Below are 288,358 nucleotides of genomic sequence, written 5' to 3'. Positions count from 1 at the left end.
GAGTCGCAAATATAAATGTAATGTACATAACTGTTATTACAAGTCACAACTGTGTTATTACATATTTTAAGCTGAGTAGCATGTACATATGTGTTTTTGTTGTAGTCATGTGTTCATGTAGAATTTGGGAAAGACATGCATAGATTTATGTGCTCGTGCGCACACATTTTTAGGAATGGGCCTGTCATGGGAAAGTGGCTAAGGGTTTTTGGAGGTTAAATGGAGTCAGCCATTTCTGCTGATGAAGGCAAGACTGAACAGCTGTAGTTTTCCTCAAACCCAACGTGTGTGTTAAGGGAAAAGAGAGAATAACAAATACTTAGTTTTTACTAGGAGCTACAGGCAATATTTTGTTCAGCAGATGTAATTACATTACGTTGAAGCATTCGGTATATGGTAAAGTGAACGGAGGTTTAAAACGGCAAACTACAGAAGCATTGTGCTGTACACTTTTACCACGTCACATATTTTTTGAGTCAAGTAGATTTTAGATTAAAGGTGCATTTTGTAACTTTTAGAAGGATCTCTTGACAGAAATGCAATGTAATATACATAACTATTTCATCAGTGGTGTATAAAGACCGACATGAAAGTCGCTGTCATGTTTCTACAGTAGCCCTAAACGGACAAACTGTTCTACAGAGCGCATTTCATCCTTACGTTGTCTCAGACGATGACATGTTTGTCCTGTGGCGGCAACCATATGTGTTTTGAAATTGAGGGGTGAGCTGTTTGTTGCAATTCACAATCTCACCACTAGATGCTGCTAAACTTTACACACACTACCTTTAAAAATAAATATGTCTTATCATTTACAATATTGTCTTTAAATTAGGGCTGTCAAAATAACGCGATGAATTAATCTGACAAAAAATAAAGCGTAAAAAAAATAACGCAGATTAATCCATTCCGTATTGACCTTTGAACCTGGAAACGTTGGACTGTAAAATGAAGGAGGGAGACTTGATCATTGATTGGAACATTTACTTATAAAAAACGGCCTGATGGAAGTGATGATAAAAATAAAGTTGTCTGCAATGTCTGCATATTTGCATATCACCGGAGTTCGTCCACTCTAAAGCAGAGGTCCCCAACCACCTGTTCGCAACCGAGTACCGTGTTGTGGCCAAGTTGCCACCGGGTCGCAAGAACGTCATGAAAAAATGCGTATAATAGCTACGTAATAGTTAAATCTTTTGTTCTTTAAGCTTAAACTTTTCTACCGGGCCGCTCTCTCTCTCTCTCTCTCTCTCTCTCTCTCTCTCTCTCTCTTTCTCTCTCTCTCTCTCTCTCTCTCTCTCCCTCTAAAACACAATCGATCAAATAATTGCAGAGGTATGACTTCATGTCAATCATGCCAATGCGTAATGCGCAAAGACGTTCAACTCCGTGACTGAAAAGTAATTGCAGGCTTTTAGAAACAACTACAAAATATGATAAAAATAAACTCTTTTACAGCAGTAATATTTTAACGAATACACTTTTAACATAGGTTTGAAAGGAAACATTCCTGTATTAAAAGCATGGTAAATGACATTTCTTCTGGCATCCCTCCTGCTTTTCATCTCCTCCTTCACTGCTAATTTTTTTCTGTTGTTACTTGAACGTGGGGCTCGAGCCTGACCTAAGGTTTGAGCTGCCTTTGAGAACAGCAAGCCAAGTTTGTTTATTTTAATTTTTAAGACTAAATGGGCAGGCAAACTCGTTAAAAAATGAAAGTAATTCGCCAAAATACTCTACGCGTCTATTAAAATAAAGCCGTTATTAATTTTCCTAACGCATGGTTCTTTGATCTTTACCTCCTTATACATTTCGCAAGGGAGGATTTTAAGCACTTTGTTTGAACAGCAACACAGCGACCAACACTCAACCCCATTATGGCCATTATTTGAACGGTGAAAATACTGTAATAATAATAAAAGATGCTGATTATTCACTGATTGTTTGTACACTGAATATTTAATACTTTCACAGCAAAAATTATGTGTGCGATTAATTTAGATTAATTAATCACAGAGTGTGTAATTAATTAGATTAAAATTTTGAATTGATTGACAGCCCTACTTTAAATATATCAGTTGTAAAATTATCATTTAGAATAAGTGTTGGGTTAAAAACACTACGCCAGAAATCACAAATGTCTAAATTTAGTCTATTACTTACAGATCATATGCTAAAAATGAAAAAATCAGTAATCATCCACCCAACTCAGCTTTACACTGATGTATGGTTGGTTATGATATGACAATATTTGGCCAAGATACAGCTATTTAAAAATCTTGAATAAACCAATCAATATCTTTTACAGTAAACAAAATGTGTAACACTGTACTAACACTCGACACTTAAAGGGGACATATCATAAAAATCTGACTTTTTCCATGTTTAAGTGCTACAATTGGGTCCCCAGTGCTTCTATTAACCTAGAAAATGTGTAAAAGAACAACCCAGTAACTTAGTTTTGATAAACCATTCTCTGCAAACATATGAAAAAATAGCTCATTTCACTGCCCTTGTGATGTCAGAAGGGGATAATACCGCCCCTTAATTTGAACTATTCTACCACCATACTGCCATTTAGTGCAGAGATCAGCTCATTTGCATTTAAAAGGGCACACCTAAAAACAGCACATTTTGCTCACACCTAAGTGGCAATTTTAACATGCTATAATAAATTATCTATGTGGTATTTTGAGGTAAAACTGCACATACGTACTACGGGAACACCAAATAATTATTTGACATGTTAAAAAAGTCTTGTGAAATGTCCCTTTTAAATACTCGCTGCATGTTAATTCTAAATTCTTCAAAGATTGTTTTTTTCTTTTGGTCATGGTCTATGCATTCAAGACTGCGACTGGTGACCCTCTTAAAAAACAAATGGCCGTGCACCCGATCTGTACCGCAACACTTACTACACAATATACAGGCGCATGCATGAATAACTAAAGGCCATATTCTCGTTTCACTTTTGTTTGGTTGACAAAATCAGTCCGTATACCATTAATTTCAATTCCCCTGAGGCGTGAAGGTACATCGCAAAAGCACACAAACACACAACCATCCCCAAACGCCGCAGACATCTCATCTGTGGAGGTTAAAGGGTTGCCACGGCTTCCCTTGCAAAGACGGATGGGCTCTTCACAGATGAGACTCGCCATCCTTCATTTCTCCCTTCCTCCAGTCTCTCTCTCTTTCCTCAGTCATCCCTCCATCCAATAGGTAAATCAATATAAATTACACTCCTCTGTAATACCAGTCTGTTCTTCTCGCTCTGGCAGAAGAGACGTAAATTAAACTGTAGGCCACAAAAACTGAGATATGGGGGGAGACGCAGGCTAATCAGGGAATGAGATGAAGAGAGATCAGCCGGAAGGGGAGAGTGACTGTTCTTCACAATCACAGAGACACCTGCATCCATAACCTTTTCATAAAAACAGCTCAAGTGAATATCACGATGTAGAAAATGTGTCTTTCAATACAGAGCAGAAGAGCACAGTTGACTGTACCAACACACAGTTTGCCCGTTTTTTTGCCAAGCAGGCACTTTTCAGGTGTACTAATCTGTCTATAGCATGTCTGTCTGCTCTACTACACATTACTACAACAGCACACGGCCTGTCTATCTGTTTTACAATAAACTTCTGGTCAGTCTCAGGATAATTCTTCAGTTTTGCCTTACAGTAATTTGCCAAGGAAAATAAGAAATGGATAAAGAAGTTAGACTTGATATCTGTGGTTTAGAGAGGGTCAGTCTTGTCAGTGTGCATTTCTAGCCCTCTGAGGCTTCCCCACCCATACTGAGGGCTTCTGGAAGTACTTGAGACTCACATCGATCTACAGTTGTACACCTCAGTTACCTCTGAGGGTGATAACAACAGGGCTTACACACACACCTGAACGCTTTCACTGATATAACACTAGTTGATTTGTTGCATCAGATAAAGAAAAGATGCCTTGGAAGATCCAAAAACATATTTTTTCTCTGTCCAGCAAGCGAACCGGGAACTCATGATAGAAGATAAGGGACTCTTGATGGTGTAAATGGGTTTTAAAAGAGGTCTAGCCTCTGTTTAAAAGAAGGCTATTTACGAGGGTAAGTGCGGTTGTTGCCAGACGATTGCACTGGAATTAGGCTTTCCAATCCTTACTCAATACATCAAAAGGTGTATATAAAAAGTAAGAAGGGCTAAAATAGGTTGGGGTCTAAGGGAAAGTGCATTTAAATCTATGATGATTAAGTGCTTATTCAAGAGGTCCTAATGGATGCAACTGAACTTATTTGACAAAAATTGGAGCAGAGGGGTTAAATTTGTTTTTGAACATGTCTTGACTCTTAAGTTGACTATTGCCATAATTATAGTGGAACAGAGACACTCACCTAAAGGATTATTAGGAACACCTGTTCAATTTCTCATTAATGCAATGGTGTAATGATGTGGGGGATGTTTTCTTGGCACACTAGGCCCCTTATGTCACGGTAGGATAAGTCCATCGTGACTTTCTGTGTTGTGTTTGTCTGTATGACTGAACTGTGTGTGTGTGCGTGCGTGTCTGATCGCTAATGATCTGAGTGAGTGCAGGTGTGCGTGATTGCTTTGCTCCAGCTGGTGGTAGTTACCCATACGGCATATATACTCACCCATTCTCTCTCCTCACTGCCAGATGATTACGCTACATGTCTCACCAGTGTTCGTGTGTTCCTGTGATCTCGTCTTCGTGTGGAGTTTTGCCCGTTTGTGTATCCGGTTTCACCCGTCAACCAAACTTCATCCACGCTCACCAGGAATTGTCACCGCAGCCTTTGTCTGTCCAACCATTTCAGCATTATTACCTTTGTTCATCTCACCTTGCATTTGCTTCCTGTTATTCTCCTCCAGTCATAACACCTTAGTGCCAATTGGGCATCGTTTAAATGCCACGACCTACCTGAGCATTGTTACTGATCATGTGCATCCCTTTATGACCACCATGTATACATCCTCTGATGGCTACTTCTAGCAGGATAATGCACCATGTCACAAAACTTGAATCATTCAAACTGGTTTCTTGAACATGACAATGAGTTCACTGTATTAAAATGGCCCTCACAGTCACCAGATCTCAACCCAATAGAGCATCTTTGGGATGTGGTGGAACGGGAGCTTCGTGCCCTGGATGTGCATCCCACAAATCTCCATCAATTGCAAGATGCTATCCTATCAATATGGGCCAACATTTTTAAAGAATGCTTTCAGCACCTTGTTGAATCAATGCCACGTAGGATTAAGGCAGTTCTGAAGGCAAAAGGGGGTCAAACACAGTATTAGTATGGTGTTCCTAATAATCCTTTAGGTGAGTGTATATGTGTGTATTAGAGAGAGCGAGAGAGAGAGAGATGTAAGCATGCCTGTCATAAATCACACATGCCATTCTTCAGTAAATATTTGCATGTGCTAATTGAGATCATTAGTGTTTTCAATGGGGCACAAAGGCATTTGGGCAGAGTACAGACAAAACTGAATAAGTACAGGGTTACAGATCACTACATTAATTAACTATCGTTTATTAAGCCTGGACACCCTTTGTTTTGACGGATACTTGCAGCGAAACAGTGAAGAGGGTATGAAGGGTAGCTGTGGGCGGTGTGCGTACTGATCCCAATAGGGGAGTGAGAATATTATCACAAGACAACATGTACCAAGATGTACACGTTATCTACAGTGATTTAGACTGAATTCAAAGAGAGTTTCATAGGGAAATTAACGTTGGGAAACAAATCATTTATTTAAACCTAGCTCTCAACAAGTTTTCTCTCTAGGTCTTTTACAAGCCAAGACTGTGTCTACAATGCTGGCTATTGTGATAAATCATTTGCCAATTTACATAATTCTACCTTGGAGCTGTATTGGAGGGGTAATTATGAAATGTTTAGTAGCCCATCATGCATCATGCAATCAATATCTTTGGCCAAGAGGTAACACATGCTGTGGAGAGAGAGATTAGCAGATAAATCTCATTTCTCATAAATACTGAAATTTATGTTTGTGCTTTATATGTTTCACGTGCTATTCTCATTTATTTTTCGTGTTATATTTTGTAGTTTATGTTTTAAAGGAACAGTATGTAAGAAATGTATATCAATTAATCATAAAATGGCCCTGATATGTCACTATACATTAAGAAATCATTTTAATTTCCAATACTTATCACTGACAACAGTGGTCTGGCCAGGATATTGTCATTTAAAAAGTGTAGTTGCAGCCCTCAACTGATGTTTATGTTGTCATTTTGTGTATTAGCCACCAGTTGTGTGATTGCAGTACCAGTTTTAGCCACAAGTTTTGTGATTGCAATACCAGTTTTGGCCACAATCCTACATACTGTTCCTTTAACTGTTACCTAGAAATCAAATTTTCATCAAACTCAAAAATTCATAGGCATTCACAGATACTAAGATGTAATGTATGTTTATTTTTTAAACAGGTTAACTGTTTGCTAATTTGACAGTTTATTTTTGTTTAATCTGATTTATCACGAATCAGTAAATGCATGAAAAACACATAATAGCTACACTGGAACATCAATTGTTTTATATATCTTTTTGAGCTAGCTCAAAAAGATATATAAAACAGTTCTCACTCATTTGCATTTATCAATAAATACAAATTATTTATATAATCCTTAAAGGCGGAGTGCACAATATCTGAAAGACGCTTTTGAAAAGAGTGTCACGCCGACTACCAAAACACACTTGTAGCCAATCAGCAGTAAAGGGCATGTCTACTAACCAACATCGTTGTCTGAGTTGCGAATGTGTGGGGCGGGTCTATCAACAGAAGGCCCAGATTCTATTGGGGTAGAAGCGTGTTTGTTTAGGTGATATCAAATGTCAACATTGGCTTTCAGAGATCATGCACCCCGCCTTTAATTACACCTTTTCCACATTTACTGATAACTTGGATAAGTGGAAAAGTTTTGTTTATGATATATTTACAGCATAATAAACATTTGGCTATGAAGAGCTCAGATGCAAAAGCCACCAAATGCTGCCTCCATCAAAAATGAGATAATGCTACCCGTTCTCATGAATTGTGTATAAATAGCACGCTTTTGAAAAGTCGTGCAATCCATAAGGCAAATTCAAATTTGCATGGATATGATACGCCAGTCCTTCCCGTTCAATTAATCCAACGCATCTTTTCGCACATCCAGGGCACGAAGCTCACATTCCACCACATCCCAAATATGCTCTGCTGGGTTGAGATCTGGTGACTGTGGGGGCCATTTTAGTACAGTGAACTCATTGTCATGTTCAAGAAACCAATTTGAAATGATTCGAGCTTTGTGACATGGTGCATTATCCTGCTTGAAGTAGCCATCAGAGGATATGTACATGGTGGTCATAAAGGGATCGACATGGTCAGAAACAATGCTCAGGTAGGCCGTGGCATTTAAACAGTGCCCAATTGGCACTAAGGGGCCTAAAGTGTGCAAAGAAAACATCCCCAAAACCATTAAACCACAACCACCAGACTGCACAGTGGTAACAAGGCATGATGGATCCATGTTCTCATTTTGTTTACTCCAAATTCTGACTCTACCATCTGAATGTCTCAACAGAAATCGAAACTCATCAGACCAGGCAACATTTTTCCAGTCTTCAACTGTCCAATTTTGGTGAGCTCGTGCAAATTTGTAGCCTCTTTTTGCTATTTGTAGTGGAGATGAGTGGTACCCGGTGGGGTCTTCTGCTGTTGTAGCCCATCCGCTTCAAGGTTGTGCGTGTTGTGGCTTCACAAATGCTTTGCTGCATACCTCGGTTGTAACGAGTGGTTATTTCAGTCACAGTTGCTCTTCTATCAGCTTGAATCAGTCCACCCATTCTCCTCTGACCTCTAGCATCAACAAGGCATTTAACCCCACAGGACTGCTGCATACTGGATGTTTTTCCCTTTTCACCCCATTCTTTGTAAACCATGGAAATGTTTGTGCATGAAAACCCCAGTAACTGAACAGATGGTGAAATACTCAGACGGCCCGTCTGGCACCAACAACCATGCCATGCTGAAAATCACTTAAATCACCTTTCTTTCCCATTCTGACATTCAGTTTGGAGTTCAGGAGATTGTCTTGACCAGGACCACCCCATCCCCTAAATGCATTGAAGCACCTGCCAGGTGATTGGTTGATTAGATAATTGCATTAATGAGAAATTGAACAGGTGTTCCTAATAATCCCTTAGGTGAGTTAGATTTGGGGCTTGGGTTAGGATGCCATGTTATGTATTGGTTTCCTAGTGCAGTGATTCCCAAACTGGGGTTGTGGTACCAAGGGGGGCCCAGTTTTATGAAATTTTATAAAATACATTAATTTATCATGAATTCTGTGCTTTTTAACCACAGAAAAATAAGGCAACTAACCAATAGCACTACATTCTGTCCACAAGTGGAGTTTGGGGGTGGCACTGCCCCCCCAGCCCAGAGACACTTTTGATTTTCCTGAGCTTAATGAAATAGAAATACAAGAAGGTCCTCGGTTCGAGTCCCAGCTAGTACAGGTGGCCTTTCTGTGTGAAGTTTGCATGTTCTCCCTGTGTCAACATGGGTTTATTCTGCGTACTCTGGTTTCCTCCCACTTTCTACTCAAATAACATGCAAGTTATTTAAATTGGAGATACCAAATTGCCCCTCCACCAACCTGTGTATGGATTAACTTGTCCCTGTGTGATCCCTGGGTATCAAACCCTTGACCTTGTCCCTTTTAGTGCAGTGCACCACCAATTAAGCTACAGTACCAACTGGTTTCCATACTGGCTTTCCCCTGTCTGCCATTGGTCGTCAAACAGATAGTCCCACCCAAAGTTCTCTCCATTGGTTGCCCAGTTTTGCTGAGTCCGTGCCTAAAGTGGTTTTGCGTTTGTGTGCAAGTTTACAGAAACAGCAAGAACTCATTTTTCTGGCACAGAACCACAATTTCCTCTTCAGTGGAACTGCGGGATTGTGGCCAGATTCGGGTACCTGCATTATGGCAGTAAAAAAGGAGCGCAAGGCTCCTGTTACGTCAAAAATGAGATGCCCAGGGGTTTTATCAAATGCTTAAGCAGAATGCACTCATTGTTACAGAAAAACTGAGAGTGACACTTTAATTTCATTTCAGGAGATGAATAGATATTAGACTTTCAGTATACAGTTTAATGCCCAGAAACACCTCTTCACACGTTTGAATTATTCCTCCGTTAAACTGAATTGGCAACGATCCCAGACTACAAACAACAGCCAGTCCCATAAAATCGAAGGAAGTGTCAAATCAGCGGTTTTCTCTCATTCGCACATCTGCAAACTTTTAAAACACATTTCATCCTGCTTCACTCCAAGTGATCACACAGTAACCATTAAACCAGGTTGCCATTTCAGCCATCAATCCTGCTGTTCAGTGATTGGCAGACACGCCATGAATCTGAGAGAAAAAGCACATTGGCTTTTAACACGAAACTAAACAAATTCAGTCCATGTACAAATTACCACTTTAGGAGGAAAATTAATACCTTTTGTGATCTTTAGAGACAACAAGATAGCTGTTTACCACGTCTTTTAACCACTCTCTGTGTTTGCCAACTGCGTTTGGGTGCGAGTGAGTGTTTGTGTACATGGTCCTGGTGTTTGTTTAGTGGTAAATTTGGTTTCTTTGCTCTTGGTGGCTCCTAGCTCTGCTGAAGGTCACTGTGGGAATGAACATCATGCGGTGGGGAAACTCTTAACCTTTTGAACAATACATCAGAGCTCTGCCCTTTAGATTTACTCAATTACATCCTTTATGCGCGAGTGTGTTGGTGTGTAAGGAAGATGGAAAACCTCGGCCCAAAGTATCCTTTGCATTTAGAGCATTTTTTAGGACTGAATTGAAGATGGTTAGATGTTAAGAGCGTAAATGTGCAAGGCAGGCATGTGTGCATCGGTTTAAATATTTGACACGTTTACTGAGCTTCACGCCGTTAAATGAACATTTTCATAGCTTTGCATTTATATGTGTCTTACGAAGAGCGGGCCAACAGAAGCTTGTTGTAAATGCTTAGTTTAGTATGGGTGGCTCTGTTCCCCCACCAGCTGATTTGACAATTCGTATAACAGATATTTCTCCCAGACGGTGTACTTTCGACATCAAAAGAGGGATTTTAGCATTTGTTGGGAACACACATCTATCCCTGCAGGACCATCATGGAAACAGGGATTAAAGGATGATCTGTTGTCTTTATGTTTCTAGTCATGAAGCATTTCAGGGGGCATGTCAGCTTAGAAATCACTTGAGACACTTCCCAATTGAAATTGTTAACCCAGGGTCATTCAAAGATAGAGAGATGGATATATCTTTAGGTTTATCTGTGAAAATCACTTTCTGTTCTAAAACCATTCTGGCTGTCTTAAATCTTCAGAATCACGATTTCAAATTTACTGAGTTAATGCTGCCTATTAATCACTCCAGTTAAGATGTTTGCCATCACGTTCATCATTTTTAACTCTGAAACTGAGAGCGGTGCGTGAAAGTTGCTGAGATTGTAGAAAGCTCATGAATATTTAATGAGGTGAGCCCTGAGGCAGTTTATGGTTGGCCGTCAGTCTGTTGATCATTTTACTGCTCTGGAGCACAGTTTCATTACCAAGCTTTTAATGCGATGCCAGCCCTTTTAAGGCTTAAAAAATAAAACAATGCTTTGCATTGGTTCATAATAAGTAGTGTAATCTGGGTTTTAAAAAGAAAATAACCCAGGTTTAAGCAAAGTGTGATAAGCCTTGTAGGCAAATCCATATTGTTTACATTTACATTTTTGCATTTGGCTATGCTTTTTATCTATATTGTATCCATGGGGAACACACCTTATGGTCTGGTTTTACAGACAATGCTTAGCTAAAGCCAGGAATTGGCCTGTTTGTCCACAATGGGGTCAAATGTCCACAATCCAGTACAGTACAGAAAGTATGGGGTGTAACAGTTCCCTTTTGACTACTGTATGTAACCATGTTAAATGCTTTGCTGTCCATGGTCCTGAAAGTCCCATGAACTCAAGATGAACCACAAACTCTGTTCCCCTCCCCTGGCCTCTCCTCGACCACTGAGATTGATGTATCAAGTATATATAGCCCTAAAACTGCTGATATATTTTATTCAAATGACAGAACCTCTCTTTTCGAGCTAAGTCCCTCCATCTTCAGGCCTAAACCGCATGCAGGGAATTCTTAATCTACTCGCTGTCCAATCCAGAGCCCTGTAGCACAGAAGCAGAATGTACAATGTCAAGATTTTCAAAAAAGCATTGCTCTCCACTTTCTCAGGTATTCAGAGCATAAGAGGACGAATGTGTGTTCTCTGAATACAGAGTAACTGCTCTGGTCCCAGGGAGTCTCTGCAGACACGCTCACATTTGTCTTGTGATTATGGTGGGCGGTGAGTGGCCGCTGCATTCCAGTCATTTACAGTCCACTTCTCCCACTAAGTGGCTTCACATACTAAATGTCATAATTGTAATTGGAGCTGATATTTATAGCTGAACTGTATGTTTTATGTTTGTGTGTGTTTGTAAGTGCATGGAACACTGTATACCTCTCAAACAGAAATGTTTAAGTTAACAAACTGGTTTTCAGGTTAATCTAATAGAAATGGGTTATTAGGATATCTGGAAGAAGCTGTAATGCAAGATTTTATAAGCCTTTAATAGAAAAAAATTGTGATGTGTTTGACACATAAGTTAACTAGTGAATATATAAAGGTACTCTTGAAACTAAAATTGGCAGGAAATGCAATGCAGATCTTTTTTTTCTAAAAGTTAAGGGTGATTGCTGTCCGTGGTCCTGAAAGTCCCATAAGCCAATGGTGTGACATTGGGGTGGAGCTATATGATGGGTCAAGCAGATCTCACACCATTAAAAGACAGAAGTGTTAAAAACACTCTTGTACTTAGATTTAAATATTCAGATCACCTTATTGTAATAAAATGCATGCAAACCAGTTTTGATGATATTAAAGGTCTTGTGCTTTTTGTGTTTTTGAAGCTTTGATTGTGTTTAAAGTGCGCAATATAACATGTGTTCATGTTTCACGAGTAACAAAACGTTTGTTTAGTGTTTTGTGATTCAATAGACCATTTCAAAAAACGTAAACAACACTGGTCCAGAAGCACTTCCTGTTTCAGTTTTTTAACACTATATAAACATTGGGATGAAATACGTCCAACATAACATATAGAACTGAATCAAAAAGTTAAACAAACATTTTAAAGATAATGATATATGTGAAATAAACAAAAAACAGTCACAAACTGAAACAGGAAGTGTTTCTGGACCAGTGTTGTTTACATCTTTTGAAATGGTCTATAGCAGTGGTTTTCAAACTGGGGGCCGCAAGATGGTGCCAGGGGGGCCCCCAGTTTTATGACATTTTATGAAATACATTAATTTATCATGAAGTTTGTCTATTTAAACCTAAAAAAATAAGGCTACTAACCAAAAGCACTACTTTTTTGTATAATTCAATGTGTTTTTTATTAAAATGTTGAGTTTTAGAACAGTTTTTTGTCACAAATTTTCTTTGGGGTCCGCGAAGGAATGCACCGTACACAAGGGGGGCCACACACTGAAAAAGTTTGGGAACCACTGGTCTATAGCAGCTTAGCTTGCCGTTAACTTAGCTGGCGACTGATGTATTCCTGTGGGCGGAGTTTAGTCAACAAACTGTTCTAGTGACGTCATTAAAGCAGGAAGTTGAAAGGCGAATTCTGTTAAAGAAAATATATTGCCTGGCAGTGAACTTTGAGTTTTGGCATTTTACAGGTATTATTTATGCCATTATAGCAACATTACACACTAACTAGGGTTTAAAAAATTGGATCAGGAGGAACATGACTTTTAAGATAAAAAATCTTTAAGCTGCACTTATGTAAAATGAACAAACATTTTATTTCTTTAACGCGAAATCAAAATTACCCCATGATTTACTCACCCTCAAGCAATCCGAGATACATATGTCCATCATCTTTTAGACAAGCACATTTGGAGTTATTTTAGTAAATGTCCTTGCTTTTCCAAGCTCATAATGGGAGAAAATAGGGATCAGGGAACAACAGCTGACTTTGAAGCCCAAAAAAGTGCATCCATTCTTCACAGAAGTAATCCACACGGATTCAATAGGTTAATAAAGGTCTTTTGTGGGTAATCGATGCAATTTTGTAAGAAAAATATCCATATTTAAAACTTTATAAACTATAATAACTAGCTAATAATGCTTGCTTACCTTTTTGTTAATGTGCTGTAAAGGGTGGGGGTGTCATTATATTAAGTATACTGTAAACCAAGATAAATATTTCAGTGTGCTATTCAGACTTGTCTCCCTCTTTCTTTCTTTGGTCTACAGTATATGTAGCCTTGCAAACAGCGGTGCTGCTGTCGAGTATGTTTGAGATTGAAAGTCACCCACACATGGACTAAAGTAGTTTTCTGGGAATAATAAAGGCCACAGAATGAAAGTGTAAGCCCACAGTTATCTAGTACCTCTGAGGACACTATACGAATGAGAAATGCCTGAGATTAATTTTTGGGAAGGTTTTGCTTTAAACCATCTCTGATGCATGGAGTTATTGATTTATAGAGGACAGAAGGTAAAAAAGCCAAACATGAGAAATAAAGAGAATGATGTAAGTTGGAAAAAATATACCAACAGTACTTGCCATCAGATTCTGTTATGCAATAATCAACATATAGCAATAAACAGATTAAAGAAATATTACACTTTCATAAAAGAATCCATTTTTTTCTCAATTTAATAGACCTTATTGGACGTTAACAGTTCATAGTTTCAATGCAGTTTAAAGGTGCAATTTCAATGCAGCGTCAAAGGCCTCTAAATGGTCCCAGACGAGGCATAAGGGTTTTATCTAGCAAACTACCCAACTACGGTAGCCGTTATGTAATCACTGATCTCCTTGTCTGTTTCAGCTGGTTCACGTGTTCTGAATGAAAACGCGTTGTGGAAACGCGTTGGTAGGATAGTGCTTTTTGTCCCTCTCTGCTATTATAGTTTATCAGTATGGCGGAATGACATGGAAGCCTCCTTGGACTTACCCGTTCAATGTAAGTAAAGAGAAGAAATTCTAAGCTTAGAATGAAAAGTCAGATCACTGGCAGAGGTCATTTGACACCAACAAGGACATATTATGAATAAAGACATTGATTTTGATGAATAAAACACTTAAAACCCTACTTACTGTCCCTTTAATGTCTTTGTGTCAGTTTATTGTTTAAAATGGTCCGCAAATATGTTTCACACATGTAATGCGTGACCTATCAACGTGCTAACATAAATACGTAAGGTCGCGCTGGCGCCTCACACGGCTGGTGCAAGACGAGGAGTTGTGATTTAAAAGTGCATATTTTTCTTGTCGAAAATGACATTCGTTTTGCTAGATAAGACCCTTATGCCTCGTTTGGGATCATGAAGAGCCCTTTGAAACTACGTTGAAACTGCAATTTTAAACTGCATTGGAACTGTAAACTGTTGGGGTCCTTAGCTGTCACTACTTTTTTTTTAAACTACACCTCTGAGGTGCATATTAATACCTTAGAGGTACATATTGGTGCCAAAGAGCACCAAATGTATACCTAAAGAAAAACACATTAAGACCTTTTTAGAGGGTACTGCTCCACTGATAGCTTGGGACCATTTTTTTGACAGTATATTTCCCCTGTCATTGAAGTTACAAATGAACAAAACAGTTTGGTCATTGTTTTGAGACTTGGAAGGTTTATTTAAAGTGAACCTGCAAGAAATCACCACTGAGTTTGTTTTTTATTAAGGTCATACTATATGTGTTTTGAACCAAAACATAGCAGTCTTTGTTCCCTCCGTTTGAAATGAGTTTAAGTGAGTTATAGTTTCCCCAGAGTAAATTCTCTTGTTCCTGACATTCGAACAAAGAGTGTGTCAGTTATCAAAGCCATGGCTGTATTTCAGTCCTCGAGTTTACAGAGCAGGCCGGTTGTCTGGTGTATACTCACTGCGAGCCCCATTTTTCACTGTCACATTGAAGTGCAACACATATTTTTAGAGGGGACAGATCTCAAGGTATCAAGCGAGCTCATTTCTCCTGATAATACACCGCAAACAGAGCAAAAGTGATGGCATGAATGTTGACAGGAAAGCCTTCTAGGGTCATTTGAAACTTTTTGGGATTATCTGCTCATAAGATAAATGTATCAACTTGTGAACCTTACGAAGTTAAAAAGAACCTTGTGCGTTATGTTGTAGTGTAGTATGCGATAATTTCTTGTTTTACAAATTCACTTCTATGCATTTCTCGATACCCAAGTGGTCGGGTAATTGTGTTACATTGCCGGATACTAATTATGAGGTAATTACCATGCCATTCATAATGTTATTAAATAACTCCCTCTGAAGATCAGATCGCAGTTAAAGACCATTTATGCAAATGAATTAGCTTTCTGCAATGGGAACATAAACTTTGTCCTGGTACTGTAAATTGGTCCCATGCTTTGAGCATTAGATAACAAACTCTCACAATGAAAACATTATTCTACATTTGACCGCACACCATAAAACTGTTGCTCATATTAACCTCATTTTAGATGATTCCATGAGGCGTTGTTTATCCTTGGACCTCATTGAATGAGTCTGGTTTGGAGACCATTGTTATAGTACTCAAGATGTAAATGTTTTTGAATCACTATGCCGATTTATTTTTTTATTATGGTTTATGACCTTTTATATCTAACATAATGTTTATGATCAAATTCTCCCACTGACGGCTTCTATTAGAAGCTTCAAGCAATTGAGGCTGCATGGTATCTATAATGATTAAGAGCGTTTGACCTATGTTTAGGTTCAGTAATTTCACTTTAATGGCTATGAAAAGGTTATTAGGCAGTAACTGAAATGCCTTATTTTCACAAATGTCACTTTAGTCATTTTATGGTTATTTAACAAATTTGACTGCCTTTCGCTGCAAAACCCACTAAGTACATGCAAGCTTTTTGGCAAAAAAAATCAAAATGTAAAAATTAAGCAACTGAAACACACTTCCTGGTTGTATTCATGCCCAAGTTCTCAATGGACCCATGTTTGAATGTGATCCACAGTCGTTTTACATACATCTTCTGTGCACTTTGAAGCACTTTGCTGAAAAAATCAATGGTGTTTAATGGATTCTGCTAACAAACTGGTATTTTTAATGGCCTGATGCTGCGATTAAGCAGATTTGAAACAAAAGCATTTGATTAAAGTATATTACAATATCATTATCCAACCTATTCTTATTAATTGCATATAAATAGCACGCTTTTAAAAAGTCATGCAATGCATACAACAAATCCCAAATTTCCGTGCATAGGATACGCCCACTGATCTATATAAATGACTGAATTGCTTATAACGTCACAACTGTGAAGCCACCGTGCCACCATGTTGGTATACCCAGACATTCTATTAAATCAATGGACGTTATCAGATTTCAATGATAAAACATCACTTTACTGGTTTCTGTTTTTATATCTGAAGTCTCCCTGTACATTACAATGCAAACATCCTAAGCATGTACATAGTTTTCAACTGAAAGTTGTGCATTTTGCTTTTTAAACTGTTATTATACATTCATCTTTATTACAGTATCAGATCAGCAGACAGACCGCAGCATATTTAGTATTAATCACAAACGTGCTCATTCTGAAACTTAAATAAATAATCATACTTTGTACCTTTTGTGCATGCAATAATTTGCTGTTTTTTTATTTTTTATCTTTACAAGTTACCTAAACTTATTTAGAGAAATAACGTTGACCGTGCACACTCACCTTAAAGTTTTTTTTTATAAATCCATTATCCTGCCCGATTTAAACATAAACATTGCAAATAACACCAGAATTAACAATTAATTTACGTACACATATCCTAAAAATGAACCTTGTGTGACTGATACGCGGTAAAGCGGGTGAAATTAGATCATGATTTTGAATGGAAGTCAATGACTCCCTCTGCTGGTTGGGTATACCAAGATGGCCGCACGAACTCTGCGCTGGCTTCACCTCACACTGTTACGTTAAGCGTTCTATGCGCAATCCAGTCATTTAGATTTGTTAGATTTGGTGCTTGCATTACTTTGTCACTGTAAGTATTGGTTTATACAATTTTTTCTGATGTAGTCTTTTATATTTTCTAAACTTTAATCAATTGTCACCTGGCATTGGGGTTAGAGTTGGGTTTGGGTAGGGATGTCATTTTATGTAAATCTAACCCTAAACCGAAGCGAAAATGGTAAGAAAATAGGACAAAACAGTTGAGTAACCAATCCGTGAGAATGCCACGGAAAATAAAGTCCGTGGCAGGGCCACGGAAATATGCGGAGATCCGTGAGAATGTCACGGAAAAATGAGCAAAAAATTCCGTGACTATGCCACGGAAATTCGTGAGATCAGGTTGCGACAATAGTTTAAAAAATAAAAAAGGCAGTACCCTTTAAAAAGGGTACAATTTGTACCATTTAAGTACAGTTTACTTATATTAAATCTTTAAAGGTCACATTCTTTCTGATCCCATTTTTTAAACCCTAGTAGTTAGTGTGTAATGTTGCTATAATAGCATAAATAATAGCTGTAAAATAATAAAGCTCAAAGTTCACTGCCAGGCGATATATTTTCTTTAACAGAATTCGCCTTTCAAAGCCTACAGCGAACGGCCGGTTTGGACTACAGCTCTCTACTTCCTGCTTTAATGACGTCTGTAAAACAGTTTGTTGACTAACCTCCGCCCACAGGAATACATCAGTCGCCAGCTAAGCTAACATCAAGCTAAGCTGCTGTCGAATCCACACTAAACAAACTACACAATCAGAACTCGTTACGCATTTCTGAAGGAGGGACTTCATAGAACAAGGAAGACATCAACCCGTTTTTAGGACAGTAAAAACAGCAATATACAGATAGGTAAAGTGTGTGGAAAATACTGTGTTTGAAACATGAACACATGTTATATTGCACACTGTAAACAAAATCAAAGCTTCAAAAACCCAGAAAGAACAAGACTTTTAAGTGCAAAGGTGGACTTTTTGAAGGGTACCGCAAATAACAGATAGGGACCATTTTCTGATATTTTTTCAGACAGTGCACATGTACTCAGAACTTGTATAGCTTGAATGCACTGTAAGTTGCAGTTGATCAAAACATTTGCCAAATGCATAAATGTAAATCAAATCGAATTATTTTGTTATGATGGTAGTGGTGAATAAATTACAAACTCTTGATTGGTGCAAGGATTAAGATGTAACTTTCATGTGGATTTTTTGCTCTACTGCACAATAGCTTGAAAGACAAATACAGTTCATGCCCACCTATGGGTGGTTTTATCACCTAGACTGGTCTCTCTCTGTTTCTCTCTCACACACACATACATACATAATCTTCATCTTTTTACTATCTTTACCTGCCTTCCCACCCTACAGCACTTCCATATTCCTCTTCTCACCCGAGTGCCCTCTCTCACTCCAAATTGGCACCTGTCGGCTAAGCTACCGCGCGGGCCCAGCTCACAGCAGGAGAGTGAGGCTCAATCACGCCAACATCAAGGACCCACACAGGCACCCCTGTGGCAATGTCGACATGCTCCAGACACTGTGTGAGAAAGACAGAGAGCGAGAGCTGGAGGCTATAGTTTATTGTCTGTCTGGCACGGACTCCTCTGCGGGACATCTTTGAGAGAAGATACTGAGCCTCATCGCGCCCTTTATGTTATGCTGTGCCCCAGGGCTGAGGTTGCTTTTTACAGGTACGCACATCCTCCAGAGATTTCAGATATACAGATAGAGCAATGCCTTGCATTTGTGCAGGGACGCTTTAGGTTAACAAACACACATATTTATGTAGGGTGATTTTTATTTTATTATGCAAAAGGACTTTGATTATTACGCCGGAATGGGAGTATAGCTCCTAGTCATATCGGCCTAGAAAATCGCAACTTTTAATTTTCCGTTGGTCTTAGTACACGATGTAACTACAGAAGAGTTAAGTTTTAAATAGGAAAAATATCGAAACTCTTTGAACATTTTTTAGCGTGATGCTAATGGTCTAATCAGATTCAATGGATTGTGCTAAGCTATGCTAAAAGTGGTAGCGCCAGACCCGGAGATCAGCTGAATGGATTCCAAAACGGTAAAAATCAAATGCTTAACTTTAGGGGAGCTGGAAAATGAGCCTATTTTTTTTTTAAGTGGAGTGTCCCTTTAACATTAAATCAAAACTAAACAACTGATTTATCAGTGAATAGGTTTAATACTAACTTAAGGTTACAGTTAAAATAGTTACATTATAAATGCATTAAAAATATATAATATGTGTATAATTAACTGTTTCCAATGTGTATGAAATACTACCCAAGACATAAAAAATCAAAGGACAGAGAATGAAATAACGTGTAGCAGAAAGTTAAAGTAAAAGTTTGACATGTTTGTCAAGTACACAATGCATATTCCAAATGTGACCTCTGCATTTTACCTAGTAAGTAGAGTAGTGAACACATGTACAGCAAGAGAGCAGAGGAAGAGGGGCATCATTAAAAACTGGAATTTTGGCCTGAACCCCAGAGATCAGGTAAAGAGGAAGAGCATAGAGAATAAGCAGAGACCAAGAGAAGACCTCAAGAAATGCAGCCCAAAGCAAGATGGGGAAAATGAAGAAACAAAGCCAACACATATCCAACATTGTCTTTTTGTCCCTTCCTTGACCATGTGACCAAACCCAACTTGATACAATCAAACTGACTAATTAGAAGACCACCTTTAACCCCCACTGTACTGGACAAACAACTGTGCAAATAGTCTTTGATCACCTTAATAAGCACAGAAATCCAGATGGTGCAGGAAGTGAATGGTGGTTGTGACAGAGTATGAAATTCTTACATTTTAAATCCTAGAAAAACATATGCAAAATGATGAAATATTAATGTTGAGATGTCATTTATTTGTTTTATTTATTTATTTATTTTTGTTTGTTTAATGTCTGTTGTTGTTGTTTTTTAATTATATCCTAAGCTCAAATCCTAACACTTCATTTACACTATTCATGGCGTTTACACTCTATATTAAATGTTTTAATAATACACAAATACAATTACATTTTAAATTAAAATGGAAATTTTTAATACGTTTAAATGATAATAAAAATACATATACATTTTTTGTGTGTTGACCTAAACTGAGATATTTTCTAGTTTCATTTACAGTAAAGAGGTCAAATGGTGATTTGTCTATTGGTCACGGGTCTTTATACTATACAGACACACAGGTCAGAGTTCACTGGCATCAATGTATAATAAAACTGGTTCGATAGATGAATGTATGGATAGATGGAGGGATGGATGGAGGGAGGGAGGGAGGGAGGATGGATGAGAGAGTGAGAGAGAGAGAGAGAGAGAGCCTACTGAATCATAGTGTCTCATCATTCAAAGTCTTGACTCTGAGTGATGCAGAATTATTTTGTATTATTTGTATACAAAAACATCCATCATGTCACCTATCAGATGAAAAATATAAAATGATGGAAAATGGGATAAATCAGAATGGAAGTCACACGATTTCAAAATAGAGCTTGCTTCAATTTCAAAACAAAAATCTTATAGTGATTTTATCAATGCAGGTTATAAACAGAGCAAGCTACTGCATATTGGACTCTTAAAGAGCATATATTTCATTGCTACAAAACAATGTTATTTTGTGTATTTAATATAATACAATGTGTTCGCGTAGTTTATGGTTAAAAAACACATTATTTTTCACATACCTCACATTTTTGTAGCTCCAGATTTCACTCTCTTCCTGAAACTTACTGATTTCAAAAGCTCTGTCCCTGATTGGCCAGCTAATCTGTACGTTGTGATTGGTCTGAATACCTCTGACATCATCTGAAAACATGACGCTCCTTGCCATGTTTGAAAAATTTGGTTGCTAACAAGAGTTAACTTACAGGATGTGAGTCCGAAGCGGAAGGAACTGTTAAACTCTTGCCTACAATCCATGTGTTTGTTGTAGTCCAAGAAAAGAGATTTGCGTTGGAGACGATAACTCGCGTCATCGTTTACTTTGGAATTTGTACCTTTTGCATATCATTAACATGTACTAATACACACATACAGAACAAAGGAAATTTACAAATGTTAATCTGACAATAGGTGCTCTTTAAACTTTTACAAAATAAAGGTGCTGAAAAAGGTATAGTATTCATAGTGATGTGGTTCGATTACAGCGGTCTCTGTTCGATTGGTGCGGTTCATTTGAGTAAATGTGTATGCTGCCACCTGAACTTTGGTAAGCACCAAACAAGCAAACTGAGACCGCTGAAAAGTAGGTCTCAGTCCGCTTGCAAAAAACTCTGGTGTGGTGCGACCGATATGTGAACGCACTTGGACCAGATACAGCACAACGAACCAAAAACAGGATGTGATATCACAAGACATTTTGATTTTGCATTGGGATGAGCAGTGTATTTAAAAACAAAACGTAGGAGCAATGTGGAGCAACGAAGAGGAAAATTGCCTCATTAACATTTGGTCCATCAAGCATATGCTGGAAAAAGTGCCCAAAATTCTTACGTTTTTAAAATGTTTAGTGAAATTAAAATACCGCCATGAGCTCTGAGAAAGACCCGAAAATGAAAATGTTTACTTTAGCATTGTTGTTGTGGATGTTCAGAGTTCTGTTGCATAAAATGTGTCATCAAAGCCGACCAATCGAGTGCTGACCATTAAGTTTCGTTATCTTTAAGTCTGCCATAAAGTATCAGTGTGAATGCTAAGCCAGAACTTAATAAATTGTTTTTATTTTGGTCCGGACAAAAAAAACGAACTACAAGTATGAACTTGAGTCTAAGAGTGTACCTTTACCCCTACAAGCCTTAAAGAAAATGTTAACTTACACTCTTTTCAACTGCATTCCTGATTGAAAATCATAGGCAATTCATGCATTTTGAATAAAAGCAACCCTGACTTCAGTGGTCAGATGACATTTAGACAATAACCGTTTGGTCAACACTTCCGCTGTCACTGCTAGTGACATCATCGTGCGTCCACATGTCCCCGCAATGTTCTCATTCTTGCTAGAATGCCACAGCGGGGTGACATTTTCCTCATTAAGGCCCTAACAAGGGCGACACCTCATTAAAGGTTATCTGTTAATTACCATAACAGCTCAGTGCAGCAAGCAGACTAAGGGGTTGGAGAGGAAGGAGGACTCAGGATTCCTATCACATGAGATCTTAACCTTTTCAACACTCCCGCTCACCCCTCTCTCACACAACAAACATTAGACGAGCGCTCTTACAGGAGATTGTTCGAGCTTAAAGGCCAGTTTGAGTGTGTCTACAGTGAGCTTCTGTAGATGAGCTTGGGGTCCTAGAAAGGCTAAAGCACCTGGGAATTTTTCTGTTATAAAATAAACATCACTGGCAGGCCAAAGACATCTTAAAACTTGACTAAACACTTAAGGAGGCGAGAACCGGCTCAACTGCAGACCAAAACATTAGAGAAATGTCACGTTGCCAACTTATTAAAGATCAAACAGAGGCTTTTGCATCAAATGTATTGATGACAGCACTCTATCTTTTTGCTATCATTGGATTCAACCTTGCATTGATGTCGTCCAACCTCTGTTTACTACTTGCAGAGGCATAGACTAGCATAGTAGTCACATGATCACCAATACACAATGTGAGGACACAAATATGATAATAAAAAGTATAATATGCTACAATGTAATTAAGAGCATAAAGAGCTTGAGCCGGGGGATAATAACTGCTAGTTTTATTAAAACCCACAATCAAGATCTGCAGTACACCAGGACCGTTCCCCCCGCTGTTTCACATTATCCAACAGACTGAATTACACTCGGTGAAGGCCATTATCGAAATGAAAGTAATGTCTGCTTTAGCCAGCATAATAAAAACAGCATTTACCAGGTTCATAAACTCAGACGAAAAACTGTTACATAACAGCAACTTTTCCGCCTGCTCACTGTACACACAAAACAAGGCCAAATATGACACACAGAAAAAATATGAAAGACAGTCCTTTAAGAAGTGGGGCTCGTGACTGCTCATCCGAGGGGCGCAAATTCAAAATATGTGTTCGCCGCGTCATGTGTATTGGTCACGTTTTCAAAATATGTGTTTGTTGCGTCATCTGAACCATGTGCATCACGTGTTTTGTCAAAATAAGTGCCTGCTGCACACGCGTCTAAATTGTTTATGATAAAAGAGACGCTCACGTTCACAAAATACACGCAAGACACTCCCTTAACAGTAAACTCTGATTAGGCATGAGATTATGTGAGTATCTGGCAAACGCGAGCGTCTCTTTTATCATAAACCCTTTAGACGCGTCTGCAGCAGGCACTTATTTTGACAAGACACGTGATGCACACAGGATCACTCGACGCACCGAATACATATTTTGAAATAACGAACCACACACATGACGGGCTACATACATGTTGTGACGAACTTCGCATCGGGCGCCCTCGAAAAAAGAAGTCACCGGTCGCCACTGCCTTTAACCCTCAATCAGTCCTTGGGCTCTGTATGACCCCAAACCACATGTCATTGGTTAAAAAAAGGTTCCTGTCATCTCAGAGATATAAAACTGACTTTTCCTAAATAATCTATCTTTACATATACAAAAGGCATGTAAAAAAATGTATTAATCTGTCCCTTGGGGTCAATATGACCCCAATTGAAAGTGAATGGAAAATGCAAAAAAAATATTTTTTTCCATTTATCAAAAATTAAATATCAATAAATCCAGCATAAATCAGAAAATTTTGATACAGAAATGAAGGCCTGGTACTTGTGCACAAATGCAATAAACACAAATACACACACACACACACACAGTTATTACTGCCACAGAGCGCATTTGTGTGGAATTTGGTAAATAAAATCAGTCACAAATGCAGAAAATAACACATAAAGGGGTGTGACCTAATGCACGCACATGTACACTCACAAACACACACGCGCACACGCACATGCGCGCACACACACACTTACCCTCAGTCAAATTTATATGGTATTTTGTAAAAACAGACATTTCAAAATGCATCAAAAACTATAAAAATTCCTATTTGAAATAAAATGTATTTTTTAATGTCCTTTCTAATGTTTATATAAACATAAATTTACAAAATGTATCACAAAAGTAATGATTTTAGCAGTTGTCCATATCCAATAAAATAAGTGGGTCTCTATGGGAATCTCCTGGTCGAAATGATTTAATTCCTAAACTGTAATTCTTTTATGTTTTTTTCTAAAAACTGATGGCTGAATTCAACTACTCACACCTTTATCAATATCTAAAAACAATTTAAATCAAATTTCGATCATAATTTATGTGAATTTTCATAAAAATTGTATATATTTCAGGCAAGCCAATGGTGTACTGTAGTTGAGGATTTTAGTGGTAAACAGGTACAAAAGTACTTCAAATCTCTCAAAACACAGCTTTATTGTATAGATATTTTTCGTACAATTATGCTTTCAATTTTGGGGTCATATAGACCCCAAGGGCCAAAAGTGTAAACAGAAAACGAGAAGCGTTTGAAGAGTAAACATTGGAAAGAAAAAGCCACAAGGTTCTCCATATTTCAGCACATTTACCCCGTTGTAATGTCACAGTCCTTTCGAAGTCACTCCGAAGGCATTCAAATTTAGCTGAAAAGAACAATGACAAAAGGTAGAAATGTATAATGCCACTACTAAATATCTTTCCAGCCAGGTGTATGGTGCAGAAATACATCCCTAAGAAAGAGAACGCTTGTGCGCTCCCAACAAAATGATCTTTTCACATCAAGAAAAATAGGATTGTGAATTGAGAATGTGGATGCAGAGAGAAAGAGCGAGTGATTGAGTGCATAGGGAAGCGTTTCAGCAGTTTGATCCATGTGGATGTCAGAGGGTGCTGAGGCAGTAGAACGCAGACATATTTACAGATCAGTCAACGCTAATGTACTCCACACCATTAAACTACTGCCGCTATACCAACACAGCCGCCACCACAGAGACCTCCCTTAACAACAGGCCATATCCCACAGTGCACCTGCAGAGATTGAATTACCACACTGTCGGTATTCACGCAGGCTATGAATACAAGCTCAGACTGTAATATAAATACTGTTTATACCAAACAGCAGTCGGAGCCGTGAATAGTGGTTAGCAGCACATATACTTGTACTGTGTGCAATACTTCAGCATGCTGTGCAAATGTGACCCTGGCTGTGAAACCCCAGCTAAAGTAGTCTTTTTTTGTGATTTAGTATTTTCTACAAAAAAAAAACATCTTACATAAAATAAAGAACATTCTGGCATTACATGTTATTTTTTTTCTCTTGCATGCATCTTGTCTCCAAAACTGCCTTCTAAAAACCGCTTATAAGCCTATTTATTCCAAACATCAACAACGTGTCCCTTCGACCTAAAATGCGAGATTTGTCTCCCTGCGGGCGGCCATGTTTAAGGATAGCTAAACTGTTTCTGACCAAACTGTCACTTTCGCTTCTGTCGAGATACAGCCCGCAGACACGCGGCCCGATGCCGAACGGCAAACTTCATCTTTTATCTGCTCATTTTGTCTCTTGGATCATCTCTCTGTGGATAACCTCCTGCTTCTTCGCTATTCATCTCATATTCCCTCTTGGCCTGAAGTGAAATGTGCTTCTGAAAGATCACAAGTAACAAGTGTTTTGAAGAATATGGATATGGGCGAGTGTGCTTGTTAATACACACGTGAAGGGAACATCGGATGTCAGTTTTATATTTGACCCAGTATTTGAGGTAGAGTATAAAACATTACAAAAATGATTTACTTTATTAGTATTTTGTCATGTTTTCCAGTAAAAATATGTAAGCATCCTTGAAATATTTTATTTTTTGTCTGTTTACATAGAAATAAGTAGGAGGCTTCAATCAAATTATAAGAAAACTATTCTTTGGGTAATTTTTCCTATCAGAAAAATAGGGGCTACTGTCGCTTTAAGAGCGAGTTCTGCACAGAGTCACATACTGTAGCCTTTTTAGTAATTCTCTTCTGCACATGCAATCTACACTCACCTTAAGGATTAATTTAGGATGTTCAATTTCTCATTAATGCAATGGTGTAATGGTGTGGGGGATGTTTTCTTGGCACATTTTAGGCCCCTTAGTGTCAATTGGGCATTGTTTAAATACCACGGCCTACCTGAACATTGTTTTTGACCATGTCCATCCCTTTATGACCACCATGTATCCATCCTCTGATGGCTACTTCTAGCAGGATAATGCACCATGTCACAAAGCTTGAATAATTTCAAATTGGTTTCTTGAACATGACAATGAGTTCACTGTACTAAAATGGCCCCCACAGTCACCAGATCTCAACCCAATAGAGCATCTTTGGGATGTGGTGGAACGGGAGCTTCATGTCCTGGATGTGTATCCCACAAATCTCCATCAACTGCAAGATGCTATCCTATCAATATGGGCCAACATTTTTAAAGAATGCTTCCAGCACCTTGTTGAATCAATGTCACGTAGAATTAATGCAGTTCTGAAGGTGAAAGGGGGTGAAACACAGTAGTAGTATGGTGTTCCTAATAATCCTTTAGGTGAGTGTATATCACTTTAAAGCTTGCTGCGGGAGATTTCATTTTTGTACGTGAGGATAATTTTGCGCAACAGATCCAGATCATCAATGACATATCAGTACTGCTTGCTTCCTGTACAATTTGTGACTTTGCGCAATCGCGAAAGTAAACGCAAACGCGCATTCAAGCGCAATTTAATTACCTGATTCCTGAATTTCATACACCATGATAATTATCCATCCAAATCTGTGACAGAATGCATAAGCATTTAAATATATTTTTCCTCCCTATAAGTCAAGATAGCCCGACAGACAGGGCAGAGATGCATTTTGGTAGCCCGCCTGCAAGGCACAACAGCCCCTGGGCGTCGGGCTAGCGATTTTGCCAGCCCTGCGTGTGTGTGTGTAATTATATATGATTATTAAACACAGTAAACCCGCATATATTATGAAAACAAAAAGTTTTATTCTGCAAACGATTAGTCGTGGCTAATCCTTAGGCAGTCCTGATTTACACAGAAGGGGGTGACCAATGCAAAGAAAAAAGTACAGTGGATGATAATACTACTACTAATAGTAATAGTTATTATAATAATAATTTTAATAATAAATATAATAATAATAATAATAACAATACTTAATAATAATAATAATAATTTTATTATTTATTTTTCATCTTTCTTACACTTTCATGAAAAAAAATCATTGTACCAGCTTCAGATGTTGATTCACTCCCTCTTTTTAACTTTTCTGATTTCCTTTTTCACAGCCACTAAAGATGTAACTGTTGTTTGGCAGTTGGCAGTTATGCAACCGCAGATGCTTTGACAACATATAAATGGCCTTCAAAAAACAAATCACATGCCCAAGCTTTGATACAGGTCCACTGATGCTGACGCATTTGCAGCAGAGTACAAGTACACACAACAACACACAAAATTATAAGCTACCTGACTTGACAAGCTCACCAGCAAACAGACACAAAGCCCCCACCAGCATTCACAGACAAAAGTAAACAACATACAAACAGATTAGATTTTCACGCTTTCTAAAGAAAATATCAGTGGTGCTTGGTGTAAGATGTAGTTGTTAGTACGGTGGCCTTGAAGTGCAATTTTAAAATTGATTTAAAATTAAAAATTTAAATTTTAAAACAAATTTACAAGTTTTTAAACAAATTTACAAGTTTTTTTAACACATTTACAAGTTTTTTAAACAAATGTAAAAAAAATTTAATAAATGATGTTTTATTAACAAAGTTCGGGAGGAACACGTCAAATAAAATACCTAAGTGACTTCAGCTGTTTTCAATCAGTAGTCAATAGCACAGCCGCTTTCAATCGGTAATCAACAATACACCCAATCAGCTCGAAAGCAAGCCATATATAAACCACAGTTAAACTCACCGAAATCCTTCGCATCTTTCAGAATCCCTCCTCCACCCCGAACTCGTGAAATGTACAAGTTTTTCAACAAATTTACAATGAGTGAAAACATTTACAAGTTTTTTAACAAATTTACAATGAGTGAACACATTTACAAGTTTTTTAACAAATTTACAATGAGCAAACAAAATTACAAGTTTTTTAACATATTTACAATAAGTGAACAAATGTACAAGTTTTTAAACACATTTACAAACTTGTAAATTTGTTTTAAATCTTGTAAATAAAATTGCACTTCAAGGCCACCGTATGTTAGGGAATTGCTTCTTGGTTCTTAGGATGTTATTGGTGGTTGCTTATAGTGCAAGAAAAGTCTCTGACCCCATAGCTTATATCCCTTCCTCAATCCAAGTCTATGTGATTTTTTAACCTGCTTAACATTCAAAATATAAAAAAATAAACCAAATAAGTGAAAAAAATAGTGATGCTTGCCTTCAAATGCCACTGATTACTTAAATAATGAGAATAGGAAACATACAGTCACTCACAGTGGTGGGTTTGTATAGTGGAACAAAATAAAGAAAACCTTTGTTCATTAACCAAATGTCCCCTATAATATCCACAATATCCTGCCAACCCATGATCTTTTCTCATTCTTTGGCTTTCTGCTTTCTGAAAGAACCGATGATTCATCTAGATGTCTGTCACTAACTCGTCTCTCTTGGTTGCTTCTCATAGCCATCTATTTTTCAGGTAGACAGTTTTGGCTGTGTAGCCCAAGCAAGACCCTTTGAGCCACCCAGCGGGGCAGCTTATTTCTAACCCACGCACAGTGCTTTCCTAGCAGCGAGCCGTCAATCACATTGCACTAACCCTGCCCAGCTAGGCCAGAGTTTTCCTCCGTTCAAGGGCATAGAGAGCTGGTTACCACAACAACAGCAACTTAGCAACCGCTTCAGCAAAACACAGCCAAATCTCAGTCGAGTGTGATATCTTTATAGCTTGTCACAGGAATCATTTTTCAAAACGGAATGAAACCATGTAAATAAATAAAATAAAATATTTCTAAATGAGTTATAAGGTTTTTTATTTCGGAGGAAAATTTTATATATAATAGTTAGTCTGTCTGAAACTAAGCTGATTAAACCACATCACTGTGTGACACTTGCATTACATGTGAACAGCCCCTACGCTAATATGATTTTGTTTTTCTCTCCCTGTCTCGTCCCTGGGTCCCATTGACCCTGAGGACAATGGGACAAACAGACCCAGTTCCGGTAGATGTGAAAGTCGGCACACCTCTGATCTACTGGTCGTCCTTCAATGTGATGCCCAGCTGATGCCTGACCAACGACCACCGGCAGGACCCGCTTAATATCCGCTTAATCTCTGCTTAATCTCCGCTTAATCTCCGCTTAAGCTCCTTATCCGTTTATATGTGTGTATATACATGTATATCTCCCAAGGGTTTTTCCCTCCTAGGACTTTTATTTTTATTTCCTCGGCTAAACAACCCGGGGTTTTTGTTTTTTTTCTCCTAGGGGGTTTTTTACCCCGGGGAGGTAGCCTGCTTTGGCTTAACTTAGCTTCTTCTTCTAGACGTTACATTAGTAATATGCTCGCTCATAATGTTGCGTCATAGCCGCAGCAAATTTGACTGCTTATGCTATTGTGTATTATGTTATGCTTTCTGTCGTTTTTCTGTGCTTTTACTGCTTCTATTAATGTAAAGCTGCTTTGAAACAATTGAGTATTGTGAAAAGCGCTATATAAATAAATAAAATTGAAAAAATTATATAGCTCAATTGGTAGAGCATATTATCAGCAGTACCAGAGTGATATTGGTTCAATTCCAATAATGCTTATAATAAATAAAAACACTTTGGACACAAAGTCACTTTGGATAAAAGTGTCTGACGAATGCAAAAACTTGCAAAAAAGAATGCTTTCTCTCGACGTTTAACAACAACAACAGGTGGCATAAAAAAAATTTCAGCAGTAAGTGCAGTTGTTGGAGCCCTGCATTTGTTTCCACTGCAAAAAATGGATACAAATTATAGGAAATACAGGTACAAACTACAATCAACATAAAAAAGCGATAAAAGACTTTATGGGAATGTGTGATGTTTACAGATCAGAGGCCCTATTTTTTTAGGGGCATCAGACTGGGGGTAAAACCAGTACTGATTACCAGGGCCCCAAAGGAAGAAAGAGCCCATGAAAAGTCTGGAATATATTATGGGGGTGGGGCATGGGGGCCCGTCAGGACTGCCTATGCATAGGGCCCGAGATCTTGTGCAATGCCCCTGCCTATTTTAACGATCTAAGTGCATGGTCGAAAGCGGACGGCGCACGGTTTAAATGGGCGTGTCCAAATCCACTTTTGCTAATTTAACGACGGGAAAAATGTTTTTTTGTGCCGAGGGCACGGTCGAAAAGGGTTGTTCCTATTCTCATGTGAGTAATGGGTGTGTTTTGGGCGTAACGTGCAATAAAATGAGAGTCTTATCTCTCATCCCCTTTAAAAGCCAGTTGCGCTGGCGCTATGTCTAATCCCTATTTAGATGACAGACTTTGTAAACTGAAAAACTAAGCTGAGGAAGAAGACCACCAATTAAGATTAATGTTAAACAATTTTGTTGTTTTCACTTGTATTGAAATTGTTGTTTTTTGGATTAAACCCTTTAAAAGCCGTTTTTCTTTTATTCATGGAAGTAAAATTAGCAGGTTTTTAATTGCTGTAAATGTATTGATATCTATTATCATCAAACAGGAGATAAAGAATTTACAAACGTGCGGAGAGCCGTTTCAGCACTCGGACAGCGTCATGAGTTTTTTAAAGCACAGGTACAGAGTCATCATATACAATAAATCCGTGGGGTAGCATTTAAAAAACATTTAAAATATATGCAATATTTGCATTTGTTGAAAGTAAAACATTTAATTATTTACCAGGCTACAGGTGAAGCAGCTCTTTATGCCTTCTAATGTCTCATAATCGGTCCTCATTTACGTTCAAGAGAATAATCGTTTACATTTTAATCCTTTAATTTTTCATATTATAAAAAGGGTTTTGTTCTGCAGCGCATCCATGTGCGTGATAAGCAAACGCGCATTGTCGTCCCATATTACGAACGCGCTCATTAAATAACAAAAGCAATATTGCGACCAGGTTTTAATTGGTCAATGGCGTAGTCTATTTTAGTTGCCTCAAAATAGCAACGTGCCAACAATGTGCCTGAACACACCTCGTTTTCAGACCAGAACGCCCATGGATGCAAAATTGGGCGCAAATGCATTTGTTATTTAAAGCAACACTATGTAGTTTCCATGTAAAAATGACTTACAGCTCCCCCATGTGGTCGAAAAGCGCAACAGTGCCTGGTATCAGACACTCTTCTGCAGGCAAGGGAAGGGGCGGGGCTGTGTGCTGTACCCTCCACCGCCACTTTCAAAGTGTGCTTGTAGCAGCTAGGAGGCTGCACAGGTAGCAGCAACAGTACAATTTGTCCAGTTAAAATTTGTTCTATCACTGAAATAATTTTAGAGTTATTATTTAAAGGTAAAAAAACTACATAGTGTTGTTTTAAACAACGTAAAATTATCATTGAGCCGGGTTGAAGCTAGCAAAAGACACTTGTGTCCCGCATTGCGCTGCCTTGCGCCGGGTGTATGATACAGCCCAAAATCTTACATCTCCTGTTCTGTTCACAAGTAAATTAGGGCTGCCCCAATCATATCCTCTATTTGATACTTTGGGTTTTTAAATGTGGATAACTACTTTCAGTGTCAGTACTTTCACAATAGCCAATAAGTGACAGGAGTGAATGACAGACCTTTCAACGCAATCTTATGGCAATTCGAACGTGCATTTAAAGCATACTTTTTTTCAATATGTGAGTATTTAAACCCTTTGCAATGTTAGCACCCTGGCATTGCTAGCACCATGCTCTCTACATGCTGCTCTTTTACAGATGAATATATCAGAGATCGGCTTTGAAGCTGTCAATTGCCAGCTATACGGCTTGGAAGTAAATATACTTATACAAAAGAGGTAAATCTCCTCATCCACAGCCCTGCTGAGGATCAATACCGAGATCTGAACTCATCCCAGGTCACTCGGATCTAGCAATAAATCATACAAAGAGAAGAGATGTGACTCCATCTGATCCCTCTCATATAGGTCAGTTTATAATGAGGAATTTACTCCTCCACCAATACAGACAGACAGGAGAGACGGAAATGGAGACGTGCTCATGCACGCCCTGCAAGACAACAGGCAGGTTTAGTGGCAAAATGGCTCCATTCATTATTCATGGAGCCCAGAGAACAGGCCTTTGCAATATTTATCCGTGATATTGACTTGACTGTGAGTGACTGCGAGTACTCGGCCAGTCGCACATTGAGATGAGATCACAGCCCTACAGCTGAGACAGTCAGCTTTCCCAAGGGCCTGATTCAATTAAAGCGCCGAAACATACACTTGCTCACAGATACATAGGCTTATGTACACACATTCATATGTTCAACAACAAAAAGGCTCTCCACACGGGTTTGCATGTTCACAAATGGTTACAAAGCTCATGTGGGCCCCGTGAATCCCCACATCTCAAGAAATACGAGCACACATAGAAACATACACATACACATACTCTTATTATTATAACGTCTTAATCAGTTACATTTACAGTATCTAAAGGTTAACCATAGACTAAAGAATATTGTATAAAAAAAATCATATTAAGCATATAAAGAATATCTTTTGGGGATTTTTTCAAATTAAATTTGTTCCGAAGTATATGGCTATTGTTTTTATCAGTAAAACCCCATTATGTTTAAAGCACATTGAGGCTCTGAGGCGTTACTTTAGTGTAATGAAATGTATAAACATTTTTATGGTCACATTAAATCACCTCAAAGCTCAAAAGTCAAGTTGTTAGTCAGAAAGTTGTGGCCTGAGGACATAAGCAGTGTTATCTCTGTTAAGTTTTCTAATGAAACGTCTCACTGAAAGAAATGTGCAGCATCAGATGCTAAAACAACACCAACATTATCATGAGACTCATAAACAGTCTTGACCAATGCCCCCAAGAATCTCAGCCTTTAATGTGAAGAAATAGCTACAAAGATACAGTAAAACAACAACACACTAATGAAAATCCCTGCTGCCCGTTGGCTTTCAATCTTTGACTAAGCATCTTCAAACTGTTTGCTTTAAATTATATACTTCAATACCCTTAATCTATGCCTGACGTTTTTTGGTTTCTAAAGGAAGATGCTTGTGAAAATAATGTGCGGGACTTAATTGATTAAAATTTTAATTGCTAAAGTCCACTGGCGCTGACGTTGTGTCCCCCTGTTCAAACGTTGTGGTGCTAAGGCTGTGGACAGATACCAGAGCCACTTAGACCACAGGATACTTTATGGTCACAAGAAGATGAAATCTCAGTAAATGAAGAAGCAGGTATTGGTTTTGGTCTCTGGCTAGATTGTTATCTGTGGAGAGGTGATATTGGGTCTGGCTTCATATTTACCATGTCTGGGCTAAAGTCCAGAGGTGCTATTCGCACTAGACTACAATGCTTAAGGGCCTGCCAAGTGCTTTAAAGATATAATTAAACCGGCCTGAGGATCTAATCCTTGTGCAGGGTTATAAAGAAAACGGCAATGACGATGGTGTCCCAGCCCATAATATATGGCTTAACCTCTAAAGATCTGTCTGTTTGTATAGCTGGTTGTCTCTCTGCTTTGTTTTTTTACATTATTACATACAGCAAAAAAGTTTTATAGCTTACATATTGACAATATTCATCACATTAAAGGGATGGTTCATCATTTACTCAGTCTCTTGTTGTAAACCTGTATGCGTTTCTTTATTCTGTTGAATACAAAAGAAGATATTTTGATAAATGATCTTGAGCACACAGTTGTCCGTACTCATTGACTTCCATAGTAGGAAAAACAACTACTATGGAAGTCAATGGGTACCGTCAACTACTGTACTGAAGATATTAGTTATAAATCTAACTGAGAATAGAATACAATATATTGACTACTTGGTGTACATTTTTATTTTATTTTATTTATTTATTTATTTATTTATTTATTTATTTATTTATTTATTTATTTATTTATTTATTTATTTATTTATTTATTTATTTATTCTAATGTATTTATTTATTTATTTATTTATTTTTATTTTTTTTACTTATTTTTTACTTATTTTCAAAAATTTTACTTATTTCTTATTTTTTACTTATTTTTATTTTTTACTTATTTTTTACTTATGGGTTTTTTGTGACATTTGTAACATTTATTTCACATTTATTTTCTTAGTGCTTTTCACAATGTTGCATTGTTGCAAAGCTGCTTATAGAAAACATAGCATAGCATATAGCTGTTTTATTTATTTATTTTTTACTTATTTTTTATTTTTTACTTATTTTTAGTATTTTTTACTTATTTTTAGTATTTTTTACTTATTTTTAGTATTTTTTACTTATTTTTAGTATTTTTTACTTATTTTTAGTATTTTTTACTTATTTTTAGTATTTTTTACTTATAATTTATTTTTTACTTATAATTTATTTTTTACTTATAATTTATTTTTTACTTATATTTTATTTTTTACTTATATTTTATTTTTTACTTATATTTTATTTTTTACTTATATTTTATTTTTTACTTATATTTTATTTTTTACTTATTTTTAATTTTTTTACTTATTTTTAATTTTTTTACTTATTTTTAATTTTTTTACTTATTTTTTATTTTTTTACTTATTTTTTATTTTTTTACTTATTTTTTATTTTTTTACTTATTTTTTATTTTTTTACTTATTTTTTATTTTTTTACTTATTTTTTATTTTTTTACTTATTTTTTATTTTTTTACTTATTTTTTATTTTTTACTTATTTTTACTATTTACTTACTTGCTTACTTATTTTTTATTTATTTACTTTATTTTATATTTTACTTTATTTTATTTTATTTTAATTTAATACCTATAAATATTATAATTGTCCTGTTTTTATATCATTTCCTTTATTTTTACACTGATGTTTTTTGTATGTTTTTACTGCTGTATGTTTTCTATAGACGGTTTCAGCAGTAACAACATAAAGAAAGGCTTTCGTGGTCAACACGTAACTTCCGGTAAACTCCGCTAAGAGTAAATAACAACAAAGTCCTTTTAAAGTAGTTTATTTATATAACAAGCAAAATAAACAACGCGTAGATTACATAGGAAACCAAAACATTTGTTATTTTCAACAAGGTATTTGTTCAAAAGTTCAGTTTAGCAACTAGTCAGACCCTTAAAAACTGAAACCGGAAGTAAAGTTCCAACTAGACGCATAATCGAATCATCGCACATGGGTCCGATGAAACCGTCTATAACAGGGGTCGGCAAGGAACTTTGGCCGCGGGCCAATATTTTTTTTAGCCAGTAGATGGCGGGCCAACTGTTGTTGGAACACTTACGTCTTATTTTGAATTAGCCTAGTATAGGCTATCTGATCTTTTGTCAAGAAACATTGTCTTTGTTTCCTATTTAAAAGACGAAAGACGGCATTAAAAATTGCTAAAAACATGGTAATGGGTCTGTGTATCATTCGTTCAATCGTTTTTTTTTTCAAATTAAAAACAAAAATGAAAAAATTAACCACCACGGGTTTTCTGATTGTGTGCTCAGATAAAAAAATTAATTACTGGATTAGACATTTTTTTTATTTAACTCCTTTATAGGCATAATATATCAATGAAATCATTTTAAACAGATCAAGTACTATAGTGGTAATATTACAGGCATTTATGCTCTCATGAAATACTCTTACAGTCCGACTTTTGAACTATTCCTTTTTTTATTAATATTTAACCGGGACACATACATACACACCTAAGGTTTAAGGAGGTCTCCGCTGGACTGTTTTTTGTCCAGCTCCGACAAGGTTCTATTCATAGATTCATTTGTGTTCACCCGCTTTATTTCCCGACCTGACGGGTCCGCAAAACTTAACGTCACGTTTCGTTTCCAGACTCTCACATTCAAATGTCTCTAACGAAAAGAGACAGATAATTTTAAATGTTATACAAAAATTGTGTTCGTGCCAATAAAAATATTTTTTTAACATTGTATTCATTGTATTTATAATGAAATATAAATAATAAATTAAATAGGACAAAGCCTCTCACTCAAATTTCTCACCATCATAAACCGAGGTGGTTGCGGAGTTGCTGTTCAAATTGCTGAACATCCTCCTTTGACACATTTATAGCGTTTTAAACGGAGGTAAAGATCAAAGAACTATGCGTTAGGAAAATTAATAATGGCTTTATTTTAATAGACATGTAAAACCATATTTTGGCGGATTACTTTCATTTTTTAACGAATTTACCTGCCCATTTAGTCTTAATAATTAACGGTAAACGAACTTGACTTGCTGTTTTCGAAGGCAGGTCGAACCTTAGGTCGGGCGCTCGAGCCCCAAGTTCACGTAGCAGAAAACAACAGTATTCCTTTCAAATCTACTTTAAAAGTGTATTAGTTAAAATATTATTGCAGTAAAAGAGTTTATTTTTATCATATTTTGTAGTGGTTTCTAAAAGCCAGCAATTACTTTTCAGTAATTTGCAATGTCACGGAGTTTAACGTCTTCACGCGTGATGAATTGACATGATTTACGAGGTAAATTTGCAAATGATTCATGAAGTCATACCTCAGCAATTATTTGATCGATTGTGTTTTAGAAGTATGCTCAAACTCTAATGACAGTTATGATCGCGGATGCGCTGGTAAAGAGAACGAGAAAAAGCGGCCCGTTAAGATAGCTATTATACATATTTTTTTCAGGACATTCTTGCTATTTGTCAGTGTAGCAATAAATAATAATAATAATAATAATAATATACGCAAATAAATAATAATGAAAAAAGTTCAAAAGTCGGACTGTAAGCGAATGAGACTTACAGGAAAGCATGGTTGCTATTCAAACCCTTATTAAAACCCTTATTAAAATGTAATCTGTTAGTACCTGATCTGTTTAAATTTATTTCATTGGTATATGTCTGCTAAGGTGTTCAATTAAAATTTGTCCGAACCCGTTTTCATTCATTTTTTTATTTTTGATCTGAGCGCACATTCAGAAAACGAGTCGTTTGATTTTAGTTCAGGAAATAAATAATAGAAAGTCGTTTTTCTTTATTTTCTTTTTGGTTTTGATTTGAAAAAACGAATGAAGGAATGATACACGGGGACATTTTTGTAAACTGTTATTGTAAAATAAAAAAGTCTGATTAAAAAAAAAATGAAAAAAACGGACTTCAAATTAATCCGGCGGGCCAGAAAATATTGCTGGCGGGCCACTTTTGGCCCGCGGGCCGCCAGTTGCCGACCCCTGGTCTATAAGCAGCTTTGCAACAATGCAACATTGTGAAAAGCACTAGAAAAATAAATGTGAAATAAATGTTATAAATGTCACAAAAAACAGAAATAAACAGGACTGCCATACAGAGGCATGATAAAGTGTCAGAGGTAATCACCCATGATGCTTTATAAACTCACACACTGAATGGTTAAAATGGCTTGTACTTGCATCAAAGGGTTAAAAGCCAGAGCAGTCCCTGTGGTAACATTAAGACCTAACACCAGGCCTTTAGGATGTGGCTGCAAAGATGGATTGAGGCAATGATAGATGAATGAATAGATGGAAATATCCCTTTCTTCTACCATGACTATGATAGAATGATGAAGTTCTGACCCTCAAGGAAGCAGTTAACACCCGTGTCTCCAGTCGCCATGGTGTCACAGCGGGATTGGGTAGCCATGGCAACTCAGATGAAACATGCCGTCGGATTTCGCTCCGCATCAGCGGGCACCATTAATTACAGGGCCGGCGAGAGTCGTTACAAATATGTAAATACAGTAAGCATGGTCCTGCGCTGAATATTAATGTACGTGTAGAATACAGAGGCGAAGAAAGGACGGAGGCCACTCAGGAAAGACAGAACAGGTTGCGTAAGATGTGGATTTAATGTTCTTCGCCTCAAGAGTCTGTACCTGTGAGGATCTCCTCTTCCTAATAGCTACAGGGGTCCATTCACTCCCCCACACATCTGCTCTGATGATCAATATATAATGATTAATAGTTGGGGTTGTTGTGACCCGCCTCTAATTCATCTCTGACAGACAGTGAGTGTAATGAGAGTCTGGATATAGAAACCGCCGTAGGTCCTACCAGACGCCCGTCTCCTCCCCACGGCTACCTTAACCAACTGCCCCACTTTTTGGAAACGGTGTGTATGCTGGAATTGAGGTGTAGTTGTACACACAGAAACAAAAGAGGCGGGATGACATCACATTGATGTAAACCGAAATAGAAAGAAAAATAAACTGAGGCTGCGAGTGACCTAATTTCAAACTCTAAAGTTCATCCCTGTACACTAACATTGCAGTAAAAGAATGTATCGGGTTTATGTTTTTTGTAGTGATGTCACTTTGTTTAAAGGGGACATTTCACAAGACATTTTTAAGATGTCAAATAAATCTTTGGTGTTTCCAGAGTACATATGTGAAGTTTTAGCTCAAAATATTATATAGATAATTTATTATAGCATGTTAAAATTGACACTTTGTAGGTGTAAGCAAAAATGTACCATTTTTGGGTTTGTCCTTTTAAATGCAAATGAACTGATATCTGCACTTAATGGCACTGCCGTAGTTGGATAGTGCAGGTTAAGGGGCTGTATTATCCCCTTCTGACATCACAGGGGGAGCCAAATTTCAATTACCTATTTTTTTACTTGCTTGCAAAAAATGTAAACAATGTCTGCCAATCTCATTTCCTTTTTTTCAACCCAGCATTGGATCAAAATGGGACAGAAAAATAAATGTTTATATTTGAAAAACTCTGCCAAGGACGGTCCCAAGCCTGGCTTAAAAAGGAGAAGGGTTGGGTGTGTAAGGAGGTTAGCAACCCCACCTCCTTAAGAAACAAATGTTGCTACGGATACCACAACAAGGGAACAAACGACAACCGGAAACGTGAGTGAAGCAGACCAAGTAACCGTATGCATGACGGATCGAGACCAAAGCCACAAGGACATCTCCTTCCCGATAGCCGATTTCCTTCAGCCGAAACATGGATAAGAGTTGGAAGTTCCCTTGCAGTCGCCTCAAGCACCAGACGGCGCAAAGAGGATTGAATGAATGAATGAATGAATTATATTTGAAAATAACCCAGCATTTTTAAAGAGTGTGCCTTTGCACATTCAACTTGAAAATGTATGAGAAATGAGATTTCAAGTATTTCAACAATAAAAATATGACACAATCTGGGCCTCAGTCATGAATTACAAGCAAAGCAAATTTCGGTATAAATCGTTTATAAAAACCGTTTTTCAATTGTTGCATTTGATTCAAAGTGATGGTTTACATATAAATGGTTTTAAAAATTATTTACTGCACACATAAATTCGTTCTGCTAGCTCTTCATGAATAAGGTCCTCACGCTTTAAAGACTTTACCTGCTTTTTATTTAACTATAAACAAAATTCTCACATTTCCAAAGGGATTACAAACGTAAAAGAACAGAGCATTAAAACCACAGGAGAGACTTTTAAGTCCCATTAGCTTTCATCTCTCTGCCCCTGTGCTCCGGCTCTCTTTCAGTATTTTGCTCGGTCTGATCGTTTGACCTTTACGTGCCTCTTGAGATTCAAAAGATTTGACTTGAATTTTAAGAGCTGCCATCATGGAAATGTTCAAACAGACAATAAGAAAAATATACACATAGAAGAAAAACATTCAATTTATATGCATTTTGATTAACTGTTTATAAATAGGTTAGGCCTGTTATAGAAAACCATGTGAACAATATGGCCAATTACATGTCATTTATAATGATAAAAAGATGTCGCTTTCCAAATAAAACAGAATAAAATGATTAAAAATGTCTACATTTGACACGCTCCACAGAGAAAGGCTTAAGCAGTTCTTTAAAACAATAAGACTGAGATGCAGTTTGTTTTGTTTTGTTTGTCTGCCAATCTGCTCTGCTTTGCAAAGAAATAAACCGTCTTCAAAGGCAGAAGGGTTTTCTCTGTGTATGTATGACTGTGTGTGATGATCGACTCATCAGTAAAACTAGGACAGGAATTTTCTTTTTGAAACACAGTTGTTATGCTATTCAGCTACACAAACAAATGAAAGAAACCTGTTATAGAAAAAGCATGGTATAAACTCTTGATCTAGGAGTTAAAACAGACACTTTTCATAACTGAGTTAAAAGTCATAAAGTTTTTTCTTTCATCCGTATCATCAATATCTAATCATATCAAAATCACTCATTTTCTGGCTATGTGTTTATGTGTGTTTAATAATTCAGGCATCCTTATTACAATATTGCTCTGAGGATTCAAACAGGCAACACATCTCTTGAGCTTAAAGGGACACTCCACATTTTTGAAAATATGCTAATTTTCCAGCTCCCCTAGCGTTAAACAATTGAGTTTTACCATTTTGGAATCCGTTTAGCCGATCTCCGGGTCAGGCGCTAGCACTTTTAGCATAGCTTAGCATAATCCATTGAATCTGATTAGACCCACTGCGCTCAAAAATGACCAAAGAGTTTCAATATTTTTCCTATTTTTTATCTGACTATCTAAAGTTACCAAGGGGACTATTTCCGGGGCTGCCCGAAAATGCGCCTGCTGCAGCCATTTTACAACAGCAAAGTCATTGATTTTTACACCAGAATGATAGTGTAGTTCCTAGCTGCCTAGAAAATCACAACTTTTAATTTTCCATCAGTCTTAGTACACGATGTAACTACAGAAGAGTCAACTTTTAAATAGGAAAAATATCAAAACTCTTTGATCATTTTTGAGCGTGATGCTAATGTAAGGTGTCCAGACGTCCCCATTTTCCGGGGACAGTCCCGTTTTTTGGTGTTCTGTCCCCGACTGGAGCTGTCCCTGGAAATCTCCCCCGTTTTACAGCACGTCCAAAACAACCTGAAAACCCGATCAACATGTAGTGTTTGTACCAAACCGGAGCAGTCATGTAATGATTATTTTCACCAGCAGAGGGGGCAGCGAGCTACTGATTACGTGTGCATGCCACTGATTTACCAATGAAGAATTTACTATGAGACACGAGAAAGCGTCATTATCATCAATCAATTTATCATAAGATATGAAAACAGTTAAAGTTGTCGGGGGTTAAGGTACTAACTTCTCAAGTCAAATTAAGTTAATAAACCAATGAAGTGAACTGAACACAATATGGTTCTGAGCATTTGTTTTGTGTAGGCTAAATATGTTTACATTTTGCATTATTCCTTCCGTTTTTCACGTTTACAATGCTATGAAATCACCTGAAACAGTACTTTAGAAGTCATTTTTGATAAGGTATGACTCTTGTGTAAAAAAAGGAAAAAAATAGATTTAGGCTTAATTGAATTAGAAACACTGCAAAAGTTGACTACCTTATTACTTAATAGTAATTTCTCTTGTTTTCAGTACAAATATCAAAAAATCAAGATGCATTTTCTTGATGGGCAAAATGACCTAAGAAAATAACTCTAGTTTTTAGACCAAAATATCAAATTTGTGCTTAAAACAAGCAAACAAAAATCTGTCAACACTTAATTCAAAAGAAAAAGCTAGATTTTTCTTAGAGGATTTTGCTTATCAAGAAAATGCATCTTGATTAAAGAATTTTTAGATATTTATACTGAAAACAAGACAAAAAATATTAAGTAAAAAGTATTTTTTTCCAGTGAACCCACAACAATAAAAAGTGTGTGTCCCAATTTTTAATTAATAGATAACAACAAATGAGATTTTAATGATATTTTGACCATTTAACTAGGAATGTCCCCGGTTTTCATTTAAAAAATCTGGTCACCTTATGCTAATGGTCTAATCACATTACAATGGATTATGCTAAGCTAAGCTATGCTAAAAGTGGTACCGCCAAACCCAGAAATGGATTCCAAAACAGTCAAAATCAAATGTTTAACAATAGGGGAGCTAAAAATTTAGTTTTTTTTAAAGTGGAGTGTCCCTTTAAAGCGATAGTTCAACCATAAATTTCAGTTCTGTCATTATTTACTCACCCTCTTGTTGTCCCAAACTAATATCTACTGAACACAACACAAATGAATATATTTTGAAAAATGTTTGTAACCAAACCAATCTGAGTCACCTGACTTCCACAGTATTATTTCTCCCACTGTGGAAGTCAATGGTGCCCCAGATCTGCTTGGTACTTTTAAACTTCTAAAAATGTGAAAATATTAGACCCCTCTGTCTCATCTTATCTAAGTTTGATTTCAGTATTTGACATGATTAATGAAAATATAAAGGTTATATATTTTCACAAAATGTTCTTTACTTTGCATTATATTTTGTCTCTGCATGTGCTGTTTTGGTTTGGCTTTCAAATAATGTTTGTTTGGGAACTCATTTAAAGTCTTAGGTGCGTTATCTGTTGATCATTTACATGTAAAGCGTCAGCAGATGAAACCCTCGCTTTGAGTTTACATGATTTGATGTCTGCACATTCTTGCTCAAGAATTAAAGTGGCTGTATCATTTTTATTGGACCAATATTAAAGATTTAATTGGATTTTAATGCTGTTTGGCCTGAAGTAAGAGTTATCTAAAGTGAAAATAAAAACAACAATTGTGAGTCAACTAGCACCCTCTGCAGGCATTTGTTATAATACACATTTGTTATTACATAAATATTAATGTTTTTGTTTAATAAAAAAATTTGGTTTTGATAATTAATTTGAACCAATTATTATTGCATCATCATTATTATATGAGGTCTATTTAAGTCTATTTTATCACCAAAACCTATCAAATTACTTTATTATTAATAAATAAAAATGTAATAATTAAAATAAATTAAATAATTGTTAGGGACAGTCCTAGATTAGTTAAAACATTCCCATTTCTATATTTTATCATTGAGGATTTCTTAAAAAGTGCAAAAATCTCATCTGGTTCTCGTAACCCCAATCTCGTGTCTCGTCTCATCCCTAATTCTTTACATTATGTCAGATGATTTCATTGAAGAAAACAGTAAACCTCAAAAAATGACTTTAGCTGGGTTTCCACACACTTGGTCACACAGTTGTGCATATCATTCCTTTAAACTTCAAAATATAGTCATCAAGATATCCTATGACTGATCTGTTTCCACACAGTTGTCAAAATATAAAAATCATCAGTAGTCCCCACTTGTCGACATTCAGCCACATCAAACTGAATCTGTCTCGCTGTGAATCTGTTTGCCGCACTCCACTCACTACATTCTGAGATACAGCAGAAAGTCTGCAGCCCCTGCAAAGCTTACTGTCACCACAATAGATTGTTCCTCTCACACGCGCGCGCACACACACACAAAAACACGGCCGACTATAATAGGGACCTTTGTCAAACAAATCCAATCCTGAATCCTTTCGCAAGAGACGTGTCATGAACTCAGACTTCTGGTTGTGAGACTGAGCAGACGCTCTCTGTGTTTTTACTTGCCATGTACTGGGTCTCCCTTTCTTTACACGGCGTGCCCTGTCCCTGAGAGCGCGAATAATGAGCGTCATTACAAAGAGCAGACAGGCAAGATGTCCACGAGGATTTTACCAACCAGCCTACACTCAGTCAATTATTCAACCCTGCTCTACAGAGAGAGGCAGGGGGAGCAATGTGCTACTTATACCACATCTAAGTAGGCCAAAGAGACAGCGGAAAAGTACGACTGCTCGTGCACGCAAAGCCGAAACCGATCTGACAGAATAATGGCTTACGTGGAAAACTTTCCTCGTGTAGTGTATGGCCCGAAGGACATCACTGGACAGCTAGTTTCCCTCGATAAACATACTGGTACAGCAAGTGTTGAAATCAGATTGTGATGATGTCCTACTAGCTAGACCACAGATTTAATGTAGGATGCCTACTACGGCTACTGCAATCCGACTTGTTTGGCTTTTTTGTTACTGTGAATAAAGTTTTGTGTATGAAACGTCTGCAATTTGAATCTACGCCTCGTGAATCATGACACACATCTTCAAGCTAAGATTAAATGTGTTCTGTTGAAGCTCCAGCACTGACCAAAGCAAACTGTGGGAGTTATTAAGCCCCTGTTATTAAAAGTTGTGGAGTCCCTGTAAGAAGCTCACAATGAGACTCAAGATGACAAAGAATTGGACCTCGGCCGCGCTGTGCTCATATGGATTAACAGCGGGAAAGAAAAGCGAACGAGAGAGTGTCTGAATGAGAAAGCAATGGAGAGATGGAAGAATAAATCCCAACATCTAGCTGTGGGTTCGGTGAAGACGTCAGATCGGTACAGATGTGAAGTTTCACACTAATTCCTAATAGTGTGAGCAGCGGGCTACTGAAGCAGGGACAATCCAATGAGCCAATGAGATAATAATACTGAATATAGAATATGAACTAAATCCTATTTGGCCCATACAAACTGGTAGCATTATTGAAGAGCCGTGACATCCGTTCCCCTAACTAATGTATCCTGCGATTTTCAACTCTGGAGTCACAGAGAGGCTGAGATTTATATGCAGTTATGTAGATATGCTGAGAGAATTAGATACGCTCTTATTATAGAATATAAATATTATACACATAGGGTGCTAAATTAACACTTGCCACGCTTTAAATGCGAAACAAATTTGGTTTGGGAGAATTTTACTGCAACATAATGAAAGTTTTAAATTAAAGTGTTAAAATGTCTCACTGGAAACTGTAGTTATTCAAAACATATTCAAGACATACAAATCTTAAAAAAGCAATAATAAAGAAAGACATTATTGTCTAAAACAAAAAATCCCAGATGCCACCACTAAATCACAATGTGGAGAATGAACACAATAAACTGCGCATTTGTGATTTTGTAACAGGGTTTATTACGAGACTATATAATGCTACAATGTCAGAATTTTTTTAAAACTGTACCTTTACTGTCACAGAGGTTCATTTTTGTAACTCTATGGTACAGTAATGTACCCAAAAAGGTACAACATTGTATTATATTTAGTATACCTGTAGGTACAAAATGGAACTCTATAGGTACCACTACCACCCCAGTGACAGAAAAGGTCCAGTTTTGTACCTTTATTTCTAAAAGGTGTACAAATTTAAACTATATAAATGACCAACATAACAACAGCCAAACATAAAACTTTTGACACGTCATGCAATTAAGCGGTTAAAACCCAATCGCACATTCCGAATTTTTGTCACAGGTGCCCCCACATGTGCAAGTACTTGTAAAGAAAAAAATTTTGGTCTCAGTCTGGAGCCCCAGGGCACTCACCTATCCCGTCTATGGATAATCCAGCCCTGTTCTTGGGTCCAAAGAAATGTATGCGACCCCAACTTTACTCACTTTTTACCCAAACCCGATGTGCATAAATCATTTTCTTAAAAGTAAGACCTGATCAGAGAAAAACCTGAAAAAATTAGACCTGAGTTTGACCCAACACAGTGGCCATTTATTTAACCCATCTGGACCCACATGTAAACAGCACCAATGGCACCAACGTGCAGTCAGCAGCCCACACACACCAGAAAGAAACCCAGGTGGCCTCGCAACCAATTTTTCTGACGACGAAACCAAGGTAACCACTACAGTATGCAGTTAAAATTGATTGACAGGTTTGGCTCAATGAAACTTAACCTACCATCAGCCACACAATGTCGCAAGCACTCTTGGGAAATGGGGAGGGGGACTTGGGGTTGGAAAAGGACTTGATGCACACACGCAAGATAGTTTGGGTATTATCAGGTCCATTCAGCAAAAACACATTCATTTAAATTGCGTGAGGCCACTAATATTATGCCCGACCCGTATCCAAGGCACACGTGAAATTTTTAGACCGAACCAGCTCGAGTCTTGGGTCGAACCTCTGGTTTTCAGATCTAAGTGGACCCGTGAAGACCTCTACTACCAACCCTGAATCGGTTAACCAATAAGGATGTACTAGATCTTAGGAATCAGATTGAATCAGTTCAGAACCATACTACCAGCTTTTAACAGTAATAAACCATGCAAAACCAGCTACTATCAGAATATGGTTTCAAATAGATATTTCAGCCTCGCACTTCTAAGCAAGCAGTGTCTTGCACAAAAAGATTAAATATCTATCTTGATAAAATACGAAAAAAATACTTGAAGCTATCACATAAAAAAAACAACAGCTGGCCTCTCACTTTTGAATGTGTACAAGGTTTGTTTTTATTTCCTCACTTCCAAAGTGAATGGTGTTAAATGAGAAAAATCTGGTGCAAAATTACCCAGCATTCTCATGTTAAACCTGACCAGAATGAAAAACAAGACATGAGCTCTCCTCAGAAGACAATCACTGCACTGAATAACATTTAAAACAGTTAATAAACCAATAGAACAGAGAGAGAGGAAGAGAGAGTACAGTATAGTAAACACAAGGTATCTTAACAGAGAGAGAGAGAGAGAGAGAGAGAGCCCTGTATATAGATCAGATAAAAGCATGGAGTATAAAGTGATCCTCTCCAATGTGATTTGGACTGACCTGAACAAACACTGGAGAGGAGTGAATAAAGACCCAACAAGATCACTTTAATAGCAACCGCAGCTGAATTTGATAACTCGAGCACAAAAATCCTGAGGCCCAAAGCTGAAGTCTCATCCTCCTTTAGTCATTTGCTGAGATCATAGTCAATATAGCGGCCATTTGGGCTCTAGCATAGCAATGGTTTTAAACAGCACTACTACACTGTATATTATTGTAATTTTCAACTCTGCAGAATTGATTAAAATCACACCAGCCTTGTAGGAATATAAAATGTATTTATCCATTTATTGAATGTATTTATCCAACATACAACTGTGGTATAAACACCTCTGCTTATAATTCAATACTCTTGACAGAGCGTCCCCATATTCTTAGGAAGATGGGGTTACTGTAGTAGAAATTAATGTATACAGTCCCAATTTTATTAGGGTTTGCTATTGATCATAAATCTCTATGAGTTTGTTAGCTACCCTGCTAGGGAAAAAACTGCATAAATCTGTGATGGTTTGTGCTGGTTTAGTGGAAGATATATACCGGCACGGTCTCCAACCCCCCTCTGTGCTGTGATAGTATATCCTACTAGTGACACTTTAAGGTCAATCCAGGTTTCTGACCTCTGCTCCTCTCTGACTCACGGTAATGAAAAACAATTGTCCCTCTATGATGGTCCATGGATGATCCTGGGCCAGACAATCAGAGAATCAATGTGTCGGGAGCGTTCTCATTATTTTCCCTTGACTCCCAACACACGGACGCAGCACTTTCACGGGATAGGGGAAACGATTTAGAAACATGATGGTCTGGAGAACTGGAACAAGGTTATTCGGGTACCGAAAGGTTTGGATAAGAAAAAAAATTAATATATATATATTAAATTTATATGTCCATGTGTAACCAGACTGATAAAGCAGGTGTGCTTACACTGCATGTAGTGACCTAAAAAACTTTAGATAAATTCTTCTGTATAAAATTGTACTGGAAGAGTGTGAGAGAGATAGAGAGAGAGAGAGAGAAAGAGAGATCTGATGACCTCAAAGGGCTAAGACATCAGCCAGATCAGAAAACCCACTGTGAACCACCACAGAGCCATCGATCTGAGTCAGCTTCTCTGAAACACACGCACACCCAAACCCCTTTTACACAACACTACACATCTACACAACGTTTATATCAAAGCTCTCTCAAAAACTGCTTCCATGTACCCTGCCTATTTTTTAATAGAGGAAGAGTTCACCCAAAAATGAAAATTCCACATAATTTAGTTTCAAACTCTGCATTCTCTTTCAAGAAATGCGAAAAATAATTTTTTAGGTATTCTGGCCACTCTTTTCTAAAAACCAAGAAGGGTGACTGCTCCAAAAATACTTAAAGGTGTAATGTGTTTTAGCAACATCTAGGGCCCCATTTTAACAATCTAAGTGCATGGTCTAAAGCGCACTGCGCAAGTGCATTTAGGGCGTGTCCAAATCCACTTTTGCTAGTTTAATGACGGGGAAAATTGTTTATGCGCCTGGCACACAGTCTAAAAGGGTTGTTCCTATGAGTAATGGGTGTGTTTTGGGCGTAACGTGCAACAAACCAATGGCAGTCTCAACTCTCATCCCCTTTAAAAGCCAATTGCGCTTGCGCCAAGGCGGATTGCTTCTTTTCATGGTGTAGTTTGTAAGTGGAGAAACTGCAAGCAGAGGTAGAACACAACCAGTTCAAGATTGATGTTAAAATGTTGTGTTTTTTATTTATTATAATGGTTATTTGTGTAATTAAGGCTTTGGTTCCAGCTGGCCGCGGGGCATGCGCAAATATGCGTTTCCCCCAGTGAGTCTAATAGCACAGACTCTGTGCAAAGTCAGGCAGGACGAGGAGAGCCTTTTAATGGTCGCCCCATATTGGACGACCAGGAATTGGTTTCCGGAACTAATGCTCCTCGCGACAGCCCCTCCCTGGCGGATTCCCCTGAGGAAGGACCTTCTTTCTCAAGGAGGGGGCACATTATGGCACCCGCGCCCTGACCTGTGGAATCTCCACGTTTGGTCGTTGAGCGCGCGCAAGGTTTAAGTGATTTGCCCCAGGCGGTATCTAACACTATTGACGCGGCACGAGCTCCGTCTACGAGACGGGCTTACGCGTTAAAATGGAACCTTTTCGTCACCTGGTGCTCTTCGCAACGCGAGGACCCCAGAGAATGCCCTATTAACATCGTGCTTTTATATCTTCAACATAGACTAGATGGTAGGCCGTCCATTATTAAAGTTGATATCGCCGCTATATCTGCGCATCACTCACTTATTAACGGCAGATCAGTGGGCCAGCATGATTTAGTTGTCAGATTTTTAAGAGGCGCTCGTAGGCTAAACCCCTCGCGCCCCCCTTCTATTCCTCCCTGGGACTTGTCCATGGTGCTGAAAGCGCTTCAGAGTCCTCCGTTCGAGCCTTTGCAGTCTGCGAGTCTGAAGCTTTTATCAATGAAAGCTCTGACCCTACTAGCATTGGCCTCTGTGAAGAGAATAGGAGATTTACATGCATTCTCTGTTGACGAGTCGTGCCTTCAGTTTGGTCCTTCTGTCTCGAGCGTGACTTTGAGACCCAGACCGGGCTACGTGCCCAAAGTTCCCACCACTCCCTTCAGAGATCAGGTGGTGAGCTTGCAAGCGTTGCCTTTGGAGCAGGCAAACCCAACAGAAGCTTTGTTGTGCCCCCTACGCGCACTGCGATTCTACGTGGACCGCACGCAAAGCTTCAGGACCTCGGACCAGCTCTTTGTTTGTTATGGTGGCCAGCAGAAAGGGAAAGCTGTCACTAAGCAGAGGATGTCTCATTGGATAGTTGATACTATCGCCCTAGCTTACAATTTGCAGGGCATTCCTTGTCCCTTTAATTTGAGAGCGCACTCCACACGGAGTGTTGCCTCATCTTGGGCATTAGCTCGTGGTTCCTCGCTAACAGACATATGTAGAGCTGCTGGTTGGGCGACACCTAATACGTTCATTAGATTTTACAATGTTCGTATCGAGCCTGTATCCTCTCGTGTTCTTTCCTCACCAGAGAGGGCACGGAGAGCAGACTCGCAAGTCGGCTTGCAGCCTCCGACTGAGGCTCCAAATTGAGTTTCAGTATGGAAGGCTAACAGAGCAAAAATGCGTAATGGTTTGATTTGCTCTCTCCACTGCCTTGACAGCCTTTGTTGCGGAGCATTGGCTGTCAGCCTTTCACTAGCTGTATTCTTACGAACCTACGTGTTTGGCCAGGGCCCCACATTGTGTCCCAACGGGTTCCTTTGTGAGTATTATTCCGTGGGGTTAATCCTACCAGCCCACGTTTCCCTTAGCAGAGCACTGCTTTGCTTACACAGCCACGGCTGTCATTTATACCTCAACTACGGTTGACTTTTGCCCACCAATAGCCCTTAACGTGGCGGTGGCTTCCGCAGCGTCCCTATACCGCTCAGATAGGGCGCTTCCCAGTCGCTGGCACTACTGTGGGGTTAAAGGAACATCTAGTGCCCGGCCTTCTGCCTTCTCCATTTCCCGAGGGAATTTGGAGGGTTTTGCAGACACTGGAAGAGGTCAGCCCCTAGTGGCGTTTTGGTAGGGATTCCCAATTCGTCGGTCACGACGTGACGTCGTAGTGACCGACTGAAAGGGAACGTCTCGGTTACGGATGTAACCCTCGTTCCCTGAAGGAGGGAACGGAGACGTCACGTCCCGTCGCCACAGGTGCTGCCACCTGCTGTTTAGGCCGGTCACCTTCCGGCTTTCTCAGTGAACAGAAGCTGATTTCCCTATTTGCACGTGCGCCTTATATACGCACCTGGCGGGGCGGCGCCAGCATTATGCAAATATCTCAATGCCAAGTTCATTGGCGTTTTAGTAGTATTCGAAGCAGATTGGTCTCTCTAAGCGAGTTCCCAATTCGTCGGTCACGACGTGACGTCTCCGTTCCCTCCTTCAGGGAACGAGGGTTACATCCGTAACCGAGACGTTCTCTTTAAAAGTCATTATTTCAGTCATGGAGTATTAAGTAAAAAATTAACTGGTAAAGTATGAAGCATGATCACGTAATCTTAAAACGATTTTTATAAGAATAATTTACAAATATGCAAGATTTGCATAAGTAAAAATACTTTATTTGTAACAAACAGGAAATAAAGAATTTACAAATGTGTGAAGAGTTCAGCACTAGGACAGCACCCGGAGGATTTTGAAAAATATTACTTAAAGCAACACGACCAGATCACTCTGCCCAAGTAGCAGTACTTCGCCTTCTGAGAATATAGTTCTCAGTATATATACTGTTAAAAGATCGCTGTGTCTCATATGACCCGTTATTTTGTCACTTATTGGGAGCAGTATGCTAGCTGAAGCTATTTACTTCCAGTCTTTGTGCTAAGCTAAGCTAGCAGGGGCTGAGTTACAACATGCACGGAGATGAGAAAAGTATGTATGGACTTATCTAACTCTGGGGGGTACGGTGAATAAGCTAAATTCCCAAATTCTGGCCGTGTTCTTTTAAAAATGTTTCTCATCTTACCATTTCTAAAGGTATAAATTCATCATACTGAATACAATAAATCCTTGGGGTAGCATTTAAAAAAAAATGTGTGTTATAAGCAAATGCGCGTTGTCGTCCTGTTTATAGCCACATATTACTAACGCGCTCTTTAAATAACAAAACAACACTGCGCCATTGACTTTAGACCAGGTATTAGTTGATAAATGGCGTAGACTATTTTAGTTGCCTCAAAATAGCAAAGCACCTGAACAAACTTTGTTTTCAAGCCAACACGCCCATGGGTGCAAAAATGGGCACAAATGCACGCTGGACGTGAAAATGATAACTTGAAACTAGCAAAAAACACTTGCGTCGTGCATTGCGCCGCGTGTATGATAGGATAGGGTAGTGGTGAGATTGCCAATTGTAGAACAGTTTGTCCATTTAGTGCTAGTGTAGAAATGTAAAAATGGCCATTCTTAGCGCCATGCTAAATGGTCTAATCAGATTCAATGGATTATGGTAAGCTATGCTAAAAGTGGTACCGCCAGACCCCGAGATCGGCTGAATGGATTCCAAAACGGTAAAAATCAAATATTTAACTCTAGGGGAGCTGTAAAATGAGCCTATTTCAAAAAAATTGGAGTGTCCCTTTAACTATTACACTTAGCTAATGTTACTTTGTAAAACTAATGTATACAATATTACAGGTCCTTCAATTCTTGCCTGACTGTCAAACCTCTACGTTCAGTTGTGATGCATGCTCGTCGTCTCCCCTCGTCTTTAACAAACCAAAACATTTTATTTTCAACAAGGTATTTGTTTCAGAGATCAGTTTAGGCACTAGCCAGACCAATAAATAAATACAAATAAGAAGTTCACTTCGGTTCAGGCAACGGTGACTTTTGTGAAACTTTTTTTTAAGTCAGTTTAGTTTTCAAGTCATGCTATGTTTAGTCGTTGTTCATGTTTATATATTTTTGGATAATAAAACAGATTTTGAGTTCTCTCAATTCGCCTCTCATTGGAATTTATGACACTGTCACTGGGCAGTACCCTTTAAAAATGTCCTAATATGTACCTTTGAGGTACTAATATGCACTCTTTGGTACATCTGATGTACTAATATGACCAAATCAGGTGCAAATGTGTACGTTTTGAAAGGGTACCACTCGCGGGACCATTTTATTAACCCTTACAGTGCATATAACTAAAGTGTTTTCCTGTGGCCAGGATATATTCCCTTTTGTATTCTCTGTACAACATATATTCATATGAGCTGAAAATGAGATAAGGGTGAGTATATAATGACACACAATACACTTTTGGGTGAAGTATTCCTGTCCACACAAACAGCAGGGAGATCTGCTTTGCTTGTCATAGCTCTTGAAGAAGACCTTTCTTCTGTAGTGTCTGTATCATTCATACAGTACGCTTGCTAAGGTCCTACTGACATTTCAGAGATGAGAAGTGGGTGGAGGACAGCGATATGGATAGAGAGAAAAAGAGAGCTCCTAACAGCACTTATCATTGCTTTGTCCTTCACATCACAAACACATTGTGCATAATGGAAACTATGGCAACGGGACCACGTACCGCAACACAGAGCAGCGGGGACAAACACGTGTACGTGCTGCATATGACTGCATCCATGCACATCACCCGGCCACCTGCAAAATACATCGAGAAAAGAGATAAGACTTAAGATGGTCGTATCAGCGATATAATTCACATTTAGAATGAAAGGGAATTAAGCTGAATCTGTCTGCAGATCTTAAATACTGATATTATCCTCAAAATGGCAACGGTAAATGTGCTACAGGGAATTTAAAGACATCTGATAAGGGAATGTTAAGATATCTTTAACACTAAACCTTATTTGTCTTGTTGAGGTGCAAACTAAATAAAAAATGTATTTCGGCGATAATGTTAGTTAGCTAAAGTGTTAGTTTATAGGATAGTCTGATTTATAGTGGTATAGTTTAAAAAAAAAAAAATTCTGTCATTATACACTTAACATTATGTTTTTATCACATCTTGTAAAACAAAAGCTAATCTTTTAAAGATTATACAACACTGCACTCTAAAATTGGCTGATTATTTTTGACCCATCTTAGGTAAATATTGAACAAAACACATGCTGTGTTACAAATTACCCAATCTTGGGTTGTTTATATAAAAGAATGGGTTCTAATAAGGTTAGGTTAAAACAACCCAGCATTGGGTCAATTTTAACCCAACAGTATGTTCTGTCCAATATTTATTCAACATGGGTCAAAAATAACAAGCCATTTTTAGACTGTGGTCATTCTTTTCAAAATAATTAAAGTGAATGGGGACTGGGGCTGTCAAGCTCCATGTAAGATAAATAAAGCACCATTAAAGTATCATAAAGGTGGTCTATATGACTAAGCCATTAAATCCATGACGTTTAATGGTGCCATATTTGATTTATGGAAAGTTCAATGGAGTGAAATATTTGCAGTGAATAGCAACTTAAATTATGGTCTGTTTGTCACACAAAGCACAAAAAACGTCATATACGTTACTGAAAATAGCACCTGGTGTACAGAGCCATTCTATAATACTTTAATGTTAATTTACTGGTGAATTTAATGGTAACTAAAGGCCCCAGTGCCCGTTTATTTCTATTCAAAGGGATCGTTTACACAAAAATGAATACTTTGTCAATTTTTACTCATGAGGTTTGATCCCCAATGTCTTTCTTTGTTCTTTAGAACCAAAACACAGATTTATTTTGTGTTGTTTTGGGTTTTCTGGTTACTATGGGGGTGGATGGTGACCAAGGAGGTCACTATTCACTATTTTAGTAATTATTAAACCATTAAACTTTTAAAAGGACACAAAAATGTTAAAGGGGGGTTTAATGCTATTTCGTACATTCTGACATATTAACACAGTTAGCTATTCTGGGTAAGGTGCCCATATTAGGATTTCCACTGTACTTCCAGCACTGATAATTCAACAGATTAGCAGTAGTCAAAAAAATTACTTTCTGAAACTTCAGTATTTGGGACAGAAATACTCCATCAAATGATTCTTTGAACCTTTGTCCATGTTCAACATGAGGAATACAACTCTTTAACAGTGTTAATAAGTCAAAATGCATGAAATAATATCAAGGGGGTCACACACCGGACACGCAGCTCAGCGCCGCGTCGAGTCGCGAGGTATCGTAAACCGGAAGTGCACGTTAAATAGCGTGAGCTTCGTCAGATAGCGTCTACTTCAAAATGCAAAATATACGTTAGCAGCTAATGTTAATCCTTAATGATTTGGGACAAATATGATGTTATTTAATGTTAAACTATGTGAGCTGGGCAGTGTGGACAGGTGCCACCTGTCGACGCCGGTGTGCGTATACTCATAGAAAACAATGTGTTCTAATTTTTTTAGAACGACGCAGCGCTGAGCTCCCCCCAAACAGTTAGATTCACATTTCTCACTCTTTATTTTTGAGCCGAATACAAATCGTACAAGTTTCAGAAAGTTATTTTCGAGTATGTTTTTTTTTCCGTTACATCACCTCAGGTGGAAGTATAGTGAAAGCCCTTGTATTGGCACTAATGGAAAAGCGCATGCACACATCAACCAGAGCAAGAACAAGAGCACGGCCATCAATGTGTTTTGTTCAGGTTAGAAGTCATGGCCAGTACCGCACAGGACTTGGTCAAGGCAGATTTGTTGTTTATTTTTAGATTGAGAAATCAACATCACCAAAGAAATGTGTTTTTGTTTGTGAGGGAAATTTAAGCATGTTCAGCTTCCCATACAACCCAGCATTAATGGAAGAGTGGATGTAGTTTGTTTGTTCCCTGCTGCATTTCAATAACGAATGTTTTATATGAAAGGCCCAGTTCGACCCTAGGTTTGCAGATTGTTTAAAAATGAATGATGGAGCAGCTCCAGCAATAAAATACCCGGTGATGAGTAAACTGCATCAAATGTTTGTGTTTTATTGGCAATCAGCACGTAAGAGCACACAAAAGTATAATTTATCAAAAGTTATCCAGGGATAATGCATTGATGTATTCAGGGCCGCATTAACCATAGGGCTAGGCGGGGCTAAAGCCCCGGGGCCCGAACAAGTAGGGGGCCCGTGATTGGCTGTGAAGCAGATTGACTGCTACTAGACATCTGATTGCCAAAGCCTTACCACGCCCCCTACAAATTAGTTTTTTGCCGCCAGCCGCAGCACGCGCTTTTGAAGAAGCGCTGAGAGCGGAGAAGCGCCCGACGTCATTCGCGTCGGGCCCATTGTCCAATCGAATGAGGGGAGAGGCGGGCCTTACGTTGTGGTAAGGGAAGTTTACAAGGGCTTTGAAGAACCGGACTCCACTCGCTCACTTTCTCCTGCGTCTTTGTGCACCTCTCACCCTCAAACAAGGTCAGAGCAAGCGTCCTATTTTTAAAGTTTCTGCTAATATGACAGTTAACAGTAAAAGAGCGCTCACGCGTCAATATTTGATTGACAAGACAGCTTACTCGGTGGTTGCTTAGCAATATAAAAAGCCGCGCCGCACTGTATAGGCTGTATAGTCGCAAAACGTAGAACAACATTTGGTCAGACATCACTTTAAAATGGCATAAAATGGTGGAATGCTTTACCATCAGAAATTAAAACACTGAAAGGACTCAAGGTTTTTAATACACATTTAAAGCAATGGCTAAAACTGAAACAACTTTGTGAACGCTGATTATACAGGCTACAACTTAATGTATACATTTGTTTAGATTCTGTGTTATAGTGACTACTACATCTATTTAAGCCCACATCTTATTTGATGTATTTATTGTATATATTTTAATAGCTATAAATTTGTGCTTCAATACTCTGTAATCTCTGTTTTAACCTTACAAGCCTAACCAGGGACAGGGGTTGCAAATTAGTCTTGGCTATAAACCTGTATGCATGGAATCTACTTTGTATTTTTTATAAAGCAATGTTTTATCCATTTGTCCCTGTCAAATAAACCTTAAATAAATATAAATAAATAAATAAATCAAACATCAGAAATAAAGTAATTTACTGCCATTGACTGAATCACTTTTGTAAAATAAATAAGAATGAATGTTGAATTTATAGTGAAAGATAGGTACTGTATATTTGATTACTTTACACAATATAATATTATTCAGTGCTTTAAGTTTTTCAAGCAGGTCGATTTCTTGTGTGCCTTTGTTCTATTGTTATTAATTGTAACTCTTGTCATCAGTAAGCTTGAGATTATTTTCTTAAGTGACTATTATTTTTTTGTGATATGGAAATTGGTCAAAAGAATTCTGAAATGTTAGTGGCATTAAATTTCCATATGATAAAATTCTTATTAAAAGTAATATAACTTGACTGTGAAGTATATCATTATTAGATAAAATGACTCGTATAATGATAAAACATTTAGCTCATCGCCCACCCCTATATTCGCTATTAGCAAGCCATGTTTACAGGTTAGTGTTAATCTAATAGCTTTTTTCGTGCAACTGTTATTCTGAATTATTCTAGATTATATTTACGTAAAACAACTTCAGCAGTGTTTTAGAAAAATGTGTTCTCTCTGTAGTTGGTGACCTAAAGTGGTGTTGGGGGGGGGGGGGGGCTGCAGTAATTCATAGCCCCGGGGCCCAGTGAGCTCTTAATGCGGCCCTGGATGTATTGTGTATGTTGCAAGGTCATGACTTTTTTACAAAACCTTTTTGTAGGTCTGTAGGACACTTAAAGCATACAGCACAATTTGTTTAACACTTTTCGGTCTTAGCAGTTTGGGTCACTGTCCACTCCCATAGAAAGCAGAAAACCCCAAACAACACATTACAAACCAAGCTTTAATGTGCACCAAAATAAAACTATCATAAAAAAAAAATTTTTGCATACCCACTTGTGACATGAATGGCTTTCGTATTACAAAGCCAGGTAACCACATGAGGGCGGAGTTTGACATTACTGCTCGCTGTGGTTGTTCTACAAGCCTTTGAATTGTAATGTCACCATTAGAATACGTGTTCCAAACAACAAAAGCAAGAGCGGGCGGAAGGTTAATGTGAAATTATTCAGATGTATTCATATGTAAATCCCTTGTCCCGGTGCCATTGACGGTAAGGAGTTTGGTGCCCCCCGAGGCCCCGGAATGCAGTCGCACTTTATCTGGCTTCCTTTTTCCAGTTCAGGGAGGTTTTCAAGTGTGAAACAGAGAAATGTGAGGGAGACTTGGGTAAAGTGAGCAAATGAAAGCAGGAGGTGATTACTGAGCCCTCAATGGAGGCATGACTGGAGAATGATTATTATTCGATACAGAGAGAACAGACAGCACTTTGATGAAGTGAGTGGGTATAAAATCCATACACAAAAGTGCGTTTTAGAGAATTTCTGGCCCACAGAGACAAAGAGTGTAGTGATCTGTAAATATGAAAACAGCACTCACAATGTGTTTCTACATCTTTCCTGTTTAAATGAAATGGCTTGATGAACAATTTTGTTTCCTTTTGTCAATTTAATTCAATTCATTGGTCAAATACACAGCTATGGATTGAAATTTAATAGAAAGAATGGTAATATTGTAATACAAGGTTTACAATAATTATTACATGCCTTGTTGGAATGCTTGATTCTGATTGGCCAGTCGAGAAATTTGCAGGTTTGTTATTCCCAGATAACAACCACTCAAAACACAAATCATTTTGACAGGTAAAGTTTAATTATACAAAAAAATTATATTTTATAAAAAATTATAAGGCATTAATGTCTTTTTATAATAAATATTGAATAAATATTTGATATTATAATTTTAAATGATTAATCCAAATAGTGTATTTGTGACATTTAAACTTCTTGTCTTATCTTAAAATGAAAGTAAACAGGTTTTCTCCGCAAAAGGTCTGCATTCGTTAAATATAAGCAAATAAAATTTTACAAATTAATATTTAATGTTCCTTACTTATAAGGTAAATATCTGTGTAATATCTGCTTTTCGTCGGGTCCTGATTGCTTATTTATGCAATAACAACTGGCTGCCTATACATTATCCCTTACTTAAAAGATATGTACATTAAAAATAAAAATATTGTAAATAGAAAAATTGGAATAAAAATGGGAATCCGTATAGAATGTCATTTTAGGGGTGTAAAAATGTAAAGTCATTGTCCCTGTAAAAAATCCAGCTTGGTTTTGCAAGTCAATTCAAAGTACTATTTTAAATTTTGACGTTAGAAAGTTGAAAAGGTTTAACTTATTTTTTATGTTACTCTTACTTAACAAATTATGTTGATTTTATAAAAATGGTGCAGTTTTTTTACATTGTACATCTCCTGACAATCATAAAGCATTCAATCATTCAGATCGACTTCAGAACTCCTGAAGTGTTTCCCATTTTATGCCTGATCTCACGGGAATTCATACGTATTTTACGTAGTTGGCTAATTTGTATGAAATTAATGGTACAAAAAAATGTCCAATTATCATAAAAAATAAAGAAACCCCACTCTTAACGTCGCCCCTAACCCCAACATCCCAAGGTCATAGGCAAATTGTACAAAAATGTACAAATGTGGGTGTATGAATTACGTATGAATAATATACGTACAAATAGCCATGAGATAGCGCTGGCCTTAGCATCACACATATAGCCAGTGGTCCATGTTTAACTTCTGTGCTTGGGACTATACAGACTTTTACCATTTGGACAGTAGCATTAGAAGGAGAATATAAAGGACACTAATATATACATGGCCTTAAAGCAACAAATATGGAGTATTTAATACTTTACATAAGAAAAAAATAAGCAGAACTATCTAAAGAGCTTTTGGTCTCCAGCTCTTCTGCCCACTCTCAGTGTGGTAGCTGCAGGAGAAATGAGGTGTTGTGAGATGTAAACACGCACCGGTGACCTGTGTCTGTTGTGTGTGTGTGTGTGTGTGTGTGTGTGTCCTTGTGTCTACCCAGACACAGTTCATAACATTGCCCTGTAGGACCAGTTCGCTCTGAAGTTTGTTGCTTCGCTTCACTGCTCTGCTGAACACAGTTGGAAAGTCACACAAACAGAATAAGAAAGAAAACAGAGTGGCGTCCCATTTTTTTTTTTTTTTTTTTTTTCGTCTCTCGGTTTCTACTTTGCACACAATGTCTACACGATCTCAGTCTTAAAATGCATTATCCATATAAGAGCCCTCACAACAGGAATGGGCTTTATGTTTAAAACAAAACCCACTCAAGCAAACAGAAGTGGGTTCATACTGTGACCGCGCACAGAAAAATCACAGAAAAGGGTTGTGCACCATTCAAAATTGAATCTGCTTTTCAATTCCATTTGAGTTTCAGAAATGTAATTCAGTTTTAAGGCAACAAAAAGAAATTAGTAAGTTTAAAAAAAAATTACTGTTCAGTGTAGGATACTCATAAACATGTGATAATACAACGTTTTGATTTATTTTTTATTTTGATATTAAAAAATGTATTAAATTGCACTAATTGCTGCATGTTTCAAATTATAAATTAAATGCATATATTTATTTTTATCCAGTAAATTGGCTTTAAAAAAGTTTTATATAAAAATAAAACTTATTTTATAGACCACTAACACTTTATTTCACATTATTCTGTAAACTATGCCAATAGTGTTTTTTTTACATTGTAGAACAATGTGGTGAACCTTTTGTGTAGCTTTTATCGTGAAATTAAATTGGCATATCATCTTCAGTCTCTGCACAATAGCTTGAAGAAAATTGAATCTTCTTTGCGTTTATCTGTATTGGTATCAGGACCAACCAAGAATACTAAAGTCTACTAAAGTCAGGTTTCATTACTCATGACTACAATCAATATATTAAATAAAACCTCAAACAAGAGTGAAGGTAACATATTTTTCTACCTGTTAAGGTCCTGTGTTAGTTTTGGATGTTTAAACATTCTTTCAGAGTCCCGCTGAGCTTGCATCAAATTTGATCCTAGACCGCTGGTTTAATTTGCAAAACCATGGCAACGGTTGCCGAAATTATACAGACACACTATTCCTGCACCTTCAAAGGAGGAATTTTTAGCTGATGTATTTTTATTAAGTGGGTCAGAATCTCGCCCCAGAGGCCATAGTGAGATATTTGCTTGTGCAGGTAAGACGAACAGATGCCACTGCAGCAGAACTATCAGAGCAGTCACTTTAGGCAATGTGAGCGCATTCATTCATTCATAATGATAATAAAGATTAAACGAGACAAAGTCAAAGAGACATATACAGGATAAAGGGATCTAAAAACAAAAGACAACGGCTTTCACAAGAGTAGCAAAAGTACAGATGTGTCCTACTTACAAAAGAAAGAGACATGTGCAAGCATACACTGTATAATGCGAGCCTGGAGGAGACACAGTTGTGGATAATGATATCAACCCACATACTATATGAGTCATTGATTGCTGCTTTTGACTGTGTTGTTGATTAAAATATGTTGTTTTCTCAAAAACTGATCATGTAACCAAAAGCCTTAATTGGTTTCTAGTTGTTAAGCATACTAGCAGCTAGTGTTGTAACCAAGACCACCTAAACCAAAACAAAGATAAGACCAACACCAGAGTCTGTCAAGACCAAGACAAAACCAATACCAGAGCATGTCGAGACCAAGACAATACCAGAGCCTGTTGAGACCAAGACAAGACCAATACCAGACCGGGGTGAAACCAAGACAACACCAATACTCGAATGTGTCGAAACCAAGACAAGACTAATAACACAGTGTGTCGAGACCAAGACCAATACCAGAGTGTGTTAAGACCAAGACGAGACCAATAACAGATTTATTGATCTTGGATTTTTGTATTTTCTAACCCTGGTGGGATGACCTCTGGGAGGTGGGCGTGGTGTTGGGTTCCTTCCTTTTCTTTTTGTCCTGGGCCAATCACATACTATAGAGTATGTCGAGACCAAGACAAGCCTGTAGCGAACAGCAGATTACAAGCATTTCATGTGTCCCCAACTGCTTTTTAGAATGGTACGCTACATTGGGACTGGATTTTGGTGGGTTTACACAAACAAATGCTCAGTTCCATCGGACAACTGACAGACATCTTTTAGTGCCAAAGCTGAGAAGAAAATGACATTTTGATTGGTCCACAGTTTTTCCCTTTACAATCCATCCAAACCACCTTCCCTCTCATCTGAAGTCAAGGTGATCGTAATTTTTTAAAGAAACAGCATGCAGAGGTATTGGCTAACCAAAGGACACCCACTTGGTGCCCTGTGTGAAGATCATTACATTAATTGTTGCCCGTCACTACAAGACCAATACCAGAGCATGTCAAGACCAAGGCAAGACCAACAACACACTATGTTGAGACCAAAACCAATACCAAAGCATGTCAAGACCAAGGCAAGACCAATACCAGAGTGTGTCGAGACCAAGACAAGACCAATAATCGAGTGTGTTGAGACCAAGACAAGACCAATACCAGAGTGTGTCAAGACCAATACCAAAGCATGTCGATACCAAGACAAGACCGATACCAGAGCATGTCAAGACCAAAAAAAGACCAATACCAAAGCGTGTCAATACCAAGTCAAGACCAACACCAGAGTGTGTCAAGACCAAGACAAGACCAATACCAGAGCATGTCAAGACCAAGAAAAGACCAATACCAAAGTGTGGCAATACCAAGTCAAGACCAATATTAAAGTGTGTCGATACCAAGACAAGACCAATACCAGAGTGTGTCAAGACCAGGACAAGACCAATACCAGAGCATGTCAAGACCAAGAAAAGACCAATACCAAAGTGTGGCAATACAAAGTCAAGACCAATATTAGAGCATGTCAAGACTAAAATAAGACCAATACTAAAGCATGTCAATACCAAGTCAAGACTAATACCAGAGCATGTCAAGACCAAGAAAAGACCAATACCAAAGCATGTCGATACCAAGACAAGACCGATACCAGAGCATGTCAAGACCAAAAAAAGACCAATACCAAAGCGTGTCAATACCAAGTCAAGACCAACACCAGAGTGTGTCAAGACCAAGACAAGACCAATACCAGAGCATGTCAAGACCAAGAAAAGACCAATACCAAAGTGTGGCAATACCAAGTCAAGACCAATATTAAAGTGTGTCGATACCAAGACAAGACCAATACCAGAGTGTGTCAAGACCAGGACAAGACCAATACCAGAGCATGTCAAGACCAAGAAAAGACCAATACCAAAGTGTGGCAATACAAAGTCAAGACCAATATTAGAGCATGTCAAGACTAAAATAAGACCAATACTAAAGCATGTCAATACCAAGTCAAGACTAATACCAGAGCATGTCAAGACCAAGAAAAGACCAATACCAAAGCATGGCAATACCAAGTCAAGACCAATATTAGAGTGTGTCGATACCAAGACAAGACCAATACCAGAACATGTCAAGAAAAAGTCAAGACCAATACCAGAGTGTGTCAAGACCAATACCAAAGCATTTCGATATCAAGACAAGACCGATACCAGAGCATTTCAAGACCAAAAAAAGACCAATACCAAAGCGTGTCAATACCAAGTCAAGACCAACACCAGAGTGTGTCAAGACCAAGACAAGACCAATACCAGAGCATGTCAAGACCAAGAAAAGACCAATACCAAAGCGTGGCAATACCAAGTCAAGACCAATATTAAAGTGTGTCGATACCAAGACAAGACCAATACCAGAGTGTGTCAAGACCAGGACGAGACCAATACCAGAGCATGTCAAGACCAAGAAAAGACCAATACCAAAGTGTGGCAATACAAAGTCAAGACCAATATTAGAGTGTGTCGATACCAAGACAAGACCAATACCAGAGTGTGACAAGACCAAGAAAAGACCAATACCAGAGCATGTCAAGACTAAAAAAAGACCAATACTAAAGCATGTCAATACCAAGTCAAGACTAATACCAGAGCATGTCAAGACCAAGAAAAGACCAATACCAAAGCGTGGCAATACCAAGTCAAGACCAATATTAGAGTGTGTCGAGACCAAGACAAGACCAATATCAGAACATGTCAAGAAAAAGTCAAGACTAATACCAGAGTGTGTCAAGACCAAGAAAAGACCAATACCAGAGCATGTCAAGACCAAGAAAAGACCAATACCAAAACGTGGCAATACCAAGTAAAGACCAATATTAGATTGTGTCGATACCAAGACAAGACCAATACCAGAGTGTGTCAAGACCAAGACCAATACCAGAACATGTCAAGACCAAGAAAAGACCAATACCAAAACGTGGCAATACCAAGTCAAGACCAATATTAGAGTGTGTCGATACCAAGACAAGACCAATACCAGAGTGTGTCAAGACCAAGACCAATACCAGAACATGTCAAGACCAAGAAAAGACCAATACCAAAGTGTGGCAATACCAAGTCAAGACCAATATTAGAGTGTGTCAATACCAAGACAAGACCAATACCAGAGTGTGTCAAGACCAAGACAAGACCAATACCAGAGCATGTCAAGACCAAGAAAAGACCAATACCAAAGCGTGGCAATACCAAGTCAAGACCAATATTAGAGTGAGCCGATACCAAGACAAGACCAATACCAGAGTGTGTCAAGACCAATACCAGAACATGTCAAGACCAAGAAAAGACCAATACCAAAAGGTGGCAATACCAAGTCAAGACCAATATTAGAGTGTGTCGATACCAAGACAAGACCAATACCAGAGCATGTCAAGAAAAAGTCAAGACCAATACCAGAGTGTGTCAAGACCAAGAAAAGACCAATACCAAAGCATGTCAAGACCAAGACAAGACCAATACCAAGGCATGTCTATACCAAGGCAAGACCGATACCAGAACATATTGAGACCAAGTCAAGACCAATACCAGATTGTGTCAAGACTAAAACAAGACCAATACCAGAGCATGTCAAGACCAAGACAAGACCAATACCAGAGCATGTCGAGACCAAGACAAGGCCAATAATTGAATGTGTTTAGACCAAGACAAGACCATCTCAGTGTCGAGACCAGATCAAGACCGGCGCCACAGAGTTTTGAGACCAAGACCAGACCAAATCCATAATAGGGTGCCAACTCTCTCAGATCCCTACTAGCAGGTAAAGCAACTTGGACCAGTGATAAACCAGCTACTACCTAACAGTTAGGTTTGTCCATATGTTATCCATTTATTATGAGTTGAAACACCCCAGCATTTTTACAGTGTAGGTTCAAGTTCACTACCTGTGAAAGGATGAAAAATGAAAGCTAAAATTTTGATATTCTTTACCAACACCCACACTTAGTCCAGAGCTCGCCAAGGACCTGCATCATTTCTCCTGCCCAAAACACATTGCCCAGATGAACTCCAACCTGCCCTAAAGTCCATAAAATGCACACCTACATGTAGAAAGAGTCATAAACACAGACACAAAGTCTTATCTTAGTGATGAACGCAGACATGACCTCTCTCAGCAAGAGGTCTTCTTCTGACGGCATGGAAATGGCTGGTGGGTGGACGAGGGAACAAATCCACCCAGTAAGAGCGAATGCATCGCTCTCCTCCTCCATTTTCCCTCGTTAGAGGCACAAAGTGCAGCTTCACATTTGTCTGGAAGACAGAAACATGTCATACTCTTTATAGGCCCATCACTCTGTAACGAGTGGCCTCAAGGGAAGGAAACGGTGTTTAGAGTTTCAGGCACCAGATTGGCTGGCTGTACTTGCTTGAATGGCTTATATGTTGAATTTAAGCACAAATTAATTTGTTTGAAATAAAAATTTGATCTTTGATTTTTTTTGTCTTTGCAGAACTGTTTTAACACTCATAAAAGGAGGCAATATATCTGTAAAGTTTCTTTAGATATGAAGCATGTCATCCCAAAAGACTATGCAGAAATGTCCCTGCTGATTCTTCAACAGGGGGTTTGCCTATTATCGTTCGTTTTAAAAAATGTAAATGTTGTGGCTTCAACTGCAACTCACTTTCTATAAAAACATCTAATAGGGCTCCTACTCTGTCTCTCGATCCAGCAAGGGGTCCTTGATTCAAAAACATTAAAGGTCTATGCTTTTTGCTCTCAGGGCATTAACTGAATACATTAACATTATTTTTTTTAATAAATTAAATATGATTATTTTACGATTCAACATAAATTTAATCAGTATGTGTATTCACTCATACCTAATCACCAAACTATTATCTGCAAAAACACACTTTTTCTCAGTCATCCTGGCATTCAGGTGTAATAAGCTCCAGCTTTCTTTTCCTTTGTTCTTACTGCAGATCTTCTGTTCTTGCTCTATTGTTCACCCTTTTAAACAGATACCTAAAAACATTGCTTTATGTTTTATGCAATCTTACATCTGGTAATGAGTTTCTATTCAAGTCTCTGGGGAATTTGGCAGGGTCGGAAGGGTAAAGACTGAATTAACTTGTCCAAAAAGGAAAGAAGGTAAAAGAGGAGTCCAGACAGAAGCTAGTTAACACAGTCTCTATCTCTGTTAAAAGTCAACATAAATCCACAGCTGTCAAAATTGAATTATTTGATTTCTTAAAATGTGTATATGGGTGATTCTCACGAAAACTTGGTTTTAAAAATGTCAAGCATGAAAATGTAAAAATTGCTTAAATTTACTTTTTTTCCCACCAGACATTGAAAAACAAAGTCTGGAGTAAATGGGAACATTAATTTAAAAACTTTTACTTATCATTTAACACTTTTTGTAACATAATTTAAAAAATAAGTCCTAAAAAATCTCATTACCGCAACAGTCAGAAAACATCAACACTGACATATTTTCAAAATTACATGACAAACCTAAAAGAACATAATTTGGAGATTCTGCACATGCATTTAAAATCAAAGTAGTATGCTTCTATTAATTAAATTAACATTTAATAAGCATCTGTTGCGGTAATGATAATCAAAATGTCGTGTAAGCATTCTGACAAGACAATATTTCAAATTAAATGCAAAAAATGATATTACCTGGTAGCCATCTTGAAGTAACTGGTCCATGTGCTTGGTCACTCAAAATCAAACTTTATTAAAATTATGTATGTGTTCTTAAACTGTTCTCAAAAAGTGTTGCAGAGGATGAGAACATCAGGCATGGAAACATCATTTTCCTAATTTTTCTTCATTATTATTATACATGAATATTCAGTAAATATTTTTTCTGTCATCTAAAGCAGTCTAGCAAAACATCCATTTATTTTTTTTCTTAATATTTTTGTGTTAATTTGATTAAATTACAACATAACTCATGTTCAAACACAGCCGGACACATTGCGGTAATGAGAATTACAGCAGAAAATGAGATATACAATTAAAAATTCTTATGTTGAAATCACACATTGTGCAAGGTAGAACACAGTACAGTGTTAATTCTGATGCTTTTTAATGTTACTATATTACACATTTTAAAGCTTAAATCATTAGTGCCGTGGTGTTTCAATGGTTTCGTGAGAATCACCCATATGGTCTTATATTACACAAGTAAAATTACAAGGGATTAGAGGAAAATATGTTTGTGTTTGTGAAATGTAAAACAATACTTGGGCTGCGTTCGAAAACTGACTTGTAGCCTCGCTGCCTCATGAGGCAATGACTTCAGAGGCATGAAGGCAGCTCTGGGAGTTGCATTCGGACAGCCTTCATAGGCAGCGCAAATGATTTATGTTTGAAATATAAACAGAGAGTGCCTTTGTGATAACTAATCACATATTTGAAAACTACAATACTAATTTTGTGCTAGAAATGGAAAAGGTGTAAAAAGTGAAAATACACTCTAAACATGGCTGTTATTTTTAACCCATAATAGGTAAATATTGGACACACAGATAATTTATTATAGCATATTAAAATTTCCACTTTGTAGGTGTGAGCAAAATGTGCTGTTTTTGTGTGTGTCCTTTTAAATGCAAATGAGCTGATGAAAAGCAAACACTGATCGCCATGATGGTGGTTTGTTGAAATTGAGGGGTGGTATTAGTATAATAAGATCCCCTTTTGACATTACCAATTGGGTCATTCTGTCATCACTTACCCTCATGTTGTTCCAAACCTGTATACATGTTTTTGTTCTGCTGAACACAAAGGAAGATGTTTGTAATCAAGCAGGAGCACTATGGAAGTTAATGGTGCTCCAAAACTGTTCGGTTACAAACATTCCTCTAAGTATCTTCCTTTAGAATACTACCAGTGGCGGCTGGTGACTTCTCTTCCAAAGGGCGCAAATTCAAATTATGTGACACTCACTTAACACTAATCTCTGATTAAACGAGATTAACCGAGTATCTGGCAAAAGTGAGCGTCTCTTTTATCATAAACCCTTTAGACGCATATGCAGCAGGCTCGTATTTTGACATCACACATGATGCACATAAGTTTACATGACGCGCCAAACTAGGGTTGCCAGCTGTCCTGGTTTTACCGGGAGTGTCCTTCTTTTTAATAACCTGTCCCGGGACCCTGAATGTCCCAGTTTTCGAAAAGCTATTTGAATATGTAATTTAGCGCGCGCAGAGCAGAGTGGGCGACTTTGTGTCTGTGTCTGTGTGTGTAAGACAGAGAGCATCCTAATTGGCCTGTTTCGGTAAATCAACCAATCAATTGTCAGTGTGGGCGGGCTTTTATCTCTCCTCCAGAATCAAATTAATCAGTGAATCTAAAAACAGGAGCGCCATGGTAGAGGGAGAGTGCCCCAAAAGCGAAAGTATAAGACACATTTTATGCCAGACTGCACAAAAGTGTACCCCTGTCTTATAAGAGTTACAAATAATGACTATAGAACGGTGTACAGTTTGTAACAGTGACTTCAGCATTGCCCATGGGGGGTTAAATGATTGTAAAATGCATGTTGAGGTGAGCTCAACAAGTTTAATTTCATGTGCATTTTCAGGCCGCTTGTGAGCAAACCAATTGGTCAGGTCATTGATATGTCCAGGTTTTTTATCAGACATGGATGGCAACCCTACGCCAAACACATATTTTCAAATAATGAGCCACACATATGACGGGCTACATACATGTTGTGACGAACTTTGCATCGTGTCCCCTCGAAAAAGAAGTCACTGGCCGCCACTGAATACTACAATAGAATACATTTTCCTATAATTTTTCCTATATGAAATGCAAAAACTTTGAAGCTCAGTATCTCAAAACTACTTGAAATGGAAAAAGAAGCTTGTTAATTTTCTCTGGAGTCCAATAAACCTAAAAACAAGTATTACAGTCTGGTGCTTTGCTTGCTAAACACTGGCTAAACTGATAAAACCTCCATTTCATTTAAATTGCATTATATCCTTAAACAAATATTAGTCTCTTTGATACACTTCAGTGCTACTGATGTGCCCTTACAGGGTACTGCACTTTAGTAAAGCCGTTATGGACGCACAATAAAATTACATTAAGTACACAAAAACGCTAGAGACACAAAAAAGGGTGTAAACACAATTCTTTATGCCACGATTACATTCACGTCTCTTGCATAGAGGGTACATTTAAAATGAACGCTTTCCAAAAACGCTACTGTTGGGCTCATTTGGGTCCGGCTGTCACTGTTAATAAATCCTCTAAATAATGCAGAGAGCGGTTCTGAACACAGCGGCACAAACAGCTACGCAGCACTTACATCACGTCTGGGAACCTATAGTAGAGCCGAATCTTTGATGAATAATGCACACTGCTATGCACTCATCTTTACAGGGGCCTTATGCTAATAACATAATTAAAACTAATCAAAACCCCATTTGGAATGCCTCCGTTATTAATAGGCTCGGATGTTAAGAGGAGGGGCGTGAAGTCAAAGTTCGACATATGTATGCCCACTCGTTTCGACTCATCGACTGACATCACAGCGCAAACCCGTGGGAATCCAAGTGACAACAAATGCAACGGATCAATCCGGTGACGCGCTCGGCCTTGCTGGAGAGGAAAGAGGGAACTACAAAGGAAACCTCGAATCATGTTTTATCAGGTCTTATTTACTAAGCGGAGTTTTGTGGCAGTGCGGATGAAGCCAGCAGCCCCCCTAGCGGAGCACCCTGAGCTGGGACAGGAGGGGTTTGAGGAAGGGGTAGCATCACTCCAGCTCTCCCTTTTTCATTATTTTCCTCTTTTTCCATCACCTCTTGCTTCTTGGCGTTTTCCAAAATCAATCGAACGCTCTTAGAGAAAATAACACGGGGGTCCGCTGCTGGCAGGGCGGGACAGTCGCAGCGTCCACGGAGCTCCAGAGCCTAAAACAACAAAGAGAAGTGTGCAGATTAGAGAGGATGGATCTGAGCTGACATTTTCGACCCAACAATCACAAAAGCTTAAAAGGGAAGGATGGAGAAGGTGGTGGATTGATGGATGGGTGGAAACAAAAAGCCTATACAGCATTAGTTATTCAAAAAGACCAATAGGCCATCTACGTTTTACAAAGACTGATTTGACATAAACAAGACACCCACTGCTCCCTGTCTGTGAACTCTGAACTTTAACCCCTCACCTCCATTTGGGGTGATGGAGAAACAGCCCTCATAATGTCAGATCAATAATTGCTCTTGAAAGATGAACTCAAAGACCAGGACCAGCCAAAGGAGACACAAAGCATTTTCTAGCTCGATTACTATTCAGAACCATCAGCCCAAGGGAGATCACATCAGAATTGGTTGCTAAACACACGGCAGAAATTTAAACCAGAAAAAAAGGGAAGATTTAAGCAACACCGCTATGTTTGAGTATTAGGCCATTAGGGAGACTCTTAAATATAAACGACACTTGATAAAAGAGTGGATGGATGGACCAAAGCTTATTGAGAACTATTACCCAGGAGGAACCCATCGGTTGCATAGTTAGGGCCAATCTGACACAGAATAATCTGTTAAAAAGCATATTGATTCTTCAGACAGAAAATCACGGATGAAGAGGAACCGACCAAATGAACCAGCTGTTATAGGCATATTAGGTTATGAACAATATCAGAACAAATCAAGGTAAAATACTACTGTACAAGCATAAAAGAAGTACTTAAATAACAGACCAGAAGAGATTTGGGGAGGGGGGGGGGGTTCAAGACAAATGGATGAGCAGTGCCTAGATGATACAAAGGCTGGACACACAAAACATTAGGGCTGGTCCACTTTTTGGTCCAATTCAATCAGGCCAGATGACTTGCTGATTTCTACTGTGTTTATATGAAAATCTGATTTATACTTACTTGTGTTTTATCTGAAATAGACCCCCATGATTAATGTTAATGTTATTTATTTGATGTTTATGCGAACAAAAGTGCACTTACATGTAATATCAATTTTAAATTTGGTTACTTTTTTTACATTTCTAGAAATTGTTCACAAAACCATGATAATATTAATAACCGTGGTGATATATAGTGATTTATACCATTTTATCTTTATATCAACCTAGAATTTTCATTTTTGGGTGAACTACCCTTTTAAACAACATATTTCTGACCAACAATTAAACCTGACATCAACTGTACCATAGTTGTTTTTTTTTCTTAAAGAGTAACTAAACCCTAAACCAACTTTTTTTAGTTAATGATCTGTAAGAATGGGGCTTTATTAGTGCTGTTCATTGATTTTTTGACATTTGGATATAAAGTGTTTTAATACTACAATATATGTTGTAAAAACGTCTGTGTGCTGCCATCTTCAGGTTGAACTGTGGCTACTGCAGTTGAATTTTCCTATTGGATGTTGGGTCCAAAAAATGCCTCGTGACGTAAGCAGGTTCAAGCTCACCATGCCCTTTTTACGATCTCACCACACACTTAGTTCATCCCCTCTATCTCTGTTGGGATCTGCCCACTTTTCTTGCATTTTTCAAAAATTGCCAGTGAGTGGAGTGCTATTTTGCGATATCCAATATCTTTGGTATAGCCAGCTTAGGCATAAACTGACCAATCAGTGTTTTATCAAATGCAATTTATGGACAGGTACATCTGAAACAGATAATACAATAATAAGTATTATTATTATATTATTAATAATACATAAATACTTATTGATTATACAATGTGCTCATGTATACAGTGGTAGAGCATTGCGCTGGCAGCGAATCCTTATATGGCATATATGCTGATTAAAAAAATGTACAACTTTTAATGCACTGTAAGTGACGAATGCATAAATGTAATGTAAATTAAGGCTGGGACGAATAATTGTGCAAATGCACGTTTTCTGAATGAATGACTTTTAAAGGGACACTCCACTTTTTTTAAAAATATGCTAATATTCCAGCTCGCCTAGAGTTAAACATTTGTTTCTTAACATTTTGGAATCCATTCAGACGATCTCTGGGTCTGGCGGTAGCACTTTTAGCATAGCTTAGCACAATCCATTGAATCTGATTAGACCATTAGCATCGCGCTCAAAAATAACCAAAGAGTTTCAATATTTTTCCTATTTAAAACTTGACTCTTTTGTAGTTACATTGTGTACTAAGACTGACGGAAAATTAAAAGTTGAGATTTTTTTTAGGCCGATATGACTAGGAACTATACTCTCATTCTGGCATAATAATCAAGGAATAGAGTTGTTTCCTAATGCTAAACGTAAACAAAGTGTCAAAAAGTAGTTGAGTATTTCTGTGCCGAATGCACTTCGCCAGGGTTCGTACAAGTTTCGGAAAGTTTTTTTCGATTACGGGTCCAGCTGATGTTTCAGGGGTTTTTATACGTATCACTTCTTTATATGGGCACTTCCCCCGGAAAACCACGCCCACCCATCAATCAGCGGGAGACGCTAGAACTTCCAATCACCACATCACGCGACAGCTTTGTTTAATTTCAAAACTCAACAATGGCACAAAAGAAGAAGTGTGTTTTTTGGATATAAGGAGAAGAAAGCCAGCCTTATGGAAACAATGGATATAGTTTATTATCCGGGGTAGCAGCAGAGTTTTGCGTGTGTGTTTGATGCACTGGATTTTATTGAAAAGTCCCAGCTGGGTCATGAGTTGCATGTGGTAAGTAAGACTTCTGTGTTATGTTGGAAATAGGCGCGTGTATATATTATATAAATGACACGAACATGTAGTGAATCATAAGTTAAACAGTGTTGTATAGTGTTGCATGACGCATACTCGCTCCTCTCGCGGTATAACTCCTTCTTCATTTTTTCATATGTTATCAGAAAGATTCTGTAAAGCTAATCTTTCTTTTATAAATCTGATTAAACTGAAGACTCTTCAGAGATATAAAGGATGTCATACTACTCTATAGGTACTCCAGATTAACATCAGAAATGCAGAAACAGCGTATGTTATGTGAGCTTTAAAAAAACATTTAGGTGAAAAATGTAAGTTGAAAAAGCTAAATTGTGTTACCAATAAGTGTTAACAATTGAAGTAATTTTTTTTAAGTTGATCTAACTTTTCACTTTTTATAGTGTAGTAAATCCTCATAATATTAACCTGCTAACATTTAAACCCAATTATATTCTCTCCTGAGTGCTGACAAGAGATTTTTGTTTACTCAACATTCAAGTAGGAGATGTGCTTACATGCCTTTTAATAGCTGCACAGGGACATTACTAAGATTGCCACAGTGTAAAACGACTTAAAGGGACTCTGCGGTGTAATCAGAGAATTCTGCATCCTCCAGAATGTTCACTTTGATTCATGTAATAAACCGCACAAGACAGAAGGGTGTGCACACTTCACTATGATAATTGTCATCAGTTAGTGCATGCAGGATTACTTTCTATTAGTTTAAGTTAAGAAGGGAGAAAAATAGAGAAAAATGGAGGACATTTTAAAGTAACTTCCCGAAGGAGTGATAGCCTCCACTTATTAACAAAGACGTGCATTACAGTTGATGAACAATTAGTGTCTTGACCATCTGTTCCTTTTGTGTTTTTCAAAGGTAAGCAAGCAGGACTTAGTTACCCTAAACGTTTTTGATCAAGGTTACAGGGGTAGTTCACCCGAAAATGAAAATTGGTCATCTTCGTCATTATAAACCTATTTCGCTTACATCCAAAGGAGGACACCAAAGGAGAAATTTAGCAGAAATACAATAAAAGTTGATGGCGACTGGTGCATGAAAGCTCGAAATGGACAAATAACTACCATAAAAGCATCAAAAACGCAATATGACGTCAATATGAATAATACACTTTTTTACAAGTTTTCTGAATTCATACTGTACGTTAGCTTTGTCTAAATAACAGACTTGCATTTAATTTTTTCATCTGTGGTCACCATTCACTTTTAAGGGATAGTTACCCAAAAAGAAAAATTGTGTCATCATTAACTCACTCTCATGTTGTTACAAACCTGTATAAATATCTGTGTTCTAATGAACACATAGAAAGATATTTTGAGAAATGTTTGTAACCAAACCGATCAGAGGCACCATTGACTTCCATAGTATTCTTTTTTCCTACTAAGGAAGTCAATGGGGCCTCTGATTGGTTTGGTTACAAACATTCCTCAAAATATCTTTCTGTGTGTTCATCAGAACAAAGAAAATAACACAGGTTTGTAACAACATGAGAGTGTAGCTTAAACTTTGATGCTCCAAATCTCATAATTCGATTATGAAACTTTATCCTAGATTTCACAGCCAGGGTCACAATTCATTTCTGGTTGCACGTATGGTCCCTGCACGGCACTGAAATCCATACTAATTCACATCCACCTCTCTGCCACTGTTTCATGCTGCTTCCAGCACTTTGCATCGTATATTTAGACAGCCATTTTGTGGAGCCGCTGGTGTGTGACGGGTGAGAGAACATGCTTGTGTATATGGCTTCCTACACTGCAGTCTACTCTCAAATCAGCATTGTTTTACCCTGCATCTTACCCTGTCATACACTAATACAAATATTCAGTATGTATATACAGCTTTATGCATCTGGCTGATGCTTTCTAATCCAAGGTGACTTACAATGCATTCAAGCAATATATTTTATCAATATGTGTGTGTTTCCTGGGATTCGAACCCATTGTCTTTGTACTGCTAATGTAACTCTCGAATAAAGACTCTGTACTTTATGCTGTAACAGCATTCAAACATGATTCAGAGCGAAAGGTTTTTAAAGGGATAGTTGGTGGTACCCATTGACTTCCATGGTATTTGTTTTTCCTACTATGGAAGTCAATGGGTACCGTAAACTGTGTGCTTATTATCATTATTCATCAAAATATCTTCTTTTGTGTTCATCAGAATAAAACAACTCACACAGGATTTGAATAACATGAGGGTGAGTAAATGATGACAATTTTGGGGTGAACAATCCCTTTAAAGTGATACTCCAGCCCAAATATCCAAATTACCCCATGATTTACTCACCCTCAAGCAATCAGAAATGTCCATAATCTTTCAGACGAACACATTTGTAGTTATTTTAGTAAGTGTCCAACCTTTATTACGGTAGCAAAACAGGCATCAGGAAACAAATTTCTAATTTTGAAGCCCAAAAGTACAACGATCCTTCACAAAACTACGCTCCAAGGGGTTAATAAAGATCTTCTGCTGGCAATCAATGCAATTTTGTAAGAAAAAGAACCATATTTTTAAACTTGATAAACTATAATAACTAGCTTATGGTAACGACGTAACGGGTCACTGCGTAAGGTACCCATAGCAACCAATACTCATTACGCTAAACTCTCTCCATGACTCTTTCACTGCAGTACTTATTAAAGAGCACCTATTGTCCGATTCACGTTTTTACATTTCCTTTGGTGTGTAAGTGTGTATTAGTACATGTTAACAATATGCAAAAGGTACAAACCCCAAAGTAAACGATGACGCGAGTTGTCGTCTCCAACATAAATCTCTTTTCTTGGACTACAACAAACATACGGATTGTAGGCAACAGTTTACTTCCTGGGATTGGTGATGTAGTAAAAACTGACATTATCATAATTCCTCCCACAGCCTGTAAGTTAATTCCTGTTAGCAACCGAATCTTTCAAACATGGTAAGGAGCATCACATTTCCGGCTAACGTCAGAGGTATTCAGGCCAATCACAACGTACAGATTAGCTGGCCAATCAGGGACACAGCGCTTTTCAAAACCGTGCGTTTCAGGAAGAAAGTGAAATCTGGAGCTACAAAAATGTACGGTATGTACAAAATAATGTGTTTTTTAACATAAACCACGCAAACACATTGTATTATACTAAATACACAAAATAACGTTGTTTTTTAGCAATGAAATTGGTGCTCTTTAACATTATCAAATTACATGAAGGGAACTATGATTGAATCCTTTATGAAGCTCAACTCATGCATAATACTTAACTCATTCACCGCCATTGACGAGTTATCTCGTCATTTATGAGTTCATATTTAACTAATAAATATGCCTTTCTGGACGAATTTCAAAGTGAAAGTGTAATACCAACCAAACCGAATTGATCAAAAACGGAAGTTAAAAAGATTTAATGATTTATTTTAACTGCCTTTATGTTTGATAGTCATTCTGAGTCTGATCTCTAACATAAATTTCTTTACAAAAACGCAATTTTTTAAGCTTTTTGCTCAAAATGTTGTATTTTTTAAGAGAAATATCCATATATCAGTGGTTAAATTAAGTAGAAAAAGTAAATATATAATGAAACGTTTTTTCCCCATTTTGTTTGTTTGTTTGTTTGTTTATTGTTTGTTTGAAAGCAGAGGGTGTGTTCTTTAATTTGATATAATTTGTATGTTTATATATTTAAAGAAAATAATTTTTCCTGCAAGGAATTTTGTGAAAATTTTGTTAAAATCACAAAAATGCAGGTGGGCAACTTTTCTCAAAAAGGCTGGCGGTGAATGAGTTAAAAATCTTTAAATGTGTGTTACGCTTTACAGCACCACATTCCAACTCACAGTAAATTATTTAGTCTCACTTATGAAGACTCTCTCTGGTGGTTGCTTGTGATTGGTTAACTTCTCCACCACTGATCAAAGGACTTCACTACGAGCCAATTATAGTTCTTCGACGGCCCTGCTTCTTATGGATTCTCCAAGCTTTTCATAACCCTCGTGTTTTCTCTGACCCTACCCGCAGAAGAGCATTTATCATTTCCATACCAAACGTGGTCTGAGGCATGTGTGCAGACGGCTGGCTTTCTCTAGACCAGAGGGGTCTCCAGACGTCTTGTTAGCTCTGGTGCAGTCTGGATTTCAGACACGGCTGCAAGCTTTGCCGTTCATGTTTCTGATGGTCACTCTGTTTAAAACAAAAGTACAGTGCACCCAGGACATATTCTGCAATTTAAATACAAGAATCCTGGCCTCTTTTTTTACATTGACCTTGTGAGTTAGTAGTACTTGAGAGAATGATTTTTTTTAAACTGAATAACGGACTTCCAAGGTATAAAATAGTTCAAAAAGAGTTCATTTTGCCAGGAATATTATTTATTTGTTTCTTATGCTAAAGTAGTCCTTTTGAAAGATGTATTAAAGGAGCGGTGAATCAAATACTTAATTTTAACTTGATAATTTGTTATATAAGAGGTCATCATACTTAAATGAACATCCTGCAAGTTTCAGAACTGAAAACGTCCGTGCTACTGAAATATAAAGTTTTGGGCACCAAGCCAGTATTACGACCGAATGAGGAATTCAGAGAAATATGACGTCAAAGTAGAATTGAAGCACCTCCCCAAAGCCAAATACAAGGACCACTTTTGTAGCCCCACCCACAGATTCGCGTGACACACGTGTGTCTCAACAATCACTAAACATGTCTTTAAAGATTGCCAAATGGAACCAAAATGACTTTTAAATACATTTTTCTGAGAGACTGGTGACCTGTTATGATTTTCAGTTTTCGGTTGTGAAAGAACCGTCTATGGGAAGAACACAGACGCTGTATAACCTTAACTCGGAGGCTCAGAACATAACATTAGGAATGAGTGGTTAAAGTTCATTTTTAAAGAAGTTCCAGCTGGCATGGGGAGTGTTTGTTTACTTTGTGTACCACGGGTTCATTTGTAAAGAAGTCGATGCTGGATTTGCTGAGAGACTGATTAAAAGCACCACTTATATTGGATCTGACAAAAATGACACAGCAGCATACACAGTAAGTTAAACATTTAACTTTATTTAAGTTACTGCGTTTCACTATTGCTTTGTTAGAAGAGATTGCTTGATATGTCTGTTGTAACATCCGTGTCTAAACACGTATGTTTGACTGTTTTAATTTACTAAAAACATTAAACGATTAATAAAGGTACAACACTTAACAATACGATTGTAATTTAACGGTAGAAATATACAAAGTTAGTGATAAGAAAGGAGTTATCAGCCGCAATTTAGATTATGATGCCCGCTTACTGTGTTGTATACGGTAATTTAGGCAAGTTGCATTTGAAAAGTCAAACACTCAACAAAGCTTTTTTATTATATAACTGTGGTATGTAACGTTACGTGTATGTAAGCGCAATTTCACAAGCACAATAGAAATATACAAAGTTATTGATAAGGATTTATCAGCCGCAGTTTAGATTCTGATGCGCGCTTACTGTGTTGTTTACTGTAATTTAGTCACGTCGAGTTTAAAGTTATGTTTCTACTTTACTATACGTATTGTCATTTATGTCTATCATCTTTAGCACCCAGAATCTTTTGTGGCTCAAACATATTTGCGTCCGGCTGCTATTTTTTACACATTCAACAAATTCACCGCCCCTTTAAAAGGATAGTTCAGCCAAAAATGAAAATTACAGGTAAAGACCGATGCACAGTCACTAGAGAGTGCGTTTCCAGTGTATGACAAAAAAAAGAGACGAGGCACTAGGAAACGCATTAAACAAGTGTCAGTCAGTACAAAAAGCTAATCGTTTTAGTTTATAAATTTTTAAATATTAATATTTCTTTTTTGCACCGATTGCCCTCGGAAGGCCTTTATTAACCCCCTGTGGTTTACTTTTGTGAAGGATGGATGGACTTTTCTGTCACTGATCTGAGAAAAAAACCACACAAAATAAGAGATTTTGACTATAAAATGTAATTGTGGACTAGATTTTTTTTACCTTTTTCACAGTCCTGGGCATGTCAAAGATTGATAAAAACATTAGCTTTGATGCATTGTTAGTTTTTGTGCAGCATCAGATTTTATTTTTTTTCTCCATCATTTCCTATTTGTGGCTGTTTTTCCCCATTGACTTCCATTATAGCAACATTTTTTGATTGCAAAGCCATGACACCATATAATCATGCATTCTTGATTGTTGGTGGTTTTTCCTTTCGCAAAGAGGTCAAATTTGTCATTTTTATTGTAGATCAACATGTGGCACCATTAACCCTTTAGTAGGCCTGTGCAAAAACAAAGCTTAATTTCTGGTTGTACATTGAGTTATATGTAGTATAAAAGCATATTGTGTGTGTGTGTGTTTGTGGTTATTATCACGTTGTGGGAACCAATTGTCCCCTCAAAGAGAGGAATACCAGTAAATTTGTGACCTCGTGGGGACATTTTGAGGTCCCCATGAGGAAACAAGCTTATAAACCAAACAGAATGATGTTTCTGGAAAATCTAAGGTAGTAGAAAGTTTTTTGTGATTGTTGGGGTTAGGGTTTGGGTTAGGGGAAGCGAATAAAATATCCACACTATTCCTACGCCCCATGACGCTTTGCGCGAATTATGGTGTGCGACTTCCGGCGCGTACTGTCACTGAACCAGAGCCGGCGATTTCCATGATGATTACGGTCATAATTTCATGTATGAACCAGTGTGAGGATGAAATTAAAAAGTGTCCTGATACATCAAGATATATTCAATCGTTTCATGTTGTTCCTCGGGGGTGACGGGTCTTCAATGTGCAAATATAAAAGCACAGAGACATGCCGTATCTCTACAGTGGGACAGTCAGTCGAGTATTAATACATGGAATATACAGAGATTTCTTGTTTTTAACCTTTTCATGTGATGGTTTAAAATGTCACAACTATCCCTGGTGTGAGGTTTTTTTAAACGGCAATTTTTAATCGACTTATCGCGTTTTTATGGCTACACATCAAGCTTCACGCGATCCGACAGCAGCAGTAACTTATGCTTCTCATTCAACACAATGTAAGTTATTTAAACAAACCATAATAAACATATTAAACTCCTATTACATGTTTTCAGTATTGTTTTCGTTTTATGAAAATATTACACAGTAAATAAGACATGAGCTTATGAAATTATTTTCTTTAAAAGAAATCATTTAAAACATAACAAAAGTAAAGGTATGCGTAAACACATCACAAACTATTATAAACATTAACTAATAAGCAGTTAATCTCGTAGGCTATATATTATGTACTGTAATCTCATTTTTGTGATAATATATAGTAGCACAATAAATAAATCAGCATATTTTATCAGCATAATATGTTGTTCCCTTTCAGTCGGTCACTACGACGTCACGTCGTGACCGACGAATTGGGGAACTCGCTTAGAGAGACCAATCTGCTTCGTATACTACTAAAACGCCAATGAACTTGGCATTGAGATATTTGCATAATGCTGGCGCCGCCCCGCCAGGTGCGTATATAAGGCGCACGTGCAAATAGGGAAATCAGCTTTTTCGCTTCGAAAGCCGGCTTTATCTGACTGAGAAGCTACTATCTGCTCTTCTGGGAACGGTTGCTGAAGTTGATTGACAAGCAGTACTAACACAGCGGACGCTCGCAGTATTCCACTGCTCTGCATATTTTTTGTTTTGAGTTTAGTGTGTGCGTTGCCTTTCCCTGTGCGCATCATCACCTGAGCACCTAAAGAGTGATTTCCCTAAAAGAGTGATACGTGAGAGCTCTGTGTCTTTTTAAAGACAGCCACTCTCTCGTATATTCGGAGATCAGCGTCCTTTTCAGGATTGCTTTTCGTCCGTGCGATCTTGGATGTGAAAGGTATAAGGGTTCCAGTTACGGTCACGAGCGCTGTCTTCATGCTTGGGCATCAAGCACTCTGAGGCTGCGCTCGTGGAGAGTTTTTGTTCTCTCTGTGAGAGCATAACCCTCTTGGATTGCGGAGACGACTGACGTTTCTACGGGAATGCTGTCCGCGTCTTTGCAGTGCTGACACCGCCATGGTGCGGCTGTCAAGCGCTCGCATGACGCTCTTCGCATCACTACGCTGAGGAGGACGGAGGATGCGTCCTCCACCTACCGGCCTTTCATCCTCAGCCGGTTGAGGTTCCGGTGGAGACGGCAGAGTCGTGTTCTACGATGTCTGCCGAATCCATTGGACCTCCTTCTGGTCCCGTTCACTTCTGCAGCATCAGAGGGGTGTCCAATTTTCCTCCGAAGTGGAGTCGTTCCGGAGATGGCGGCCGTGCCCGCTCGAGCGGCGGTAGAGTTGGAGGGGTTAACCCCTCTCCGCCCGAACCGTACCGCCCACGTGATTGGTATTTCGGAGCTGCTCGGGCCTCTCGGTCCTCTGCTCCTGTGCCTTTCTTCCCGACGGCACGAAGAGCTGACGTGGTTTGCGGCCATCCGGCCGTTCAGCTTCAGCTTTCACCCCTCACCTCCCTCACCAATGGAGCCGCTAAGGGCAGGGACCCTTCAGTGGAGCGGGGGGTTGCGATGCAGCTGCGTTCCTGGAGGGACCACCCAACCCTTCCCTCCCGTGTTTGTAGATAGTCGTCCGGTTACGGGCGCTGTCCGTCAGGCATGCGGAGAGGCGGCTTCAGCCCTGCACGCAATAACGTTGCTACGGGTTCACCAAGGATTTACGAGGGAGGCCACGACCTTCAGTCGTGCGATGTTCACGACAGTGGTTCAAGATCGCCACCTTTGGCTGTGTCTGGCTGACGGACGCAGGCGAGAACAACTTCTTGAATGCTCCTGTCTCACAGACCGGCCTCTTCGGCGAGGCCGTGGAGTCGTACAGCTCCGCTGCGCAGACTGAGGCGATCTCTGTGGTCATGCCCCGGCGAAGGAGAGCTGCCCTTGGTAAAAACCACCACGCCGGTTCCTCAGTCTGCCTCTCGCCGTCGGCGTCCTGCGGCGACCACCTCCGTTCCCCTCTTCGGACCCCATCTCGGCAGCGCGGGGAAACCGGTCGTCAGCAGCTCGCCCCGCCCGCTTAGCCGCTTCCCGTGAGATCGGGAGTTTAAGTGGCCAGTAAGCGGGCGACCTGGATTGGCAGAGGATCACTCTTCAGGAGACGGTGATTCGCTCCTTCCCCCGATAGAGGGTCGGGTGGAAAATTCTTGGTTTGCATATGTTCCACCGGCTGTTTAGCCGGTGCCCACTAACCACACACAGAGTGCATTCCTCTTCCCTCTTCAGGTCTCCAGAGGATCGAGAGAGCCGTGAGCGGGCACACACCAGCTCACCCTACCTCTCCTCTATCGCCAGCGGGTGTTCTGAGGAGTCCGAGCCCTCCACTCAGGAGACCGGACCACCAGCAAACCCGTCGGAGTCTGCGTCCTCAGCTGAGGAGACCGGACGACCGTTTCCCTCAGCGGGCTCAGGTCAGTGTCACACACACACATACTGTAGATGCTTATGCTGTCACGGCAGACGCACCGGCAGTCCCGCCTGTCCCGCCTCGCTGCCCCGCCGCAGGTACACCGGTAGTGTCGTTAATTCTCCTCGTACGGTGCCTGGGTGCTTGGCTTCAGTTCCCAGCCCGTTTCGTTGGGTTTTACGCACGATCCGCCTCGGTTACGAAATACAATTACCGGCACAACCCCAAAATTCTCGGGCTTTCGTTTCACTATAGTGAAAGTATCCGATGCACATGTACTGCGTGCATAAGTCGATGTCCTGCTGGCGAAGGATTATCGAGCCGGTCCCTCTTACCGAGATGATGATATGATGATAGGGTTTTCCAGCCTTTATCTCATAGTACCCAAAATACGCGGTGGGTTACGATCGATTTGATTTACGCCCGGCTCTACGAAGGTGGTCTTTTTTTGGATGATAACGCCGAGGCTCGTATTTCAATATTCAGATCGGTTGCAGCTTTAGACCTGTAAGACGTGTACTTTTGTGTCCATCTCCCCTCGCCTTAGACCGTTTTTTCGCTCTGCGTCATGGGGTGGGCATATTAATATTAAGTACACCATTCGAGCTGTCTCTCTCTCTCCGTGTCTCCATGAAAGTGCTAGTCACGGCATTAAAATATCAGAGAGAGAGCGTTGTTCGCATTCTGCTTTATTTACGTTGACTTATAATAGCCCGTTCTTGGCAGACGTGCGCGAACACAAAGAGTTAATGCTTCAGCATCTCGCTCGTTTAAGTCATCAGGTCGACTGGGAAAGAGCAACTTTGCCCCGTGCAGAGGATCCTTTTTCTCAGTATGGAATTAGACTCGATCAACTAATTGGCGTGTTTTACAAGAGCGCGCAACTAGTCAGTTCTGACTTGCCTCGGTTTAATTCGAGGGAAGTACGTGGTCTCTCTGATACAATTTCAGAAGCTCCTGGACATATGACAGCATGCTGCAGCCGTGACACTGCTCGAGCTGCGTCATATGAGACCGCTTCAGCGTTGGCTTTACGATCGAGTCTCGAGGAGAGCGTGGCGCACCGGCATACATTGTGTAAACACTACACCTGCGTGTCATTTAAATTTCCCCGTAGTAGACCCAGCATTTCTGATAGCAAGATATGCCTCTGAGGGGTCTCCTGGCATTCTGTAGCATGCGATGCCCTAAGCACGGGATGTTCAGCCACGTATGACGGGCCTGCAGTCTGGGGTGTGCATAGCACCCCAACTGCCGCGAGCGGTGCGCTGTATATCTGGGACTTGTACGCTCCGCTATGGAGATGCGAGGGAAGGATGTATTTGTCGACACCGATAACTTTGCGACTGTTGCGTTATTTACCGTTAAGGCGGTTTTGCGCTCTCGTCACCTGTCGCATCTCGCTCGTCATCTCCTCCTTTGGAGTCAGAAGCATCTGAGGTCCCTTTGTGCCATTTACATCCCGGGATCGCTCAATACAGCGGTACGCGCTTCCGAGCTGCGCCCCCGGCGAATGGCGACTCCACCCCCAGACGGTCCAGCTAATTTGGAAGAAGTTCGGTTGTGCGTAGATAGATCTGTTTGCGTCGCCGGACGATACCCACTGTCGCCTATTTTATTCACTAACCGAGGGCAGCCTCGGCGTGGATGCGTTGGCACACAGCTGACCGCGGGGGGTGCGTAAATACGCATTCCTTCCAGTGAGCTTTATTGCGCAGACACTGTGCAAAGTCAGGCAGGACGAGGAGAGCCTTTTATTAATCGTCCATACTGGACGACCAAGAATTGGTTTTCATAGTTAATGCTCCTCGCGACAGCCCTCCCTGGCGGATTCCCCTGAGGAAGGACTTTCTTTCTTAGGAAGGGGCACATTTGGCACTCGCGCCCCGACCTGTGGATATCCATGTACGGTCGTTGAGCGCGCGCAAGGTTTAGGTGATTTATCGCAAGCGGTATCTAACACCATCGACGCGGTTCGAGCACCGTCCACAGGACGGGCTTACGCGCTTAATGAAACCTTTTTCGTCACCCGGTGCTCTTCGCAACGCGAGGACCCAGAGAATGCCCTTTAACATTATGCTTTTATATCCTTAACATGGGTTAGATGGTAGGCTGTCCCTCCGCCATTAAAATTGATATCGCCGCTATTTCTGCTCATCACTCACTTATCTACGGCAGATCAGTTGGCCAGCATGATTTAATTATTACATTTTAAAGAGGCGCTCGCAGGCTAAACCCCTCGCGCCCTCCCTCTTTTTTCCTGAGACCTGTCCATGGTGCTGAAGCCTTCAGGTCTCCGATTTAGCCTTTGCAGTTTGCGAGTCTGAAGTTTTTATCAATGAAAACTCTGACCCTGCTAGCATTGGCCTCCATGAAGAGAGTAGGAGATTTACATGCATTCTCTGTTGACGATTCGTGCCTTTAGTTTGGTCCTGCTGTCTCACTGAAGACCCAGACCAGGCTACGTGCCCAAAGTTCCCACCACTCCCTTCAGAGATAAGGTGGTGAGCTTGCAAGCGTTGCCTTTGGAGCAGGCAAACCCAACCGAGGCTTTGTTGTGCCCCGTACGCGCACTGCGATTCTACGTGGTCCGCACGCAAAGCTTCAGGACCTCAGACCAGCTCTTTTTTTGTTATGGTGGCCAGCAGAAAGGGAAAGCTGTCACTAAGCAGAGGATGTCTCATTGGATAGTAGATACAATCGCCCTGGTTTATAATTTGCAGGGCATTCCTTGCCCTTTAATTTGAGAGCGCACTCCACTCGGAGTGTTGCCTCATCTTGGGCATTAGCTCGTGGTTCCTCGCTAACAGACATCTGTAGAGCTGCTGGTTGGGCGACACCTAATACGTTCATTAGATTTTACAATGTTCGTATCGAGCCTGTATCCTCTCGTGTTCTGTCCTCACCAGGGAGGACACGGAGGGCAGACTCGCAAGTCGGCTTGCAGCCTCCGACTGAGGCTCAAAATTTAGTTTCAGTATGGAAGGCTTACAGAGCATATATGCTTAATGGTTTTATTTGCTCTCTCGACTGCCTTGACAGCCTTTGTTTCGGAGCATTGGCTGTCAGCATTTCACTTGCTGTATTCTTACGAACCTAGGTGTTTGGCCAGGGCCCCACATTGTTTCCCAACGGGTTCCTTTGTGAGTATTATTCCGTGGGGTTAATCCTACCAGCCCACGTTTCCCTTAGCAGAGCACTGCTTTGCTTACACAGCCACGGCTGTTATTTTACCTCAACTACGGTTGACTTTCACCCACCAATAGCCCTTAACGGGGCGGTGGCTTCCGCAGCGTCCCTATACCGCTCAGATAGGGCGCTTCCCAGTCCCTGGCACTACTGTGGGTTAAAGGAACATCTAGTGCCCGGCCTTCTGCCTTAAAACCTAATTCTCCTATCCTTAAGTGGAACCGGAGGGCTTTTTGCAGACACTGGAAGAGGTCAGCCCCTAGTGGCGTTTTAGTAGGGTTTCCCAATTCGTCGGTCACGACGTGACGTCGTAGTGACCGACTGAAAGGGAACGTCTCGGTTACGGATGTAACCCTCGTTCCCTGAAGGAGGGAACGGAGACGTCACTTCCCGTCGCCACAGGTGCTGCCACCTGCTGTTTAGGCCGGTCACCTTCCGGCTTTCTCAGCGAACAGAAGCTGATTTCCCTATTTGCACGTGCGCCTTATATACGCACCTGGCGGGGCGGCGCCAGCATTATGCAAATATCTCAATGCCAAGTTCATTGGCGTTTTAGTAGTATACGAAGCAGATTGGTCTCTCTAAGCGAGTTCCCCAATTCGTCGGTCACGACGTGACGTCTCCGTTCCCTCCTTCAGGGAACGAGGGTTACATCCGTAACCGAGACGTTTTTGAATAATTATTGTATTTATTGTTCACTGTCAGTTTCTATGAAATGTTTTACTGGATGGATGTGTGGATAAGATGCACGTGCGTCACATTCAGTTCTTGTGCGTGTATTATAGTTAAAACAAATGTTTTGTAGAGATTTACTGCGTTTGTATCATCTATTATGGCAACCCCTAACTGCACAAATGATGTCGGTCTTCCTGGATTTCATAATAAGCATTAAAATGCCAGTCAAAACGGCAGACTCGTATCCCTCGCAATAGGACTACTATTACCTGTAGTGGCTCACCGGAAGTTTTACCCATCTGAGCTCAAGATGGCGTCCCCGCATTTACGTCAGGAATAGTGTGGATAACAGTTTGTACAGTATAAAAACATTACGTCTATGGAATGTCCCCACAAAACATGGAAACCAGAATGTGTGTGTGTGGGTGCGTGTGTGTTTGTTTTTACATTGTTTATGCAGGGGCATCCAAAATTTTGAGGTCACGATAATCTGGGATTTAAAATAAACACTGTTTTTGGGTTTTCTTTAAAGGCCAAGATGTAAATTAAATATTAAGATTCTGATATTTAAGATGCACTACGTATAGGTCACTAATCAAGTGCGAGCAACCTTCTTGTACAAAAGGTCAGATTTTATTGCATCCACTGAAGCACATAAGCTGCTCATTGGAACATTGTCGTATCGTGCTGGGATTTAGCAAAAACTTGCCGATTCCACACTAGCAAAAAAGGAACCAAACATTATTACAGTATAAGAATGTTTATATTTATTCTTTAACCACTCTTTTCATTCAGTTTGTTATGCTGAGAAATAAATATATATTTTTAATGACCAAAAAACCAACATTTAAAGCAACATTATGTATCATTGGATCACAGTTCCCCCATGTGGTTTACAAGTGCAATTTTCTGTTACCAATGTTGTTATACTGTAGTTGTTAGGGGTACATGTATTTGTTTCCAACCGAATCGGTATGGGGGTCACGGTTCGGTGCATGAATTTAAACGGAGAATACACGGTATGAAAATAAAAAAAACTTGCGTGCAAAATAATTAATGTAATGCGGAACTACTGTTAGATACGCAGGTTCTTTATGGACAGCTAATCTGTTGCCCCGCTTTAGCTCTGAAGCTCTGATTGGCGCCGATGCAGCTGAGCTCCGCCTATGTATGCGCTCTATCAGAGCCTGTCTACATTCTGGCACTCTGCAGTTTTTTGTCAGGTTGACGCAGTCAGTTAGTGAGCAGCGATAGCGAGGATGGCAAGTGGTGTTCCACAAGAGTTAGACGCTCCGCCAGCCTCTTTAAGATCGCAAGTTTGGCAAAACTTCAGTTTTCCAGTCAGTTACAATAGTAATATAATACTTCTTATATACTTATAATCGTTTTAGAACAAACACGTAAGCTATAAATATAAGGAGGAAATAATAGAAACAGGAAAATTATGAAATATTTAATAAACGTTATTATATACAATACATGATAATATTGCTTTATATATACTTTAGTGATTCAGACTGTAAAAATAATTGATTTACCAATAAAGAACAATACATACACATTACATACATGCATATCAGTAGCCAAGCCATTTAAACTTTTTGTTTTTCTAAAAAAATAAACGTAACGTGATTAAAACGCTAAAATAAACATTGCACTAAAGGGAAACATAGAGGAATCAGACTTCGACATGTTGAAAGCATGTTTATGTTTGTTTACAACTTCCAATATAGTGCAACAATACAATATTTTATGACAACAACAATGTATACATCTCCAGTTTGTATAGAATATAAGAGTTTGTCCCATGAATTTTCCCTGTTATGTTTTCTCAAGGCATGAACATTGACAATAACATGTGACTGACTGGATAACAAGCTATTTACGTGATACCTGTAGTTTGTTGTGCAAGTATTGTTAGAGGTAAAACCCCAACATGAACCCCCGAAGTTGTTATTTAGTTAGAAATAAATCCTGCTTCTGTTGATTCCTGTCAATGTGCTTAAAAAACTTACAAAAGAAAAGTTTTTAACGTATTCATGCCTTGCGTGTTTTGTAATCTATACAATTTGGAAATATGTACTAAGTTACAGGACTATATTAGTGTTTTAAAGAAAAGTATGCATGCTTACAACATTAGAAATTTGTGGTTAGCCAACAGGCTAATAACAAAACAGATTTTATGTACACATTGTGTTGATCTTATCTCAAAATTAGGTCATATGCCCCTTCTCATTTTAACAATCCGAGCTTTCTGAGGTTCTTTTTCTTTAAAAATGTGTAAAATTATGTATGTTTTGTGTATTGATGGCTGAATGACCAGCATCCTGATATAAAACAATAGGTTTAAAGCACACCTGGGCGAGGCTTAAGGTAAAAAAAAAACTACACAGTGTTGATTTAAACCCAATTATGGGTAAAATGATTGATGTTGATATGGGTGCTGATGGCTTCCTATTTAAAATTGGTCAAATGCTTTCATCCAAAGTAAATTACAAGGGTATCCATTTTTGTCAATATATGTGTTCAGTTCACTGAGAATCAAATCAACAACCTTTGGTTTGCTAAAGCAATGCTCTACCAAGTGAGCTATAGGAAGATTTTAAGTTTTATATTGGACCGTTTTGCCATCTTTTTATAGAGGGGGAGGACATTTTTGGGCAGGATGAAAACTGAAAAAAAATATAGATTCTCTGATTTTAATTAATCTTCAACTTCAACAGGACAGTTCTGAATCGATTCATAATGTGCATGCTTCATAAGATGTGAATATTATTTGTACTTCGCCTCACATCCTAAAGATGCCATCTTTTGAGCTGCTTCAATAAAAAAGGTCAGGGTACCCCCAATAGTTTACCAGCATTTATTTATATATATATATATATATATATATATATATATATATATATATATATATATATATATATATATATATATATATATATATATATATATATATATATATATATATATATATATATATGAATTGCATATCTGCAAAACTAATTTTTTAAAATAAAAATATTAAATTAAAAACTAATTGAATAAATATCTCCAAATTGGTCGCAATACCCAGCCCTAATGATTTAACGTGTATGTCTAAAAAGGTCTCTAATGATGTGTGTTCTTTCCGTGTGTGTTTTACCTCGGGGACGAGGCGGTCCAGCTGTCTGACACGGTTTTGGTGGGAGGGGTGTGTGGACAGCCACTCTGGGATGGTGGGCTCTCCTCTCAACTGTTCAGAGATCTCCATCTGCTGCCAAAACACCGGGCCCGCCCTCACATCAGCACACGCCTAACAGACAGACAAACCTCAATAAATACGGCTACAGAAATGGTTTGCTTGAATGTTAAAGCCCCGCCATTATCAAAGGAACAGAATGAAGCGATGACACGCAGCCCGGCAGGATGCTCTGTGCGCTGGACATAATCATTAACTGAAACTGTATCTCGCTCACAGACTGCATGACTCATGACTAGTCTAGCTGTCCTCGCACCACTACCGCAGCAACGTGCCAGTGTCCTTCACCGGGCAGGATCCGAGCCCATTTACGAGCAGCAGGCGTTCTGTTATTACTACTAATAAGAGATGGAAGGGAATCGGCTATGTTTCTATATAATGGTGCCAAGTATGGGAGCAGAAAACATGCTGACAGGATGAGCACTATACTGTGAATCAGACTATTTCCACATTTTTTGTGAAGCATTTTGCAAAACCACAATGCCATCTAGAGGTCATGTTTGATACAGCAACTTTAAAAGGACTATATGTGCACCACCACTACATAGGGTTTACTGTTTTACTAACCTATAAACATTATTGAATTTTATAGTTATCAGCTATTGCAAGTTATTAGCTATAAGCAGTTGCATATATTTAAAGTGACTTGAAGATGAAGTGTCAGTATCCCCAATTCTGATGATGATTTTTTTGTAGCAGTTCAATGCGCCCAACTAAAGGACTGTTTTTCTTATTTTTTTAGTTACAAAATGTAGAAAAATGTCTATTTATATATAAACTGTCATGATTTCTACAATGTTATTGTTTTTCTACAATGTCCCATGTCTTTTACAGGCTTGAAAATCTTTAATAAAGGCAAAGCTCTCATGCATTTCTAGGCTTTCCATGACCCTGAGGCCCAAAGTATACATATCTCCACCTAAAGCAGAATGCAGAAATCTAAATATGCATAGGACCATGTGTAGCAGCATCTAGTGGTTATACTGTGAATTGCAACAAACCACTCAGTCCACAGCTCACTCCTCCCTTTCAAAGCGTAAAGTGAAGCTATGGTGGCCGCTGCCTCAGGACAAACATGTCGTCGTCTGAGACAACATAGTAACAAAACGTGCTCTATATACCAGTTTGTCCATTTTGGGCTACATGGCGGCGTGAAATGGCGACTAAATGAAAGGGGTTAATTCTAATGTAATACAAACTATTTAGTTCCTTATGTAAGGTCTTTATACACCACTGATAATATAGTTATGTATATTATAATGCATTTCTGTCAAGAGATCACACAATGCACCTTTCAGTAAAAATATTGATTCTAAGACTTTAATCGATTTTCAATTTAAAAAACAATATTAATTTTAGAAATCTCTAAATCAATTCTTACAGTGCATGCTTCAGAAGATGTGAATATTATCTGTACTTCACCTCTCCTCTACAGAAGGTCACTGTAATGCTGCGTTTCCAAGCGCGGGTGATTTACATGTTAAGTCAATGCAAAGACGCGATTAGGCATCCTGTGGCCGCGCCTTCCGCGCTAATTGAGCGTTGCTGCGGAAATGCGAAAGTTGAAAAATCTGAACTTCGGCGGATTTCCGCGCCACGTTAACCAATCAGGACTTTGCTGTAATAGTAACGTGATTAAAGGAAACAAGCGGAGTCTCAGCAGAGTTGCAGAAGCCCCTCCCATGACGCGGATTTCTAGCTCGAATGACTAGAATTTCACGCGCGGCTTTCACACGCGAATGAAGTGAGTAAACTCAAATGTTCAAACATCCAACTACGCGCGAATAGCGCGTATTTGCCGCCTCTACCGCGGCTGGTGTCAACGCAACATAACAGCTCTGGCGAAATTAAAGTATGATGTGTGGGAGTATTTCATGTTCAAATGCAATAGCGATAAAGATGAGGTTGACAATATGTTTTTGTACATGCAGTCCAGACAAGCTTTATAGGCCTGTTTTGAACATGTTATAAAGACAGAGCGCAATGCATCATAACCTGAAAATCACGCCCACCGGGGGGAAAACAATCCATCTGTCTCCATTGACTTTGTATTGCGAGAGGCTGCCTCCTTGTCATTTCTGGCTTATAACAAAAAACAGAGTAATGCCTAAAAGCTGCTGTGTGACAAGATGTACAGCTAACAAGCCAAAAAACCCAGAAATAAGTTTTTATAAGCTGTCAACCCCAAAAAAATGATTGTTTAAAGACACAAAAGTGGAAACAGGCAACTTTTCATAGTACTACTATTAATAGAGCTGCGTCCACTAGGGGGACATGTAGTCGGCGATCCATATTTTTTCTTTAAAGGCTGGATTTTACGGCTCGACAGCTTATAAAGACGTATTTCTGTTTTTTGGCTTGTTAGCTGTACACCTTCTTACACAGCAGCTTTTAGGCATCATTCTGTTTTTTGTTATAAGCCAGAAATGACAAGGAGGCGGCCTCTCGCCATACAAAGTCAATGGAGATGGTTGGATTGTTTCCACCCCGGTGGGCGTGGTTTTCAAATTTGCATTACCGCGCTCTGTCTCTATGAATTTTGAAAACTGTTTTATTTGTTCAACATGCTTCAAGTTGTTCATGAATTTCACCGTTGGTATTTTTATCTGCATTGATCAGTTTGCGCACCATGTGTGCACTTTATGCACATATTTATGAACAAAAGTAAACAAATGACCCTTCGCTAAGTCACGCCCAAAAACCGCCACAGGTAACGGTAACTAGGCACGGGGGTCTGACAAGCTTTCGAGCGAGGGAAACATGCTGAAGCATTGTGAATATAGATTGTGTAAATCTGAAACCCGATATCCTAAGAGTTTGGACGGGGTGGTGGATATTTTTCCCTTCCTGAAACTTAAAACCCAAGTGAAGCATATAATGCATATATTTAAAGGTAAAATAAGATGACTGAAAGCAAGACGGAGGCTGACTGACAAACTTTAAAAAATAATTTAACATTTTGTTAACTCAATCCCCACCAGCCATTTTTTTTAAAGCCAACATTTTTGTGATTTTCACAAAAGTTTCACAAAATGCCTTCCAGGAATATTTTCTTCTAAAAATATATAAACGTACAAATATATCAAATGAAAGAGCAGACCCTCTGCTTTCAAACAAACAATAAACAAACAAACAAACAAAACGCTATATAGATATATTTTTATCTCTGCTTATAAACTCTTAAATATGGGTATTTTTCTTTAAAAATAGATATCTTTTTAGCAAAAAGCTGAAGGAATTTTGTTGTTTGTCAGAACAATTATCAAAACATTCAGAGTTTAAAATTAGTAAGTAACATTTCGGCTTCAGTTTTTTCATAAACTGCCATCTAGTGGATAATCGTGGTATTGCAGATTGACATAAAAATTCATCAGGAACAGGTTTATTTTATGCAAATGTTTTCTCTTTACTCTTTCCCTGCCAGCGTTTTTTTAAAAAAAGTTGCCAGCCAGCGGCAGCATTTTTCATGATTTTCACAAAAGTTTAATGCCTTCCCGAAAATGTTCTTCTTTAAATATATAAACAAACAATATATCAAATGAAAGAACAGACCCTCTGCTTTCAAACAAAAAAAATTCATCCTACCTTCATTAGTTCTCTTTTTATCACCTTTTAAATATGGGTAGGTTTCTTCAAAAACACACAATTTTGAGCAAAAAGCTGAGATAATTCCATTTTTGTGAAGGACTTTTGATAGAGATCAGATGCAGAGTGATCTTTAAAACATACCGTGTGTCTCAATCAGCTCCCTTGTTCAGTAGTCAGGGCACTGATCAGGGAGTCGGCCATTTTAAGGGCTGTATCAATCGCAAAATCCGTTCAGTGCACTGGAACGTTCGTTCCCTAAAAAATCCCACAATGCAACGCAAAAACCAGTGAGCATCGATGGTCCCTATGTTCCCTAACCGGAAATCACGTGACCTTTCTGAAGCTCGTCAACCGAAAATCAAGTAATCCAACTCAATTAAATTTATGAAATGTGACAGAACTTTTATAAAGACAAACGTTTGTTTTAGTTGTAAATATAAACACGCATTGCTACACAGTAAGGGACCACAATCTACTCAATATTTAAAATAATAATATTTGTTTAAAATTGTAAATATATTTATTACATTTAAAATGTAATTATATGCCTCCAATTTTATGCACAGATATGTAAGAGAATAATGACAGCATTTTTCACAATGTACTGTTTTTAAAATTAAGTCAGAGAGATGTTGGTTTTGCCGGTTGTTGATGAGTAACAGCTGTGAGTGATTACAACGCGCTTATAGCCACGTGACAGAGAAATAAGTGAACATTGTCCCAATGTGAAGTGAGCTAGGGTCCTTACCAGTGCCCGAACCTGTGTACACGATATACTGATTCACGACCTCGGGAGCTAGGGAACGAATTGAGACACACGGTTAGTTCTTTCTCTTTCATGCGAGGCGCTACTTCCGGGTTGTATAAGTTGCGGAAGTGTGCCACCTGGTGGATAATAGCGGTATTGTGGAAAGCCGGAAATTCTCGTCATTGGCGGCGAAAGAGTTAATTGACGAGATAACTCATCTATGGCGGGAAAAGAGTTAATAGAATGAGTACCCCAATCTGATCGCGGCTCTCCTGGGGTTAGTTCAATATTTCACCTGTTCGCCAAAAATTACTAATTATCTCCTCGGGAATGTATGACACTGGTGCACACATACTGTAATAGACTTGCCAGGTGCAAAAGCTTGACCAGCGTAGCAACCTGTAAATGTGTATTTTAATGACAAAGCTAAATGGGAGCTATTTAAACATGGATTTTATGTCTGCAAAACTAAGTTTTAACTATAATATACTGATATTTAATCTGAAAACTGAATCCAACCTAAACCATATAACTAAGAATCAAATCAAATCATCAAATTGGTTGTAATACCCAGTGTACCATCTGAAACATAATGATGAAACATAACAGCGTTTTCTTTCCAAACACTTGGCATCCATATTTCATTGGATGACAAACATATACTGTAGTCCTATCCCCAAATTTATGCTACTGGTTGAATAAAATAAATGTGCTCCTGATGAATTTTTATGTTAATCTGCAATATCACGATTATCCACTAGATGGCAATTTATGAAAAAACTGAAGCCAAAATGTTACTTACTAATTGCATTTTTAAAGAAAAAATGAAAAGAAGTTTTGTTTGTTTGTTTATTGTTTGTTTGAAAGCAGAGGGTCTGCTCTTTCATTTGATATATTTGTATGTTTATATATTTTTCGAGAAAAAATTTCCTGGAAGGCATTTTGTGAAACTTTTATGAAAATCACACGGTGCAGTTTAACTATTAACTGCTTAAAAATAGTTGTCTTTTTAAAGCACAAATTTTACCTTTAAAGTATAATCATTACAATGGCATTCCCAGATCAACTTGATTTGATGCTTAAGAATTTTCCACAAAGACAAAATGACGGTTTTTAGTTACTAGCCAAGATACCAGAAAGTGCCCCCACCCATTTCTGATCATTTATGAATATCAATACAGTCTCTCACATCAATCACTTAATCTGATTAGAGTCAGAATTTGAATAATCTGATTAATCTGATTAGGTTTCACTAACTGTGTAAGATAATATCTGTGGTACCTTGGCAGCCAACTGCAGGCCAACCTGGTCCGCCTCTGCCTCCAGTTTACGACTGAATGGCCTGTCAAATAAGAACTAAAGCACAGACAGACAAACAGAGAAAATGAGAGAGAGAGAGAGAGAGAGAGAGAGTCAGTAAATGAGCCATTCTAACAAAGCACACAGCAGTTATATTGGGTAATCGGAAGAAAATGGACAAAACTAAAAAAAAATACATTCAACCATATTTGGAGAGCAAAACGACTCTGAGATAAAAAGCCAAACCATTAAAATGTAATTTATTTTGAATGTAATGGGGAAAGGCTGCGAAAAGCAAGAAAAAGGGATGAGAATATCCACATAAAAGCAGAACAAAAAGAATACAAAGTATCTAGGAAAGAAAACAACAAAAGTGCTATAAAAATAAAAGCGCTCTTTTGTTTTACGCCACACAGCAATTCAGAAAATGCTAATTCAATATCCATTCACAACACAAACATACATAGCTGAAATGAATTTTAACTAACCTCAAATTGAAGTGCTGTGAAAACCAAATAAGATATGATCTCCTCTGAGCTACTGTTATTGTTTTAAAATGGTGGCAAGAGAGCACTTGAGAAGGTTTCTATGAGCTTTTCTGGAGAAATATAACTTGTTTAAATGGTCCTTTAGGTGAATTTATAATCAGTTTGGAAAGAGTGTTTGCATCGCTAATGGCCTAACACAACCTAAACTAATATTACAAACACCTTTCGTTTAATTCTTAAACACAATTTAAACACTTTATTTTTACTTTCAGCTTTATATAATAAAAGAAATGAAATGCATTCACGTGGATATGAATAACATCATTTTAATTCCTTAAAATTCATTGGTCCCTTGCAGTATTTTGCAGTCTTTCGTGAAAGAGTATGTGTATGTTCATATAGTATCACCTTTCACGCTTTCTGTCATTCTCTAATCGCTTAACAGTTTTGTTAGATCTTAAACGTTTCCTTGATCAAATTATTATATTAGGATGGATGGATGGAAGTATAAATATATATGTGCACACTGATTTTTACCTACCATATAGTATAGGTCTGAACAGGTAAACGTGTAAGAGGTCAAAGGTTACCTGGACTAGTTTGCTTTGAATCCACTGGCCCAGCACAGCCAGACTGTCACGAGGACAGATTGCCCAGATCGCAGTTAGCAAGATGAGAGACAAGAGCTCCACCACATGAGACAAACTGGCCTGCTCTGCCTGAGAGAAAGAGAGAGAGGATTAGAGAGGGAGAGAACGTGAGACAGCGAGACTCAATTACTCAAGTAATCCTTGCTTAAAACGGCAGAAATTCATTATAGGTTTTTTGTCTTCGTTGATTTTATTGTTTATCTACTATGCTAATTTGTTTGCATTTGGTGTTGTTAAGAGACCTAGCCGTCCACATTTTGACAGCATGCCCAATTAGAACAACGCAGAAAACAAACAAAAAAGCAATTTAACAGACATAATAAATCACACTAAATTATAATTACAACACAGTTTTTACTGATGAGGACAAAGAACATGACAAAAAACATGTTGATGACGGGCAGACGGGAAAGAAGATGATTACAGCTTTGCATTTCATAGTCATACAAACAGAGTTGTGTGATGATGTTAAAGGTGCTATTTTGAATGTAGACGTTGTTCATGGCCTTTTGTTTTGTATGACAATAAATGTTTACTCCAACTATCGTAAGCCCTGTTCAGACCGCCAGCAACTAGCAGTAGAGCGACATCATCTCATTCATTTCAATGAAAGCTTGCTGACTTCTGGCGTCACGAGCGACTTGTTCTACTTGTTCTGTAAACTGCAGTTACTTTCAGAGAAGTTGGGCAGGAATCTCAAAATAGTAAAACTCAACACTAAGGATTTTTTCAAAGTAATTTATTTAAAAATAAATATGGATTAATCTTTTTTACAAAGTTACAGACGTTAGTCGAACAGAAGCAGACTGTGACTGAGTGTTTTTCTCTTCTTTAGTTTTTAACACGTACTGTTTAGGCTTATATAAGACCGAATGCAATAAAATTTTATTTTATGAAGACATAAACAATAGTTTACAATGATTACCGATTACCAGTGTTGGGCAGTAGCTTCACTACAAGTAGCGAAGCTAGTAGTTTAACTACATTTTTCAGTAGCTTGGCGGTAGCTTAGCTGCTTTCTAAATCAAATAGCTTTTCAGTAACTAAGCTCTTTTTTTGACCAAGTAGTGCGGTAGCTTCCACACCATAGATATGTACACTTGATGTCGCCTTGGCTACGGCAGTTCATTGGACCGAATGCGTCAAACAGAGCCGCCATCTTGAAACAAGGGAATCCCGCATTAGCGTCATTGTAGGCAATGGTGTAACAGAAATAAAAATCACCATAAATCGTTATGAACGCGATTTTCTTGGTTTTCTTTGGGTTCGTTTCAACAGTCAGACATGTATTTAGCATTTAGTACAGGAAAAAATTAAAGTTTTGATTTTATGAAAATTTACTTTTTCTAACTGTAATGCATAGTGCTAGTAGCCCTTTCATCCATGCGCAGCACAAAAGTCCGGCATCGTTCATGAATTCGAAGTACAGGCTGAGATAGCAGCTTTACCTAGATACTTCCTATGACAAGACCCCTGTTCTAAGATGGGGGCGGTTTTGACGCATGCTCAGAGCCCCAAGGCGACATCTAGTGTATATATCTATGGCTTCCACACAAGCTACAATTTTTCAAACATTTCTGAAGTCGTCCTGAATTTGACAATAAGCGCGTCATTTTGTATCGACACAGGACGTCGTTTGTTCGGTATTTTCAAGTTGTGCAGCCTTCATTCATACAAAACATTACCACTCGCATTCTGTGAAGACTCGTGCTCTACCTCTGATTGGGTTAAGTCATCAAGCCAAGCTGATATAAAAACATTTAATAAATATTACAATTGAAATTATTAATAGAATGTGCTTTGGCGGGCACCTCACAGACTCTGAGTCTGGCATCACTTTGGAGACCCTTGTGTTAAGATATGTCAGGGCAAGGTGTTTTTGAATTAAGACAGCTCAAACATGCATTTTATTCGGGGAGTAGAATGAGACCTGTCCAGAAAACCGCCTCATAATGTGAAGTACCTATAGGCCTACATTATGCTTGTATTGCCTATAATTACCAAAATGCTAAATTCAAACTGAATAAATAATTACATAATAAAACTGGTTAAAAATAAAAAAGTAGCTTGGACGTAGCAGGGGGGTAGCTTAAGTGTAGTGAAGCATCTTTTAATGTGAAGTAACTGGTAGCTTCGCTCACTACATTCTCCAAGTAGCTTGCCCAACACTGCCGAATACCATAGTTTTACTACAAATGAAGTAGCTGAGGGGGCGTGCACACCAAAGCTTTTATGCCCGCGGCCGGTGCATGTTTTCAATTGATTCCAATGAAAGCTCTGCGTTTTTTTAAATTAGCCAGCAGCTAGCTTTTTTTTGCGCTGAAAATCGTCGCTCACCATTTTTTCTGAGCTCGGCGCATAGGGTCGAGAGTTGAAAGAGATTCAACTTTGGATGAAAAGCTCCGCTCTTCAATGTCAGTTCTCACACGGCCGTCCAATCACAGTGGAGGAGGACGGGACATTACCACAACAACCAACCGGCTCACAGCTCAAGTATCACAGCTATCAAAGCGCCCAGCTGAAGAAAGCTGGCGCTCAGCTGAAAAATACAGCTGCCAATCGGTATCCTCCAGGCGTTTTCAGACGCGTTTAAAAGTTTTGGTGTGCACAACCCCTCAGCGTGGAAAAAACGCCAGCTTCCATTGGAAACAATTGAAAACATACCCCAGCGTAAAAGATCCGTACCACCAACAGAGGCAGAATAGCCAACTTCTTGTATCTACAGCTGGTCGCTAAATGTCTCTTAAAATTGTCTCAAAAGGGGTGGGAAGTCGCTAAGTCCAAAGTCATAATCCCTAAATTGTCAACACTGAAAGGCGCAAATGTGAACCAGACGTAAGGTTTCATTTCCGTTCAAATTAAGCCAAACTGCATAAATAGGGTTCAGAGCAGTCTTCCTTGAATCATGCACTCTATGATTGGTTGAATCGTACATTTTAATCTGATTGGCTAAAGAGTACGACTACCATGTGCGGGGGGAGCCCTGCCAGGAGAGTCTCAATATACACAGACATATCCGAGGTGATTCACATGTGATTGGCGATTTACACATTCACATTCCATGATAAACTTGTACATTTAAAAAAAAATTCTGCATAGTTGTACGTCTGTGAAACGTATTTCTTTAAAAAAATAATTGTATTTTACATGTGTAAATAGTTTTTTGTGAATGTATATATGTACATATCTCATTTATAAAACCTTACTAAAAGTCTTCGTACGAACAAAAATGGCATAAGCCAAAAAATATTAAGAGTAATAAAACAAAGCAAGTTCCCTTTATAAGTCACAGATCATCTGCAAGTGTGCGTACATGAATTATCCTCAGATTCCACCCTTCAAGCCCATTCTCCTGTCAAGTTTGTTTTGTTATAGATCACAACCTTTGCGTGGGAACTGGCATACGCACGTTTCCAGACCCGTGTTTTTGCGTACGCATGCTTTATAAATGAGGCCCCTGTGCATTGTGTCTTACGCATGAACAATTAATGAGACTAAAATCGCTGTGTAGTTTCCTGCCATGTCAATTGATGTGCCTGAGTGTTAAACTTTCTATTGCTCTGCCCTCACCAGACCCAAAACCAAGCGCTGATGCAACAGCACTGAAATTAAAACGTCTCTTTAAACTGAACCCTTAACAGCCCTTAGAGAAACTGAGACAAGAAGCCGCCATCTCTTAAATTAATCCACAAAAAGAGATGAAAGCCAAACATGACACAAGCAACAGCGAGATAAAACTATACAACTTGAATCTAATGAACAGTGTTTTACTTTCATGAAAAAGCTTAGACCATTAATCAACACTTAAAACTATTACAAAAGGAAAAGGCACTTTGAGGGCCCAACAATCATCTGACATAGTACTGCACTGCCGATCATGTGATGCTTAAATTCATTTAAATTTAAATAGAACAGCTGACCTCAAACATTTCAATGAAAAACTTTCTAGATATTATGTTCTTGGCTACTTTACTTTCGTTATAATTCATTAGACTGAACTGAAGTAAGAAATTTGATGCAAAAGGCCTGAATCACAAAAAACAGAGACAAGTTATAGCATATGTGCAGATGTGTGACAGGACGTACCGCATGACCAATCAAAGCGTGAGCCATCTCATGCCCTAGTATAAAGGTCAGCTGATGGACGTCTGCTACAGCTTCCAGCATTGCTGTAAAAATAAATACCTCTCCATTCTGAAACACACACACACGCATTTCAGCTGTAAAATCCCAGTAGTGTTTCAAGATTTATTTTCTTATATGTACTAAAAAACATTTTTCTCTGTCTTTATGTAATTTATGTAGTCTAATCTTTGTCAGGTTTCTGTTGTCATACAGATAAATGCATCAACATGTGACTGTATACCATTATAAGTAAGGAGAAAATGAAAATGAGCAAAAATTATATTTAATACTGCAAAATACTGAAGACAACTGATTCACACAAAACCTCTGCTGGTCAGATATGACTCACAGGCAAAACAAAAGCGTTGACAGTGGGTCCATCGACCACATGGACAGTCCATGAGACGGAGGAAATCTCAGCAATGTCCTGGTTCCTCTGCGCTATATGTTGAACCACTTTCTCAACCACCTGATGCCTGGGATCTGATGCAGGAAGCAGAGACTCCTTAAACTCCTCCATATACTGAAAGAGCAAGATTAACAAAAAAAGACATACAAGATTAAATGTAAATGAGTTAAATGAAAGTTCTTTCAGATTTCACAGTGTACCGTAGTACATTAAAACAGTCAGTGCCCCTTTCGGCATGCCCCTGGTGTGGGGTGGATCCTTTTGCAGCCCCCCAATCAAAAATCTCAAATTTGAATGAAACAAGACACATAAAATGATACAATGTAGTGTTGTTGGTTAGTAGCCTTATTATTTTGAGGTTTAATTACACATAATTTATGATAAATTAATGTATTTTTATAAAATGTCATAAAACTGGGGCCCCTGGCTATAATCTCCCGCCCCCAGTTTGACAACCACTGCATTAAAATCCTAAAATGTGATCCTGTTGTAAAAACTGATAAAAAATAGGCATTAACATTTATTTTAATGCAGCAATCCATGCATTGATGTAAAGAAAGCAATCCCAGAATGCATTTTAACAATTCAATTTGTGATGCAATTTTTTTATAAAATTTGTTTGTGCTATGCATTTTAATTTTAATCAGAATATTAGCAAACCACCATGCTAATATCAAACTTAATGGATTCAATGTGAATTTGAACTTCGTTGTGGCATTTCAATAGGGTGACCATACATGCCATTCTTCCCGGACGTGTCCTGGCCAGGATTTCGGTGTGTCTTCCGGAAGTCGTATTTGTTGACTGCATACGCCATTCAGTTAAAAACATAAGACATACAATGGTAGTTTCATTCTTACCTTAAAAGATAACGGTTGCTTTTCTGTAATAATAATAATAATAATCCTCTATGACGTATGCGGTCGACAAATACGACTTCCGGAAGACGAATCCCGAAATCCTGGCCAGGATGCGTCCGGGTAGAATGGCGCGTATGGTCACCCTAATTTCAAGCCGTTTCAACTAATAATGTTCAATAGACATGGTTAAAATATCTGAGGTCATACCCCATCTGAAGTAAATTGAGCCAGCTCCAGGAAGTTCTCCCTGCTAAACACCAGCAGTCTGGTCCTGCCAGTAACTGGAGATTCATCCAGGTGTGTAAGAAAGAAAAGCGAGATGAAGAACATAAATCCTGCCCCAGCTCCTGCCAAGTGCCATCGACGACGCCACGTCCATTCACGAAACAACTGCTGTTTATTGGGTGGCAAAGCCAACCACCACTTTCTAATGCTCCTGGAGATGGAGAGAGAGAGAGGAACCCTTGTGAAATCATTGGAGTTTGGGGTTTTAAAGGGGCCATGGCATGAAAATCTGACTTTTTCCATGTTTAAGTGCTATGATTGAGTCCCCAGTGCTTCTATCAACCTAAAAAATGTGAAAAAGATCAACCCAGTAACTTTATTTTGGTAAACCATTTTCATCCGCTCATTTGCATTTTAAAGGACACACCCAAAACGGCACATTATTGCACACACCTGCAAAGTGGCAATTTTAACATTATAATACATTATTTATATGGTATTTTGAGCTAAAACTTCACATATGTGCTCTAGGGACAACAAAGATTTATTTGACATCTTAAAAAGTCTTGTGCCATGGCCTCTTTAAAAGAATAGTTCGCCCAACAATGGAAATTCCATATCACCCCCCCCCCCCACACACACACACACACACACACACACACACACACACACACACACACACACAAAATAGCACAGTGTTAATAACATCAGACTTCTTACACATCTAGGGACCAAATGTCATGATGACGTCATGATGCAAGGTGTATCTTCCGTTTATGTAGGATGCTACTTACTGACTGAACGTTCTGTAACGTTACTACAAAAATTAATAAAAAAGTATACTAATATTTGTGCTTGTTACAAACTTAGCTAGATTTTTTCAACCTACTTTTTACAAAGTAATAAATACAATGGGTTTTAGTCATCACAGCGAATTTTGAAAAGATTATGTGCTGCGCAACTTAAACCATTTAACCTTAATGTTAAAATTATAGTTAGTTACTATAGTTAGTTCCATTTATAAACTAATAACAATGGCAAACTACAGCAATAAAAGCTGTGCAATGGCTAGGATTCTTTAAAAAAAGTCAAAGTAAAACTATATTTTAATTATATTTCGAGTCATTTATTTTCTCACCTGCCTAGTATGATTGCCACGAGCTTCTGTATGGGCTTTAGCACCAGCCATATGACAGGCGCAGGTAAAGCTTTTAACCTGCCGGAAGTGTGAAACTCGCGTGTGGGTTGAATTATCACCGGGACTGCTTGAATTGGAGATTTGAATTCAGTCAAACAGATGCCGAGTCGTCGTGACCTTGACGTCTGACTGAGGGATTTAGGAAATAAAGATCCTCTTGCAGATAAAGAGAAGTGTGTCCTGGTCAGATCCGTAGGAGCAGAGTCAGAGAGTGTTTTGTACGAGTAAAGTTTTCTCTGGTCCCTCCATCTGACCACTGAATTAAATATTCGGCATCGATTTAAAGTTGTTAAAATGGACACGTTGCGTTTGAACAGGCGAATACCTATAAGATCCATGTTTTATTAAATACAAGTTTACATCCAACTTTACCAAAGTCATCACACTAATGTCAGATGTTATGGGTCCATTGCTGGTTTTAAATTTACTAAGTCCATATATCCATACACCAGCTACAATAATCGAGTGGTAATAAACTTCAGCAGGGCATCCAGATTCCAGAACAGTGTCGCTTGTCGTTCATTGTGGCATTTCATTTAAAACAGTTTATCTGTCAGTGCCCTCGAAACTCTCCTCGGGTCGCTTTGCTTGGGTTCTGGCTAGAGGAGATACAGCTACGGCCAAATCTCGCGAGATGTTGGGTTTGCGGATAGAATTTGGATAAAAACGAGCGGTTCTAGTTAAACATCATACAGCTAGTCCCTAAATCCAGTAAAATGTTGGGTTTAAAGTTAGGTTTTGGGGTAGGTTTATGATGAAAACAGCGTTCATCCGGCGAGATTTTACGAGATTTGGGGCGTAGCTGTATCCCTTCAAGCCATAGGTCGCTTGCTGTACTTCTCTGTTACATCTAAAACAATCCCCTGGCAAACAACACTTGACCATCAGTTCCACCCGTTTGTGAGACAACGTACCTACCCTAACCAGTGATCAAATTTCTAGAATATTAATACAAGACAAGTGTTAAGTATTACGTTTTTTACAGTTTTACTTAATTGCTTGCTTTCTTAATATTCTTAATATTCAAACTGTAAGTGCAAATGTCACAGTTGTTTGCTGGAACTTGAGAACTTTATTGCATGTACTTATGTTAACTTGTAATTACTAAACAAAAAATATTCTTGATGAACATCATGTCCATAGACTGTATATTAAATTTTCTTTATTTATTAAAGTTAAAATATTAAAATATTTCAGGTTTTCATTTTAAGACAGGAAATAACTAAAAGTAACAAAAATAAAGACATTACATTCTTTCTGCATTCAAAACCTAAAATAAAAGAAGGCAAAAAATAGTATGGCATTTTAGATTCATTTAAGATTCAATAAACACACTGTCAAGTGTGGTGGTAGTGCAACAGGATTTTTTTTTTTTTTTTTTTTTGATAAAGGAACATTTCTTTGTAAACCAGCAATGCTGTGTAGAGTAAGCCGACAATAGAAACAATCCTTCGAACAATATAAAACATAATTTAAGAAGTAATTTCTGGTTAATTCATCAGTAATTATGATTTACATACATTAATTATATGAATTCATTATATTTATTAAAAAAAATCCAGATATGGCAAAAATACATACTTAAAAAAAAGTATATCTCAATATATAAGAAATAACAATAGCTGTGTTATATTCATAGCTGTTAATGATCAGAAATGTATATTTCTCAGTAAATAGTACATTCTGACTGCAGAAATGGATCTGAACTGAAAACATTGCCTTAGCTTTTCTACATTTACCATAAGTGAGAAATCAACCGTTTGGTTGAGCGTGTTTTTGAAAAATTATTAAAAACATCCGAAAGTTTTTTTTCATGGCACCAAGTAACATAATTTTGTAAAGCTAGGGCTCTTACGGTGTAATATGTCAAAAAATATGCTTTTCTTGCAAAATTTCAACAATAACAGTTCACATGGCAAGAGTGAATTTTTTCTCTCTGACATCGACATCCTTTCAGAATATGTGTTGTGACAAGTGCTGTTGTTTGACACACTGACATCTAGTGGATTTTTTTGGCATAACAAAGCTCAACCAATAGTAGAGATGGCTGAATCAGCTTGAGTTAAGTTAGGTTCTCCTCTCAATAAAATATAGGGACTCAACCACAAAAATGTGCTCAACCATTTGGTCGAGCAGGCAGTTAAATAAAATCAAAACTACTTTCTATGTATTACATAAAACATGGTTCCTAAACTTCAATATGTACAGCATCAAGTAGTCCACAATATTAACTTTTATTGATTTGCAAAAGGATGAAAATGGTTTGTGTTGATGTGTGCAGGCTGGAGCAGTTGGGAGAGGTTGAGTCTTCCTACAGGTCCTTTACTGCAAGCTTGCTTGAACACACTGATGTTCTTATACAGCACACTGCCAGCCAAATATCCACTGAAGAGAGCCATAACAATGTTTGAAACATCCACATTTATTCATTTTGTGTTATCAGTGATATTGTGAATCAGTTCCCACCTATTATGTGATGGGTGTTGTCCAGGTTGATAGAAATTGGAGAAATAATTGAGGAAAGTTGACACACATTTTATTCTAGTAAATATTTCTCAAGGTGGATTTAAAACCAACATTTAAAACACTTCTAATAAAAAACACATTTGTGTTATTCAACTTTTAACTCACAACCTTTCAGTTACTACTTGTAGCTCTTATAACCAGTTTCTCATACATCTGTTTAATAAGGGTTGGAGATAAACTTTTCAGGACAATAAATAGATTTTAGACTAGTCCCATTTTGGATTATTTGAAATACAAAGAAACATGTATTATGTTGTTATAATTAGTTTTACCACAAACAAACAAACAACACATAAAGGACATTGCAAAAAAGACACAACAAAATGATTAGCTTTTTAAATGATTGTATTTATTTATAAATACAGCGGGGCTCAGATATATATATTTAGTGTCCTAACAGAATAATTGTCTACATTTGTATTAATTTAGTTACTAATTGAATATCATTGTTGTTGCAGATAACTTTAAACCCCCTTAGTATTTTTGTTTGGGATTATGGTTTCAATTTTCTCCTCTCACACATTTTTTAAATACATAGCCTTTTAATATTAACTTTAAAATTTGTTTTTTATATTAGCTTTAATATTTGTTTTTATATTAACTTTAATACTTTCTTTTTATATAGCTTATAATTAGTGTTTAATATATTATTAATCTATTAGTATAATTTATTGTTTAATTAATAAATAATATTTTACTAAGTATTTATATTATAAATCTATATATTACCAAGCTATTATATCCGCTATATATACTTGAAATATTAGCTATATGTTAGCTTTAATATTGCTTTAATATGAGCTTTATATATTAGTATATTATTAATATATAATATATGAGTGTAACTAATGGTATAATTATATATTATAACTATAATAACTAAAGTATAATTATGTATTATAAAGCTATAATATTAGCTCTTTGTATATTTATATATTAGCTTTAATTTTAGCTTTATATATTAGCTTTAATTTTAGCTTTATATTTAGTATAAAGTATATTATAAATAATATATTATTAATATATTAGTATAAGTAATTGTATAATTAAGACATAATATATTATAAATAATATATATCTATATTATAAATATATTTTATAAAGCTATAAATTATAAAGATTTAATATAGCTTAATATAGTAGCTTAAATATTTATTTATTTATTTTTTTGGTTGCCTATTTGTCTGGAGAGTTTAAGTTATATACGCAAGTTGTTATACATTAGTTGAAATGTGAACGTAAGTTTGTTTCAGATAAAAGTGCTGCTGATAAAATGAGCAGTACTGGAGTTCAGCTGTCAACTGTTTGTAAGGCTGATCTGGAGACAGAGCAGAGGTTACTGGATCTGAAAAATATCTCAAGACAAAACTGTAAAATCTGAAAAACATGAAGGCAGAGGAACCGGAAACCGAGAAGACAAAGCACAGCAACGCTACAGCCATGAACGACAGGACCTGCATAAAACAATCATACCAGCCAACAAAACAACACAAGAGATGAACAAGACTTCTAAACAATGACAGATGAATATGAAAGCCGCAGACCACCAGCCAAAACAACCTGCAAAGGACAAAACCTGAAACAACCTGCAGACCACCAGCCAAAACAACCTGCAAAGGACAAAACCTGAACCTGAAACAATCTGCAGACCACCAGCTGAAACAACCTGCAAAAGACAAAACCTGAAAAAACCTGCAGACCACCAGCCGAAACAACCTGCAAAAGACAAAACCTGAAAAAACCTGAAGACCACCAGCCGAAACAACCTGCAAAAGACAAAACCTGAAACAACCTGCAGACCACCAGCCGAAACAACCTGCAAAGGACAAAACCTGAACGCGAAACAACCTGCAGACCACCAGCCGAAACAACCTGCAAAGGACAAAACCTGAACCTGAAACAATCTGCAGACCACCAGCCGAAACAACCTGCAAAAGACAAAACCTGAACCCGAAACAACCTGCAACAATCAAGACAAGAAACCAAAACTCAAAGTACCACAACAGCAAGACTCTCAAAAAGCCATGACATGAAACACAACATGGAATAACAAGACCAGGACCACAGACTCATTAAAATGGGACCACACCTCAATGTAAATATAACAAAATCCATAGTAATACTTTTTTGCACAATTATCAAAAAAGAAAATGATGAAAAAGCAAATTTGCTGAAATGGTTATACTTATGCTACGTATTTACAGCGATATTTACAATACTTACAGCAGTAATTATAAATCACATACTGGTTCAGTACCTGGCCTTCTTTCACCTGGGTCAGTGAGGTGGAGGCTCTTCACTGATGTCCACTTCTATGCGAGGAGGAGCAGTTCCTGGTGTAGAGAAGATCTCTCTGATGCGGATGGATCCATCAGCCTGCTCTTCCTCACAAAAGCTGGGACGGTTGAGTGTCTCCCACAGGCGCTGCTTGATCCTCAGACCCAGACTCAGGCTGTAGGGACGCAGCCGAGCAGAGGACATCCGTAGCATGGGATCCACCGTGGAGTGATAGATGTCCTGGAAGTCCTCTACGGTGTGGCCGTGGATGGAGAGAGGTTCCTCTGGTGTCGTGTCTGCAGATGGTGTTGAGGTTGAAGGCCTGAAAAGTAAAAGTGATGTATTTGAGGATGTATGGTAACCCATATTTGAGACTCAAACTGGCAACTTTTAAGCTACAACTGCACATTAAAAAGTGCTGAATAAGTGTCTGGAATAACAGCGGTGTTGCACATGTACCTGTCCTCCAGCCTCTGGTGGTCCTTCTGCAGCTCAGCATCTCTCTTCCTCTTCCTTGATGGGCGAACGGCTCTGGAGCTGACCATCCCTGAGATGTCCTTCACCTTCGACCTGGAAACACTCAACCGGCCTACACAGTAATCATCCAAATATTTTGGACAAACTCGGGTCTTTCGGAGGCCATACTTACCTGTGAAGGTCCTCACCGTGCTCGTCATCATGAAGATATCAACAAGATTCAGAAGCAGCAAAAAATCTCTTGAGAAATGTGTTTGTGTCTCAAAATTGAGTGAGAATTTTGGTTTGAATTTGATTTCTACACTGATGTCAGGTATATGACTTAAATCGACCAATCACGTGGCTCCTTGGAATGCTCTGTTAATTTCAAATATACGCTGAGTTCCACTGATGTAATGTAGAGTCTTTAAATGTAAACAACACTGTCAATATTCAATTAGAGCTGTCAATGTACAGAAAAAGCTACTTTTTCATTTTTTTCTTGTACATTAGTGAATATTTACATCTGTTTTCTGCTTTCAATAAAAATGTTTTATTTCAATGCAAATTTATTTATTAAATTAAAAAATTTTGGGGTTGTGACAGTTCTCCATTCTCAAAAAAAGTACTCTATTTGTGATATGGGCAAACTACATATGCTCCCAAACTTGATTGATTGTAATTGAAATTTTATAGCAATGTCAGGTCATTCACCAGTTTATCAGATATTACAAACATTCCATGTCAGATATTTATGTAATATTTATGTATGTAGACAGATTTTGATAATTGAATGGATTATTTTGAATGTCATGGCTTACACGATGATGAAACATTGTTGAAAGTTGTCCGTTTTGATCAAAAAGCCATATGCATTTTGTTATTGTGCAAACTGTAGACAATTGTACTTACTCTTTGCTCACATGTCCCAAAACACTTGCAATTTAAATAAATCAAATCAAAATTACGTTCTATGTATTACATAAAACATGGTTTCTAATCTTTAATATGTACAGCATCAAGTAGCCCACAGTCTTAACTTTTATTGATTTGTAAAAGTATGAAAATGTTTTGTGTTGATGTGTGCAGGCAGGATCCATGCTAAAGATGTTGTTTAGGACCTTTACTGCAAGCTTGCTTGAACACACTGATGTTCTTATACAGCACACTGCCAGCCAAAAATCCACTGAAAAGAGTCATAACAAGGTTTGAAACATCCACATTTATTCATCCTGTGTTATCAGTGATATTGTGAATCAGTTCAAATATTATGTGATTGGTGTTGTCCAGGTTGATAGAAATTGTAGAAATAATTGGGGAAAGTTGACACACATTTTATTCAAGTAAATATTTTTCAAGGTGGATTTAAAACCAACATTAAAAACACTTCTAATAAAAAACACATTTGTGTTATTCAACTTTTAACTCACAACCTTTACTATGTTGTAGCTCTTATACATCTGTTTAATAAGGGTTGGGGATAAACTTTTCAGGACAATAAATAGATTTTAGATTAGTCCCATTTTAGATTAATTCAAATACAAAGAAACATGTATTATGTTGTTGTAATTAGTTTTACCACAAACAAACAAACAACACAAAGGATATTGCAAAATAAAGACACAACAAAATGATTAGCTTTTTAAATAATTATATTTATTTATAAATACAGCTGGGCTCAGATATATATATATATTTAGTGTCTTAACCAAATAATTGTCTACATTTGTATTTATTTAGTTATTTATTGAATATTATTGTTGTTGCAGATAACTTTAAACCCCCTTAGTATTTTTGTTTGTTATGGTTTCAATTATCTCCTCTCACACATTTTTTAAATACATAGCCTTTTTATATTAACTTTAAAATTAGTTTTTTTAGCTTTAATATAGCTTTAATATTTTTTTTATTTTTTTTTATATTAACTTATTTTACATTAGCTTATAATTAGTGTATACTTAATATATTAGTATAATTTATAGTTTAATTAATAAATAATATATTACTAAGTATTTATATTATAAATCTATATATTACAAAGATATTATATTTGCTTTATATACTTAAAATGTTAGCTTATATGTTAGCTTTAATATAGCTTTAATATTAGCTTTATAGTATATAATCAATATATAATATATTAGTGTAACTAATGGTATAATTATAAATTATAAGTCTGATAACTATAGTATAAATATTTATTATGAAGCTATAATATTAGCTTTATATATTATAATTAATATATAATATATTAGTGTAACTAATGGTATAATTATAAATTATAACTATAATAACTATAGTAGAAATATGTATTATGATGCTATATTATTAGCTTTATATATTAGTATATAATCAATATATAATATATTAGTGTAACTAATGGTATAATTATAAATTATAACTATAATAACTATAGTAGAAATATGTATTATGATGCTATATTATTAGCTTTATATATTAGTATATAATCAATATATAATTTATTAGTGTAACTAATGGTATAATTATAAATTATAAGTCTAACTATAGTATAAATATGTATTATGATGCTATAATATTAGCTTTATAGTTTTTATATTAGCTTTTATTTTAGCTTTATATATATTAGCTTTAATACAGCTTTAATATTAGCTTTAATTTAGATTTATATTAAGTATTAAGTTATATTATAAATAATATATTATTAATAAGCAATTGTATAATTAAGATATAATATATTATAAATAATATATCTATATTATATAGCTATTTATACATCTTTAATATAGCTTTAATAGTAGCTTTATATTTTAGTATATAATTTATATATAACAAATTAGTGTCACTAATGGTATAATTATATATTTTAACTATAATAACTATAGGATAAATATGTATTAAGAAGCTATAATAGTAGCTTTATATACATTTATATATTAGCTTTAATATTAGTTTTAATATAGATTTCTATTTAATATAAAGTTAAAGTATAAATAATAAATTATTAATATATTAGTATAAGTAATCGTGTAATTAAGATATAATATTATAAATATTAAATCTATATTATAAATATATTTTATAAAGTTACAAAGTATAAAGCTTTACTATAGCTTTAATAGTAGCTTAAATATTTATTTATTTGTTTGTTTACTTATTTGTCTGGAGAGTTAAGTTATATACGCGAGTTGATATACATTAGTTGAAATGTGAATGTAAGTTTGTTTCAGAGGAAAGTGCTGCTGATAAAATGAGCAGTACTGGAGTTCAGCTGTCAACTGTTTGTAAGGCTGATCTGGAGACAGAGCAGAGGTTACTGGATCTGAAAAACATCTAAAGACAAAATTGTAAAACCTCAAAAACATGAAGGCAGAGGAACCGGAAACCGAGAAGACAAAGCACAGCAACGCTACAGCCATGAACGACAGGACCTGCATAAAACAATCATACCAGCCAACAAAACAACACAAGAGATGAACAAGACTTCTAAACAATGACAGATGAATATGAAAGCCGCAGACCACCAGCCGAAACAACCTGCAAAGGACAAAACCTGAAAAAACCTGAAGACCACCAGCCGAAACAACCTGCAAAAGACAAAACCTGAAAAAACCTGCAGACCACCAGCCGAAACAACCTGCAAAGGACAAAACCTGAACCTGAAACAATCTGCAGACCACCAGCTGAAACAACCTGCAAAGGACAAAACCTGAACCTGAAACAATCTGCAGACCACCACCCGAAACAACCTGCAAAAGACAAAACCGTAACCCGAAACAACCTGCAGACCACCAGCCGAAACAACCGGCAAAGGACAAACCTGAAAAAATCTGCAGACCACCAGCCGAAACAACCTGCAAAAGACAAAACCTGAGCCGAAACAACCTGCAGACCACCTCTCGAAACAACCTGCAAAGGACAAAACCTGAAAAAATCTGCAGACCACCTCTCGAAACAACCTGCAAAGGACAAAACCTGAAAAAATCTGCAGACCACCTCTCGAAACAACCTGCAAAGGACAAAACCTGAACCTGAAACAATCTGCAGACCACCTCTCGAAACAACCTGCAAAAGACAAAACCTGAACCCGAAACAACATGCAACAATCAAGACAAGAAACCAAAACTCAAAGTACCACAACAGCAAGACTCTCAAAAAGCCATGACATGAAACCCAACATGGAATAACAAGACTAGGACCACAGACTCATTAAAATGGGACCACACCTCAATGTAAATATAACAAAATCCATAGTAATACTTTTTGCACAATTATCAAAAAAGAAAATGATGAAAAACACATTTGCTGAAATTGTTATACTTATGCTACGTATTTACAGCGATATTTACAATACTTACAGCAGTAATTATAAATCACATACTGGTTCAGTACCTGGCCTTCTTTCACCTGGGTCAGTGAGGTGGAGGCTCTTCACTGATGTCCACTTCTATGCGAGGAGGAGCAGTTCCTGGTGTAGAGAAGATCTCTCTGATGCGGATGGATCCATCAGCCTGCTCTTCCTCACAAAAGCTGGGACGGTTGAGTGTCTCCCACAGCCGCTGCTTGATCCTCAGACCCAGACTCAGGCTGTAGGGACGCAGCCGAGCAGAGGACATCCGTAGCATGGGATCTACCGTGGAGTGATAGATGTCCTGGAAGTCCTCTACGGTGTGGCCGTGGATGGAGAGAGGTTCCTCTGGTGTCGTGTCTGCAGATGGTGTTGAGGTTGAAGGCCTGAAAAGTAAAAGTGATGTATTTGAGAATGTATGGTAACCCATACTTGAGACTCGAACTGGTAACTTTTAGGCTACAACTGCCCATTAAAAAAATGCGGTGTTGCACATGTACCTGTCCTCCAGCCTCTGGTGGTCCACCTGCAGCTCAGCATCTCTCTTCCTCTTCCTTGATGGGCGAACGGCTCTGGAGCTGACCATCCCTGAGATGTCCTTCACCTTCGACCTGGAAACACTCAACCGGCCTACACAGTAATCATCTAAATATTTTGGACAAACTCGGGTCTTTCGGAGGCCATACTTACCTGTGAAGGTCCTCACCGTGCTCGTCATCATGAAGATATCAACAAGATTCAGAAGCAGCAAAAAATCTCTTGAGAAATGTGTTTGTGTCTCAAAATTGAGTGAGAATTTTGGTTTGAATTTGATTTCTACACTGATGTCAGGTGTATGACCTAAATCGACCAATCACGTGGCTCCTTGGAATGCTCTGTTAATTTCAAATATACGCTGAGTTCCACTGATGTAATGTAGAGTCTTTAAATGTAAACAACACTGTCAATATTCAATTAGAGCTGTCAATGTACAGAAAAAGCTACTTTTTCATTTTTTTCTTATACATTAGTGAATATTTACATCTGTTTTCTGCTTTCAATAAAATTTTTTATTTCAATGCAAATTTATTTATTAAATTAAAAAAATTGGGGGTTGTGACAGTTCTCCATTCTCAAAAAAAAGTACTCTATTTGTGATATGGGCAAACTACATATGCTCCCAAACTTGATTGATTGTAATTGAAATTTTATAGCAATGTCAGGTCATTCACCAGTTTATCAGATATTACAAACATTCCATGTCAGAGATTTATGTAATGTTTATGTATGTAGACAGATTTTGATAATTGAATGGATTATTTTGAATGTCATGGCTTACACGATGATGAAACATTGTTGAAAGTTGTCCGTTTTGATCAAAAAGTCATATGCATTTTGTTATTGTGCAAACTGTAGACAATTGTACTTACTCTTTGCTCACATGTCCCAAAACACTTGCAATTTAAATAAATCAAATCAAAATTACGTTCTATGTATTACAAAAAACATGGTTTCTAATCTTTAATATGTACAGCATCAAGTAGCCCACAGTCTTAACTTTTATTGATTTGTAAAAGTATGAAAATGTTTTGTGTTGATGTGTGCAGGCAGGATCCATGCTGAAGATGTTGTTTAGGACCTTTACTGCAAGCTTGCTTGAACACACTGATGTTCTTATACAGCACACTGCCAGCCAAAAATCCACTGAAAAGAGTCATAGCAAGGTTTGAAACATCCACATTTATTCATCCTGTGTTATCAGTGATATTGTGAATCAGTTCAAATATTATGTGATTGGTGTTGTCCAGGTTGATAGAAATTGTAGAAATAATTGGGGAAAGTTGACACACATTTTATTCAAGTAAATATTTTTCAAGGTGGATTTAAAACCAACATTAAAAACACTTCTAATAAAAAACACATTTGTGTTATTCAACTTTTAACTCACAACCATTGTAGCTCTTATACATCTGTTTAATAAAGGTTGGGGATAAACTTTTCAGGACAATAAATAGATTTTAGATTAGTCCCATTTTAGATTAATTCAAATACAAAGAAACATGTATCATGTTGTTGTAATTAGTTTTACCACAAACAAACAAACAACACAAAGGATATTGCAAAATAAAGACACAACAAAATGATTAGCTTTTTAAATAATTATATTTATTTATAAATACAGCTGGGCTCAGATATATATATATATATTTAGTGTCTTAACCAAATAATTGTCTACATTTGTATTTATTTAGTTATTTATTGAATATTATTGTTGTTGCAGATAACTTTAAACCCCCTTAGTATTTTTGTTTGTAATTATGGTTTCAATTATCTCCTCTCACACATTTTTTAAATACATAGCCTTTTTATATTAACTTTAAAATTAGTTTTTTTAGCTTTAATATAGCTTTAATATTTATTTTTATTTTTTTTTATATTAACTTATTTTACATTAGCTTATAATTAGTGTATACTTAATATATTAGTATAATTTATAGTTTAATTAATAAATAATATATTACTAAGTATTTATATTATAAATCTATATATTACAAAGATATTATATTTGCTTTATATACTTAAAATATTAGCTTATATGTTAGCTTTAATATAGCTTTAATATTAGCTTTATAGTATATAATCAATATATAATATATTAGTGTAACTAATGGTATAATTATAAATTATAAGTCTGATAACTATAGTATAAATATTTATTATGAAGCTATAATATTAGCTTTATATATTATAATTAATGTATAATATATTAGTGTAACTAATGGTATAATTATAAATTATAACTATAATAACTATAGTAGAAATATGTATTATGATGCTATATTATTAGCTTTATATATTAGTATATAATCAATATATAATATATTAGTGTAACTAATGGTATAATTATAAATTATAAGTCTAACTATAGTATAAATATGTATTATGATGCTATAATATTAGCTTTATAGTTTTTATATTAGCTTTCATTTTAGCTTTATATATATTAGCTTTAATACAGCTTTAATATTAGCTTTAATATAGATTTATATTAAGTATAAAGTTATATTATAAATAATATATTATTAATAAGCAATTGTTTAATTAAGATATAATATATTATAAATAATATATCTATATTATATAGCTATTTATACATCTTTAATATAGCTTTAATAGTAGCTTTATATTTTAGTATATAATTTATATATAACATATTAGTGTCACTAATGGTATAATTATATATTTTAACTATAATAACTATAGGATAAATATGTATTAAGAAGCTATAATATTAGCTTTATATACATTTATATATTAGCTTTAATATTAGTTTTAATATAGAGTTCTATTTAGTATAAAGTTATATTATAAATAATAAATTATTAATATATTAGTATAAGTAATCGTGTAATTAAGATATAATATTATAAATATTAAATCTATATTATAAATATATTTTATAAAGTTACAAAGTATAAAGCTTTACTATAGCTTTAATAGTAGCTTAAATATTTATTTATTTGTTTGTTTGTTTACTTATTTGTCTGGAGAGTTTAAGTTATATACGCGAGTTGATATACATTTGTGGAAATGTGAATGTAAGTTTGTTTCAGAGGAAAGTGCTGCTGATAAAATGAGCAGTACTGGAGTTCAGCTGTCAACTGTTTGTAAGGCTGATCTGGAGACAGAGCAAAGGTTACTGGATCTGAAAAACATCTCTAGACAAAACTTTAAAATCTCAAAAACATGAAGGCAGAGGAACCGGAAACCGAGAAAGCACAGCAACGCTACAGCCATGAACGACAGGACCTGCAAAAACAGCCAATAACACACCACAAGAGATGAACAAGACTTCTAAACAATGACAGATGAATATGAAAGCCGCAGACCACCAGCCGAAACAACCTGCAAAGGACAAAACCTGAAAAAACCTGAAGACCACCAGCCGAAACAACCTGCAAAAGACAAAACCTGAAAAAACCTGAAGACCACCAGCCGAAACAACCTGCAAAAGACAAAACCTGAAAAAACCTGCAGACCACCAGCTGAAACAACCTGCGGACAAAACCTGAACCTGAAACAATCTGCAGACCACCAGCTGAAACAACCTGCAAAGGACAAAACCTGAACCTGAAACAATCTGCAGACCACCACCCGAAACAACCTGCAAAAGACAAAACCTGAAAAAATCTGCAGACCACCTCTCGAAACAACCTGCAAAAGACAAAACCTGAAACAACCTGCAGACCACCAGCCGAAACAACCTGCAAAGGACAAAACCTGAACCCGAAACAACCTGCAGACCACCAGCCGAAATAACCTGCAAAGGACAAAACCTGAAAAAACCTGAAGACCACCAGCCGAAACAACCTGCAAAAGACAAAACCTGAAACAATCTGCAGACCACCAGCCGAAACAACCTGCAAAAGACAAAACCTGAAACAACCTGCAGACCACCAGCCGAAACAACCTGCAAAAGACAAAACCTGAAACAATCTGCAGACCACCAGCCGAAACAACCTGCAAAAGACAAAACCTGAAACAACCTGCAGACCACCAGCCGAAACAACCTGCAAAAGACAAAACCTGAAACAATCTGCAGACCACCAGCCGAAACAACCTGCAAAAGACAAAACCTGAAACAATCTGCAGACCACCAGCCGAAACAACCTGCAAAGGACAAAACCTGAACCCGAAACAACCTGCAACAATCAAGACAAGAAACCAAAACTCAAAGTACCACAACAGCAAGACTCTCAAAAAGCCATGACATGAAACCCAACCTGGAATAACAAGACCAGGACCACAGACTCATTAAAATGGGACCACACCTCAATGTAAATATAAAGAAATCCATAGTAATACTTTTTGCACAATCATCAAAAAAGAAAATGATGAAAAACACATTTGCTGAAATGGTTATACTTATGCTACGTATTTACAGCGATATTTACAATACTTACAGCAGTAATTATAAATCACATACTGTTTCAGTACCTGGCCTTCTTTCACCTGGGTCAGTGAGGTGGAGGCTCTTCACTGATGTCCACTTCTATGCGAGGAGGAGCAGCTCCTGGTGTAGAGAAGATCTCTCTGATGCGGATGGATCCATCAGCCTGCTCTTCCTCACAAAAGCTGGGACGGTTGAGTGTCTCCCACAGGCGCTGCTTGATCCTCAGACCCAGACTCAGGCTGTATGGACGCAGCCGAGCAGAGGACATCCGTAGCATGGGATCTACCGTGGAGTGATAGATGTCCTGGAAGTCCTCTACGGTGTGGCCGTGGATGGAGAGAGGTTCCTCTGGTGTCGTGTCTGCAGATGGTGTTGAGGTTGAAGGCCTGAAAAGTAAAAGTGATGTATTTGACAATGTATGGTGGTAACCCAAATTTAGACTCGAACTGGTAACTTTTAGGCTACAACTGCCCATTAAAAAATGCTGAACAAGTGTATGGAATGACAGCGGTGTTGCACATGTACCTGTCCTCCAGCCTCTGGTGGTCCACCTGCAGCTCAGCATCTCTCTTCCTCTTCCTTGATGGGCGAACGGCTCTGGAGCTGACCATCCCTGAGATGTCCTTCACCTTCGACCTGGAAACACTCAACCGGCCTACACAGTAATCATCTAAATATTTTGGACAAACTCGGGTCTTTCGGAGGCCATACTTACCTGTGAAGGTCCTCACCGTGCTCGTCATCATGAAGATATCAACAAGATTCAGAAGCAGCAAAAAATCTCTTGAGAAATGTGTTTGTGTCTCAAAATTGAGTGAGAATTTTGGTTTGAATTTGATTTCTACACTGATGTCAGGTGTATGACTTAAATCGACCAATCACGTGGCTCCTTGGAATGCTCTGTTAATTTCAAATATACGCTGAGTTCCACTGATGTAATCTAGAGTCTTTAAATGTAAACAACACTGTCAATATTCAATTAGAGCTGTCAATGTACAGAAAAAGCTACTTTTTCCTTTTTTTCTTGTACATTAGTGAATATTTACATCTGTTTTCTGCTTTCAATACAATTTTCTATTTCAATGCACATTTATTTATTAAATAAAAGTTTTTTAATGTTTATTCATATAAAAATTATGAATATTAAAAACATTGCAATATACAAAGCAGAACACAAAAAGGGATTTATTAATAAACTTGTATTGTTTATAATCTCATTAAATGTTATTTCTCAAATTTCATTAAAAACTATGTAACACTTTAATAGACAGATTATATTATTAAAAAAATTACACTATTAGCAATGTAACATTTTTTTAATATCAGTTTTGTACAGTGTATACATAACACTTTATTATCCTCTACAACAGCATATTTTATTCATATAACAGCATAATTCTAGCTGTGTTACTTGGCGACGTCAATGAAATAAGCCAGGTCCAATGGACTATTTACAGAGTTTTTGGACTGAGAGTCGGTGTAACAGTTGCATCCTCTTCCTCATTACAACTTATGATATGGTAGATGGTTCCTGTAGTGTACACTTCATCTTGGCTGTCAGAGTCAATTGTGTGCTCCTCCTCCGTAACACACATCTCATCTGTGACAAGGTTGCTGTTGATTGGCTCGGAGGAGAATGACAGTAAATGCTGCTGTGCTATTGGATCACCAGCGGAGGAGGAGCCAGTGTCAGGAAGAAAATGCGTTTCAAACAACGTCTGTAACTGAACCAGCCAAGTCTCCACGTCAACCTCTGAGACCCGCTCCAAAATTGTCCGGACTGATGCAAGCATCTGTACATAGATAGAGAGAGAAGACCAATACAGTATCTATTTAGTATGATGTGAACTTTCTGCGAATGAGCAGTGATGTAATACATTTATTATTATTATTATTATTATTATTAATCAGAGTAGACAAGACAGAGAAGATGATATTTACTGTGTGTTTTATGACTGTTTCATATAATTTGAGTTTGATTCATGCGTTAATAACTGTTTCTCACAACTTTGTATATTTGTATTGTTCAAAGTATTGTGCGCTGATGCCACTACACACGTGCGTTACCCTCCAGAATGTAAATAATGGGAAAATTTTCTAAAAAAATATATAATATACAAAAATTACATCTTGTTTTTACTAACCAGGCATTCTAGATTTTTTATAGATTTTAATAGTTGTACAGCTCGATTCATTTGTAGTTATGGCTATGAGTGACAAACAGTACAGCATTTTTACCATATATTTTACATACAGTAATGTGTGTAAGGTGTGAAGGGGGCATGAGACTGAAACTAAATATTACCTTTTCCAAGCAAGTGAGAGAAGAATCTCTGCGAAAAAGCCTGTCCATTGGTACACTCCTAAACAAACAAGGAGCACGGTGAGCTCAAACTAAAGCATAATTCCTTAAAGGGGACAGAGAATGAAAAACCATTTTTACCTTTTCTTTGTTGAATAATGGTAGTCTACCCACATTCACAAACATACAAAAAGTGCTAAACATGCTAAACATCTCAGTCTCATAGAAATTCCTCTTTTAGAAATGTCAGCCAGAAAACAGCCCAATCTGAAAAACTGATGCTTATGACATCACAGGCATCTAACTGCCCATCCACTTTAAAATAATTGGCTACATTTTTTGAGTGGCAGCAAAGTCAGCCAATCAGTAATGAGATTGCAAGTTAAGCCAGTAGGGGGAGCCAAATAGGTGCAAAACAACTTGTTTAAAATCCCCCACCCTAATAGAGCTATCTGAGAGAGGTTTTAGGAAGCTTCTAAGGCATTACAGACCCAAACAAAATTTTTTTTGTCTACATGTCACATCACAGAACAAGAATAGATACTCCGTTCAACCATTCTATGTCACCTTTAATAATGCAGTATACATAAAAACATACAGCTTACCCATGACAGTGTCTGTACTTAAACACCACCCATTCTGTCCTTCTCATCACTTCTGACCAATCAGGAAGTTCGGATAAGTACTGAATGTTAAACTGGTATGGAAGTTTCTGAAACAAACATGTGAATAAAATATACACATATACTGTAAAAATGATATAATAACATTTATGTTACTTTAACTTAGCAAATGATGTTAAACAATTTCAAGTTATGTCAACTTAGCCAGATTGTACCAACTAACTTAAAGGGGTCATATCATGAAAATCTGACTTATTCCATGTTTTAAGTGCTATAATTGGGTCCCCAGTGCTTCTATCAACCTAGAAAATGTAAAAAAGATCAACCCAGTAACTTCGTTTTAGTAAACCATTCTCTCCGAGCATGTGAAAAAATAGCTAATTGAAATTTGGCTCCTCTTGTGATGTCAGAAGGGGATAATACCTCCCATTAATTTTCACTATCCAACCACGACACTGCCATTTAGTGCAGAGTTCAGCACATTTGCATTTTTAAAGGACACACCCAAAAATGGCACATTTTGCTCACACCTACAAAGTGGCAATTTTAACATGCTATAATAAATTATCTATATGGTATTTTGAGCTAAAACTTCACATACGCACTCTGGGGACACCAAAGATTTATTTAACATCTTAAAAACGCTCCCTTTAATGCTTCATGCTGCAATCTTTGCAAAAGACTACATTAACTCTTTAGTCGCCATTGACAAGATAACCGTCAATTAAGAGAAAACGCTTCCCTGCCAATGATGAGGATTTCTGGCTTTCCGCAATACCGCTATTATCCACCAGGTGGCGGACTTACACAACTTATACAACCCAGAAGTAGCACCTCACGTGAAAGAGAAAGAACTCAATGTATTTTTTAAAGATGTATCTGCATCTGATCTCTATCAAAAGTCCTTTAAAAAATTTTATTATCTCAGCTTTTTGCTCAAAATTGTGTGTTTTTGAAGAAACCTACACATATTTGAGAGGTGATAAAAAGAGAACTAATGAAGGTAGGATGAAACTTTTCTTTTTTTTAAGCAGAGGGTCTGTTCTTTCATTTGATATATTGTTGGTTTATATATTTAAATAAGAACATTTTCTTGAAGGCATTAAACTTTTGTGAAAATCATGAAAAATGCTGCCGCTGGCTGCCAACTTTTTTTTAAATGCTGGCGGGGAAAGAGTTAATGGCTTAGAAAACTGGTTGTTTAAAAAACTGCCATTGTAGTCACAGTGCAACAAAGCCAAGCTTATTAAACTGCAACAACAAAACCAGAACCATGACTTAATATGAAGCTCCACCTTCTTTAGCTTTAATAATATGTTGTGCAAGCCTGAATGTAACCGAGCATTGATGTAAACTGCATTCAAGAGAGAAACTTTAACATACTCTGAGGTCCAGAGGGTCCAACCTCCTCCTGTACCATCAAACAGGTACTCTGAGAGAAGGGGGAGGAGTTTGTGGGGTTATACGGGCTGACAATCATCCCAATAAATGGAGCACCACCTCGGGAGAAATAACTCTGCAATTCACAAAGAAAAACAGATTTATACAAAGTTCAGACAAAAACCTTTTCTGAAGCAATCTGTGCAAAGAGTCTTACCAACCTGGTATTTGGCCTGAGTGTCAATGTCTCTGAGGGAGGGGTTTGGATCAAAGGCCGGGTGAGAATGGTACCAGCCCACAACACTATAACCTTTGACCCCGAGCAGCTCAGATGCCTGAGTTTGAGAGACGGGATCCATCTCACACTGCAGACCGGTGCTCAGGCTGTTACATGGTTCTGCTGCACAGATCTATAAACACATCATTTACATTACATTACCTTATTAATGGCAGTGTTGGGAAAGTTCACTTTCTACATGAACTAGTTCAGTTCACAGTTCACAAATTTTAAAATGAACTAGTTCAGTTCATAGTTCATATTTCCAAATTTTGAACTAGTTCACAGTTCCAAAAATGAACTAATTTATAGTTCTTTTTCCCCATATTATAATTTTTTTAAAATATTGCCATTATAGCCCATATAGAACCACAGACAGGAATTATTTTTTCAGTTTTAACACTGAAGCTAAATGCGTCATATTTCATCTTCATATCCAACTTTAAACCCTTATCCAACCAGGGTTTACGAGCATTGACTGTCTTTTAATTTTTGTATTTGCTTGCACATACCTTGAAAGGCTAGCCGGTGCTTCAAGGGGGTTTTCCGGGCAAGAAGCGCTGCGAGGCGTTGCGTGTATGACAACTCGCAGGTATTGCACATCGCACATGCACGTTAAATAGCGTGAGCTTATTCAAAGTCAAATTCAAGATCCAGAATATGCGTAACCAGCCTTTGTTAATCGTTAACGATTTAGGACAAATATGATGTTATTTAATGTTAAACTATGCGAGTGGCGCGGCAGGGATTTGGATAGCAGCGTCCAGTCAGTGTTGTTTTGATGACGTATGCAGCCTGGTGGCAGTGTTGCCAGATTGGGTGTTTTTTCCGCTACACATTAAGGCCTGTTTACAGTGAGTTTTAGACGGGTTTTCGCCTGAAAGACTCTATAGAAATCTGGCACCCTACTGAATGATGTTAAACTGAGAGAACGTGCCGTTCACAAGCCCCAGAATGAACGAGTTCACCTTGCGTTCATCAGGCAGTAATACAGTACGTTCAGTTCACATTCGCCCAAAATATGAACTAGTTCTTGAACTTTCGTTCAATGAACTCGTTCAGGCACAACACCGATTAATGGTGTTATGAGGATGTGTAATGTAAAATTCCGTCCTTCCATAAAAACGTGTTTTGTTGTGCGGTTGTTGCGGGCAAAAATTCTTGATCTTGCGGCACGTTTTCTTAAAAAATGCGATGGAGTATGCGGGATATTTATGGAATAAAATTGTGGGAACTTGCCCAAATTGCGTGAACTTGCAAAAACTGTGTGAACTTGCAAAAACTTTTAGCAGCTTTTGATTGATGTTCATGTCACATAATTACTTCACTTCCTAACATACCCATGATAACATGGGACATGGCTGCACATATGTGAAGTAAATGCAACATTTTTCAACTTTCTGCTAAGATATATGTGACTTTTTCTATGAAATCATGCAACCCCGCATATTTTGCGAGCAATAATCTGCAATTTATGCAGTGAAAGTAAAAAATGCGACCCCGCATAAATATGCAGACTTTGGCTGATTATGAATTTAATCACATAATCGCGTTTTTCTGAAGGGACTGAAAATTTATTCGCAAAAAGTTTGCAAACAAAGCAAAATTATCTGAATGCGCTGTTTGAGTACTACTGTAGGATTTTAAACATTTACCAGTAAACCCAAAACCTCTAAAAATCTTCTAACCTTTAAAATCTTCTTGTCCTCTTCGTACGTTCCTCCTAAAAGGCCAATCACCTCTCCCATAGATACATGAGCATGCTAGGAAAAAAACTGGATCAGTAAATTTTTAAGGAATAAATTGGAGACCAAAAAAATGGTGCTTAAACAGCTTAGATGAGACTATATTTTTGCCAACATCATATGAAACTTACAATATCCATTATCACAAGAGCCTCAGCACAAAGGAGCACGCTGTAGGGTTCCTGAAAAAAGAAACACCAAACAAAATAAAGGTGAAGCAATTCATCTTCATCCACTAAATTTATCACAGATAAACTGATTTTCCATTTCATATATCGATCAGTGATGCGCAGGTTGATCTGAAATGAGCGGGTGCCTGCGGTCATCTGCGGTTACGAGTCATCAAAAAAAATTATGATATTCGGGTCGCGGTCGGTCGGGTTGTTTGAAATAAAGATGCCAGTTAACTATTTTAAACAATTACTACTTTTAAAAAATGCGGGCCAGGGATAGTGTCGTGTATACTATTTATTTTTTAGAGGTCTGAGTTGCGGGCGGGTTAGTTGAAAACGTCGGTCGGGTACGGGTTGTTTATACATTGACCCGCGCATCACTGATATCTATACATTTATCAACTTCAGTTACGGCAGAAATCTCAAAGATGTGACGTACCTGTATGTCCTCTCCAAAAGGCTTGCATGGAATGAGCTGGAATGGATCAAAGGAGCTGCAAACACAACAAGCAATTGAATTAAACACAACATTGCTCCTTATCAAATTATCCAAACTATTCAGCAGCAAAAGTGTTTGTGTTTACCCTTTTTGTTTAAAGAGTTTAGATGGTTTTGGTCCTTTTTTCTTCATTTCCTCTCTTCTGAGGGCCAGCTCCTCTGCGCTCAGATGCTGAAAAATATACAAAAGACCATTTCTAAACAATCTGTAATTGCTTCTTCCATACAACACACAAAAGACATGTTATGTTTAAGAGGTACTACAGTCAAATATTTTATATGTACTATTTATTGCATATGGGTGATTAATTATATCATAAGTACATTTGGTGTCTAAAGTCATTCTTTTTTTCTGCTAGGTAGAGTAACAATGTTGACAGTACGTAACAGAACTGAGGTGGAAACTATAGTAATGCAGGACTGTCAGTCAGTGGTTGTGGGTGGGGCTTGGTCAGTGTGACGTCACTGGAGTGAGTGAATTTTTTCTTTGTAGGGTGTTCACACACTGCCAATACACATGTATGTCCAAACACCTTGTAAAAGTGGATTTTGTATAATAGGTGCACTTTAAAAACATCATAAGCTCTTTCCACACAGAGATTAGGGAAAATACACAGAAATGCGTCCGGGATTCGGTAGATTTTTGGTTTATTCACAAAGCCAATGATTTTCCAGAATCTGTGCGTGCGTTCACACCAAGGGACAACCTTCTGGTCTCTATCGTGAAGCGAACACGGCAGTGACTGATCTCCATAGACTCTTATGTTAAAATGCATAGCTTAATAGAGAAATAGAAAAAAACATGTTTATAGCCTGGTACAAAAAGTGTTTGTGTTTCATAAGATCATAAGGAGCGTGTGATGTGCTGTTCTGTCATGCTGGTGAATGATCTCAGCTTCAGCGTGGATAGTGACGAGCTCCCTGATCTCTGCTTCAGTCCAGTTTGCTGACCTTTCTCATTGTGAATGTTCATCTGTGTTTAAATCCCTGTCTCAAAAAGCATAAACCATAACTTCTTGTGATGTCACATGCATCCTCACTACGGCACGACCCTTACAGTATTGTTTCTGCTTTGTGTTCACACAGAATGTGTTCTGTAAATGTTACTAGATTCCTTTACGGGAGTGATCCCAGAACATTTACGGGACGTGTTTGTGTTCACACAGTAGCCTCTTTGCCAATTTTACAGAAATTTTCTGGGACCAATGCACTGTGTGAATGGGATAATAGAGTTTCAGATCTATAAGTAGTGAATGACCTCAGCTGTAGCAGGCCAAAAACTGAATCTAAAGGGACGATATTGTCATGAAAATAGAAGTGTTCTTTGAGTTTCTCTACCTCATACGTCTGCCCCTCTAGATCCTTGGCATCACGCCAATTTCCCCACGTGTCTCGAATTCGGCGCTTTCTTGTACGCTGCAAAACAACACACCAAATTAAGCAATGATTTAAACAATCTGTAAAGGGACACTCCTTTTTTAAAAAAAAATATTTTTTAAACCTCATTTTCCAGCTCCCCTAGAGTTAAACATTTAATTTTTACTGTTTTGGAATCCATTCAGCTGATCTCCGGGTCTGGCGGTACCACTTTTAGCATAGCTTAGCATAATCCATTGAATCTGATTAGACTATTAGCATTGCGCTAAAACATAAAACACCAAAGAGTTTCGATATTTCTTTTATTTAAAACTGGACTCTTCTGTAGTTACATTGTGTACTAAGACAGAAAATTAAAAGTTGCAATTTTCTAGGCAGATATGGCTAGGAACTGTGCTCTCATTCTGGCGTAGTGATCAAGGTTTTTGCTGCTGTGGCATGGCTGCAGCAGGTGCAAGGATATTATGCAGCCCCTGAAAATAATCCCCTGCTATTGAAAGTAACCAAGGGGACTACTTTCAGGTGCTGTGTAATATCATTGCGCCTCCTGCAGCCATGTTACAGCTGTAAAAACCTTGATTATTACGCCAGAATGAGAGTATAGTTCCTAGCCACATCTGCCTAGAAAAATGCAACCTTTTTGTCAGTCTTAATTTTCTGTCAGTCTTAATACACAATGTAACTACAGAAGAGTCTTAAATAGGAAAAATATCAAAACTCTTTGGATAATTTTTAGCGCGATGCTAATGGTCTAATCAGATTCAATAGATTATGCTAAGCTATGCTAAAAGTGGTAGCACCAGACCCAGAGATCAGCTGAATGGATTCCAAAATGGTAAAAAAATCTAATGTTTAACTCTAGGGGAGCAAAAAAGTGGAGTGTCCCTTTAAATAAAATGCTGGAAAAATTGAAAATGACATATGAAAATAACAAGTGCAGAGATAAAAGTGTTTAATACTGAGCTCATTCCAGATTCTCTTACCATAGACTGCAGTCTCTGGGCAAGATGATAAGCCTCCAGACTGTCTTTGCTTTCCTTAAATCGTGAGCGATCAACCACTCGCGGGCGGTTGTAGATCGCCTGATCTACAGATGAAGGGAGAGAAAGTGAGTGAGAGAGAAAGTGCAGAATTACATCCATGATTTTGGCAAACAGAGAAGGAATAACTGCATGACAAGCATTACCACAGTTGAAGTTGATAGCTCCAATGAGCTCCAGGTAAGTGTGTATTCGACCAATACAGTTTACGTCACCACAGTTTTTCAAGCCTGGACGAACCGATGTCTTGTTCAGGTATTTGGGTTTACTTTTCACCCTTGAAAAAAATTAGACAAGGTTTTTTTTCAAGAAAAATATCATGAAAATGCAGTAGACCAACACCTACTAACTGTACCTATACTTTACTTCCGGTTTCGTTTTTTTAATGGTCTGACTAGTTGCTAAACTGATCTCTTGAACAAATGCCTCATCGAAAATAGCAAATGTTTTGGTTTCCTAGATAATCTATGTGTTGTTTTTTCTTGTTATATAAATAAACTACTTTAAAGAACTTTGTTGTTATTTATTCTTAGCGGAGTTTACCGGAAGTTACATCCGGACCACGACAGCCGCTTGTTTATGTTGTTACTGCTGAAATGGTCTATATAAGATAGATATACAGTTTATATACAGTATAAGTTTACACTAACATTTATATATAAAATATACAGCATATATAAGAAGTTGGTCTTAAAACATTCCCTATATGTAATTGAAGTGTTTCACAGGAATACATAGTAAATACAAAATCTCACCACTGGTCCAGGATGTAATTGCGAATTTTTAAATATCTCTCTGGGGTTTTGGAAGGACGACCCTCAAAAAACTCTGAGATGGCTTGCTTCTCCTCTTCTGTAATTGTGTTGAAATCTAAAGTGACCTCCTGGTCAGGAGGTCTGAGCTCTTCTTCATCTTCCTGGTCTTCCTCTACTTCCTCCTCTGCACACTCACACGGTTCCATCATATCTGAGGAAAAGAACGTATAACCCATTATTTATAGTTGCTAGCTACGCTGGTAGTGAAATAACGTATTAATAATATTAATGCAATACAAGACACCTGCTCTATCACTGCTTTCCTCCCCAGAAAGGCTGTGTTTCTCTGGACTTCCTGTTTTAGATAAGCTGTTTACACTTTCCTCTTCTGGTTCTGAATTTATCCTAATCTGAGACATGCCAGCATTTCCGTTTGTGTCTGAATCAGCGGGTCCGTCTGAAGCTGTGGTTTCAGATTGTGACAGAGGGTTTGAAAGTTCTGTCAGGGGTGACACTGGACTGTTTTCTTCCTGGAGCTCACAATCCGGCAAGTCTTTGTGTGTATCTGACAGGGTTTCCACCTGAGCCCCATCGTTGCTGGAATCATCAGTGATGTCAACATCCTCATCATCAGAGAGTCGCTCGATGCGCACAGCATTGGTAAGTGATGAAATATCAGGCTGCACTGTGGGGATTACAGCTGTAGAGGGCAACGTTGGGCTTGGAGCAGCTTTGGTGATGGACACTTCGTCAGGTATGTCTGTTTTAGCCTGAAAGTTTGAAAGATAAAATTACTGAGATAGCACTGATAAAGATAAGCTTGCATTACTAAACATTAATTTATAAATACATCACCACATTTCATGCAAGAAAATAAGTTTATGTAATACATTTCTGAATTTTAATTGCGAGGAAAGCATGCATTTTGCAAGTCATAATGCAGGAAATTATCTTGAAAATATCATGCAAGGTTGGACTAGCATGCAAGGTTGTTCAGAATAAAAAGTTTGTGATTAAGTTACTCATCCTCATGCCGTTCCACACCCGTAAGACCTTCACTCATCTTCGGAACACAAATTAAGATATTTGTGATGAAATCTTATATATAAATATGACCATGGACCATAAAACCAGTCATAAGTCGAATGGGTATATTTGTAGCAATAGCCACCAATACATTGTATTGGTCAAAATTAGAGCCCGACCGATATGCGTTTTTTCGGGCCGATGCCGATACAGATATTAGGGAGTAAAAAAAGACCGATAACGATATATCGGCCGATATTCTTTATGTGTACATTATAGTTCAGTATATACTACAGTATATTATACTAAAGTACTGTACATAGAATACACTATATACTTTAACATAATATACTATGAATAAATACAATGCAATGCAATGATCACTCACAAATGTGGTGATCACTCACAAATGTGGTGATCCAACACTTATATTGATGTGACAAAGATATGTACTATAGGCAAGAAGTTAACAATAAACTTTATTATCCAAAATTAGTTGGATATCAGTGCACTAAAAAGTAAACTTGACTTATTATAAATAACTTTAAAACACAAAGAGAACAAAATACATAAAACTTGCATCATTTGCAGTTTTGACGAGAATAACGTTATAAAGAGAAACTTATGAAGTCATTGATTAATATTAGCTTTACAGTAAGTTGTGTACTTCACAAATTAGTTAGCCACTCACAGTTACGAAGACAATGCTTGACGGAGCACATATTAATGTACGCTATGTTTAATGTTGTGCACAACGTTTTTATAACACAAACCCAGGGTTCCGTGCAAACTTTAGACTTTAATAAAACTAATGCGTCTTCGCTCCGCCTCTTTTATTTAGCAAGGGTGTAGAGTAGCGCGAGCTTATTGAATCAATTGCTCTGAAATGAGCGTGTTAACTAACAACACAAGCAGCAGTAATCTCATATAGTGTTATATAAGTGCACGGATGCGCGTAGTTTAAACGTGTCATTTCTCCGTCTCGCGTCATTTCTCCCGCTTGCGTTTTAACTCGCAAGTCGACAAAGAGACGGATTAAAAACACCAAATGTAAGCGGGAATGCGTCTCTCTTGTCCATTTATAATCCAATCGACCAAAGCGCGTCTTAATACCAGGTGTAAAAATGTTGTGAAGAAGACACTGCGTGACTGCTTCTATGCCACCTGAACTGAGAGACTGACTGACTGAAGTGAAGGGGGTGGGGGATTGGCTGGTGTCACTACAGTGAGTGATCTGGGTCGCCATTAGCAACCAGTATGGCGCACTCTGCTGGACAAACAAGTACTTACATCTTTCAAATGCATTTAATGTGTTCTGTAACAAACGTTCATATCGGCGCATATCTGCGGCTTATACGCCGATACAGATATATCTGCGACATGCTCATATCGGCCGATAAAATCGGCAAAACGATAAATCGGTCGGGCTCTAGTCAAAATTATCTATTTTTTATGCCAAATATGATGCCATTAGGATATTAGGTAAAGATCAGGTTTCATAATGATATTTTGAACATTTCCTACCATAATTATATCACAAATGTATTTATGATTAATAATATGTTTTCCTAAAACCTTCACTTGGATGACTTTAAAGTAAGGTGACCAGACGTCCCCATTTTCCAGACAGTCTCATTTTCTGGTGTCCTGTCCCCGGAAATGTCTCCATTTTACAGCACGTCCAAAACAACCGGCAAATCCACTAAAAACCCGATCAACATGTAGCCTTTGTACTAGACAGAAGCAATCGTGTAATGATTATTTTCACCAGCAGAGCTAAACTGATTACTTGGTTGAGCGTCACTGCTTTAACAAAGAAGAATTTACTACGAGACACATGAGAAAGCGCCATCGAGTTATCATCAGACAAGTTATAATAACATATGAAAACAGTCAAAGTTATCGGGGGTTAAGGTACTAACTACTCATGTTAAATTAAAGTAAAAAACCAATTATAGTGAGCTGATCACAACATGGTACTGAGCATTTGTTTTGTGTAGGCTAACGTTAAATATGTTTACATTTTGCATTATTCCTTCTGTTCTTTACGTTTACAATGCTATAATAACAGCTGAAGTAGTGTAATGTTTGATTAAGTATGTCTCTGTGCATTGTATAAAAAAGGGGAAAAATTAGATTTAGGCTTTAGAAATTGTTAAATTAATTGAATTAGAAACACCACAACAATAAAAAGAAAACTATTAAAAAACTTTTGTCCCCATTTTTTAATTCACATATAAAAACAAAATCTATTTTAATGATTTTTTGACCATTGAACTAGGAAATGTCCCCGGTTTTCATTTTAAAAATCTGGTCACCTTACTTCAAAGGCGATTTTCTTAATATTTAGATTTTTTGCACCCTCAGATTCCAGATTTTAATCATTAGTTGTATCTTGGTCAAATATTGTCCATTCTAACAAACCATGCATCAATAGAAAGGTTATTTATTCAGATGATGTATAAATCTCAGTTTTAAAAAATTTAGACTTGTGACCGATTGTGAGGTCCTGGGTCCTGACGGCACATGATGCCAGTGTTTGTTGCATGCATGTTGTGGTTTTGTCCATAAGCGTCGGTCGGAGACAAAATGAAGCACAAAATGAATTCTCGTCCCTTCAAAACCACTATAGTCACTATATTACTCAGTCTTTACTGCCTTTCTAGGTCTTTAAAGAGAGAGAGAGACTGTCAATCACATTGACTGTTTTAATGTCTTTAACAATGTCTTTACTGCCTTTCTGGGCGTTAAAGTTTTGAGTGTGTAAAGGGAAAGCTGTCCGATTTCATAAAAAAATATTTATCATTTGTTTTCCGAAGAACGACATGAGAGCGAGTAGTAATTAATGTCAAAGTGTTCATTCTAGAGTGAACTAACCCTTTAAAAATGTCCATTACCACTATATATAGAAAACAGAAATCAGAATACCTTATTTTTGAAGTACTGCTTAGCATAGCTCTTCACCTGTAGAACCGTCCTAGTACCGATTAGTTTGGCAATTTTGGTCCACCTGCGGCCAAATTCAGCCTAAAAAGCATAATTTGATATTGGGTTGTTGTTGTTGTTTTATTGAGCATTGGTCTTTTCCACTGTGTTTTCCAATATGGTAAATGCCCTTGCCAGAATTCAGAAACAGGATTAAAAACATACCAGTCCTTTCTCAAAAAGATCTTTTTCCTCTTCAGCCCAACGAGTTGATCCTCCAGAACTCTTCACCAATGACCTAGAAAGAAATTAAGCAGGACAATTTCATAAACCAATTCCCACCAAAAACACACATTTTTATTTGCTGATATATGAACAAACAAATAAAAAGACAAATACTCACTTTTTGACTGTACTCTTCTCGTTGTTCCATGCTACCTTTGGTGCTTTTTCACTGGCAAAATAATACCTTTTTTCATTAAGAAAACATCCACATACTTAGACTGAATGCTGTACTAATGAATGTGAATACAACACAGATAAAAAGTGAAGGATACTGTTCTTCAAGCAGCATGCTCTCAATGGCCTCCCTGTTTTCGTCACTGATGGAGCTGTCCAGCGTCCAGGGCTGAGCAGACACAAACAAATACATCTCTTTTGTAGCATCTTTATTATGCATATCTCTCATAGATCAGTGGTCGACATGTGAAGATCAGCATACAAATGTAGTGATAAAGTCTTGTGGTTTTACCAGTATACTGCTGCTTGTCTTCCATGCAGAGTGTAAATATTGATCCTGGAGTATCTCAGCACTGCTCAGGTCACTGAAAATGAACGATATCAGATCTTACCGATTTTAAGGAATTTTGCAAGTCAAGCTGTCACAATGTTTTCACACCTCTAGGTATGTAAACAAAACGGTTACAGTAATGGACGTACAATTAATATCACCTGTGAGTAAAAATGTGAGTGAAACCCATTAACTTACTTCAATGAATAGCTCTGTACTAAAATGTGTCTAAATCTTTAAGCAAATGTTGTTTTAAATGCGTTCTTGTAAATAAAAAGATGACACATGACTGATGTGTATTTAGAGGTGCTGCTAAACAGATCATACTAGATAACTGAAAAGTCGTATTAAGAAGGTCTTATTAGAAACTAAAGCACAATTGTTATAGTCTACTTATGTGTTTACTGTAGTTTCACGTATACATTTTTAAATAACCAGAGGAGCTCATTTCATTGCCAGTCGCTTTATTTCGCTCCCGTTTCACTCGTGAACTCGATTATACCCAAGCATGACTTCATAACATTTCCCAAACAGAAGAATATGAGTAAGAAAAACTCCTACCCGACAGTTTCATCACGTTCATCTCCCTCAATGTCCACAACATCCAACTCGTCTGCCATATTTGTTACTTATGAGAGAAGAAAGACGGTTAGTTACAGGCGTGTGTTTCTTACAGCGCCACCTACGGCCAGGATGATGCGGTCTAACCAAAGCAAATAACTTTTTAGTTAGTGGGACTAGTCCTATCCATATAATGTCTATGGTCCTGTCTACTTTGATATTTAAAACTAGAAAACTAGAGTATTTTTGACCCAAATGTAGGAACAGAAATATAAGAAATGTGTTTCAGGCAAAGAAAGAATTTTTTGGAATTCTTTAATAAATAAAATTATTTGGAAAAAAGCATGGATAGTACCTTATAATTTTTGTGTCCCCAACAAAGTTAAATAATTACATTTACAAATTTTGCATAACATCTATCCCATTCTAGTGATGGGAAAAACGAAGCATTTCGAAGCTTCGAATCAATTGAACCAATTGCTTCGCAAATTGATTCAGTTTTTCCAAGCGTTCGAAACACCATACACGCTGGCGACACCCGCCGGTCAAAACAGTGCAAAAGCAGCAAGATCGGCTCAAACATTTTACACTTTTTACAAAAATAGCAAGATTGTTTTAAAAATATGTTTTAAAGAAAACTATATAATTTAATTTAATTAAGACATAATTAAATAGTATTCTGTGTTTTTAGTTTTATTTATGGCAAACAAATAATTAAAACGAACCCCCTTTTTAATTATGCACATTTTTGTCATTAAATCTGTCTATAAACAAAAAAGTAGACAAAATGGTAGTGGTATCAGTCAGAAGGATGAATGTTTTATGAACTTTTATAATTAAACTGACCAGAGTCAAAGTTCACCTACACTGGTAATTTGTGATCAACTCCCCGTAGTGGTGAATCGTCAGATTTTCGAAACAAGCTCCGAACCAATGATTCGAAACAAAAGATTCGAAGAAAATGTTTCGAAGCCTCATGCTTCGAAATCGCCCATGACTAATTTTTTTAATTTTGCCACTGAATCAGTTGATCATCTTTTCTTCAAATGCCTCCTTGAAAAAGAATTTTGCTCTGATTTGTCAAAATTTCTGGGTTCGAAATCCAACCTTATAATTGATTAAACTATGTGTGATATATTCTGTTATTTTTCTAATTGTAAATCAAATATAGAATATATAGGAAATGTGTTTATTTTATTGGAAAAATATATTTTTATAAATGTAAATTTTCAACAGTTCCCAAATTAAAAAAAAATATATTTGTGACCTTAATTATTTAATTATAACACTAACAAATATTAATAATCAAAAAAGTGTCAAATTTGTGAATTTGTATAATGATTATTTATTATAATGATATATTATAATTTTTATTGATTTTTCTTTGTTTTCAAATGGTTGCCTTTCATCCCTGCTTTATACTTGTATCTGTGTCATCCAAGATTGTTTGATACTGTATCAGTATTTTAGTTTTGTACTAGCAATAAAAAAAATATAAAAATCTGATAATTCGCCACTAGGGGGAGTTGATCACAAATGACCAGTGTTTATGGTTAGGAGAACTCGGGTCAGTTTTATTATGCAAGTTCATAAAACATTCATCTTTCTTACTAATAACGCTACCTTTTTGTTTATAGACAGATTTAATGACAAAAATGTGCATAATTAAAAGGGAAGTTAGCTGTAATGATTTGTTTGCCCTAAATAAAACTAAAAACACATAATACACGTATAATTATGTCTTAATTAAGTTAAATAATTTTTAAAACATATTTTAATAAAAATCCTGCTATTTTAAAAAAAAAGTGTAAAAATGTGGACATATCTGCTTTTACAGTATTTTGACCAGCAGGTGTCGCCAGCGTGTGTGGTGTTTCAAACGCTTCGAAAAACTGAGTCAATTCTCGAAGCAATCGGTCCTCTTAATTCGAAGCTTCGTTTCTCCAATCACTAATAAACAGTCGCTCCGGATAAGAAAAAATACGTTGTTTTCATTACTTTGTTCACCAAGGGCCCGTACCATGAAAATGGTTAAACAAACTCAGGGTTACAGGATTAGTTTCAGGTTGACAAAACCAAGCCAATGTGCAGGCCTTGTTGGTAAAAGCTATTTTCATGGTACCCAAAACCCAGGATTTGCACAAACTAATCCTAAACAAAGCTGGCTAACCAACTAAACCAGCTTCATGGTATAGGCCCCAAGTGTATTGTAATCAGTCACCCTATGAGACACGCTTGCGCAACCCCATCTAGAGTTTGTTTATCAAGTGTTTTGAATTGATCATCGAAGACAATAGGAGGGAGGATCACTTTCGATTAGTTACCACACACAAGTTCTTTACAGTAATTACAGTGAAAGGTCCGTGTACGTTTTGATAGTTTGTTTTTTCGTTTAAACCAAAAAACGAAATAACGAGAAACCACATGTTTTTCGTTTGTCGTTTCAAACAAATTATTATAGCAATTATATAATTATAGCAATTATACTAAACAGAATTATAAGCCTTAGGACTTCACGGTAAATGCCCTGCAACCATACATTGCACATGCAATGTCTTTGAAAGCATGTCTGTGCTATTATGTTGAATAAATGTTTAAGACCTTTATGAATTATCTTCACTTGCGTGACACAATGGGAGTGTTGTATGTTATACACACTGGAACGTGCACAGAGAAGAAAGATTCACACAGTATATAGCACACTGGTAAATCGTTTTGACTAAATGGCCTACATTAGGACATCTCTGATTTCAACATACCAGCATGGAGATGATAGCAGTGTCAGAATCAGGCCAAAACAGAAGGGCATGCAGAGGACGATGACAACTATGTTGCAAACAAAACAAAAAATGAAATGAACATCAACAAATACATCTGCACCAGTAATCCCGACTCAAAACAGTTGCCAAAGGCACAATACAGTCAGTCGTTTAAATACTGCCACCTGCTGGTAGAAAGGGGTAACAGTTTGGTCCATACGGTGGAAACAACATTAAATATTAAATCAATTACATAATATAGCGCTAACAGTAACAACTCTGCACACACAATAAGTTCTTAGTACTGTATTGAACCAAACAATGCGCTCATTAAACGTGACGATGTGTACGTGGATAGGCACGATATTAAATCACTGTAATAAACTGTTGCTAACATATTTCTTTCGGTCCAGGTTTAAATAAGCCTATTTATTTATTGATTTTTTTCTTCTTCGTTAGTGCTGCATTATGACCGTTCTAATTAAAACCTTGGCTATTATTTTGATAGGCTGTATTTAATATAACTTCCGGGTCACGTGACCAACCTGTCTTTCTTTTCATGTAGATCCTCAAACGGAGAAATGAAAAAAGGAACCTCCAAAAACCAAAATCGGACTGTTATTTGAATTTGGTTTAGTCGTTTTTCGTTTTTGGATTCAGAAACCAAAAGCGGAAGAACGGCTCTCTTTTTACCGGTTTTTGTTTTTTTTGTTTGAAACGACAAACGAAAAACACGTGATTTCTCGTTACTTCGTTTTTTGGTTTAAACGAAAAAACAAACTATCAAAACGTACACGGACCGTGAAACTCCAGACAGTAAGTATGTTGTCAGGGCAATTTTATTTACTTTAATATCAGATAACGTGATTATTTTCTTGACAGATGAATGCTAGCTAACAGTCGTTACGTTTGAGTTAAGTTTAACTGGCTTGATTGTAAACAGCTTCAAAGCATTGCATTAAGTGTTTTTGTAGAATTATATCACGCTTTTCCCTGTGTACACTTAAGTAGCCTAAAATTCTGGCTGTGTTATTTGTGCCCCTCTCGAAAATTGGTCATGAGAAAAATTACGTTCATTTTGCCCCCACCCAAATGAAATTTACGCCCCCACCCAGATTAAATTTACGCCCACGCCTGTATCATCAGAACTGGGGCCCGTACCATGAAAATGGTTAAACAAACTCAGGGTTACAGGATTAGTTTCAGGTTGACAAAACCAAGCCAATGTGCAGGCCTTGTTGGTAAAAGCTATTTTCATGGTACCCAAAACCCAGGATTTGCACAAACTAATCCTAAACAAAGCTGGCTAACCAACTAAACCAGCTTCATGGTATAGGCCCCCGATGTGTCTGGCCGTTTACTACTGAGAAGGGATCGCACACCGGCAGCGCCGCGCCGTTCTAAAAAAATGTAACACATTGTTTTCTATGAGTGTACGCACACCGGCGCCGACAGGTGGCGCCTGTCCGCGCCGCCCAGCTGTGACTCGGGAAGTTGTTCTAATCCCTGTCGCGCCACAGAGCGCCACTCACATAGTTAAACATTAAATAACATCATATTTTCCCACATCATTAAGGATTAACATTGGCTGCTAACGTATATTTTACATTTTGAATTAGACGCTATCTTACGAAGCTCGCGCTATTTAAAGTGCACTTCCGGTTTACAATACCTCCGAGTTCTCCTAGGCGTGACGCGGCGCTGCGCGGCAGGTGTTGTGTGAAATTCTGTCCCCGTGAAAATCTGTCCCAATGGGCGGGGCATACATGCATATTCATAGGTTCGCTCCGTTTTGGAACCAGCGATTGGATTGCAAATTCTTGTGTGTTTTTCAGCTCTTTTTTATATTTATATAAGGTAATAACGCCGAATGATCATATGCCTTGTTCATTTGTACAGCTGTTTACATTATGCTTTGTATGTGCGTTTTGAAAAAGAAAACTTTTTCATGGCTAAACAATATCGGTTTTGCTATTTAGCCTACATTTATAATGCTAAACACTACAGCACGAATCGAGCACATATTTCTCCTCATTGTTTTTGTTGTATCTTGTCCATAGTTAATGGTTTGTTTTGTAGTGTATTTTGCTGCATTTATTGCATGCACTGCAATAAAACTCAAATCCCTGCTGAAAAAAACAATAGAGACCATTACGCAATCTGTAATGGTTTTTAAAGTTTTAATGGTTAATGATTTGTAATGGAAACCCTTATAATTTCTGTAATGTTTCTATTGTTTTTTGCGGCAGAGATATGGCTAACTGCATCTATAAATAAAAAAATTAAATGCTCTGTGGTGTTATTTTGTTTCCTTTTTGAGTTGGACATTATAGAGCTTTAACGAAAAGAGCGTTGCAATCATTCAAAACACATCATGATGCATGATTGCTCTATTAAAGCAGGATTCCTGTGAATAAAAATGGCCTAACATTTTTTAAAAAGGTTATTTACCTAATTGCAGGACCAACATTTTTCAGACCAGCTTAAATATGTTTATGAGGGTTTTCCTGTGTTACTAAAAGGCAAAAATGGAAGAGAGACCAAAATATAAAAACAACATTTTAATTTTCTTCCCGAATGAGATAATGACATGTTTTAAAACAGAGTGATAAAGAGAGGATGAGAATGAAAAGAAACACACCATGAGTGTCAAGTGGTTGTTCTCATTATTTAACCCAATCAGGATATCATACTTCCCTGGATCCAGCTGCAGTACAGATGCATATTGTAACAAGAGTTTATTTCACTAATTCATTGCTAACATAAAATATCCATTTCAAGAATTCAGCATTTCTTAAAGCCTTTTCATTAAAATGGCATTGCCCTTCCAAAGGTTCAATGGCTGAAAGGATTTTTCAGTAAGTAAGGTCAGACTTACCATGCATTGATAAGTTTTATTCACCCTTCTATCTAAACAGAGAATTGATTTACACATAGAAAGCAATTGATTAAACAACAAAAAAAAAACAAGTGCAACGTTTAGATGTATAAATATGAATGGGTTGCATCAGCTAACTTACCTCACTTTAAACACTTTCCCCAAGTGTAAGGCATTTAACATCACATGTAAATACTCTGTGTGGGTCGATTTGCGGGCAGATTATGCCACATTTTTATCTGGCCCATATTACAATACATACAGATTGCACTACATACAGATTTGTCTAGAGAGGACGCTCGATGGTGACAGCTCAGACAGGAGTGGTTGCATCACCCAGTTTAGGCAGTAGCCTATATGTACAAAAGTTGGATACATCTGTGTTACTTTAATCATTTATGTTTATTTTGTAACATCTTGTGTATGTGCATAAACAAAGAACATATTACATATGGAATGTAATTCCTAATGTATTTGTCCAATAATTACAATGAGAAAAGTTGAGTCTTCATGTGTGTTGTGTGTGTTTTCAAGTGACTTCAGCTTTTTTATGGCCTAGATTCAAATCAAAATTACCTTTTTGTCTTGGTCCAAATTAGCCTCAGCACACAGGGAATCAACCACATTTTGCATTAGGCAAGGCTTGTATTTAGGTAAATAGCTTTTCAAATATGTTAGACCATTTTTATTTACAGAAATCCTGTAAAAAGAGTAATGTTCACATACATGTGTATCATTTATAAGAAAATATGAGTATATGCTTTAACCAGTGAGCACATTATGCTATGTGTAGTTTATGTTATGTTTGATTGTGGTTGTTTATGGATGTTTGTATATTGTGTGAGTCTTTTATATCTTATGGATGTTTGTTTATTGTGTGTGTTTTTATATTTGGACTTATAGTCTGTCAATAAAGATAACAAACTTTATCATGATATGTGATTAATCTGGCCTTCTTGAGTGAGTTTCTTGTCATCACTTTAACAGTAAGAAAATATGTTTTTGCAAATCTGAATAAATAAGAAATGTCATTTTCAATTATTGCAAGGCTTTTTCGTTAAGGCTCTATAAATTTCAACTGGGGTTAAACACTGACAAGAGGCAAAACAACACCAGGAAACATTATATAAAAATGTAATAAATAAATATAATAATAATAATAATAATAAAAATCTTTATTTGAACAAGCAGTTAGCTACATATATGATTTATTGCAGTGCATGCAAATAATGCAGCAAAATACACTACAAAACAAGCGATGAACTATCGCAACAACAAAAAACAATGAGGAGAAATACGTGCTCGTTCCGTACTTTAGTTTGCTGTTTAGCATTATAAACGTGGGCTGAATGGCAAAAATGATATTGCATGGCCATAAAAATTAAGTGTTCTTACAAAATGCACATCCAAAGCATTTTAGCCTATTATGTTATTATCTGAAGAATGTGGACAGTTGTGCATCTAAACAGGGCATATGGTCATTCGGCTTTATTACCTTATAGAAATAATATATCAAAAAAGAGCTGGAAAACACACAAGAATTTGCAATCCAATCGCTGGTTCCAAAGCGGAGCGAACCTATGAATATGCATGTATGCCCCGCCCATTGGGACAGTTTTTCACGGGGACAGAATTTCACACAACACCGGTGTGCGATCCCCTAAACTCAACCTACTAGTGTTTTACAACGAAGTCCATAGTGAAAATAATATTGACATGATCAATTTACATATTTTTGCGTCTGTCACTATGACACATCCCTTCTGAAAAAAACAACATGGGAATTATGCTGGTCTGATGCTGGTTTAGCTGTTGGTCACCAGCATACCAGCACCAAAACACAACATATGCTGGTCTTGCTGGTATGACCAGCATGGGATGCTGGTGCTAATGCTGGTTTGGTGCTGATTTAGCTGGTTTTCACTAGCAAACCAGCACCAAAACACATACATATGCTGGCATGCTGTTTTTTTTTCAGCAGGGATGGGAATAAATACATCATTGATGTTGTGAATGATTTACTAACTTCTGTAAACCTTGGCCAGTTTGGATTCATCAAACCATTTGAATGATTTGTTTTTGTGTATATCGTGATCATTCAGTACTGACAGTGTTGCTGAGGAGCATGGCTAAGCGTGTTGCTGTGATTGGAGCAGGCAATGCTGGACTTGTCTCCATCAAATGTTGCTTGGATGAAGGTCTGGAGCCGGTGTGTTTTGAAAGCAGTGATGAAATCGGTGGACTCTGGAGATTTAAGGTGTCTGATTTTCGCTCACAATGTCTCATTTTGGATTTTTTTTTGGTCTCTAACCGATTGTCTGTATCCTATATGTTCATTTAAGGAGACACATGAGGCAGAACGCACCAGCATTTATCGTTCTCTAGTAGTGAACACCTCTAAAGAGATGATGTGCTTCAGTGATTTCCCGATGCCGGATCATTTCCCAAACTACATGCACAACTCCCTGCTCCTGCAGTACTTAAGACTCTACGCTGAACACTTCGGCCTGCTCAAACATATTCAATTAAAGGTTTTTAGCACCATGCCATTGTAAAAAGTGCTGATCTCAAAAGCACATTCATGTTCAGAAGTCTCTTTTTCTAGTAAGGTGTTTAACATTCAATCCGTATGTGTTTCAGACTACAGTAAGCAGTGTGAGACAGAGGCCGGATTTCTCTACCTCTGGTCAGTGGGATGTGGTGACCGTGAACAGAGATGGACGAGAGGAGAAACACGTGTTTGATGGTGTTCTAGTGTGTACAGGACAATACACACAACCTAACAAACCCCTCTCTGACTTTAAAGGTGGGTCTGATATATTTAATATATAACACTGCAACACTGCACTGTAGATGTTTGAGCACAATACAGAACAAAGTGTCATATGTGGAAATTAAAGGTCCGATAGTGGATTTTACCAATAACTAGGTTGGTCCGTACTTTCCGATAACCAATTAATCGGTAATTTTATAAATGGAAAAAACAAATAAATACTCCAGTGAAATATACAACTTAAAATATGCAGCTTAATCATGGCTTATCTGGCTAAATCATGGATAAAGCAACCAGCTGGATATAAACCAATGCACATACATAGTAATAATCATGACATTAAACATTTGGGTTGGATTTATCTGTGTGTATTTGTGTGTAACTGTTTCATAAGATTTACATTATCCATAACTTAACTGTAAAAAAAATGTCTGTAGGATTGTAATCAAAGTGTTAGATTCATAAGTATATACATGTGATAATATATGGTCATATGCTAAGACATGTCAAGTATCAGAAAAAATACAGTTAGTTTATATATTTAACAAATTGTTTTGTTTCCTACAGGTGTTGATACATTCCCAGGAATAATTCTCCACAGCTGGGATTATAGGGATCCTGATCTTTACCATGGAAAGAGAGTTGTGATTGTTGGGATTGGAAATTCAGGTGTAGACATTGCTGTGGAGCTCAGCAGAGTGTGTGAGAAGGCAAGAAGGTTTTAAATCTAATATCAAACATGCCTGAATACAGTGTCCTTTTACTTTTCAATCTCCTTTTCTCTGCTTTATTTTTTATTCCTTCCTTTAGGTGTTTCTAAGTACCCGCACAGGGGCATGGGTCATAGGTCGTTTGTCAAATAGAGGGCACCCTGTGGATTTGGTGCTGGTTAAGCGACATGTGGATCTGATGTTTCGCCTTCTGCCTCAAAGTTTGTTGAACTGGATTGGAGAGAGAATGCTCAATCAGAAACATGACCACAAGTTTTATGGACTACAGCCGAAACACAGGTGAATGACAACTGCTCAGTTAAAGGAACAGTATGTAGGATTGTGGCCAAAACTGGTACTGCGAACACAAAACTTGTGGCCATTACACAACATGACAACTGTAAGAAAAAGTGAGGAGGACGTTGAAGGTCTCAATCAAAAAGTAGTTTATTGTGGTAGCAGTGACAAAGCACATCGTACTTTGGGTTCAGCGGAGTCCGATTGAACCCTGAGCAAAGTCAGTCTTAACACTTTATAGTTTCAAACCTGTTTTCCCACCCCTAATGCTAATGAAGTATCCCTTTAAATGTAAATAAAGACTAATACTACAAATGACCCCTATATCTCCCACTGTGCCTAAATGGGTCCTGGGATTTGTATGATCAGATTATCTTAGTACCCAACTGTGTGCTCAACCAAGTGATCAGATAATGTTTAGATAGATGTCTTGACCTGTGTTTGGTTCAAGAAGTCTCACATTTGCTCCCATACTACTATTAAGAAAGTATTACTTAAGGTTATATTATTGTATTGCTTGAACTGAGATGACCTTTTATGATTATCAAGCCTTTTAGAGGGATAAGCTTGTTTTAACATCTAAATTGGAGTGGAATCTTTGTCAAGGCTAACTATAAATTCTTACACAACATAAACATCAGTTGAGGGCTGCAACTCCACTTTTTAAATTACAATATCCTGGCCGGATCACTGTTGTCAGTGATTTGAAATGAAAATGATTACTTAATGTCTAGTGACACATCAGTGCCATTTTATGATTAATTGATATACATTTCTTACATACTGTTCCTTTAAGGAGCAAACCATCATCATCTCTTAGGACTCATTTCTGTCTGGCCCATTATTTTAAAGGCTTACAGCATAATAGATCTGATAAGTCATGACATCAAAACAGTTTACATTTAATTCAGTAATAGCCGAAATACAGATTACTCAGATACAGACCTTAAATTTGTTATTATTTGTTAATTAATTGCTGTTTACAAACACAAGTTATTCAAATTGTGTTATTCCCAGTGACGTTGTCTTACAGTTTTTAGATCAATTTAATCTTAAATAACTTTTATAGTTTTATTCTATATTTTTAAATCCATTTGTGGCCATGAATCTTACCTTCATTTAACAACTGCAGATTTTTTGACCAGCGTCCCATTGTCAGCGATGAGCTCCCTGGTCGCATTTTGATGGGAGCCCTGGTGATGAAACCAAATCTGCAAAAAATTCAAGACTCAACAGTTGTATTTGATGATGGGACGGCTGAAGAGAAGATCGATGCTGTGATCTTGTGTACAGGATATAATTACGCATTCCCCTTCCTCCCCACCTCCTTAAACTCTGGTCCTGATGGAGAACTGACACTCTACAGAAGAATCTTTCCCCCATCTCTAGAGCGTCCGACATTGGCCATCATGGGTCTGTTCCAGTCCAAAGGGCCGATCATGCCAGCTGTCGAACTGCAGGCACGCTGGGCCACCCGAGGCATCGCAGGTAATTTATGCACACAGGCACATTTGGTGGTTTTATTTAATGGATACATAGAAGATGGAAGCTGATTTTTTTTAAATGATTAAATAATGATTTTTTTTGTTGATGTTGTTTTTCTTTTGCCCCAAGGGTTAAACCATCTTCCTTCAAACCGAAAAATGCATGAAATTATTGAAAAGGAACGCAAAGCAAATTTAAAATGGTACTTTATTGATACTTTCATAAATATTTAGCCTTAAATAATAATTGATCCAATTGATTTAACTTTCACAGTGCTTTGATCATTTCTCTTATCTCTCTATAGTTACGCTTCTCCCAAGGAGGCTGTCCTTCAAGTGAATTATATTCCTTATCTAGATGCCATGGCAAAGGAAGTGGGTGTCCGGCCCAACATAGTTTGGTTACTTCTCAGTGACCCTGCTTTGGGTTTGAGGGTTCTTTTTGGTCCCTGTACGCCCTACCAGTTTCGTCTACGTGGACCAGGACATTGGAGCGGTGCTCGTCAGGCTATCCTTACAGTATGGGAGCGTGTGGCCAAACCCATGAAGACACGCCCCATTCCAGACCCAAAATCCAACAGTTTGTTATACTGGATGGGACTTGCAGGAGGTGCTGCAGTAATTGTGATCATTATGGTAAAACAAAAGAAAATTCCACTTTTTTGAGAATCAATTACATTGAGACAGCCTTATTTGGACAAAAGTAAGAAATTAGGGTAACACTTTACAATAAAGTTGTATAAGTAAACATGAACAAAGATTAATAAATGCTGTAGAAGTATTGTTCATTGTTGGTTTATGTTAGCTAATGCATTAATTAATTGTTAAGAAATACCTTTAATTTTGACATACGCCACAAAAAGGGGACAGAAAATGTTTTCGCTGATGCACTTTCTTGGGTGTTTTTAAAAAAAAAAGTGTTCATGTGTTTTTTTGTCAAAATTGGGATTTTGACTTTTATGGGTTGGGGGTGTTATGATGAGACGTATTGGATATGGCGTCTCTCTCTCCCACAGGTTGCACCTCCCTAATTGAACGTCTCGGTGCGTGCCCTTTGGTTGGTCAAACTGGAATTGCTCATCTTTTAAAAAAACAGGAAGAGACGTGGAACCCCAGAGAGAGAGAGAGAGAGAGAGAGAGAGAGAGAATGGGGAATGTTATTCATTCATTGCGCTGTTTATTGAAACTGTTGTTAAAAAGAGGTTTAAATCTGTGAAGTAACTTTTATAAAAATGGTTATTGATCTTGGTTTGTTTTTTTGCTTTATCTCCTTATCTTGTAAAGTTTTCGGTAAACATATTTTTTTCTTTAACACTCAATGGGGCAGTGTTCCGGACAGGGATTAGACTAGTCCTAGACTTAAAGACTTTTAAGAGCTCTCCAAACTGAAAACAACTTGCACTGACATATCTTAAAACACATCAGTGCCCTTTGTTTTACCTCAAAATGCACACTGGTAATGTTTTTAGTAATGTATCTTTGTTAAAACTAGTCCTGTTAGGGCCTAGTCCTGGATTAAGCTAATCCTGGTCCGGGAAACCGCCCCAATGTGTCTTGAGTGTTTCGATTTTTATATATATAAGTAACCTATAGTAATTGTCACAATAGTTCAGCACAGAAGCGGTAGGGGTTCGAGTGCCTTTTTTTCTTTGTTGTAAACGTTACTTTTTGTCCTATTTTTAGTTAGTAAGGGAGTTAGGTTAGTATTTGTATTTTGTTAACTCTTAACACGCTGCCACATGTGCTTTATTTTTTATCCACATTTACATGTTTCTTATTACCTGACATGCCGCTTGTGATGTATGCGGTTAAGAAACTGCTGTTGGATCTCACATTATTCTGTGGATTATTTATTTAAACAGATAGACTTAAGACATCATGTTTCTGAACATGCCATTTTTTTGTTTTGCATATTCACCAGTACACGTGTTGTCCCTGTATTTCAGTCCTCACACCGCTTGTCTTTGCTTCTTATTAGATTAAAGACCTGGCACACTGCATATGAAAATATTATACTGTGCAGTGTATGGCCAAAGAGAGAAAAATATGTGCATCAAAGCAGGAAGATCAAGTTAAAGAGAAATAAATAAGATGATAAATTTAAAATGGCAATGTTAATGATTTTTTTATTCATTCTCAGTCTAGCCTGGGAGCCAAAGTTGGCAACCATGACCAATTACAAAGCATCACTGGATGTTTATAATTTCAAACTACTAAACTAATAATGTAAATAAAACACAATCTTACATTCTTGATAAAATGACTTACTGCTGAAGCAATAGAGGGGTTGCAGGTTTACAAACATTACAGGGTGCGAGCGCATACAGGAGGCAGAATGCCCGCTTGGTGATCTGATCCGCTACTGCAACAACCTCTATTTATTGAAGCGTTCTTTATTGTTTGGATATAAATAAAACTTGATTTTAGTTGGATCTGTTTTTCTGTCTTTATTTTTGCAGTGTTAATGTGATACATGTATGAATTATAATTTTAGGCTAGTAACGTAATAGTCGCGTCTACTGTATGTTAAAGGAATAGTCTACTCGTTTTCGATATTGAAATGTGTTATTACCTTAACTAAGAATTGTTGATACAACCCTCTGTCGTCTGTGTGCGTGCACGCAAGCGCCGGAGCGCGCCGCGACGCCTCGATATTTTATGGCGCAATAGCACTTCTGGGAGCACCCCGACCCAGCGCAGTAACACCCTCCCTCTCCCATTATGAGAGTGAGAAGGGGAGCGGACTTTTCAGGCGAGTCGAAGTACTCCCAAAAGTGCTATTACGCCATAAAATATAGTTCCTCTTTTAAATCCGCTTAGAAAAGCGCTACGTTTTATTTTGTACCACCAAACTTGCTCGTATAACTACTCGTCTTAAATAGGAAAAACGTTGATGTGTTTGGTCACTTCTAACTTTATCTCTAAATGGTACCATTGAATGAATGGGGCTAAGCTAAATGCTATCGAAGCGTCGCAGCGCGCTCCAGCGCCCACGCGCACGCACACAGACAACAGAGGGATGACTCAACAGTTCTTAGTTAAGGTAATAACATATTTTAATATTGAAAATGAGTAGACTATTCCTTTAATGCATTAGCTAACATGAACTTACAATAAACAACACTTTTACACTAATACAACTTTTTGTAAAGTGTTACCCTAAACGCTTTTGTCCAAATAAGGCTGTCTCAATGTAATTGATTCTCAAAAAAAATGGAATCTTCTTTTGTTTTACCATAATGATCACAATTACTGCAGCACCTCCTGCAACGCCCAACCAATATAACAAACTGCTGGATTTTGGGTCTGGAATGGGGCGTGTCTTCATGGGTTTGGCCACACGCTCCCATACTGTAAGGATAGCCTGACGAGCACCACTCCAATGTCCTGGTCCACGTAGACGAAACTGGTAGGGCGTACAGGGACCAAAAAGAACCCTCAAACCCAAAGCAGGGTCACTGAGAAGTAACCAAACTATGTTTGGTCGGACACCCACTTCCTTTGCCATGAAATCTAGATAAGGAATATAATTCACTTGAAGGACAGCCTCCTTGGGACAAGCGTAACTATAGAGAGACAAGAGAAATGATCAAAGCACTGTGAAAGTTGAATAAATTAAATCAATTATTATTTAGAGCAAAATATTTATGAAAGTATCAATAAAGTACCATTTTAAATTTGCTCTGCGTTCCTTTTCAATAATTTCATGCATTTTTCGGTTTGAAGGAAGATGGTTTAACCCTTGGGGCAAAAGGAAAATAACAAAAAAAAAGTTTTCAAAACTTTCTTTTTTTTAAATCAGCTTCCATCTTCTATGCATCCATTAAAGAAAACTGCTAAATGTGCCTGTGTGTATAACTACAAATTACCTGCGATGACCCGGGTGGCCCAGCGTGCCTGCAGTTCGACAGCTGGCATGATCGCCCCATTGGGCTGGAAAAGACCCATGATGGCCAATGTCGGACGCTCTAGAGATGGGGGAAAGATTCTTTTGTAGAGTGTCAGTTCTCCATCAGGACCAGAGTTTAAGGAGGTAGGGAGGAAGGGGAATGCGTAATTATATCCGGTACACAAGATCACAGCATCGATCTTCTCTTCAGCTGTCCCATCATCGAATACGACTGTTGAGTCTTGAATTTTTTGGAGATTTGGTTTCATCACCAGGGCTCCCATCAAAATGCGACCTGGGAGGTCATCGTTGATTATGGGACGCCGGTTAAAAAATCTGCAGTTGTGAAATAAAGGTAAGCTTCAAGGCCACAAATAGGTTTAAATATATAGAATAAGCAAAAAAGATTAAATTGGTCTAAAAACTGTAAGACAAAGTCACTGGGAATAACACAATTTGAGATCTGTATCTGAGTAATCTGTTTTAAGCAATTACTGAATTAAATCAAAGAGTATAGAAGCACAAGAGGCGAAACTCTGATTCGTTTTTGGCAACAGCCACTAGGTGGCGCTTCAGTAGCGCGGCCGCCATTTTGGAATGAAAATTCTCACAGCCAATTCATTCTCAGCGAATCTCACAGCCAAATCAGAAGCGCAATAGTAAGTTTCTTAAATTAAAATTTTGTTCACTTGCTACACCTACACGAAACGCTGTATTGTCTTGTATGTATGTGTTGTGTTATCAGTTGTGGAATCCAATCATTTAATAGATACACATTTTTTCTTGCTTTATTATGTAATTCTATTTCATGCTACTTTACACATTTACTACTATTATTAGTTACCAACTCCACTAGGTATGAAATATATTTTGTACATATTAATCCCCTGGATCCCGATACAAACATTACAGTCTCATAGAACATGATGCATTGTTCTGTCTGTTATCCTATAATTGCCACTTTTGGACAGTGGCTGTTTTTTTTTACTTAATCCATTTCGAGCAATTCAGATGTATATGTGTGTATATGTGTATGTATATAGAGCAGAAATATTATGTGTGGATGAGTTTATGTCGGTATGTTTGTATGTAAAATTATATATAAAAGTGGAAGACTTGTCTAAATATCTGAAAATAAGTTGTAAGGGGGATTAATGATCACTGGTGTGATTGTGTGTTATTCTGTGTTATCATCATTCAGTTTGAATTTGATCTTTTAATGTACAAAGTAGCTGATATTGCCATTACTTCTAGTTGACTCCCGGGTTGCTTTCATTCCAAAATGGCGGATTCGTGGGGCTGCTGGTGTTGCAATGGAACGTTCTATTGAGTTTCCCCTCTTGTGCTTCTATACTCTTTGATTTAAAGTAAACTGTTTTGATGTCATGACTTATCAAATCTATTATGGTGTAAAAAAATTGGCCAGACAGAAATGAGTAAGAGATGACGTTTTGCTATTTAACTGAGCAGTTGCCACTCACCCGTGTTTAGGCTGTAGTCCATAAAACTTGTGATCATATTTCTGATTGAGCATTCTCTCTCCAATCCAGTTCAACAGACTTTGAGGCAGAAGGCGAAACATCAGATCCACGTTTCGCTTTACCAGCACTAAATCCACAGGGTGCCCTCTATTTGACAAACGACCTATGACCCATGCCCCTGTTCGGGTACTCAGAAACACCTAAAGGAGGGAAAAAGGCGTAAGAAAGGAGATTGATAAGTGAAAGGACACTGTATTCAGGCCTGTTTGATATTAGATTTAAAACCTGCTTGCCTTCTCACAAACTCTGCTGAGCTCCACAGCAATGTCTACACCTGAATTTCCAATCCCAACAATCACAACTCTCTTTCCATGGTAAAGATCAGGATCCCTATAATCCCAGCTGTGGAGAATTATTCCTGGGAATGTATCAACACCTGTAGGAAACAACATAATTTATTAAATATAAACTTTTTTTTCTGATACTTGACATGTCTTAGCATATGACCATATATTAACACATGCATACTTATGAATCTAACACTTTGATTACAGTCCTACAGACATTTTTTTACACTCAAGTTATGGATAATGTAAATCTTATGAAACAGTTACACAAAATACACACAGATAAATCCAACCCAAATGTTTAATGTCATGATTATTACCATGTATTTGCATTCGTTTATATCCAGCCGGTTACTTTATCCATGATTTAGCCGGCTAAGCTGCATATTTTAAGTTGTATATTTCACTGAAGTCTTTATTTCAAAACTTACTAATATAATTTTATACTTGTTTTTTTTTCATTTATAAAGTTATCGATTTATTGGTTATCGGCAAGTACGGACCACCCTAGTTATTTGTAAAATCCACTATCGGACCTCTAATTTCCACATGACACTTTGCTCTGTATTGTGCTTAAACATCTACAGTGCAGTGTAATGTAACATATTTTTTTATATATCAGATGCACCTTTAAAGTCAGAGAGGGGTTTGTTAGGTTGTGTGTATTGTCCTGTACACACTAGAACACCATCAAACACGTGTTTCTCATCTCGTCCATCTCTGTTCACGGTCACCACATCCCACTGACCAGAGGTAGAGAAATCCGGCCTCTGTCTCACACTGCTTACTTTAGTCTGAAACACATACGGATTGAAAGTTTAACACCTTACAAAAAAAGCAACTTCTGAACATGAATGTGCTTTTGAGATCAGCACTTTTTACAATGGCATGATGCTAAAAACCTTTAATTGAATATGTTTGAGCAAGCCGAAGTGTTCAGCGTATGGTCTTGGGTGCTGCAGGAGCGGGGAGTTGTGCATGTGGTTCGGGGGGTGGTCCGGCATCGGGAGATCACTGAAGCACATCATCTCTTTAGAGGTGTTCGCTACTAGAGAACGATAAATGCTGGTGCGTTCTGCCTCATGTGTCTCCTAAATGAACGTATAGGACACAGACAATCGGTAAGAGACAAAAAAATCCAAAACATTTTGACATTTGACATTTTGAGTGAAAACGAGACAACCTTAAATCTCCGGAGTCCACCGATATCAACACTGCTTTCAAAACACACCGGTTCCAGACCTTCATCCAAGCAACATTTGATGGAGACCAGCCCAGCATGGCCTGCTCCAATCACAGCAACACGCTTAGCCATGCTCCTCAGCAACACTGTCAGTACTGAATGATCACGATATACACAAAAACAAATCATTCAAATGTTTTGATGAGTCCAAACTGGGCGAGGTCTACAGAAGTTAGTAAATCATTTACAACATCAATGACGTATTTACTGTCACGTGTCTAATCAGTGACATAGGCAAATACGAAAATTGATGTCATTATTTTCACTATGGACTAAAACACTAGTAGGTCGAGTTTTATTCTCAATAGTAAACGGCCAGAGACATCGGCTCAGATGATACAGGCATGGGCATAAATTTCATCTGGGTGGGGGCACAATACGTAATTTTTCTCATGAGCAATTTTCAAGAGGGGCACAAATAACACAGACAGAATTTAAGGCTACTTAAGTAAGTGTGTACACATTGAAAAGCGTAATATAATTCTACAAAAACACTTAATGCAATGTTTTTGAAGTTTTTTTTACAATCAGGCCACCAATTAAACTTAACTTAAAACGTAACGACTGTTAGGTTATAATCACTAACACTGCGAACATAATTTTCATATTTTTTGTCATGAAGAATTTATGTTACTAGGCATCATCTGTAAAGAAAATGATCACTTTATCTGATATTTAAAGTAAATTAAATTGCCCTGTCAGCATACTTACTGCCTGGAGTTTTACTGTAAAGAACTTGTGTGTAGGCAAACTCCAAGTGATCCTCCCTCCTATTGTCTTTGAAAACTCTAGATAAATAAACTCTAGATGGGGTTGTCTCATACGGTGATTACAATACACTTGGCGAACAAAGTAATGAAAACAACGTAATTTTTCTTATCCGTAGCGATTGTTTATATGTCGTCCCTTCGGAAGGTTTTCAACGCACCCTGTGTATATAGACTGTTTATTTAGACCCGCGTGCGGTACGGTGACGCGATTATGCGTCTGAGCGGAATTTAACGTCTCTGTTTGTTTAATGGTTTGACTCCCAAACCGCATACTTCCATACTATAAAGTAGGCGAAAAGCACTACTTATCGTACTCTTTGCCTACTATATAGTTTGGAAGTAGGCGGTTTGGGACGCAGCGATAATAAGAGAGTTACGACACTCACATAGACGTCCGTTGTAAAGAATGGAATGCGGAAGTAACAGCGTGTCATGTAGTGAACCATTGTTCCAAACGCAGCACTGAAGCCCATTCATTTCAATGGCACCTGCTGGTAAATCGATGAAATTACAGTTTCTCTTTACATTTTCGGACATTCCATGAATATAGTCAACAGTGATTTTGATAACTCTGCTGTAGGTAACTTAATTGTTAATAATAACTAGTAAACTTTTTATATTTTAATGAGTTGTGTATAATGTTTGAATAATATAGATTTAATGGTTTAATATTTTATTACTGGTGGCCATCTAGTTTAATATATACTTATCATATCTTTTTTATCTAATACGAGTAACACTAGGGGGCAACAGCAAGAAGCTAAATGCCTTATAAACAAAGTCACACTGCTTCACAATGCTGCTATGTGTTTCATTGTGTTTGGTAGGTAATACGAGTGATGTATCCTCGAAAATCATGTATAATTCTATTAACATTTAATGTGTTCTATAAAAATAATTGAAGGGATGGTTCACTTTGAGGTTGAAGTTCTGTCATCATTTACTCATCTTCATGTTGTTCTCAACCTGTATTATTTTTTTTCTGATGAACACAAAAGATGATATTTTGAGAAATGATGGTAAACACACAGCAGTAAGTGACCGTTGACTTCCATAGTAGGAAAAAATATTTTGGAAGTATTGTGATAAATGACTAAGAAAATATTTTGATAAATGATGGTAAGCACACAGTTGACGGTACCCATTAAATTCCATCATATTCTTTTATTCCTACTGTGGAAGTCTATGGTCACTTACTGCTGCTGTGTGTTTACCATCATTTCTCAAAATATCTTCTTTTGTGTTCGTCAGAAAGGAGAAATTCATACAGGTTTACAACAACATGAGGATCAGTAAATGATGGCAGAGTTTTGATTTTAAAGTGAACTATCCCTTTAAATATGAATTTAGTGTGTTTCTGTTATGTTTCACTGTTACAAATAATCATCTGCAATCTTTTTTTAATATAGATTTTAATATAGTAAAGTACATCATATCTTTTTTGTCTGGCGGTGCAGTTTGCTCTACTTTGCTCTGTTGTTTATGTGTTTTCTGTGGGTATTGACCATATTTATATAGGCCTATATATATATATATAGACCTTTTGCGTGTTTGCAAACAGAGATGAAGTTTTTTATGGGCGGAGCCCAACTGGTGGCAGTAAGTGACTGTTCTGCATTAGAAGTGTTTTAGCATTAAACTGTGATTTTTATGGATCCGATGTTCTGTAGAAGTCTGTTTCCCCATATTTCTCTTAAGTGTAATGTTTCTTATGACATTTTCACCAAGTTACGTTTATTTTTTAAATAAATTAAAAGTTTTAATGGCTTGGCTACTGATATGTGTGCATGTATGTAATGTATATGTATTGTTCTTTATTAGTAAATCAATTATTTTTACAGTATGAATCGCTAAAGTACTTATAAGAGCAATACTATTATGTATTCTGTATAATATCATTTATTAAATATTTCATAATTTTCCTGTTTTCAATTTCTTCCTTATATTTATAGCCTACGTGTTTGTTCTAAAACGTGTGTGTGTGTGTGTGTGTGTGTGTGTGATGCTTATATATTTATTAGTAAACATCATAATTTAGAACAAACAGGAAGAAGACATAGGCTAAGATATAAGGTAAAAAGAAGTAATAGAAAATGAAAAAATATGAAAACTTTAATAAATGGAAATATTATTGATATTATGAACTCATTCAAATCTTTAATCTTTCTAAATAAATTATAAACGTAACGTGATGAAACACCGGATATCAGAACACCGGATATCTTCTCTAATTATTTTCTATTCAAATTATTAAAAGATTTCCAGATGATTTCATCACTCAAGTCTGTCCGATTAAGGGCTTATTGCAAACATAAACACATAAGTTTGTCTTCAAATGGTGTCGACGACGGTCTATTTTGGCATTCCTATTCTGACAGTCAACAGCACAACAAGTTGTATTGTTCGTTTCACTCGTGTCTCATTCATTTCTACTGTTTTTCTGCCACCACACACTGCCACAACATAAATATAAGAGTGTTTTTTTAACATTCTATAGTTATATATAAATATGGTCAATACTTACAGAAAACATATAAACAACAGAGCAAAGTGGAGCAAACTGTACCGTTAGAGCTGTAACAAAAAAGATATGATGTGTATATATTTAAACGCTTAATAAATTTTTAAATCAATCAATTTGTCTCTGTTCACATTAGTTAATGCACAATACATTATCAAATATTATTAATGTTGTAAATGTTCATTGTTAGCTAAGGCATTAACAAATGTTAAGGAATAAACCTTTATAGTAAAGTGTTACTAAACTTTCTTTCACCATTTCCTTCACAATGTCTACTTATTTCTATGACTAACAGATTTCGTTACATGTGTCTTTTTTACAGGCTCTACCATTGCTTGTAAGCTGGATTGGGTAAAATGGATAATCTTACAGGATGTACAGATACAAGTCATGTATTTTTTCGAATACAATATTAAATGCTGTCACGTGTAAAAGTAATGTGGCTAATCACTTTTTATTTGTAGTTTACTTGAGTGTCCTTGCACTTTTCAGGAGTTAGGGCAGATGTGGAGGCACAACCCGTGATACCAGATACACACCAAACACATTATCGGTAAGTTTGTACTTTACCACTACAGTTTCAGTTACAGTTACACAATTCCCACACACAACACGGTCACACGACCACACAGAATAAAAGATTGTATTCAAATCAGTAACAATTGTACTTTCTGTTCAGGACATTCAATCATTACATGATCCATGTGGATGCTGTCCATTGAGGAAAGAGTTTGTTTAGAGGTAAGTGAATCTTCTGTATTTTAATGTAATTAGGTGTGGAACAGTAGAATAAGAGCAAAAGGTTTCAGAATAGGAGTAAATTCAGGGCTGAGTTTAGTTTTTTAAGAATATTTTTCTATCTTATATTTGTTGACTTAATGTTTATAATATTTCTAACAGGTTTCTGGACAGAATTAATCCCAAAGATGGGAAAAAAACGCACATCCAGATTAGGAGCAATAAAAAGACAAGGAATTTGATGCAGAGAAAAGCTGTGGCCATTAACCCCCATGTGAACAGCTTCATGCAGTCCCTGATAGAGTTTGAATGGACGACTTCAAACTAAAGGCCAGTGGTCTGTCTGCCACAGTTTAATGCATTTATTTTCAGTGGTCAATGAAATTCAAATAGAATATTTAAAACTATGGGCAAGTGTTCTTTTTACCACAGGGAAATGTTACCTTTTAGTCGATGATGGACTTTAAACTGAAAACTATATGGACCAGTGTTCTAATTGCCAAAGTAAAATTTGTTACAGGAGGGGCCTCCAAACTTGTTTATACTTGTTGATTTTATTTTATTTAACTTGTTTTTATGTTTATTATTGTTTAAAATCTTGTTTTAACATGTTTTGTTTCAATTAAATGTTTTTTAAATAAAATTTTTGATACAAACATTGCTTGGATTGCCTTTGAATTTATAATGTCATGTCAAGGATAGCATTTTTACTATATTAATAACTATAGATTTAAACCTAAATATCTAGCTATAATATATATATTATCCTATTAACTGTAATAAGTAATAATTAGTATTTATGGGTCAATATAGACATTACAGTAAATTACCGTACTGTACCGTACAGTAAATATTGTAAAAATACAGTAAAGTACTGCTTTATAACTAGACAGTACTAGTTTGTATACTGTAAAACTGTATTACAGTACAGTACAGTAAAACCAAAATACAGTAACTTACTGGCAACCGTGCTGCCAGTACCGTACTGTAAAAATACAGGAAAATCATTAACAGTGTACCACCATCTTGGCTCCCCCTGAGCGTAATTATAATTTTAAATTTTTATTTAAAAATTTTTTTTTATAAATGACGGAACTTGAACACACGTACGTGAGGCTGGCAAAAGTAGACATTTGTTTGTAAACATTAACGTTAAGTCAACAGCCTTTTATCTCACATCTATCAAATATTTTTTACGAATTAATATTTTTGTTAATAATACGTTGGTTTATTGTTGTTTTTAGTGGAAATGGTAACTTTTATCCATTATAATTATTACTTTTATAATATATTTTTTATAAAAGTAGTAATTTTATTATAAATACATTTATTATTAAATCTATGTGGCCATTCCCCTCTTTGTGCACAATGTCTTTGTAACTGCACTATTGTTTTTTTTTAAATATGTTGAATATTGTAAGTTTTGTACAGCTACATTGTATATATGATGTAAAGGATAGATTATAGTTTAGATTATTGCAATATATTTATATGTGCAAGTCAGATAACCTAGTAGCCAAGTAGGGGTACGTTTATTTTGATTAAGTTGATTGTGTGAGTTTCATCAGACACACGTGGGTGTGGCCACCGTCATGCGTCTGGACAGAACTTAACTTCCAGTCTCTGTTTTGTTTATGGCTGGTGGCTAAACTGACCTCTGGAACAGATATCTTGTTAAAAATAGCAAATATTTTGCTTTCCTGTAAAACGGGGATCATCGACCACTCACTGCTATGTGTGAAGGAAGGTTTGGCAGCCGATCTGTTAAAATTGTATACATTAATACAGTAACATTAGCTCGGAGTAGTTTTGATACACTTTAGCTATGATTAAGGTAATCTACTTGTTATTTTGCTTGTTATCAGAAATAAACTACACTATTGTTATTGATTTTTTGTGATACGTTTATTCCAAGAAAGCCGTTTGTTTATGTTGTTACTGCTGAAACCGTCTGTGTTGTTTCCTCATGTCCCTATTTGTCATAGGCCAGTGGTTCTCAATCTCAACTCCAGTCCTCGGGATCCACTGCTCTGCCATTTTGGATGTCTCTCATATCTGACACACTCAGTTCAGTTCATGGAATCTATCCTAACGAGTTGATGATCTTTATCAGGTGTGTTAAATAAGGGAGACATGCACAATATGCAGAGCAGTGGGTCCCGAGGACTGGAGTTGAGAACCACTGTCATAGGCTATACAAAGGTTATATATAAGTCACCAGTTATTCTGCAGTTTAGTTGAGTTAAAATAGCTCCTTCTCACAAACTTTATACACTCACATAAGTCATTCTGCAATAGAAAGGTAACGTTTCAATTTGTCGGAAATCTCACATTATTCTGTGGATTGTCTGTTTAAATCAATAGACTTTAAAAACACATTTGATTAAAACAAGTTTTATTTGATGTGTCCTGTTGTCTCTTGTGATGGGAATTAAATGTGCTTTTGTACACTTCGTCTTTTCCCAAATATTTGAACTGACCCATCTGCAGGAGGAGGTGACGGAGGAGGTGCCTGCTGGGCATGCAGACTGCACATATTCAAGCATAAAAATTACTGTTAAACAAAAAAACTGCAAATTCTAATAGCACAAAAGCTGAAACAGAAATAATTAGCAAAACTTACTGATTCTCACTCTCGCATCCTGCCAGTCTGGCTTTCTTGGGGCTAACCTCCACTCCCTGAACAGATTAAATTAATGTATATTAAAGGACTTTTAAATTGAAACAAATTTTTCTTAGGGTTCTGTTATAAATCTACCTGCGAGAAAGGAGCAGAGTGCTTCCTCGAGACGCGCAGGGGTGGAGGTCGCAAGAAAATTACCTGCCCGACAGGCGGAGCATGAGGAGGTGAACATCTATAAATACATAAAAGAGTACGGTAATAAACATTTCTAGAAACATTCAAGCAGGGAAAATATGTGTTTAAGAAACAAAACTGACAATTCTAATAGCATAAAGGTTAAAGGACAAGTTCGGTATTTTACACTTAAAGCCCTGTTTTCAGATTGTTTATGGTGAAAGAGAACGCTTTTGACTGAAATTTCAACATATGCGGCTGCCCCGAGAATTTTCGGGTGTTCGTGTTTCACCTCCCACCTTTACAATGGGTTTATAGGTGCACTGGAACAATCCTTTCTAAAATGCATTAAATTTTCGTTTACAAAGACGTGAAACTCACCGAGTGGTCAGGGGTGTTCACTGATATGCTCACACAAAAATCACTGCAAAAGATGCTTTCCAACAGCTGTTTTAGCATTCGTTGTTAACTTGTGGACCTTTTTTTTTCAAACGCCTCACACCCATATATTCTTCCGCTTAGAGCTTGAATAATAGACACTCCAGCTCAGGTGGTGGCGATAATCCACCTTTGCCAGTTGCAAGAATAAAAACAAAGTTCCCGGCGCGGAGTAATACCGTACCTCACAGCACATCTAATACAAGTCAATGGAGTTGGACAAAACTACAATAAAACCTGTTGGAATGCGTATTTTGCAGCGATTTTTGTGTGAGCACACCAGTGATCACCCCTGACCACTCGGTGAGTTTCACGTCTTTGTAAACGAAAGTTTAATGCATTTTAGGAAGGATTGTTCCAGTGCACCATTAAACCCATTGTAGAGATGGGAGGTGAAACACAAACACCCGAAAATTCTCGGGGCAGCCGCACATGTTGAAATTTCAGTCAAAACCGCTCCACTTCACCACAAACAATCCGAAAACAGGGCTCCAAGTGTAAAATACCGAACTTGTCCTTTAAGGCTGAAACAGAAATAATTAGCAAAACTTACTGATTTTCACTCCCGCATCCTGCCAGTCTGGCCCTCTTCGGCCTAACATCCACATCCCGCTCTTCCCCTAATTGAAGCTGTAATTAAAACAAACAGATTTAATCCATGTATATTAAAGGATTTTTAAAATGAAATTGAAATTTTTTTCTCAGGGCTCTGTTATAAATCTACCTGTGTGGGGGCAGCTCTGCGCTTCCTAGGGGAAGGCAGGAGTGGAGCCGCCTGCCGGACAGGCAAATCGTGAGGAGGTGAAGATCTATAAATACATAGAAATGTACGGTAAGAAACCTTTTTGGAAATATTCTAGCACTAAAAAAAGTCAAAATGAAACACAGCTAAATGTAATATTACAAAGATTAATGCAAAAAATGCAGAGACGCTTTTAAACTGTCTATGAATAAATACAAATTTACTGTAAAAAATGTTTCTGCAAACAAACTACTGTTAATGTTAAAGAAGCCCATGTAATATTTAAAAGGTAAAGACGAAAAATGGAGAGACGTTGTTAAACTTACTGAGGTATAGAGTTATAATCAACTTCCATATCCTCAAAAACATCTTCATTATTTTGCTGTAAATAAAACAAACAGTAATTTAAAACATGAATATAAAACTTTTTTTTACAATAAAATTGGCAATACTTGTGTTTATGGCTCTGATTAAAATGTACCTGTACCTGGGCAGACATTGGTGAGGGGAGGGCCGCAACCCGAGGCTCCTCAGGGAATGGAGCAGACACAGGAGCAGGTGAGGGGAGGGCCGCAACCCGAGGCTCCTCAGGGAATGGAGCAGACACAGGAGCAGGTGAGGGGAGGGCCGCAACCCGAGGCTCCACAGGGACTGGAGCAGACACAGGAGAAGGGGAGGGGATGGCGGCAGCCCGAGGCTCCTCCGGGACTGGAGCAGACACAGGAGCAGGTGTGGGGAGGGCCGCAACCCGACGCTCCTCAGGGACTGGAGCAGACACAGGAGCAGGTGAGTGGAGGGTCGCAACCCGAGGCTCCACAGGGACTGGAGCAGACACAGGAGCAGGTGAGGGGAGGGCCACAACCCAAGGCTCCTCAGGGACTGGAGCAGACACAGGAGCAGGTGAGTGGAGGGCCGAAACCCGAGGGTACTCAGGGACTGGAGTAGACACAGGAGCAGGTGAGGGGAGGGCCGCAACCCGAGGCTCCTCAGGGACTGGAGCAGACACAGGAGCAGGTGAGGGGAGGGCCGCAAACCGAGGCTCCTCAGGGACTGGAGCAGACACAGGAGCAGGTGAGGGGAGGGCCGCAACCCGAGGCTCCTCAGGGACTGGAGCAACCACAGGAACAGGTAAGGGGTGGTCCTCATTCTCTTCATCCAAGGAGAGGTCCTCCATTGGAAAGTCCTCTTGATCTAAATCAGATGGACTCGCAAATACGGTGGGAAATCTAGAAACATATGTAAAACTGTAAGTACTGTTTCTGCAAATGTTTAAGAATTATGCATCTGCTGTTAATTATTGTTTTTAAAAACAACCACAGTTCAAACTATAAAGATGACCTATTGCGTTTAACATTAATTGGTAGAATACATTTGCCCAAACTGATTTTATTAAAAATATTTTCTTTAAATATTGCATTAATCTGATTGTTCTGATCAATATGAATTGTATGACATTTACTGTACTAGTTCATTAATGTTATTATCAGTGTGTCAAATAAAATTCTGACAGATGCTGTAAGAGAATTTTAAATCTTTTCCAGATGCTGGTTTACATTCACCAGTCTTGAAACTTCAGTTACTGCGCATTACACTTTAAAATGCTGAATTGAACAAATAATTTTTTTTTTTTTAGAAAAATAAGTTTCCCATACCTTACGATAAACCTGGAGAGGTCCTTTAGCTTCCTACCCCACCGCCCTTCTCTTTGGAGACGAAAAATCCACCTGTCCATCGTCTCTCTTGCCAGTCTGCAAGCCAACCGTGAGGTTTCGGCAAACCTAACCAGGGTAAGCCCTACCTTAAATCTGTAAGAGAGGAACATCATTATTATAAACCAACTCAGCTGTCTAACAATTATGCATCTGATAACAGTGTCTTAATCACAGGAAGACAAAACAAAATAATGTTTATGCAATGAAACTATTGAAGAGTCGGGAGTTCTTACTGGAATTCTGCAGACACACTTCCGCTACCAGACAAACGCACTAAATCGAAAAATAAAGTATCCGCCCTTTCAGAGAGACTAGTCTCTGTCTCCATGATATCCTCCTAGAAATCACATTATCATCACAAACAGGTCATGTATTTATTACAGTGTAAGACTCGTTTGTATTGAAATGTACTTTTTTACCCTTTTGTGATGATAGAGATCAGAGTCCACATCCTTTTTATCTGTGGTACACAGTGGAACTGTGTACCAGAGATCATTCTTAGTTGGAAAAGCTGCTGAGAACAAAGCAGAGAGAGATGAAATAAAAAAACACTGACAGGTTTGTTAAAGTACCAATTCATAACAACATAAGATTATACTTTAGTATAATTTTCCACATATGTACAAAAATTAAGTCTTACCGTTTGGAGGAGCTGATGGCAGCTTCAGAGATGATGTCTCCTCGGTGGTCGCAACCCGAGGCTCCTCAGGGACTGGAGCAGACGCAGGAGCAGTTGAGGGTAGGGCCGCAACCCGAGGCTCCTCAGGGACTGGGGCAGACACAGGAGCAGGTGAGGGGAGGGCCGCAACCCGAGGCTCCTCAGGGACTGGAGCAGACACAGGAGCAGGTGAGGGGAGGGCCGCAACCGGAGGCTCCTCAGGGACTGGAGCAGACACAGGAGCAGGTGAGGGGACGGCCGCAACCCGAGGCTCCTCAGGGACTGGGGCAGACACAGGAGCAGGTGAGGGGAGGGCCGCACCCCGAGGCTCCTCAGGGACTGGAGCAGACACAGGAGCAGGTGAGGGGAGGGCCGCAACCCGAGGCTCCTCAGGGACTGGAGCAGACACAGGAGCAGGTGAGGGGAGGGCCGCAACCCGAGGCTCCTCAGGGACTGGAGCAGACACAGGAGCAGGTGAGGAGAGGGCCGCAACCCGAGGCTCCTCAGGGACTGGAGCAGACACAGGAGCAGGTGAGGAGAGGGCCCCAACCCGAGGCTCCTCAGGGACTGGAGCAGACACAGGAGCAGGTGAGGGGAGGGCCGCAACCCGAGGCTCCTCAGGGACTGGAGCAGACACAGGAGCAGGTGAGGGAAGGGCCGCAACCCGAGGCTCCTCAGGGACTGGAGCAGACACAGGAGCAGGTGAGGGGAGGGCCGCAACCCGAGGCTCCTCAGGGACTGGAGCAGACACAGGAGCAGGTGAGGGGAGGGCCGCAACCCGAGGCTCCTCAGGGACTGGAGCAGACACAGGAGCAGGTGAGGGGGGGTTCTCCATTTGAAAGTCCTCTTGATCTAAATCAGATGGACTCGCAAATACGGTGGGAAACCTAGAAATATATGTAAAAACTGTAAGTACTGTTTCTGCAAATGTTTAAGAATCAAGCAGCTGCTGTTTATTATTGTATTTAAAAACAACCACAGTTTAAACTATTAAGATGACCTATTGCGTTTAACATTAATCGGTAGAATACATTTATTAATACATTAATTCAAAACCGTTTTATTTCACCATAAACCATCTGAAAACAGGGCTTTAAGTGTAAAATATCAAACTTGTCCTTTAAGGCTGAAACAGAAATAATTAGCAAAACTTACTGATTTTCACTCCCACATCCTGCCAGTCTGGCCCACTTCGGCCTAACATCCACATCCCGCTCTTCCCCTAATTGAAGCTTTGGAACTGTGTACCAGAGATCATTCTTAGTTGGAAAAGCTGCTGAGAACAAAGCAGAGAGAGATGAAATAAAAAACACTGACAGGTTTGTTAAAGTACCAATTCATAACAACATAAGATTATACTTTAGTATAATTTTCCACATTTGTACAAAAATTAAGTCTTACCGTTTGGAGGAGCTGATGGCAGCTTCAGAGATGATGTCTCCTCGGATGTCGCAACCCGAGGCTCCTCAGGGACTGGAGCAGACACAGGAGCAGGTGAGGGGAGGGCCGCAACCCGAGGCTCCTCAGGGACTGGAGCAGACACATGAGCAGGTGAGGGGAGCGCCGCAACCCGAGGCTCCACAGGGACTGGAGCAGACACCGGCGCAGGTGAGGAGAGGGCCGCAACCCGAGGCTCCTCAGGGACTGGAGCAGACACAGAAGCAGGTGAGAGGAGGGCCGCAACCCGAGGCTCCTCAGGGACTGGAGTAGACACAGGAGCAGGTGAGGGGAGGGCCGCAACCCGAGGCTCCTCAGGGACTGGAGCAGACACAGGAGCAGGTGAGGGGAGGGCCGCAACCCGAGGCTCCTCAGGGACTGGAGCAGACACAGGAGCAGGTGAGGGGAGGGCCGCAACCCGAGGCTCCTCAGGGACTGGAGCAGACACAGGAGCAGGTGAGGGGGGGTCTCCATTTGAAAGTCCTCTTGATCTAAATCAGATAGACTCGCAAATACAGTGGGAAACCTAGAAAATATGTAAAAACTGTAAGTACTGTTTCTGCAAATGTTTAAGAATCAAGCAGCTGCTGTTTATTATTGTATTTAAAAACAACCACAGTTCAAACTATAAAGATGACCTATTGCGTTTAACATTAATCTGTAGAATACATTTATTAATACATTAATTCAAAACCGTTCTATTTCACCATAAACCATCTGAAAACAGGGCTTTAAGTGTAAAATACCAAACTTGTCCTTTAAGGCTGAAACAGAAATAATTAGCAAAACTTACTGATTTTCACTCCCACATCCTGCCAGTCTGGCCCACTTCGGCCTAACATCCACATCCCGCTCTTCCCCTAATTGAAGCTTTGGAACTGTGTACCAGAGATCATTCTTAGTTGGAAAAGCTGCTGAGAACAAAGCAGAGAGATATGAAATAAAAAAAACACTGACAGGTTTGTTAAAGTACCAATTCATAACAACATAAGATTATACTTTAGAATAATTTTCCAAATTTGTACAAAAATGAAGTCTTACCATTTGGAGGAGCTGATGGTGGCTTCAGAGATGATGTCTCCTCGGATGTCGCAACCCGAGGCTCCTCAGGGACTGGAGCAGACACAGGAGCAGGTGAGGGGAGGGCCGCAACCTGAGGCTCCTCAGGGACTGGAGCAGACACAGGAGCAGGTGAGGGGAGGGCCGCAACCCGAGGCTCCTCAGGGACTGGAGCAGACACAGGAGCAGGTGAGGGGAGGGCCGCAACCCGAGGCTCCTCAGGCACTGGAGCAGACACAGGAGCAGGTGAGGGGAGGGCCACAACCCGAGGCTCCTCAGGGACTGGAGCAGACACAGAAGCAGGTGAGGGGAGGGCCGCAACCCAAGGCTCCTCAGGGACTGGAGGAGACACAGGAGCAGGTGAGGGGAGGGCCGCAACCCGAGGCTCCTCAGGGACTGGAGCAGACACAGGAGCAGGGGAGGGGAGGTTCTCCATTGGAAAGTCCTCTTGATCTAAATCAGATGGACTCGCAAATACGGTGGGAAACCTAGAAACATATGTAAAAACTGTAAGTACTGTTTCTGCAAATGTTTAAGAATTAAGCAGCTGCTGTTTATTATTGTTTTTAAAAACAACCACAGTTCAAACTATAAAGATGACCTATTGCGTTTAACATTAATTGGTAGAATACATTTATTAATACATTAATTCAAAACCGTTCTATTTCAACATAAACAATCTGAAAACAGGGCTTTAAGTGTAAAATACCAAACTTGTCCTTTAAGGCTGAAACAGAAATAATTAGCAAAACTTACTGATTTTCACTCCCGCATCCTGCCAGTCTGGCCCACTTCGGCCTAACATCCACATCCCGCTCTTCCCCTAATTGAAGCTGTGGAACTGTGTACCAGAGATCATTCTTAGCTGGAAAAGCTGCTGAGAACAAAGCAGAGAGATATGAAATAAAAAAACACTGACAGGTTTGTTAAAGTACCAATTCGTAACAACATAAGATTATACTTTAGTATAATTTTCCACATTTGTACAAAAATGAAGTCTTACCGTTTGGAGGAGCTGATGGCGGCTTCAGAGATGATGTCTCCTCGGATGTCGCAACCCGAGGCTCCTCAGAGACTGGAGCAGACACAGGAGCAGGTGAGGGGAGGGCCGCAACCCGAGGCTCCTCAGGGACTGGAGCAGACACAGGAGCAGGTGAGGGGAGGGCCGCAACCCGAGGCTCCTCAGGGACTGGAGCAGACACAGGAGCAGGTGAGGGGAGGGCCGCAACCCGAGGCTCCTCAGGGACTGGAGCAGACACAGGAGCAGGTGAGGGGAGGTTCTCCATTGGAAAGTCCTCTTGATCTAAATCAGATGGACTCGCAAATACGGTGGGAAACCTAGAAACATATGTAAAAACTGTAAGTACTGTTTCTGCAAATGTTTAAGAATTAAACAGCTGCTGTTTATTATTCTTTTTAAAAACAACCACAGTTCAAACTATAAAGATGACATATTGCGTTTAACATTAATTGGTAGAATACATTTATTAATAGGGCTGCACGATTAATCGTTTTTAAACCGAAATCGCGATTTGGATGGGTGCGATTTTCGAATCGCAAAAGCGGCGATTATTTTGATTCAGTACTATCAAATATAACAATCATCTAGTACGCCGTTTTTGACAGTTCGCTTCATGCGCATTTTACGGTTGATGCAGTTTAAACCAATAGAGGGCATTAACACTGAGGTGCTGACTGAACGTCAGATAACGCCATTGCGCGAGCAGCAGTTCAACTCCCCAACAAAGTGTACGGCCATATGATTTCCGGACACGGACAGAATCGCTAAATGCATACAAATGGAATTAACTGCACAACGCAGAATGTCATGGAAGTTGGCAGATTTTGGATTCAGTCATTTTTAAAACCCATTATAACTTATTAACCGGCAAATGAGAGGACAGAAATGCGCGAAAACATTTCCCTTTTGTGTAATGTTGGACTTAAAGAAAGGTGTATATACGTCCGTTTCTCGTCATGAATCGCAAACAATGACAAGCGCCTCATCAGACTATAAGCAGGTTTCATTAAAGCCCGGAACACATCAGACGAAAGAGGTACATTATATTTTCTTGCACGCGCACATCCGCACCGCTTTGAAAGTATATTTACATGCATGAGGGTTCATGAAGCGCGAACACAGCAAGTAGTCAGCACACGCGTGATCACTAAACTTAAGTTTTCCTTCTTGTCTAATTGAACATAAACAGCTGGATGTTTATCAGTATATTGAAGCAGAGCAGTTTTAAAGCTGTCTTGTGTCTTAAAGTGACAGTAACCTGGTGCTTTCTGTGTCAGAAATGTTTATTACACACCAAAAATTAAAATCACTCCTTACTCTTAACTGAACAAGCTTCTGCAGCTCCACATTTAAAATCCTACAGTGAGGACTGTGCAGTGTTTTATTTGTATTTTTTGCTTATGTTAAATCATAGATTCTAATAACTAATATATTTACATTTATTACAGATGCCTGAAAAGTAAAACAAGAAGAGTACAGTCTTTTGATTTAAAGAAAAAACGAAACATTTGCTTGTCAGAAGCATTGTTGTAGTGACAGCCAAAATACATTGGCCTATAGCCCTATATGTTATTTAAAAAAAACTTTCAATACATTTTTGTTAAACTGTATTTTGTTTAATGTTCTTAGATTAAAAAAAAAGTGTGTCTGCAGAAGAGCAAAGTCTTGCAGACACCTTGGTACAATGTTTAAGAAGTATTAAATAAACAGTAGCACAGCATCTTTCTTTGGTGCTATTAAAACCACCACATCAAACCTGGATGTAGCTTTTTTATTATATACCAATGAATCGCACTTTAAATCGCAATTTTGATCAGAAAAATCGCAATTAGATTTTTTCCGAATCGTCCAGCCCTATTTATTAATACATTAATTCAAAACCGTTCTATTTCACCATAAACAATCTGAAAACAGGGCTTTAATTGTAAAATACCAAACTTGTCCTTTAAGGCTGAAACAGAAATAATTAGCAAAACTTACTGATTTTCACTCCCACATCCTGCCAGTCTGGCCCACTTCGGCCTAACATCCACATCCCGCTCTTCCCCTAATTGAAGCTCTGGAACTGTGTACCAGAGATCATTCTTAGTTGGAAAAGCTGCTGAGAACAAAGCAGAGAGATATGAAATAAAAAAAACACTGACAGGTTTGTTAAAGTACCAATTCATAACAACATGAGATTATACTTTAGAATAATTTTCCACATTTGTACAAAAATGAAGTCTTACTGTTTGGAGGAGCTGATGGCGGCTTCAGAGATGATGTCTCCTCGGATGTCTGCACCGCACGCCCAATGAGCGCCTCCTCCACCTGTGGAGCAACAGCACTGGTAGCGACTGCAGGCTCCGAGGGGCAAGCATCGCTTTCCACACTGCTACTCACAGAGTTGGAGGGCTCAGTGGGTTGAGGAGGTGCCGGGACATCCGGTCGAATGCTAACAAGTGGACGATCTTTTCTATATAAAAAGATCGTCGACCCATTTTCAAGATGAGAATAGGCCCTCATCAATTTATCAGGGCACTGACGTCCTGCACCTAAAATGACGACGACACTCATGACTTGAAACTCAAATAACACCTCTAACACAACAACAACAAGATGATAAACACGCTAGATATAATGCCTTGAACACTGACGACTACCAAAACCACACCGAACATACACCGAACTATAAACCCACAACTTTGTGATGAGCGCGCTGGCTTATATAGCTGCCGGAACTCTGATGTAATAATCACGACATCATAGCTCTCAATATGATGATGTCATCATTCATACACTGCGTTGCTACAGTTATTATAGTCAACATATTTATTATTTTTTATTTATATAAAATAGAAATGGATGTAATTAACTATTTTATTTTTTCTTTTGCAATCTAGTTTGTTGTTCAGCAATAAAATGCCTGTGAAAGACACAAACTTTTCTTCGCTCACCAGTAACTGTTTCACTTCCCACTTTCATCTCTTTAGTGAAAATACCCACTACCAACAAAAAAAGAAAAAAACAAACCACATAAATGGAAACAATACCTACACAATGACATGATTTTATATATCTAAACAGTGGTATGCACAGACCTCCGCATGGGGCAGGTGCAGAAGGACAAAAGAAGGCCCTTTTTTCCTTTGTAACCGATGCTGATATATGTGATGCATAACTCACTGGTCAATCCAAAAACACAGAAATTGTCAATTGTTTAATGAATTATTTTAATTTATTTAATAATTTATTACCATTACTAAATATTTTTTACTTTTGTTTGTTTCATTTGAAACAAAATACTGAGAATAAGAAAGGTTGTTGTGTGGTAACTACTGTATGTTCAATATAGTGGATATTAGTTTTTAATACATAAAAGATTCTTAGGCTTACACTGGTTTACCACAAATTAACAGCTTTTGCTACAGTAACCACAGCTTAACCATATTATTTATTAGTAAATATGGTAATACACTGGTAATCAATGTCAAAACCATGTTTTTACTCTTTTACCCATGGATAATTTTCACATAACCACAAAACTTAAATGTGTCAGTATATTAAAAAAACCTAATACTCACTGGACTGATAATATTTAAACAAGTACATGAGGACGGGCTAAACCATATTGTTAAACTGACTTGTATAAAAACAAATTGAATTTTTTTTTTTATTCAAAAATACGGTAGCAAAATACGTTTTTTTATTGTAATTGATTAAGCTTAAGTCTTAACACGCTGCCACATTTGTTTCATTTTTAATACACATTTACATGTTTCTTATTACCTGTCATGCGTTGATGACATCTTGTGATGTACAGTATGCGGTTAAGACACTGCTGTTAAGTTCATGTAAAGAAATCTCCACCTAGATGCACAGAGCTTCAGCTCCACGGCCAAAACCTCACGTGTTAAAGTCGGATCTCACATTACTCTGTGGATTATCTGTTTAAATGAACAGACTTAACAAAGAATTTAAAAACACATCATGTTTATGAACATAATGGCATTTATTTGGGTTGTGCATATTCGCCGGTGGTGCACAGCTGCATTACTATAACCTGAAAAAGAAAAAATACATCTATCATTCAGTGTTTAAACAGATAGATCAGTATGAATTGTATGACATCTACAGTACTAGTTCACTACTGTTACTACAATTGTGCAAAAAAAAAATATATATATATATATTTCTGACAGATGCTGTAGCAGCATTTTAAAGTTCAGATTTAATAACAGCTTGCGCCAGCGCAAACCATAATTTTGGCATTAAATAATGAGTGTGGGGATTATTACAGTGGACAATTAGCGTGAAAAGGCATGGGCTAGTTATTTTTGTGATTGACCTTATTGCATATACATTTTTGGAAGTTTCAGATGCAAAATTTATTGGGGAAGAGTATTTAAATGATTCACACAACAAGATTTACTTGCATGTTGTTTGCATGTGTGAAATTACTGGTATTTGTGCCATTATTTAAAGACAAAAAAAGAAACCATTTGCACTTGAAAGGGCTGCGATTGTTGCTGATATAGGAGGCTCGAGATCAGAGAGCGCAAAGATTTTTTTCCACATAAAACAGTTTTAGAAGGCCAGAGGAACATATTATTCAAAAATACTGTTTGCAAAGCATTATTTTTTATTTGCTGAAGGCAATAAAAGAGGAGTCACTAGGAGAAGTCACACAATACCCAGTGTTTTAAAACTTCTTGTACAACTTCATTTTTTCTTTGCCGTGTTAGTTGGGATTTCACACCCCGCATTTTCACCTGCGATTTCCGTGGTGCTGAACTCAAGCGCATCAGGCGTTAACAGATCACCCGCACCTGCAGGAGCATCAGCTTCTATTTGCGACCCTAAACTAATTTGCGCTGCTTTTAGTAGAGATTGCGCTGGACCTTAAGAAAATCAGCTGCTGCGTCTGTGTTTTTTAATTTGCGCCTTTTTAGTAAATAAACCGCAGATATTACCACTCCCACCTGCGCTATTTGGGAATTGCGCCCTCACATTAATTTGGCCCGTTTAGTAAATCTGGCCCTAAATCTTTTCCAGACGCTGGTTTACATTCACCAGTCCAGAAACTAAAGTTACTGCTCTTTACACTTTAAACTGTTCAACACATTTTTTTCCCCACGGGACAAACAGATACCTCGCCCACAAAAAAAAGTTACCCATACCTTTCGATAAACCTGTCAATCAGCTTCAGACCCCACCACTCTTCTCTTCGTAGCCGAAGAATCCACCTGTCCATCGTGTCCCTTGCCAGTGTGCAAGCTAGCCAACCGTGAGGTTTGGGCAAACCTAAACAGGGTAAGCCCTACCTTAAATCTGTAAGCGAAGGACATCTTCATTTTAAACCAACTCAGCTCTTTAACAATTATGTATCTGATCACTGTGTCTTAATCACAGGAGAACAAAACAAAATAATGTTCATGCAATGAAACAACTGAAGATCCGGGTGTTCTTACCGGAAGCCTGCAGACACGTATCCGCAACCAGACACACGGACTAAATCAAAGACTAAAGTCTCCGCCCTCTCGTGAAGACTACTAGTCTCCGTCCCCATGATATTATCCTAGAAATCACATTATCATAACTTATGTTATGTATGTATTAAAGTGTAAGACTATTGAACACTCTGGCTTGAACTATAATTTAATTTATTTGACTCTTTTGTGATGATAGAGATTCACAATACTCTCTATACAACATCTTTAAAGAAAACACAAGCTGACAGAATCTCACCTGTGGTGTGTAGACTGAAGGTGTTTCTTAATGTCAAGGGTACTTCCTAGGCAGGACTGGTCGTTCCAACTTACTTCCTTCAGAGGCAAGGCGAGGCTCCTCTTAGCATTCGGAGAACACATAAATGGAACAGGCTAGCAAGTGCACGTTATTGCATTATTACGTCAGTAATAAGGTGTGCTTTCGGCACTGCGCGCATAGGATTGTGGGTGATTTCAGAGTGCGAAGAGCGTGAAGGCTACACATATGCATACTTTCCTGTATATGGGATATTTTTCGACGGATGTCGATGACGTAGCATCCTCGAAATTCTGGCTTCCGAGGATCCTTCCTTGACATTGAGAAACACCTTGATTCTTCTGGAGAAGATGAGGATGTGGACTCTTCAGGTTCCACTGTGACCCACAGAAAAGCTGCTGAGAACAAAGCATAGAGGTTAAATAAAACACCACTGACTGGTTTGTTAAAGTACCATTTGATATTCATAACAACAGAAGTTTATACTTTAGTATAATTTTCACTAATATGAACAAAAATGAAGTGCAGCCACACACTTCACGGGAAGCTGATGACTGCTCCAGGGAGACGCTCTCTCCTGGATTCTCCACATCACCATCGGTCACCTCAATCTGAGGCTGATGGCAGGCTGTGGATTGACCGGTCGGCACTAAACTCCTCTGTGAGTGATTCGCTCTCAACAACAGAGGATTTCCTGATACGAGAGAAACAAAAATAATAAGCCGACAGTAAATAATTTGCCTTAACAGCTAAAAAACTATCATGCAAATTGATACACTTGATATATGAGACAGATGCAAAGAGTAGAAATCTATAACAAACACTTTCTATGGAAATTCTTTATATTTACTATGCAGTCTCACTGCTTGGAGAGGCTCGTGATGAGATAAAGTCTCCCTTTCCTCAAAGTCTTCCACCTCTATAGTCATAAATAATAATAATTATTAACTTAATCACTAAATATTTTTACTTCAGTTTTTTATACTGAAAATAAGAAGGGTTGTTATGTGAAATTATGTTTAATATTGTTGATATTAGTTTTTAAGCTTACTATAGTTGTTTATCACAAATTAACAGCTTTTGCTACCGTAACCATAGCTTAACCATGTTATTTATTAGTAAAAAAAAAATGGTAATACACTTGTAATCAATTTCAAAAACATGTTTTACTCTTTTACTATTAAAACCCATGGATAATTTTCATAAAGGACCACAGAACGTAAATGTGTCAGTATATTAAAAAAAACTAACACTCACATGATGGCATTTATTTAGGTTTTGCATATTCACCAGTACACTTCAGGCTGTCCCTGTACTTCAGTCCTCACACTTTTAGTCTTATTAAAGACCTACATATAAAAATATTATACTGTGCAGTGCATAGCCAGAGCGAGCAAAGACATGTATATCAAAGCAGGAAGGTCAAGCTGAAGAGAAAGAAAGAGGATGAGAAATGAAATATGGCAATGTTAATGGTTTTCATCTCAGGCCAGCCTGGGAGCCAAACTTGGCAACCCTGACTAATCATTGAGCATCACTGGATGTTTATCATTTTAAACTAAAACTAATAATGTCAATAAAACACTTCACAATCTTACATTCTCTTCATAAAATGACTTCCCACTGAAGCAATTGGATAAAACCTTGTACTGCTTATACTGTACCTCTGTTATGGGCACCAAAGGTTCTCGGAGCAGAGATCAAGATCATGTAATGCAGTGCGAAAATATAAACAAACAGACAGTCAACAAATAAACACAGTCAACAAATGTTAATATAGAAATCTTTCTTACAGTGTGACCCCTATAGGATATTTCTTTACTTATTAAATAGAAGATTGTTTACTGTGTTTATTAAGGACAAAAGATATAATGTAATTTTCTTATCAGAAATGAATTACAAGCATGTGACTGTTTTCATTAGTCAGTCATATCAATTATATTATACAGCGCCCGAACATAGTACCCTTGGCTTGGTAACTTTCTATAGACGGTTTCAGCAGTAACAACATAAAAAACGGCTTTTGTGCAACACACGTAACTTCCGGCAAACTCCGCTAAGAATCAATAGACCCTTTTACAGCCCACGGCAATGAAAGTGGTGTTGTTCCCCAGCATCAAAGTGTCTAGTTGTTGCGTTTGGTTGTACTAATATAATATATATAATATATGTATCTGCCCACTTTATATTTGGCCTCTGCTAACGCCTTCTATCCACTCCACTATAGTATAGGATCTGGTAGATGTGTTGAAAAATTGATAGTCAACTTTTTAAAATAACTTTCTCTGTCTGTGTTGCTTCACTGCTGATTCTTGCCAGACTTCCGTTGCCAAAATGCGCGCGCATTCGCTGCCACGTCATCATTGTTTACAAACAGTAAAATGGTCTATAACAACAAATTCCTTTTAGAGTAGTTTATTTCTATTAACAAGCAAAACAAACAATAAGTAGATTACCTTAGTTTATATTTCATAGCTTAAACATATAAAAACGACACTGAGCTAACGCTGCTGTGTAAAATGTTTAGAATGTTAAACTACACACCAGCTGCCAAACCTCACTTCACATAGTGGTGATTTATAATTGCCATCTCCCCTTGTCTTTAGGAAACCAAAACATTTGTTATTTTTGACGAGGTATTTGTTCCAGAGTTCATTTAGCCACTAACAGTTAGTCAGGCCACTAAACAAACAGAAACCGGAAGTAAAGTTCCGACCAGACAAGTAACCGTGATAACGCACGTGCGTCGGGCGCTGCATAATATCATTGCGCCAGCTGCATGTGTGGCAGCAACGTTTCTTGATTATTACGCCGGAATGTGACTATAGTTTCTAGCCATATCGGCCAACAAAATCACAGCTTTTAATTTTCCGTCGGTCTTAGTAACCTTACACGATGTAACTACAGAAGAGTCATATTTTAAATAGGGAAAATATCGAAACTCTTTGATCATTTGTTGTTTAAGCGTGACGATAACGGTCTAAAAGTGATACCGCCAGACCAGGATATCGGCTGAATGGATTCCCAAAACGGTAAAAATCAATTGTTTAACTCTATGGGAGCCGTAAAAAAGCATATATTTTTAAAAAGTGGAGTGCCCAAGATCTGTCTAAACAAAACACGTGTGGCTCCTGCACTAACTTAAGTGTAAAAACGTTGTCCTCTTCATGTTAATCTTACACACATCTTGTGACAAACTAAAACTGACATTAAAGTCAACATTAAATATTTTAATTAAAACACACTTAACTTACAGTCTGTAAATCATAAGCGCGAGAATTTCCTAGTTGAGTTGGAAATGCCTTGGGGCATTTCAGTTTGAGTCGTAACGTTAGTCGTTTTAGTCTCTGGATCAGCGAGAACGAACTTGTAACTATGCAGATTTTATACATGCACAAACAGCTAAATAATATAAAAAGAAAACATGAAATCTTATTATTTGACTCTCTTGATCGTATACTGATTGTGATTGGATGAAAGGTGTCGGAGATCATTCTCAAGTCTCGTGATCAGCACTACTGCTGTTGCTGCTAATGGCGCTGCAACAACTGACAGTTGGATGACGTCAAAGTACCGCGAGAGCATTTCGATAGCAGTCTCCGTTGTATGACTTCTCGAATCGCTCTCGCGGGATTTTTATGTTATCTGCCGCTCGGTTCTTGTGACGCCACATTTCAGTCACTAAATAAATCAGCGTTGCAGTCCAAAAACCGGTTTAGGACACCCGTACGGGGACAAGTAAATTAGGCTTAAAATACGGAACGTCCCGGCTAATGCGCGACAGTTGGCAACCTAAAGTACTAGGAAAGGTGAGGAGCAGATGAGCAATTAAAATCCGATCACGCATTACGTTATCCTCGCCTTCAGGAGATGCCACTTGAGCGCAACCTCTCAAGCTTTGGGAAAAAACGCCTTTATTTTTAGACGCGACATGCTCCTCAAACGTTTACATCAATAATTAAACGAATATGAAACGAAAGTACGAAAACGAAAGTAAATAAAAATCTTTTAATAATATTATTATATTATTTTATTTTTAACAGCAGATGCGGGACGCAGAGAGGGGGAAGTTGGGACCACGTCTAAAGAGTGGCGTACACAGACCTAGGGGGAGTTTATACTTTGTAAACCAGCGCTAATAAAATGTTATGCATAACACACCATTCAATCAAAATTAGTTACCTAAATATTAATTTACAATATGTATTTTTTTTTAAAACAAAATACTGAGAATAATGAAGGTTATTATGTGAAAATGTAATATTGTTGATAGTAGTTTTCAATATAAAAGATCAAACATCTATGGTTTACCACAAATTAACAGCTTTTGCTACCCATTGCTTTACCATGTATTTATTAGTAAAAGTGGTAGCGTTAATGCAATGGTATTCAGTGCCAAAACATGTTTTTACTGTTAAAGGCTATAAAAAACATGGATAATTTTAAAAAACGAAAATCCTATACTTCAGAGAGACGTGCATATGAAGTAAGTATAGCCTAACTATAAACATATGCACTGTAAATAAATGTGTAAGCAGTGAAACAGCGCAAATGCAAACAGGGACCAGGGTAAAAATGCGTTTTGAGTTTAAAAACATTGAGTTCCCCCTCCCTTTCCTCACAGTGTTTTGGCCCACTGCCTGTGTTTCCTTTTTTATTATTTTTCCAGGGTGCGTTGCAAACTTCCCAAGAAACGCCAAATAAACAGTCGCTCCGGTCAGGATACAGAAAAAATACGTTGTTTTTTATTACTCTATTCGCCAAGTGTATTTTAATCATTCACCGCACAATTGCGCAACTCCCTCTAAAGTTTGTTTATCAAGTGTTTTGATCTTAAGGGAATAGGGCATATGAGGATAACTTCGGATTGGAATTACACACAAGTTCTTTACAGTGAAACTCCAGGCAGTAAGTATGCTGTCAAGCAATTTTTCTTACTTTAAATGTCAGATAAAGTGATTATTTTCTTTACAGATGATAATGTTTGAGAGTATAACACCAGCTAGCTATGGGTTTAAAGTGAAGTTCAAGTTTAATCATTGTAAACAGCTTCCAAAACATTGCAATACGTGGTTTTGTAGAAGAATATTGCTTTTGTTTACATTTATACTTACAAGTAGCTACAATTCTGCTGTGTTATTTGTGCCCCCCTCAAAAATTACTCTTGAGAAATAATATTTACTCCTATAAAACTTGATCAAGTGATGTTTTACAATGCTAAATCCATAGTAAAAAATAATATTGACATACATTTTTTATATTTGCGTCTGTCACTATGATTATATGGGAATAAAATACTGTCTTGACTTCTGTTGTTTGTTTAACATACACTGATCTGCGTGTGAGCAGAGTATTTTTTACACTTAACTGTGTAAAATTTAAACATTAACAGTGTGAATAAATGCGCATCTCTCAGTAGCCTATAGTAGATACAATGTTTGCATTCCTGTAAGATGTAAGATCCTGTACCATCTGCATTCTACATCTGCATTCCTGTGCATCCTGTGCTTACTAATAGTGATCAAGACTATTGGAGAGTAGTTGTCAAATCACAGTATAAAACAATAAAAACAGCCAATTCATCACCGCTTTAACCTGCATTTAAAATGTTTTCACTTCTGCACTTTATATTGGGGCGAGGTGCCATTGTATAGATTTTGTAGAAAGGCCTGCTGTATTAGACTTTGAAAACCCCTGATCTAGTTAAATGATTTCATAACACTGTTTATGAAAATACAATGATAGTGCAATTGGTGGTCCATAACAATGGCTAATGATTAAACATGCTTGAGATCTTTAACACTTAACCGACTTTTTCAGTTTTTCTTCGGATAAATCCACCCTGAACCAGTGTCAGCTGAGACAAACCTTCTTTTGTGAAATTTGAGACACTGCTGGTTACATAACAGACTGAGGCCATTGGTGAAGAAAGCATCTTTGAAAGCATTAGCATTTCTGAATATCAAAGACCTAAAACTATCAGCTAAGGTAAGAATATCGCATAATATTTGCCAATTTGGAGCCATCTTTGTGTTGTGAATGATTTACTAACTCTGTAGACCTTGGCCAGTTTGGACTCACCAAACCATTTGAATAATTTCTTGTTTTTGTGTATATCATGATCATTCAGTACTGACAGTGTTGCTGAGGAGCATGGCTAAGCGTGTTGCTGTGATTGGAGCAGGCCATGCTGGGCTTGTCTCCATCAAATGTTGCTTGGATGAAGGTCTGGAGCCGGTGTGTTTCGAAAGCAGTGATGATATCGGTGGACTCTGGAGATTTAAGGTGTCTCATTTTCTCTCAAAATGTCTCATTTTGAAAAAAATGTATTTACTACAATGTCTCTAACCAATTGTCTGTGTCCTATATGTTCATTTAGGAGACACATGAGGCAGAACGCACCAGTGAACACCTCTAAAGAGATGATGTGCTTCAGTGATTTCCCGATGCCGGATCATTTCCCAAACTACCTGCACAACTCCCTGCTCCTGCAGTACTTAAGACTATACGCTGAACACTTCGGCCTGCTCAAACATATTCAATTAAAGGTTTTTAGCGTCATGCCATTGTAAAAAGTGCTGATCTCAAAATCACATTCATGTTCAGAAGTCTCTTTTTTAGTAAGGTGTTTAACATTCAATCCGTATGTGTTTCAGACTACAGTAAGCAGTGTAAGAGAGAGGCCGGATTTCTCTACCTCTGGTCAGTGGGATGTGGTGACCGTGAACAGAGATGGACGAGATGAGAAACACGTGTTTGATGGTGTTCTAGTGTGTACAGGACAATACACACAACCTAACAAACCCCTCTCTGCCTTTAAAGGTGCGTCTGATACATCAAAAATATTTCACATAACACACAACACTGCACTGTAGATCTTTGAGCACAATACAGAGTAAAGTGTCATATGTGGAAATTAGAGGTCCGATAGTGGATTTTACCATTACCAAAGTAATTGAAACATGAAAATGTGCTAAATTAAATAAATGTATGAATAAAATTATATTAATTATATTAGTACGTTTTGAAATAAATACTTCTAAAATATGCAGCTTAGATGGCTAAATTATGGATAAAAGTAATCAGCTTTATTGTGTGCCATTAACGTCTATAGTTATATATAAATATTAGGGGTGGAACGATACATGTATTCGTTTCGAACCGAATCGGTACGGGGGTCACGGTTCGATGCACGAATTTAAACGGAGAATACACGGTATGAAAATTAAAAAAAACTTGCGTGCATTATAATTAATGTAATGCGGAACTAATGTTAGATACGCGGGTTCTTTATGGACAGCTAATCTGTTGCCCCGCTTTAGCTCTGAAGCTCTTGCTGAGTCCCAATTTGCATACTATCCGTCCTAAATAGTATTCGAAACTAGAATTAGTACGTCCCAAAACGTAGTATGTTGAAATGAGTATCCCAAAGATACCCGGATGGTCTACTATTTCCGGTTAGATTTCGAAGTGCAGATCGATCCACACTCTAACGCCTAATATTGCCCACAACCCATTGCGTTCGGGAGGGAGGAGCTTTGTGGTGATGTAAATATGGCAGCCAGACGCAGCAGCGGAGATGCGCCCTCAGCTTTTAAGTGTAAGAATTCAAATGTTTAACCCTAATTAAAGTTATCTTTCATTGTCTCGTAATATTCGGTTGATGTTGTGAAAATAAAGTACCATGGCTGTAGTACTGTGTCATGCATGTGTCTTTTTTATGTATTTCTTTTTATGTTTCTGTCTTAGATTTATACCTTACTATAAACCCTTATGAAAATAAACACCTTTTACTACACTAATCATAGTTTAACCACACTGACTTATTTGTAGTAATACTGTGGCTGTACAAATGTTAACTTTATTAAGAAATATGGTTACTAAACTTTTACTATAGTAAAAGCATGGTCATTTTCATCGCGGTATTTTTGATTTGCATACATACGTATAAAATAAGCATAAAATACGTTAAACAATAGTTATACTATAAACTTTAACTATTTTGAAAATAAGTAGCTTTCGTTACACACATTGTTGCACATGAACATCATAACCAGCCGCCTCACAAACAACCTGCGTTTGGTGTGCGTAACTAGGCAACCACGTTGTCGTTCACGTTGCATGACGTCATCGAAGTACGTCCCAGAACGTGCATACTCTTTTGCTACACACTCAAAAGTACGTACATTTTCCTCACAAAAACAGTACATACTTTTAGGTCGTAGTATAAGCAAAGAGTATAGAAGCCCAAGAGGCGAAGCTCTGTTTTGTTATGGGTAACAGTCTGTAGATGGCGCTGCGAAGCCACGGCCGCCATTAGGGACTGAAAGCACAACTGTGAAGATGTGCAAAGTGGTCGAAACGCAAGCAGTGTTCTGCAATAAATTGCAAAAATTATCAGTCCACCAGAAGCGATTTGGCATTTCATCGGTTTCCAAAGGATGCACAAAGGTAATAACTCATTTAAGTGGAAATATTTTAATGATGTCGTGTTTTAACTTGAATGTTGACAGTTGAACGCATTGTTAACGTTTGTAAATCTGCTTGAATGTTAGGCTAGTGCATCTGTCAAGTTTGCCTTATAAAGTAATGATTGACGGATTTTTTAGATCGCATTTATTTTCCATAGCATAGACATGTTTTTTTAAGAATAAAATTGCTGTTTTGAGTGTGGTGGATGAAATAGTGGTAGCTGCTAACAATTTTCAGGCTTAACCTGGCGGGAATTTCTTTTAGCAGGGAATGCTAAATGATAGATGCTTGCATGAGTTGATTAAAACCCGCACCAGCTAATGTTAATGAAATAACAGAAATAACAATATACTATGTTGATGGTATGCGACAGGAGAAGTAGTGATTACTTAATTTTGCTTAATGCCTGACCGAAATGAATGGTAAGTTACATTTAACTGAGGCAATCTTGTGCGTGCCTTAGCTAACGTTACATGAAAATGCATACCAGGTGCAATGCCATTTTATGTTCGCATTATAAATAGATTTAAATGTAACAAAAGTTTTCTATTTTCTTGTTCAAAATACATTTGACACTTGAAAACATTTATTCATCATGTTTCATATGTATACATTGTAGGTGTGCCAGGTACCGTGGGTCCAGAATCTAAGGAATGCATCCCTTCATGGCATACCTTTGGATCATCTGGATCGGACCTACAGGGTGTGCAGTGCCCATTTCCACAGCAGCCAGTTCAAAAGACCATCTAATGTGTATGTGTAATATAAAACTCTAATACTTCTTGAAAATATGTTTCAGTGTGTAGCTCTTCTATCTATAATATCTAGCTCATCTTAAAGTACCTTCTAACATCTCATCTCATTCTAAAACTGCAATTTACTTTTTCTAAACTCTTACTCCCATCTACTACACTTGACATACCTGTACAGCATTTGGGAGTACATTATCCAAAATGACTGAACCCTCATCCTCTGACAGTGTCCTGATGTAGTTAAAAAATAGTTTACTAGGTTGAGGATTACAAATCATGTCATTGTCTTACAGCCATAGTGGGCTGAACTGGGATGCTGTGCCCACAAGAATACAGGCCCCTAACCCACCTCCCCCACTAGATGTCGAGAGGAAGCGTAAACCTCCAAAGACACGCCAGGAGTTGCCACGTAAAAAACGTAAGATGCTAATTTATTTATATTTCACACACACACACACATATATATATATTCAGGTAGACTGATTCTATTTATAAAAGATGGAAGTTCAGACTTCTCTTATGTTTTACAGCAAATGTATCTGAAATTGTATTTATTAATATTGTTCTGCAGTGAAATTATATTAAACAAATTTTGTGTGTGTGTGTCAGGCAAGCAGAGTCAAGTTCCTGCTCCCTCCAAAGACCAGCACACCGGGAAGCTGTAGCGGGGCCTTCATCACGGGCTCACTACCCTGAGGAAGCTGTAGCGGGGCCTTCATCAATCAGTTATTGTTCATTTTTAGAAATCTATACAAAACTTGAACTGGCTAGGAGCTGACTAATGCTTCCATTCTATGTCAGTGCCTCTTCTCTCACAAAAAGAAAAAAAATACAACAAAACTTAAATGCTTACACAATAGATGGTGGTGTCTGATTAATTACTGAGATCTTATGGCTCCATTTTAATACTGTTTATAGTTCATGTGTGCACTTGCTAGATTGCACATCTTTTTTGTACCTTTCTGCCTGTAATAGGACATTCACAGATTGTTTTTGTTCTTGCCATTGAAACGTTCACTGTGTGCACTTTCACTGAAGATGTTGAAAAACTTGTTAATATTTTTGTGATCTTCTGTGTAAAAGATTAACTCTTAATAAATGTTCATTTATAATTTTATTTATTTATTTGTCCAAATCATATATATGGTGATGTTCACTCATTTCAAAATCAACATTTGAATAAATATGTTATTACTGTGTGTCTGCCTATATATTATTTCATGAATTTCTGTTATACATATAACAAGGAAAATGCATAATAGAACACAAATATTGATAGATTAAAGGTTTGAAGTAATTTTATAATTGTATCTTTGCAAACCGTAAGTGGTAGGCTAATGAAGCCGATTCGGTGGGGGACATACCCTTACGAAAAAGTACTATAGGAATCTTATAGTAATATGGGACATACTATAGAATATCATAAGACTACTATAGAAATACTATAGCAGCTTTAAAATATTATAGAGGTATTAGAACATCACAGAAGTATGTTATGTTCTGTTATACCTCTATAATATCCTAGAGCCGCTATAGTATTTCTATAGTAGTCTTATCGTACTTTTATATTAATATTTTGTCCCAAAATACTATTTTCCTAAGGATAATTAGGCCATGCATAACCACGTTGTTTTCGTATTTAGATATGACGACCAGAAAAAAAATAAGTTATGCCAAGTTTTTGTTATGTTAAGTTGGTTCAGTGCCATTGACTCTCATTATTTTTCGGCGTTTTCCTTCAGTTTTCAGTCCATAATGGCGGCCGCGCCGTCACGTCATGGGGGCAACTGTTGCTATGGAGCGTTCTATTGATTTTCGCCTCTTGGGCTTCTATAGTCTTTGGTATAAGTAGGCGAATTGGGACTCAGCATCTGATAGGCGCCGATGCAGCCGAGCTCCGCCTATGTATGCGCTCTATCAGAGACCGTCTACATTCTCTGGCACTCTGCAGTTTTTTGTCAGGTTGACGGTCGAGTGAGTGAGTCAGAAAGCAGCGACAGCGAGTATGGCAAATGGTGGTGAAGATCTGCTGGCCTCTTTAAGATCGCAAGTTTGGGAAAACTTTAGTTTTCCAGTCAGCAGTACAGGCGAGAGAGTGGTGGAAAAGACGAGGAGTGTGTGTCGGCGTTGTCGGCAGTTTTTGGGTATGTGAGTGGAAATACATCAAATCAGGGCTCTCAAGTCACCCGCATTCACCACACGCATTTCAGTTCACAGGCCACACCTTGTATTTCTCACGCTGAGAAGTGGGAGATAAATTGTCCTGCTATTTATATTTTTTTCTATTTTTATAATTAATGGACAAAGCGCAGGCATACGCAGAGCAGTTCGGTCGAGTTCAACTGCTTTCAGTTTTTTAAGTGTGCTGAACTTCACGCAGCGCCATCAGCGTCAGAGTACCGCGAGAAATCTTGCGGATGAGGCTGATTTAAATCGCTCTCGCGTTACTCTGACATCATCCACTTGTCGTTTCTTGCAGCGCCTGATGTATTCGTACACACCTATTAATGCATCCTACAAGCCTACATTTTTTGTTCTTTAGTAAATTAATATGAAATAAATGTGCTAAAATGTAATTTAAAAATGTATTTAGGTAACTTGTAATACATTTGAAACCCATCTTTGTATGAAAGATGAGTACAAGTTTATAGATATGTTAAATGCATTTCAGTTCATATTCATGACATCTCACAATAACACAGATAAGGACACCTATGGTTTTAAGAATATCTTAAGTACTAAAAAAATTTGCCTTCTGCATTTTTGTTTTGCTTTTCCCTCCATTGTACCGAAATTTAAACCGAACCGTGACGTCTGAACCGAGGTACGAACCGAACCGTGACTTCTGTGTACCGTTCCACCCCTAATAAATATGGTCAAATACTTACAGAAAACATATAAACAACAGAGCAAAGTGGAGCAAACTGTACCGTTAGAGCTGTAACAAAAAAGATATGATGTGTATATGAAGAGTTTGGTTCCAAAACGCAATAAATCCATTTTGACAAATTTCTGTAAAAACGTGTTTTCTATACCAAGAAAGTGACAAGATGAAAACCACTATTTTCTGTTACAAACTTTCACATAGCATCTTTAGGTTATAAAAACATAAAAAATTCAAATCCATAACTTGATTTTCAAAGATTTATTATAAAAACGGATAATTTTTTCCACAAAATGCAATAAATCCATGACAAGTTTGTATTCAAAATGCTATAAATCTATTAAATCAATCGCCTATATAAATGTGCATTCATCTTTGCCATGTTATATTCATTTAGTTGACTAGTTGTACACACTAATTAAAAATATAAACATTATTGTCATTAATCAAAACACTTACTTTGTCATATTAAGAAGTCATCGGTTATACTTGACGTCCTCGCTTAACGTTTTTCAAAGCGATCAGCTGTAAAATGTTTTGGTCCTGCTCGATTTTCGTTGACTTTGAGTAAAATTATGGAAAGTTTTTCATAAGATCCCCTGGGGTCAATGTGTTATCATGACAGTAACTTGATGCTGTCAGCCCGGCCAAAGCACCCGTCTCCCGAGTTCCTCTGCGTAAATTATTAGATGTTGATGGCTTACATTTCTTTCCCGTCACAGAAAACCATCACAGGTTTATCAATGCTATTAAAGTATTATTTTGTTTTTGTTTGTTTGGTGATCACGAAGTACAAAGTAGATGAGGAAAACTAGGATTCCGTGTACTCAGCGCGCCGCCATTCTTTGTTTACATTGCGTGAATGGTGCGCTGTAATCTGTGGAGGAGTGGATTTATGGCATTCTGTAGAAAAGGGGGAGTGGCGTTTATTGCATTTTGGGAAAAAAGGGAGAAAAGATGACAGAATAACACTGCGGAAATTGGATTTTGCATAAAATTAAGAATTTACTTTATAATACTGACCTGATATAATACTGATTCTGGCAGTAACTCATTTTTTTCAAAAATGGCGTTTATTGCGTTTTGGAACCAAACTCTTCATATATTTAAACGCTTAATAAATTTTTAAATCAATCAATTTGTCTCTGTTCACATTAGTTAATGCACAATACATTATCAAATATTATTAATGTTGTAAATGTTCATTGTTAGCTAAGGCATTAACAAATGTTAAGGAATAAACCTTTATAGTAAAGTGTTACTAAACTTTCTTTCACCATTTCCTTCACAATGTCTACTTATTTCTATGACTAACAGATTTTGTTACATGTGTCTTTTTTACAGGCTCTACCATTGCTTGTAAGCTGGATTGGGTAAAATGGATAATCTTAAAGGAACCAGGCAAGTACAGGATGTACAGATGCAAGTTACAAGTCATGTATTTTTTCGAATACAATATTAAATGCTGTCACGTGTAACAGTAATGTGGCTAATCACTTTTTATTTGTAGTTTACTTGAGTGTCCTTGCACTTTTCAGGAGTTAGGGCAGATGTGGAGGCACAACCCGTGATACCAGATACACACCAAACACATTATCGGTAAGTTTGTACTTTACCACTACAGTTTCTTTAAATCCCATGTATACACTCATACACAATTCCCACACACAACACGGTCCACACGACCACACAGAATAAAAGAGTGTATTCAAATCAGTAACAATTGTACTTTCTGTTCAGGACATTCAATCATTACATGATCCATGTGGATGCTGTCCATTGAGGAAAGAGTTTGTTTAGAGGTAAGTGAATCTTCTGTATTTTAATGTAATTAGGTGTGGAACAGTAGAATAAGAGCAAAAGGTTTCAGAATAGGAGTAAATTCAGGGCTGAGTTTAGTTTAAGAATATTTTTCTATCTTATATTTGTTGACTTAATGTTTATAATATTTCTAACAGGTTTCTGGACAGAATTAATCCCAAAGATGGGAAAAAACGCACATCCAGATTAGGAGCAATAAAAAGACAAGGAATTTGATGCAGAGAAAAGCTGTGGCCATTAACCCCCATGTGAACAGCTTCATGCAGTCCCTGATAGAGTTTGAATGGACGACTTCAAACTAAAGGCCAGTGGGGTCTGTCTGCCACAGTTTAATGCATTTATTTTCAGTGGTCAATGAAATTCAAATAGAATATTTAAAACTATGGGCAAGTGTTCTTTTTACCACAGGGAAATGTTACCTTTTAGTCGATGATGGACTTTAAACTGAAAACTTCAAACTATATGGACCAGTGTTCTTATTGCCAAAGTAAAATTTGTTACAGGAGGGGCCTCCAAACTTGTTTATACTTGTTGATTTTATTTTATTTAACTTGTTTTTATGTTTATTATTGTTTAAAATCTTGTTTTAACATGTTTTGTTTCAATTAAATGTTTTTTAAATAAAATTTTTGATACAAACATTGCTTGGATTGCCTTTGAATTTATAATGTCATGTCATGGATAGCATTTTTACCATATTAATAACTATAGATTTAAACCTAAATATCTAGCTATAATATATATATTATCCTATTAACTGTAATAAGTAATAATTAGTATTTATGGGTCAATATAGACATTACAGTAAATTACCGTACTGTACCGTACAGTAAATATTGTAAAAATACAGTAAAGTACTGCTTTATAACTAGACAGTACTAGTTTGTATACTGTAAAACTGTATTACAGTACAGTACAGTAAAACCAAAATACAGTAACTTACTGGCAACCGTGCTGCCAGTACCGTACTGTAAAAATACAGGAAAATCATTAACAGTGTACCACCATCTTGGCTCCCCCTGAGTATATTATAATTTTAAATTTTTATTTAAAAAAAAAATTATAAATGACGGAACTTGAACACACGTACGTGAGGCTGGCAAAAGTAGACATTTGTTTGTAAACATTAACGTTAAGTCAACAGCCTTTTATCTTGCATCTTTCAAATATTTTTTACGTATTAATATTTTGTTAATAATACGTTGGTTTATTGTTGTTTTTAGTGGAAATGGTAACTTTTATCCATTATAATTATTACTTTTATAATATATTTTTTATAAAAGTAGTAATTTTATTATAAATACATTTATTATTAAATCTATGTGGCCATTCCCCTCTTTATGCACAATGTCTTTGTAACTGCACTATTGTTTTTTTTTTAAATATGTTGAATATTGTAAGTTTTGTACAGCTACATTGTATATATGATGTAAAGGATAGATTATAGTTTAGATTATTGCATTATATTTATATGTGCAAGTCAGATAACCTAGTAGCCAAGTAGGGGTACGTTTATTTTGATTAAGTTGATTGTGTGAGTTTCATCAGACACACGTGGGTGTAACCACCGTCATGCGTCTGGACAGAACTTAACTTCCAGTCTCTGTTTTGTTTATGGCTGGTGGCTAAACTGACCTCTGGAACAGATATCTTGTTAAAAATAGCAAATATTTTGCTTTCCTGTAAAACGGGGATCATCGACCACTCACTGCTATGTGTGAAGGAAGGTTTGGCAGCCGATCTGTTAAAATTGTATACATTAATACAGTAACATTAGCTCGGAGTAGTTTTGATACACTTTAGCTATGATTAAGGTAATCTACTTGTTATTTTGCTTGTTATCAGAAATAAACTACACTATTGTTATTGATTTTTTGTGATACGTTTATTCCAAGAAAGCCGTTTGTTTATGTTGTTACTGCTGAAACCGTCTGTGTTGTTTCCTCATGTCACTATTTGTAACACCATGGTCCTGAGAGATACAATATTTTGTACCACTGTATGTCCTCACATATGACAATAAAAGCTTACTTAATTGAAATCTCACTATGGCGAGAGGGGCACATTTACAGTAGAGACAAAGAGGCAACGGCTTCATCATTATATCATAGGCCAGTGGTTCTCAATCTCAACTCCAGTCCTCGGGATCCACCGCTCCGCCATTCTGGATGTCTCTCATATCTGACACACTCAGTTCAGTTCATGGAATCTATCCTAACGAGTTGATGATCTTTATCAGGTGTGTTAAATAAGGGAGACATGCACAATATGCAGAGCAGTGGGTCCCGAGGACTGGAGTTGAGAACCACTGTCATAGGCTATACAAAGGTTATATATAAGTCACCAGTTATTCTGCAGTTTAGTTGAGTTAAAATAGCTCCTTCTCACAAACTTTATACACTCACATAAGTCATTCTGCAATAGAAAGGTAACGTTTCAATTTGTCGGAAATCTCACATTATTCTGTGGATTGTCTGTTTAAATCAATAGACTTTAAAAACACATTTGATTAAAACAAGTTTTATTTGATGTGTCCTGTTGTCTCTTGTGATGGGAATTAAATGTGCTTTTGTACACTTCGTCTTTTCCAAAATATTTGAACTGACCCATCTGCAGGAGGAGGTGCCGGAGGAGGTGCCTGCTGGGCATGCAGACTGCACATATTCAAGCATAAAAATTACTGTTAAACAAAAAAACTGCAAATTCTAATAGCACAAAAGCTGAAACAGAAATAATTAACAAAACTTACTGATTCTCACTCTCGCATCCTGCCAGTCTGGCTTTCTTGCGGCTAACCTCCACTCCCTGAACAGATTAAATTAATGTATATTAAAGGACTTTTAAATTGAAACAAATTTTTCTTAGGGTTCGGTTATAAATCTACCTGCGAGAAAGGAGCAGAGTGCTTCCTCGAGACGCGCAGGGGTGGAGGTCGCAAGAAAATTACCTGCCCGACAGGCGGAGCATGAGGAGGTGAACATCTATAAATACATAAAAGAGTACGGTAATAAACATTTCTAGAAACATTCAAGCAGGGAAAATATGTGTTTAAGAAACAAAACTGACAATTCTAATAGCATAAAGGTTAAAGGACAAGTTCGGTATTTTACACTTAAAACCCTGTTTTCAGATTGTTTATGGTGAAAGAGAACGCTTTTGACTGAAATTTCAACATATGCGGCTGCCCCGAGAATTTTCGGGTGTTCGTGTTTCACCTCCCACCTTTACAATGGGTTTATAGGTGCACTGGAACAATCCCTTCCAAAATGCATCAAACTTTCGTTTACAAAGACGTGAAACTCACCGAGTGGTCAGGGGTGTTCACTGGTATGCTCACACAAAAATCACTGCAAAAGATGCTTTCCAACAGCTGTTTTAGCATTCGTTGTTAACTTGTGGACCTTTTTTTTCAAACGCCTCACACCCATATATTCTTCCGCTTAGAGCTTGAATAATAGACACTCCAGCTCAGGTGGTGGCGATAATCCGCCATAGAAACAAAGTTCCCGACGTGGAGTAATACCGTACCTCACAGCACATCTAATACAAGTCAATGGAGTTGGACAAAACTACGATAAAACCTGTTGGAATGCGTAATTTGCAGCGATTTTTGTGTGAGCATACCAGTGAACACCCCTGACCACTCGGTGAGTTTCACGTCTTGGTAAACAAAAGTTTAATGCATTTTAGGAAGGATTGTTCCAGTGCACCATTAAACCCATTGTAGAGCTGGGAGGTGAAACACAAACACCCAAAAATTCTCGGGGCAGCCGCATATGTCGAAATTTCAGTCAAAACCGTTCTATTTCATCATAAACAATCTGAAAACAGGGCTTTAAGTGTAAAATACCGAACTTGTCCTTTAAGGCTGAAACAGAAATAATTAGCAAAACTTACTGATTTTCACTCCTGCATCCTGCCAGTCTGGCCCTCTTCGGTCTAACCTCCACATCCCGCTCTTCCCCTAATTGAAGCTGTAATTAAAACAAACAGATTTAATCCATGTATATTAAAGGATTTTTAAAATGAAATTGAAATTTTTTTCTCAGGGCTCTGTTATAAATCTACCTGTGTGGGGGCAGCTCTGCGCTTCCTAGGGGAAGGCAGGAGTGGAGCCGCCTGCCGGACAGGCAAATCTTGAGGAGGTGAAGATCTATAAATACATAGAAATGTACGGTAAGAAACCTTTTTGGAAATATTCAAGCACTAAAAAAAGTCAAAATGAAACACAGCTAAATGTAATATTACAAAGATTAATGCAAAAAATGCAGAGACGCTTTTAAACTGTCTATGAATAAATACAAATTTACTGTAAAAAATGTTTCTGCAAACAAACTACTGTTAATGTTAAAGAAGCCCATGTAATATTTAAAAGGTAAAGACGAAAAATGGAGAGACGTTGTTAAACTTACTGAGGTATAGAGTTATAATCAACTTCCATATCCAGAAAAACATCTTCATTATTTTGCTGTAAATAAAACAAACAGTAATTTAAAACATGAATATAAAACTTTTTTTTACAATAAAATTGGCAATACTTGTGTTTATGGCTCTGATTAAAATGTACCTGTACCTGGGCAGACATTGGTGAGGGGAGGGCCGCAACCCGAGGCTCCTCAGGGACTGGAGCAGACACAGGAGCAGGTGAGGGGAGGTTCTCCATTGGAAAGTCCTCTTGATCTAAATCAGATGGACTTGCAAATACGGTGGGAAACCTAGAAACATATGTAAAAACTGTAAGTACTGGTTCTGCAAATGTTTAAGAATCAAGCAGCTGCTGTTTATTATTGTTTTTAAAAACAACCACAGTTTAAACTATAAAGATGACCTATTGCGTTTAACATTAATTGGTAGAATACATTTATTAATACATTAATTCAAAACGGTTCTATTTCACAATAAACAATCTGAAAACAGGGCTTTAAGTGTAAAATACCAAACTTGTCCTTTAAGGCTGAAACAGAAATAATTAGCAAAACTTACTGATTTTCACTCCCGCATCCTGCCAGTCTGGCCCTCTTCGGCCTTACATCCACATCCCGCTCTTCCCCTAATTGAAGCTGTAATTAAAACAAACAGATTTAATCCATGTATATTAAAGGATTTTTAAAATGAAATTGAAAATTTTTTTTCTCAGGGCTCTGTTATAAATCTACCTGTGTGGGGCCAGCTCTACGCTTCCTAGGGGAAGGCAGGAGTGGAGCCGCCTGCCGGACAGGCAAATCGTGAGGAGGTGAAGATCTATAAATACATAGAAATGTACGGTAAGAAACCTTTTTGGAAATAAACAAACTACTGTTAATGTTAAAGAAGCCCATGTAATATTTAAAAGGTAAAGACGAAAAATGGAGAGACGTTGTTAAACTTACTGAGGTACAGAGTTGTAATCAACTTTCATATCCACAAAAACATCCTTATTATTTTGCTGTAAATAAAACAAACAGTAATTTAAAACATGAATATAAAACTTTTTTTTTACAATAAAATTGCCAATATTTGTGTTTATGGCTCTGATAAAAATGTACCTGTACCTGGGCAGACATTGGTGAGGGGAGGGCTGCAACCCGAGGCTCCTCAGGGAATGGAGCAGACACAGGAGCAGGTGAGGGGAGGGCCGCAACCCGAGGCTCCTCAGGGAATGGAGCAGACACAGGATCAGGTGAGGGGAGGGCCGCAACCCGAGGCTCCTCAGGGACTGGAGCAGACACAGGAGCAGGTGAGGGTAGGGCCGCAACCCGAGGCTCCTCAGGGAATGGAGCAGACACAGGAGCAGGTGAGGGGAGGGCCGCAACCCGAGGCTCCACAGGGACTGGAGCAGACACAGGAGCAGGTGAGCGGAGGGCCGCAACCCGAAGCTCCTCAGGGACTGGAGCAGACACAGGAGCAGGTGAGTGGAGGGTCGCAACCCGAGGCTCCACAGGGACTGGAGCAGACACAGGAGCAGGTGAGGGGAGGGCCACAACCCAAGGCTCCTCAGGGACTGGAGCAGACACAGGAGCAGGTGAGTGGAGGGCCGAAACCCGAGGCCCCTCAGGGACTGGAGCAGACACAGGAGCAGGTGAGGGGAGGGCCGCAACCCGAGGCTCCTCAGGGACTGGAGCAGACACAGGAGCAGGTGAGGGGAGGGCCGCAAACCGAGGCTCCTCAGGGACTGGAGCAGACACAGGAGCAGGTGAGGGGAGGGCCGCAACCCGAGGCTCCTCAGGGACTGGAGCAACCACAGGAACAGGTAAGGGGTGGTCCTCATTCTCTTCATCCAAGGAGAGGTCCTCCATTGGAAAGTCCTCTTGATCTAAATCAGATGGACTCGCAAATACGGTGGGAAATCTAGAAACATATGTAAAAACTGTAAGTACTGTTTCTGCAAATGTTTAAGAATTATGCATCTGCTGTTAATTATTGTTTTTAAAAACAACCACAGTTCAAACTATAAAGATGACCTATTGCGTTTAACATTAATTGGTAGAATACATTTGCCCAAACTGATTTTATTAAAAATATTTTCTTTAAATATTGCATTAATCTGATTGTTCTGATCAATATGAATTGTATGACATTTACTGTACTAGTTCATTACTGTTATTATCAGTGTGTCAAATAAAATTCTGACAGATGCTGTAAGAGAATTTTAAATCTTTTCCAGATGCTGGTTTACATTCACCAGTCTTGAAACTTCAGTTACTGCGCATTACACTTTAAAATGCTGATTTGAACAAATATTTTTTTTTTTTTAGAAAAATAAGTTTCCCATACCTTACGATAAACCTGGAGAGGTCCTTTAGCTTCCTACCCCACCGCCCTTCTCTTTGGAGACGAAAAATCCACCTGTCCATCGTCTCTCTTGCCAGTCTGCAAGCCAACCGTGAGGTTTCGGCAAACCTAACCAGGGTAAGCCCTACCTTAAATCTGTAAGAGAGGAACATCATCATTATAAACCAACTCAGCTGTCTAACAATTATGCATCTGATAACAGTGTCTTAATCACAGGAAGACAAAACAAAATAATGTTTATGCAATGAAACTATTGAAGAGTCGGGAGTTCTTACTGGAATTCTGCAGACACACTTCCGCTACCAGACAAACGCACTAAATCGAAAACTAAAGTCTCCGCCCTTTCAGAGAGACTAGTCTCTGTCTCCATGATATCCTCCTAGAAATCACATTATCATCACAAACAGGTCATGTATTTATTACAGTGTAAGACTCGTTTGTATTGAAATGTACTTTTTTACCCTTTTGTGATGATAGAGATCAGAGTCCACATCCTTTTTATCTGTGGTACACAGTGGAACTGTGTACCAGAGATCATTCTTAGTTGGAAAAGCTGCTGAGAACAAAGCAGAGAGAGATGAAATAAAAAAACACTGACAGGTTTGTTAAAGTACCAATTCATAACAACATAAGATTATACTTTAGTATAATTTTCCACATTTGTACAAAAATTAAGTCTTACCGTTTGGAGGAGCTGATGGCAGCTTCAGAGATGATGTCTCCTCGGATGTCGCAACCCGAGGCTCCTCAGGGACTGGAGCAGACGCAGGAGCAGTTGAGGGTAGGGCCGCAACCCGAGGCTCCTCAGGGACTGGGGCCGACACAGGCGCAGGTGAGGGGAGGGCCGCAACCCGAGGCTCGTCAGGGACTGGAGCAGACACAGGAGCTGGTGAGGAGAGGGCCCCAACCCGAGGCTCGTCAGGGACTGGAGCAGACACAGGAGCAGGTGAGGGGACGTCCGCAACCCGAGGCTCCTCAGGGACTGGGGCAGACACAGGAGCAGGTGAGGGGAGGGCCGCAACCCGAGGCTCCTTAGGGACTGGAGCAGACACAGGAGCAGGTGAGGGGAGGGCCGCAACCCGAGGCTCCGCAGGGACTGGCGCAGACACAGGAGCAGGTGAGGGGAGGGCCGCAACCCGAGGCTCCTCAGGGACTGGAGCAGACACTGGAGCAGGTGAGGAGAGGGCCCCAACCCGAGGCTCCTCAGGGACTGGAGCAGACACAGGAGCAGGTGAGGAGAGGGCCCCAACCCGAGGCTCTTCAGGGACTGGAGCAGACACAGGAGCAGGTGAGGGGAGGGCCGCAACCCGAGGCTCCTCAGGGACTGGAGCAGACACAGGAGCAGGTGAGGGGAGGGCCGCAACCAGACGCTCCTCAGGGACTCGAGCAGACACAGCAGCAGGTGAGGGGAGGGCCGCAACCCGAGGCTCCTCAGGGACTGGAGCAGACACAGGAGCAGGTGAGGGGAGGGCCGCAACCCGAGGCTCCTCAGGGACTGGAGCAGACACAGGAGCAGGTGAGGGGGGGTTCTCCATTTGAAAGTCCTCTTGATCTAAATCAGATGGACTCGCAAATACGGTGGGAAACCTAGAAATATATGTAAAAACTGAAAGTACTGTTTCTGCAAATGTTTAAGAATCAAGCAGCTGCTGTTTATTATTGTATTTAAAAACAACCACAGTTTAAACTATAAAGATGACCTATTGCGTTTAACATTAATCGGTAGAATACATTTATTAATACATTAATTCAAAACCGTTTTATTTCACCATAAACCATCTGAAAACAGGGCTTTAAGTGTAAAATATCAAACTTGTCCTTTAAGGCTGAAACAGAAATAATTAGCAAAACTTACTGATTTTCACTCCCACATCCTGCCAGTCTGGCCCACTTCGGCCTAACATCCACATCCCGCTCTTCCCCTAATTGAAGCTTTGGAACTGTGTACCAGAGATCATTCTTAGTTGGAAAAGCTGCTGAGAACAAAGCAGAGAGAGATGAAATAAAAAACACTGACAGGTTTGTTAAAGTACCAATTCATAACAACATAAGATTATACTTTAGTATAATTTTCCACATTTGTACAAAAATTAAGTCTTACCGTTTGGAGGAGCTGATGGCAGCTTCAGAGATGATGTCTCCTCGGATGTCGCAACCCGAGGCTCCTCAGGGACTGGAGCAGACGCAGGAGCAGTTGAGGGGAGGGCCGCAACCCGAGGCTCCTCAGGGACTGGAGCAGACACAGGAGCAGGTGAGGGGAGGGCCGCAACCGGAGGCTCCTCAGGGACTGGGGCAGACACAGGAGCAGGTGAGGGGAGGGCCGCAACCCGAGGCTCCTCAGGGACTGGAGCAGACACAGGAGCAGGTGAGGGGAGGGCCGCAACCCGAGGCTCCTCAGGGACTGGAGCAGACACAGGAGCAGGTGAGGGGACGGCCGCAACCCGAGGCTCCTCAAGGACTGGGGCAGACACAGGAGCAGGTGAGGGGAGGGCCGCAACCCGAGGCTCCTCAGGGACTGGAGCAGACACAGGAGCAGGTGAGGGGACGGCCGCAACCCGAGGCTCCTCAAGGACTGGGGCAGACACAGGAGCAGGTGAGGGGAGGGCCGCAACCCGAGGCTCCTCAGGGACTGGAGCAGACACAGGAGCAGGTGAGGGGAGGGCCGCAACCCGAGGCTCCTCAGGGACTGGAGCAGACACAGGAGCAGGTGAGGGGAGGGCCGCAACACGAGGCTCGTCAGGGACTGGAGCAGACACATGATCAGTTGAGGAGAGGGCCGCAACCCGAGGCTCCTCAGGGACTGGAGCAGACACAGGAGCAGGTGAGGAGAGGGCCCCAACCCGAGGCTCCTCAGGGACTGGAGCAGACACAGAAGCAGGTGAGAGGAGGGCCGCAACCCGAGGCTCCTCAGGGACTGGAGCAGACACAGGAGCAGGTGAGGAGAGGGCCGCAACCCGAGGCTCCTCAGGGACTGGAGCAGACACAGGAGCAGGGGAGGGGAGGGCCGCACCCCGAGGCTCCTCAGGGCCTGGAGCAGACACAGGAGCAGGTGAGGGGAAGGCCGCAACCCGAGGCTCCTCAGGGACTGGAGCAGACACAGGAGCAGGTGAGGGGGGGTTCTCCATTTGAAAGTCCTCTTGATCTAAATCAGATGGACTCGCAAATACGGTGGGAAACCTAGAAATATATGTAAAAACTGTAAGTACTGTTTCTGCAAATGTTTAAGAATCAAGCAGCTGCTGTTTATTATTGTATTTAAAAACAACCACAGTTCAAACTATAAAGATGACCTATTGCGTTTAACATTAATCGGTAGAATACATTTATTAATACATTAATTCAAAACCGTTCTATTTCACCATAAACCATCTGAAAACAGGGCTTTAAGTGTAAAATACCAAACTTGTCCTTTAAGGCTGAAACAGAAATAATTAGCAAAACTTACTGATTTTCACTCCCACATCCTGCCAGTCTGGCCCACTTCGGCCTAACATCCACATCCCGCTCTTCCCCTAATTGAAGCTTTGGAACTGTGTACCAGAGATCATTCTTAGTTGGAAAAGCTGCTGAGAACAAAGCAGAGAGATATGAAATAAAAAAACACTGACAGGTTTGTTAAAGTACCAATTCATAACAACATAAGATTATACTTTAGAATAATTTTCCAAATTTGTACAAAAATGAAGTCTTACCATTTGGAGGAGCTGATGGTGGCTTCAGAGATGATGTCTCCTCGGATGTCGCAACCCGAGGCTCCTCAGGGACTGGAGCAGACACAGGAGCAGGTGAGGGGAGGGCCGCAACCAGAGGCTCCTCAGGGACTGGAGCAGACACAGGAGCAGGTGAGGGGAGGGCCCCAACCCGAGGCTCCTCAGGGACTGGAGCAGACACAGGAGCAGGTGAGGGGAGGGCCGCAACCCGAGGCTCCTCAGGCACTGGAGCAGACACAGGAGCAGGTGAGGGGAGGGCCACAACCCGAGGCTCCTCAGGGACTGGAGCAGACACAGAAGCAGGTGAGGGGAGGGCCGCAACCCGAGGCTCCTCAGGGACTGGAGGAGACACAGGAGCAGGTGAGGGGAGGGCCGCAACCCGAGGCTCCTCAGGGACTGGAGCAGACACAGGAGCAGGTGAGGGGAGGTTCTCCATTGGAAAGTCCTCTTGATCTAAATCAGATGGACTCGCAAATACGGTGGGAAACCTAGAAACATATGTAAAAACTGTAAGTACTGTTTCTGCAAATGTTTAAGAATTAAGCAGCTGCTGTTTATTATTGTTTTTGAAAACAACCACAGTTCAAACTATAAAGATGACCTATTGCGTTTAACATTAATTGGTAGAATACATTTATTAATACATTAATTCAAAACCGTTCTATTTCAACATAAACAATCTGAAAACAGGGCTTTAAGTGTAAAATACCAAACTTGTCCTTTAAGGCTGAAACAGAAATAATTAGCAAAACTTACTGATTTTCACTCCCGCATCCTGCCAGTCTGGCCCACTTCGGCCTAACATCCACAGCCCGCTCTTCCCCGAATTGAAGCTGTGGAACTGTGTACCAGAGATCATTCTTAGCTGGAAAAGCTGCTGAGAACAAAGCAGAGAGATATGAAATAAAAAAACACTGACAGGTTTGTTAAAGTACCAATTCGTAACAACATAAGATTATACTTTAGAATAATTTTCCACATTTGTACAAAAATGAAGTCTTACCGTTTGGAGGAGCTGATGGCGGCTTCAGAGATGATGTCTCCTCGGATGTCGCAACCCGAGGCTCCTCAGGGACTGGAGCAGACACAGGAGCAGGTGAGGGGAGGGCCGCAACCCGAGGCTCCTCAGGGACTGGAGCAGACACAGTAGCAGGTGAGGGGAGGGCCGCAACCCGAGGCTCCTCAGGGACTGGAGCAGACACAGGAGCAGGTGAGGGGAGGGCCGCAACCTGAGGCTCCTCAGGGACTGGAGCAGACACAGGAGCAGGTGAGGGGAGGGCCGCAACCCGAGGCTCCTCAGGGACTGGAGCAGACACAGGAGCAGGTGAGGGGAGGTTCTCCATTGGAAAGTCCTCTTGATCTAAATCAGATGGACTCGCAAATACGGTGGGAAACCTAGAAACATATGTAAAAACTGTAAGTACTGTTTCTGCAAATGTTTAAGAATTAAGCAGCTGCTGTTTATTATTCTTTTTAAAAACAACCACAGTTCAAACTATAAAGATGACATATTGCGTTTAACATTAATTGGTAGAATACATTTATTAATAGGGCTGCACGATTAATCGTTTTTAAACCGAAATCGCGATTTGGATGGGTGCGATTTTCGAATCGCAAAAGCGGCGATTATTTTGATTCAGTACTATCAAATATAACAATCATCTAGTACGCCGTTTTTGACAGTTCGCTTCATGCGCATTTTACGGTTGATGCAGTTTAAACCAATAGAGGGCATTAACACTGAGGTGCTGACTGAACGTCAGATAACGCCATTGCGCGAGCAGCAGTTCAACTCCCCAACAAAGTGTACGGCCATATGATTTCCGGACACGGACAGAATCGCTAAATGCATACAAATGGAATTAACTGCACAACGCAGAATGTCATGGAAGTTGGCAGATTTTGGATTCAGTCATTTTTAAAACCCATTATAACTTATTAACCGGCAAATGAGAGGACAGAAATGCGCGAAAACATTTCCCTTTTGTGTAATGTTGGACTTAAAGAAAGGTGTATATACGTCCGTTTCTCGTCATGAATCGCAAACAATGACAAGCGCCTCATCAGACTATAAGCAGGTTTCATTAAAGCCCGGAACACATCAGACGAAAGAGGTACATTATATTTTCTTGCACGCGCACATCCGCACCGCTTTGAAAGTATATTTACATGCATGAGGGTTCATGAAGCGCGAACACAGCAAGTAGTCAGCACACGCGTGATCACTAAACTTAAGTTTTCCTTCTTGTCTAATTGAACATAAACAGCTGGATGTTTATCAGTATATTGAAGCAGAGCAGTTTTAAAGCTGTCTTGTGTCTTAAAGTGACAGTAACCTGGTGCTTTCTGTGTCAGAAATGTTTATTACACACCAAAAATTAAAATCACTCCTTACTCTTAACTGAACAAGCTTCTGCAGCTCCACATTTAAAATCCTACAGTGAGGACTGTGCAGTGTTTTATTTGTATTTTTTGCTTATGTTAAATCATAGATTCTAATAACTAATATATTTACATTTATTACAGATGCCTGAAAAGTAAAACAAGAAGAGTACAGTCTTTTGATTTAAAGAAAAAACGAAACATTTGCTTGTCAGAAGCATTGTTGTAGTGACAGCCAAAATACATTGGCCTATAGCCCTATATGTTATTTAAAAAAAACTTTCAATACATTTTTGTTAAACTGTATTTTGTTTAATGTTCTTAGATTAAAAAAAAAAGTGTGTCTGCAGAAGAGCAAAGTCTTGCAGACACCTTGGTACAATGTTTAAGAAGTATTAAATAAACAGTAGCACAGCATCTTTCTTTGGTGCTATTAAAACCACCACATCAAACCTGGATGTAGCTTTTTTATTATATACCAATGAATCGCACTTTAAATCGCAATTTTGATCAGAAAAATCGCAATTAGATTTTTTCCGAATCGTCCAGCCCTATTTATTAATACATTAATTCAAAACCGTTCTATTTCACCATAAACAATCTGAAAACAGGGCTTTAATTGTAAAATACCAAACTTGTCCTTTAAGGCTGAAACAGAAATAATTAGCAAAACTTACTGATTTTCACTCCCGCATCCTGCCAGTCTGGCCCACTTCGGCCTAACCTCCACATCCCGCTCTTCCCCTAATTGAAGCTCTGGAACTGTGTACCAGAGATCATTCTTAGTTGGAAAAGCTGCTGAGAACAAAGCAGAGAGATATGAAATAAAAAAAACACTGACAGGTTTGTTAAAGTACCAATTCATAACAACATAAGATTATACTTTAGAATAATTTTCCACATTTGTACAAAAATGAAGTCTTACTGTTTGGAGGAGCTGATGGCGGCTTCAGAGATGATGTCTCCTCGGATGTCTGCACCGCACGCCCAATGAGCGCCTCCTCCACCTGTGGAGCAACAGCACTGGTAGCGACTGCAGGCTCCGAGGGGCAAGCATCGCTTTCCACACTGCTACTCACAGAGTTGGAGGGCTCAGTGGGTTGAGGAGGTGCCGGGACATCCGGTCGAATGCTAACAAGTGGACGATCTTTTCTATACAGAAACACCGTCGACCCGTTTTCAAGATGAGAATAGGCCCTCATCAATTTATCAGGGCACTGACGTCCTGCACCTAAAATGACGACGACGCTCATGACTTGAAACTCAAATAACACCTCTAACACAACAACAACAAGATGATAAACACGCTAGATATAATGCCTTGAACACTGACGACTACCAAAACCACACCGAACATACACCGAACTATAAACCCACAACTTTGTGATGAGCGCGCTGGCTTATATAGCTGCCGGAACTCTGATGTAATAATCACGACATCATAGCTCTCAATATGATGATGTCATCATTCATACACTGCGTTGCTACAGTTATTATAGTCAACATATTTATTATTTTTTATTTATATAAAATAGAAATGGATGTAATTAACTATTTTATTTTTTCTTTTGCAATCTAGTTTGTTGTTCAGCAATAAAATGCCTGTGAAAGACACAAACTTTTCTTCGCTCACCAGTAACTGTTTCACTTCCCACTTTCATCTCTTTAGTGAAAATACCCACTACCAACAAAAAAAAGAAAAAACAAACCACATAAATGGAAACAATACCTACACAATGACATGATTTTATATATCTAAACAGTGGTATGCACAGACCTCCGCATGGGGCAGGTGCAGAAGGACAAAAGAAGGCCCTTTTTTCCTTTGTAACCGATGCTGATATATGTGATGCATAACTCACTGGTCAATCAAAAACACAGAAATTGTCAATTGTTTCATGAATTATTTTAATTTATTTAATAATTTATTACCATTACTAAATATTTTTTACTTTTGTTTGTTTCATTTGAAACAAAATACTGAGAATAAGAAAGGTTGTTGTGTGGTAACTACTGTATGTTCAATATAGTGGATATTAGTTTTTAGTACATAAAAGATTCTTAGGCTTACACTGGTTTACCACAAATTAACAGCTTTTGCTACAGTAACCACAGCTTAACCATATTATTTATTAGTAAATATGGTAATACACTGGTAATCAATGTCAAAACCATGTTTTTACTCTTTTACCCATGGATAATTTTCACATAACCACAAAACTTAAATGTGTCAGTATATTAAAAAAACCTAATACTCACTGGACTGATAATATTTAAACAAGTACATGAGGACGGGCTAAACCATATTGTTAAACTGACTTGTATAAAAACAAATTGAATTTTTTTTTAATTCAAAAATACGGTAGCAAAATACGTTTTTTTATTGTAATTGATTAAGCTTAAGTCTTAACACGCTGCCACATTTGTTTCATTTTTAATACACATTTACATGTTTCTTATTACCTGTCATGCGTTGATGACATCTTGTGATGTACAGTATGCGGTTAAGACACTGCTGTTAAGTTCATGTAAAGAAATCTCCACCTAGATGCACAGAGCTTCAGCTCCACGGCCAAAACCTCACGTGTTCAAGTCGGATCTCACATTACTCTGTGGATTATCTGTTTAAATGAACAGACTTAACAAAGAATTTAAAAACACATCATCTTTATGAACATAATGGCATTTATTTGGGTTGTGCATATTCGCCGGTGGTGCACAGCTGCATTACTATAACCTGAAAAAGAAAAAATACATCTATCATTCAGTGTTTAAACAGATAGATCAGTATGAATTGTATGACATCTACAGTACTAGTTCACTACTGTTACTACAATTGTGCAAAAAAAAAAAAAATATATATATATATATTTCTGACAGATGCTGTAGCAGCATTTTAAAGTTCAGATTTAATAACAGCTTGCGCCAGCGCAAACCATTATTTTGGCATTAAATAATGAGTGTGGGGATTATTACAGTGGACAATTAGCGTGAAAAGGCATGGGCTAGTTATTTTTGTGATTGACCTTATTGCATATACATTTTTGGAAGTTTCAGATGCAAAATTTATTGGGGAAGAGTATTTAAATGATTCACACAACAAGATTTACTTGCATGTTGTTTGCATGTGTGAAATTACTGGTATTTGTGCCATTATTTAAAGACAAAAAAAGAAACCATTTGCACTTGAAAGGGCTGCGATTGTTGCTGATATAGGAGGCGAATCACAGAGATCAGAGAGCGCAAAGATTTTTTTCCACATAAAACAGTTTTAGAAGGCCAGAGGAACATATTATTCAAAAATACTGTTTGCAAAGCATTATTTTTTATTTGCTGAAGGCAATAAAAGAGGAGTCACTAGGAGAAGTCACACAATACCCAGTGTTTTAAAACTTCTTGTACAACTTCATTTTTTCTTTGCCGTGTTAGTTGGGATTTCACACCCCGCATTTTCACCTGCGATTTCCGTGGTGCTGAACTCAAGCGCATCAGGCGTTAACAGATCACCCGCACCTGCAGGAGCATCAGCTTCTATTTGCGACCCTAAACTAATTTGCGCTGCTTTTAGTAGAGATTGCGCTGGACCTTAAGAAAATCAGCTGCTGCGTCTGTGTTATTTAATTTGCGCCTTTTTAGTGAATATATCCCGCAGATATTACCACTCCCACCTGCGCTATTTGGGAATTGCGCCCTCACATTAATTTGGCCCGTTTAGTAAATCTGGCCCTAAATCTTTTCCAGACGCTGGTTTACATTCACCAGTCCAGAAACTAAAGTTACTGCTCTTTACACTTTAAACTGTTCAACACATTTTTTTCCCCACGGGACAAACAGATACCTCGCCCACAAAAAAAAGTTACCCATACCTTTCGATAAACCTGTCAATCAGCTTCAGACCCCACCGCTCTTCTCTTCGTAGCCGAAGAATCCACCTGTCCATCGTGTCCCTTGCCAGTGTGCAAGCTAGCCAACCGTGAGGTTTGGGCAAACCTAAACAGGGTAAGCCCTACCTTAAATCTGTAAGCGAAGGACATCTTCATTTTAAACCAACTCAGCTCTTTAACAATTATGTATCTGATCACTGTGTCTTAATCACAGGAGAACAAAACAAAATAATGTTCATGCAATGAAACAACTGAAGATCCGGGTGTTCTTACCGGAAGCCTGCAGACACGTATCCGCAACCAGACACACGGACTAAATCAAAGACTAAAGTCTCCGCCCTCTCGTGAAGACTACTAGTCTCCGTCCCCATGATATAATCCTAGAAATCACATTATCATAACTTATGTTATGTATGTATTAAAGTGTAAGACTATTGAACACTCTGGCTTGAACTATAATTTAATTTATTTGACTCTTTTGTGATGATAGAGATTCACAATACTCTCTATACAACATCTTTTAAGAAAACACAAGCTGACAGAATCTCACCTGTGGTGTGTAGACTGAAGGTGTTTCTCAATGTCAAGGGTACTTCCTAGGCAGGACTGGTCGTTCCAAGTTACTTCCTTCAGAGGCACGGCGAGGCTCCTCTTAGCATTCGGAGAACACATAAATGGAACAGGCTAGCAAGTGCACGTTATTGCATTATTACGTCAGTAATAATAAGATGTGCTTTCGGCACTGCACGCATAGGATTGTGGGTGATTTCAGAGTGCGAAGAGCGTGAAGGCTACACATATGCATCCTTTCCTGTATATGGGATATTTTTCGACGGATGTCGATGACGTAGCATCCTCGAAATTCTGGCTTTCGAGGATCCTTCCTTGACATTGAGAAACACCTTGATTCTTCTGGAGAAGATGAGGATGTGGACTCTTCAGGTTCCACTGTGACCCACAGAAAAGCTGCTGAGAACAAAGCATAGAGGTTAAATAAAACACCACTGACTGGTTTGTTAAAGTACCATTTGATATTCATAACAACAGAAGTTTATACTTTAGTATAATTTTCACTAATATGAACAAAAATGAAGTGCAGCCACACACTTCACGGGAAGCTGATGACTGCTCCAGGGAGACGCTCTCTCCTGGATTCTCCACATCACCATCGGTCACCTCAATCTGAGGCTGATGGCAGGCTGTGGATCGACCGGTCCACACTACACTCCTCTGTGAGTGATTCACTCTCAACAATAGAGGATTTCCTGATACGTGAGAAACAAAAACAATAAGCCTACAGTAAATAATTTGCCTTTACAGCTGAAAAAGTATCATGCAAATTGATACACTTGATATATGAGACAGATGCAAAGAGTAGAAATCTATAACAAACACTTTCTATGGAAATTCTTTATATTTACTATGCAGTCTCACTGCTTGGAGAGGCTCGTGATGAGATAAAGTCTCCCTTTCCTCAAAGTCTTCCACCTCTATAGTCATAAATAATAATAATTATTAACTTAATCACTAAATATTTTTACTTCAGTTTTTTATACTGAAAATAAGAAGGGTTGTTATGTGAAATTATGTTTAATATTGTTGATATTAGTTTTTAAGCTTACTATGGTTGTTTATCACAAATTAACAGCTTTTGCTACCGTAACCATAGCTTAACCATGTTATTTATAAGTAAAATAAAATGGTAATACACTTGTAATCAATTTCAAAAACATGTTTTACTCTTTTACTATTAAAACCCATGGATAATTTTCATAAAGGACCACAGAACATAAATGTGTCAGTATATTAAAAAAAAACTAACACTCACATGATGGCATTTATTTAGGTTTTGCATATTCACCAGTACACTTCAGGCTGTCCCTGTACTTCAGTCCTCACACTTTTAGTCTTATTAAAGACCTACATATAAAAATATTATACTGTGCAGTGCATAGCCAGAGCGAGCAAAGACATGTATATCAAAGCAGGAAGGTCAAGCTGAAGAGAAAGAAAGAGGATGAGAAATGAAATATGGCAATGTTAATGGTTTTCATCTCAGGCCAGCCTGGGAGCCAAACTTGGCAACCCTGACTAATCATTGAGCATCACTGGATGTTTATCATTTTAAACTAAAACTAATAATGTCAATAAAACACTTCACAATCTTACATTCTCTTCATAAAATGACTTCCCACTGAAGCAATTGGATAAAACCTTGTACTGCTTATACTGTACCTCTGTTATGGGCACCAAAGGTTCTCGGAGCAGAGATCAAGATCATGTAATGCAGTGCGAAAATATAAACAAACAGACAGTCAACAAATAAACACAGTCAACAAATGTTAATATAGAAATCTTTCTTACAGTGTGACCCCTATAGGATATTTCTTTACTTATTAAATAGAAGATTGTTTACTGTGTTTATTAAGGACAAAAGATATAATGTAATTTTCTTATCAGAAATTAATTACAAGCATGTGACTGTTTTCATTAGTCAGTCATATCAATTATATTATACAGCGCCCGAACATAGTACCCTTGGCTTGGTAACTTTCTATAGACGGTTTCAGCAGTAACAACATAAAAAACGGCTTTTGTGCAACACACGTAACTTCCGGCAAACTCCGCTAAGAATCAATAGACCCTTTTACAGCCCACGGCAATGAAAGTGGTGTTGTTCCTCACTTTGTTGCGTTTGGTTGCACTAATATATATATATATATATATATATATATATATATATATATATATATATATATATATATATATATATATATATATATGTATGTATATATGTATATATATATATATATATATATATATATATATATATATATATATATATATATATATATATATATATATATATATATATATATATATATGTATCTGCCCACTTTATATTTGGCCATCTGCTAACGCCTTCTATCAACTCCACTATAGTATAGGATCTGGTAGCTGTGTTGAAAAATTGATAGTCAACTTTTTAAAATAACTTTCTCTGTCTGTGCTGCTTCACTGCTGATTCTTCTTGCCATACTTCCGTTGCCAAAATGCGCGCGCATACGCTGCCACGTCATCATTGTTTACAAACAGTAAAATGGTCTATAACAACAAATTCCTTTTAGAGTAGTTTATTTCTATTAACAAGCAAAACAAACAATAAGTAGATTACCTTAGTTTATATTTCATAGCTTAAACATATAAAAACGACACTGAGCTAACGCTGCTGTGTAAAATGTATACAATGTTAAACTACACACCAGCTGCCAAACCTCACTTCACATAGTGGTGATTTATAATTGCCATCTCCCCTTGTCTTTAGGAAACCAAAACATTTGTTATTTTTGACGAGGTATTTGTTCCAGAGTTCATTTAGCCACTAACAGTTAGTCAGGCCACTAAACAAACAGAAACCGGAAGTAAAGTTCCGACCAGACAAGTAACCGTGATAACGCACGTGCGTCGGGCGCTGCATAATATCATTGCGCCAGCTGCATGTGTGGCAGCAACGTTTCTTGATTATTACGCCGGAATGTGACTATAGTTTCTAGCCATATCGGCCAACAAAATCACAGCTTTTAATTTTCCGTCGGTCTTAGTAACCTTACACGATGTAACTACAGAAGAGTCATATTTTAAATAGGGAAAATATCGAAACTCTTTGATCATTTGTTGTTTAAGCGTGACGATAACGGTCTAAAAGTGATACCGCCAGACCAGGATATCGGCTGAATGGATTCCCAAAACGGTAAAAATCAATTGTTTAACTCTATGGGAGCCGTAAAAAAGCATATATTTTTAAAAAGTGGAGTGCCCAAGATCTGTCTAAACAAAACACGTGTGGCTCCTGCACTAACTTAAGTGTAAAAACGTTGTCCTCTTCATGTTAATCTTACACACATCTTGTGACAAACTAAAACTGACATTAAAGTCAACATTAAATATTTTAATTAAAACACACTTAACTTACAGTCTGTAAATCATAAGCGCGAGAATTTCCTAGTTGAGTTGGAAATGCCTTGGGGCATTTCAGTTTGAGTCGTAACGTTAGTCGTTTTAGTCTCTGGATCAGCGAGAACGAACTTGTAACTATGCAGATTTTATACATGCACAAACAGCTAAATAATATAAAAAGAAAACATGAAATCTTATTATTTGACTCTCTTGATCGTATACTGATTGTGATTGGATGAAAGGTGTCGGAGATCATTCTCAAGTCTCGTGATCAGCACTACTGCTGTTGCTGCTAATGGCGCTGCAACAACTGACAGTTGGATGACGTCAAAGTACCGCGAGAGCATTTCGATAGCAGTCTCCGTTGTATGACTTCTCGAATCGCTCTCGCGGGATTTTTATGTTATCTGCCGCTCGGTTCTTGTGACGCCACATTTCAGTCACTAAATAAATCAGCGTTGCAGTCCAAAAACCGGTTTAGGACACCCGTACGGGGACAAGTAAATTAGGCTTAAAATACGGAACGTCCCGGCTAATGCGCGACAGTTGGCAACCTAAAGTACTAGGAAAGGTGAGGAGCAGATGAGCAATTAAAATCCGATCACGCATTACGTTATCCTCGCCTTCAGGAGATGCCACTTGAGCGCAACCTCTCAAGCTTTGGGAAAAAACGCCTTTATTTTTAGACGCGACATGCTCCTCAAACGTTTACATCAATAATTAAACGAATATGAAACGAAAGTACGAAAACGAAAGTAAATAAAAATCTTTTAATAATATTATTATATTATTTTATTTTTAACAGCAGATGCGGGACGCAGAGAGGGGGAAGTTGGGACCACGTCTAAAGAGTGGCGTACACAGACCTAGGGGGAGTTTATACTTTGTAAACCAGCGCTAATAAAATGTTATGCATAACACACCATTCAATCAAAATTAGTTACCTAAATATTAATTTACAATATGTATTTTTTTTTAAAACAAAATACTGAGAATAATGAAGGTTATTATGTGAAAATGTAATATTGTTGATAGTAGTTTTCAATATAAAAGATCAAACATCTATGGTTTACCACAAATTAACAGCTTTTGCTACCCATTGCTTTACCATGTATTTATTAGTAAAAGTGGTAGCGTTAATGCAATGGTATTCAGTGCCAAAACATGTTTTTACTGTTAAAGGCTATAAAAAACATGGATAATTTTCAAAAACGAAAATCCTATACTTCAGAGAGACGTGCATATGAAGTAAGTATAGCCTAACTATAAACATATGCACTGTAAATAAATGTGTAAGCAGTGAAACAGCGCAAATGCAAACAGGGACCAGGGTAAAAATGCGTTTTGAGTTTAAAAACATTGAGTTCCCCCTCCCTTTCCTCACAGTGTTTTGGCCCACTGCCTGTGTTTCCTTTTTTATTATTTTTCCAGGGTGCGTTGCAAACTTCCCAAGAAACGCCAAATAAACAGTCGCTCCGGTCAGGATACAGAAAAAATACGTTGTTTTTTATTACTCTATTCGCCAAGTGTATTTTAATCATTCACCGCACAATTGCGCAACTCCCTCTAAAGTTTGTTTATCAAGTGTTTTGATCTTAAGGGAATAGGGCATATGAGGATAACTTCGGATTGGAATTACACACAAGTTCTTTACAGTGAAACTCCAGGCAGTAAGTATGCTGTCAAGCAATTTTTCTTACTTTAAATGTCAGATAAAGTGATTATTTTCTTTACAGATGATAATGTTTGAGAGTATAACACCAGCTAGCTATGGGTTTAAAGTGAAGTTCAAGTTTAATCATTGTAAACAGCTTCCAAAACATTGCAATACGTGGTTTTGTAGAAGAATATTGCTTTTGTTTACATTTATACTTACAAGTAGCTACAATTCTGCTGTGTTATTTGTGCCCCCCTCAAAAATTACTCTTGAGAAATAATATTTACTCCTATAAAACTTGATCAAGTGATGTTTTACAATGCTAAATCCATAGTAAAAAATAATATTGACATACATTTTTTATATTTGCGTCTGTCACTATGATTATATGGGAATAAAATACTGTCTTGACTTCTGTTGTTTGTTTAACATACACTGATCTGCGTGTGAGCAGAGTATTTTTTACACTTAACTGTGTAAAATTTAAACATTAACAGTGTGAATAAATGCGCATCTCTCAGTAGCCTATAGTAGATACAATGTTTGCATTCCTGTAAGATGTAAGATCCTGTACCATCTGCATTCTACATCTGCATTCCTGTGCATCCTGTGCTTACTAATAGTGATCAAGACTATTGGAGAGTAGTTGTCAAATCACAGTATAAAACAATAAAAACAGCCAATTCATCACCGCTTTAACCTGCATTTAAAATGTTTTCACTTCTGCACTTTATATTGGGGCGAGGTGCCATTGTATAGATTTTGTAGAAAGGCCTGCTGTATTAGACTTTGAAAACCCCTGATCTAGTTAAATGATTTCATAACACTGTTTATGAAAATACAATGATAGTGCAATTGGTGGTCCATAACAATGGCTAATGATTAAACATGCTTGAGATCTTTAACACTTAACCGACTTTTTCAGTTTTTCTTCGGATAAATCCACCCTGAACCAGTGTCAGCTGAGACAAACCTTCTTTTGTGAAATTTGAGACACTGCTGGTTACATAACAGATCTGAGGCCATTGGTGAAGAAAGCATCTTTGAAAGCATTAGCATTTCTGAATATCAAAGACCTAAAACTATCAGCTAAGGTAAGAATATCGCATAATATTTGCCAATTTGGAGCCATCTTTGTGTTGTGAATGATTTACTAACTCTGTAGACCTTGGTCAGTTTGGACTCACCAAACCATTTGAATAATTTCTTGGTTTTGTGTATATCGTGATCATTCAGTACTGACAGTGTTGCCGAGGAGCATGGCTAAGCGTGTTGCTGTGATTGGAGCAGGCCATGCTGGGCTTGTCTCCATCAAATGTTGCTTGGATGAAGGTCTGGAGCCGGTGTGTTTCGAAAGCAGTGATGATATCGGTGGACTCTGGAGATTTAAGGTGTCTCATTTTCTCTCAAAATGTCTCATTTTGAAAAAAATGTATTTACTACAATGTCTCTAACCAATTGTCTGTGTCCTATATGTTCATTTAGGAGACACATGAGGCAGAACGCACCAGTGAACACCTCTAAAGAGATGATGTGCTTCAGTGATTTCCCGATGCCGGATCATTTCCCAAACTACCTGCACAACTCCCTGCTCCTGCAGTACTTAAGACTATACGCTGAACACTTCGGCTTGCTCAAACATATTCAATTAAAGGTTTTTAGCGTCATGCCATTGTAAAAAGTGCTGATCTCAAAATCACATTCATGTTCAGAAGTCTCTTTTTTAGTAAGGTGTTTAACATTCAATCCGTATGTGTTTCAGACTACAGTAAGCAGTGTAAGAGAGAGGCCGGATTTCTCTACCTCTGGTCAGTGGGATGTGGTGACCGTGAACAGAGATGGACGAGAGGAGAAACACGTGTTTGATGGTGTTCTAGTGTGTACAGGAAAATACACACAACCTAACAGACCCCTCTCTGCCTTTAAAGGTGCGTCTGATACATCAAAAATATTTCACATAACACACAACACTGCACTGTAGATCTTTGAGCACAATACAGAGTAAAGTGTCATATGTGGAAATTAGAGGTCCGATAGTGGATTTTACCATTACCAAAGTAATTGAAACATGAAAATGTGCTAAATTAAATAAATGTATGAATAAAATTATATTAATTATATTAGTACGTTTTGAAATAAATACTTCTAAAATATGCAGCTTAGATGGCTAAATTATGGATAAAAGTAATCAGCTTTATTGTGTGCCATTAACGTCTATAGTTATATATAAATATTAGGGGTGGAACGATACATGTATTCGTTTCGAACCGAATCGGTACGGGGGTCACGGTTCGATGCACGAATTTAAACGGAGAATACACGGTATGAAAATTAAAAAAACTTGCGTGCATTATAATTAATGTAATGCGGAACTAATGTTAGATACGCGGGTTCTTTATGGACAGCTAATCTGTTGCCCCGCTTTAGCTCTGAAGCTCTTGCTGAGTCCCAATTTGCATACTATCCGTCCTAAATAGTATTCGAAACTAGAATTAGTACGTCCCAAAACGTAGTATGTTGAAATGAGTATCCCAAAGATACCCGGATGGTCTACTATTTCCGGTTAGATTTCGAAGTGCAGATCGATCCACACTCTAACGCCTAATATTGCCCACAACCCATTGCGTTCGGGAGGGAGGAGCTTTGTGGTGATGTAAATATGGCAGCCAGACGCAGCAGCGGAGATGCGCCCTCAGCTTTTAAGTGTAAGAATTCAAATGTTTAACCCTAATTAAAGTTATCTTTCATTGTCTCGTAATATTCGGTTGATATTGTGAAAATAAAGTACCATGGCTGTAGCACTGTGTCATGCATGTGTCTTTTTTATGTATTTCTTTTTATGTTTCTGTCTTAGATTTATACCTTACTATAAACCCTTATGAAAATAAACACCTTTTACTACACTAATCATAGTTTAACCACACTGACTTATTTGTAGTAATACTGTGGCTGTACAAATGTTAACTTTATTAAGAAATATGGTTACTAAACTTTTACTATAGTAAAAGCATGGTCATTTTCATCGCGGTATTTTTGATTTGCATACATACGTATAAAATAAGCATAAAATACGTTAAACAATAGTTATACTATAAACTTTAACTATTTTGAAAATAAGTAGCTTTCGTTACACACATTGTTGCACATGAACATCATAACCAGCCGCCTCACAAACAACCTGCGTTTGGTGTGCGTAACTAGGCAACCACGTTGTCGTTCACGTTGCATGACGTCATCGAAGTACGTCCCAGAACGTGCATACTCTTTTGCTACACACTCAAAAGTACGTACATTTTCCTCACAAAAACAGTACATACTTTTAGGTCGTAGTATAAGTAGGCGAATTGGGACTCAGCATCTGATAGGCGCCGATGCAGCCGAGCTCCGCCTATGTATGCGCTCTATCAGAGACCGTCTACATTCTCTGGCACTCTGCAGTTTTTTGTCAGGTTGACGGTCGAGTGAGTGAGTCAGAAAGCAGCGACAGCGAGTATGGCAAATGGTGGTGAAGATCTGCTGGCCTCTTTAAGATCGCAAGTTTGGGAAAACTTTAGTTTTCCAGTCAGCAGTACAGGCGAGAGAGTGGTGGAAAAGACGAGGAGTGTGTGTCGGCGTTGTCGGCAGTTTTTGGGTATGTGAGTGGAAATACATCAAATCAGGGCTCTCAAGTCACCCGCATTCACCACACGCATTTCAGTTCACAGGCCACACCTTGTATTTCTCACGCTGAGAAGTGGGAGATAAATTGTCCTGCTATTTATATTTTTTTCTATTTTTATAATTAATGGACAAAGCGCAGGCATACGCAGAGCAGTTCGGTCGAGTTCAACTGCTTTCAGTTTTTTAAGTGTGCTGAACTTCACGCAGCGCCATCAGCGTCAGAGTACCGCGAGAAATCTTGCGGATGAGGCTGATTTAAATCGCTCTCGCGTTACTCTGACGTCATCCTCTTGTCGTTTCTTGCAGCGCCTGATGAAGTCGTACACACCTAATAATGCATCCTACAAGCCTACATTTGTTTGTTCTTTAGTAAATTAATATGAAATAAATGTGCTAAAATGTAATTTAAAAATGTATTTAGGTAACTTGTAATACATTTGAAACCCATCTTTGTATGAAAGATGAGTACAAGTTTATAGATATGTTAAATGCATTTCAGTTCATATTCATGACATCTCACAATAACACAGATAAGGACACCTATGGTTTTAAGAATATCTTAAGTACTAAAAAAATTTGCCTTCTGCATTTTTGTTTTGCTTTTCCCTCCATTGTACCGAAATTTAAACCGAACCGTGACGTCTGAACCGAGGTACGAACCGAACCGTGACTTCTGTGTACCGTTCCACCCCTAATAAATATGGTCAAATACTTACAGAAAACATATAAACAACAGAGCAAAGTGGAGCAAACTGTACCGTTAGAGCTGTAACAAAAAAGATATGATGTGTATATGAAGAGTTTGGTTCCAAAACGCAATAAATCCATTTTGACAAATTTCTGTAAAAACGTGTTTTCTATACCAAGAAAGTGACAAGATGAAAACCACTATTTTCTGTTACAAACTTTCACATAGCATCTTTAGGTTATAAAAACATAAAAAATTCAAATCCATAACTTGATTTTCAAAGATTTATTATAAAAACGGATAATTTTTTCCACAAAATGCAATAAATCCATGACAAGTTTGTATTCAAAATGCTATAAATCTATTAAATCAATCGCCTATATAAATGTGCATTCATCTTTGCCATGTTATATTCATTTAGTTGACTAGTTGTACACACTAATTAAAAATATAAACATTATTGTCATTAATCAAAACACTTACTTTGTCATATTAAGAAGTCATCGGTTATACTTGACGTCCTCGCTTAACGTTTTTCAAAGCGATCAGCTGTAAAATGTTTTGGTCCTGCTCGATTTTCGTTGACTTTGAGTAAAATTATGGAAAGTTTTTCATAAGATCCCCTGGGGTCAATGTGTTATCATGACAGTAACTTGATGCTGTCAGCCCGGCCAAAGCACCCGTCTCCCGAGTTCCTCTGCGTAAATTATTAGATGTTGATGGCTTACATTTCTTTCCCGTCACAGAAAACCATCACAGGTTTATCAATGCTATTAAAGTATTATTTTGTTTTTGTTTGTTTGGTGATCACGAAGTACAAAGTAGATGAGGAAAACTAGGATTCCGTGTACTCAGCGCGCCGCCATTCTTTGTTTACATTGCGTGAATGGTGCGCTGTAATCTGTGGAGGAGTGGATTTATGGCATTCTGTAGAAAAGGGGGAGTGGCGTTTATTGCATTTTGGGAAAAAAGGGAGAAAAGATGACAGAATAACACTGCGGAAATTGGATTTTGCATAAAATTAAGAATTTACTTTATAATACTGACCTGATATAATACTGATTCTGGCAGTAACTCATTTTTTTCAAAAATGGCGTTTATTGCGTTTTGGAACCAAACTCTTCATATATTTAAACGCTTAATAAATTTTTAAATCAATCAATTTGTCTCTGTTCACATTAGTTAATGCACAATACATTATCAAATATTATTAATGTTGTAAATGTTCATTGTTAGCTAAGGCATTAACAAATGTTAAGGAATAAACCTTTATAGTAAAGTGTTACTAAACTTTCTTTCACCATTTCCTTCACAATGTCTACTTATTTCTATGACTAACAGATTTCGTTACATGTGTCTTTTTTACAGGCTCTACCATTGCTTGTAAGCTGGATTGGGTAAAATGGATAATCTTAAAGGAACCAGGCAAGTACAGGATGTACAGATGCAAGTTACAAGTCATGTATTTTTTCGAATACAATATTAAATGCTGTCACGTGTAACAGTAATGTGGCTAATCACTTTTTATTTGTAGTTTACTTGAGTGTCCTTGCACTTTTCAGGAGTTAGGGCAGATGTGGAGGCACAACCCGTGATACCAGATACACACCAAACACATTATCGGTAAGTTTGTACTTTACCACTACAGTTTCTTTAAATCCCATGTATACACTCATACACAATTCCCACACACAACACGGTCCACACGACCACACAGAATAAAAGAGTGTATTCAAATCAGTAACAATTGTACTTTCTGTTCAGGACATTTAATCATTACAGGATCCATGATGTCCATTGAGGAAAGAGTTTGTTCAGAGGTAAGTGAATCTTCTGTATTTTAATGTAATTAGGTGTGGAACAGTAGAATAAGAGTAAACGGTTTCAGAATAGGAGTAAATTCAGGGCTGAGTTTAGTTTAAGAATATTTTTCTATCTTATATTTGTTGACTTAATGTTTATAATATTTCTAACAGGTTTCTGGACAGAATTAATCCCAAAGATGGGAAAAAAAACGCACATCCAAATTAGGAGCAATAAAAAGACAAGGAATTTGATGCAGAGAAAAGCTGTGGCCATTAACCCCCATGTGAACAGCTTCATGCAGTCCCTGATAGAGTTTGAATGGACGACTTCAAACTAAAGGCCAGTGGGGTCTGTCTGCCACAGTTTAATGCATTTATTTTCAGTGGTCAATGAAATTCAAATAGAATATTTAAAACTATGGGCAAGTGTTCTTTTTACCACAGGGAAATGTTACCTTTTAGTCGATGATGGACTTTAAACTGAAAACTTCAAACTATATGGACCAGTGTTCTTATTGCCAAAGTAAAATTTGTTACAGGAGGGGCCTCCAAACTTGTTTATACTTGTTGATTTTATTTTATTTAACTTGTTTTTATGTTTATTATTGTTTAAAATCTTGTTTTAACATGTTTTGTTTCAATTAAATGTTTTTTAAATAAAATTTTTGATACAAACATTGCTTGGATTGCCTTTGAATTTATAATGTCATGTCATGGATAGCATTTTTACCATATTAATAACTATAGATTTAAACCTAAATATCTAGCTATAATATATATATTATCCTATTAACTGTAATAAGTAATAATTAGTATTTATGGGTCAATATAGACATTACAGTAAATTACCGTACTGTACCGTACAGTAAATATTGTAAAAATACAGTAAAGTACTGCTTTATAACTAGACAGTACTAGTTTGTATACTGTAAAACTGTATTACAGTACAGTACAGTAAAACCAAAATACAGTAACTTACTGGCAACCGTGCTGCCAGTACCGTACTGTAAAAATACAGGAAAATCATTAACAGTGTACCACCATCTTGGCTCCCCCTGAGTATATTATAATTTTAAATTTTTATTTAAAAAAAAAATTATAAATGACGGAACTTGAACACACGTACGTGAGGCTGGCAAAAGTAGACATTTGTTTGTAAACATTAACGTTAAGTCAACAGCCTTTTATCTTGCATCTTTCAAATATTTTTTACGTATTAATATTTTGTTAATAATACGTTGGTTTATTGTTGTTTTTAGTGGAAATGGTAACTTTTATCCATTATAATTATTACTTTTATAATATATTTTTTATAAAAGTAGTAATTTTATTATAAATACATTTATTATTAAATCTATGTGGCCATTCCCCTCTTTATGCACAATGTCTTTGTAACTGCACTATTGTTTTTTTTTTAAATATGTTGAATATTGTAAGTTTTGTACAGCTACATTGTATATATGATGTAAAGGATAGATTATAGTTTAGATTATTGCATTATATTTATATGTGCAAGTCAGATAACCTAGTAGCCAAGTAGGGGTACGTTTATTTTGATTAAGTTGATTGTGTGAGTTTCATCAGACACACGTGGGTGTAACCACCGTCATGCGTCTGGACAGAACTTAACTTCCAGTCTCTGTTTTGTTTATGGCTGGTGGCTAAACTGACCTCTGGAACAGATATCTTGTTAAAAATAGCAAATATTTTGCTTTCCTGTAAAACGGGGATCATCGACCACTCACTGCTATGTGTGAAGGAAGGTTTGGCAGCCGATCTGTTAAAATTGTATACATTAATACAGTAACATTAGCTCGGAGTAGTTTTGATACACTTTAGCTATGATTAAGGTAATCTACTTGTTATTTTGCTTGTTATCAGAAATAAACTACACTATTGTTATTGATTTTTTGTGATACGTTTATTCCAAGAAAGCCGTTTGTTTATGTTGTTACTGCTGAAACCGTCTGTGTTGTTTCCTCATGTCACTATTTGTAACACCATGGTCCTGAGAGATACAATATTTTGTACCACTGTATGTCCTCACATATGACAATAAAAGCTTACTTAATTGAAATCTCACTATGGCGAGAGGGGCACATTTACAGTAGAGACAAAGAGGCAACGGCTTCATCATTATATCATAGGCCAGTGGTTCTCAATCTCAACTCCAGTCCTCGGGATCCACTGCTCTGCCATTTTGGATGTCTCTCATATCTGACACACTCAGTTCAGTTCATGGAATCTATCCTAACGAGTTGATGATCTTTATCAGGTGTGTTAAATAAGGGAGACATGCACAATATGCAGAGCAGTGGGTCCCGAGGACTGGAGTTGAGAACCACTGTCATAGGCTATACAAAGGTTATATATAAGTCACCAGTTATTCTGCAGTTTAGTTGAGTTAAAATAGCTCCTTCTCACAAACTTTATACACTCACATAAGTCATTCTGCAATAGAAAGGTAACGTTTCAATTTGTCGGAAATCTCACATTATTCTGTGGATTGTCTGTTTAAATCAATAGACTTTAAAAACACATTTGATTAAAACAAGTTTTATTTGATGTGTCCTGTTGTCTCTTGTGATGGGAATTAAATGTGCTTTTGTACACTTCGTCTTTTCCAAAATATTTGAACTGACCCATCTGCAGGAGGAGGTGCCGGAGGAGGTGCCTGCTGGGCATGCAGACTGCACATATTCAAGCATAAAAATTACTGTTAAACAAAAAAACTGCAAATTCTAATAGCACAAAAGCTGAAACAGAAATAATTAACAAAACTTACTGATTCTCACTCTCGCATCCTGCCAGTCTGGCTTTCTTGCGGCTAACCTCCACTCCCTGAACAGATTAAATTAATGTATATTAAAGGACTTTTAAATTGAAACAAATTTTTCTTAGGGTTCGGTTATAAATCTACCTGCGAGAAAGGAGCAGAGTGCTTCCTCGAGACGCGCAGGGGTGGAGGTCGCAAGAAAATTACCTGCCCGACAGGCGGAGCATGAGGAGGTGAACATCTATAAATACATAAAAGAGTACGGTAATAAACATTTCTAGAAACATTCAAGCAGGGAAAATATGTGTTTAAGAAACAAAACTGACAATTCTAATAGCATAAAGGTTAAAGGACAAGTTCGGTATTTTACACTTAAAACCCTGTTTTCAGATTGTTTATGGTGAAAGAGAACGCTTTTGACTGAAATTTCAACATATGCGGCTGCCCCGAGAATTTTCGGGTGTTCGTGTTTCACCTCCCACCTTTACAATGGGTTTATAGGTGCACTGGAACAATCCTTTCTAAAATGCATTAAACTTTCGTTTACAAAGACGTGAAACTCACCGAGTGGTCAGGGGTGTTCACTGGTATGCTCACACAAAAATCACTGCAAAAGATGCTTTCCAACAGCTGTTTTAGCATTCGTTGTTAACTTGTGGACCTTTTTTTTCAAACGCCTCACACCCATATATTCTTCCGCTTAGAGCTTGAATAATAGACACTCCAGCTCAGGTGGTGGCGATAATCCGCCATAGAAACAAAGTTCCCGACGTGGAGTAATACCGTACCTCACAGCACATCTAATACAAGTCAATGGAGTTGGACAAAACTACGATAAAACCTGTTGGAATGCGTAATTTGCAGCGATTTTTGTGTGAGCATACCAGTGAACACCCCTGACCACTCGGTGAGTTTCACGTCTTGGTAAACAAAAGTTTAATGCATTTTAGGAAGGATTGTTCCAGTGCACCATTAAACCCATTGTAGAGCTGGGAGGTGAAACACAAACACCCAAAAATTCTCGGGGCAGCCGCATATGTCGAAATTTCAGTCAAAACCGTTCTATTTCATCATAAACAATCTGAAAACAGGGCTTTAAGTGTAAAATACCGAACTTGTCCTTTAAGGCTGAAACAGAAATAATTAGCAAAACTTACTGATTTTCACTCCTGCATCCTGCCAGTCTGGCCCTCTTCGGTCTAACCTCCACATCCCGCTCTTCCCCTAATTGAAGCTGTAATTAAAACAAACAGATTTAATCCATGTATATTAAAGGATTTTTAAAATGAAATTGAAATTTTTTTCTCAGGGCTCTGTTATAAATCTACCTGTGTGGGGGCAGCTCTGCGCTTCCTAGGGGAAGGCAGGAGTGGAGCCGCCTGCCGGACAGGCAAATCTTGAGGAGGTGAAGATCTATAAATACATAGAAATGTACGGTAAGAAACCTTTTTGGAAATATTCAAGCACTAAAAAAAGTCAAAATGAAACACAGCTAAATGTAATATTACAAAGATTAATGCAAAAAATGCAGAGACGCTTTTAAACTGTCTATGAATAAATACAAATTTACTGTAAAAAATGTTTCTGCAAACAAACTACTGTTAATGTTAAAGAAGCCCATGTAATATTTAAAAGGTAAAGACGAAAAATGGAGAGACGTTGTTAAACTTACTGAGGTATAGAGTTATAATCAACTTCCATATCCTCAAAAACATCTTCATTATTTTGCTGTAAATAAAACAAACAGTAATTTAAAACATGAATATAAAACTTTTTTTTACAATAAAATTGGCAATACTTGTGTTTATGGCTCTGATTAAAATGTACCTGTACCTGGGCAGACATTGGTGAGGGGAGGGCCGCAACCCGAGGCTCCTCAGGGACTGGAGCAGACACAGGAGCAGGTGAGGGGAGGTTCTCCATTGGAAAGTCCTCTTGATCTAAATCAGATGGACTTGCAAATACGGTGGGAAACCTAGAAACATATGTAAAAACTGTAAGTACTGGTTCTGCAAATGTTTAAGAATCAAGCAGCTGCTGTTTATTCTTGTTTTTAAAAACAACCACAGTTCAAACTATAAAGATGACCTATTGCGTTTAACATTAATTGGTAGAATACATTTATTAATACATTAATTCAAAACGGTTCGATTTCACAATAAACAATCTGAAAACAGGGCTTTAAGTGTAAAATACCAAACTTGTCCTTTAAGGCTGAAACAGAAATAATTAGCAAAACTTACTGATTTTCACTCCCGCATCCTGCCAGTCTGGCCCTCTTCGGTCTAACCTCCACATCCCGCTCTTCCCCTAATTGAAGCTGTAATTAAAACAAACAGATTTAATCCATGTATATTAAAGGATTTTTAAAATGAAATTGAACATTTTTTTCTCAGGGCTCTGTTATAAATCTACCTGTGTGGGGCCAGCTCTACGCTTCCTAGGGGAAGGCAGGAGTGGAGCCGCCTGCCGGACAGGCAAATCGTGAGGAGGTGAAGATCTATAAATACATAGAAATGTACGGTAAGAAACCTTTTTGGAAATAAACAAACTACTGTTAATGTTAAAGAAGCCCATGTAATATTTAAAAGGTAAAGACGAAAAATGGAGAGACGTTGTTAAACTTACTGAGGTACAGAGTTGTAATCAACTTTCATATCCACAAAAACATCCTTATTATTTTGCTGTAAATAAAACAAACAGTAATTTAAAACATGAATATAAAACTTTTTTTTTATAATAAAATTGCCAATATTTGTGTTTATGGCTCTGATAAAAATGTACCTGTACCTGGGCAGACATTGGTGAGGGGAGGGCTGCAACCCGAGGCTCCTCAGGGAATGGAGCAGACACAGGAGCAGGTGAGGGGAGGGCCGCAACCCGAGGCTCCTCAGGGAATGGAGCAGACACCGGATCAGGTGAGGGGAGGGCCGCAACCCGAGGCTCCTCAGGGACTGGAGCAGACACAGGAGCAGGTGAGGGGAGGGCCGCAACCCGAGGCTCCTCAGGGACTGGAGCAGACACAGGAGCAGGTGAGGGGAGGGCCGCAACCCGAGGCTCCACAGGGCCTGGAGCAGACACAGGAGCAGGTGAGGGGAGGGCCGCAACCCGACGCTCCTCAGGGACTGGAGCAGACACAGGAGCAGGTGAGTGGAGGGTCGCAACCCGAGGCTCCACAGGGACTGGAGCAGACACAGGAGCAGGTGAGGGGAGGGCCACAACCCAAGGCTCCTCAGGGACTGGAGCAGACACAGGAGCAGGTGAGTGGAGGGCCGAAACCCGAGGCCCCTCAGGGACTGGAGCAGACACAGGAGCAGGTGAGGGGAGGGCCGCAACCCGAGGCTCCTCAGGGACTGGAGCAGACACAGGAGCAGGTAAGGGGAGGGCCGCAAACACATCCTCCTCAGGGACTGCAGCAGACACAGGAGCAGGTGAGGGGAGGGCCGCAACCCGAGGCTCCTCAGGGACTGGAGCAACCACAGGAACAGGTAAGGGGTGGTCCTCATTCTCTTCATCCAAGGAGAGGTCCTCCATTGGAAAGTCCTCTTGATCTAAATCAGATGGACTCGCAAATACGGTGGGAAATCTAGAAACATATGTAAAAACTGTAAGTACTGTTTCTGCAAATGTTTAAGAATTATGCATCTGCTGTTAATTATTGTTTTTAAAAACAACCACAGTTCAAACTATAAAGATGACCTATTGCGTTTAACATTAATTGGTAGAATACATTTGCCCAAACTGATTTTATTAAAAATATTTTCTTTAAATATTGCATTAATCTGATTGTTCTGATCAATATGAATTGTATGACATTTACTGTACTAGTTCATTACTGTTATTATCAGTGTGTCAAATAAAATTCTGACAGATGCTGTAAGAGAATTTTAAATCTTTTCCAGATGCTGGTTTACATTCACCAGTCTTGAAACTTCAGTTACTGCGCATTACACTTTAAAATGCTGATTTGAACAAATATTTTTTTTTTTTTAGAAAAATAAGTTTCCCATACCTTACGATAAACCTGGAGAGGTCCTTTAGCTTCCTACCCCACCGCCCTTCTCTTTGGAGACGAAAAATCCACCTGTCCATCGTCTCTCTTGCCAGTCTGCAAGCCAACCGTGAGGTTTCGGCAAACCTAACCAGGGTAAGCCCTACCTTAAATCTGTAAGAGAGGAACATCATCATTATAAACCAACTCAGCTGTCTAACAATTATGCATCTGATAACAGTGTCTTAATCACAGGAAGACAAAACAAAATAATGTTTATGCAATGAAACTATTGAAGAGTCGGGAGTTCTTACTGGAATTCTGCAGACACACTTCCGCTACCAGACAAACGCACTAAATCGAAAACTAAAGTCTCCGCCCTTTCAGAGAGACTAGTCTCTGTCTCCATGATATCCTCCTAGAAATCACATTATCATCACAAACAGGTCATGTATTTATTACAGTGTAAGACTCGTTTGTATTGAAATGTACTTTTTTACCCTTTTGTGATGATAGAGATCAGAGTCCACATCCTTTTTATCTGTGGTACACAGTGGAACCGTGTACCAGAGATCATTCTTAGTTGGAAAAGCTGCTGAGAACAAAGCAGAGAGAGATGAAATAAAAAAACACTGACAGGTTTGTTAAAGTACCAATTCATAACAACATAAGATTATACTTTAGTATAATTTTCCACATTTGTACAAAAATTAAGTCTTACCGTTTGGAGGAGCTGATGGCAGCTTCAGAGATGATGTCTCCTCGGATGTCGCAACCCGAGGCTCCTCAGGGACTGGAGCAGACGCAGGAGCAGTTGAGGGTAGGGCCGCAACCCGAGGCTCCTCAGGGACTGGGGCAGACACAGGAGCAGGTGAGGGGAGGGCCGCAACCCGAGGCTCCTCAGGGACTGGAGCAGACACAGGAGCAGGTGAGGGGAGGGCCGCAACCCGAGGCTCCTCAGGGACTGGAGCAGACACAGGAGCAGGTGAGGGGACGTCCGCAACCCGAGGCTCCTCAGGGACTGGGGCAGACACAGGAGCAGGTGAGGGGAGGGCCGCAACCCGAGGCTCCTTAGGGACTGGAGCAGACACAGGAGCAGGTGAGGGGAGGGCCGCAACCCGAGGCTCCTCAGGGACTGGAGCAGACACAGGAGCAGGTGAGGGGAGGGCCGCAACCCGAGGCTCCTCAGGGACTGGAGCAGACACAGGAGCAGGTGAGGAGAGGGCCGCAACCCGAGGCTCCTCAGGGACTGGAGCAGACACAGGAGCAGGTGAGGAGAGGGCCCCAACCCGAGGCTCTTCAGGGACTGGAGCAGACACAGGAGCAGGTGAGGGGAGGGCCGCAACCCGAGGCTCCTCAGGGACTGGAGCAGACACAGGAGCAGGTGAGGGGAGGGCCGCAACCCGAGGCTCCTCAGGGACTGGAGCAGACACAGGAGCAGGTGAGGGGAGGGCCCCAACCCGAGGCTCCTCAGGGACTGGAGCAGACACAGGAGCAGGTGAGGGGAGGGCCGCAACCCGAGGCTCCTCAGGGACTGGAGCAGACACAGGAGCAGGTGAGGGGGGGTTCTCCATTTGAAAGTCCTCTTGATCTAAATCAGATGGACTCGCAAATACGGTGGGAAACCTAGAAATATATGTAAAAACTGAAAGTACTGTTTCTGCAAATGTTTAAGAATCAAGCAGCTGCTGTTTATTATTGTATTTAAAAACAACCACAGTTTAAACTATAAAGATGACCTATTGCGTTTAACATTAATCGGTAGAATACATTTATTAATACATTAATTCAAAACCGTTTTATTTCACCATAAACCATCTGAAAACAGGGCTTTAAGTGTAAAATATCAAACTTGTCCTTTAAGGCTGAAACAGAAATAATTAGCAAAACTTACTGATTTTCACTCCCACATCCTGCCAGTCTGGCCCACTTCGGCCTAACATCCACATCCCGCTCTTCCCCTAATTGAAGCTTTGGAACTGTGTACCAGAGATCATTCTTAGTTGGAAAAGCTGCTGAGAACAAAGCAGAGAGAGATGAAATAAAAAACACTGACAGGTTTGTTAAAGTACCAATTCATAACAACATAAGATTATACTTTAGTATAATTTTCCACATTTGTACAAAAATTAAGTCTTACCGTTTGGAGGAGCTGATGGCAGCTTCAGAGATGATGTCTCCTCGGATGTCGCAACCCGAGGCTCCTCAGGGACTGGAGCAGACGCAGGAGCAGTTGAGGGGAGGGCCGCAACCCGAGGCTCCTCAGGGACTGGAGCAGACACAGGAGCAGGTGAGGGGAGGGCCGCAACCGGAGGCTCCTCAGGGACTGGGGCAGACACAGGATCGGGGGGCGGGGGGGCCGCAACCCGAGGCTCCTCAGGGACTGGAGCAGACACAGGAGCAGGTGAGGGGAGGGCCGCAACCCGAGGCTCCTCAGTTACTTGAGCAGACACTGGTGCAGGTGAGGGGACGGCCGCAACCCGAGGCTCCTCAAGGACTGGGGCAGACACAGGAGCAGGTGAGGGGAGGGCCGCAACCCGAGGCTCCTCAGGGACTGGAGCAGACACAGGAGCAGGTGAGGGGACGGCCGCAACCCGAGGCTCCTCAAGGACTGGGGCAGACACAGGAGCAGGTGAGGGGAGGGCCGCAACCCGAGGCTCCTCAGGGACTGGAGCAGACACAGGAGCAGGTGAGGGGAGGGCCGCAACCCGAGGCTCCTCAGGGACTGGAGCAGACACAGGAGCAGGTGAGGGGAGGGCCGCAACCCGAGGCTCCTCGGGGACTGGAGCCGACACAGGAGCAGGTGAGGAGAGGGCCGCAACCCGAGGCTCCTCAGGGACTGGCGCAGACACAGGAGCAGGTGAGGTGAGGGCCCCAACCCGAGGCTCCTCAGGGACTGGAGCAGACACAGAAGCAGGTGAGAGGAGGGACGCAACCCGAGGCTCCTCAGGGACTGGAGCAGACACAGGAGCAGGTGAGGGGAGGGCCGCAACCCGAGGCTCCTCAGGGACTGGAGCAGACACAGGAGCAGGTGAGGGGAGGGCCGCAACCCGAGGCTCCTCAGGGACTGGAGCAGACACAGGAGCAGGTGAGGGGATGGCCGCAACCCGAGGCTCCTCAGGGACTGGAGCAGACACAGGAGCAGGTGAGGGGGGGTTCTCCATTTGAAAGTCCTCTTGATCTAAATCAGATGGACTCGCAAATACGGTGGGAAACCTAGAAATATATGTAAAAACTGTAAGTACTGTTTCTGCAAATGTTTAAGAATCAAGCAGCTGCTGTTTATTATTGTATTTAAAAACAACCACAGTTCAAACTATAAAGATGACCTATTGCGTTTAACATTAATCGGTAGAATACATTTATTAATACATTAATTCAAAACCGTTCTATTTCACCATAAACCATCTGAAAACAGGGCTTTAAGTGTAAAATACCAAACTTGTCCTTTAAGGCTGAAACAGAAATAATTAGCAAAACTTACTGATTTTCACTCCCACATCCTGCCAGTCTGGCCCACTTCGGCCTAACATCCACATCCCGCTCTTCCCCTAATTGAAGCTTTGGAACTGTGTACCAGAGATCATTCTTAGTTGGAAAAGCTGCTGAGAACAAAGCAGAGAGATATGAAATAAAAAAACACTGACAGGTTTGTTAAAGTACCAATTCATAACAACATAAGATTATACTTTAGAATAATTTTCCAAATTTGTACAAAAATGAAGTCTTACCATTTGGAGGAGCTGATGGTGGCTTCACAGATGATGTCTCCTCGGATGTCGCAACCCGAGGCTCCTCAGGGACTGGAGCAGACACAGGAGCAGGTGAGGGGAGGGCCGCAACCTGAGGCTCCTCAGGGACTGGAGCAGACACAGGAGCAGGTGAGGGGAGGGCCGCAACCCGAGGCTCCTCAGGGACTGGAGCAGACACAGGAGCAGGTGAGGGGAGGGCCGCAACCCGAGGCTCCTCAGGCACTGGAGCAGACACAGGAGCAGGTGAGGGGAGGGCCACAACCCGAGGCTCCTCAGGGACTGGAGCAGACACAGAAGCAGGTGAGGGGAGGGCCGCAACCCAAGGCTCCTCAGGGACTGGAGGAGACACAGGAGCAGGTGAGGGGAGGGCCGCAACCCGAGGCTCCTCAGGGACTGGAGCAGACACAGGAGCAGATGAGGGGAGGTTCTCCATTGGAAAGTCCTCTTGATCTAAATCAGATGGACTCGCAAATACGGTGGGAAACCTAGAAACATATGTAAAAACTGTAAGTACTGTTTCTGCAAATGTTTAAGAATTAAGCAGCTGCTGTTTATTATTGTTTTTGAAAACAACCACAGTTCAAACTATAAAGATGACCTATTGCGTTTAACATTAATTGGTAGAATACATTTATTAATACATTAATTCAAAACCGTTCTATTTCAACATAAACAATCTGAAAACAGGGCTTTAAGTGTAAAATACCAAACTTGTCCTTTAAGGCTGAAACAGAAATAATTAGCAAAACTTACTGATTTTCACTCCCGCATCCTGCCAGTCTGGCCCACTTCGGCCTAACATCCACATCCCGCTCTTCCCCTAATTGAAGCTGTGGAACTGTGTACCAGAGATCATTCTTAGCTGGAAAAGCTGCTGAGAACAAAGCAGAGAGATATGAAATAAAAAAACACTGACAGGTTTGTTAAAGTACCAATTCGTAACAACATAAGATTATACTTTAGAATAATTTTCCACATTTGTACAAAAATGAAGTCTTACCGTTTGGAGGAGCTGATGGCGGCTTCAGAGATGATGTCTCCTCGGATGTCGCAACCCGAGGCTCCTCAGGGACTGGAGCAGACTCAGGAGCAGGTGAGGGGAGGGCCGCAACCCGAGGCTCCTCAGGGACTGGAGCAGACACAGGAGCAGGTGAGGGGAGGGCCGCAACCCGAGGCTCCTCAGGGACTGGAGCAGACACAGGAGCAGGTGAGGGGAGGGCCGCAACCTGAGGCTCCTCAGGGACTGGAGCAGACACAGGAGCAGGTGAGGGGAGGGCCGCAACCCGAGGCTCCTCAGGGACTGGAGCAGACACAGGAGCAGGTGAGGGGAGGTTCTCCATTGGAAAGTCCTCTTGATCTAAATCAGATGGACTCGCAAATACGGTGGGAAACCTAGAAACATATGTAAAAACTGTAAGTACTGTTTCTGCAAATGTTTAAGAATTAAGCAGCTGCTGTTTATTATTCTTTTTAAAAACAACCACAGTTCAAACTATAAAGATGACATATTGCGTTTAACATTAATTGGTAGAATACATTTATTAATAGGGCTGCACGATTAATCGTTTTTAAACCGAAATCGCGATTTGGATGGGTGCGATTTTCGAATCGCAAAAGCGGCGATTATTTTGATTCAGTACTATCAAATATAACAATCATCTAGTACGCCGTTTTTGACAGTTCGCTTCATGCGCATTTTACGGTTGATGCAGTTTAAACCAATAGAGGGCATTAACACTGAGGTGCTGACTGAACGTCAGATAACGCCATTGCGCGAGCAGCAGTTCAACTCCCCAACAAAGTGTACGGCCATATGATTTCCGGACACGGACAGAATCGCTAAATGCATACAAATGGAATTAACTGCACAACGCAGAATGTCATGGAAGTTGGCAGATTTTGGATTCAGTCATTTTTAAAACCCATTATAACTTATTAACCGGCAAATGAGAGGACAGAAATGCGCGAAAACATTTCCCTTTTGTGTAATGTTGGACTTAAAGAAAGGTGTATATACGTCCGTTTCTCGTCATGAATCGCAAACAATGACAAGCGCCTCATCAGACTATAAGCAGGTTTCATTAAAGCCCGGAACACATCAGACGAAAGAGGTACATTATATTTTCTTGCACGCGCACATCCGCACCGCTTTGAAAGTATATTTACATGCATGAGGGTTCATGAAGCGCGAACACAGCAAGTAGTCAGCACACGCGTGATCACTAAACTTAAGTTTTCCTTCTTGTCTAATTGAACATAAACAGCTGGATGTTTATCAGTATATTGAAGCAGAGCAGTTTTAAAGCTGTCTTGTGTCTTAAAGTGACAGTAACCTGGTGCTTTCTGTGTCAGAAATGTTTATTACACACCAAAAATTAAAATCACTCCTTACTCTTAACTGAACAAGCTTCTGCAGCTCCACATTTAAAATCCTACAGTGAGGACTGTGCAGTGTTTTATTTGTATTTTTTGCTTATGTTAAATCATAGATTCTAATAACTAATATATTTACATTTATTACAGATGCCTGAAAAGTAAAACAAGAAGAGTACAGTCTTTTGATTTAAAGAAAAAACGAAACATTTGCTTGTCAGAAGCATTGTTGTAGTGACAGCCAAAATACATTGGCCTATAGCCCTATATGTTATTTAAAAAAAACTTTCAATACATTTTTGTTAAACTGTATTTTGTTTAATGTTCTTAGATTAAAAAAAAAAGTGTGTCTGCAGAAGAGCAAAGTCTTGCAGACACCTTGGTACAATGTTTAAGAAGTATTAAATAAACAGTAGCACAGCATCTTTCTTTGGTGCTATTAAAACCACCACATCAAACCTGGATGTAGCTTTTTTATTATATACCAATGAATCGCACTTTAAATCGCAATTTTGATCAGAAAAATCGCAATTAGATTTTTTCCGAATCGTCCAGCCCTATTTATTAATACATTAATTCAAAACCGTTCTATTTCACCATAAACAATCTGAAAACAGGGCTTTCAGTGTAAAATACCAAACTTGTCCTTTAAGGCTGAAACAGAAATAATTAGCAAAACTTACTGATTTTCACTCCCGCATCCTGCCAGTCTGGCCCACTTCGGCCTAACCTCCACATCCCGCTCTTCCCCTAATTGAAGCTGTGGAACTGTGTACCAGAGATCATTCTTAGTTGGAAAAGCTGCTGAGAACAAAGCAGAGAGATATGAAATAAAAAAAACACTGACAGGTTTGTTAAAGTACCAATTCATAACAACATAAGATTATACTTTAGAATAATTTTCCACATTTGTACAAAAATGAAGTCTTACTGTTTGGAGGAGCTGATGGCGGCTTCAGAGATGATGTCTCCTCGGATGTCTGCACCGCACGCCCAATGAGCGCCTCCTCCACCTGTGGAGCAACAGCACTGGTAGCGACTGCAGGCTCCGAGGGGCAAGCATCGCTTTCCACACTGCTACTCACAGAGTTGGAGGGCTCAGTGGGTTGAGGAGGTGCCGGGACATCCGGTCGAATGCTAACAAGTGGACGATCTTTTCTATACAGAAACACCGTCGACCCGTTTTCAAGATGAGAATAGGCCCTCATCAATTTATCAGGGCACTGACGTCCTGCACCTAAAATGACGACGACGCTCATGACTTGAAACTCAAATAACACCTCTAACACAACAACAACAAGATGATAAACACGCTAGATATAATGCCTTGAACACTGACGACTACCAAAACCACACCGAACATACACCGAACTATAAACCCACAACTTTGTGATGAGCGCGCTGGCTTATATAGCTGCCGGAACTCTGATGTAATAATCACGACATCATAGCTCTCAATATGATGATGTCATCATTCATACACTGCGTTGCTACAGTTATTATAGTCAACATATTTATTATTTTTTATTTATATAAAATAGAAATGGATGTAATTAACTATTTTATTTTTTCTTTTGCAATCTAGTTTGTTGTTCAGCAATAAAATGCCTGTGAAAGACACAAACTTTTCTTCGCTCACCAGTAACTGTTTCACTTCCCACTTTCATCTCTTTAGTGAAAATACCCACTACCAACAAAAAAAAGAAAAAACAAACCACATAAATGGAAACAATACCTACACAATGACATGATTTTATATATCTAAACAGTGGTATGCACAGACCTCCGCATGGGGCAGGTGCAGAAGGACAAAAGAAGGCCCTTTTTTCCTTTGTAACCGATGCTGATATATGTGATGCATAACTCACTGGTCAATCAAAAACACAGAAATTGTCAATTGTTTCATGAATTATTTTAATTTATTTAATAATTTATTACCATTACTAAATATTTTTTACTTTTGTTTGTTTCATTTGAAACAAAATACTGAGAATAAGAAAGGTTGTTGTGTGGTAACTACTGTATGTTCAATATAGTGGATATTAGTTTTTAGTACATAAAAGATTCTTAGGCTTACACTGGTTTACCACAAATTAACAGCTTTTGCTACAGTAACCACAGCTTAACCATATTATTTATTAGTAAATATGGTAATACACTGGTAATCAATGTCAAAACCATGTTTTTACTCTTTTACCCATGGATAATTTTCACATAACCACAAAACTTAAATGTGTCAGTATATTAAAAAAACCTAATACTCACTGGACTGATAATATTTAAACAAGTACATGAGGACGGGCTAAACCATATTGTTAAACTGACTTGTATAAAAACAAATTGAATTTTTTTTTAATTCAAAAATACGGTAGCAAAATACGTTTTTTTATTGTAATTGATTAAGCTTAAGTCTTAACACGCTGCCACATTTGTTTCATTTTTAATACACATTTACATGTTTCTTATTACCTGTCATGCGTTGATGACATCTTGTGATGTACAGTATGCGGTTAAGACACTGCTGTTAAGTTCATGTAAAGAAATCTCCGCCTAGATGCACAGAGCTTCAGCTCCACGGCCAAAACCTCACGTGTTCAAGTCGGATCTCACATTACTCTGTGGATTATCTGTTTAAATGAACAGACTTAACAAAGAATTTAAAAACACATCATGTTTATGAACATAATGGCATTTATTTGGGTTGTGCATATTCGCCGGTGGTGCACAGCTGCATTACTATAACCTGAAAAAGAAAAAATACATCTATCATTCAGTGTTTAAACAGATAGATCAGTATGAATTGTATGACATCTACAGTACTAGTTCACTACTGTTACTACAATTGTGCAAAAAAAAAATATATATATATATATATATTTCTGACAGATGCTGTAGCAGCATTTTAAAGTTCAGATTTAATAACAGCTTGCGCCAGCGCAAACCATTATTTTGGCATTAAATAATGAGTGTGGGGATTATTACAGTGGACAATTAGCGTGAAAAGGCATGGGCTAGTTATTTTTGTGATTGACCTTATTGCATATACATTTTTGGAAGTTTCAGATGCAAAATTTATTGGGGAAGAGTATTTAAATGATTCACACAACAAGATTTACTTGCATGTTGTTTGCATGTGTGAAATTACTGGTATTTGTGCCATTATTTAAAGACAAAAAAAGAAACCATTTGCACTTGAAAGGGCTGCGATTGTTGCTGATATAGGAGGCGAATCACAGAGATCAGAGAGCGCAAAGATTTTTTTCCACATAAAACAGTTTTAGAAGGCCAGAGGAACATATTATTCAAAAATACTGTTTGCAAAGCATTATTTTTTATTTGCTGAAGGCAATAAAAGAGGAGTCACTAGGAGAAGTCACACAATACCCAGTGTTTTAAAACTTCTTGTACAACTTCATTTTTTCTTTGCCGTGTTAGTTGGGATTTCACACCCCGCATTTTCACCTGCGATTTCCGTGGTGCTGAACTCAAGCGCATCAGGCGTTAACAGATCACCCGCACCTGCAGGAGCATCAGCTTCTATTTGCGACCCTAAACTAATTTGCGCTGCTTTTAGTAGAGATTGCGCTGGACCTTAAGAAAATCAGCTGCTGCGTCTGTGTTATTTAATTTGCGCCTTTTTAGTGAATATATCCCGCAGATATTACCACTCCCACCTGCGCTATTTGGGAATTGCGCCCTCACATTAATTTGGCCCGTTTAGTAAATCTGGCCCTAAATCTTTTCCAGACGCTGGTTTACATTCACCAGTCCAGAAACTAAAGTTACTGCTCTTTACACTTTAAACTGTTCAACACATTTTTTTCCCCACGGGACAAACAGATACCTCGCCCACAAAAAAAAGTTACCCATACCTTTCGATAAACCTGTCAATCAGCTTCAGACCCCACCGCTCTTCTCTTCGTAGCCGAAGAATCCACCTGTCCATCGTGTCCCTTGCCAGTGTGCAAGCTAGCCAACCGTGAGGTTTGGGCAAACCTAAACAGGGTAAGCCCTACCTTAAATCTGTAAGCGAAGGACATCTTCATTTTAAACCAACTCAGCTCTTTAACAATTATGTATCTGATCACTGTGTCTTAATCACAGGAGAACAAAACAAAATAATGTTCATGCACTGAAACAACTGAAGATCCGGGTGTTCTTACCGGAAGCCTGCAGACACGTATCCGCAACCAGACACACGGACTAAATCAAAGACTAAAGTCTCTGCCCTCTCGTGAAGACTACTAGTCTCCGTCCCCATGATATTATCCTAGAAATCACATTATCATAACTTATGTTATGTATGTATTAAAGTGTAAGACTATTGAACACTCTGGCTTGAACTATAATTTAATTTATTTGACTCTTTTGTGATGATAGAGATTCACAATACTCTCTATACAACATCTTTTAAGAAAACACAAGCTGACAGAATCTCACCTGTGGTGTGTAGACTGAAGGTGTTTCTTAATGTCAAGGGTACTTCCTAGGCAGGACTGGTCGTTCCAACTTACTTCCTTCAGAGGCAAGGCGAGGCTCCTCTTAGCATTCGGAGAACACATAAATGGAACAGGCTAGCAAGTGCACGTTATTGCATTATTATGTCAGTAATAATAAGATGTGCTTTCGGCACTGCGCGCATAGGATTGTGGGTGATTTCAGAGTGCGAAGAGCGTGAAGGCTACACATATGCATCCTTTCCTGTATATGGGATATTTTTCGACGGATGTCGATGACGTAGCATCCTCGAAATTCTGGCTTTCGAGGATCCTTCCTTGACATTGAGAAACACCTTGATTCTTCTGGAGAAGATGAGGATGTGGACTCTTCAGGTTCCACTGTGACCCACAGAAAAGCTGCTGAGAACAAAGCATAGAGGTTAAATAAAACACCACTGACTGGTTTGTTAAAGTACCATTTGATATTCATAACAACAGAAGTTTATACTTTAGTATAATTTTCACTAATATGAACAAAAATGAAGTGCAGCCACACACTTCACGGGAAGCTGATGACTGCTCCAGGGAGACGCTCTCTCCTGGATTCTCCACATCACCATCGGTCACCTCAATCTGAGGCTGATGGCAGGCTGTGGATCGACCGGTCCACACTACACTCCTCTGTGAGTGATTCACTCTCAACAATAGAGGATTTCCTGATACGTGAGAAACAAAAACAATAAGCCTACAGTAAATAATTTGCCTTTACAGCTGAAAAAGTATCATGCAAATTGATACACTTGATATATGAGACAGATGCAAAGAGTAGAAATCTATAACAAACACTTTCTATGGAAATTCTTTATATTTACTATGCAGTCTCACTGCTTGGAGAGGCTCGTGATGAGATAAAGTCTCCCTTTCCTCAAAGTCTTCCACCTCTATAGTCATAAATAATAATAATTATTAACTTAATCACTAAATATTTTTACTTCAGTTTTTTATACTGAAAATAAGAAGGGTTGTTATGTGAAATTATGTTTAATATTGTTGATATTAGTTTTTAAGCTTACTATGGTTGTTTATCACAAATTAACAGCTTTTGCTACCGTAACCATAGCTTAACCATGTTATTTATAAGTAAAATAAAATGGTAATACACTTGTAATCAATTTCAAAAACATGTTTTACTCTTTTACTATTAAAACCCATGGATAATTTTCATAAAGGACCACAGAACGTAAATGTGTCAGTATATTAAAAAAAACTAACACTCACATGATGGCATTTATTTAGGTTTTGCATATTCACCAGTACACTTCAGGCTGTCCCTGTACTTCAGTCCTCACACTTTTAGTCTTATTAAAGACCTACATATAAAAATATTATACTGTGCAGTGCATAGCCAGAGCGAGCAAAGACATGTATATCAAAGCAGGAAGGTCAAGCTGAAGAGAAAGAAAGAGGATGAGAAATGAAATATGGCAATGTTAATGGTTTTCATCTCAGGCCAGCCTGGGAGCCAAACTTGGCAACCCTGACTAATCATTGAGCATCACTGGATGTTTATCATTTTAAACTAAAACTAATAATGTCAATAAAACACTTCACAATCTTACATTCTCTTCATAAAATGACTTCCCACTGAAGCAATTGGATAAAACCTTGTACTGCTTATACTGTACCTCTGTTATGGGCACCAAAGGTTCTCGGAGCAGAGATCAAGATCATGTAATGCAGTGCGAAAATATAAACAAACAGACAGTCAACAAATAAACACAGTCAACAAATGTTAATATAGAAATCTTTCTTACAGTGTGACCCCTATAGGATATTTCTTTACTTATTAAATAGAAGATTGTTTACTGTGTTTATTAAGGACAAAAGATATAATGTAATTTTCTTATCAGAAATTAATTACAAGCATGTGACTGTTTTCATTAGTCAGTCATATCAATTATATTATACAGCGCCCGAACATAGTACCCTTGGCTTGGTAACTTTCTATAGACGGTTTCAGCAGTAACAACATAAAAAACGGCTTTTGTGCAACACACGTAACTTCCGGCAAACTCCGCTAAGAATCAATAGACCCTTTTACAGCCCACGGCAATGAAAGTGGTGTTGTTCCTCACTTTGTTGCGTTTGGTTGCACTAATATATATATATATATATATATATATATATATATATATATATATATATATATATATATATGTATATATGTATGTATATATGTATATATGTATATATATATATATATATATATATATATATATATATATATATATATATATATATATATATATATATATATATATATATATATATGTATCTGCCCACTTTATATTTGGCCATCTGCTAACGCCTTCTATCAACTCCACTATAGTATAGGATCTGGTAGCTGTGTTGAAAAATTGATAGTCAACTTTTTAAAATAACTTTCTCTGTCTGTGCTGCTTCACTGCTGATTCTTCTTGCCATACTTCCGTTGCCAAAATGCGCGCGCATACGCTGCCACGTCATCATTGTTTACAAACAGTAAAATGGTCTATAACAACAAATTCCTTTTAGAGTAGTTTATTTCTATTAACAAGCAAAACAAACAATAAGTAGATTACCTTAGTTTATATTTCATAGCTTAAACATATAAAAACGACACTGAGCTAACGCTGCTGTGTAAAATGTATACAATGTTAAACTACACACCAGCTGCCAAACCTCACTTCACATAGTGGTGATTTATAATTGCCATCTCCCCTTGTCTTTAGGAAACCAAAACATTTGTTATTTTTGACGAGGTATTTGTTCCAGAGTTCATTTAGCCACTAACAGTTAGTCAGGCCACTAAACAAACAGAAACCGGAAGTAAAGTTCCGACCAGACAAGTAACCGTGATAACGCACGTGCGTCGGGCGCTGCATAATATCATTGCGCCAGCTGCATGTGTGGCAGCAACGTTTCTTGATTATTACGCCGGAATGTGACTATAGTTTCTAGCCATATCGGCCAACAAAATCACAGCTTTTAATTTTCCGTCGGTCTTAGTAACCTTACACGATGTAACTACAGAAGAGTCATATTTTAAATAGGGAAAATATCGAAACTCTTTGATCATTTGTTGTTTAAGCGTGACGATAACGGTCTAAAAGTGATACCGCCAGACCAGGATATCGGCTGAATGGATTCCCAAAACGGTAAAAATCAATTGTTTAACTCTATGGGAGCCGTAAAAAAGCATATATTTTTAAAAAGTGGAGTGCCCAAGATCTGTCTAAACAAAACACGTGTGGCTCCTGCACTAACTTAAGTGTAAAAACGTTGTCCTCTTCATGTTAATCTTACACACATCTTGTGACAAACTAAAACTGACATTAAAGTCAACATTAAATATTTTAATTAAAACACACTTAACTTACAGTCTGTAAATCATAAGCGCGAGAATTTCCTAGTTGAGTTGGAAATGCCTTGGGGCATTTCAGTTTGAGTCGTAACGTTAGTCGTTTTAGTCTCTGGATCAGCGAGAACGAACTTGTAACTATGCAGATTTTATACATGCACAAACAGCTAAATAATATAAAAAGAAAACATGAAATCTTATTATTTGACTCTCTTGATCGTATACTGATTGTGATTGGATGAAAGGTGTCGGAGATCATTCTCAAGTCTCTTGATCAGCACTACTGCTGTTGCTGGTAATGGCGCTGCAACAACCGACAGTTGGACGACGTCAAAGTACCGCGAGAGCACCTCAATAGCAGTCTCCGTTGTATGACTTCTCGAATCGCTCTCGCGGGATTTTTATGTTATCTGCCGCTCGGTTCTTGTGACGCCACATTTCAGTCACTAAATAAATCAGCGTTGCAGTCCAAAAACCGGTTTAGGACACCCGTACGGGGACAAGTAAATTAGGCTTAAAATACGGAACGTCCCGGCTAATGCGCGACAGTTGGCAACCTAAAGTACTAGGAAAGGTGAGGAGCAGATGAGCAATTAAAATCCGATCACGCATTACGTTATCCTCGCCTTCAGGAGATGCCACTTGAGCGCAACCTCTCAAGCTTTGGGAAAAAACGCCTTTATTTTTAGACGCGACATGCTCCTCAAACGTTTACATCAATAATTAAACGAATATGAAACGAAAGTACGAAAACGAAAGTAAATAAAAATCTTTTAATAATATTATTATATTATTTTATTTTTAACAGCAGATGCGGGACGCAGAGAGGGGGAAGTTGGGACCACGTCTAAAGAGTGGCGTACACAGACCTAGGGGGAGTTTATACTTTGTAAACCAGCGCTAATAAAATGTTATGCATAACACACCATTCAATCAAAATTAGTTACCTAAATATTAATTTACAATATGTATTTTTTTTTAAAACAAAATACTGAGAATAATGAAGGTTATTATGTGAAAATGTAATATTGTTGATAGTAGTTTTCAATATAAAAGATCAAACATCTATGGTTTACCACAAATTAACAGCTTTTGCTACCCATTGCTTTACCATGTATTTATTAGTAAAAGTGGTAGCGTTAATGCAATGGTATTCAGTGCCAAAACATGTTTTTACTGTTAAAGGCTATAAAAAACATGGATAATTTTCAAAAACGAAAATCCTATACTTCAGAGAGACGTGCATATGAAGTAAGTATAGCCTAACTATAAACATATGCACTGTAAATAAATGTGTAAGCAGTGAAACAGCGCAAATGCAAACAGGGACCAGGGTAAAAATGCGTTTTGAGTTTAAAAACATTGAGTTCCCCCTCCCTTTCCTCACAGTGTTTTGGCCCACTGCCTGTGTTTCCTTTTTTATTATTTTTCCAGGGTGCGTTGCAAACTTCCCAAGAAACGCCAAATAAACAGTCGCTCCGGTCAGGATACAGAAAAAATACGTTGTTTTTTATTACTCTATTCGCCAAGTGTATTTTAATCATTCACCGCACAATTGCGCAACTCCCTCTAAAGTTTGTTTATCAAGTGTTTTGATCTTAAGGGAATAGGGCATATGAGGATAACTTCGGATTGGAATTACACACAAGTTCTTTACAGTGAAACTCCAGGCAGTAAGTATGCTGTCAAGCAATTTTTCTTACTTTAAATGTCAGATAAAGTGATTATTTTCTTTACAGATGATAATGTTTGAGAGTATAACACCAGCTAGCTATGGGTTTAAAGTGAAGTTCAAGTTTAATCATTGTAAACAGCTTCCAAAACATTGCAATACGTGGTTTTGTAGAAGAATATTGCTTTTGTTTACATTTATACTTACAAGTAGCTACAATTCTGCTGTGTTATTTGTGCCCCCCTCAAAAATTACTCTTGAGAAATAATATTTACTCCTATAAAACTTGATCAAGTGATGTTTTACAATGCTAAATCCATAGTAAAAAATAATATTGACATACATTTTTTATATTTGCGTCTGTCACTATGATTATATGGGAATAAAATACTGTCTTGACTTCTGTTGTTTGTTTAACATACACTGATCTGCGTGTGAGCAGAGTATTTTTTACACTTAACTGTGTAAAATTTAAACATTAACAGTGTGAATAAATGCGCATCTCTCAGTAGCCTATAGTAGATACAATGTTTGCATTCCTGTAAGATGTAAGATCCTGTACCATCTGCATTCTACATCTGCATTCCTGTGCATCCTGTGCTTACTAATAGTGATCAAGACTATTGGAGAGTAGTTGTCAAATCACAGTATAAAACAATAAAAACAGCCAATTCATCACCGCTTTAACCTGCATTTAAAATGTTTTCACTTCTGCACTTTATATTGGGGCGAGGTGCCATTGTATAGATTTTGTAGAAAGGCCTGCTGTATTAGACTTTGAAAACCCCTGATCTAGTTAAATGATTTCATAACACTGTTTATGAAAATACAATGATAGTGCAATTGGTGGTCCATAACAATGGCTAATGATTAAACATGCTTGAGATCTTTAACACTTAACCGACTTTTTCAGTTTTTCTTCGGATAAATCCACCCTGAACCAGTGTCAGCTGAGACAAACCTTCTTTTGTGAAATTTGAGACACTGCTGGTTACATAACAGATCTGAGGCCATTGGTGAAGAAAGCATCTTTGAAAGCATTAGCATTTCTGAATATCAAAGACCTAAAACTATCAGCTAAGGTAAGAATATCGCATAATATTTGCCAATTTGGAGCCATCTTTGTGTTGTGAATGATTTACTAACTCTGTAGACCTTGGCCAGTTTGGACTCACCAAACCATTTGAATAATTTCTTGTTTTTGTGTATATCATGATCATTCAGTACTGACAGTGTTGCCGAGGAGCATGGCTAAGCGTGTTGCTGTGATTGGAGCAGGCCATGCTGGGCTTGTCTCCATCAAATGTTGCTGGGATGAAGGTCTGGAGCCGGTGTGTTTCGAAAGCAGTGATGATATCGGTGGACTCTGGAGATTTAAGGTGTCTCATTTTCTCTCAAAATGTCTCATTTTGAAAAAAATGTATTTACTACAATGTCTCTAACCAATTGTCTGTGTCCTATATGTTCATTTAGGAGACACATGAGGCAGAACGCACCAGTGAACACCTCTAAAGAGATGATGTGCTTCAGTGATTTCCCGATGCCGGATCATTTCCCAAACTACCTGCACAACTCCCTGCTCCTGCAGTACTTAAGACTATACGCTGAACACTTCGGCTTGCTCAAACATATTCAATTAAAGGTTTTTAGCGTCATGCCATTGTAAAAAGTGCTGATCTCAAAATCACATTCATGTTCAGAAGTCTCTTTTTTAGTAAGGTGTTTAACATTCAATCCGTATGTGTTTCAGACTACAGTAAGCAGTGTAAGAGAGAGGCCGGATTTCTCTACCTCTGGTCAGTGGGATGTGGTGACCGTGAACAGAGATGGACGAGAGGAGAAACACGTGTTTGATGGTGTTCTAGTGTGTACAGGAAAATACACACAACCTAACAGACCCCTCTCTGCCTTTAAAGGTGCGTCTGATACATCAAAAATATTTCACATAACACACAACACTGCACTGTAGATCTTTGAGCACAATACAGAGTAAAGTGTCATATGTGGAAATTAGAGGTCCGATAGTGGATTTTACCATTACCAAAGTAATTGAAACATGAAAATGTGCTAAATTAAATAAATGTATGAATAAAATTATATTAATTATATTAGTACGTTTTGAAATAAATACTTCTAAAATATGCAGCTTAGATGGCTAAATTATGGATAAAAGTAATCAGCTTTATTGTGTGCCATTAACGTCTATAGTTATATATAAATATTAGGGGTGGAACGATACATGTATTCGTTTCGAACCGAATCGGTACGGGGGTCACGGTTCGATGCACGAATTTAAACGGAGAATACACGGTATGAAAATTAAAAAAACTTGCGTGCATTATAATTAATGTAATGCGGAACTAATGTTAGATACGCGGGTTCTTTATGGACAGCTAATCTGTTGCCCCGCTTTAGCTCTGAAGCTCTTGCTGAGTCCCAATTTGCATACTATCCGTCCTAAATAGTATTCGAAACTAGAATTAGTACGTCCCAAAACGTAGTATGTTGAAATGAGTATCCCAAAGATACCCGGATGGTCTACTATTTCCGGTTAGATTTCGAAGTGCAGATCGATCCACACTCTAACGCCTAATATTGCCCACAACCCATTGCGTTCGGGAGGGAGGAGCTTTGTGGTGATGTAAATATGGCAGCCAGACGCAGCAGCGGAGATGCGCCCTCAGCTTTTAAGTGTAAGAATTCAAATGTTTAACCCTAATTAAAGTTATCTTTCATTGTCTCGTAATATTCGGTTGATGTTGTGAAAATAAAGTACCATGGCTGTAGTACTGTGTCATGCATGTGTCTTTTTTATGTATTTCTTTTTATGTTTCTGTCTTAGATTTATATCTTATTATAAACCCTTATGAAAATAAACACCTTTTACTACACTAATCATAGTTTAACCACACTGACTTATTTGTAGTAATACTGTGGCTGTACAAATGTTAACTTTATTAAGAAATATGGTTACTAAACTTTTACTATAGTAAAAGCATGGTCATTTTCATCGCGGTATTTTTGATTTGCATACATACGTATAAAATAAGCATAAAATACGTTAAACAATAGTTATACTATAAACTTTAACTATTTTGAAAATAAGTAGCTTTCGTTACACACATTGTTGCACATGAACATCATAACCAGCCGCCTCACAAACAACCTGCGTTTGGTGTGCGTAACTAGGCAACCACGTTGTCGTTCACGTTGCATGACGTCATCGAAGTACGTCCCAGAACGTGCATACTCTTTTGCTACACACTCAAAAGTACGTACATTTTCCTCACAAAAACAGTACATACTTTTAGGTCGTAGTATAAGTAGGCGAATTGGGACTCAGCATCTGATAGGCGCCGATGCAGCCGAGCTCCGCCTATGTATGCGCTCTATCAGAGACCGTCTACATTCTCTGGCACTCTGCAGTTTTTTGTCAGGTTGACGGTCGAGTGAGTGAGTCAGAAAGCAGCGACAGCGAGTATGGCAAATGGTGGTGAAGATCTGCTGGCCTCTTTAAGATCGCAAGTTTGGGAAAACTTTAGTTTTCCAGTCAGCAGTACAGGCGAGAGAGTGGTGGAAAAGACGAGGAGTGTGTGTCGGCGTTGTCGGCAGTTTTTGGGTATGTGAGTGGAAATACATCAAATCAGGGCTCTCAAGTCACCCGCATTCACCACACGCATTTCAGTTCACAGGCCACACCTTGTATTTCTCACGCTGAGAAGTGGGAGATAAATTGTCCTGCTATTTATATTTTTTTCTATTTTTATAATTAATGGACAAAGCGCAGGCATACGCAGAGCAGTTCGGTCGAGTTCAACTGCTTTCAGTTTTTTAAGTGTGCTGAACTTCACGCAGCGCCATCAGCGTCAGAGTACCGCGAGAAATCTTGCGGATGAGGCTGATTTAAATCGCTCTCGCGTTACTCTGACGTCATCCTCTTGTCGTTTCTTGCAGCGCCTGATGAAGTCGTACACACCTAATAATGCATCCTACAAGCCTACATTTGTTTGTTCTTTAGTAAATTAATATGAAATAAATGTGCTAAAATGTAATTTAAAAATGTATTTAGGTAACTTGTAATACATTTGAAACCCATCTTTGTATGAAAGATGAGTACAAGTTTATAGATATGTTAAATGCATTTCAGTTCATATTCATGACATCTCACAATAACACAGATAAGGACACCTATGGTTTTAAGAATATCTTAAGTACTAAAAAAATTTGCCTTCTGCATTTTTGTTTTGCTTTTCCCTCCATTGTACCGAAATTTAAACCGAACCGTGACGTCTGAACCGAGGTACGAACCGAACCGTGACTTCTGTGTACCGTTCCACCCCTAATAAATATGGTCAAATACTTACAGAAAACATATAAACAACAGAGCAAAGTGGAGCAAACTGTACCGTTAGAGCTGTAACAAAAAAGATATGATGTGTATATGAAGAGTTTGGTTCCAAAACGCAATAAATCCATTTTGACAAATTTCTGTAAAAACGTGTTTTCTATACCAAGAAAGTGACAAGATGAAAACCACTATTTTCTGTTACAAACTTTCACATAGCATCTTTAGGTTATAAAAACATAAAAAATTCAAATCCATAACTTGATTTTCAAAGATTTATTATAAAAACGGATAATTTTTTCCACAAAATGCAATAAATCCATGACAAGTTTGTATTCAAAATGCTATAAATCTATTAAATCAATCGCCTATATAAATGTGCATTCATCTTTGCCATGTTATATTCATTTAGTTGACTAGTTGTACACACTAATTAAAAATATAAACATTATTGTCATTAATCAAAACACTTACTTTGTCATATTAAGAAGTCATCGGTTATACTTGACGTCCTCGCTTAACGTTTTTCAAAGCGATCAGCTGTAAAATGTTTTGGTCCTGCTCGATTTTCGTTGACTTTGAGTAAAATTATGGAAAGTTTTTCATAAGATCCCCTGGGGTCAATGTGTTATCATGACAGTAACTTGATGCTGTCAGCCCGGCCAAAGCACCCGTCTCCCGAGTTCTTCTGCGTAAATTATTAGATGTTGATGGCTTACGTTTCTTTCGCGTCACAGAAAACCATCACAGGTTTATCAATGCTATTAAAGTATTATTTTGTTTTTGTTTGTTTGGTGATCACGAAGTACAATGTAGATGAGGAAAACTAGGATTCCGTGTACTCAGCGCGCCGCCATTCTTTGTTTACATTGCGTGAATGGTGCGCTGTAATCTGTGGAGGAGTGGATTTATGGCATTCTGTAGAAAAGGGGGAGTGGCGTTTATTGCATTTTGGGAAAAAAGGGAGAAAAGATGACAGAATAACACTGCGGAAATTGGATTTTGCATAAAATTAAGAATTTACTTTATAATACTGACCTGATATAATACTGATTCTGGCAGTAACTCATTTTTTTCAAAAATGGCGTTTATTGCGTTTTGGAACCAAACTCTTCATATATTTAAACGCTTAATAAATTTTTAAATCAATCAATTTGTCTCTGTTCACATTAGTTAATGCACAATACATTATCAAATATTATTAATGTTGTAAATGTTCATTGTTAGCTAAGGCATTAACAAATGTTAAGGAATAAACCTTTATAGTAAAGTGTTACTAAACTTTCTTTCACCATTTCCTTCACAATGTCTACTTATTTCTATGACTAACAGATTTCGTTACATGTGTCTTTTTTACAGGCTCTACCATTGCTTGTAAGCTGGATTGGGTAAAATGGATAATCTTAAAGGAACCAGGCAAGTACAGGATGTACAGATGCAAGTTACAAGTCATGTATTTTTTCGAATACAATATTAAATGCTGTCACGTGTAAAAGTAATGTGGCTAATCACTTTTTATTTGTAGTTTACTTGAGTGTCCTTGCACTTTTCAGGAGTTAGGGCAGATGTGGAGGCACAACCCGTGATACCAGATACACACCAAACACATTATCGGTAAGTTTGTACTTTACCACTACAGTTTCTTTAAATCCCATGTATACACTCATACACAATTCCCACACACAACACGGTCCACACGACCACACAGAATAAAAGAGTGTATTCAAATCAGTAACAATTGTACTTTCTGTTCAGGACATTCAATCATTACATGATCCATGTGGATGCTGTCCATTGAGGAAAGAGTTTGTTTAGAGGTAAGTGAATCTTCTGTATTTTAATGTAATTAGGTGTGGAACAGTAGAATAAGAGCAAAAGGTTTCAGAATAGGAGTAAATTCAGGGCTGAGTTTAGTTTAAGAATATTTTTCTATCTTATATTTGTTGACTTAATGTTTATAATATTTCTAACAGGTTTCTGGACAGAATTAATCCCAAAGATGGGAAAAAACGCACATCCAAATTAGGAGCAATAAAAAGACAAGGAATTTGATGCAGAGAAAAGCTGTGGCCATTAACCCCCATGTGAACAGCTTCATGCAGTCCCTGATAGAGTTTGAATGGACGACTTCAAACTAAAGGCCAGTGGGGTCTGTCTGCCACAGTTTAATGCATTTATTTTCAGTGGTCAATGAAATTCAAATAGAATATTTAAAACTATGGGCAAGTGTTCTTTTTACCACAGGGAAATGTTACCTTTTAGTCGATGATGGACTTTAAACTGAAAACTTCAAACTATATGGACCAGTGTTCTAATTGCCAAAGTAAAATTTGTTACAGGAGGGGCCTCCAAACTTGTTTATACTTGTTGATTTTATTTTATTTAACTTGTTTTTATGTTTATTATTGTTTAAAATCTTGTTTTAACATGTTTTGTTTCAATTAAATGTTTTTTAAATAAAATTTTTGATACAAACATTGCTTGGATTGCCTTTGAATTTATAATGTCATGTCATGGATAGCATTTTTACCATATTAATAACTATAGATTTAAACCTAAATATCTAGCTATAATATATATATTATCCTATTAACTGTAATAAGTAATAATTAGTATTTATGGGTCAATATAGACATTACAGTAAATTACCGTACTGTACCGTACAGTAAATATTGTAAAAATACAGTAAAGTACTGCTTTATAACTAGACAGTACTAGTTTGTATACTGTAAAACTGTATTACAGTACAGTACAGTAAAACCAAAATACAGTAACTTACTGGCAACCGTGCTGCCAGTACCGTACTGTAAAAATACAGGAAAATCATTAACAGTGTACCACCATCTTGGCTCCCCCTGAGTATATTATAATTTTAAATTTTTATTTAAAAAAAAAATTATAAATGACGGAACTTGAACACACGTACGTGAGGCTGGCAAAAGTAGACATTTGTTTGTAAACATTAACGTTAAGTCAACAGCCTTTTATCTTGCATCTTTCAAATATTTTTTACGTATTAATATTTTGTTAATAATACGTTGGTTTATTGTTGTTTTTAGTGGAAATGGTAACTTTTATCCATTATAATTATTACTTTTATAATATATTTTTTATAAAAGTAGTAATTTTATTATAAATACATTTATTATTAAATCTATGTGGCCATTCCCCTCTTTATGCACAATGTCTTTGTAACTGCACTATTGTTTTTTTTTAAATATGTTGAATATTGTAAGTTTTGTACAGCTACATTGTATATATGATGTAAAGGATAGATTATAGTTTAGATTATTGCATTATATTTATATGTGCAAGTCAGATAACCTAGTAGCCAAGTAGGGGTACGTTTATTTTGATTAAGTTGATTGTGTGAGTTTCATCAGACACACGTGGGTGTAACCACCGTCATGCGTCTGGACAGAACTTAACTTCCAGTCTCTGTTTTGTTTATGGCTGGTGGCTAAACTGACCTCTGGAACAGATATCTTGTTAAAAATAGCAAATATTTTGCTTTCCTGTAAAACGGGGATCATCGACCACTCACTGCTATGTGTGAAGGAAGGTTTGGCAGCCGATCTGTTAAAATTGTATACATTAATACAGTAACATTAGCTCGGAGTAGTTTTGATACACTTTAGCTATGATTAAGGTAATCTACTTGTTATTTTGCTTGTTATCAGAAATAAACTACACTATTGTTATTGATTTTTTGTGATACGTTTATTCCAAGAAAGCCGTTTGTTTATGTTGTTACTGCTGAAACCGTCTGTGTTGTTTCCTCATGTCACTATTTGTAACACCATGGTCCTGAGAGATACAATATTTTGTACCACTGTATGTCCTCACATATGACAATAAAAGCTTACTTAATTGAAATCTCACTATGGCGAGAGGGGCACATTTACAGTAGAGACAAAGAGGCAACGGCTTCATCATTATATCATAGGCCAGTGGTTCTCAATCTCAACTCCAGTCCTCGGGATCCACTGCTCTGCCATTTTGGATGTCTCTCATATCTGACACACTCAGTTCAGTTCATGGAATCTATCCTAACGAGTTGATGATCTTTATCAGGTGTGTTAAATAGGGGAGACGTGCACAATGTGCGGGGCGGTGGGTCCCGAGGACTGGAGTTGAGAACCACTGTCATAGGCTATACAAAGGTTATATATAAGTCACCAGTTATTCTGCAGTTTAGTTGAGTTAAAATAGCTCCTTCTCACAAACTTTATACACTCACATAAGTCATTCTGCAATAGAAAGGTAACGTTTCAATTTGTCGGAAATCTCACATTATTCTGTGGATTGTCTGTTTAAATCAATAGACTTTAAAAACACATTTGATTAAAACAAGTTTTATTTGATGTGTCCTGTTGTCTCTTGTGATGGGAATTAAATGTGCTTTTGTACACTTCGTCTTTTCCAAAATATTTGAACTGACCCATCTGCAGGAGGAGGTGCCGGAGGAGGTGCCTGCTGGGCATGCAGACTGCACATATTCAAGCATAAAAATTACTGTTAAACAAAAAAACTGCAAATTCTAATAGCACAAAAGCTGAAACAGAAATAATTAACAAAACTTACTGATTCTCACTCTCGCATCCTGCCAGTCTGGCTTTCTTGCGGCTAACCTCCACTCCCTGAACAGATTAAATTAATGTATATTAAAGGACTTTTAAATTGAAACAAATTTTTCTTAGGGTTCGGTTATAAATCTACCTGCGAGAAAGGAGCAGAGTGCTTCCTCGAGACGCGCAGGGGTGGAGGTCGCAAGAAAATTACCTGCCCGACAGGCGGAGCATGAGGAGGTGAACATCTATAAATACATAAAAGAGTACGGTAATAAACATTTCTAGAAACATTCAAGCAGGGAAAATATGTGTTTAAGAAACAAAACTGACAATTCTAATAGCATAAAGGTTAAAGGACAAGTTCGGTATTTTACACTTAAAACCCTGTTTTCAGATTGTTTATGGTGAAAGAGAACGCTTTTGACTGAAATTTCAACATATGCGGCTGCCCCGAGAATTTTCGGGTGTTCGTGTTTCACCTCCCACCTTTACAATGGGTTTATAGGTGCACTGGAACAATCCTTTCTAAAATGCATTAAACTTTCGTTTACAAAGACGTGAAACTCACCGAGTGGTCAGGGGTGTTCACTGGTATGCTCACACAAAAATCACTGCAAAAGATGCTTTCCAACAGCTGTTTTAGCATTCGTTGTTAACTTGTGGACCTTTTTTTTCAAACGCCTCACACCCATATATTCTTCCGCTTAGAGCTTGAATAATAGACACTCCAGCTCAGGTGGTGGCGATAATCCGCCATAGAAACAAAGTTCCCGACGTGGAGTAATACCGTACCTCACAGCACATCTAATACAAGTCAATGGAGTTGGACAAAACTACGATAAAACCTGTTGGAATGCGTAATTTGCAGCGATTTTTGTGTGAGCATACCAGTGAACACCCCTGACCACTCGGTGAGTTTCACGTCTTGGTAAACAAAAGTTTAATGCATTTTAGGAAGGATTGTTCCAGTGCACCATTAAACCCATTGTAGAGCTGGGAGGTGAAACACAAACACCCAAAAATTCTCGGGGCAGCCGCATATGTCGAAATTTCAGTCAAAACCGTTCTATTTCATCATAAACAATCTGAAAACAGGGCTTTAAGTGTAAAATACCGAACTTGTCCTTTAAGGCTGAAACAGAAATAATTAGCAAAACTTACTGATTTTCACTCCTGCATCCTGCCAGTCTGGCCCTCTTCGGTCTAACCTCCACATCCCGCTCTTCCCCTAATTGAAGCTGTAATTAAAACAAACAGATTTAATCCATGTATATTAAAGGATTTTTAAAATGAAATTGAAATTTTTTTCTCAGGGCTCTGTTATAAATCTACCTGTGTGGGGGCAGCTCTGCGCTTCCTAGGGGAAGGCAGGAGTGGAGCCGCCTGCCGGACAGGCAAATCTTGAGGAGGTGAAGATCTATAAATACATAGAAATGTACGGTAAGAAACCTTTTTGGAAATATTCAAGCACTAAAAAAAGTCAAAATGAAACACAGCTAAATGTAATATTACAAAGATTAATGCAAAAAATGCAGAGACGCTTTTAAACTGTCTATGAATAAATACAAATTTACTGTAAAAAATGTTTCTGCAAACAAACTACTGTTAATGTTAAAGAAGCCCATGTAATATTTAAAAGGTAAAGACGAAAAATGGAGAGACGTTGTTAAACTTACTGAGGTATAGAGTTATAATCAACTTCCATATCCTCAAAAACATCTTCATTATTTTGCTGTAAATAAAACAAACAGTAATTTAAAACATGAATATAAAACTTTTTTTTACAATAAAATTGGCAATACTTGTGTTTATGGCTCTGATTAAAATGTACCTGTACCTGGGCAGACATTGGTGAGGGGAGGGCCGCAACCCGAGGCTCCTCAGGGACTGGAGCAGACACAGGAGCAGGTGAGGGGAGGTTCTCCATTGGAAAGTCCTCTTGATCTAAATCAGATGGACTTGCAAATACGGTGGGAAACCTAGAAACATATGTAAAAACTGTAAGTACTGGTTCTGCAAATGTTTAAGAATCAAGCAGCTGCTGTTTATTATTGTTTTTAAAAACAACCACAGTTTAAACTATAAAGATGACCTATTGCGTTTAACATTAATTGGTAGAATACATTTATTAATACATTAATTCAAAACGGTTCTATTTCACAATAAACAATCTGAAAACAGGGCTTTAAGTGTAAAATACCAAACTTGTCCTTTAAGGCTGAAACAGAAATAATTAGCAAAACTTACTGATTTTCACTCCCGCATCCTGCCAGTCTGGCCCTCTTCGGCCTAACCTCCACATCCCGCTCTTCCCCTAATTGAAGCTGTAATTAAAACAAACAGATTTAATCCATGTATATTAAAGGATTTTTAAAATGAAATTGAAATTTTTTTTTCTCAGGGCTCTGTTATAAATCTACCTGTGTGGGGCCAGCTCTACGCTTCCTAGGGGAAGGCAGGAGTGGAGCCGCCTGCCGGACAGGCAAATCGTGAGGAGGTGAAGATCTATAAATACATAGAAATGTACGGTAAGAAACCTTTTTGGAAATAAACAAACTACTGTTAATGTTAAAGAAGCCCATGTAATATTTAAAAGGTAAAGACGAAAAATGGAGAGACGTTGTTAAACTTACTGAGGTACAGAGTTGTAATCAACTTTCATATCCACAAAAACATCCTTATTATTTTGCTGTAAATAAAACAAACAGTAATTTAAAACATGAATATAAAACTTTTTTTTTACAATAAAATTGCCAATATTTGTGTTTATGGCTCTGATAAAAATGTACCTGTACCTGGGCAGACATTGGTGAGGGGAGGGCTGCAACCCGAGGCTCCTCAGGGACTGGAGCAGACACAGGAGCAGGTGAGGGGAGGGCCGCAACCCGAGGCTCCTCAGGGAATGGAGCAGCCACAGGATCAGGTGAGGGGAGGGCCGCAACCCGAGGCTCCTCAGGGACTGGAGCAGACACAGGAGCAGGTGAGGGGAGGGCCGCAACCCGAGGCTCCTCAGGGAATGGAGCAGACACAGGAGCAGGTGAGGGGAGGGCCGCAACCCGAGGCTCCACAGGGACTGGAGCAGACACAGGAGCAGGTGAGGGGAGGGCCGCAACCCGAAGCTCCTCAGGGACTGGAGCAGACACAGGAGCAGGTGAGTGGAGGGTCGCAACCCGAGGCTCCACAGGGACTGGAGCAGACACAGGAGCAGGTGAGGGGAGGGCCACAACAAAAGCCTCCACACGGACTGGAGCAGACACAGGAGCAGGTGAGTGGAGGGCCGCAACCCGAGGCTCCTCAGGGACTGGAGCAGACACAGGAGCAGGTGAGGGGTGGGCCGCAACCCGAGGCTCCTCAGGGACTGGAGCAGACACAGGAGCAGGTGAGGGGAGGGCCGCAAACCGAGGCTCCTCAGGGACTGGAGCAGACACAGGAGCAGGTGAGGGGAGGGCCGCAACCCGAGGCTCCTCAGGGACTGGAGCAACCACAGGAACAGGTAAGGGGTGGTCCTCATTCTCTTCATCCAAGGAGAGGTCCTCCATTGGAAAGTCCTCTTGATCTAAATCAGATGGACTCGCAAATACGGTGGGAAATCTAGAAACATATGTAAAAACTGTAAGTACTGTTTCTGCAAATGTTTAAGAATTATGCATCTGCTGTTAATTATTGTTTTTAAAAACAACCACAGTTCAAACTATAAAGATGACCTATTGCGTTTAACATTAATTGGTAGAATACATTTGCCCAAACTGATTTTATTAAAAATATTTTCTTTAAATATTGCATTAATCTGATTGTTCTGATCAATATGAATTGTATGACATTTACTGTACTAGTTCATTACTGTTATTATCAGTGTGTCAAATAAAATTCTGACAGATGCTGTAAGAGAATTTTAAATCTTTTCCAGATGCTGGTTTACATTCACCAGTCTTGAAACTTCAGTTACTGCGCATTACACTTTAAAATGCTGATTTGAACAAATATTTTTTTTTTTTTAGAAAAATAAGTTTCCCATACCTTACGATAAACCTGGAGAGGTCCTTTAGCTTCCTACCCCACCGCCCTTCTCTTTGGAGACGAAAAATCCACCTGTCCATCGTCTCTCTTGCCAGTCTGCAAGCCAACCGTGAGGTTTCGGCAAACCTAACCAGGGTAAGCCCTACCTTAAATCTGTAAGAGAGGAACATCATCATTATAAACCAACTCAGCTGTCTAACAATTATGCATCTGATAACAGTGTCTTAATCACAGGAAGACAAAACAAAATAATGTTTATGCAATGAAACTATTGAAGAGTCGGGAGTTCTTACTGGAATTCTGCAGACACACTTCCGCTACCAGACAAACGCACTAAATCGAAAACTAAAGTCTCCGCCCTTTCAGAGAGACTAGTCTCTGTCTCCATGATATCCTCCTAGAAATCACATTATCATCACAAACAGGTCATGTATTTATTACAGTGTAAGACTCGTTTGTATTGAAATGTACTTTTTTACCCTTTTGTGATGATAGAGATCAGAGTCCACATCCTTTTTATCTGTGGTACACAGTGGAACTGTGTACCAGAGATCATTCTTAGTTGGAAAAGCTGCTGAGAACAAAGCAGAGAGAGATGAAATAAAAAAACACTGACAGGTTTGTTAAAGTACCAATTCATAACAACATAAGATTATACTTTAGTATAATTTTCCACATTTGTACAAAAATTAAGTCTTACCGTTTGGAGGAGCTGATGGCAGCTTCAGAGATGATGTCTCCTCGGATGTCGCAACCCGAGGCTCCTCAGGGACTGGAGCAGACGCAGGAGCAGTTGAGGGTAGGGCCGCAACCCGAGGCTCCTCAGGGACTGGGGCAGACACAGGAGCAGGTGAGGGGAGGGCCGCAACCCGAGGCTCCTCAGGGACTGGAGCAGACACAGGAGCAGGTGAGGGGAGGGCCGCAACCCGAGGCTCCTCAGGGACTGGAGCAGACACAGGAGCAGGTGAGGGGACGTCCGCAACCCGAGGCTCCTCAGGGACTGGGGCAGACACAGGAGCAGGTGAGGGGAGGGCCGCAACCCGAGGCTCCTTAGGGACTGGAGCAGACACAGGAGCAGGTGAGGGGAGGGCCGCAACCCGAGGCTCCTCAGGGACTGGAGCAGACACAGGAGCAGGTGAGGGGAGGGCCGCAACCCGAGGCTCCTCAGGGACTGGAGCAGACACAGGAGCAGGTGCGGAGGGGGCCCCAGCCCGGGGATCCTCAGGGAGTGGGGCAGACACAGGAGCAGGTGAGGAGAGGGCCCCAACCCGAGGCTCTTCAGGGACTGGAGCAGACACAGGAGCCGGTGAGGGGAGGGCCGCACCCACAGGATGCTAAGGGTGTGGAGCAGACACAGGAGCAGGTGAGGGGAGGGCCGCAACCCGAGGCTCCTCAGGGACTGGAGCAGACACAGGAGCAGGTGAGGGGAGGGCCGCAACCCGAGGCTCCTCAGGGACTGGAGCAGACACAGGAGCAGGTGAGGGGAGGGCCGCAACCCGAGGCTCCTCAGGGACTGGAGCAGACACAGGAGCAGGTGAGGGGGGGTTCTCCATTTGAAAGTCCTCTTGATCTAAATCAGATGGACTCGCAAATACGGTGGGAAACCTAGAAATATATGTAAAAACTGAAAGTACTGTTTCTGCAAATGTTTAAGAATCAAGCAGCTGCTGTTTATTATTGTATTTAAAAACAACCACAGTTTAAACTATAAAGATGACCTATTGCGTTTAACATTAATCGGTAGAATACATTTATTAATACATTAATTCAAAACCGTTTTATTTCACCATAAACCATCTGAAAACAGGGCTTTAAGTGTAAAATATCAAACTTGTCCTTTAAGGCTGAAACAGAAATAATTAGCAAAACTTACTGATTTTCACTCCCACATCCTGCCAGTCTGGCCCACTTCGGCCTAACATCCACATCCCGCTCTTCCCCTAATTGAAGCTTTGGAACTGTGTACCAGAGATCATTCTTAGTTGGAAAAGCTGCTGAGAACAAAGCAGAGAGAGATGAAATAAAAAACACTGACAGGTTTGTTAAAGTACCAATTCATAACAACATAAGATTATACTTTAGTATAATTTTCCACATTTGTACAAAAATTAAGTCTTACCGTTTGGAGGAGCTGATGGCAGCTTCAGAGATGATGTCTCCTCGGATGTCGCAACCCGAGGCTCCTCAGGGACTGGAGCAGACGCAGGAGCAGTTGAGGGGAGGGCCGCAACCCGAGGCTCCTCAGGGACTGGAGCAGACACAGGAGCAGGTGAGGGGAGGGCCGCAACCGGAGGCTCCTCAGGGACTGGGGCAGACACAGGAGCAGGTGAGGGGAGGGCCGCAACCCGAGGCTCCTCAGGGACTGGAGCAGACACAGGAGCAGGTGAGGGGAGGGCCGCAACCCGAGGCTCCTCAGGGACTGGAGCAGACACAGGAGCAGGTGAGGGGACGGCCGCAACCCGAGGCTCCTCAAGGACTGGGGCAGACACAGGAGCAGGTGAGGGGAGGGCCGCAACCCGAGGCTCCTCAGGGACTGGAGCAGACACAGGAGCAGGTGAGGGGACGGCCGCAACCCGAGGCTCCTCAAGGACTGGGGCAGACACAGGAGCAGGTGAGGGGAGGGCCGCAACCCGAGGCTCCTCAGGGACTGGAGCAGACACAGGAGCAGGTGAGGGGAAGGCCGCAACCCGAGGCTCCTCAGGGACTGGAGCAGACACAGGAGCAGGTGAGGCGAGGGCCGCAACCCGAGGCTCCTCAGGGACTGGAGCAGACACAGGAGCAGGTGAGGAGAGGGCCGCAACCCGAGGCTCCTCAGGGACTGGAGCAGACACAGGAGCAGGTGAGGAGAGGGCCCCCCCCCGCGGCTCCTCAGGGACTTGAGCAGACACAGAAGCAGGTGAGAGGAGGGCCGCAACCCGAGGCTCCTCAGGGACTGGAGCAGACACAGGAGCAGGTGAGGGGAGGGCCGCAACCCGAGGCTCCTCAGGGACTGGAGCAGACACAGGAGCAGGTGAGGGGAGGGCCGCAACCCGAGGCTCCTCAGGGACTGGAGCAGACACAGGAGCAGGTGAGGGGAGGGCCGCAACCCGAGGCTCCTCAGGGACTGGAGCAGACACAGGAGCAGGTGAGGGGGGGTTCTCCATTTGAAAGTCCTCTTGATCTAAATCAGATGGACTCGCAAATACGGTGGGAAACCTAGAAATATATGTAAAAACTGTAAGTACTGTTTCTGCAAATGTTTAAGAATCAAGCAGCTGCTGTTTATTATTGTATTTAAAAACAACCACAGTTCAAACTATAAAGATGACCTATTGCGTTTAACATTAATCGGTAGAATACATTTATTAATACATTAATTCAAAACCGTTCTATTTCACCATAAACCATCTGAAAACAGGGCTTTAAGTGTAAAATACCAAACTTGTCCTTTAAGGCTGAAACAGAAATAATTAGCAAAACTTACTGATTTTCACTCCCACGTCCTGCCAGTCTGGCCCACTTCACCCTAACATCCACATCCCGCTCTTCCCCTAATTGAAGCTTTGGAACTGTGTACCAGAGATCATTCTTAGTTGGAAAAGCTGCTGAGAACAAAGCAGAGAGATATGAAATAAAAAAACACTGACAGGTTTGTTAAAGTACCAATTCATAACAACATAAGATTATACTTTAGAATAATTTTCCAAATTTGTACAAAAATGAAGTCTTACCATTTGGAGGAGCTGATGGTGGCTTCAGAGATGATGTCTCCTCGGATGTCGCAACCCAAGGCTCCTCAGGGACTGGAGCAGACACAGGAGCAGGTGAGGGGAGGGCCGCAACCTGAGGCTCCTCAGGGACTGGAGCAGACACAGGAGCAGGTGAGGGGAGGGCCGCAACACGAGGCTCCTCAGGGACTGGAGCAGACCCAGGAGCAGGTGAGGGGAGGGCCGCAACCCGAGGCTCCTCAGGCACTGGAGCAGACACAGGAGCAGGTGAGGGGAGGGCCACAACCCGAGGCTCCTCAGGGACTGGAGCAGACACAGAAGCAGGTGAGGGGAGGGCCGCAACCCAAGGCTCCTCAGGGACTGGAGGAGACACAGGAGCAGGTGAGGGGAGGGCCGCAACCCGAGGCTCCTCAGGGACTGGAGCAGACACAGGAGCAGGTGAGGGGAGGTTCTCCATTGGAAAGTCCTCTTGATCTAAATCAGATGGACTCGCAAATACGGTGGGAAACCTAGAAACATATGTAAAAACTGTAAGTACTGTTTCTGCAAATGTTTAAGAATTAAGCAGCTGCTGTTTATTATTGTTTTTGAAAACAACCACAGTTCAAACTATAAAGATGACCTATTGCGTTTAACATTAATTGGTAGAATACATTTATTAATACATTAATTCAAAACCGTTCTATTTCAACATAAACAATCTGAAAACAGGGCTTTAAGTGTAAAATACCAAACTTGTCCTTTAAGGCTGAAACAGAAATAATTAGCAAAACTTACTGATTTTCACTCCCGCATCCTGCCAGTCTGGCCCACTTCGGCCTAACATCCACATCCCGCTCTTCCCCTAATTGAAGCTGTGGAACTGTGTACCAGAGATCATTCTTAGCTGGAAAAGCTGCTGAGAACAAAGCAGAGAGATATGAAATAAAAAAACACTGACAGGTTTGTTAAAGTACCAATTCGTAACAACATAAGATTATACTTTAGAATAATTTTCCACATTTGTACAAAAATGAAGTCTTACCGTTTGGAGGAGCTGATGGCGGCTTCAGAGATGATGTCTCCTCGGATGTCGCAACCCGAGGCTCCTCAGGGACTGGAGCAGACACAGGAGCAGGTGAGGGGAGGGCCGCAACCCGAGGCTCCTCAGGGACTGGAGCAGACACAGGAGCAGGTGAGGGGAGGGCCGCAACCCGAGGCTCCTCAGGGACTGGAGCAGACACAGGAGCAGGTGAGGGGAGGGCCGCAACCTGAGGCTCCTCAGGGACTGGAGCAGACACAGGAGCAGGTGAGGGGAGGGCCGCAACCCGAGGCTCCTCAGGGACTGGAGCAGGTGAGGGGAGGTTCTCCATTGGAAAGTCCTCTTGATCTAAATCAGATGGACTCGCAAATACGGTGGGAAACCTAGAAACATATGTAAAAACTGTAAGTACTGTTTCTGCAAATGTTTAAGAATTAAGCAGCTGCTGTTTATTATTCTTTTTAAAAACAACCACAGTTCAAACTATAAAGATGACATATTGCGTTTAACATTAATTGGTAGAATACATTTATTAATAGGGCTGCACGATTAATCGTTTTTAAACCGAAATCGCGATTTGGATGGGTGCGATTTTCGAATCGCAAAAGCGGCGATTATTTTGATTCAGTACTATCAAATATAACAATCATCTAGTACGCCGTTTTTGACAGTTCGCTTCATGCGCATTTTACGGTTGATGCAGTTTAAACCAATAGAGGGCATTAACACTGAGGTGCTGACTGAACGTCAGATAACGCCATTGCGCGAGCAGCAGTTCAACTCCCCAACAAAGTGTACGGCCATATGATTTCCGGACACGGACAGAATCGCTAAATGCATACAAATGGAATTAACTGCACAACGCAGAATGTCATGGAAGTTGGCAGATTTTGGATTCAGTCATTTTTAAAACCCATTATAACTTATTAACCGGCAAATGAAAGTACAGAAATGCGCGAAAACATTTCCCTTTTGTGTAATGTTGGACTTAAAGAAAGGTGTATATACGTCCGTTTCTCGTCATGAATCGCAAACAATGACAAGCGCCTCATCAGACGATAAGCAGGTTTCATTAAAGCCCGGAACACAGCAGACGAAAGAGGTACATTATACTTTCTTGCACGCACACATCCGCACCACTTTGAAAGTATATTTACATGCATGAGGGTTCATGAAGCGCGAACACAGCAAGTAGTCAGCACACGCGTGATCACTAAACTTAAGTTTTCCTTCTTGTCTAATTGAACATAAACAGCTGGATGTTTATCAGTATATTGAAGCAGAGCAGTTTTAAAGCTGTCTTGTGTCTTAAAGTGACAGTAACCTGGTGCTTTCTGTGTCAGAAATGTTTATTACACACCAAAAATTAAAATCACTCCTTACTCTTAACTGAACAAGCTTCTGCAGCTCCACATTTAAAATCCTACAGTGAGGACTGTGCAGTGTTTTATTTGTATTTTTTGCTTATGTTAAATCATAGATTCTAATAACTAATATATTTACATTTATTACAGATGCCTGAAAAGTAAAACAAGAAGAGTACAGTCTTTTGATTTAAAGAAAAAACGAAACATTTGCTTGTCAGAAGCATTGTTGTAGTGACAGCCAAAATACATTGGCCTATAGCCCTATATGTTATTTAAAAAAAACTTTCAATACATTTTTGTTAAACTGTATTTTGTTTAATGTTCTTAGATTAAAAAAAAAAGTGTGTCTGCAGAAGAGCAAAGTCTTGCAGACACCTTGGTACAATGTTTAAGAAGTATTAAATAAACAGTAGCACAGCATCTTTCTTTGGTGCTATTAAAACCACCACATCAAACCTGGATGTAGCTTTTTTATTATATACCAATGAATCGCACTTTAAATCGCAATTTTGATCAGAAAAATCGCAATTAGATTTTTTCCGAATCGTCCAGCCCTATTTATTAATACATTAATTCAAAACCGTTCTATTTCACCATAAACAATCTGAAAACAGGGCTTTCAGTGTAAAATACCAAACTTGTCCTTTAAGGCTGAAACAGAAATAATTAGCAAAACTTACTGATTTTCACTCCCGCATCCTGCCAGTCTGGCCCACTTCGGCCTAACCTCCACATCCCGCTCTTCCCCTAATTGAAGCTGTGGAACTGTGTACCAGAGATCATTCTTAGTTGGAAAAGCTGCTGAGAACAAAGCAGAGAGATATGAAATAAAAAAAACACTGACAGGTTTGTTAAAGTACCAATTCATAACAACATAAGATTATACTTTAGAATAATTTTCCACATTTGTACAAAAATGAAGTCTTACTGTTTGGAGGAGCTGATGGCGGCTTCAGAGATGATGTCTCCTCGGATGTCTGCACCGCACGCCCAATGAGCGCCTCCTCCACCTGTGGAGCAACAGCACTGGTAGCGACTGCAGGCTCCGAGGGGCAAGCATCGCTTTCCACACTGCTACTCACAGAGTTGGAGGGCTCAGTGGGTTGAGGAGGTGCCGGGACATCCGGTCGAATGCTAACAAGTGGACGATCTTTTCTATACAGAAACACCGTCGACCCGTTTTCAAGATGAGAATAGGCCCTCATCAATTTATCAGGGCACTGACGTCCTGCACCTAAAATGACGACGACGCTCATGACTTGAAACTCAAATAACACCTCTAACACAACAACAACAAGATGATAAACACGCTAGATATAATGCCTTGAACACTGACGACTACCAAAACCACACCGAACATACACCGAACTATAAACCCACAACTTTGTGATGAGCGCGCTGGCTTATATAGCTGCCGGAACTCTGATGTAATAATCACGACATCATAGCTCTCAATATGATGATGTCATCATTCATACACTGCGTTGCTACAGTTATTATAGTCAACATATTTATTATTTTTTATTTATATAAAATAGAAATGGATGTAATTAACTATTTTATTTTTTCTTTTGCAATCTAGTTTGTTGTTCAGCAATAAAATGCCTGTGAAAGACACAAACTTTTCTTCGCTCACCAGTAACTGTTTCACTTCCCACTTTCATCTCTTTAGTGAAAATACCCACTACCAACAAAAAAAAGAAAAAACAAACCACATAAATGGAAACAATACCTACACAATGACATGATTTTATATATCTAAACAGTGGTATGCACAGACCTCCGCATGGGGCAGGTGCAGAAGGACAAAAGAAGGCCCTTTTTTCCTTTGTAACCGATGCTGATATATGTGATGCATAACTCACTGGTCAATCAAAAACACAGAAATTGTCAATTGTTTCATGAATTATTTTAATTTATTTAATAATTTATTACCATTACTAAATATTTTTTACTTTTGTTTGTTTCATTTGAAACAAAATACTGAGAATAAGAAAGGTTGTTGTGTGGTAACTACTGTATGTTCAATATAGTGGATATTAGTTTTTAGTACATAAAAGATTCTTAGGCTTACACTGGTTTACCACAAATTAACAGCTTTTGCTACAGTAACCACAGCTTAACCATATTATTTATTAGTAAATATGGTAATACACTGGTAATCAATGTCAAAACCATGTTTTTACTCTTTTACCCATGGATAATTTTCACATAACCACAAAACTTAAATGTGTCAGTATATTAAAAAAACCTAATACTCACTGGACTGATAATATTTAAACAAGTACATGAGGACGGGCTAAACCATATTGTTAAACTGACTTGTATAAAAACAAATTGAATTTTTTTTTAATTCAAAAATACGGTAGCAAAATACGTTTTTTTATTGTAATTGATTAAGCTTAAGTCTTAACACGCTGCCACATTTGTTTCATTTTTAATACACATTTACATGTTTCTTATTACCTGTCATGCGTTGATGACATCTTGTGATGTACAGTATGCGGTTAAGACACTGCTGTTAAGTTCATGTAAAGAAATCTCCGCCTAGATGCACAGAGCTTCAGCTCCACGGCCAAAACCTCACGTGTTCAAGTCGGATCTCACATTACTCTGTGGATTATCTGTTTAAATGAACAGACTTAACAAAGAATTTAAAAACACATCATGTTTATGAACATAATGGCATTTATTTGGGTTGTGCATATTCGCCGGTGGTGCACAGCTGCATTACTATAACCTGAAAAAGAAAAAATACATCTATCATTCAGTGTTTAAACAGATAGATCAGTATGAATTGTATGACATCTACAGTACTAGTTCACTACTGTTACTACAATTGTGCAAAAAAAATATATATATATATATATATATTTCTGACAGATGCTGTAGCAGCATTTTAAAGTTCAGATTTAATAACAGCTTGCGCCAGCGCAAACCATTATTTTGGCATTAAATAATGAGTGTGGGGATAATTACAGTGGACAATTAGCGTGAAAAGGCATGGGCTAGTTATTTTTGTGATTGACCTTATTGCATATACATTTTTGGAAGTTTCAGATGCAAAATTTATTGGGGAAGAGTATTTAAATGATTCACACAACAAGATTTACTTGCATGTTGTTTGCATGTGTGAAATTACTGGTATTTGTGCCATTATTTAAAGACAAAAAAAGAAACCATTTGCACTTGAAAGGGCTGCGATTGTTGCTGATATAGGAGGCGAATCACAGAGATCAGAGAGTGCAAAGATTTTTTTCCACATAAAACAGTTTTAGAAGGCCAGAGGAACATATTATTCAAAAATACTGTTTGCAAAGCATTATTTTTTATTTGCTGAAGGCAATAAAAGAGGAGTCACTAGGAGAAGTCACACAATACCCAGTGTTTTAAAACTTCTTGTACAACTTCATTTTTTCTTTGCCGTGTTAGTTGGGATTTCACACCCCGCATTTTCACCTGCGATTTCCGTGGTGCTGAACTCAAGCGCATCAGGCGTTAACAGATCACCCGCACCTGCAGGAGCATCAGCTTCTATTTGCGACCCTAAACTAATTTGCGCTGCTTTTAGTAGAGATTGCGCTGGACCTTAAGAAAATCAGCTGCTGCGTCTGTGTTATTTAATTTGCGCCTTTTTAGTGAATATATCCCGCAGATATTACCACTCCCACCTGCGCTATTTGGGAATTGCGCCCTCACATTAATTTGGCCCGTTTAGTAAATCTGGCCCTAAATCTTTTCCAGACGCTGGTTTACATTCACCAGTCCAGAAACTAAAGTTACTGCTCTTTACACTTTAAACTGTTCAACACATTTTTTTCCCCACGGGACAAACAGATACCTCACCCACAAAAAAAAGTTACCCATACCTTTCGATAAACCTGTCAATCAGCTTCAGACCCCACCGCTCTTCTCTTCGTAGCCGAAGAATCCACCTGTCCATCGTGTCCCTTGCCAGTGTGCAAGCTAGCCAACCGTGAGGTTTGGGCAAACCTAAACAGGGTAAGCCCTACCTTAAATCTGTAAGCGAAGGACATCTTCATTTTAAACCAACTCAGCTCTTTAACAATTATGTATCTGATCACTGTGTCTTAATCACAGGAGAACAAAACAAAATAATGTTCATGCAATGAAACAACTGAAGATCCGGGTGTTCTTACCGGAAGCCTGCAGACACGTATCCGCAACCAGACACACGGACTAAATCAAAGACTAAAGTCTCCGCCCTCTCGTGAAGACTACTAGTCTCCGTCCCCATGATATTATCCTAGAAATCACATTATCATAACTTATGTTATGTATGTATTAAAGTGTAAGACTATTGAACACTCTGGCTTGAACTATAATTTAATTTATTTGACTCTTTTGTGATGATAGAGATTCACAATACTCTCTATACAACATCTTTTAAGAAAACACAAGCTGACAGAATCTCACCTGTGGTGTGTAGACTGAAGGTGTTTCTCAATGTCAAGGGTACTTCCTAGGCAGGACTGGTCGTTCCAAGTTACTTCCTTCAGAGGCAAGGCGAGGCTCCTCTTAGCATTCGGAGAACACATAAATGGAACAGGCTAGCAAGTGCACGTTATTGCATTATTATGTCAGTAATAATAAGATGTGCTTTCGGCACTGCGCGCATAGGATTGTGGGTGATTTCAGAGTGCGAAGAGCGTGAAGGCTACACATATGCATCCTTTCCTGTATATGGGATATTTTTCGACGGATGTCGATGACGTAGCATCCTCGAAATTCTGGCTTTCGAGGATCCTTCCTTGACATTGAGAAACACCTTGATTCTTCTGGAGAAGATGAGGATGTGGACTCTTCAGGTTCCACTGTGACCCACAGAAAAGCTGCTGAGAACAAAGCATAGAGGTTAAATAAAACACCACTGACTGGTTTGTTAAAGTACCATTTGATATTCATAACAACAGAAGTTTATACTTTAGTATAATTTTCACTAATATGAACAAAAATGAAGTGCAGCCACACACTTCACGGGAAGCTGATGACTGCTCCAGGGAGACGCTCTCTCCTGGATTCTCCACATCACCATCGGTCACCTCAATCTGAGGCTGATGGCAGGCTGTGGATCGACCGGTCGGCACTAAACTCCTCTGTGAGTGATTCACTCTCAACAACAGAGGATTTCCTGATACGTGAGAAACAAAAACAATAAGCCTACAGTAAATAATTTGCCTTTACAGCTGAAAAAGTATCATGCAAATTGATACACTTGATATATGAGACAGATGCAAAGAGTAGAAATCTATAACAAACACTTTCTATGGAAATTCTTTATATTTACTATGCAGTCTCACTGCTTGGAGAGGCTCGTGATGAGATAAAGTCTCCCTTTCCTCAAAGTCTTCCACCTCTATAGTCATAAATAATAATAATTATTAACTTAATCACTAAATATTTTTACTTCAGTTTTTTATACTGAAAATAAGAAGGGTTGTTATGTGAAATTATGTTTAATATTGTTGATATTAGTTTTTAAGCTTACTATGGTTGTTTATCACAAATTAACAGCTTTTGCTACCGTAACCATAGCTTAACCATGTTATTTATAAGTAAAATAAAATGGTAATACACTTGTAATCAATTTCAAAAACATGTTTTACTCTTTTACTATTAAAACCCATGGATAATTTTCATAAAGGACCACAGAACATAAATGTGTCAGTATATTAAAAAAAAACTAACACTCACATGATGGCATTTATTTAGGTTTTGCATATTCACCAGTACACTTCAGGCTGTCCCTGTACTTCAGTCCTCACACTTTTAGTCTTATTAAAGACCTACATATAAAAATATTATACTGTGCAGTGCATAGCCAGAGCGAGCAAAGACATGTATATCAAAGCAGGAAGGTCAAGCTGAAGAGAAAGAAAGAGGATGAGAAATGAAATATGGCAATGTTAATGGTTTTCATCTCAGGCCAGCCTGGGAGCCAAACTTGGCAACCCTGACTAATCATTGAGCATCACTGGATGTTTATCATTTTAAACTAAAACTAATAATGTCAATAAAACACTTCACAATCTTACATTCTCTTCATAAAATGACTTCCCACTGAAGCAATTGGATAAAACCTTGTACTGCTTATACTGTACCTCTGTTATGGGCACCAAAGGTTCTCGGAGCAGAGATCAAGATCATGTAATGCAGTGCGAAAATATAAACAAACAGACAGTCAACAAATAAACACAGTCAACAAATGTTAATATAGAAATCTTTCTTACAGTGTGACCCCTATAGGATATTTCTTTACTTATTAAATAGAAGATTGTTTACTGTGTTTATTAAGGACAAAAGATATAATGTAATTTTCTTATCAGAAATTAATTACAAGCATGTGACTGTTTTCATTAGTCAGTCATATCAATTATATTATACAGCGCCCGAACATAGTACCCTTGGCTTGGTAACTTTCTATAGACGGTTTCAGCAGTAACAACATAAAAAACGGCTTTTGTGCAACACACGTAACTTCCGGCAAACTCCGCTAAGAATCAATAGACCCTTTTACAGCCCACGGCAATGAAAGTGGTGTTGTTCCTCACTTTGTTGCGTTTGGTTGCACTAATATATATATATATATATATATATATATATATATATATATATAGATATATATATATATATATATATATATGTATGTATATATGTATATATATATATATATATATATATATATATATATATATATATATATATATATATATATATATATGTATCTGCCCACTTTATATTTGGCCATCTGCTAACGCCTTCTATCAACTCCACTATAGTATAGGATCTGGTAGCTGTGTTGAAAAATTGATAGTCAACTTTTTAAAATAACTTTCTCTGTCTGTGCTGCTTCACTGCTGATTCTTCTTGCCATACTTCCGTTGCCAAAATGCGCGCGCATACGCTGCCACGTCATCATTGTTTACAAACAATAAAATGGTCTATAACAACAAATTCCTTTTAGAGTAGTTTATTTCTATTAACAAGCAAAACAAACAATAAGTAGATTACCTTAGTTTATATTTCATAGCTTAAACATATAAAAACGACACTGAGCTAACGCTGCTGTGTAAAATGTATACAATGTTAAACTACACACCAGCTGCCAAACCTCACTTCACATAGTGGTGATTTATAATTGCCATCTCCCCTTGTCTTTAGGAAACCAAAACATTTGTTATTTTTGACGAGGTATTTGTTCCAGAGTTCATTTAGCCACTAACAGTTAGTCAGGCCACTAAACAAACAGAAACCGGAAGTAAAGTTCCGACCAGACAAGTAACCGTAATAACGCACGTGCGTCGGGCGCTGCATAATATCATTGCGCCTGCTGCATGTGTGGCAGCAACGTTTCTTGATTATTACGCCGGAATGAGACTATAGTTCCTAGCCATATCGGCCAACAAAATCACAGCTTTTAAATTTTCCGTCGGTCTTAGTAACCTTACACGATGTAACTACAGAAGGGTCATATTTTAAATAGGGAAAATATCGAAACTCTTTGATCATTTGTTGTTTAAGCGTGACGATAACGGTCTAAAAGTGAAACCGCCAGACCAGGATATCGGCTGAATGGATTTCCAAAACGGTTGTTTAACTCTATGGGAGCCGTAAAAAGCATATATTTTTAAAAAGTGGAGTGTCCAAGTTCTGTCTAAACAAAACACTTGTGGCTCCTGCACTAACTTAAGTGTAAAAACGTTGTCCTCTTCATGTTAATCTTACACACATCTTGTGACAAACTAAAACTGACATTAAAGTCAACATTAAATATTTTAATTAAAACACACTTAACTTACAGTCTGTAAATCATAAGCGCGAGAATTTCCTAGTTGAGTTGCTGGAAATGCCTTGGGGCATTTCAGTTTGAGTCGTAGTCGTTTAGTCTCTGGATCAGCGAGAACGAACTTGTAACTATGCAGATTTTATACATGCACAAACAGCTAAATAATATAAAAAGAAAACATGAAATCTTATTATTTGACTCTCTTGATCGTATACTGATTGTGATTGGATGAAAGGTGTCGGAGATCATTCTCAAGTCTCGTGATCAGCACTACTGCTGTTGCTGCTAATGGCGCTGCAACAACTGACAGTTGGATGACGTCAGAGTACCGCGAGAGCATTTCGATAGCAGTCTCCGTTGTATGACTTCTCGAATCGCTCTCGCGGGATTTTTATGTTATCTGCCGCTCGGTTCTTGTGGCGCCACATTTCAGTCACTAAATAAATCATCGTTGCAGTCCAAAAACCGGTTTAGGACACCGGTACAGGGACAAGTAAATTAGGCTCAAAATACGGGACGTCCCGGCTAATGCGCGACAGTTGGCAACCTAAAGTACTAGGAAAGGTGAGGACCAGATGAGCAATTAAAATCCGATCGCGCATTACGTTATCCTCGCGCCGAGTGCGCAGCAGTTGCGTAGCAACAGGAGATGCCACTTGAGCGCAACCTCTCAAGCTTTGGAAAGAACGCCTTTATTTTTAGACGCGACATGCTCCTCAAACGTCAAACATCAATAATTAAACGAATATGAAACGAAAGTACGAAAACGAAAGTAAATAAAAATATTTTTATATTATTATATTATTTTATTTTTAACAGCAGATGCGGGACGCAGAGAGGGGGAAGTTGGGACCACGTCTAAAGAGTGGCGTACACAGACCTTGGGGGACTTTATACTTTGTAACCAGCGCTAATAAAATGTTATGCATAACACACCATTCAATCAAAATTATCTACCTAAATATTAATTTACAATATGTATTTTTACATATTGTAAATTTAAAAATTTTATATATTTTTAAACAAAATACTGAGAATAATGAAGGTTATTATGTGAAAATGTAATATTGTTGATAGTAGTTTTCAATATAAAAGATCAAACATCTATGGTTTACCAGAAATTAACAGCTTTTGCTACCCATTGCTTTACCATGTATTTATTAGTAAAAGTGGTAACGTTAATGCAATGGTATTCCGTGCCAAAACATGTTTTTACTGTTTTAGGCTATAAAAACATGGATAATTTTCAAAAACGAAAATCCCATACTTCCGAGAGACGTGCATATGAAGTAAGTATAGCCTAACTATAAACATATGCACTGTAATTAAATGTGTAAGCAGTGAAACAGCGCAAATGCAAACAGGGACCAGGGTAAAAATGCGTTTTGAGTTTAAAAACATTGAGTTCCCCCTCCCTTTCCTCACAGTGTTTTGGCCCACTGCCTGTGTTTCCTTTTTTATTATTTTTCCAGGGTGCATTGCAAACTTCCCATTCCGAAGAAACGCCACATAAACAGTCGCTCCGGTCCGGATACAGAAAACATACATTGTTTTTTATTACTCTATTCGCCAAGTGTATTTTAATCAGTCACCGCACAATTGCGCCACTCCCTCTAAAGATTTATCAAGTGTTTTGATCTTAAGGGAATAGGGCATATGAGGATAACTTTGGATTGGAATTACACACAAGTTCTTTACAGTGAAACTCCAGGCAGTAAATATGCTGTCAAGCAATTTTACTTATTTTAAATGTCAGATAAAGTGATTATTTTCTTTACAGATGATTGTGTTAGAGATTATAATCAGTGCCTGATTGTAAACAGCTTCAAAAACATTGCAATAAGTGTTTTTTAGAAGAATATTAGGCTTTCCTTTGTTTAAATTTATACTTACAAGTAGCTACAATTCTGGCTGTGTTTTTTGTGCCCCCTCAAAAATTACTCTTGAGAAATGTTTGTGCCCCCCCCCCATATGATATTTACGCCTATAAAACTTGACCAACTCATGTTTTACAACGCTACATCCTTAGTAAAAAAATAATATTGACATCAATGTTTATATTTGCGTCTATCACTATGATTAACATTATATGGGAATAAAATACGGTCTTGACTTCTGTTGTTTGTTAAACAGACACTCTGCATGTGAGCAGAATATTTTTTAAACTTGTAAATAAATGTGATCGTCAATCTAAACATTAACAGTGTGAATAAATGGACATATCTCAGTAAATAGTAGCCTACAGTATTACAATGTTTGCATTCCTGTAAGATGTAAGATCCTGTACCATCTGCTTTCTGCATCTGCATTCCTGTGCATCCGTAATAGTGATCAAGACTATTGTTGGAGAATAGTCGTCAGACTCAGATCACAGTATAAAACAATAAACACAGCCAATTCATCACCCCTTTAACCTGCATTTAAAATGTTTTCACTTCTGCACTTTATATTGGGGGAGGTGGCATTGTGTAGATTGTGTGGAATGGGAGGCCTGCTGTATTAGACTTTGAAAACCCCTGATCTAGTTAAATGATTTCATAACACTGTTTATGAAAATACATTGAGAGTGCAATTGGTGGTCCGTAACAATGGCTAATGATTAAACATGCTTGAGATCTTTAACACTTAACCAACATTTTCAGTTTTCTTCGGATAAATCCACCCTGAACCAGTGTCAGCTGAGACAAACCTTCTTTTGTGAAATTTGAGACACTCTGCTGGTTACATAACAGACTGAGGCCATTGGTGAAGAAAGCATCTTTAAAATCATTAGCATTTCTGAATATCAAAGACCTAAAACCATCATCAGCTAAGGTAAGAATATCGCATATATTTGCCAGTTTGGAGCCGTCTTTGTGTTGTGAATGATTTACTAACTCTGTAGACCTTGGCCAGTTTGGACTCACCAAACCATTTGAATAATTTGTTCTTGTTTTTGTGTATATCGTGATAATGTCTCATTTTGAGAAAAAAATGTATTTGCTAGGATGTCTCTAACCGATTGTCTGTGTCCTATATGTTCATTTAGGAGACACATGAGGCAGAACGCACCAGGATTTATCGTTCTCTAGTAGTAAACACCTCTAAAGAGATGATGTGCTTCAGCGATTTCCCGATGCCGGATCATTTCCCAAACTACCTGCACAACTCCCTGCTCCTGCAGTACTTAAGACTATACGCTGAACACTTCGGCTTGCTCAAACATATTCAATTAAAGGTTTTTAGCATCATGCCATTGTAAAAAGTGCTGATCTCAAAAGCACATTCATGTTCAGAAGTCTCTTTTTCTAGTAAGGTGTTTAACATTCAATCCGTATGTGTTTCAGACTACAGTAAGCAGTGTGAGACAGAGGCCGGATTTCTCTACCTCTGGTCAGTGGGATGTGGTGACCGTGGACAGAGATGGACGAGAGGAGAAACACGTGTTTGATGGTGTTCTAGTGTGTACAGGACAATACACACAACCTAACAGACCCCTCTCTGCCTTTAAAGGTGCATCTGATATATTTAATATATGTCACATAACCCACAACACTTCACTGAAGATGTTTGAGCACAATACAGAGCGAAGTGTCATATGTGGAAATTAGAGGTCTGATAGTACATTTTACCAATAACTAGGTTGGTCCGTACTTGCAGATAACCGATAAATTGATAGTTTTATAAATGGAAAAAACAAATAAATACTCCAGGGAAATATACAACTTAAAATATGCAGCTTAGCCGGCTAAATCATGGATAAAGTAACCAGCTGGATAAATAATCATGACATTAAACATTTGAGTTGGATTTATCTGTGTGTATTTTTGTGTAACTGTTTCATAAGATTAACTTTATCCATAACTTAACTGTAAAAAATGTCTGTAGGACTGCAATCAAAGTGTTAGATTCATAAGTATATACATGTGATAATATATGGTCATGTTGTGAATGCTAAGACATGTCAAGTATCAGAAAAAATACACTTAGTTTATATATTTAGTAAATTGTTTTGTTTTCTGCAGGTGTTGATACATTCCCAGGAATAATTGTCCACAGCTGGGATTATAGGGATCCTGATCTTTACCATTGAAAGAGAGTTGTGATTGTTGGGATTGGAAATTCAGGTGTAGACATTGCTGTTGAGCTCAGCAGAGTTTGTGAGAAGGCAAGCAGGCTTTAAATTCAATATCAAACATGCCTGAATACAGTGTCCTTTCACTTTTCAATCTCCTTTTGTATCCTACTGTGGTATTTGTCCTCTTTATTTTTTATTCCTTCCTTTAGGTGTTTCTAAGTACCCGCACAGGGGCATGGGTCATAGGTCGTTTGTCAAATAGAGGGCATCCTGTGGATTTGGTGCTGGTTAAGCGAAACGTGGATCTGATGTTTCGCCTTCTGCCTCAAAGTCTGTTGAACTGGATTGGAGAGAGAATGCTCAATCAGAAACATGACCACAAGTTTTATGGACTACAGCCGAAACACAGGTGAATGACAACTGCTCAGTGAAAGAGAAAAACATCATCATCTCTTAGGACTCATTTCTGTCTGGCCAATTTAAAGGTTTACAGTAATAGATCTGATAAGTCATGACATCAAAACAGTTTACATTTAATTCAGTAATTGCCTAAATACACCCGTTATTCAAATTGTGTAATTTACAGTGACTTAGTTTAACAGTTTTTAGACCAAACAAATCTTAAACAACTTTTCTATTTTTATTCTATATAATGAAATCCATTTCTGGCCTTGAAGCTTACCTTAATTTCACAACTGCAGATTTTTTAACCGGCGTCCCATTGTCAGCGATGAGCTCACAGGTCGCATTTTAATGGGAGCCCTGGTGATGAAACCAAATCTGCAAAAAATTCAAGACTCAACAGTCGTATTTGATGATGGGACGGCTGAAGAGAAGATCGATGCTGTGATCTTGTGTACAGGATATAATTACGCATTCCCCTTCCTCCCCACCTCCTTAAACTCTGGTCCTGATGGAGAACTGACACTCTACAGAAGAATCTTTCCCCCATCTCTAGAGCGTCCGACATTGGCCATCATGGGTCTGTTCCAGTCCAAAGGGCCGATCATGCCAGCTGTCGAACTGCAGGCACGCTGGGCCACCCGAGGCATCGCAGGTAAATTATGCACACAGGCACATTTGGTGGTTTTATTTAATGGATACATAGAAGATGGACGCGTTTTCTTTTGCCCCAAGGGTTAAACCATCTTCCTTCAAACCGAAAAATGCATGAAATTATTGAAAAGGAACGCAGAGCAAATTTAAAATGGTACTTAATTGATACTTTCTTAAATATTTTGCTCTAAATAATAAGTGATGTAATTGATTTAACTTTTACAGTGCTTTGATCATTTCTCTTGTCTTTCTATAGTTACGCTTGTCCCAAGGAGGCTGTCCTTCAAGTGAATTATATTCCTTATCTAGATTTCATGGCAAAGGAAGTGGGTGTCCGACCAAACATTGTTTGGTTACTTCTCAGTGACCCTGCTTTGGGTTTGAGGGTTCTTTTTGGTCCCCTTACGCCCTGCCAGTTTCGTCTACGTGGACCAGGACATTGGAGCGGTGCTCGTCAGGCTATCCTTACAGTATGGGAGCGTGTGGCCAAACCCATGAAGACACGCCCCATTCCAGACCCAAAATCCAGCAGTTTGTTATATTGGATGGGCGTTGCAGGAGGTGCTGCAGTAATTGTGATCATTATGGTAAAACAAAAGAAGATTCCACATTTTCTGAGAATCAGTTATATTGAGACAGCCTTATTTGGACAAAAGTAAGAGTTTAGGGTAACACTTTACAATAAAGTTGTATTAGTAAACATGAACAAAGATTAATAAACGCTGTAGAAGTATTGTTCATTGTTGGTTTATGTTATCTAATGCATTAATTAATTGTTAAGAAATACTACATCATTGTAAAGAGTTATCAAGTTTAATTTACTATTGAACCATAGATCTGTCTGTGTATTAGCACATGTACTTTGATTTTTTTTTAACTGATTAAAATCATCCTGGTAAACATTTGATGACGTTTGTTGTGCCCAAAACAAAAAAGATATTATGAAGATTTTTTGAGGTTTTAAACTTATGGTTACCAGAAGTGCTGCTGTGAACGCAGCCTTAAGTGATAATCCAGTGAATAAAAAAATGATCCCATAATTTATTCACCCTCAAGCCATCCTCTATGTACATGATTATCTTTTATCAGACGAACACAAATAATAGTTAAATTAAAAAATGTCCTTGATCTTACGAGTTTTATAACGGTAGAAAACCATTATAAGGGAACCAGGGAACAACTTCTGACTTTGAAGGAAGGATGCACCTTTTGGGCTTCAAAGATCCACACGGCTCCATGGATTAAATAAAGACACAAATATTATTATATGCCTTCATTATATGTCTTTAAAGGGATAGTTTACACAAAAATGAAAATTCTGTCATCATTTACTCCCCCTTAAACCTGTACAAATGTCACTGTTCTGCTGAACACAAAGGAAGATATTTTAGAGAAATCTGGGGCACCATTCACAAATTATTTTTTAATGTCAATATTGTCAATTGTGTCCCAGATCTGCTTTGTTACAAACATTCTTCAAAATATCTTTGTCTTCAGCAGATCAAGGTTTGGAACTACTTGAGGATGAGTAAATAATGATAAAATTTAAATTTTGGAGGGGTAAACTATCCCTTTAAAGAAAATAAATACATCCGCGGAAAAATTTAAAAACTTTTTCCCCCTAAATTTACTATTCATATGTATCTGTTTAAGTCAAGTTATATGTTTGTGTCATCCTATCAACTACCGTCAACATTTCTGCCTTCTGTCTTATATTTGCAGAAAACTGAGACCAGACAAACTAACAAAAATATGCAGTCTTTTCAGATCTTGAATATACATTTTAAACAACACAAGACTTTTTTTTGCTAAAAACAATGTTTTAGCAACAAATAAAAAATTATTATTTGATGGAATAACATTTAATCACATTTTTTCATGTGTCTAATCATTCTCTCAGTCTTTTACATTGCTGTTGACTATATTGTCACTCCTGAGGTTTGCTTTTGTTGGGATTCAACAAGCACTGGACTGAAATGCATGGTCACATTTTTTTTCTGTGGTTGTATTATGTATTTGATTTATAGTACAAGCTGTAATGATAAGTGTGGATTACAGTTTTGTCCTCCAGAAGTCGAAATTACTCTCTACTGCCCAGCAAACACAGAATTTATTTATATAACACAGTTATTTTTTTTGGGAACCAAATAACATTCTGGGAATGTTTTTATTTTTAGGTTTTTTTTTTGCTACCATAAAATAAAGTTCCCATAACGTTGCAGGGTAATAACTTTTAAAATAACATAAAAGAACAACTTTAAAAAATTCTTTTTTTTTGGGGAACCATAAAATAACGTTCCCATAACGTTGCAGGGTGGTTATTTTTAAATAAAGTAAAAAGAACTTTAAAAGAACGTTCTCTAATGGTTATTTATTATTATTGTTATATTTTTTAGGAAATTAAGTAAAAAACATAATTGAACCCAGGACATTATTCCTTTACTGTGCACACATCTGATATGAGCGTGCTCCTCTGCAAGCGCTGACCCCGAGTTCGTCCCGAGTACCCGCTTTCTCTTGTACTCAGCTAAAAAACCGCGAATTCACGCAATAAAAAAAAGTGTCATTTCGATTTTACCTCAGAGACCAAGATTATTTTAGCGATTTCTTTTTCCTTTTTTATTTAGTAACTTCTATATGTAAAAACGAAAATACATGTTGATTTCTATGAAGAGAAGCTTTTGTAAAAACGGAGAGCTAGGCGGCTAACGTTAACTGCTGTGGTAAGATCTTTTAATCTAAAGTGAATTAAATGTTTATATATTTGTCAACACGTTTTACCTCAGAGTCTAACATTATTCTAGCGGTTTCTATTTTCTTTCTTCATTTAGTAATTTACATGTGAGAACTAAAATATATTTTAGTGTTTCTCGTAAGTTAAACTAATCTAAAAATAACGTTGACCTGCCGTTTTAATTTTAACAGAAATGATTCACAGGTTCTTTGCTGTTTGTTTTCGCACTGCGTTACAGGATCTTGATCTCTGCTCCAAGAACCTGTGGTGGCTGTTACAGATGTATAAGCAGTACTTACAAGGTTTTATCCAATTGCTTCAGTGGTAAGTCATTTTATCAAGAATGTAATATTGTGTTTTATTTACATTATTAGTTTAGTAGTATGAAATGATAAACATCCAGTGATGCTTTGTAATTGGTCATGGTTGCCATCTTTGGCTCCCAGGCTGGACTGAGATGAATAAAAAATCATTAACATTGCCATTTTTAATTTATCATCTTATTTATTTCTCTTTAACTTGATCTTCCTGCTTCGATGCACATATTTTTCTCTCTTTGGCCATACACTGCACAGTATAATATTTTCATATGTAGTGTGCCAGGAGTCTAATCTAACAAGAAGCAAAGACAAGCAGTGTTAGGACTTAAATACAGGGACAACATGAAGTGTACCGTCCGGTGAAGATTCAAAACACAAAAATGCCATTATGTTCAGAAACATGATGTGTTAAGTCTATCTAATCCACAGAATAATGTAAGATCATACTTGAACATGTGAGATTTGGCGGTGGAGTCTCTGTGCATCTAGGCAGAGATTTCTTTACATGAACTAAACAGCAGTGTCTTAACCGCGTACATCACAAGCCGCATGACAGGTAATAAGAAACATGTAAATGTGGATTAAAAATAAAGCACATCTGGCAGCGTGTTGAGCTCAATTAATTACAATTAAAGTTTAACTGGATTGCTACCGTATTTTTGACAAAAACATTAGATATTTTATCCAAGTCAGCGGATAATGGTTTAGCACGTCCTCAGATGCTTCTTTAAATATTAATACCAGTCCAGAAAGTATTAGGTTTTTATTTAACATTTAGGCATTTAGCAGATGCTTCTGTCCAAAGATTAGGAAACAATAAAAGTGATGCGTCATAGTGAGGCAATAGTACAAAAGGTGCTTAAGTAGTTTTCACTATTTCGAAACAATACCTGTTGAGAAAAAAGAAAGAGCTAGTGTAATAAATCCCGTCTCCCAACCCGAGGTACTGGGGAGCTTTAGTTAGTATAGAGGCTATTCAAATGCTGCCACCACCTTTAATTATAACCTGCTCATGTTCAGGGGAGAACGCAACACACACAGCTAGCAAAAATACACTTTTTTATAAAATAGCACCTCAGTAGTTCTTGTTGATATATCCTGTCTCAGTTAAATATCATACACTGGTCAGCTCAAATCATATCAAAATACACACTATAAAATCAACCCAGTATATATTTTAAGTCCACAGCACACAGTCATTAGTGTCAAAAAGCATACACAGCACACTTTTAACAGACCTCCCCAAATACAAACCCCCTGCCCATATGTGAACCCTTACAATTAGAGTTTACCGACATATAAAGAGAAAAAGTAAGTGCATTTGCAGCTAAGCACAACAATAACAAACACTTTAAATCATGTATAAATAAAAGACGGACTTCTTTGCCAGTGTCTAATGACACGCTACATTACCCACCCTCATAAACCTGGACTCCCTAAGAGTGCCTAAGATGTTACAATGTAGTCCTTAAACCAAACAGGGGGTTGTCGTATACACCCTGGTCGCCCCCCTTCAGTAATATGGTCTTTTGCAGATTCTACAAGCCACCCTATCAGACTCCATTCCCAGGACATTACTTCCTACCACCTCTGGATATAAAGACTGAAACAAGCAAACGCAATCAAATCATCCAGGTCACCCCCTTTCCCAATAATGGATGAAGCAAGCGTAAGGAGTATCCTAGGGGAGGAGACCCCCTCCGCAGCTGGAATATTAGACCATGTCGTGCCTCTGCCGGCTGATCAGATGTTACAATACTTGAAGTCACAGTAGGCAGCCCCAATACAGCTGACATCCTCGCAGCCATACCACTGAAGGAGACCCCCTCTGGTTCCCAACAACAGGAGGGAGATCCTATGGCCGTGATCGTCGAAACACCCAGCTAAATACGAACCGTGGACTCTCGCCTCTTTTCCTTCTGGTCAGAATAGGTGAATACGCTTGGTCAGTCACGGTCTCCAAATTACCCCCAGAGGAGGAAGACTTTGAGGAAAGGGAGTCTTCATCTCATCGTGAGCTTTCTCCAAGCAGTGACTCCCTCACTTTAGGGGAACATAAGACTGCACTGTAAATATAAAAAATCCCCATTAAAAAGTGTTTGTTATAGATTTCTATACTCTTTGCATCTGTCTCATATATTAATCTGTATGATTAAGGGAAATGATTTACTTATTGTTTCTGCTTCTCTCTTATCAGGACATCCTCTGTTGTGGAAAGCGACTCACTCACAGAGGAGTATAGTGCCGACCGGTCGATCCACAGCCTGCCATCAGCCTCAGATTGAGGTGACCGATGGTGATGTGGAGAAGCCAGAAGAGAGCGTCTCCATGGAGCCATCATCAGCTTCCCCTGAAGGGTGTGGCTGCACTTCATTTTTGTTCATATTAGTGAAAATTATACTAAAGCATAAACTTATGTTGTTATGAATATGAAATGGTACGTCAACAAACCAGTCAGTGGTGTTTTATTTAACCTCTCTGCTTTGTTCTCAGCAGCTTTTCCAACGTGGCATGATCTGTAGTACACAGTGGAACCTGAAGAGTCCACATTATCATCTCCTCCAGCAGAATCAGTCTACACACCTCAGGTGAGATTCTGTCAGCTTGTGTTCTCTTTAAAGATGTTGTATAGAGTCTTGTGAATATCTATGATCACAAAAGAGTAAAATAATCAACTTTAAATGTTTGAGCACAACACCCTCATTTAGGGGAAGAGCAGGATGTGGAGGTCAGCCCAAAGAAGGACAGACTGACAGCATGCGGTAGTCTGAATCAAGCGCTGTGCTCCTTCCTCACAGGTAGATTTATAACACAACCCTGAGAAAAAAAATCAATTTAAAAGTTCTTTAATATACATGGATTAAATCTGTTTGTTTTAATTACAGCTTTAATTAGGGAACGATCAGATCAGGGTGTGGAGGTAAAGCCAAAGAAGGACAGACTGTGTGCTTCCAGTACTGTATCACAGCAAGTTTTGCTAGTTATTTCTGTTTCAGCCTTAACCTTTGTGCTATTAGAATTTGCAGCATTTTGGTTTGACACAAATTTCTGATGCTTGATTTTTCTAGAAATGTTTCTTACCGTACTCTTTTATGTATTTATAGAAGTTCACCTGCTCTTGCTCAAGCCCAGACGTCTCTTTCCTCACAGGTAGATTTATACCAAAACCCAGAACAAAAATAGTCAATTTGAATTATAAATTAGTTTTCATATAAATTTATTAAATATCTTACGATGGACAGGTGGATTCTTCGGCTACGAAGAGAAGGGCGGTGGGGTCTGAAGCTGATTGACCTTTACAGGTTTATCGAAAGGTATGGGTAACTTTATTTGTGGGTGAGGTATCTGTTTGTCCTGTGGGGGAAAAAAAATGTGTTGAACAGTTTAAAGTGTAAAGAGCAGTAACTTTAGTTTCTGGACTGGTGAATGTAAACCAGCGTCTGGAAAAGATTTAGGGCCAGATTTACTAAACGGGCCAAATTAATGTGAGAGCGCAATTCCCAAATAGCGCAGATGGGAGTGGTAATATCTGCGGGATATATTCACTAAAAAGGCGCAAATTAAATAACACAGACGCAGCAGCTGATTTTCTTAAGGTCCAGCGCAATCTCTACTAAAAGCAGCGCAAATTAGTTTAGGGTCGCAAATAGAAGCTGATGCTCCTGCAGGTGCGGGTGATCTGTTAACGCCTGATGCGCTTGAGTTCAGCACCACGGAAATCGCAGGTGAAAATGCGGGGTGTGAAATCCCAACTAACACGGCAAAGAAAAAATGAAGTTGTACAAGAAGTTTTAAAACACTGGGTATTGTGTGACTTCTCCTAGTGAATCCTCTTTTATTTCCTTATATAATAATGCTTTGCAAACAATATTTTTGAATAATATGTTCCTCTGGCTCTGTTTTATGTTTGCGCTCTCTGATCTCGAGCCTCCTATATCAGCAACAATCGCAGCCATTTTAAGTGCAAATGGTTTCATTTTTTGTCTTTAAATAATGGCACAAATACCAGTAATTTCACACATGCAAACAACATGCAAGTAAATCGTGTTGTGTGAATCATTTAAATACTCTTCCCCAATAAATTTTGCGTCTGAAACTTCCAAAAATGTATATGCAATAAGGTCAATCACAAAAATAACTAGCCCACGCCTTTTCGCGCTAATTGTTCACTGTAATAATCCCCACACTCATTATTTAATGCCAAAATTATGGTTTGCGCTGGCGCAAGCTGTTATTAAATCTGAACTTTAAAATGCTGCTACAGCATCTGTCAGAAATATATATATATATTTTTTTTTTGCACAATTGTAGTAACAGTAGTGAACTAGTACTGTAGATGTCATACAATTCATACTGATCTTTCTGTTTAAACACTGAATGATAGATTCAGTACACTCCGCTTTTCAAGTTCAAATCCTCCCATGCTAATCTACTACCTCTCCTGAAAGCACATTCACTGCTAGTTGTCTTGCTGTTGATTTTAAATAAACGTAGAGCAAATAGCTAATCAGTGTCTTGTTTATTTAAACGCCGGTTTCACATCGCAAGCGGGAGCACTGAGCAGCGCGTCTGCCGCGCGTGGCCAATCTGGCCTTTGTGCTTTTACACCGGCTGCGTTTGCAGCGCATAATGTGCAGTTTAATAACAGTATGCAAATCTCAAATTCACATTACTTTATTTTACATGCATTTATGAGCAAAACCTCTTCAAGTCTTTTTAATCCACATTGTTTTCGTGCTGTTCTAGTCCGTGTAATGACAGATATAGACACAATTAAAAGCCCATGGGACAAATCTGTTTCTCTGAAGATTATTACGATAATGATAGATATAGGATTCATTTATGCTGGGCAGAGTGACAGCGCAGTCTTTTGGCAACCGTGTGTTTTTTACATTTTTCATTGCTTTCTGTTAAATTGCTCAAAGTCATTACTGTTTAAAACACACTTGGCATCACATTCATGATTTTATGTAAAATGACATTTTCGCGTCAATCCACAAGCATTTAAGTGAGCAAAACGCCCTCCACAGACGGTTATGTTACGAACCGTCACATTTGACTCACGTCATAACCGTCATCACCAATTCTGAAACCGGCACACCCCTAGGGCCTATTCTCACCTTGAAAATGGGTCGACCGTCTTTCTATACAGAAAAGATCGACCACTCATTTGGATTCGACCAGATGTCCCAGGAGAGGACCAGGAGCCGCCATTCCTGGAGCCGCCACCAGCTGCAGTCGCAACCATTGCTGCTGCTCCACAGGTGTAGGAGGCTCTCATTGGGTGTGCATCACCTCCTCTTGCGGTGCAGACATCAGAGGAGACTTGTAAGTTCATATATTTTACACTGTAATCTTCCATCTGTAGGTTGTAAGTCCAACAATATAATAATTATTTGTAGCTTTGTAACTTTTTGCTGTTTTTAACATTGCATGCCTTTAGCACAACCGACACTGAGTCTCACATTGGCACTTCTAGACAGTATGCTGAATTGAAGGATGATCCTTAACTAATTTCTGTGCTTTTCACTTACAGGCCCAGATGAGAAAGCCATGACTGAGGAAGACATTGTGGAGAGGGAGTCGTCTTCCTCTGATCACGTGCTGTCTCCAGGCAGTGGCTCCCCGACTAAAGGGTAACATAAGACTGCATAGTAAATTTAAAGAATTCCCATAGAAAGTGTTTGTTATAGATTTTTACTCTTTGCTTGTCTGTTATATATCAGTGTTGTCAATTTGCATGATTACGGGAAATTATTTACTTTTTGTTTCTCTTGTATCAGGAAATCCTCTGATGTGGAGGAGCCAGAAGAGGGCCAGGAGCCGCCATCCCTGGAGTCGCCACCAGCTGCAGTCGCTACCATTACTGCTGCATCACAGGTGGAGGAGGCTCTCATTGGGTGTGCATCACCTCCTCTTGCGGTGCAAGCATCAGAGGAGACTTGTAAGTTCATATATTTTACACTGTAATCTGCCATCTGTAGGTTGTAAGTCCAACAATATTTTATAACAATATAATAATTATTTGTAGCTTTGTAACTTTTTGCTGTTTTTGACATTGCATGCCTTTAGCACACCCGACACTGAGTCTCACATTGGCATTTCTGGACAGTATGCTGGATTGAAGGATGATCCTTAACTGCTTTCTGTGCTTTTCACTTACAGGCCCAGATGAGAAAGCCATGACTGAGGAAGACATTGTGGAGAGGGAGTCGTCTTCCTCTGATCATGAGCTGTCTCCAGGCAGTGGCTCCCTGACTAAAGGGTAACATAAGACTGCAGAATAAAATAAGAATACACCTCAAAAGTATAGCGCAGTGCTTTAGGGTATGCAAGGTTGAGGGCATAAATCAACCCCATAAGTAGTGCACAAGCTTTAGCAACGTTGTGACATCCTGGTAGGATCTCCTGGCCACCAGAATCTTAAGGATGTGTTGCATGTTGTCACTGCGATTATCCTCCTGTATATAATTAACAAGAAATATTACTTGATTTGTACTGGTAAAACAGTCTTCAAATAGTTTAGTAGAACATGGCATTAGATTAACAATGTATGTGCCTCTTAATTAAGGCTTAACTTTATGGTAACACAATTTTAAAATGTTGTTTTGCAAAAAAGCTTTACCAGACATTCGTCAAAAAGCTCCTCTTCTTTTTCGCCAAGGTACAGTATGAGGCTCCGGATAATAGCTTCACGTCTCAGTTCAATGCTTTGGTTCTGTTAAGAGAATAATGTTAACAACACATTCAGAACTGTGCCAAAGTCTTAGGCATGCTAGTATTTTACCCCCCAAAAGAGGATTTAAGCCAGTTAAGGTCAATTTTACTTTATCACTTTTAGGTTTATCCCATCCCATGAAGTCACCTTGTTCTATGTATCGCCAGATTTTTGACAGTTTACAAAAAAGCACAATGTCTTAGTCTACAAGCTAAGACCAACTAATTGACCTCTTAAGTCAGTTATGGCATTGTACAAAGTACTTCATTAATAAAATTGTATAAGTGGACTAATGAGTGAGGATTGATGCTGTATATGTGCACAGTGTGTGTGAGACAGTACACCTATCATCATGAATAAAGTGAACAATAAAAAACATACCTGACTAAGTTTGTCCAAGTGCGGCCTTAGCTTTGTCCCTACAATGCCTCCCTTAAGCTTCATGAGGGCAATAAGTTTGGGTGTGTAGAGATCAAGTTTGTACATGAAGCTCTGCTCTAGAGAAAGTGTAGTTATTCTTCTGAATTCCTCTTTCACCTGAAAAGATATGAATAATAAAGTTATTGTTACTGCCAGTGCCACAACATTTAAGGGGTAACATTTCAGGGGTTAGATTTACATACCTCAGCTTCACAAAATAAGGCAGGCCATCTATTTTTAAAGGAATAGTCTACTCATTTTCAATATTAAAATATGTTATTACCTTAACTAAGAATTGTTGATACATCCCTCTATCATCTGTGTGCGTGCACGTAAGCGCTGGAGCGCGCTGCGACGCTTCGATAGCATTTAGCTTAGCCCCATTCATTCAATGGTACCATTTAGAGATAAAGTTAGAAGTGACCAAACACATCAACGTTTTTCCTATTTAAGACGAGTAGTTATACGAGCAAGTTTGGTGGTACAAAATAAAACTTAGCACTTTTCTAAGCGGATTTAAAAGAGGAACTGTGTTTTGTGGCGTGGTGGCACTTATGGGAGTACTTGGACTCGGCGCAGTAACACCCTCCCTCTCCCATTATGAGAGGGAGAGGGGGAGCGGACTTTTCAGGCGAGTCGAAGTACTCCCAAAAGTGCTATTACGCCATAAAATATAGTTCCTCTTTTAAATCCGCTTAGAAAAGCGCTACGTTTTATTTTGTACCACCAAACTTGCTCGTATAACTACTCGTCTTAAATAGGAAAAACGTTGATGTGTTTGGTCGCTTCTGACTTTGTCTCTAGGTGGTGCCGTTGAGTGAATGGGGCTAAGCTAAATGCTATCGTAGCGTCGCAGCGCGCTCCAGCGCTTACGTGCACACACACAGATGACAGAGGGATGATTCAACAGTTCTTAGTTAAGGTAATAACATATTTTAATATTGAAAATGAGTAGACTATTCCTTTAACGATTAACATTGGCTGCTAACGTATATATTGCATTTTTAAGTAGACGCTATCTGACTAAGCTTGCGCTATTAAATAATAATAATAATAATAATAACTTTATTTTATATAGCGCCTTTAAAATCAGCATGTCAAAGCGCTTCACATAAAAAGAGAGGAAATTAAAAAGAGCACATAACATGACAGGTATTAAAACTAAACATACCAAGGTAAAAGCCAATTAACAATAAACAAAATAATCACATAAAAGCTACTCTAAAAAAGTACGTTTTAAGGTGGGATTTAAAAATACCCAGGGATTCTGCATTCCTAATCTCTGAGGGCAAAGAATTCCACAATTTAGGAGCCACACAAGTAAAAGCCCGATCACCCATAGTTTTTAGGCTTGTTGTTTTGACCGTTAAAAGACCAGCTTCAGAAGAGCGTAGAGCACGTGTAGGAGTGTAAGGGATTAAAAGCTCACGCAGATATTGGGGGGCCAAATTGTTTAGGGCCTTATAGGTGAGCAAAAGGATTTTAAAATCAATACGAAAACTGACAGGGAGCCAGTGCAATTTTTCCAGGGTAGGTGTAATGTGCTCCCTTGTACTGGTCCCAGTCAGAATTCTAGCCGCAGAATTTTGTACCAACTGTAGTTTGTTAAGGGTAGCTTTAGGAACTCCAGCCAGCAAGGCATTACAGTAGTCAATACGTGAAAAAACAAAAGTGTTGATTAACTTTTCGGCCACAGGGAAAGTCAGCATAGGACGCAGTTTGGCAATGTTTCTAAGATAAAAAAAATTATGTTTTAACAGTTTTACGAACATGATCATCAAATGTTAAATTGGCGTCAAAAATCACTCCCAAATTTTTCAATTTAGTTTGGAATTGCAAAGCAGAGCCATCCACACATAATGTTACGGACTCTGCTTTGCGCAACTGATGAGGCGAACCGACAATCATCACTTCTGTCTTGTCACTATTTAGACACAGAAAATTGTCAGACATCCATTTCTTAACATCAATAAGACATTGAGAAAGAAAAGACACAGTCATAGTGGTATTTGGTTTTGAATGTATATAAATCTGAGTATCATCGGCATAAAAGTGATAGTTAAGACCAAGTGACTTTAAAAGCCGGCCAAGTGGGAAAATGTAAATATTAAAAAGCAATGGGCCCAAGACTGATCCTTGAGGAACACCCGATTGCACCATACCGACCTCAGACTTGCAGTCACCCATCACAACAAACTGCTTACGATCAGAGAGGTAGGACTTAAACCACTTTAATGCAGAATCAGAAACGCCAAATATAGTCTCTAACCGGGTGATTAAAATAGAATGATCTATAGTGTCAAAAGCGGCACTAAGATCAAGAAGAATCAGAATAGATAAACAACCAGAATCAGAAGCCATCAACAAGTCATTAGTAACCTTAACTAACGCTGTTTTTGTACTGTGGAGTTTACGGAATCCAGACTGAAGTGGCTCAAAAAGATTGTTAGTGGAAAGATGAGAAAGCAGTTGGGAAGCCACTGTTTGTTCTAAAATTTTGGCGAGGAATGGAAGATTAGAAATTAGAAATTTAATGTGCACTTCTGGTTTACGATACCTCCGAGTTGTCCTAGACGCGACGCTGCGTGGGGCTGAACTGCACGTCTAGGGTGCGACCCCCTTTACTCGCTCTGTTGAGACTATATATAATAAACGCATTTTAAAAATATTTAAACCTCCTCATTTGCAAGTTTAAATTTAATCCCTAACTGAGATTTAAAGTAATGGAGCAACAGGATTAAATCTAGATTTACTGTAAAATTTAAACCTGGATCAAAATGACAGTTTAAATGTAACCCTGATTATTTTTAAACAGGTTTAAAGTTTGGTGCAACAGAATTATTAAATAAGCTTTGATTTAAATCAGATTTAGGCCTAATCCTTGTTGGTGCAACCCACCCTTAATGTGTTTGTAGATTACAACATGCTTAAATTTTAATAGGGCTGCAAGATATAACTAAATGAACAAAGTATTGCAATGATTTGAATAACTATGATTGTAAGTAATCCTTAAAACAATTTAGGCAGAAAGATAACAAAGACTGACAAGACTGAGATTGCTTTTCTAGAAGGAATGTGCATGTACTAGGGTTGTTGCGGTGACAGAATTTTCCCACTAGTAAATCAGCACATGACAAACCCACCGGGTGGGCAGGGCTTATAAATGTGCATGCAGACATGCGCATTTTACTTTCCCTTTTGAATTAGACGCAACTGTGTAAATGCAGCGCTTGCAATGCCAATGCAACAGCTGGTTTAATTAAGTGATTGAGTCAATGTGCGCAGGTACTACCGAAATATACTACCAAAAAATACTACCACTTATATTAAACATTATATATGTACATTATAACAAAAACGAGTAAGCACGCATCTTCTGGCATCGTCTGGTTGGTCAGCTCGCCTCGCATACTCTGACAGGAATAAATTAAATCTGACACCCGCTGCTCTGTGATGCACGTTGTGTGATGCGCTCTCTAACGAAACTAAATGATTTAATTACAAGAAAATATCAAAACGACAGTGAAAGACAGTGCCACGATGTGCAAGTGATCTAAACGGTGAGAGGCTGAAGCACCGTGTATCACGGTTATACCAACTATCGCGACAAGCCTAGCATGTATATGCAAGTTAATAATTTATTTTAACACATTTTAATCATTTTCTCGTTGCATATTTTATTATTTAGCAAGTTTACATTTTCATTCCATGTTGTGCAGTCCTAATCAGAAATACAAATGTCTTAACAAGGTGTCACATAACACACGCCCTTCTGAAATTACCTAGTTTGAGCAGCAGATGTAGTGTTTCAAAGAAACCATTCGATCACCATTTACTGTATAAGCAGACAGTGGGTATGTGTTAGTGAGTTGTGACTGCTCAATCACCTTGACTATGCCTGTGGACTCCAACTTAAAGCATCGAAAATGCTCACAGTACCATGCACTTTGCAGTTTCATTACAAAGACCAAGCAGTCATGAACCACAATGATTTGTACTATCTCAGCAAAGTCAGGCAACCCACCAGTTGTGCCATATACCAAAATCATGCCAGTAGCATAACTGGTGCCTTGACATTCTGCAGTTTTAGTCACATGAACAATGGTCTCCGTAGGAAATTTCTGTGACAGAAAATCTTGTATACTCTCATTTACCACCTCTACTGGAAGTCTTGAGGTCTTTGACAAGGAGACCACAGGTTTTTTTACATCTGAAGTGTAAAGATGGTATGCAATCATCGACTGGTGTTTTTTTTGCCATGGACTTCAAAATGTTGCGAAAACTGGCAGTTTGTAGGGGTGTGACGAGACACTTAATCCACGAGACGAGACACGAGATTGGGTTCACGAGAACGAGACGATATTTTTTACACTTTTTAAGAAACCCTCAATGATAAAATAAATGAATAAGAAACTGAATTCATGTTATTTTTAAATGTTTTAACTAATCAAGGACTGGCCCTAACAATTATTTTACTAACTGATAATGAAGTAATTTGTTATTTTTGGGTAATAAAAATAGACCCAAGTGATTTGTGGTCTATAAATAAAAAGCATTATGTATATGTTATAACAAATGCCTGCAGGGGGCGATAGTGGACTCGTCTTGCGGACTCTATCTTCACTTTCACTTTAGACGGAGAGAAACGCTTATTTTTAGCCAAACAATGTTTAAATCCATTTGAATATTTAATATACGTCCATTTCTTTACAATAGAAATGATACAGCTACTACCATTTTTGAGCAAGAACATGCAGACATTAAATCATGTAAACTCTGTGATGAGGGTGAGAGGTGCACAAACACGCAGGAGAGAGTGAGCGAGTGGAGTCCGGTTCTTCAAAGCAACTAAAAAGTAAACTTCCCTCACCACAACGTAAGGCCCGCCTCTCCCCTCATTCGATTGGTGCCTCGAAAGAAGCGAATGACGTCGGACGCTTCTCCGCTCTCAGCTTTCCTTCAAAGGCGCTTGCTGCGGCCGGCGGCAAAAACCGCAAGGCGCTCAGCGCGCATAAACAGCGCGGAAACGCTCCCTGCACATAGAATATTATTTAAAAAAGCCGCCTGCAACTGCCATAAACGCTTGTGGTGTAACTGGCCTCTAAAAGGGTCAAACAGAAAGCTGCATCCTCCGGAGGTCGCATATGCAGGCTGCATACGTCATCAAGGTTTATTTCAGATCATTAACTGAGCATTACATTCACAAGTCGTGAGCATATTACAACATTTGCGATTAACTAAATAATTAGTAAACTTTATAATTGTTAATAGTCTCTAATAAGACAGTCTTTATGAAGTAAATGCAGTTTAAAAATGCGACCTCCGAAGGATGCAGTCTTTTATTTGAGAAACGGCCAGCATTTCACCTCCACAAGAAATCTCGCGAGACACATTTAATCTTGCGACACCCCTAGCAGTTTGTCTTACTATCTTTTTAAAGAAGCAGTGCTTTGCTTCAAACCTCATTGTCCATAAAGACACTAATGGGCCAAACGCTTTAATGAGCTGTGGATAATGCTCTACAAAATGGTGTTTTGGAATCAATCACTCTTCTGGAAAAAGACTGCGAAATCTACATCTATGGTCTGCAATCAGGCTGTCCAGGTAACCTATGGTTTCATCTGTGAACACAGGTGACACAGCCAACTCAACATCATCTTTGAGGCACATCAACAACTGCCTTGCCTGTTCCTCTTCTGGCACTTTGTGTGCAATCATAAGTGGTAGCAGCCTCAGTAGGCACCAGTTTTCGTGAGCATTACCACCAATGCTTTTACGATTGGCAAAGGTTGCTGGTATTGCTTGGGGACAATTTGTCCTGTCTTTCCACTTGTATGGAAAGTGCTTGATGATTTTGTTGAGCTCTTCAAGAGAGATATATTTTTTCTTTATCAAGACAGCTAAACACAATGCCAATTCTAAAGGTACAATACCTTCAAATAAATCGTGCAGTACATCAGGTTGGTAACCGGTGGTCACATTAGAATAACTTAATTTTTGAGTAACTGCACAATGCGTTTTAACTCCGTGACTATGGTTGTTACTCGCTACTGCTACATCGACATCCAACTGATATTGCTGTTTTGTTCTACAAGGAAATTTTCCTGTCCTAACTTCAAGTTCTTGAAATTGTGACCGGTCTCCGATACAAAATCTGCAAACATATGAACCACTGAAACTTTCAACAAAACCTCCAAGGGAGTGAGCACCAAGGTTATCAGCAATCACAGAAAACACTGTGCCTTTTATTACTTTTCCCAAGTGAGGCACAAAAAGTCCATCCTCTTCCAAGCTTTTCAAATCCCTTAACAATGGCTCTAGCACTGCGGAATAGCCAAATTTCTTAACATCATCTGCCTTGCACAAGATACTCAAGTAAATTGATGATAATGCAGACCTTAATACAGATGAAATGTCAGCCAACACCCAGTAGACTCCTGTTACCTTGTGCTTTTTGCGAGAAGTTCCTAAAGGGTTACAAATTTCAAAATCATCAAAGTATAGTAAAAGTCTTAACTCTTAACTTAAATTAATTTTCCTTGAAATTGGAAGCATCAAGAAAACTGGCATACTGACAAGAACCACAGTGTCTTGCACTTTTGAACAGCTTATCCTGAATGTCACGGTTCTTTAGAATTTCTGACAAAGACTGCAAAATTGGTACATACTGGAATGTCCTTCCCTCTTTCTCATCAAGTATATACTCCACTGGCTCAACGATAGAGAAATGTTCCTTTAGATACCTATTTCGATTATGTGCTGTGGCGAGAGGACCTTCCTGACTGAATGCTGCTATAAGAGGATTTAACTTGCAAATATTATTTATTAGATCTGTGATCACCAGTTCTTCTACACTGCAGTTATGCTTTTTAAATGTGTTGTTGACAATGTCTTTGATTACAGGTGCAGATGTCGTACAAGTAATAAACTGAAGATCCCCTACAATTTCATCTATACATTTACTAGGCACATTTAAGATGCAGCCCAATTTAAGCAATAAGGAACCAAGCTGATCAACAACGACTTCACCCAAATCTACACCCTCTTCTACAGGTGCATCATCAAAACTAACATCACTTTCATCTAACAAACTACTAGATTCTATTGTCTGATTTGAGTATGTCTGAAATACTGTATTTTTAAAGTCTTCAAGGCAGTGAGGATTGTGCTTCCTACTTCTATGTGAAGCAAAAGTTGAATATATGTTGGTACTGTAGTCACAATCTCTAAAAACACAATGAACAGTTTCGTGCTTTTTGAGATGAACACCAAGGTGTTCAAAATACTGCCTCTCTGTGTGACAACTAAACAAATTACACACAAGACATGAAAATGAAACAGTTTGTCTTAACTGTTCTGTTTGTGTGTGGTGCCTAGACAAATGTGCACGAAGTGGCCCCCAACCTCTAAATGAGCACGGACAATCCAAGTACAAGCAGGGCACAGACCGGCCTTGACCAGTGTGTGGATGTTTTAATCTATAATGCAAAAAGTTCTACATGTTTTGATGTCTCAAATTTGCAATATTTGCATGGCCAGGACATAACATTAGAAGCCTACAGTTTCTCCTTAATGACACACCAGAAACCAGTGCTGAAAGTCAGGAGTGCTGAAAGTCGGGAGTGCTGAAAGTCGGGAGTGCTGAAAGTCGGGAGTGCTGAAAGTCAGGAGTGCTGAAAGTCGGGAGTGCTGAAAGTCGGGAGTGCTGAAAGTCGGGAGTGCTGAAAGTCAGGTGTGCTGAAAGTCAGGTGTGCTGAAAGTCAGGAGTCTGACATCTAATAATCCTGTAAATAAACAGACAAAATGTGTTATATTAAAACAACAGAATTAATAATAATAAATTAAACTACAGATAAATATAATTATAGCTGAAATATAATATGTAATCCGACATAGCTAAATCATACATCAACGACATCACCATATTGTACTGGGTAAACCGCTACAGAAGTGATTTTCTCTTTGTCTTAGGTTGTTTGATTAACATTAATGACACTTAAGTAGTTTAATTGAGGTTACTGTCTCTTTAAGACCAAATTGCAAATAGGCACAGACTGGTTTCTGATTGTAATCTATGCATACACTTAAGACATAAACAAATGTTTTTATTAGAAAAAGAATAGTGTGGATATAATTTTGTTTGTATGTGCCCTGTCAATAACAGAATGATTTTATGTTCGCTTGTTTTTTTTAAACGAGTCTCTCTTGTGTGTGCACTATTGAGGGCACTTAAACGCGCGAGCACACAGAAACCGAGGGCGAATCCCAAACAGCGCAGCATAAACAGGCGCTCCACATGAAAACATTACGTTGTTTTTCATTGCTTTATTCGCCAAATGTATGCTAATGGACTACAGTATGAGCCACATTTGCGCGACTCTCTCTACAGTTTACACATCAAGAGTTCTGATCTTTGAAGGGCATAACTTACTGTGATGATCACGTCTGGACCGGACACATATAACCGCATGTGCCTCTGTGCGTTCAGAAAGCTGCTCAATTTAGCACCTTTTCTGCGGTTAAAATACATTTACACGCATAAATGTTGCTTCAGACAAGCGTGCAGGTCGCGGTTTCTGTTTGCGTCATCACAACATTTCGGCCGTATTGTTTCGGTGATAAAAGTCTTTTGGCCAAAAATCGTCTGAAAATTTTGGGTGGCCGAATATTCGGTGCTAGCCTGACTACGTCAGACTTCGTACTTCCGCTAAATTTCATTATGCTTCTGTACTCAGTCTGAGATACCTCCCATTCAAACCGTTTTCCTCCGGCATTGAGCCGGCCGACAAATCAATGAACAGAGGGCGGGCTGAGAGCCGTTACATAGACGCTAAGCGCCGAATCACGGTTGTAGTTTGTAGTGGACATGGAGGCACAGAAAGCTATTTGCTCTGTTGTGGAGAACCGGCACTTGCCAACTTAAGCCCGAACAAGAAAAGTGTTTGTTAAACATTTTGAATGGAGATTATGTTGTTGCCCTACTCACGACAGGTTTTGGGAAAAGTTTAATTTATCAACTTTACCGGTCGTCAGCGAGAAACTGTGTGCAGCACAGCTTGACGTGAAAAACGATCGAGAAATCATGGAAGGGAATTTCATTGTTCACAGTTAATGGTGGAGGACGCGTGGGCAAACATTCTTTGGTGACATTCCTGATTAACCAGAAAATAAGGTAGGAAGATTTAATTTACATGTGGTTATGGTTGTCTGGTGGAAGAGTTTGAGAGGAGAGAGGAGCGTTCCTCCCGTTAGACGTGAGTGGAAAGACACCGTAAGGATAATGTTCAACTAGCTCTGGCCCGATTTACTTTACATAATCTGCAAAAGTCGTTCATATCCATGTTAACTCCGGTATTTCGCTCGATGGGTTTGTTTTCACATCATACGTGTATTTTACAGCAGAGATTCGACGCGGCTGAGCCGACGCATAACGCACATCATATGCTGTTAGATTATTTTGGTCAAAGCTGTGAGTGATAAGCACGCAAGACGGCAGAAGGTTGCTATGGTTATTTCTGTGTCAATCATCACATTTTCGGTAGTGAGTCTTGTTCCGTACAGACATGAAACGAACATTTGGGGGATTCACTCCCGCATTTAATGTGGTTGTCACTCCCAAAAGTTTGCAGTGTGTACGAGACACTGAGACATTTATTAATTTCTCATCTCAAGTTTATGCTGGTTTTTGTTACACATGATGCGGGCTCGACTGTACTCTGTATATTTTCAGAGTCCAAAATGTCCAAGTCCGTGTCAAGTCCGAGTACAGATTCACCCGAGTGCGTGACAAGTCCGAGTTCATTCAAAATTGTCCAAGTTCGAGTACCCCACCTCTAGTGTTTCGGCTTACGAGCAGACGCGCTGCGGAGTATATGAGCTTGGACAGACTCACGCTGTGTGCTTTCGGTTTAACATTTTTCCATCAGATAAGGATATAAACGTTTGTTTTGTGAATGTTTCTGGGCGCGTGCTTATTTCAAAGACATGGATCGGCTGACGAGCACAGAGCTGAGGCAGCTCGTCTGTGGAGATATTGTGCAGGGGACGCGTTTATGTGGAGGATGCAGGGATAAACGGACGTCTGACTAAAGTGAGTGTTTCTATTTTCTTTGTTAAAGCTCTGCACTGCATCAGAACACATTCGACCTGGATTACTGTAGTAATGCTTTCACTCATTTACGACATCGTTGCCTGAATTATTTAGGTGATTTCAAATGTCAGCATTGGCTTTCAAGAGATTGTGCACCCCGCCTTTAAGAGAAACTGTGGAAAAGACAGGATTAACTTGAACAAATACCGTACCTCTGTTTACTAAGTAGTTATTATCAGTTCTCCATATGTTGTCGTCTTCTATCTAGACGAATCTGGATCCCATCCACATAAAGGCCAATTTATAGTCGTATAGCCTTTCGCTAAAACAAAGTATGCCATTTTTTCACCTTTTCTGGCGCGCTCGACCTCGGGCCACAAACGCTGTCTCGCTGCTCTATCACCGGGTGTCAAGTCTTTCTTAAACTGCAGCTTCTTAGTCTGGTTAGAACCATAGACTGGACGTAGTGTCCGTAACGCCACCCATAGGTTTGTGAAGAGCATTTTTGAAGCTTAAAGTAGGCGGTGCCTATCGTTGCCATCTTGGCCATGCGTCATTCACGGATAACCGAAAATGGGTAAAGAGGCGGGACGTCGGTGAAGATGAGGTGGCTGGCTGCTGAAACCAACCACACCTAGCTCGATTCTAGTGACAGCAGTGGCTGTTCACCCCTCACTCAAGTGCCACGCCCTTAATTGTGCAGTACTTTAGGCTTAATTATATAATCGCACGAGTTACAAAAAAAATCACCCCCTTTTGTATCAGGCTGTAACGTAAACATATTATTTTCTAGTGTAAAGTCGGGCTTTTTTACATGGAGGTCTATGGGAATTGACTCCCTTTTGGAGCCAGATTCTAGCAGCCAGACGATGAATTTCAGTTTAATTATTTGCTTCATCAGAGAGATCGGGAGGTTGCCCCCTCAGTTAGAACTCAGATATTGGTTGTTGTTGTTGTTTTTTGCAGCGCTTCAGAGAAAGTATCTATTTTTCTTACCGTGAAATAAATAGAATGATCAAAGGTCTAGCACGTTGCTTCTTGTTACCGTTGGCGTTGAGCCTCCCAAGTCGATGAGTCACATTAGTTGTGCTCGTGTTAAATGTTGGTATGACATATAAAGTTACCTTCACGACTTTGGTCTTGGCATCCTCCCTACTCTCCGACAGCCCATAGAGTCGTAAATTCCACCTCCTTAATGTTAAATAACGCTCTGCGTCGGACAGACTCTCTTTTAAATTTCCCAAATATTTCTGTTGATAAGACTCACATTGCTAATTTCAATGCGAAAGCCACCCACTTCGTTGTATACTCACTGTATTTCTCTCGCAGATCCTCGACGAGTACAGCATTCTTATATAACGGTACCTTATTCTCAATTCGAGCATTCTTCACATATGAGTGCATTTCATTTTTGCGCGCACTTCTCTCTCCTTTCGCCGCCCTGGCTATGGTAACGTTCACCTCAGACACAACGTTAGTTCAAAAGTGTAAAACACAGCGCAAGAAATCAATGGGATTTAACAGTTCGACAAAAGGTTGACGTAAAATAATAACTGCTGTCAGAAATTAATCAAAAACTGTATTTAGAAGCGAAAACGCCAAGGAAATAACACAGCTTAGAAAAGTACATCCTATCCT

At 38.5% G+C, this 288,358-nt stretch overlaps 9 protein-coding genes, 11 long non-coding RNA genes and 1 pseudogene across 21 annotated transcripts; 10 read left to right on the top strand and 11 right to left on the bottom strand.

The window, feature by feature from the left end:
- Positions 1–68,487: 68,487 nt before the first annotated feature.
- On the bottom strand, positions 68,488–102,766 carry oma1 (OMA1 zinc metallopeptidase). The gene is made up of 8 exons (XM_055186265.2): positions 102,095–102,766; positions 100,939–101,167; positions 99,812–99,985; positions 99,424–99,531; positions 95,278–95,406; positions 94,182–94,256; positions 88,469–88,618; positions 68,488–69,288 (listed from the first exon to the last, which is right to left on the bottom strand). Exons 1-8 carry the CDS (start codon positions 102,490–102,492, stop codon positions 69,037–69,039), a joined length of 1,515 nt encoding a protein of 504 aa, XP_055042240.2. The 5' UTR covers positions 102,493–102,766; the 3' UTR covers positions 68,488–69,036.
- A 15,091-nt stretch (positions 102,767–117,857) lies between these two features.
- mysm1 (Myb-like, SWIRM and MPN domains 1) lies at positions 117,858–132,298 on the bottom strand. Its single transcript, XM_073855880.1, has 20 exons — positions 132,146–132,298; positions 131,546–131,618; positions 131,352–131,422; positions 131,198–131,263; positions 131,020–131,092; positions 130,798–130,896; positions 127,148–127,613; positions 126,844–127,054; positions 126,235–126,365; positions 126,032–126,135; positions 125,010–125,087; positions 123,758–123,843; positions 123,613–123,667; positions 123,132–123,182; positions 122,944–123,018; positions 121,200–121,388; positions 120,987–121,114; positions 119,581–119,691; positions 118,979–119,036; positions 117,858–118,466 (listed from the first exon to the last, which is right to left on the bottom strand). The coding sequence occupies exons 1-20, from the start codon at positions 132,202–132,204 to the stop codon at positions 118,125–118,127; spliced, it is 2,526 nt and encodes an 841-aa protein (XP_073711981.1). The 5' UTR covers positions 132,205–132,298; the 3' UTR covers positions 117,858–118,124.
- Positions 132,299–135,465: 3,167 nt separating this feature from the next.
- LOC129429610 (flavin-containing monooxygenase 5-like) lies at positions 135,466–145,478 on the top strand. The gene is made up of 9 exons (XM_055186420.2): positions 135,466–135,720; positions 139,885–140,039; positions 140,125–140,313; positions 140,423–140,588; positions 141,123–141,265; positions 141,366–141,565; positions 142,695–143,050; positions 143,177–143,249; positions 143,352–145,478. The coding sequence occupies exons 2-9, from the start codon at positions 139,908–139,910 to the stop codon at positions 143,710–143,712; spliced, it is 1,620 nt and encodes a 539-aa protein (XP_055042395.2). The 5' UTR covers positions 135,466–135,720; positions 139,885–139,907; the 3' UTR covers positions 143,713–145,478.
- Positions 145,479–146,023: 545 nt separating this feature from the next.
- On the bottom strand, positions 146,024–151,322 carry LOC129429609 (flavin-containing monooxygenase 5-like). Of its 2 annotated transcripts, XM_073855878.1 has the most exons (9): positions 150,718–151,322; positions 149,947–150,101; positions 149,666–149,854; positions 149,392–149,557; positions 148,710–148,852; positions 148,417–148,616; positions 146,916–147,271; positions 146,715–146,787; positions 146,024–146,612 (listed from the first exon to the last, which is right to left on the bottom strand). In XM_073855878.1, the coding sequence occupies exons 2-9, from the start codon at positions 150,076–150,078 to the stop codon at positions 146,201–146,203; spliced, it is 1,671 nt and encodes a 556-aa protein (XP_073711979.1). In that variant the 5' UTR covers positions 150,079–150,101; positions 150,718–151,322; the 3' UTR covers positions 146,024–146,200. The 2 variants fall into 2 exon arrangements, with proteins under 2 accessions (XP_073711979.1, XP_073711978.1); XM_073855877.1 differs by lacking the exon at positions 150,718–151,322 and having other exon boundaries at positions 149,947–150,662.
- Positions 151,323–152,068: 746 nt separating this feature from the next.
- Positions 152,069–155,264, top strand: LOC141350551 (uncharacterized). The gene is made up of 3 exons (XR_012358603.1): positions 152,069–153,850; positions 153,977–154,038; positions 154,198–155,264. It is a non-coding gene; the product is annotated as an uncharacterized lncRNA (long non-coding RNA).
- An 855-nt stretch (positions 155,265–156,119) lies between these two features.
- LOC141350329 (uncharacterized) lies at positions 156,120–156,891 on the bottom strand. Its single transcript, XR_012358420.1, has 3 exons — positions 156,794–156,891; positions 156,659–156,714; positions 156,120–156,563 (listed from the first exon to the last, which is right to left on the bottom strand). It is a non-coding gene; the product is annotated as an uncharacterized lncRNA (long non-coding RNA).
- A 928-nt stretch (positions 156,892–157,819) lies between these two features.
- Positions 157,820–188,971, bottom strand: LOC141350285 (uncharacterized). Its single transcript, XM_073855368.1, has 9 exons — positions 188,943–188,971; positions 188,730–188,814; positions 188,557–188,633; positions 188,147–188,288; positions 187,986–188,041; positions 158,500–159,238; positions 158,339–158,394; positions 157,995–158,079; positions 157,820–157,900 (listed from the first exon to the last, which is right to left on the bottom strand). Exons 1-9 carry the CDS (start codon positions 188,969–188,971, stop codon positions 157,820–157,822), a joined length of 1,350 nt encoding a protein of 449 aa, XP_073711469.1.
- On the bottom strand, positions 168,744–173,477 carry LOC141350552 (uncharacterized). Its single transcript, XR_012358604.1, has 5 exons — positions 172,899–173,477; positions 170,181–170,338; positions 169,627–170,039; positions 169,350–169,456; positions 168,744–169,209 (listed from the first exon to the last, which is right to left on the bottom strand). It is a non-coding gene; the product is annotated as an uncharacterized lncRNA (long non-coding RNA).
- On the top strand, positions 174,321–176,054 carry LOC141350550 (uncharacterized). Its single transcript, XR_012358601.1, has 3 exons — positions 174,321–175,632; positions 175,775–175,929; positions 176,024–176,054. It is a non-coding gene; the product is annotated as an uncharacterized lncRNA (long non-coding RNA).
- LOC129454199 (uncharacterized) lies at positions 178,720–180,067 on the top strand. The gene is made up of 3 exons (XR_008647748.2): positions 178,720–178,869; positions 179,162–179,286; positions 179,478–180,067. It is a non-coding gene; the product is annotated as an uncharacterized lncRNA (long non-coding RNA).
- On the bottom strand, positions 186,078–187,551 carry LOC141350328 (uncharacterized). The gene is made up of 4 exons (XR_012358419.1): positions 187,471–187,551; positions 186,458–186,554; positions 186,323–186,378; positions 186,078–186,227 (listed from the first exon to the last, which is right to left on the bottom strand). It is a non-coding gene; the product is annotated as an uncharacterized lncRNA (long non-coding RNA).
- On the bottom strand, positions 188,726–194,913 carry LOC129429207 (uncharacterized). The gene is made up of 11 exons (XM_073855367.1): positions 194,811–194,913; positions 194,037–194,108; positions 193,806–193,910; positions 192,446–192,517; positions 192,216–192,320; positions 191,027–191,155; positions 190,806–190,900; positions 190,620–190,723; positions 190,327–190,479; positions 188,943–189,900; positions 188,726–188,814 (listed from the first exon to the last, which is right to left on the bottom strand). The coding sequence occupies exons 1-10, from the start codon at positions 194,911–194,913 to the stop codon at positions 188,991–188,993; spliced, it is 1,848 nt and encodes a 615-aa protein (XP_073711468.1). The 3' UTR covers positions 188,726–188,814; positions 188,943–188,990.
- A 10,603-nt stretch (positions 194,914–205,516) lies between these two features.
- LOC141350549 (uncharacterized) lies at positions 205,517–207,445 on the top strand. Its single transcript, XR_012358600.1, has 4 exons — positions 205,517–205,947; positions 206,860–207,028; positions 207,171–207,325; positions 207,420–207,445. It is a non-coding gene; the product is annotated as an uncharacterized lncRNA (long non-coding RNA).
- A 4-nt stretch (positions 207,446–207,449) lies between these two features.
- Positions 207,450–211,926, top strand: LOC141350547 (flavin-containing monooxygenase 5-like). The gene is made up of 4 exons (XM_073855876.1): positions 207,450–207,588; positions 207,697–207,862; positions 211,651–211,707; positions 211,845–211,926. Exons 1-4 carry the CDS (start codon positions 207,463–207,465, stop codon positions 211,907–211,909), a joined length of 414 nt encoding a protein of 137 aa, XP_073711977.1. The 5' UTR covers positions 207,450–207,462; the 3' UTR covers positions 211,910–211,926.
- A 2,701-nt stretch (positions 211,927–214,627) lies between these two features.
- LOC129429295 (uncharacterized) lies at positions 214,628–216,101 on the bottom strand. Its single transcript, XR_012358418.1, has 4 exons — positions 216,021–216,101; positions 215,008–215,104; positions 214,873–214,928; positions 214,628–214,777 (listed from the first exon to the last, which is right to left on the bottom strand). It is a non-coding gene; the product is annotated as an uncharacterized lncRNA (long non-coding RNA).
- Positions 216,102–234,244: 18,143 nt separating this feature from the next.
- Positions 234,245–267,314, top strand: LOC129429283 (flavin-containing monooxygenase 5-like; annotated as a pseudogene).
- LOC141350364 (flavin-containing monooxygenase 5-like) lies at positions 235,971–241,310 on the top strand. Its single transcript, XM_073855437.1, has 6 exons — positions 235,971–236,132; positions 236,241–236,406; positions 240,195–240,251; positions 240,389–240,449; positions 240,591–240,652; positions 240,809–241,310. Exons 1-5 carry the CDS (start codon positions 235,971–235,973, stop codon positions 240,631–240,633), a joined length of 489 nt encoding a protein of 162 aa, XP_073711538.1. The 3' UTR covers positions 240,634–240,652; positions 240,809–241,310.
- On the bottom strand, positions 243,175–244,648 carry LOC129429296 (uncharacterized). Its single transcript, XR_008639171.2, has 4 exons — positions 244,568–244,648; positions 243,555–243,651; positions 243,420–243,475; positions 243,175–243,324 (listed from the first exon to the last, which is right to left on the bottom strand). It is a non-coding gene; the product is annotated as an uncharacterized lncRNA (long non-coding RNA).
- LOC129429203 (uncharacterized) lies at positions 245,650–261,875 on the bottom strand. The gene is made up of 25 exons (XM_073855436.1): positions 261,339–261,875; positions 258,513–258,670; positions 257,956–258,371; positions 257,679–257,785; positions 257,388–257,538; positions 255,985–256,258; positions 255,299–255,382; positions 255,155–255,202; positions 254,447–254,752; positions 254,209–254,319; positions 252,155–252,226; positions 251,918–252,028; positions 251,134–251,205; positions 250,903–251,007; positions 249,543–249,614; positions 249,297–249,417; positions 248,606–248,757; positions 248,124–248,195; positions 247,903–247,997; positions 247,717–247,820; positions 247,424–247,576; positions 246,577–246,997; positions 246,040–246,095; positions 245,827–245,911; positions 245,650–245,730 (listed from the first exon to the last, which is right to left on the bottom strand). Exons 6-25 carry the CDS (start codon positions 255,989–255,991, stop codon positions 245,650–245,652), a joined length of 2,328 nt encoding a protein of 775 aa, XP_073711537.1. The 5' UTR covers positions 255,992–256,258; positions 257,388–257,538; positions 257,679–257,785; positions 257,956–258,371; positions 258,513–258,670; positions 261,339–261,875.
- A 1,340-nt stretch (positions 267,315–268,654) lies between the features above and the next one.
- Positions 268,655–271,166, top strand: LOC141350545 (uncharacterized). The gene is made up of 3 exons (XR_012358595.1): positions 268,655–269,161; positions 269,411–269,496; positions 271,028–271,166. It is a non-coding gene; the product is annotated as an uncharacterized lncRNA (long non-coding RNA).
- Positions 271,167–271,709: 543 nt separating this feature from the next.
- On the top strand, positions 271,710–283,983 carry LOC129429205 (uncharacterized). Its single transcript, XR_012358594.1, has 5 exons — positions 271,710–271,849; positions 271,989–272,290; positions 272,378–272,642; positions 272,735–272,806; positions 283,534–283,983. It is a non-coding gene; the product is annotated as an uncharacterized lncRNA (long non-coding RNA).
- Positions 283,984–288,358: the final 4,375 nt, after the last annotated feature.

Source organism: Misgurnus anguillicaudatus, chromosome 18 (genome assembly GCF_027580225.2).
Source record: "Misgurnus anguillicaudatus chromosome 18, ASM2758022v2, whole genome shotgun sequence".
Lineage (NCBI taxonomy): Eukaryota > Metazoa > Chordata > Actinopteri > Cypriniformes > Cobitidae > Misgurnus > Misgurnus anguillicaudatus.
This window is presented reverse-complemented; position numbering and strand designations above follow the sequence as displayed.

Excerpts from the sequence above, each read along its gene's own strand:
- LOC129429610 (XM_055186420.2), top strand. The coding sequence starts at position 139,908 with ATGGCTAAGCGTGTTGCTGTGATTGGAGCAGGCAATGCTGGACTTGTC. Across the intron at positions 140,589-141,122 it reads ACCCCTCTCTGACTTTAAAG|GTGTTGATACATTCCCAGGA; the intron begins GTGGGTCTGATA and ends TGTTTCCTACAG. Across the intron at positions 141,266-141,365 it reads TCAGCAGAGTGTGTGAGAAG|GTGTTTCTAAGTACCCGCAC; the intron begins GCAAGAAGGTTT and ends TCCTTCCTTTAG.
- LOC141350285 (XM_073855368.1), bottom strand. The coding sequence starts at position 188,971 with ATGAAAGTTGATTACAACTCTGTACCTCA. Across the intron at positions 188,634-188,729 it reads GTAGAGCTGGCCCCACACAG|CTTCAATTAGGGGAAGAGCG; the intron begins GTAGATTTATAA and ends TTTTAATTACAG. Across the intron at positions 158,080-158,338 it reads GATTATAACTCTATACCTCA|ATCTTCACCTCCTCACGATT; the intron begins GTAAGTTTAACA and ends ATGTATTTATAG.
- LOC141350364 (XM_073855437.1), top strand. The coding sequence starts at position 235,971 with ATGAGGCAGAACGCACCAGTGAACACCTCTAAAGAGATGATGTGCTTC. Across the intron at positions 236,133-236,240 it reads TCAAACATATTCAATTAAAG|ACTACAGTAAGCAGTGTAAG; the intron begins GTTTTTAGCGTC and ends TATGTGTTTCAG. Across the intron at positions 240,252-240,388 it reads GATAATCTTAAAGGAACCAG|GAGTTAGGGCAGATGTGGAG; the intron begins GCAAGTACAGGA and ends TGCACTTTTCAG.
- LOC141350547 (XM_073855876.1), top strand. The coding sequence starts at position 207,463 with ATGATGTGCTTCAGTGATTTCCCGATGCCGGATCATTTCCCAAACTAC. Across the intron at positions 207,863-211,650 it reads ACCCCTCTCTGCCTTTAAAG|GCTCTACCATTGCTTGTAAG; the intron begins GTGCGTCTGATA and ends TCTTTTTTACAG. Across the intron at positions 211,708-211,844 it reads GATAATCTTAAAGGAACCAG|GAGTTAGGGCAGATGTGGAG; the intron begins GCAAGTACAGGA and ends TGCACTTTTCAG.
- LOC129429609 (XM_073855877.1), bottom strand. The coding sequence starts at position 150,135 with ATGATTTGTTTTTGTGTATATCGTGATCATTCAGTACTGACAGTGTTG. Across the intron at positions 149,558-149,665 it reads TCAAACATATTCAATTAAAG|ACTAAAGTAAGCAGTGTGAG; the intron begins GTTTTTAGCATC and ends TATGTGTTTCAG. Across the intron at positions 148,853-149,391 it reads ACCCCTCTCTGACTTTAAAG|GTGTTGATACATTCCCAGGA; the intron begins GTGCATCTGATA and ends TGTTTCCTACAG.
- LOC129429203 (XM_073855436.1), bottom strand. Across the intron at positions 254,320-254,446 it reads GCCATCAGCTCCTCCAAACA|CAGCTTTTCCAACTAAGAAT; the intron begins GTAAGACTTCAT and ends CTTTGTTCTCAG. Across the intron at positions 248,758-249,296 it reads GGATGTGGGAGTGAAAATCA|CATCCTGTGGGTGCGGCCCT; the intron begins GTAAGTTTTGCT and ends CCACACCCTTAG.
- mysm1 (XM_073855880.1), bottom strand. The coding sequence starts at position 132,204 with ATGGCAGACGAGTTGGATGTTGTGGACATTGAGGGAGATGAACGTGAT. Across the intron at positions 131,093-131,197 it reads GAGAAGAGTACAGTCAAAAA|GTCATTGGTGAAGAGTTCTG; the intron begins GTGAGTATTTGT and ends ATTTCTTTCTAG. Across the intron at positions 119,692-120,986 it reads GAGGTTGGACCCTCTGGACC|TCAGAAACTTCCATACCAGT; the intron begins TCAGAGTATGTT and ends CACATGTTTGTT.
- oma1 (XM_055186265.2), bottom strand. The coding sequence starts at position 102,492 with ATGGATCTTATAGGTATTCGCCTGTTCAAACGCAACGTGTCCATTTTA. Across the intron at positions 94,257-95,277 it reads TTCAAAGCAAACTAGTCCAG|TTCTTATTTGACAGGCCATT; the intron begins GTAACCTTTGAC and ends TCTGTGCTTTAG. Across the intron at positions 69,289-88,468 it reads TGGACCGCCTCGTCCCCGAG|GCTCTGGAGCTCCGTGGACG; the intron begins GTAAAACACACA and ends TTGTTGTTTTAG.
- LOC129429207 (XM_073855367.1), bottom strand. The coding sequence starts at position 194,913 with ATGATCTCTGGTACACAGTTCCACAGCTTCAATTCGGGGAAGAGCGGG. Across the intron at positions 192,518-193,805 it reads GTGGGCCAGACTGGCAGGAT|TCCCTGAGGAGCCTCGGGTT; the intron begins GTGGGAGTGAAA and ends CGTCTGCTCCAG. Across the intron at positions 190,724-190,805 it reads ATCTCTATCATCACAAAAGG|GAGGATATCATGGAGACAGA; the intron begins GTAAAAAAGTAC and ends TGTGATTTCTAG.